This window comes from Furipterus horrens, unplaced genomic scaffold (genome assembly GCF_987537825.1).
Source record: "Furipterus horrens unplaced genomic scaffold, mFurHor1.1.pri manual_scaffold_3, whole genome shotgun sequence".
Lineage (NCBI taxonomy): Eukaryota > Metazoa > Chordata > Mammalia > Chiroptera > Furipteridae > Furipterus > Furipterus horrens.
In genome coordinates, this window is record NW_028327173.1 from 75,263,622 (window position 1) to 75,540,711 (window position 277,090).

The 277,090-nt window shown below is 38.1% G+C and overlaps 1 long non-coding RNA gene across 1 annotated transcript; it reads right to left on the reverse strand.

Annotated features, from left to right (window-relative positions):
• Positions 1–15,692: 15,692 nt before the first annotated feature.
• LOC150015331 (uncharacterized) lies at positions 15,693–145,272 on the reverse strand. Its single transcript, XR_016509987.1, has 5 exons — positions 145,133–145,272; positions 141,535–141,653; positions 124,125–124,218; positions 97,515–97,637; positions 15,693–15,928 (listed from the first exon to the last, which is right to left on the reverse strand). It is a non-coding gene; the product is annotated as an uncharacterized LOC150015331 (long non-coding RNA).
• Positions 145,273–277,090: the final 131,818 nt, after the last annotated feature.

A 277,090-nucleotide genomic window follows, 5' to 3' on the forward strand; every position in this document is an offset into this window, starting at 1 on the left:
ACAGCAACATTGGCACTCAAAGGGTTAAAGTGCATGGAAAGAGTCCAGTTGAGAAGGTATAATTGAGAATACATAGTAGAAAAGGGTACATTGATACTGTAAGCTTATTTAGCTGTCAGAATGAGATTGATATGAATCAAAGAGTATATTCATGTATATTCAGGCAGAGCCGGGGAGTAAAACAATACTCTTCATAATATATGTCATAGAAACTAATAATAAATCCAGGCCCTGCCTACTTCTCCATTTGCTCCCATATTATTCTCACATTGGTTTGCTTCCCTTCCTCTAGCTATCTCTGCCTTCTTTCATAACTCAATACATCTTATTCTTCTCACTTCAGATACTATTCTTCAGACTGACAATGGCCTACACTCTGCCCAGTGCCTTACTTCTTCATCCAGCTTCTAGCCTTGTAAAGATGGTCAGTCAAACTTGTTGGATGACTGAGCTGTGTTCAAAACACTTACCAAAACAAAAAAACCATCTGAAGTAATGATTTTCGATATTTATTTCAACATGATTCTGGCTTTTGGTTACCAATATAATATTTTTACCAATATAAATTCAAATCATATTTAAGGTAGATGTTGGAGTGTACCAGGAATCCTGACTTTATATATGTAGTTATACTTTTAGCTCCAGACTGGTAGTCATCACTCCCACAAATACAGGAACATATACATATGCCATCTTACTATTTTATCATAAAAAGAATATTTCAAGCAAACCCCTGACTGTATTGAGCATGTAATGAATTATCTCCTGCTAATCAAGAAACAAAGAAAGCCAAATTCCAATCGGAGTGTTAATCCATTAATTTACAATTAGATGTGGAACTGTCAATTCAATCAGATGTTCTTGTCAATCTGACCAATGATTATTTTCATCCCAGACATACTACAGCTACAGGTTGGTGAACCTTATATAAAAATGTGGATGGGACTAGAAAACAGGCCAAAGGCTTGAGGTGGGAGTAGGAAATTATTTCAAAGTGGCACAAAGGTTTTTTGGGGGGCGGGGGGGGGCAAGAAATTCCTCTATAATTCGATTCTTGATAGCTACATAATAATAAGCCAATTACTAGGGATAATCTCTGAACTTGTCTAAGCTTTATTTTCCTGATCTGTAAAATATAGACACTTCAAAAATCATGGGCACCTCTAAAGTCATTTTGAAGATTTAGGGGAAAAGTATAGACAAAGCTTTTAGCTCATACCTGGCACATAATAGAGGCTTAATTCATCAGTACTGTAATGTTCACTACTGGTGGTGACCAAGTCCTTCATCCAGGAATTCCTCTCCACCAGACTGTGCTTAAATGGACGTCCACAACATTTGTCTTTGTGATTTTTCTTACCTAGACTCTCTTAGTCACTAACCTGGTTAAATTTATACAGCTTTTCTCACAACAGGTTACAAGACTCTAATTACGTTTCTGATTTGCAAATTATATTTTCCAGTCCTGCCTCTTGCTCTTTTTTTTTTTCCCCAGAGACTACCTTGATTAGAATCTAGGGACCCTGATATCTCTTAAATCATATATTTATGGAATAGTTTTGCTTAACTGTGACTCATATAAAAAATTTAACTCTAAACATACAATTTTGTATCCCAGTTATTAGGGTATACTTTCTCTTCATGCCCATATATTAACAAGTGTAGTTTAAATTTCTTCAAAGAACTAATATGGGACCAGGTGGTAACACATTTGAACGATCTATAAGAATCAATGCCCAAAAGAAAATATTCTTGCATAGATACTGCTTAGAAGCAAGCCTCAATCTACTAAAATTATCATCAATAAATCAGGATTCACCAAGGGCAGAAAAATAGGTAAGTGATGTATGCAGGGCCTGTTCTGGAATGCAGATGGCTGGTTCTATCTGCAGTCTAATCATCCACATCAAAATGGCAGAAAAGATAAGACACTGAATGTTCATGGGGCAGCTGTGAGCAGTAACATAGGAATTACCAAAATCCATAAACAAGAGTCCGAAGGGAACAGAAGGAGTGGTGGTCTGTATCCAGAGGACTTGCTCATTTTTCAGAAAGTAGCAGGGGGTCCTTGATCAATCTATATTGAAACAAAGCTAAGGAGTGTACCCATCAGTTCGTACTCACAACTTCTTAACTGTGCCAATCAACCCTTGCAACAGAGAATTAATGGTCATAAAGCATACTTTAAATTATGGTATGTGATACTAAATAATTTAGGGTATACAGGAGCTTCATGGACATGGTCGGATATCTCAAGAAGTTCCAGTACTCTAATGTACTTAAGGAGGCAATAGTTCAAGCCGTCAAAAATCCTGCCAGGAAAAGAAGAAAAATCCAGCTTCTAGCCTTATAGCATTTATAAAACTAGGCTCAATTTTTTAAAAAGAAAATACATATAGGGTGACCAAAACTAATGTAAGTCACATCAGTTTCATAGAGTGAAAATAGACTCCTGATGAGCTGGAGTTGTCAGTGACAAGTACGAAAGTAGAATTTTGATCTGGATGTTTTATAACAAGACTCTGTAGGATGAAATAAAGTTTGAGCAAAAGTTCCAGAAAAACATAGTGGCTTGGATTTAAATTCCATCTTTCAAGCCAAATATTAAACCATCTGAAAGAAAAAGGAAATCTTGAAGTATTCAGAAAAGGTAACAACAACAATAAAACAAAAGAATGCCCATCACCGCATTAATCTACCTAAGGGAACCAAAGAATTAGTCCCTCTGTTATTTTAAGAGCCTTTAGGATAAAAGAGACAGATATCAGAAAGAAAATTAACTCTTTCAATTCCTATTTTCACTCTGTTTCCTTTTTAGATGTTTTCATAAAATCTGAATCAGAATCTCTATGATTTCTTCACTTAAATATAGGGAGTGAAATGAAACAGTGAAGATGGCTTGCTAGACCAGAAGGTGACAAGATACTATAACTTTGTGCTGGCTTCTTGGTATCTAGAAACTATTTACCAGGTTGATTAAGGATGAAGCATTAATATATATTATTAAGCACCACAATATTTTCTAGAAAAAATTGTTTTGTAACTTTTAAAGATATAACACTTACAGTTCTCTGACAAGAATGCCAAAAAAAGTAATTTAACTTCTCTGTGATCCAGTTTTTCTTATTAGCAAAAACAAAATTATATACATACATATATATATATATATATATATATATATATATATATATTAATAAGAAAGTAATAGGAGAAAAAAAAAACATTTCCCTAGGGTATGTCTTTTTAACAAATTACCTACAAAATCTTAGAAAAGAGGAAAGGGTCCATCATTTTTAGTAACATATGCCAGAGTGAAATTTAAGGCACAGAGATATCAATTGCTTTGGTCTGATAATTGTCTTAACCATTAGCAAAAAGGAGAATAAGATCCCTGGGAAAGGGAAGTGGAAAAGAGCTTTCCTTGTAGAATATGCAAATCTGTTGCTGAAAAATTTCAAAATACCACGTTTTCATTGAAAACTTAAAGGAAGTCATCACACATCAATTCCACCAAAGCTGCTGTCAACATACTCAGAATTTACCTTTCTTTTAAGAGGCATATCAGAGAAAATTTATTTTGTGTCTATATATGCCATTCATTTTGATTTTTAAAACAGACCCAAGCCTCTCTCCTACTGCATAACATATAATATATATTGCAACATATATTTCCTATGATGGGCATCTCTGCAGATTGTATCACTCTGGGAAATACAGAGATTATAACTATTAATCAAAGAAGCTAGAGTCTCTCTCAAACACAGAATCAGAAAGAAGGATTTGTTTATTTGATGGAGAATATTATCCAGTGTCTTTTAAATCCTCATGTCCAGGTCAAGTTGAGAATGTGGTTCTCAGAAAGCATGCCTTGAAGAACTGGGATGGGCACTGAGCATGCTCAGATAAGACAATTGACCTCCAATTCCCAATTCCAGGACCTCTTATGTTGTTGGGAAGAGGAATAAAGAAAGTTAAAATACAGAGTTAATTTAACAATAGAGTTAAGGACAAAGGGGAAGCCATACCTAACTCCACCTGGGGCCAGGGAGAACTTCATTGACAGGCTAATTGCCAAGATGATCTTGAAAGACAAATAAAAATCACCCATGTAGAACAGAGAGGGATTCACTACAGGGAGAGAAAATATCACCATAACACATCTGGGGAATTGCAAAGGCTTCAAAAGGCTCTTATAAGTAAGGGAAATTCCATTGAAGGCTTTTATAATTCAAGTGACTTGAAATTTAACCTGTATAGGAGGAGGGAAATAATCTACTAAAGAATACTCAGTGGTGGAGAGTGTGGTCTGAGCAGGTTGTTTGTTGTTGATTGTTTGTTTGTTTTTTATATATGTCAAAAGATATTTTTTGGGACTACTTTGCAAGTTGGACCAGGGTGGTAAAAAATAGGTGACAGAGAATCTTATTAGGATAAAATTGTGATAGATCAATTATATTTGTGAATCATAACTGAGAGAATTTGGTACATAATTGAATGTAAAAGGAGAAGATATAGGAGAATCTTCTAAGAATCTAGGTCAATGTTGGGCATCTTTTCATATATCTGTTGGACATCTCTATGCCATCCATGGAAAACTGACTATTCAGATCCTCTGCCCATTTTTAAAGTGGTGGTTGCATTTTCGTTGTTGAGTTGTATGAGTTCTTTATATGTTTTGGATTTTAATCCGTTAGTGAGGTATCATTTGCAGCATTATTCATAATAGCGTAGACATGGAAATAACTTAAGTATCCTTTGACAAATGAGTGAATAAAGATGATACTACCCAGTCATAAAAAAGGTGAAATATTGCCATATGTGACAACATGGATGGATCTTGAGAGTGAAAGTGGTCAGATGGAAAAGGACAAGAACTGTATGATTTCACTTATATGTAAGATATAACAAAAAGAGCAAATGAACAAACAAATAATCAATAAACAAAAAACTCATAGATACCAAAAACAAAATGGTGGTCACTAGAGGGGAATGGGGAGGACAGAAGGACAAAGAAGGTCAAGGGGGTCAAATGTATGGTGACGGAAGGACACTAGACTTTGGGTGGTGAGCACACAATAAAGTGTACAGGTATCATATTACAAAGTGGTATACCTGAAATTTATGTAATGTTAACCAGTGCTACCCCAATAAATTTAATTAAAAATTTAGGAAAAGAACTGAAGTGAAGAGTGTGCTGTTGACAAGAGAAAATACAGCCTAGAAACAGCAGTGGTTTGGAGTTAGACGCCACAGAAGATGATGCTCTCATTTAAGAGGTTAGGTTTGAACCATATTTTAGTCTCTGGCACCCTTGAGAATCACATAAACGCTATGAATCTTTTTCTCAGAAAGATGCACATATAAAAACCTATACCATAAATGTAGGGTACAATTTTAGGGCACTGGCAGTTCACTTTTGAAGGCTTCTTTTAAGAATTTCCTAACACTAAGTAAGTAAAGAAGAAAACTAAAGTGGAAACCCTGAGGGACACTGTCACTAAAAAGATCGGCAAAGGACAGTTAGGCAAATCAGATGGTTAGATGGGAAGCTAGGAGAGAATGACATCATGGATTCAAGACAGTTGCAGGTTTCCAGAAGTAGGAGCTAGGCGGCTGTACCAAATAGCATTAAGAGGTTACATGGAATGAGACTTAAACCTAGGCCGCTGGTGTTCATTGGTCTGTAGATTTGTTGGTCCAGAGCCAGACTTCTATAATAAGATGAGAAGATAAGAAAAACCAGAATCTATTCAGACACACTTTCAAGGAAACTGGTAAGTAGGAAGATTAAGTGAGTAACGGATATAAGACAACAGAGGAAGAGAAAGATTGAGATAAAGAAGAGGAAAATTAATTCAGTAATGTCTTAAAATTAATCAGGTTAATTTCATGTAGGAATGTGATGTTTTCTATGTGCTAGAACAGAAAGGAAAACCTTTCAGCTATAGATAATAGATATGGTAGAGAGAGAATATGGAGGAGATCATGCTAGATCACATTTATCTTCTTTGAGTGTTACAAGGAAAGAACAAGTGTGTTAAGAGAGTAGGCTATGTGGTTAATGGGGGAGGTAGATAAGGCAGGCTCACATTAGAGATACCAGTACACTTTCTATCTTCCACCATCCTATGTCAAATACCTAGCACAATGCATGGCACGTAACAGAAGCTCAATAAATACACATCGGAACTTCCGGCCAAGATGGAGGCATAGACCAACATGCTCTGTCTCCCTCCACACCTCAGAGGGACTATAACTACCGCAAAACCAAAAATAATCAGAAGTTCCAGAAAATAAAGCTACATGGAAGTCCAATGTATGAAGTCATAAACAAGTGGTGCTCATCCGGATGGGTAGGAAGTGTGAACCCACGGCTGAAAGATCAAATTGTGCTGGAGGCAGCAGCCGAAGCAGCGAACAGTGGGACCTGGTCAGCAGACACCCGTATTTGGGAGGAGGAGAGAAGTGCCTGGGAGCCGGCCCTGGCTGCAGACCAGATCTGTCGGCTCGCGATTCCAACGACCGGGAAGACAGATTCTATTGTCTTGGACTGTGAGGCCCAGAGGGTGTGGGGACGGAATAGGAGGCTCCCTGTTCCTCAGTGGAGAGTAACAGCGGGAATCCATCTTGGACCCCCCGCCCCCACGCAAAATGCCACAGGGTGGTGAGAAAGGTCGCCAGGTTGTGAGGAGCACACAAGGCTCCTCCCAATATAGCGTAGGAGGTGTGACAGTGCCCCGCCCAAGAGGGAAAGATAAACAAAACGGTCAGAATAGCAAAATTAATGATTGAAATACCAATCACACAGCTAACGAGAAAACAAATAAGAGACTTGACCAATGAACAAATAGTAAGTCTTTCTGAGGCTCAGTTCAGAGCCATAGTCATAAGGCAGCTGCAGGGCTGAATCAAGACAGGGAAGGAATGAAGGCTAGTCCTGCTGAAATGAACAAAAATACATACAAGACAAGTGGTGAGGAAGGGAAAGCCATGGATCAAATCAACAAATCAGAACATAGGGAGGAAACAAACAGTCAGCCAGTGCAGAAAGAGGAAACAAAAAGTGAGGAATATGAGGAGAGGCTCAGAAACCTCTGGGACAGCTATAAACGAATGAACATTCGAATTATAGGATTGCCAGAAGGTGAAGAAGAAGAACTAGAAATTGAAAAATTATGTGAAAAAATAATGAAGCAGAACTTCCCTCACTTGGGTAAGGAAATGAACTTACAGGTCCACGAAGCACAGAGAGTTCTGAATAGGCTGGACCCAGGGAGAACCACACCAAGACACATTATCATCAAAATGTCAAAAGTTAAAGATAAAGAGAGAATCTTAAAAGCAGCAAGAGAGAAGAGAAGAATTATGTACAAAGGGGTCCCAATTAGACTATCAGCGGATTTCTCAAAGGAGACCTTACATGCAAGAAGGGACTGGCAAGAAATATTCAAAGTAATGAAAAGCAAAAACCTACAACCACGATTACTCTATTCAGCAAAGCTGTCATTCAGGATAGAAGGGCAGAGAAAGTGTTTCCAGGACGAAGTAAAACTGAAGGAGTTTGTTAGATCCAAACCACTGTTATGTGAGATGTTAAAGGGACTTGTTTAAAAGAAGGAGGATCAAAACTATGAACATTAAAATGAAAACTGTATCACAACAACCAACAGCAGAAGCTAGGGAATCAAAACAAAGGCAAACTAAATAGGCAATGAGAGGGGAAAAAGAATTATAGGTATGGGGAACATATTGGGGGGAAGTCTGCGGGGAGGGGGAAGGGGGAAAAGGGAAGGAGATGATGCAGGAATTAAGAAGCATAGGAGGAGGGAGTGGAGTAGAGAGGAAGATGTTGAGAAGAACTATATGCACAACCAATGGGCATGGCCTAAGGGAGGGGTACAACTGGAGGGAGCATGGCTCACAGGGTGGAGGGGAGCAGGGGGAAAAGAAACTGGGATAATTGTAACAGCATAATCAATAAATGTTTTTTTTAATTTAAAAAATAAAATAAAATAAAATAATAAATAAAAAATATAAATAAAAAAATAAATACACATTGAATGAATGACTGCAATTTGAAGAATTTAGACACATAGTAAATTTGGACTAACTGACATGTCAAAATGAGAATTAAAGCTAGCCAGGGAGAAGTAAAAGGTATTCCAAATATTTTTAAGGTGTCCAAGAAAAGAAAGCCCAGAAGTGCTGTAATTTATTTATATGCCCTAATGCAAAGCTTGGGATGACTTGCAGTGATCTTAGGAGGAAAAGATATATAAGCTTCCCAGGAGCTATTCAACTCTGCTGTCCTCATACAGCCTTAGAAAACAGGTATCCTTTTAATGAATAAGTAATTACTGACAGTTGGCAGGTAAGACATGCGACTTTCTAATCCAACATCCAATACTCTTCAGGAGAGATGGACAACACAGAAAAATTAGTTAATTACACTGTCAGCTGGCCACCTAGCTCTGCAGACCACACAAAAGAAAAAAGCAGGTCCAGCAGGCTTCTCTGCACACATTGGTCTAGACAAATGAGAGGGCTAGGTCATCTGTGCTTGGAATCCTACAGATGACATTCTCATGGGTAAAGCCATTCAAATCTAAAACCAAAAATCCCTCTCAAATCCAAATCAACAGCCACCGAACAATGGGGAATAGAAGGCATATTATTAAATCTCTCCTGATGAAAGGCTGTTGAACTGGATTCCCAGTGACTTGGGCACGTAATGAGTTACAGATGCTGTATTCAGGTGTCATTTGAATTCACATTGTATCTTATAAATCACAGTATGTTCACTTGTCCTATTAAAACTGTATTCTACCTTACGAGGTCTAAATAGTTCGTATGAAATTGATTGCTACAGTTCTCACTAGAAGCTCTAATTGCATTCCTGGTATAACTTAAAGTGATAACCTTATCTTAATTAGTGGCATGATGCAGAAATGCTTTTGAAAGCCTATGAGAATTAACGTGCATTTTTAAACAGAAGCCCTGGGGCTTTAAAAAAAAACAACTTAAAAATATTCCTGTTGAATACGTGAGCCAATGTTAATTTATCAAAACTACCGAAGAAAATAATCACATAGCGAGAGATTAACGCAGCTAACACCTCTGATCAAGCAGTTTGCATTTCTCTTTGCAGAATCACAGATGATGTAATTGTAAGGTCTACATCTTCAGGATGTCCACTGATCCTTGGCACCCACCAAAGTCTCTCTCTGGTTATTCTAATGAGACTCACCCTTCTTAATAAGTGGAGCACTACAATTGTGAAAATGAGTAGACACAGGGAATTAATCACCATAAAGAAAACCTCCAGTCCTCCCTTAGGTTCTACACCAGGCTCCACCCCCAATCAATCCTAGTTCAATAACTCTGGCTTTCTTCATGCATTCTGAGCTTTCTAACATCCTTTTCTGGCCCACCCATATTTGCAATGTCTCAGTGAAACTTGAAAAGGAAAAGGTTCCCTGTGGAGAGGCTATACTCTCTGTGTGTATATTCTCCATACTATCACTCCGGTCAAGAGATGTACACTGACTCACTGATGATAAACACTGTCTAACAGAGCATTCCAGCACATATGAAAATTAACATTTCATCTACCTGAACTATTTGCTGGCATGACAGAAAGACTTTGCAGTAAGTCATCATTGAAAAACTCCAAAGTAGATGTTAAAGATTCTCCAAAATAGTACTTACAAATTGAGAGGCCTTCTAACACTATGCAGTATTTAGTGTTAGACATTTGAAGATATACACGGTGTGGCAAAAGAAGGCTTACAGTTGTTCTTATGAAAAATAATACAATAATTAATCAATAATAATAAAAGAATGAACTCTGTGTTTTGTATATTCACATTGGTAAACCTACTTCTACCATATCCTGTATATCTTCAAATGTCCAGCCAAGGAAATATATTAGATACATCTTCTTAACATCCCTTTAACTATAGCCACCTCCAGAAATGTCAAACGCATGCTGTTATAAGAGGACTACCCTTTCCAGTTGGAGGTCTGTGATTTCTTTCTCTAAACTGGTACCGCTTGGAGAATAATAGTCTTCCTATAATACAATTTATCATTTCCTTATTTGTAAATGAGAATGGGTCAAAGTTTTTTAAAAATTATTTTCTCCTTACTAAAAGGTAAGGAACAGTTTTGTCTAGATATATGAGGATAGAGCTAGTAGAAAATATTATAGTAGGATATTATCATTAAACTTGGATATAAAATTAGTGGCAAGCAAAGAGGTAGAACCACTTCTAACATTTAGGGTTGTAGTACATTAAATTTCCATTTAACTTAATTTGTAAGCACAGAAAAAATAAAATTAAGCACAGGAGAAAACAGGTGCAAACTAAGATTAGTTCAAAAACAACCTTAAAATACTGTCAGTACCTTCTTTAATAGCATAAAACACTTTAAAAATGTCTCCTATATTCAAGGATCTGTGTTGTCATTGCTGTTATAAAATAGTAAAATTTTTCTTTTTATGTTGAGCTTCTCTTCAATAAGATACATCATTTCAGAGAAGTATTATTATGTGGTAAATATGGTTATATACTATATTATAAGTCCCGTAAATGTATATATCACTGGGCACATTAACTCTTACATAAAACTCTACCTCTGGGCTTGAGGAAGGAGATTAAAGACTAAACATATATTAGCACTGTGAAAATTCAGCCTGGAAAAACCTCATGGAAAAGACATTTTAATCAACAGATATTTCAAATTGAGTAACCCCCAATCTGTTTAAAAAGACTGTGCTCTCAAGAAGGAAAGCCTTCAGATAATTTAACTTGCTTTTAGTCTCACTGGTGTGACAACCACGTACTGATAGCATCTTCAGGTTGCAAACCCTAAGTCTTTTTACCATTGCAGTTATAGTCTCATTTACCACGTAAATGTGCTAAACAGTGACTGCATAAAAATCTTCAATTATTTCCAGCCAGCCTATGTACCATCGCTGCTAATTCTAATGCCCAGCAAGCATAATCATCATAACCTCTGCTGTGATCCCAACAAGGATTCTTCAAGCTCCTTATAAATGCATTAATCACCCCTATGAAAGTCACTGCTTGCTTTTAACGAGTGAAGATAATGTATGTTACTGGGATTATACCACTGCAAGCAGAAACATTAAAGAAAGGTAGACCAGAACTTATGACAAAGCCTGTGGACAGCAGGGCACCACTTTAACCATAAAGGTTACAGTCTGCAAGGACAGTGGCCAACGCACAGGCGCCATTAAAGACTTACAGTTAGCAGCAATCAAGGTGACGCTACTGTTGACGTCTTTATTACTTTAAATACACTAATCAAATACTTCTGCTTTGAGATGGAAAGATTGATAGACAGTAAGACATCTCGACATAGAACTATTTTAAATGATCTGTTCAAAAGGTAACAAAAAAGTACTGGCATTAGTTAAAAGGGATCCAAATACAGCTCCGAAATGGAAAAACTCAAAATGGACCTACTGGGTTGGCCAGGTTCTCATATGAACACTCTATCACCAAGCATTCCTCCAAATAAACACATACCTGTATGTCACTTCTGTGCAACCCACTGTACTTATTTACATTTGGATGGAAAAAAAATAACTCAGAATAATATAAGCTTCAGCCCTGGCTAAGTTGGTTGCAGTGTTGCTCCATATACCAATAGGTTGTGGGTTCAATTCCAGATCAGGTTGCAGGTTCGATTCCAGGGAGTGTGTATATAGGAGGCAACCAGTCTTTCTTTCTCTCTCTTCCTCCCCATCTCTCTCTCTCTTCCTCCCTCTCTCTCTCTCTCTCTTTCTCTCTCCCACACACACACTCATACACACAAACACCTTCTCCCTAAGCATATCCTTAATGAGGATTAAAATAATAATAACAATGTTAAATAATAGAAGCTTGGGTTGCTCTGTCAGGTAAATAAACAGCCAAGCACTCAGCCCAGCGTTTACTCACTTTCTAGCTCTCTCCTTCCATGTGCACATGGAAATGAAAGATAAAGGGAAAGTTAAACTTGGTGTTATTTACATAATGACAATAGTGCCTGTCAATATTATCTAATTGCATTAGTGCTCAATTGCATATCACACAGACACTAAAATATGCTGTTTTATTATTACTGCTCATATAAATATTTCAGTGTCAATGAACAAGAAGCTGCTCAGCATCTTTGCCACCCCTTGAGTCCATATGGCATTAGACCTTAATGACTGTAATTTTTTAAAAGGTGCTCTTCTCCAAACAACTTCTGACTGTTCGATGTTCACAAACCAAATCCTTGAGGTTAAGAGCAGAGACTACAAAGAAAGGATGTGAAGTATTTCGCAGATAACAGTCTGGCTTGGCATCAATTCAGAATTATGGATGAAGATGTGGCAAGGCAGCTCCCAAGGGGACAACTTCATCTTTGCCAAATGAGATTATAATGGCAAAGACTTTCATTATGAAGATGACAACCCCAACAATCATTTGGCTCCAAAATTCAACTTTATTTATAGGTTCCCTAATTGGTGTAACTACCACTAGGCTTTAAAATGTATTTTATTTATCTCTGAATTAGATGCTTGTTTCTTTAAAAAAATGTTGTGTGTATCCATCAAAAACTGCCGAGATGAGTCAATGAAAATTCCCCATTGTTTCTTTCCAAGCAATGAAGAAAGGACTGAGGAAAGCGGGTTGATGTCAGAGCTGAAACAATTGGAAAGAGCCAGTTACTCAAGACACATTGCCCACAAGTCACTGCAAGAGTAGCAGCTAACTCAAACCAAGTTCCATTTTTTAATTTCATGGTTAAGGAGAGAAGATTTTTCCAATATAACATAATAGCCTTACAGAGACAAAGTAATAAGAAAAAAATGCTGCAATTGGGCTATTGAAAATCTCACTTGTTTAAGCCAATATCTATCAAATCACTCTTTCTAAAATATTATTCTGAAATTTCTAAAAGATGCCATACTCTGACCTTTTCTCCAACGATGATAGCAAACTCTTCTGGAATTTACAAGAATAGTAGCTTATTTCATCTGAATGGGTTTTTACAGTTTACCAAGTTATTTTACACACATTTATTTATGCATCAATTCCATGAGATAGATATGATTATTTCCAATGCACAGATAAAAAGACAGACTAAGAGAAGTTCGGGGTTCTTCCAGTGGATCCTTGGATGGATGGTCTGCTTCACTGCACTGCACTGGCCCTGAGTTGCCTTAAAATATTCCAGAACTTTATTAATTAAGAAGAGAAACCAAAAATTATAAATGATGATTTCCTATATTGAAGTCACATTTCAAAGAGCACTTTTAGCAAGAGAAAGCTGCTTACAGAGAACCAGAAAAATGTATAATGAACCTAAGAGAATCCTTCTAGTCAGAATATCGGTTTGCTTTGTTTAGAGATTGGTCATCTTTCTATCCCAATCCAAGATTTTGTTTTTCACTATTAAGAGTCATTTGGTTCTCACTGACGCACAAGGACTTGGGAGGGTTGTGTAATATTGTATGAGGCTGACCTTCCCACTCGTGGAAAAACTGCCAACTAGACACAAAGTGTCAGCTAAGAATGACTCAGTGATGGGCTCAACAGTATCAAAGACCTTTATGTTGAGTCCTGAACAAAGGAGCTTGGTGTAAATAGGACTTCTGGGCTGAGAAATGACACAAGAAGAGGACAGTCACTTCCTCGTCAGAGGGCACGGCTTTTGCCAAAATTTGCTGAAATGTGTACACAATACTTCCAAATAGACATGAATTAGAGAACTCATATCAATATGTGCTGTGTTGTAGATCCAGTTGTGGAAATATTTGAGGCCTGAAAAACTCTCTTTCTTACCCTTCTTAAATAGCACATTGCTATTTACACTTTTCAGTTGATATCATTTTTATATCAAAAAAGAAAAAAGATGACAACATTGGAAGAGCTAAGTGGAAATGGAGAACCAAAGAGAAAAAATAATTGCATATAAACTACATAATAATAAAAATACTTAAAAACCCTCTCACCTAATAATAATGGCAGGAGTAGGCTCATTGTAAGCACACCCTCACTACCTTCTCTCCTGCAATACTTAATGCCTCTTTTGTCATTGCCCCAGCTATAACTCAAGTCCTTGGTTGACTGCATAATGGAACCCAAGTGAATTAAATAAAAATTACTTTTAATTTTTAAATATATGTAGGAATATTTTAATTATATTTATATGTTCATAATGGAGCCATTATTAGTAGGAAAAAGTGAGCAGTGGATATTAAGGACATTGAGTTAATAAACAATATGAAAAACTCTGGTAAATCAAATAGGCTTATCTATATAAACGTTCTTCCAATATAGCCAAAAATATCCCAGCAAGTCATTTTGAACTATATTCATGCTGTGTTGTTATTTCTCTAAAGTAATGGATGAGAAGATTTAATTTATTTAACCTGAGCTATTTAAACTTTGGCCTCTGTACCAGGTAATGGATGATATATGTAGCAAAGAGGCTTTCCATTGCGGGCACACAACAAGATGGGTTTGCTCATCAGTGGAGGTCAGTAAAGATGTGCTGGAAAAAGGCTGCTTGGCAGGAAGACTACAAATATGAATATAAAAAGAATGCCAAAGAAATTTAAGATCTGAATTTAAAACACTATACTGCAATGGCTAATTTGGTTGGACTTTGAAAGTAGAAGTTATATAAAAAAGACAGAATGCTCTCTTTAAGTCCTAGAAAAAAATATTTAAATAGTAAGTTATATGACTGGTGGTAGTACTGCATGGTCCACTGAACTCTGATGGAAAATAGAAAAAATTCCTAGGCCAAAAGAAGAAACCTACTTTGATGTGTACCTCTCAGAGAAACACACAAATTAGGTTATCTATAAGCCTGACTAGTTACAAAATATATTACCAGTTAAATACCTATGGATTGATTTCTATAGTCATGACCAATAGCTCAGCAAATTAAATTAGATAGAATATTGAGAATAAAAAGCTAACAATGAACTGTGACATACAATACACGAACATATTCAAAATGGGAAAATTCCTGAACATCAAATTATAGCCTCATTCCAATTGTAATAGCACCCATTTATTTAAGATCCAGGTTATAGATAAGTAACACATAACACAGTCACCTCCCTGAAACGTACCTGCTGAAGCAGGGCAAAGACACAAAGCACTTTAGGGATCTAGGTCAAAGTGGAAAACACAAGCCATAAATGCACTAATACTGAAGGTGAATGAATAGGAAGGAGATGAGATGGTCTCTATTCCTTTGTATCAAAGCCCATAAGAGGTTTGCAATTGTCTTATAAAATGTCTGCTCTCTATCCTTTGTATTCTCTTTGTTTCTGAACATTACATGGCTAAATCCACTATACATCAAATAAGAGTGACTCATTTCTAATTTAATAGTGACACAAATCCATTGGAACTCATACATTATTGACAATGACATAGCATATTGACTTTGAATTTATAAAATATTGACTCACTTTTGTTGTTTTCTGCATTCTTCCTAGATAGGAAATAATTAGAGTGAGTTTTCCATAGGTTCTCATTTTGTTTTGCCCAGATGTGCTCAATCCATCACCTAGACAGACTGTTTTGAGGTCTTGACTAAAACATTACTAAATCAAAAGAATCAGTTGCATGCTAAATAACAAGAGAATATTTCATTTAAATAATCCTGTTAAAGCTTTGTGACAATATGCCTTTAAATTAATAAGAAAATTGTGTAAGAGGTCCCGACAGATAATCATACCATTGCAAAAGAGTACAGAGTTCTAGACAGAAAGAAAATGAGGCCCAATAGAGACATGTGTGTGGTGGTTCCTGAGCAGGAGGAGAACCCGGGCTGGAAGTGCTTCTCTTTGTTCTCTCTCTCTCTTTCACCAGCTCTCTGGTCCTGAACACATCTTCAGTTTCCTCACCTGAAACATAATGATATTGACTTTACCTCACTGTGTTATGGTAAGAAACAGGTTTGTGTAAAAGCATCCTGTACACCATAAAATATTACAAACTCAGAAACTATAAATGAGAACACTATATACAAGGTCTATCCAGAAAGTGTCCAGCTGCATACTATGAAAAACAGAGGCATTTATTGAAGAAAATACAAGATACAAGAAACACTATAATAAGACAATGATACTCCCATCCCCTTTGAAGTAGGCACCTTCAGACCAACTGTAGCACAATGTTCCTTCTGCTCTGGTAGCAGAAGCCTTGGAACAAATTTTGCCATGACATGTTTCATGCAAAGATCCCGCATCAAAATCTCAGACAAGGTAGATTTTGGAATTCCAGATCAGCTTCTAGTACTCACACTGTCAGTCGATGATCTTTGTAAATTGCAACCCATACATGTTCAACATTCTCAGGTGTTCTGCTTGTTGCAGGGCTTCTAGAATGTGGGTCACCTTCAACAGATTCTTGACCATCTTTGTAGTGTTTGTGCCACACTTTTATTTGCACTGCCTTCATTGAATCATCCCCAAAAGTCTTCTGAATCATCCAAATCGTTTTCACAGAGAAATGTTCAAACTTAATACAAAATTTGATGCAGATTCATTGTTCGACTCACTCAGTCATTTTTAATGCAACAGCCACACAGTACACATGCTCACTCAATGGTCTACCTCCCCCACTGACTAGTACAGTGAAGTCGTCATTAGTCACATGTGCGCATTCCAGTCCACACTCCTTGGCTGCCAGGTTATATTGATATCGCGCGAACCATTCTCGTTCCATTAACAATGGCTGGGCTTTTTTGGACAGACCTTGTATATGTAAGTTACAAACAAAGAGAAAGGCAAACTAGTGGGGTTGATTTGAAATTTACTCATTCTAACATGGATGTGCAAAACTAATTTTTTTAAAAATTGTGATTCCCGTTACATAACTGCTCAAAAGTCTTCATTCTTATTTGGTGGTAAACAAAGCAAAACAAAATAAAAATTTAAAGCTTATTTATTTGCTATAATTCAGGTTCTTCATTAAATAGTCAGTTTGGAGTAAATTTTTACCCTTTCTGGTTTTTCTCTCCCTCCTCTTCATAGACTGGCCTCTCCTCAAGCAGCTGTTTATACAATACTTTGGGGGCGGGGGTAGGGGTGGAGTATCTGCCTTTCCTGGTGGCTGCTACATCCTGAGTAAGTCAAAGCTCCTCTGGCTTGCTCCTTGAGTTTTGGTCTCTACTGTCACTATACCTGTTCGTGAAGTGTTTGGGGTGGTCCTCGCAGCATAGGCATGGGACAATGATTGCTTCTGTCTACTTCCCTGATCGACCAGACTCTTCATCTCAGCTCTCATTCCTCTCAGAGATTTGGCTGTGTGCAGCGTTGGAGCCCCAGGTGGAGAGGAGCAATGCCTGCAGATCTTCCTTGCTCTGCAATACTGGGACCCCTGTAAGGTGTGCTGATTCCTAGTTTAAGCTCATTTCAGTATCTCTACCCACCTAGAGTGGCCCTTTTCTCAACCAGCCACGTTTCAACTCTACTGGCCATGCTAAGGTGGTTTAGAGTCTCCCAAGTGGTATTTCCTCTGACTTCCAGGGGGCAGGGTGGAGAAGGCGGGGAGGTTGACATGGCCTTTTTTCTCTCATCTCCCTCCTCAACCTTCTTATTTTCCTTTTAGATGACCTTCCCCTCTGTTCCTATTCCCAATCGCTCATCAAGCGTCATTTTGCACCACTGGGGATGGGGGTGTGGGGGTGGGAGTGGGGCTTTCCTTCCTATGTGGTTGGGTCCCACATCTTACATGCTCAGGCTTTCTTCTCAATATGTAAATGGAAGCTTTAGCATTTTCAACAAATTCTGGCTTGTGTAAAAACTTTTCTAACAAATGCACAATGATATATTTGTTCTAGAATCCAGACTGTATCTACTTTACACATAAAGCAATAAAGGCCATTGATTTTATGACTGTGGCAGCTGCAGAGCAACAAGATTCACATGGAAATTTTTTAAAACATCACTAAATATTTGAAAAAAAATGTCCTTACTACATAAACTAGGTAATTTAAGATCAGAGGAGATTTCAAGAGCTTCTTGAATAAAGGAAGAAAAATGACTTTGTGAAATAGCAATCATAAGGAGAAGTTGTTACCAACCCATTGTAGAGATGAAGAAATGAAGTCTCTGGGAAGATAAATTTCAGATTGTGAACAGTGAAACCAAAATTTAAATTCAAGTGTTTGTATTATAACTTGAGTGTTCTTTTTACTATAAATGTAGAAGCTCCTTCACAATGCCAGTTAATCCAAAAGGAAAAATATGAATATGAATTCCTGATACTTCCTACACAAACAAAATATATGACTTCAGTGAAGATTACAAAAGAGAGAAATCCTGATGAGTCATTAAACTTCTTCATTCATTATTTTCATGATTCAACTAGTACTTATTGAATATGTCTGATATATCAAATATTAAGCCAGGGATTGGAAGTCTTAAATTGGCAATTATTCCTGCTCTTAATTAAATCCCAATATAGTGGGGAAAGACAAACAAATATAATTATAATATACCTAAGCAAAGTCAGTGCTATACAATTATTTCTTAATCCTCACTCAAGGATATGATCATTGATCTTAGAGAGAGAGAGAGGAAGGGTTGGGATGAGAGAGAAAAAGAGAGAGACACACATACATTCATCAGCTGCCCTCCATATGCACCCCGACCAGGTATCGAACTTGCAACTCCGATATGCATCCTGACTGGAATTAAAGCTGCAGCCTTTGGGTGTACAGAACAATGCTCCAACCAACTATGCCATGAGGTTCTCAAGGTATACAAATCAATTTTTTTCATACCTCAAATGTTTACTAGAATTTCACAGTAATTCTACAGGTGGAATTTCATTATGTCCCAACACATTTTGGGATGTAAGAGATAAGGCAGTCAAAAATACTTCGCTCAGTAAGTCTGCAAATCACAAAGGAAAAGACAAAAATGAACACAAAGCAACCTGAAAGTCCTGAAAGCCACCTATCTCCACTCCTTGTCTATTTCTCATGGGCCAATGTACTTTCGACAGCCTCAATGCACTGCCAGCAGCTCCTTTCTGGAGCACCTGTAGTTGCCTATACACACCACACATGCTGCATTAAAAAATAAATTTAGTAAACTTCATTAAAGCATCTTGCTCAAATATGTCATTTTCTAGTGATCTGAGAAAACCGACAGGGAGAATCCCCCTGAAGTATGTCAGCATTTCGGTGTCTGGTTAATGCAAAGGTTTTAGGAGAATAGAGCAAGATTTCTTTTGATAGCTAAAGAGTGAGGATAGTCTTCAAATGCCAAATGTGGTGAGGGAAAAAAGAACAAATGTGTCAGAATTATGTTCTTCCAAATCCTGAAATTCAAACACCTGCCCTGAAATATTAAGATCCTTGACTTAAAAATGGAACTTAATAGGCTATTGCTTCATTTAAAATTAGTAACTCCAATTAAAAAGAAAAAAGTACAGTTATCCTTTAAATACTAAATAGTCTAGAGATGTTTAGTAAAATAAAATAAAAACCCATACCCATTTTTTTCTCTCCTCTGAACAGAGCTCATTTACATATCCCACTATGGAATTATATATGTGCCAATTACCTACTGACATAAATATTAAAAAAAAATATTCTATGAAAACAGCAAGTCGAAGAACTACCAAAAACATGCACAGGCAAAAAAATGGATCTGCTTGAAAACAAATTCTGTCATCTTGCTTATTCATGTGTGAACATCCAATATGCTCAATGCTTTGACATCTCTATTCATTTTGGGGTTTGAATCAGTTATAACGATATGACCTTTAACTGTGTGATTGATTCATCAAAAATTCTGAAATATGTTACATAAGGGACTAAATTCACATGCATACAAATATTTTTATGGTGTTCCATTTTAAGTGATAACTTCCACACAAAAATTGAGGAGACCTAAAGATAATTTTTTAATTCACATATGTTCAATCATTCATATGTAAAACTGTATCTTTCATTACAAAGTTTACATTTAAAAGATTTTTTTGCAGCTGTGTTCCTAAAAATGTTTGACAAGAACATTCTGTAAAACTCCGTAGCTAATGAAAGGCAAAGAGAAGTGTCATTTTTCTATTTATATTCTACTGGTACAATCAGACTTCTCTAGACAAAATCTAGGCAAAAGGAAAGACACCCAGTGGATTAAATGGCATAAGTTCCAAGCTTTTCCTCCAGGTTTCTGTGCCCTCAAGTAATAAACTGGCTTTTGCATCTTGCAAACATATGCAGAAAACTAGGCCAAATATGGCTGATAAACTTGGCCAAGTTCTTCCATGTGACCTACTGTGACAGCCAACCTCCAATTCCCAATGTCAATTCCATTTCCAAATAAAAACTTTACTTTTTCATTAAAATACATTAATATTAAATATATAGATACAAATAAACCCATATCACATATTTGGTTGGAGTAAAAAGCAATGTTTACTTTAAAATAACAAGTGTACTATATTTGTCTTATTGGTAGGAGTGACTACTGATAGTAAGATGAATATTATGGAAATAAACCAGAACATACAATCTTATCTACATGGTCAAGGATTTAGAAGCTTAAAGAAGAAAGTGTCCTGTGTTTCTGCAAGGTGGAATGTCTTCTAGGTCGACCAGAGCAATGGGCTATCTTGACTAGATCACTAAAGTCAGCTGAGACTTCATGGCTTTACTTGAAATTTCAGAATTTCTTGAGGTTCTTCTAGTTGTCAAATTTAAGAGTAAAGATGTTTAAATAAATCTATGCTTTCAATGTTGATAATCAACTTATATAAATGTACACTATCAATACATTTGACATTTTGAAGCATCTACTACTAAACTATGAATGACAATAAGCTGTGAATGTGTACACAGTCCTTGTCCTCAAAGACATCACTGTAATAGTACACACCCTAAAATTCGTCCCACCTGGAGTTGCAACCTGGTGCTTTGGGCTCTCTTTTTTCAAGCCATTTTCCATTTTGTCAAGTTAGATGGAATGATTGAGTTATTGTGTCTGTTACATATTTCTATATTGGAGTGACAGTTGTTTATTGCACCATTACCAAAAGCTGTATTCTGACAGAGTGCATGTCACACATCAGTGAAGATGAAACAACTTTTTCGTGGCTAGCTCATTCAAACAAAATTACAAGGAAGATGCATGTGAGATTAATATATGTGTCTCCAACTACAGATAAGTTTTTATCTGACATAAGGAATGTATTGAAACTGTACAAATTATATATCTTTTAATATTTACATAATGGTATTTATACTCCTAGAAAATTCTCTCAATACATATCCCAGACACATCAACAAACCTCCTTACACCACCGTATTTATTTTTCTTTCTTATTATGACAAACTTGCCCTTTCTGCTGTCTGCTTCCTATTGTCTTCCAAACAGGCTCAAACCACATTTCTCCTGGATCACCAGTCCTCTTTCCATGTTGGTCACTACCTCTGCATCGACCTCCTTCTTATCCAAACTTCTGAGAAAAGTAGGATATTTTTAGTGAACCATCTTCTTCACTCCATATTCATTTCTGAAGCCAGCAGATTGTGGTTTCAATATTTACCATTCTATCGAAACTACTTAGAGCTAAAGTTACATAATTTTCTAAGTTGCAAAGTCCAATGGAAACTTTCCACCCTTCACCTGGCTTATCAGTTCTGCTAAATTTGGTTTTGTTGAACACACCCCTTTCTTAGAACCATATGTACCCTTGAGCACTCCCTTTATTCTGAAATGGCCCATCTTCCATTTGCCTCATTCCCCTCAACACTCCTCTGCAGTATTGCACAGCCCTTGTGAAGACTATGGAGCCAGTTTATCTTGGCTGAAATCTCAGTTTTTCCATTCATTGGCAGTGAGATTTGTGGGCAACTCATGTAATTTTTCTTTCCTTAGTTTTTCCCATTTACAAATTGGGAATTATACTAGTATTAGCCATTCAACACCAATTGGCTATGTGGTGAGGTCTGGGGTGTGTTCTTTGTTCTGATTATTCAGGCAGGCACTCAGTTTCTGAGTCTTGGAAATGGGACCTTCTCATGAGTCCTGTTCCACTCTAACCTGTACGTCTGGGCCTGAGATGTATTCCTGCCCCTTACCCAAGAAGAGAGGGTTTTTTTTTCTGTACCCTCTTTCAGCTTCAATGAGCTTTACAAGTGCCTGAAGAACAAGAGTTTATTGCTCTTCCCTATGTGGTTGTAAGACTTTTATTCCATAGGAAAGAGAGAAGAATACAGATGGGGCTTCCTGCCTTTCCCTCAACCATAGCTGACCCACTCACCCACGCCTACAAGAATGATTACTAAGGGCACCTGACCTGTCTTTTCTTGTAGAAGAGCCTGGATTGCTGTAAATTCCCCTTATGTCCGCAGTCCCCAGAAGTTTTACCTCCTGTTGCTATCCTATGCTTGGTAAAAAAGTGCTTGCCCCTCATTTCTCCTTGGAGGCACTTGCCTTTCCTTAGAGTCTTAAGTTGGTTTCCTGGGGCTCTCAGCTCTCTCATGGTTTCAAGAAAAGTTATGCATTTGCAAATTTTCTACCATTTTGTTGCTATAGTAAAAGTGAGATCATTACTCCGTTGTCTTTCTACATCTTAAATAGAAGCCCATAATACTGATTTTTCAAGGCCCCAAAGTATTTCTATAGACAAAGGGAAATCTTCTCAACCAGCGATGTTAGAGCAATTGGATATTTATCTGGGGGAGAAGGGAAGTTTTACCCACACTTCACATTATACACAGAAATGTATTCTAGATTATCATAGATCTAAAAAACAAAATTAAATTACAAAATTTTGAAGAAAAGCATAAGATATATTTTCATTCTGGGAAAGGCAAAATTTTCTTAAGAGTAGAAAAAATATTAACAATTAAAGAAAGAAGTTATAAAGCGAACTTCATCAAAATTAAACATTTGTTATTTGAAAGACATCATTTAAAAAGTAAGCAGGAAAGTTACAGAGAGGGAGAAAATATGCAAAAGACATATATCTGACAAAGAACTTCCATCTAATTCTAACATTCAGTAATAAAATCAAATGAGACACCATTATACACCCACTCAAAGGGCTAAGATTAAAAGACTGACACCACCATGTGTCAATGAGGATGAGAAAAAAACAAACTCTCTTACATTGCTGGTGGAGGGTAAAATAGCACAGCCTCTTTAGAAACTCATGTGGAACTTCCTTATAAAGTTAAACACACTTTGATCTTTACCTAAGAGCAATGTGAACACATACCCATAAAAATCTGACACAGAAATGTCCCTAATAGCCTTATGTAAAATGGCCCCAAACAGGAAACAATCCAATTGTCCATCAGCAGAACAGCTAAACAAATTCAGGTATGCCCAGACAACAGAACACAAAAATTTTAAGAAGAGGGAGGAATTGAGTCACAAAAGACTGCATATTGTATGATTCCACAGAATCCCAGAACCAGCAACACTATGTACAAGTCAGAACAGTGGTTGCCTCAGGGGGCGAGGATGATAGGACCAACAGGGGAAGGGCCGGAGCAACTTTTCTCATGACAAAAATGTTCTATATATTGATAGGGGTACAGATTACATTTCTCAAAACTCGTCAAACTGTATGCTTAAGATGTGCAATTCTTCATCTGTAAATCTATAAATCATCTCAATAAAAAGGTTGAATGTGAAAAAATATGAATTTACATGTACACACATGAGGCTTTCTCTGACTACATAAAAATACCGCCTCCTTCTCCTCTCTCTTACACTTTTGCCTGTTTAGTATTTGTGATACACTTATTTACTAAAATTTGACATTCTAGTATATGCTTATCTATCATTTTCATTGCCTATTTGAATGTAAGTTTCCTTTGGGTAAGGACCGTTTTTTAATTTGCCATTATATATCCAATAGTAATGGCTATGACTAAAAGGCAAGAATTAATTAAATTGAATGCTGAACTTTGATCTGTTTTCTTGGTTATTTTGGTTTCTTCTCTGCTTGCCTAGTTGGTTTTTTTTGTGTGTGCGTGCGTGCGTGTGTTTTTTTTTTTTTTTAATAAAAAGAGATAAAGCATGGGTATAACACTTTGAAATTAATAAGCACTATCCCACTTAAAGAATGATTAAATACAAGAAATCAGCTGTTTAAGAAAGATATTCAATGTAAGATAGCTTAAAGTTTTCTGTAGAACAGCTTGTTGTGGTTGTAACTTTTTTCTCTGAGCTGCTTTCCAAAGCAGGAACAAGACCGGGGAAGCAGATAGCACATTGGAAGGCAGAGCTTCTATCCAACTGGCTAAGTCATGGGGATTGCTCAGCTTCCCCACAGTCATGACTTTGCCTTAACTCTGTGGCTAATGGGAATTCATTATAAGACAGCTTTCTAGGATTAGAGTGTTGCAGTTATACCAGTAATATGGAGAATTTCAAGCTGAGACTCTGTTCAAGCGTTTACAGATTTATAGGTAATTAGATCCTGTCCACAGCTCGCCTGAAATCATGTTAGCAAGATCCACATTAAAGTGCATTTATAGCTAGCAGGGGTGTGACACAGTCCTTTTGGCCATTATAGGCAGCACTGTAACAAGATTTTTTCTATTTCAAGAATATTTTCTTAAATAGAATAAATGAGTTGGTTTCAAGGAAGCCCTAGATACCGTGCCAGGTTTCCAAACCAAAGGGGCCTCAGTCACCTGTCAAATATATAACCTCATGGAATATCACACACACACAAACTCACTAGAGAAAATAAGCACGGAGTTTCTTAAAATTTAAGTATATTTATTAATTGAGAAAAGAAGAAAATTGAAAAGAAAGATAAAACAGTATCCGATGGAACTTGGAATACAACATATATTCATTTTATAATGTACAGATTACTCAAGTTTCAGGTAAATGATTGTCCAGCAATCTATCTAAATTTTAAATTGTCCTATGGTAGTAAATGCTAGAGATACCTAAATTGGATTGAAGGAATGTCCTGAACTAAAGCAAGCATCATTAATTTTCCTGAATGAAAAACCTAGTGTTACTTATATAATTTGGAACAGCATCGTAATTTATTACACATATGTATAAGTGTCCCCTGACTCCCAGAATATAATTATTCATATGTGAACAATTTGTGTTAATAAATTGTATAATAATGCCATAATTTACCTATTATGTTAACAAAATATTAACCAGCAGGGTACAATATTTCAATTTAGTTCAGGGAAGGAATGGAATACTGTAAAGGTCTCCTTTAATGAGGGGTGATAGGTCAGTAATGGCCCCATAGAAAGGGTGTGGCAGTTTTCTATATTTATGGTGGACAATTATTTAAAGACCTATTCCTTACATAAAATCTTATGTTACCAATCACCTGTGAGACTCCACTAAGATGAGGAAAGGGCACAATGGGATTTCTGTAAAGCAGTAAGTTTAAAGAAACTAAATAAGTCTGGAAAAAAACTCAGCTCAGCAAACAATTTGACTCATAATTGCCTTTTATTCATGGTCACTGGCAAGGCTTACCCTCCATTAGGAGGATTTGCCCAGCCTCATCTGTTTACTCCAGTCTGGTTTCTATCTAAAATAAAGAGAGTCACTTGTAAAGCAACAAATTCATGCACACGCGCATGCATGCACGCACACACACACACACACACACACACACACACTAAGAGTATATACTTAGCTCAAAATGAAAAAAGAAAAGATTTCTTCTTTCTCCCTATTAAGACTAACAATCTCATGAACTATCATGTAATGCTTTGGTAGAAGCTGTTATAGCTTTTGCATTCAAAAATGTTACCAGTAGTGGAAGTTTTAGTCATAAAGGACCCTCTTAGGAATTCCAGACAATGACAAGTTGTCCAACAATTTAGACAAAAATATTTGGTTTAAGAGTGAAGCCACTTTGTCTATCTCTGTTTCTCACTGGCTTTCTCTGTTTCTCACTGGCTTCCTCGCTTGATTTTGGAGAGAAACAATGACTTTTGGGAAACTGAGCTATATTTTAAAAATAGATAAATACCTGCATGGCAATAGTATTTTTCCTAATTTTGCAACTTCGATCTTGAGAAGGAGCTGACTCTGAGGTCCTGAGGATCCAACACACAGTCATAGAAAGGACACTTCCTCTCAAGTGCTTTTTCAGACCCACTGAGTTTCCCCACCCTTATTGCTAGTCTTTAACCAATAACTACCTAGTCATAATTACCAATACCTGGTCCTGCTCAGCATCAATTCACATTCTTGGCAAGAATGCCAGACACAGTTCTGGAGCCCACAAGCTGTGAGTACAAACTGACAGGCCCTGACAGTTTCTGTCTGGGCCAGGATCTGAACCAAGAGGCAGGGCAAAACTCCCATCTGCTGTCCATCTGCCACCCTGTCCCATCAAAAAAGGTTATATCATGAACCACAGACAGATGGGCACTGAAGAGATCTATTAGGGAGAAAAGGGGGTCTCAGACGATTAGAATTATGACCTTTGATTCAACATAAAAATCCCAATAGTAATAAAAAATCATGAACAAGTTGAAAGTCTTTAATTGTGTAAAACAGATATTGCGTCTTTTGCCAATATCGAAAACAGATAAATACATAGATGTTTGTATACTATTCACTAAGTATATAGTGCACTAGGTATATAAACCTAGAAGCAAAGATAAGTTAAGACTATCCATTCTCGGCGGTGCAGATAGACTCTTAAGAAGCTACACCATCGTCTCTCAAGACGGACGGCTGCCATACATACACTTATGAATGTGTATATATATGTATATTTGCATGTATATAAATATAATATCTTCACTTGAAGTTGTTTTTCTCAATGACACATCAGTTAAGTATAACAATGTTATTAAACTAATAAAACGGAAATCTTTTATAGTTCTTTGGTAGTGTGCATTTTAAAAGCCTACCCTATAGACAGGAAACTGGGATAAGTCAGCTCATGTATTAAACAAAAGACTTAAGACATAAAAGGAATAGTAAACTCCTGAGCTAAACCTAGGGCTGTTATGTTTCCATAGCAAAAACAACATCTGTAAGGCAAATAAGCATCCTGCACAAAAGGCAGTTTATTCAGTTCACTCAGCATACAGTGTGTACATACCATGTGCCAGGCAAAGTGCTAGATGCTACAGACAAAAACGCAAGTAAGACACAGGTCACTTCATCACTACCAAAAAAGAAAGTAGAACTACATATTACATGATTTACATCAGCTTATGATTATTATTCTGAAAACAAAAAAGCATACTGTACTATTTTCAAAATGTACATCATTCAAACACAGTAATAGATCCTTTAATTTTTGTATTTTATCATTATATAAACACACCTTCATAAGGAAGTTGCCACTGACCTACTATATGTAATTCACAACAGGAAATATTGCCACCCATGTTAATTCTTGAACTTTTTACTTTTAACTAAAATATATTTATTTAAGGCCCTGGCCAGGTAGCTAGTTGGTTAGAGCATGGTCCAGATAATCTAATGTTGTGTGTTCAATTACTGATCAGGGAACATACAAAAATTAACTAATAAATGTGTAAGTGGAATAACAAATCAATGTTTCTCAAAAAAGAAAATATATATAAATATATTTATTTAAATAAACACAAAGAATCAGTCCTAAGAGGCTTAAACACTATATTAGCTGTACATTACAGAATTAATACCACTTTAAATTATATACAGCTCGATTCTCATGGCTCCAAGCACTTCATATATACAATCAATTTTATCTTTAATAACCCAGTGGAGGAAGAAAATATAGTATTGTCTTCCATGCCCTTGAAATAATATAAATGCAAAGAATGTGGAATCTAAAGTATCATAGTAGCTATTTTCTTAAACTGTGTGTGTAAAATGGACGCAGTTTGATAACTCTTGCTCTTCTCTGCACGATTTGCACATGAAGAGAGAACTTTCTTTGTTGTCACAATGGTTTGTCTAAGTTCACAAGAAAAAGATTCTATACCCTGTCATACAGTCAATTTTTGTCTCAGGAAAAGAAAAATCCATATGGGTTTTGGTTCAATAATAGTAGGGATAAACCCACTGTTACATGCTGATTACCACTAAAAACTTTAAACTATATAATTATATAAATATATTATATAAATACATGGACATACATATAAACACTATCAATCACCTCAGAACTCTCAAAATCAGGCAGATTATGTAAGAGAGTTGAAACCTGAAAAAGTAACCAGTATTGTGATGCTTCTAATTTTATTTATTTGTTGTTTTCTCATATCCAGTATGACCCCAAGAGTAGACCCTAGAGCAAAGTGGTGAAGCAATGGTAAACTCAGAAGCCAATAAAGTCCATTTTCCTGACAAAGAGGAATCAGAAATAAAAAATCCTGCAGGTCAGAGAGTTTGGGGAGAATCCCAGAGATTAGAGAATGAGGGAAAACTATCCATTGATTCTGTGAATAAACAATTATCACTTTAATTCCTGAACTAAGCATACATGGAACAGTCTGAAATGAAAATACCAAAAGTTCTTGGAACTGAACAGAGATTTTTGGCTTCTGCACAAATTTCATTCTAAACCTGGATTTCACATGTGCCAGAGACACATAAACCAAGATAGTTTAGACTTCAGAAAACTAAGCTGATCTGAACCAGCCTCCTAAGAAGTTAAGACATAACTTACAGTGTGAGTCTAAATGGCTTGACTGCTTGCTAAAATAAAAACCATCATCTCTAGATGATTATTACAGGATACAATAATAGACTAACAGAATATTCACAATATCCAGAATGCAATCTAAAATTACTCATTTCTATTTTTACTTTTTTGAGGTATCTTCATACTGTTTTCTACAGTGGCTGCACCAGTCTGCATTCCCACCAACAGTGTACTAGGGTTCCTTTTTCTCCACATCTTTGCCAGCACTTGTTGTTTGTTGATTTATTGATGACAGTCTTTCTGACTGGTGTGAGGTGATATCTCGCTGTGGTTTTAATCTGAATTAGTAAGCATCCCTATGTTCATTGCAGCATTACTAACAATCGCCAATATATGGAAGCAGCCCAAGTATCCATCAGTAGGTGAGTGGATCAAACAACTATGGGACATTTACACCATGGAATTCTAGTTGGCTGTACAAAAAAGAAAACTGTACCCTTTGCAACAGCATGGGTGAACCTGAAGAACATTATACTAAGTGAAATAAGCCAATCAGAGAAAGACAAATATCACATGATTTCACTCACATGTGGAATCTAATGAACAAACTGAACTAACAAGCAAAACAGAGACAGACTGAGACATAGAGAGCAAGCTGATAGCTATGGGGGTGGGGGGTTAAGGGGTGGAGGGATTGAGCATAAATGAAAAAGTACTTGTGGACATAAACAACATTGTGGTAACTGCAGGGAGAGGGGGATATAAGAGGAAAAAATGGTAATGGAAAAAATGTAATAAAAATAATAATTTAAAAATAAATAATAATTAGTAATTTAAAAATAAAATAAAATATCTAAAAATTAAAATAAAATTACTCAACATTCAAATAACCAGTAAAATATGATCAATTAATTCTTTAGAAAAAAGACAAAGAAAAAGACTTAAGTGATGGCACTATCAAAGATATTTAATCAGCTGTTATAATTATGCTCCATGAGTAAAGTAAAATACTCTTGAAATGAATGAAAATATAAGCATTCTCAAAAGAGAAAAATAAACCTTAAAAAAGAAATAAAACTATTGAAAAAGAAAAATACAGTATTTAAAACAGAAAAACTTGCTGGGTGGATTCAAAACAGTATGGAAATAATGAAAGAAAGGATCTGGAACTTAGATATACGTTAATAGAAATTGTCCAATCTGAAAAAAAAGGAAAAAAAAGAATAAAATAGATAAAAATATCTTCATAGACCTATGAAACAATAACCAAGGGTCTAACATATGTAATTGGACTACCAAAAGGAGAAGAGCTATATATGAGAAAGAAAATTTTATTTTTTAATAAAAATTATATATATTTAATGTGCACTACATAATGCTTTTATATACATACATATACACTGACAAAGATAGACCATATTCTGGTCTGTTAAAAAGTCTGAATATTAAGATCAATCAAACTCATAGAGTATATTATCTGAGCATGATGTAGTTAAATTAGAAAACAACAATAGCACTTAGAAAACTCCAAGTATCTGTAAATTAAATAACACACTTCAAAATAATTAATAGGTAAAGGACAAATGCACAAGATAATTCAAAATTATTTTGAACTATATAGCAACAAAAATACAACATGTTCAAAGTTGTGGAGTGAAGCTAAAGAAGGACTTAGAGAGAAAGGTATACTTTAAATGCTTACACTGAGAAGAAGAAAGATATAAAATTAATGACCTAAGATTTCACCCTAAAAAGCTCAAAAGGGGAATAAATTAAATTTAAAAATATTTTAAATAGAAAGAAAAAAGTAGTTAAGTGTAGAAATCAATGAAGGATAACACTGATGGACAACATCTAATAGCTAGTTACCTGAAAAGATCAACAAAGGTGACAAAACCCTCACTGAAATGTCCAAGAAAATGAGAGCAAGGACACCAATCAATATCAAGAATGTAAATGAGTTAATCACACCAGACTTTAAAAGGATAATGAGGTAAAGTAACAATGTTACACTAAAATACATGACAACCAAATAAAATTGACACACTTCTTGAAAAATACAAGTTACTAAATTTGATACAAGAAAAACAGTAAGATGGAATAGACACATAAAATTAAATTATCTAATACTTTTCCTAAAAGAAAACTCCAGGGCCAAATATTTTTACTAGTGAATCCTGGCAAAAACTTTCAGGAAGAATTAACACTTACTTTACACAAATATTTTCAAAAAATTAAAAAGTTAGGATGACTTCCTAACTTTGTTTTGTAAGGCCAGCATAACACTGATACCAAAATCTAAAAATCATGGATTTTTTTTTACAATATCTTTATAACCTTCATATAGATGTAAAGATCTTTTAAAATATTATCAAATGTTATTTAATTGTGTGTGTATGGGGTGTGTGTGTGTGTATAAAATTATAATTAAGGAAGGGGTTTCCTAGGAATGCAAGGTTGGTTTAACCTGCAGAAGTCAATGTCATTCAGCATATTAACAGAATAAAGGAGAAAAAAAATAATCATTTCAAAAACTGTTTTTAAAAAAAAGCATTTAACAAAATTCAGCACCCCTGGCCCTTGACAATGGTGGCTCAGTTGTTTGGAGCACTGTCCCATAACTGAAGAGTTGTAAGCTGGATTCCTGGTCAGGGTGTATTCCTGGGTTGTGGGTTCAGTCCTGGTCCGGTGCCTATGGGTATATGCAGGAGGCAACCAATTGATGCTCGATGCTTCTCTCTCACATTAATGTTCCTCCCTCTCCCTTCCTTTCTCTCTAAAAGCAATGAAAGGAAAAATGTCCTCAAGTTGAGGATAAAAAAAAATTCAACACCTCTACATAATTTTTTTAAAAATAGTAGGAAACTTCTTTAAACTGATAAAGGGCATCTAGGAAAAACTAACAACCAACATTACACTTAAAAGTAAAATGTCTAACTAATTATTCCCAACAGATAAAGAACAAGGCAAGAATGCCTGCTTCCGATACTCTTATTCAATGTTTTACTGCAAGGTTTAGTCATTGTGTTAAAGCAAGAAGTGAATAACAGTCAAAAAAGAATTAAAACTGACAGGATTTGCATGTTATGTAATTGTTTATCTAAAAATATCAAGAAACCCATAAAATTCTACACAGACTATAAAAGATATATTAATGACAAAAAATTGAAAATAATTTTCTTCTTTTCTTTTGCATTAGTGGGAAAAAGAATACCTTGAAATAAATCTAAGCAAAGATATACAATACCTCTATATTTAAAACTGCATAATATTGCTGCATTACAGAATACATAAATAAATGAAGAGATGTACCATGTTCATGGATGGCAATGCTCCCCAAACTGATCTACAGATTCGATGTAATTCTAAACAAAACCTACCAGGCTTTTTACGGGGGTGGGACGTGGGCAAGTATTAATTGATAGCATGATTCTAAAATGAATTTGGAAATATAAAAGACCTAGACTGTTAAAAGTTGAAGAATTCCCCTCACCTGATTTCAAGATTTACTACAGGGTGGGATAAAAGTAAGTTTACAGTTGTGAGTATTTGAAACAGAGTTTATGCTTGTATTATTATTTATTAATTATTGTATCATTTTCCATATAAACAACTGTAAACCTACTTTGCAACAACCTGTATTTAGCTACAATAATCAAGACTGTGGATTATAGGCAAAAATATGGAGATATTGTTCTATGGAACAAAAAAAAGTATCCAGAAATAGACCCATATATATATGGTCGATTGATTTTTACAACTATGAAGGAAATTCAGTAGGGAAAATGAAAGTCATTTATACAAATTATACAGGGAAAATGATGATCCTAACCTCACACTCAATGCAAAATATTGACTCAAAATGGATCATATGCACAACATAAAACTTATGAACGAAAACACAGGGGAAAATATTTATAATCTTATGGTGGGCAAAGCTTTTGTAAAAACACACAAAAACCACAAAACATTAAAGCTAATAAATCATATTTTATCAAAATTTTACATTTTGTTCTGGGAAAGGCACCATGAGAAAATGAAAAGTCAAGCCATTCATACACACGAAGAAAATATTCTCAACATAAATACCAGATGAATGACTTGTATTTAAAATATAAGAAGCACTCTTGTAATTCAATAATAAGAAACAACCTGTTTTTAAAAAACAGACAAAAGATTTGGACATAAACATTACAAAAGACATGTAAATGGCCAAAAGTGCATGAAAAGATGCAAGCATAATTCAGTACTCAGAGGAAAGTAAATTCAAAACTACTAGACATCTGTTAGATTAGCTAAAATGAAAAAGACTGACCATACCAAGTATTGAAAGGATTTTGAACAACCAGAATTCTCATTCACTGATTATGGGAATCTAAAATGGTGTAACCGTTTTGGAAAACAATTTGGCAGCTTCATAAAACATTAAACATACACATACTATATAGCCCAGTGATTTCAGTTCTAGGGATTAACCCATGAGAAAAGAAAACATATCAACACAGATTTGGCAGCTTTGATTTTATAGCCATTAACTGGATATTAACTCAATTGTTCAATAAACAGATGAATGGATAAGCAAATTATGGCATATTCACCTACATAATGGAATACTACAGGGCAAAGAAGGAAAAAAAGAAAAACAAAATTCTTATAAACAATAACATAGACAATATTGGAGCAGGTGGAGGATGGGGAAAATAGGCGAAGGTGATTTAGAGGTCTAAACTTCCACTTATAAAAGAAGTCACTGGGGTGTAATGCCCAGCAAAGGAAATATAGTTAATAATATCACAGTAACTTTGTGTGGTAACAGGTAACTACTAGAATTATCATGATGATAATTTTTTATGTAATAAGAGTAAGTATGCTTTACCTCATATAAATAACATATACAATATAATGTAAGCTAATATTGTCAACTATACTTCAATTTTTTTTTAAATGTTAAGCGAAGAAGCCAGGCCAGAAAAAGTATACACTTAAATTCTATCTATATAAAATTCTAGAAGATACACTAATTACAGTGGAAAAAAAAATCAAGTCAATGGTTCCCTGGAAATGAAGTTGGAAGGAGGGAGGAATTGCAAAGAATTTCTGAGGACAGTTTTGGAGATGATGGAAATATTCTTTATCTTGATTGTGGTGATGGTTTCCTCAGTATAAAAACTTGTCAAAATCGATCAAGTTATACAGTAGTCCCTCTCTATATCGTGGTTCACTTATCGCAGGATTTTTTAAAATATTACATTAAATTATTTATCATGGATGTTTCACTATATCACGGGATTTTGTGGTACTGTACAGTAAATACTAAAATGTGGGGGTGGGGGTCTAGAACGTAATACCCGTGATAAGTGAGAGATCAATGTATTTAATGTGTGAAGTTTGTTGTACTTCAATTATACCTCAGCAAAGATGCAAAAAATATGTAATACTCTTGAATAAGTCTATAAAACACAAACACAACACAAAATTTAAAAGCTGCCAATACCCATTGGGTTGAAGAAAATTTTATTTAGTCTGTTCTACCTCAAAAAAATTTTTTTGTTTTTGCTTTTTAAAGGTAAAAATAAAATAATATGTTTGAAAATATAATATTACATTTAGTTACAGTGTTGCAAAAGTCCTATTATTTCAAAAGGTAATACTATACAATGTTGCTTTACATACTTTTATTTAACGATGTCCTAGTGGAACATCTACAGTTGAAAAGTTTGTCTTGTAATTTATTACATATATTGAATATTACACTTAAAAATAATCTTTGAGACCGTCCAGAATAGCAATCAGAGTGTTAAAAAAAATGATTAATTTTACCAAAGGGACCACTTCCATATAAACAGATCATTATCTATACATGGCTTTATAGTTCTAAATTTAACATAAAACCATAGTATATATATTATAACCCATAAGACATAGTCTATGTATAAAAATATGCATATAATATTTACATGCCTTAATAAAGAAATATTGTCAGTAACACTTTGTGCTCCTACAGAACATTTATCCCTGAAGTGGCATTCATAGGTATTGCATGGAGGAAACTGTGATGGGGCAATTATGCTAACTTCCAAGTCAGGAGAAGATTATTCTAAGGCATGGCTTGGCTTCTATTTTCTCTAGGCTTCAATTTTCTTACCAATAAAATGAGGAGGTTGGGCTTGATTATCTTTTAACTCTATTTCAAATCTGAAATTTGCTGTATTTTTATCCTCACACTAATAAGGAAAGCAGGATCAAAGGCTGACGCTGAGAATGGTGAAGGGAGTTGTACAAAGTTGCAGGACCAGTTGAGGCCAGATGTGGGATTAGAGTCCCCATCACCCCACACCTAGCTCTGCCCCCTCTCCACTGCCACACACTGCTCTGTGAAAACGCGGTAGCTGTCTTCTTAACAGGACCCATGCTCATTGTCTCCAGACTGCTGAATTTCTGCTTGAATGAATAAAGAAAAAACACACAAGGGTATGGGCTTATGACTCAAATACCTGGGATTTTATCTTTGCACCTAAAATTCCAGGACATGCATGAGCTTAGAAGGAAAAAGAAATCCTTGAGAAAAGAGATTTATCTTATGACTGATTTCATATTATCAATAGTATTTATTTATGGATATTTAATAAAAGTATGCTCAATAACCTGACGACTAGCATCCCTTCCCTCAAGAATAATTGTTTTAAAAAAGGTCAGTTTTTTAAGAAACTGGAGAGTAGCCATGGGGGTACAAAGCACAGCTGAGGCTTCAGGCCCCCACTCAACTTTACTGGAAGTGCTCCAGATGTTAGGACCTAGAAGGTGGTGCAGCAACACAGAAGGAATGTGGCTGGTAGGTTTAGAGCCATCTGAAAGTTAATACCAGCTCATTGTTTCACAACTTTAGATTTTGAAGAATTAGATTTCAGTGTCTTCACTTGCTAAACAAGGTCATCATCTCTACCCACAAAGACTAGAACAGAAAAACAGCCTTCTCCCCCAATATTTTATGATGAAGAGCTTTACATATACAGTAAAGCTGAGAGAAATACACAATGAAAGTCCATTTCCCTCCACCTAGATTCTGTAATTAATGTTTGGTCATATGCTTTTTATCAGTTACCTATGCATCTTTCTATCCCTCTATTCTTTAATCATTCTATTTTATTTTAATTGACTTTTTTTTAACTTATTGATTTGAGAGGGAGAGAGAGAGAACCATTGATTTGTTGTTCCACCTATGTATGTATTCACTAGTTGACTCTTAAACATGCCCTGACCAAGGATCAAACTCACAATCATGGCATACTGGGATGATGCTCTAACCAACTGAGCTACTGGACCAGGGCGATTTTATTTTTTATCCATTTCAAAGGTAGTTGCAAGGGTCAATACACTTTACCACTAAACACTTCTGCATTCATGAGACAGACTTCAAAATCTTTATAGTGTTTCATTAGCAAAATTAACATATAATGAAATACATAAATTTTAAGTGTACCACTCAGTAAGCTTTGACAAACCCATATGACTGTACGACACAAATCTCCATTAAGATAAAAAGCATTTTCATGACCCCTCACGCCCCTTTCTGGTTAATCACTGCCCCTATCCCTCCTGTTCTGATATATTTTTATCATAAATTAGTTTTGCCTGTTCAAGAACTTGTTATAAATGAAATCGTAATGTTTTTATGTAGCATAAAGGTTTTCTGGATTCATCTATGTTGTATGAATCAGTAGTTTTTTCTATTTTAAGGCTGAAAAATATTCCATTTACGAACCTCACAATTTATCTACTCCCCTTTGCATGCTTCAGCTATATCCACTAATGGCTATTCTAGATAAAGCTGCTATAAGCATTCTTGTGCAAGTCTTTTTTGTGGACATGCTTTTATTTTTCTTGTAACAATACATAGGAGTGAAACTGTAGGCCCTGGGGCTCATAGATGTTTAGTTTTATTTAAAAATTAACAGTTTTGTCCAAAGTGATTGTATAATTGTACATGCCCACCAAAAATCTGAAAATTAGTTCCTCCACATCCTCACCAACATTTGTTATTAGTCGCAATAAATTTAGCCACTCCGATGAGTGTATTTCAGGTGGTTTAATTTGTATTTTTCTAAAGCTTAATGATGCTGAGTATTTTTTTCCACGAATTTATAATCTATTTGTACATCTCCCATGGTGAAGTATCTGAGCAAGTGTTTGACCTGTCTTTGTATTGAATTATCTGTCTTTTTATTATCAAGTTGTATAAGTGTTTTTATATGTTCTGGAAAACAATCCTTTGTCAGATATACGTTGCATAAATTTCTTAACACTGTCCTTTGATTAACTCAAATTTCCAATTTTATTAAGTCTAATGTATCTGTTTTTGTGATTTTTGCTTTCTGTGGCTCAAGAAACCTTTGCTGACCCCCAAATCACAAGATATTCTGCTGTTTTCTTCTGGAAACTTTATAATGTTATTTTTTATTATTAGGTCTATGACTCATTTTAAATTAATTTTTCTGAAAGGTGTAAGGTAGTTTTTTGCAGCATCATTTCTAAAAATAAATTCGTCTCTCCACTGGACTGCTCTGGCAGCTATTTTGGAAAGCAGTTGACTATATGAGTATGGGTCTATTTGGGGGCTTAATTCTGTTCCACTGATCTATTTGTTTCTTCTTATGAATCTATCACAAAGTCTTGATTACTGTAGTTTTATATTAAGTCATGAAGTCAGACTTTGTTCCTCAAACAAATAAAAAAGCCTGCTGGGACTTTGGTTGGGATTACATTGAATCTATATATCAATCTGGAAATAGCTGGTATCTCAATATTATTGTGATTTCTAAGCAATAAACATGGCCTCTCCTCCTATATACTTAAGTCTTCTTTAATTACTTTAAGCAATGTTTTATAGTTTTAAATGTAGATATTTTGCATATGTTTTACTATAGTTATCCCTAAGTATTTTACGTTTAATCATGCTTGAGAGTGGAATTTTTGAAATTATTTTTTCCAATTCTTTGTACTAACATGTAAAAAGATAATTTAAGTTTGTATATTGACACACTACCCCGCAACCTTGTTAAATTAATTTATTAGTCCTGATAGTTGTTTTATCGATTCTTCAGGCTATTCTGTGAAATCAACTGTCATCAGTAAACAGGAAGAGTTTTACTGCTTCCTTTTCAATTTATATTTCTTTTATATATTTTTCTTGTCTTATTTTACTAGCTAGGACCTCTAAACCAATAACTATGAAGAGATTACAGTAAACACCTTTGCGTGGTTATCAGTCTTCAGGTGAAAACATCCAGCATTTCACCATTAAGTATGACATTAGCTGTAGATTTTTCATAGAGTCAATTTATCAGTTTAAAGGTCCCTAGCATTCCTACTTTGCTTCAAGTTTTTACTATAAAAGGATTTCCCATTTTGTCAAATACCATAAGTTTTCTACATTTATTTAAATCATCATATAATTTCTCCTCTATTCTGTGGTTCTAGTGAATTACATGGATTAATTTTCAAATACTTAACTTTGTATTCCAGTGATAAGCCCAACTTGTTTGTGATATATTGGCAATTTTATGCATTGCTGCATTCAATTCATAGTATTTTGTTAAGGTCTCTACTTTTAAAAAGTTTTTTGTGTGCTTTTGTTTGGTATCAGTATTATGCCATTTATCTAATACTTAAGAGAAGGCACATTAGACAATGAAGTGAGTTACAATTAGTATAACCCATAGATTATAAAATATTCACTCCATCCTGTTTTTGTTTCACATATTTGATTATATAATTGTATTTACCTTATTTAACAAGTATGCTAAATAAATGACTGGCTCTACTACTCCTTCACTAGTAGTTTTCCATCATATAAAGTGTATGAGATCATTTATAATGTATTAGACAGGCCTGGCTGGTGGCTCAGTTGGTTGCAGCATCATCCAGTGCACCAAAAGATTGCAGGTTTAACTCCCAGTCAGGGCACATACCTGGTTGCAAGTTCGATCCCCAGTCAGGGCTTGTACAAGAGGCAACAGGCAACAGATCGATATTCCTCTCTCACATCGATATTGATGCCTCTCTCTCTCTCTCTCTCTCTCTCTCTCTCTCTCTCTCTCTCTCTCTCTCTCTCTCTCTCTCTCTCCCCTCCACCGCTCCCCCATCCTTTCTCTCTAAAATCAATAAACATGTCTTTGGGTGAGGATTTTAAAAACAAATATATAGTGTAATTAGTGCACTATATTAATGAGGAAATATTTGAACCTTATCAAAAAAATCACACTTGTGCAGCATAAACTAGGCTCCCCCAAAATTTAACATTTTTATTTGATCTGATACTGAAAACAAATAAATATCAGAGATCTTTAGGTTTTTTGTAGTTTCCTAGTAACCCAAAAGGTGTAAATCATACTTGTTTTCCAAGATGTGATATCTCATTTCCTAATGGGTTTAGAGCATGAGTCAAAACAAACAAACAAGTAAACACCTACAGTACCAGACATACAAACTGATTGTGCACTGATTTTGTTATGTAGACAAACAACATGAGAAAGAAGTTAGAGGAATATTATCCCAACATATATTTTTTAATATTATTTCCTTCATTTTAACTTACCAAAGAAGAAAACAAAAAACAAAAAACTCCAACTAGCTAGCTACATGGTCTTTCTTTTAGCCACTAAACTTTACTCATTCATTTTCTCTTTCATCTCATAAATGTGAAATTAAAAATGCTGCAAATTTCTCAGCACACAGAGAAAGAGAAAAATTAGGTTGACAGGGTTCAGTTTTGACAGTGTATCCAGCTGTTTATAGCTTTTCATTTTTTCCATAAACCTAACTGGTATCAGTATATGTAAAGTTTCAACACTTCCAACTAGGAAATGCTTCACAGAAGAAAAATGCTTTCTTTGGAGTTTACAAATGCCATTTGGTCTAATTTTTCAGCAAGGGTTTGTCTAGTTAGATTATGAGATTTTTCCTGGAGAGCAACAGCAAGAGAACATCTCCCATGCTGTCAGAAAGGGAGAGTCATATTTTTGTTCCTTGGAAGAATCATATAATGTAATGGGCAAGATGTCAAGTGGGTGGGGAGCCATTAGCCCACATAAACCTCCAGAGAGATCTCTAAGAAAATGGAATTCTGAATAAGACATTACACTAGTATATTTGGTTTCAAAATGTAGTCCAAGAAGGCAGAGTGGGGCTGGATTTCATGGGCACAGGACTCACACTAAATGCTTCTCCCCAGACGGCAAGTGACTGTGAGGGTCTGAGGGCTAACCAAAGTTAGGAGTTATTTAGGGAAAACTGAATTTCAAAAACTGTAAAGATAAACTGCAAAAAAAAAAAAAAGGAAGAAAAAAGAGAAAGAAAAAGAAAGAAAGAAAGAAAGAAAGAAAGAAAGAAAGAAAGAAAGAAAGAAAGAAAGAAAGAAAGAAAGAAAAAGAAAAAGAAAATGAAAGAAAGAAAGAAAGGAAGAAAGAAAGAAAAAGAGCTCAGTGAGTAAAGGCAGGATCCACATTGAAGCTGCAGGGATCTAAGTTAGCAGCTAGTGCAGGATGAACACCTTGGATGATTTCTGCAAGTTTTCCTCTGGCTTAATTTATCATCTATCAGATGGGTGTGTCCATGAGAAATGTCAAAAGGCTTGAAAAGCTAAAAGCAAGACTTAAGTCAAGATTCAATTCTTAACTATGAACTCCACATTAGAGCAACTCCCTGTCATGTTATTTTATATATATTTTTTAATTTATGTAGTACATGCTTTTTGAGCAGATCAAAGTGTTTGGTTTTTTTTTTTCTATAGATGACCTCTATTTAGGTAAGCCTGATATTTTAAAAATCTGTTTGAAAACTACTAAGTTTTAAACTAATAATGACTCAATGATGTCATTTTTACCAGGACTTACTGGAGGACAGTGACCTAGATCTCATCTTCTATGTTTTGCTGTCTTAGAGACTTGGACATGTGGGCCAAAGCTTATGTTCATGGCTGATATACGAGGTCTGTCCAGAAGATATCCAGCCATGTAACATGAAAAACATTTATTAAAGAAGATCCAAAACACACTGTACATAGGACAATGATATCTCAGTCCCCTTCAAAGCAGGCATCTTGGGACCTCACACAGTTCTCCCAATTGCCATCAGCTGCCCTGTCGTATTTTCCTGAATCTCATCAATGATCTGAAATATCTTCCCTTTCAAAGATGATTTTAATTTTGGGAAAGGCCAGAAGTTGCAGGGTTCCAAATCTGGGCTATAGGGGGCCTGAGTTACCTGGGTGATTTGATGTTTTGCCAAAAAACTCTGTAGAGATGAGCTACATAAGCTAGTATGTTCTCCTGATGAAGCTGCCAATCACCAGTTGTCCATAGCTATGGCCTTCTGTCATACAAATAGTTTTTGTGTGGGAATGTTCAAGCCTAATACAAAATTTCATGCAGATTGTGGTTCTACTCCCTCAGTCATTTTGAATGGGATGGCCACGCAGTACACATGCTCACTCAACAGCATCTACCACCCCCACTGACTAATACAGTGAAGTCGTCATTGTTCATGCATGTGCATTCCAGTCCACTCTCCTTGGCGGCCAGATTACATCAATGTCATGCAAACCATTCTTGTTATATTAACAATAGTTGGACTTTTTCGAGACAGATCTTGTATTCCAAACTCAAATCATTAGAATGAGTTGATTTGTAAAATATTTTTCAGGTATCCACTCATCATGCATTCAGGTATCCATTTACTTGGTGTGCTGATTAAGAGCAAGAATTGGAGAGTCAGGCTGTGAGGGCTCAAATCCCAGCTTCACTAGTTGCTACTCTGTGACCTTGGACATGTGATGAAACCCCTTTGGAATCAGTTTCCTCTACTCTACAGTGAAGAAAAGAGTGATACCTACCTCACCCGGTTGTTGTGAGAATGAGTTCTATATAAACCATTTTAGAATAGGGCCTGGCCAGAGGTGGTCATATCTAAGAATCAATTGTGGTTGCAGGTGTACTAGGAGAATACAAGTAATACTGCTATTTTTTTTTTTCTTATTACTGGATTTAAAAACATTCTATTTCAAGAAATTCCAAAAAGCAGGTAGCCCTGTCCATCTCAATTTCTGATAAAATCCCTCCTTAAAGAAACTGAAATAGCTTAGCCTAAGGTCAAATTTAATGACTAAGACTGTATCTACAAATCCATAAAGACTTTGAAAAAGAATGTTGACTTTATAATTCAAAGTTACTACAGTTGTCCTCCCTTCTCCAGTTTCGCTTTCTACAATTTTACTTACCCAAAGTCAACCAAGATCTGAAAATATTAGAATGAAAATAGCAAAATTGAACAATTTATAAGTTTTAAATTTCCTATCATTTAAATACCTCGCTTCATCTCATCACACAGGCACCGTATCATCTCACATTGTTCATCACAAGAAGAAAGGTGAGCACAATATAGTAAGATTTTTTGAAAAAGACCAGGTTCACATACTTTTATTACAGTATATTGTTATAATTGTTCTATTACTAGTTATTGTTGTTGCTATCCTTCTGTGCCTAATTTATAAATTATACTTTAGCACAGATATGTATGTATAGGAAAAAACATAGTATGCATAGGTTCAGTACTCTCTGTAGATTCAGACATCTACTCTGGGTCTTGGAGCATACCCCCTGTGGATAAGGGGGACTACTATGTCTCAGTTGCCTGGTTTTGCCTGAAAATAGCTAACTGAGGAAGATAGAAATGTTCATATGCATACCTCAAAGATACCCAGGACTTACCCCCTTGAACAATGCAGATGTGGTTGCAGAAACTCAATTCCTTGCTATTATCATCACCTCCTTCCTCAGACATTATGGCCAATGACATCTGTGAGAATCCCTGTGAACACCACTGTGGGCATTTCTACAATGGCATCGGAACCCTCATGGTGATAAAGCCAAAATGGCACTCTCTGGCAAGTGAAGGAGGACGCCGCATTCCTGGTGGCACAGGCCATGGGAGGAGCCTGTTGTGGAGCTGAAAGTTTCTCACTGTCCAACAATATTCAGACAAGCAGCTTTGTAGGTTTTAATTTATAGTCTTTCAGCTGTTTCCCTAAACTCCCAAATTCTATGATCTCACATATCCATTAAAAATAATTGCAAAATTTAGATGTTTTTGCGGTTTACATAAAACTATTTGTTTCTAAGCAAATTCCAGATAATTTTGTCAAGAGCGGGATCACAAAGAGGAAATGTGCACATATTTAAATTGTGCAGAATGAATATTACTAAGCTGTATTTAGGTTGAGCCTTTACTGGTCTCCACCTGAGTTCTGTTTCACATTGAAATAACTGACAGAGCACATAGAGGATTCTCCTCAAATAGGGAAGGTACAATCCACACAGTTCTAAAGTCTTACCAAATGACCTTGGAATCAATTGCTTAGCTGTAGGGGGCAGGGATGGGAGATGCCCAAGGATGTTGACTTTTGCTATTTTTATGTTTATAATAAGCTATCTATAAGCATATGAGAAACTTAAATTGGGAAAATAAGACTTAGGAAAAGAGAAATACACTGAACATTAGAAGTCTTCCTTATATCATACTTTGCTGTTAATCATTGTTGATGAACCTAAGGGCAGAAAATAAGGACTTGGATCACAACATTTCTAACATGGTCTGTATCTATAATCTTTCAAGCAAAAAATAAACTTCAAAGATTGGCTTCAAAATTATTGTTATGTTATCAGCATTGTCAATGCTGGGAAAGCCGAGTTTTGAACCTTCTCCAGTACCTACATACATGTCAGCACTGTCCAGTATGGCAGCCACTAGCCACATGGGGCTATGGAGTGTTCAACACGTGACTAGTCCAAACTGTGATATTTTGGTTATATTGGTTTTAAAAAACATTATGAAGGTTCATTTAACTTGTTTCTCTTTATATTTTAATGTGGCTACTAGAAAATTTCAACTTCTTGAGGTGGTTTGCATTAAAGGTACATGCTACATTTTTCTGGGATAAATCAATCATAAGAAAGAGTGGTAAAGAAAGGTCACAGAGCAAGCAGGCATGGAACAATTACTACAAGGAATTACTACAGAACAGTCCTTGTCCCAGATATCCCAGTCCTCAGTGATTGAGAAACCTTGATGCAGAGAACCTATGTACTGCTAACTGTGCTTTTAGTTGACAAGTCTTTCGAAATCAACAAATACTTATTAAATTATACCCATAGCTTTGAGGTGATAGCAAATAAGTTGTACAGAGATGGGGAATGCATAAAAATTATCAATTAATGGTAGCTGGTATTTGGTGTGATACAGGGAATAAGTGATATAGTCATAGTCATCACCCCCTCTTAGCTCAAAACCACTTGGCAAATGGTCTATTTCAGTGATTGGCAAATTATGGCATACAAATTAAATCTAGTCACCACCTGTTTTTTTAAAATAAAGTTTTACTGAAACACAGCCACGGCCATTTGTTTACATATTGTCCACGGCTGCATTTGTACTATATATTTTTAAAAGTCTATGGTGAACCCTAAAATGAGAGTACTCCTTTTAAATTAGATGTCTTTCCTCTGCTTAAAATTCTTCAATGCCTTTCCATCTTATTGAGAATAAAGGAGAATAAAGCCAGAGTCCGTTCCACTTCCATGACCTCATCGCAATGAGCAAGTCATTCTTCTTGCTGCTCCTAGAAGGTACCAAACAAACTCCGGCATCAAGCCTTTGCCGTTATTGCCCCCTCAACCCACCTAAAAGGTTCTTAACCTAAGGATCTGTCAAGCCCCCTCCCTTACCTCAGGTTTTGTGCATATGTCAGTGACCACTGGATATAGAATAGTCGCCTCCTTCCCTTTCCTGTTTTATAGCATTAATTGACCTACCATATATCTCACTTCAATATTATTCTTTTTCTCCAACTAAAAAGAAGCTCCAAAAAAGTCATAATTTTTGTGTTTTCTCATTGCTGTATTCTTAGCATGTAGAAAGGCCCATATATAAGTAAAAACATGACTGGGGTGTCCATTATTATTTTAACTGCATATAAATTAATAAAAAGTAAGCAAGATGTTATTCCTGCCCTAAGTGGTAAGAAATATAATGAAATAGTTTAAAATACATGCCTTGAGGAACAGAATAGAGAACCCAGAAATAAACCCAGGTCTCTATGGTCAAGTAATATTTGACAAAGGGGGAAGGAACATAAAATGAAGTAAGAAGAACCTCTTCAACAAATGGTGCTGGGAGAACTGGACAGGGACGTGCAAAAAAAATAAAACTAGACCACCAACTTACACCACACACCAGAATAAACTCAAGATGGATGAAAGACTTAAATGTAAGCCGTGACACCATAAAAGTCCTAGAGGAAAACATAGGCAGGAAAATTTCAGATATCCCACGTAGCAGTATTTTCACCAATATATCCCCTAGGGCAAGGGGAATAAAGGAAAGAATAAACAAATGGGATTATATCAAACTAAAATGTTTCTGTTCAGTGAAGGAAAACATCAGCAAGATGAAAAGGAAACCAACCATATGGGAAAACATATTTGCCAATAATACCTCAGACAAGGGGTTGATCTCCAAAATATATAAAGAATTCTATGACTGAACATCAAGAAGACAAACAATACAATTAAAAATGGGCCAAAGACCTGAACAGACACTTCTCCAAGGAGGACATACAGAGGGTCCATAGATATATGAAAGAATGCTCAACATCACTAGCCATCAGAGAGATGCAAATAAAAACCACAATGAGATGCCACTTCACACCAGTCAGAATGGCCATCATCAACAAGTCAACAAACAACGAGTGCTGGCGAGGATGTGGAGAAATGGGAACCCTACTGCACCGTTGGTGGGAATGCAGACTGGTGCAGCCACTATGGAAAACAGTATGGAATTTCCTCAAAAACCTAAATATGGAACTGCCTTTTTATCCAGTGATCCCACTGCTGGGATTATACCCAAAGGATCCTGAAACACCAATTCAAAAGAACCTGTGCACCCCTATGTTCATAGCAGTGATATTTATTTACAATAGCCAAGTGCTGGAAACAGCCTAAGTGCCCATCTGTAGATGAGTAAATCAAAAAACTGTGGTACATTTACACAATGGAATCCTATGCAGCAGAAAGAAAGAAGGAACACCTCCCTTTTGTGACAATAGGGATGGAACTGGAGAGTATTATGCTTAGTATTGTGCTTAGTGAAATAAGCCAGGTGACGAAAGACAATTACCATATGATCTCACTTAACATAGGCAACTAGTGAACAAAACAAATGGGCAAAATAGAACCAGGGGCATGTAAACAAGGAGAAGACTGATATTGACCAGAGGGGAAGGGAGAGGGGGAAACAGGGGAAAGAAGGGGGAGGGTCTAGTCAAGGAACTAGTATAAATGACCCATGGACACAGACAACAGGGTGGGGATTGACTGTGGGAGAGGGGGAGTTGGGTGGGGCAGGGGAGATCAATGGGGGAAAAATGGGACAACTGTAATAGAGAAACAATAAAAAATACATACATTATATATATATGTATATATATATATATATATATGCATTTACATAGACAATGGAAATGACTATATATTCTTCTTTTTTTCCTTCCCTCCTTCCTTCCTATCCTTATGCATCTTAACCATACACCTACCCAGTAGCAAAAGCACTTATAACAGGGAAAGCATGATGGTTTTAGAAAAATAGCCAGCTCCGGCTATGATGAATGTTGAAATGCTTTTCAGAAATTTGTTGTACAAATAGGAGCAAAACAATTGTCCATGCTGAGAAATGGAGGAAGAAAAAGATGATACAGAATTTATGATGACCCAGCTCAATGGTTTTCAAACTTGCTTCAGCAAATATATTTTTCTAAAATGAATTTTACCGAACTCCAACACACAATTTATTTTTTTAGCATTGCATTTTTTATTTTTTTTATTTTAAACGTATTTCTCCATTACTTTTTAACCCCCTTCTACCCTCCTCTCCCCTGTAATACATAATTTTAAAGAGCTGATTGAAGCCTTCTCTTTCTGAGAAGTTCAGACACTTTACCTTCCTCTTCTTTGCTTTGTACTTACGACTTTTTGAAAGTAACCAACTTCTAAATGGAATCTCAGGGTTTTCATCATTTTTATAATTTTTTAAAAATTGCAAAAAGAAGAATCAGAAAACTAAGAATTGGGGAACCTGGCTTAGTAAAATTAAAAGACTTTGTCCCATAGCAAACATTATAGGTGATGTAATAGACTCATACACAAATAAAGAGACATCCATTCCCAGCTCAGCTGCATTCCTAGCCTCACCTTAGCCATTTGTCTTTTTTTTTTTTTTAACTAAATGGAAGCCAAGATAAATGAAAATGTAGACATCAGCAGCAGTAACCTGATAAAGATCTAGATACCACTGCTGCTGACAGAGCAGAGAGAGAGCCAGGCATGAAAATGAGCTCTTCATTCAGTTCTGACTGTAAGGAAAGCTCCCAGAACAATCCTCACACAATCTTCCTTCCTGCTCTTCACTTCCTATTGCTAGTATTTAGACATATGCTTCTGACAGACAGAAAGGTCCACTTTTCTGTTGAATAGTTTATTTGCTTATCATCATTTGAACCCACTTGAAAAGAGAAGTGATAAATCATTCTTATTACCATCAATCAGAGGAAAAAAGCAATCGTGCAATATATCAATATCATCCAACAGATACTGTGATATAAAGTGATATGTAGTACAGGAGCGTGTTTACCTAGTTTTGAGGTCTTGTATTGATTGCTTTAATCAAAGAAATCCAAAGATATAGATATAGATTTTTCCACATTTTTACTGTACCTGAACAAATAATTCTATTTTTTCTTTACTTAATGTTTCTCCATGATTCTTATTGTCTGTACCACATGTCTTCTGCCAGAGGTTGCTCTAAGAACCAGCAGCATTTAGAGCCAAGACTACTCCTTCACGCTGTACTTTGACCTTCAACAAAGTGTTTAAATGTTAATTAATTACCAACAAGATTAAAATAATTCTATTGGGTTAAACAGAGAGAGAGAGCTGTTTTTTAACCTCTTAAATGTGAAACTAGATATGATAAATATAAGTATTACAGCAGAATATGAAACTACCAATACTCAACAACAACAGTGTAGTTATCCTACTGCTTAAACTAGCTGCAGCCTAGTTTCTCATCCTGAAAACCCAATCAAATAGCTCTACTCTAAATTATCAAGCAAGTAACATGCATTTATATTTTCAGAATCATTTTGCCAAGAAATAAAACTTTTCATTGGTGGGAAACTGACCAACATAATGCCTAATTCTAAATGATACAATGTTTCTTCTTGAGTTTTCTTGAGCCAAAATACACTGACAGCCAAATTTCAAAACTAAAAAAAATTCTAAGGATGGAAACTTAGATATAGAAAGAAAGGCCAATTATTGTTCTCTTTGAATGAGATTGTCAGACTTCGTATATTTTTGTAGAGAGCTTTCAAAACAGAAGTAACTCCGTGATGAGCTGATTCAGTTAAGCGCCACTCGGATGCCAGGTTAAGAATCCAAGTCCTCAAACATGATTCTCCTATTTCACATTAAGATAGGCTTTAAGCAAGTCATGGAATTAGCATTCAGGAAAAAGTTCAAGAATACAAATAACTGCCCTCTGTTCTCCAATAGAAGTCTTAACTGAACAAAAGACACATACAGGTACACTTTCCACCATCTAAGAACAGGTGGCCTTACGGTTATCAATAAACTATTGTCTCTGCCCATTAGTATACAAAATACATATCAAACTACTTCTTCAGGAAATTATCCCCTTTCATCAGAATACTAAGTAGAAGAGGTGTGGAAAATAATCAGAGGCAGGTTGGACTGGGCATATTCTTATATCAGTACTATAGGAAAGTAGACTGAAGATGTGGAAGAGAAAGACCAGGTGAGAAAAAGGGGAGGAGAAGGAAAAAAATTTTTTGCATATAGGTATACTATGATTTACACATAAATGTCAATGAATGTAAAGGCAGCATAATAGTAATGAAATAACTCAAGATAAAATAATAAAACACCACTTGTAACACATAATATGTTACTCAGCATTTTTGAAAATTACAACACCGAATGCTAGGTAGTTTTTGAACACATGTATCAAAAACAATAGTCTTCATTCGACAATTTGCCTTTCAGTAGCTCTCAATAAATAAAAAATCTAGAATATAGAAAAAATTATGTGTACAAAGGGGTTCATCTTAGTTTAACAAAACAAAAACAACTACAACTGGTTTAAAACTCCATAATCGTCCCTTCTTTGTTCTTAGAAAGCTTCTGCTCTGTCTTTTCTTTTAACTGGGCTTTACACGCCTTGAGGGTAGCAACTGCATGTTTCTTCTCTTGCTGCTTTTCAGTGCTCTTTACTGGTAAGGTAAAAAGTCAAATCAGGAAGCCAATGAGCAACTGATAGTACTTTCCTAAGTGGTTAGATTGTGAAACTGGATGGCAATTCTGGATGTCTCTTCAAATACCCACAGGGTATTTTGATTTTATAGTGTAAAACTTTATAATAAATAAATTCCTGGCAGAACACTAGTGCTTTATACCACTGTTAAATGTATTTCAAAATACATGTCCCCAAAATAAAAGAATGAGCTCTGAAAAATTAAAATTTTGATTGCTAAGAAACACTAAGGAAAGTGCTAGAAGGTAGAATCAAAATCTCCCACAATGTAAGAACATGGACAAAAAGATGAAAAATGGAGAGGAGAGATAAGAGATGTAGAGGATAAAGTCAGGGGGCCCAATATCTGACTGGCAGGAGTCCCATTAAGAAAGAAGAGAAGAAAAAAACCTAAGAAAAACATCAAAATAATAAAAGACAATCCCCCGGGGCCATGGGAGATGTAGATTCCAGATTATTCCAACAACCACTCAGAATTAATAAGACCCAAACATCATTATGAAATTTGAGAATACCAAGATTTAAAGAGATCCCAAAAGTTTAATGAAAGAAAACACTGAACCTAGAAAGAAAATGCTATTTTTTAAGGCTTATATTTCTTCTCCCAACAAGAAAAAACAAATATCAAACACTTTAGAGTTAACAAATTGTAAAAGAAGGTTATAAGCCACTTTTGAAGCAAACTAAATGCTATATGAGTTGATAAAATTAAGTTGACCCCTTCATTAGAGAGGCACAGGGGTTATGAAATTACAAGAGAATATAATCAGAGCATCTTAATTGGCCCTATAATGAACATTATTTGCATAGATATAGCACAAACACTGGTTACGGGTTTTCAATTTTTAGTATCAACCTGAATAATTTACATGGGAGATTTTATAACAGTTACAGAATAGAATTGTTAAAAACTTTAGTGATATGAAAATAAATGTACATTTTATATATGTTGGAGAGTAGAAGATATACAGAGCTAAGGAAAAAGATAATGTACCTGTAACTCCATCTCTTAAATATACTATTGTAAAGTTTTCCAAATAAGTCAGAAGTACTGTTCTTTTGAGTGACACATACATTAAAAATTAATATTGAAGAAAATTATAGAACACAGACATTTATGTGACTTTGGATTGGTATTGAGATTGTGTTTGATTTTCTTTCTGTTTTACATCTGATTCAAAGTCACCGTATTAGTAATTGACAATTAAAAATCAAGCAAAAAGAAAAAAATCTCACATGAAATACACAAGTCTCATTGATAGAAGGCATTACCAGAAACATATAAAATAGCATTTGGGAACATGTTGTGCAGAAGACAAACTGTAGCATTTAATTTACAGTCCAGATAAGATCATTTTCATCCTAATAGTGTGTCCCACAGCAATTTCTGAGGAACACGAAGGCTGTTTTTGGCATGTGTGCATCTTTAGAGTGCCTTTTTACCCAACATGCACTTATTTCAAGTTAAGAGGAAACTGATGCAATGATCCTGCCAGAGGGACCTCCTCAAAATGTTGGTGTTGGTGGAAAGGGAACAAACAGTACTGTCTCGTCAATGGAAAGAGCTTATAACCCCCTTTTATTTTGTCAAACTCTTTTGTTTGTCAATATAAAATGGTCTTTCTCTGCTTCCATCTACTTATACTTTTGAAGGACTTTGTTCTTCCAAAGATTCAGGCCACTTTATACATATTATCTTGATTGTCCTTGTGTGAAGAACTCATTTTGCAACTCCATGAACAGCGGAGAAGTAAGCATCACTAATCTCATTTTTTAAATGGACAAACAGGTAAAGAAGTTAAATAGTGACATTATCACAGTGAATTAGCATCACAATTCCTATCTTCTGACTTCCTATGTGGCTTTATTTTAAGCAACAACAAAGTTATCTCATGACATTTTAATGATTACTGCAGGAGTTTTCAAATTCAGACCAGAACACTTGCACACAACCCAGAATACATCGTCACAATGATTTCCAGCATCGTACTGTGAAAACTGTTTCTCAAAATGTTTTTCATAAACTTCCTGAGTATACCAGGGCTCATATGAACACAGGAGGAAAGTACTTACACAGGATAAGAAAAAGAGAAAAAAATTAACAATGAAAGAAAGTACATATATGTAATTGAAATAACTCTGTATTCAAATTTCAGGATTTACTGAGTATATTTGCCCTTTGAAAGATTCTGAGGATTAAGAACTTCAAGGGAAAAGAACAAAAACTAAATGAATAATTTTTTTTTAACTTTGGGAGAAGTTTATTGTAAACAGAATTGTAAGGGAGGGAAGAACAAAAGGGGGTTGAGAAAACTGCCTGTCAGAAGGCTCTTCACCAATTAAACATGAAGCCGCCTTAGGTGAGGTGGCATACTGGTCCTGTCTACCCAAGAGTCAAGAGTGCTCTAGAAGAGCAGGTCCTCCCTACAAATGAGCCAACTGGCCCAAGTAGAAAGTACAGCCTGGGAACTATTCCCAAGAGAATAGAACTTAGCTTACATTCCTACCAGCAAGCAGACGGGAAGCATTCTCAGCCTGACAAAGAGGCAGGCAGAAGCCAAAGCTAAAAGTAGATTGCATTTCTAAGGTTCTAACATTGAAAGAACGGAAACCATATGGGAATTACTTTATTATGCAACTGAAGCCTTCAGGTGGCTTTAAATTAAAAGGAATATTGTCCACCACATCCCTGGGCCTCCCCCACCCCATTTTCCACACCCTCCTCTTCTTTTCAAATTTTACAAGCTCTGTGATTTAGTAGTGGAAATTCCCTAAATATAAATTAAGCATTTTGTCCACCCAAGAAATTCTTTCTGGCACTCAACCAGCAGTTTGGCATTAAAATCTCTCATATGACTCTTGGGAAGTAAGTTAACAGTTAACATGTGTGTGTGTGCGTGTGTGTGTGTGTTTTGATTTTTCCTTCTTTAGAATTATTCTTCATTATGTAAAGATATTTGTTGAAGAGTATACATGCAGTGTATACTGAATAAATGTAGCAACTATAAGTGAAATGCTGGTCACACCTCCAAAAAATTACACCCAGTTTTGTGCAACAGTAATGACTAGATTTCCTGCTGCCATTACAACTGTGAATACCACCCCCTCCCCCCACTGCCCATCTAGGCTTTAATTCCTCCAACCCTAAAAAGATACTACTGCTGAAGGCATTAGTCAGGACAGGCTACTGTGCAGCAGACAGCTCACCAGCACCACTTCCCCACCCCAACCCCTAATAACTAGTAAGCACCAAAGCCTACTTCTTGGTCACACTATGTATTCCACCTGGGTCAGAAGCTCTTTCCATCAGGGTCTCTACGAGACAAGATTGTGAAGGCTCCATCTCAGTGTGTGTTTCCACTAAGGCAGGAGGAAGGGAATGAAGCAAATTCCACCGCGACTCTTAACACTTCATCTGGGAAGCAACATAAGTGACCGCTGCTCACATTTCAGGGGCCAAAGGCAGTCACATGGTCATGCCTGACCTCCAACGTGGAAAGGAAATGTGACTGTCCTATCTGGTCCCATGGAGAGCAGTTGATACATTCGTGATCATCCGTGATGACCAAAGGAATCTTACAAAGGCTTTAAAGAACAAAAACCTTCTAGAGCACATAAAGACTATTAGAGTCATGCCTCGGTATTTGTCGGCTTCAGAACCCATCAAACCCTATACTTACTGCAGCTTGATGAGAAAAAAAAAATGTCTTGGCACTGGGTGCTTGGTTGGGACATGAAGCCACCCTGCAAGAGAAAATGCTTCATCATTTGGTACTTGGTTTCAGCACTCGTCATGAGTTTGTTGAGTTCCGAAACAAATTAACAAGTATCGAGGTACCACTGAATATTTGATTCTTAAGGTTCATAGATTCCACCTTACTCTTACTTTATATTCCTTGCCCCCAGGACAGGAAACTTTATTTCAGCTTGACAGAACAATAGAGACTGGATAGTGTATCTATGATAGTTCATACTACTTTAGAACCTGGGGTTAATTTAACAGGTTAAGTAAAAACTTTCTGCTGTTAATAACAAATATAACAATAAATGAACAAATGACACCATCTTTGTTTTTCAAGTGCTTCTGGGGTTCTCTGCAGGATAGGAAAGGAGTGCTCAGTCTTGAATGAGCTTGTTAAGACAGAAATTCACAGGGTATATGGAAACAATTTCATTGCTAGTTCTTTAAAGAGAAACAAAAGAATATGTCATCACTTACCTACCATTAGTGAAGGTACAAATTTTCTTACCATTAAGTACTCAGGGTCAAAGTATTCCATTTTAATATGAATAAGTCTCTTTACTTAATACATACAGAACAGTAAAAGAATGTCTGCAGAAATCTTGCTTTCCCAAGAATCAGTCCAAAAAAATGTGTTATCAAGAAAGAAGTTGAAGGTCAAATAAGAATACATAGAAGTAGAACCTTATTTTCTCTAGCTCAGAAATACTTCCTAACATTCCTTGTGATACATTAACCCTGCCCCCCACCGTGAACTTTTAAATGGGAGGAGAAAAGGAAATTTATTGGAAGGAGACTTGGGAGGCTTTTAGTAATGTTAGAATACAGCTTACTGTTTACTCGATACATGGAGAGACTTAAATAAAAAATTCATGCCAAACAATATCTGTACAAGAAACCAGCTGTTCTTATTTATTCCAACAGACATGGTTACACAGAACTCCAAACTCTATTATCTAGGCTCAGCGAACTACTCTAGCAACAACGGCATGGGCTTTGAAGCATTTCAGGTCGCAGAACAAGGCCCTCATTTTACAGAGAACTGGTGAGACAGTTTAATCTAAGAACTCTAAATTCTACTTAAAACCTATCAAACCTGAACAAGGGGAAAATAGATCTCACCCAAAGGTAGGCCAGCTCCTAAATGATTCTCCTTCTCTCTTTCATGCCCAAGCCTAGGCAGCCCTCCTCACCCCCCACCCCAATACCTCCATGCTCATCCTTGGTGACTGACACCATCCCTTGAGCTAAGACCAGATGCTGACGATCCTGACCCCAGTTTAGCACAGTCTCTCAGTGGGAAAAGCTTGAATGAATTAATATGCCTCCATCCTGAAGTGCCTTTTAAGTACAGTCATCTCACCTGAAAGGTTTGTGAGCACTCACTTTTTACAATTTTTTGATCAACGATAATGACTGCAAATTGTATAACCACAAGGAAGAAGCTCTAAATACTACTGACTTTTAAGTATTGAAGAGGACTAGTGCAAAAGCAACAACTACAGGAGCAGTTAATTGACATTTAATGAGTGTTTTCAAACCACCAGGTTCTGTGGGAAGAGCTTTATAATTTCATTTAAGCCTTAAAACAACCCTAGAAGTTGTGCTTAGTCACTTTTGACCCAAGAATATCAGCCCAATTTGTATTCTTTGTTGTTTTGTATTTCTTATTTTTATATGGCTAAAGCACCCCTTTTCTCCCTACAAAATATTAATACTTTGATTTACTTAAAAGATAGATAAATCGTGCTTATTACTAGGTATGATTCATGAGTTTTATGCATGATGAAAATGTAACCTGTGAGAGATAATTAATAAGAACTGGAATTAGACAAATGATATCATTTGGTTAATATTTTGCCAGCATTACTAATCACAATAAAAAAGCCACAAAATAAGTTAGTAGTTATTGACCTCCTAAAAATGTCTAACAAAAAGATGTCCACCAAGCTCAAAAACAATTCCTTCTGCTCCACAGTACTGAGGACAGTATGGAAAAAAGGGGAGTCAGGAGAGTAACTTCACAGTGTGGAAACCTGGCAAACATGACCTCAGCCAGACGATCGGGATTAACAGCAACAGTCATAAGCCATGTGGATAGTCTATATCCTTGATATTATGTATTGAGAATGGTAATTCAACTTTGTGGTCTTCCTCTCAAAAACCTCTAACCCAGCCTCATCATGAGAAAAGCATCAGATCAATCCCAAATGAGGGACAGCCTCGAAATACTGCCCAGTAATCCTCAAAACTGCCAAAGTCATCAAAAACAAGTCTGAGAAACCGATGAGAGGAGTCTAAGTAGACATGACGACTAAATATAATATGGTATCCAGGATGAGAATCCTGGAACAGAGAAAGAACATGAGGGGGAAACTAGCGAAATCCAAATAAACACTCGAGTTTAGTTAATAATAAAGAACCAATGTCAACTCCTTAGTTTAGACGAACATTCCATAGTAAGTTAATGTGGTAACAATGAGGGAAGCCAGGTGACAGGTATATAAATACCCTCTTTCCGTCAGTGCAGCTTTCCTGCTAATCTAAAACTATTCTACAATAAAGTTTATTTTAAAAACCCTCTGAGTATGGTGCTCTTATCTCCCTTCTACAGATAAAAATCATAGATTAAATAGCTTCCCAAATTTACAAGCTAAAAGAGAGCAAAAGAACTTGGTCAGATACGTCTATTTCACATTTAAGCAACCAGTGGACTGGGCTGTAAAATAAGCCCTTAAACAACATCTATGAAAACAATTTTATTTCAGATATATGCTGAGAATTATTTTCTAAAGAAATTAATTTCCTCATGACAACACACTACTTTAGTGCACATTTTAACATAAAGGGGCAATAACATTATTTTCTAAATATTTCATCTTTATTTTCATCACAAATATCAATTCCTCAGGCACTACCATGAGATGATCACATTTAAACAAAATTAGTTTAAGATTTTGCCAAAACATCAATGTTTCAACATTCCATACAAAAAAATAAAAATAAAAAGCATTATCCAGTGGACACTTTCCTCCGTAATCCCCTCTCTTTCAGCAATGCACACCTGTTACCACCCACATCTTTCTTCAAATGCTGGATATTTTGGTGCTAATGAGCTCGGCCTGTTGCTTTAACAGGATGGGGGCTGCGAGCTAGGGTACCCTTCAAAAGGAAATGACATCAACATATGGAAAGACTAGCACACACTTTGGGTTTCTTCAGATCCTGAGAGATACAAGATCAGCATGGCAGCTCCAAACACCTAAAGAAAACTAAATGCTCTCTGAAATATAAATTCTAACAGTTACTGCACCACCGTTTCCCACAATGTGAAGCCAGCCTCCCTGGGAAAACTCCAGTGTCCTCCCAGAGAGGCTCAAGCAGTCCAAGAGAGATTCTTTTCCTCCTTGCAATTTGCCAAAATCAGAGAGTAGTAGTCAACAAATATTTCTAAATACTGTACTTAATATATTGTTCCCTGTGAGAATATAAAGTGGAAATGATCCAGCAAGAAAACAGGCTTCCTTCTGTGTGTGATTAGATTAGCTTGCCTAAAGACATGTTTTTCTCAATCTTATTCTATTTACAAATCTTTTTTTTCTCTTTTTTTCTTTTTTAGGGCAAATGATTCCTTGAATTATTGATTTATTTTATCACTCTGGGCTTGTCACAGGAATAGCTACCCCCACCCTTTATACTTCAAACTATCCCAAGGCAATTGGTTAATGGCACCATATCTGTTTTAATAGACAACAAGGATAAAAAGAAAAAAGAGGAAGTGAGTATGACACATTTTCCCACAGTATCACAGAAAAGCTGCAGTAAACAGATGGAGATAACTCTTCTGACTCATTGGTCAATGGAAAAAGAACTCAACCCCAAGTTTAACAGATTCTTCTCTTCACCAACGGGAAAGAAATGAACCAAGTTCAAGAAGTCTTAATTATTCCCCCAGACACACAATACACACACAACTTGGCAAATTGGTACTCATCCAAAACAAACCCTTCTTCTCAAGAATCTTTGTTATTTTAATAGCTGAAAGCATGAAAAATCTTTTCATTTTTGAGCCCTGGGAGGTTTAGGCTGGAATTTTTAATTTCTAATCACCTACCAGTATGAGAGGTCACACAGAAGCTACACTTCTAGGATAATTATGATGAGATAGAGACTGGACATCAGAAGACTGCCCTTAGGGTAGATTCTTGGGAGCTCAGAGAAGCATTTAAGCTTCTAGATGAATATCTCCAAGTCTGCCTGAATCCTGATCCTCCTCCGGTCAGACACCCCTAATCTAAACCTCCTATTTATATCCACCCCAGTCTCAACATTCCAGATGGACGAACACTGAATTCATTACACTAATCTCCCACCCTTCAAATCCTGTCCTAACTCCCCAAAGGACACCTGCTGAACATTAAACCCAGATTGAGTTTCAAAGCCAAAAACGTACAAAATAAGGAGAGGTCAGATTTTTCAAAGCTCTTGCCGATAAGCTTTTTAGTGTTCTTTAAAGTTTTCATGAATGGTGTCAAGTTCTCCCAATGATTTTCCTATCTGCTTTTGGCTCTCCAGACTTCTGAAGTTGCCAACAATCCACATGGTAGGAAAAGTTTAACCATGCGAGACAGCATAGAGCAGATAAAACACACAGGCAAAAATATGAAGGAAAAGGTTACTGTTTATTCTTAATGTTCACATGTCCATATTAAGAGTTTTCATATCAGTGTTAACTCTGTTAGTAAAGCCACCTATATCAGCATATCAAATAGAACTGATTTAGCCATTTGTCATGTGAAAAACACATAGCAACACGACAGAGCCTTGTACAGTGCCTGGCACACAGAGACATACATATATTGTTGAATTGATCAATCAGTAGTCTTTGACATCTGCTAAATAGTCATCTGGAGAAAAATGAAAAGCTCCTTTCCTTTGTGCTCTTCACAAGTATTTCTAGATAATTTTTACACTTAAAATGCTATTTCCATGACTGCCCTGTTATAATTAATATGTAGGTAATACATACAAATATTAAAAAATTGTTAAGAATAGATAGGCAAAATAAATACATTTAATTACTCTCAAATCACTTAAAGATAATAATTTTTTTTGTTTATATATAATCTTCTGAATATTTGCAATGCCTACACATTTATGTTTACATGCAATGCAGGTATTTTTTTTTAATAGGATCATACAAAAATCTATAGTGTTGTTTTATGCCTCATTTGGTATTTTATTGTATATTTCTACTACAATTTATTTGATCACCCTAATATCGTTTAGACATTTATAACAAAGTGCATTAAAATAAGTTTGTGATGAAGCATTCTTTCAGTAAAATGTTTTTACACACGTTCAATCATAGGCTTAGGATAAATATTCCTAGGAGCTATGTTGCCAGAACTATGAATATGCACATTTTATGGCTTCTTGATCTTGTATGCAGTTGACCCTGGAACATCATGGGTTCAAACTGCTTGGTTCCACTTATATGTGGATTTTGTTCAATAAATACTGTAAATGTATTTTCTCTTCTTTATGATTTTCTTCAAAACGTTTTACTAGCTTAATTTATTGTAAGAATACAATATATGATACATATATCACACAAAATATGTGTTAATTGACTGTTTTTGTTATTGGTATGACTTCCAATCAACAATAAGCTATCAGCAATTAATTTTGAGGGGAGCAAAAGTTCTATGTGGATTTTTGTCCATGTGGGGGCTGAGGTTCAGTATCACAAATCCCCACATTGATCAAGGGCCAGCTGTGTTACAAAATAATCTCCAGATAGTAAATAAAACCCTCCCCAAGTAGAATGTTTTTTCCCATACCTATACTACCACTAGGTATTATATTTATTCTCAAACTTAGCCAGTTTTGATGGTTAAAGGTGAGTCGTTTTATTTTGCATTGCTTAGAGAAAGATTGTCCACATATTAAAATATATAATAATATGCACAACATTTTGAAGCATCAGCTCAAAGTGGATACTCCTAACCAATTATAAGTATAACCAGCTTTGGGGAACTAATAACTGTTTAAAATATATCAGGATGGTTCAAATTAGGATGAGATATATGCTGTTGTTTTTTTAAAATGAGAACATTCACCTTATTGTCAGACATGTAAAAATATCTTAAATGTTCATATTCTCTCTTACCTCATGGCCCACTTGAATTTTGCTCTAAAGGTGTGTGTGCATGTGCATGCATGCACACATATGTATGTATACGTGTAGGCGTGTATACATATGCATATACACATATACATTTTTTGATATATTATCAATGTATATGTATATACGCACACACACAATTAGTAGACCTTGCATTTTCCCCTGTTCTCAGTAAGTCAGCTGAGATGCCATGAGCTACACTTGCTGTGTCCCATAAGTATGACAGGCTTGTCCTGGCTCTGTGAGAAGGGCACAGCCCCAAACAGTCATCATAACTGACATCTGTGGGCAAGTAGCCAAGGTACATCTCAATCACGTGTGCCTGTCGGAGAATGCTCACTCATGCACCTGCTTCAACGGTGTGAGTGTAGCCTGTGGGTTCTTCTTAATTGATGTCGGTATAACTGCTTCACGTTCTCTGTGGGTGAAGGGAAGTGGGCTCTGCCCGAAGCAGTTGTGGTGCTTTGCACTTCCACTTGATGTTATACCAGGAAGAGCAAGTTACAGAGGCAGGGGTATGGCTCTGCAGGCTCTCCACGCCCTCACTGACCAATTGAAAAGGCACACGAGCTTAAAATAAAACAACAACATAAAAAGGCTTTGAAAACCAGGAAACAAGCAAACGAAGGAAGCATCTGTCTCTTTCATTCTGAACAAATCTCCCCCTTGAAACGAACACACAAACATACACTCACACACATACCACCACCACCAGCAAAGGACCACTCATCACACTACTTCCAGGCCTTTTTCGAGACTTTTGATTTTTCTTAACTAAGTGAATTTGTTTCTTGCCCAAAATATTACAGTATTCATGGAATTATTCTGACCCACAAGAAATAGGAGGGGAAATGCCTAGTTGAGCAAATGTCAAACTTTCAACAAAGTTCAAACTACCATAAGAAAAAAAAATTGTAATAAATCATGTCCATGTGGATAGCTTATCATCTTTCCACATCCATTTCTTATTTTCAAAACAAACATAAAGTCTGCTTAGGTGAAAATGCAATTTTGGATCTTTGGTACCCCACAGCCAAACCCAGTCAGCCATGCATATCCCCAGATGAATGATCTGACAAGATTCCCCTGGCTTCAATCATCCTCACACTGATCTTGCCTTTCAGTCGCCTTTACTATGAGACTTGATACAATAACCATAATTTTAGAAAAAACTGATAACAACGAAATCCAAGCAGAAAGCACCTGTGTATTTTAACAAAGTATGTGCAAAAACAATTTACCAATTGGATTTCAAAACATCTCTGTCTCTTTAAATTATTCAATATGCCCAGTCAGGAGAGCTGTAGAAATTCTAGCAAAAATGTAATCACTGAATTCAGTTGAACGACATAAAATTGCCATTTTTGTACAGCTGAAATACTGCCAATTTCACATGGCTCAACCTAAGTATTTCCTTAGATTTAAACACACCACAATTATTTTGATGATTTGGACAAAATGTTGATAAAGTACAGAGGAACTTCATTTTCTTCATGCTTCATTTCAACTTCCTCTCTTCACCTCTTTCCCTCTTTCTAGTTACAAATTTTAAAAAAGTAGAAAAAAATAGGGCTCTAAAAATGTTTTCTTCTCTCATGTTTTCTGTTCAGGAACTGTTTATCCTGAAAATGACATTCACTCATCAGGGTAGCGGGGCATTAAGACAACATTTGAAAACATAATTTTTGAACTCTATAATGATCTAATCACAAGTCATTTATTACATTTTACATCAATTTTCTCCCTCTAGTTCCAGAATGGCCTTCACATTTTCTAGCCATCCTCCCTTCTTCTTTCTAAGAAGCTTTTCACTGGGACTCATGAGAGTTTTCCAGACACCTTTACAAAGTATGAGAAGAAACTACTGAATTGCTGCCCTTTACTATTTTGAGACAAGAGTATGCATTTAAGTGAAATATCCACCCATCTTTGCAGGAAATAGAAAAATAGGCGGAAAAACCTGCATTTCCCAACCATATATATATAATAACCAGGAAGTCCCTGCCCCCCACCTGGTGTGTCAGCCAAATGTGTGCTGCAACCTTCTGATCGACGTCAAAGGCCAAACATGAGAGAGAAAAGATGCCAACTGAATATAATAATATAGAAAAAAGTCCTTTGAAATGTTAAAGATTCTGTGAGCATGGAGTGCTGATTAACTGCTGCTGCCTTCGACAACAATGCAAGCCTAACAAAAACTAAGTGTAACCCCACTTTAAGAAAATATATTAACTGATGTAGTGTTCTTATTTCTCTATCTTTTCTTCCATGAAAATTCTAAATACCTTCAGTCCACAGGGTTATCATCAACCTGATTTTGAATGTAATTGGGATGGGAATGGGACAACAGAAGCTTTAGGAGTTTAGATCCAAAATTACAAAACCATGACCCAGTCAAAAGAAAACCAAGTGTTTACTTAATATGAACTAAATTATAAGATTTTTCTTTCTTTAGATAATGTCCCCCTTAAGAGTTCAGTTTCTATTGTATTATTCCCTTAGAGACACTAAATTTTACACTGCGAGACAAAAACAGAAATGTAGGAAGCCCAGACACAAGTCCCCTAACCGTCCTGAGACACAGAAGTATTTATCTAATTTTACAACATGGTCAATGTGACTCTAAAGAACTGATATCAATTCACCTATGATCCGTGGCAACTGAAAAGTATAATAACGGCTAACGTGTGTAGCAATTCTCCTAGGTAAGTACACATCTCTGTTTTAGGGGTGTCGAACATGCTATGTCACTTAATAATCTTACCAGAGACCATACAAGGTGAAGAACCACATTCTCATTTTACACACGAGGAAACTAAGACTCAGAAAAGTAACTTGCCCAAATTCACAAAGTTGATGGTGAAGCTAAGATTCAAACCAGTTCTTCCTCATCCCAGCGCCTCTATCTGTTCTCTCCTGTACTTCTGCAGAGGCCAATCCAGAAGTTACTGTAAGGATGGGAGGGAGGTAAGGACTCTAGTGAGAGGTGTAATCCTTACCTTGCCCCTCGGGACAGATACAGGATAGCTGTTACTCAGCCTTCGCTGGTATTCATTTACCATGGGAGAATTCCCAGTTCTAGGGAAGCCAGATCTTCTAGCTTCTATGAAAAAAACTAACCAGATTTTTATATAAAGTTTTTAAATATTGGCGGTTGGTTGCTTCTTTTCCCAGGAAACCCCAAATGGCAGATAATGCCATCTCCCTGCCCATCAAGGAATCTGAGAAAATTGACTTTTCTCTTGGGGGCATCCCTCAAGGACACTGTTTTGAAGATTATGCCTGACCACGCAAAAGCAAACAGACACATGCAGGCCAGAGGACCCAGTTCTAGGTGCTTGTTGCCATTGGAGACCACAGTGGACATGCTGGTCTGGGTATTAAGTGGTCAAAGGCAGTAGCCACTGCCATCTGTGAGGTCATCATCCTGGCCAAGCTCTCTATCGTCCCTGTGTGGCGAGGCTACTGGGGACACAGGACCAGCAAGCCCCACACCGTCCCTTCCAAGGTGACCGGGCACAGTGGCTCTGTGCTGGCATCGTCTCGGCCCCTGTGCTTAAGGAGCTGCTGCTGATGGCTGGTATCGATGACTGCTACACCTCAGCCAGGGGCTGCACTGCCACCCTGGGCAACTTCACCAAGGCTACCGTCGACGCCATCTCTAAGACCTACAGCTTGTCCCACCCTCGACCTCTGGAAAGAGACCGAGTTTGCCAAGTCTTTCTGCAGGAATTCACTGACCATCTAGTAAAGACCCACTCTCAGGTTTCTGTGCAGAGGACCCAGGCTCCAGATGTGGCCACCACAGAATTTTATACAAGACAAATAAAGTGAATTAAGCCTGTTAATTACATGTGTGTGTGTGTGTGTGTGTGACTGTTACTTTAAACACACACTACCTTATATGGGCAAAAACAACATGTGTCAGCTAGATCAGGCTCTGTGGGCCATAAGTTTATAATATCTTCCCTACCCCACATTGATTCCCATTTATTATATCTACCACGAAGCCACACTATTGTCCAAGTCCAAAAGTTCCAACAGAGCCTTTATTCATTTATATTAGGGTTCCATACACTTGGCAAATCAAAACTCTCCTTAACACTACAGAAAGTCTCAATGGACTGAAGAGAGGCATAAGGCTTAACAACAGAAGCATCTATCCTATCACTTGTTCAGTACCTACAGATGAACAATAAAATATCATCACAGCCGTTATGCAGGCAAGTCCAATAGCAGTGGCAGCAGCCCCTGAGTTCAACTAGTCCATGCTTTCCCAGACCTACTAACCAGTAAACATTTCAAAAAGGCAGACCAGACCACTAAGGCAAAAAACACCTGCAGGAATTGCTATTCCATAACCTTTCTTGTCCCCCTTTCCCCTTCAAGTTTGATGATTTGGCAGTTCTGGAACTCGTCCGAGAGGAGTCAAGACTCACTCTGCCAGCCCCAGCTGTTCAAAGCTCAGCCCAATCTGTTCCATACAGTTGGCTGTATTATAACAGTAATGTGACTGCAATTCACCTTCATTTGCTGCGAAGATCATTAACTATCCCTCAGAGAGATATAGCATTAAAGGAAGAGAGTGCCTGAGGCATGATAAATGGAAGTCTCTGGGTAGCATAGTTCAAAAAGGGTAAGACGATGCCAGTGAGGACACCTGACGGTTTCCATAAGCACAGCAAAGGGAAGAAAACAAGGGCAGGAGGGATGGAACATCAGAAAGAGAAAAGCAAGCAAACATGCCTGGCAAACATGCATGTTCAGGTGATGGAAAAGTAGAGAGGACCAAAAGAAAAAAACTGAAATAAAGACAACAGGAGTTTTATGTTAAATCACAGTAGAGACATGATTCTACTTGTCTGATAGCTTAAACATTCTACTATAAAGAAAGATGTAAATTTAGATGGAGAGGGAGAACACAAAAAATGAATTACAATCCTTACAGAAGAAGAACGCAGTATTCTAGACAATTTTTAGCAATATAAAATACGGCGAATTCAAACCTGTCTTGTATCTCACACTAGATCATGTATCTGACCTCCCATTCATAAAACTGCTGAATTATAGTGCAGAGAGGGTGTGTTTCTTCATCCAATTCATGCATTCATTTATTAAGGTTTTAGATGAGTCTCATTTGAAACCTGTTTTCCAACCACTCACTCTATCTTTCCACGCAATAAATCAGCTCTATGAAAGCACCCAGAGATCAGGGGAAATGTCCCCTTCACAGAAAGTTCTGCATGTTACATAAATACCTGTAAGTTCTTCAGTTGATAACAAGAGCATCAAAATCAATACTTGCTCTGAGTTGTAATTGTTTGTATTACTCTAAACCAAATTCCAGTCAATAATGGGTAGATAATTGGTGGCTAAGTGAGAATTGTACCGGCAGACCTGGTCACCTACAAACTTTCTTCTTCTGATTTACTACACAAAATTTTTAACAACAAAACCAATAGGTCCAGAATCTACATCTTATTGTTTTAACCTTCTCTTTCCTTAAACGTGTCTATCAGAACATTGGTTCCCAACTGGAGGCAATTTTGTCCTCCATGGTACTTTTTTTGGTTGTACACTAGGGATGTGGGTGCTACTGGCGATCAGTGGGGAGAGGCCAAGGTACATAGGGCAGCCCCCTATAATACAGAATTAACCAGCTCAAAATGTCAATAGTGCAGAAGGTCTGCCTGAAAGCTGTTTCCGGGATTAAACTCCCTCTGTTGATATTCTGTATGGTTTTAAAGAGTAGTAGAGCAGGAGTTTCTATATGACACGTTGTTATCGGCGAAATACCTTTTATCCACAGAGTAGTAACATTTAACATAAATGAAAAGGAAGGCAAGGGGCAAAAATTTCAAACTGAGTTAGAATTACAATAGACCCCTGGTCAATCTTATTATAGCACCAAACTTTGCATAAGGCTCCAACCAGTGATTTCATTATTAAAATGTCAAAAACAACTGCAGTAATCTCATTAAATTCACCCAGAAGGTAGCTTTAGAACATATAAGCCCAAAGACAGCAAAAAATGGGTCTTATATGTATAAAGAGGAAAACAGCCCCAACCTCCTCTTGTGGACATGCACACCCATACGTGCCCAAACCGGAAGACTACAGGAAGGCTATATCAAAGCTCTTATATTGGCTTTGAACAAAGGATCCTCGTCTGGGTGAAGAAAGAGTTGGGATTTAACCCTTCACTGAAAGAAGAGAGACAATCCCCACAATCACACCCGGAGACTAATTAACATTCTTTGATGTATTCATCTGTCCTCAGTCCAAGAGCTCTGCGGAGTCATCCTAACATTTATAGAGCTTGGTAGAAAGTAATTTGCTGTGAGGTAATTTAGTGTAAGCTCAGGTCACATCCCAATCTTGCCAAATAAACACAACTGCCAAGGATCCTTTCCTGTTCCTTCAGCCCTCAGACTGATGTGGTTGCTCACCTGGTTGGCTCTCTCCTTCCCACTGATCCTCATACATCTGGGGTTTCAAGTGTGTGCGGCAGGCACAGGAAGGCCTGGCATGCTTGGGCTCTGGCTTTCCTGGATTCTTCTTGGCAGTCACCCTTGGACTCAACAGCTCCCAGGAAGAAAAAAAGCAAAAGGGAGGCGCAGACTTTAACAAGGATAGAGCTGTGCCTTCCCAGCCCAAGGAGAACATGCCCTGCCCTGTCAGGGTGGGGAAATCACTTTTGAAGTTGAGCCCAGGCCTCCCCAGTGCAGATCTCCCACCAGCTATTGTTCCGGTGCAGACATCTACTTGACACACAGACAAACAATGACAAAGGAATTCATTCACTGACTATTGAATGCTCATCATACATAAGGTACTGAGAGCAGAGAAGATGGCTGGGGAAAGGCATGTATCACTCAAGTAGGAGAAAACAGTCCAAAGGCAATTTTATTTTAGCGGACTTTGGGGGGGGGGGGGGCGGTGCTAAATGTTTCCTCTTATAAAAGAAATATAGAATATGAATTTGGTTACAATTTATTAAATTGCCCATGTGTAATTGAAAGGAAAAACAGGGGCTTGGATTTTGTCAAATCCTAGCCATTGCATAGATCTAACCCCAAAGCTGCTTTTTCAAACCACTGTTGATAGAATCTCTCATCAGTGTGATGATGATAACAGCAGGTTATTAATTTCTGGTTTTAAAAAGGAGAAAATTAGGATAAGGGGGGGTCTAGATCATTTCCACTGTAACCAGGTGGATTCAAGAAATCTTTACTAGACAATATATCTATATCACTGGAATGTATTTGAAAAAAAAAAAAATCCTGTACAGTTCAATCCCAGGAGGACAACAGTAGTATTCAGCACTAGAAGTATTTTGAAGTCTCAGCAGAATTCTAGAAATTACTAAATCAGCCAATGATGTTACATAGAACAAAATTCTCATCCTAAATGTAATTATATTAAAACTCCTGAAGATTTCTTTCCTCAAAGTGCTTTCTTCTAATCAAGGGAGGTTAGAGTGAGAAGAACGGATGCATGTATGGATGGGGCTAGAAGACAACAGAAAAGGAAAGGGAAAGGTCCACAAAAATTATATCCATACCCACAATTCAGCAGTACATTTTGTAAAATGGTAGATCATTCATGCACTCTTTTTTACTTATGAAACTCATTATTCAACACTACCTTGTTTATTAAATTTATTTAATAAATTATAAATATTTAAATGAAAATATCAATTATATAACAAAATGTGGGTTTTTATTGCACACCAAGAATGTCCTTTCTCCCCAGTAACATTTTCTGAAATAAATTTAAAGTTGATCATTACTCCTCTAAATCATCTTCCAGTTTCCCTGAATCAGAACATCATGAACAATGTATTCATTGTGCATGTGAGTATGTACACACATGTATTTATTTTTAGCACCATGTTATAAAGTTTTGGTACCATGTTCTTTCATCTTACACAGTCATGTTTGGGACACACAGCTAGTTTAACAAGAAAATTTAACAGTTAGAATTAAGTTACTTAGCTACAGCACCCAGTGTCAGAAAAATTATTATTAAAGATATATTTTCTGAATAAATATGATAGACATCACATTCTTGTGAGTACTCCTGGAGAATATAAATAAATTATCAGTACATACCTGTCAATTACAACCCTTTTGTAGTTTGTGATATTTGTGATTTATGACAAGAAAATCATTCATTTTCCTAGTGATCATGAAGAAGTCTGTTGAATTTTATATGATGTAATTGAGGAGACAGCAAGTCAAAACATATAAAACACCCTTCATAGTTATCATATTCATCTGCAAAGTTTCTTATAGGAACAAACTATTTAACATCATGTCAGGCAGATTTACCGGTTACCCAGGAATTTTAAGTTATTTAAACTAGAGCATTTGGCTGGCTCCATATAAAACACAAACTAGCAAATTTAAGGCACTAAACAGAGGAAGCCTTCCCACTGACATGCTACGCTTGTTCAGAATGGCTTCCAAAAAAAGCTGAGGAAGCCGAGAAATGGAACAGAGGTGGTGATAAAGAGTCACATCCTAATGGCCTAGCAGAAAAACAAATATGAAAATGATACAGACACAAATGGCAGAAAACCTTACATTCCATTGCATCACAGCAGACAGCTTGGTTTGTTTTTTCCCTACTTCCTGGGCATATTAAAGCCTGATGTGGAAAACACCTACATCTAATTCAAATCCATCTAGCTAACCAGAAAAAAAGATGAAAAATAAATAAGTAAGTAAATAAGTAAGTAAGTAAAAAGCAGCCCAGTTTTAGCCAGTAACAAATGAAGACTGGCCAGGGAGATCCCTGAGACCTGAGTGTTGGTAGCATTTCAGTCACAGGTAAACTATGCTGGCGACAATGTTCAGTTTTCTAGCTGTGAGATGATGATAATTATTCCCGTCCGCCAAGCTTCTGAACACTCTAGTCTCCTTGCCCTCGCTTCCCACCTCTGCCTGACCAGCTCTTGCTATCATAGACTTAGCTCAAATGTCTGCTGACAACCACAGGAGGAACTACTTCCTCCCTTCTTTGTGCTAATGTAGCACTTCTTCAGCTGCATTGGGACTAGCTGAGTAAAAGACAGTTTCTCCCACCAGAATCCAAATGCCTTGAAGACAGATTCAGTATCTCATCCATTAACCCCATGGTCTGGCAAAGAGTCTGGCAAATAGTAGGTGTTCAATAAACATCCCCTGAATTAAATGTGTCAGAAACAAAGAAGCACTTAAACTATCCCAAAGACTAAAACAAACAAACAAACAAGGACTAGAATGAAAAGAACCTAGTGTGCATATTTCTGCCCTTCAGTCATTACACTTCAAAGGATTCTAAAAATGATATTTTTAAATAGAAAGGAAAGTATATTCCCCAACAGTAAAAGATAAACAATCCCATGTAAATTATCGCAAGGACAGTGGAAGTTATAAATTACAGCTATGAAATTGTAGTCCTTTGAAACCTATGTGGTGTTTCCTTTAGTTCTCCTATTTCATCTTTCCGTGACTTATTTTTCCATAATGCACTGAGTGGTTCAGGCTGCAGACCAAGATGACACAGGGACACCTATGTGCAAAATATCCCCCTTTCTCCAGACACTGAATCCATATGCCCAGCTGAAACTGTGATTTCCAGGGAGGGTGCCCAGAACGCTTTTCCTAGCCCTTCCAAATGACTTAATCCTTGCCCACCCTTGAAGTGTGCCTGGAGCTACATCTTACAACTACTTTCCAAAAAAAGTGGGCACTCCATATAATTAATGCAAAAATAGGATAGGCTTGGAAACACATACCCACTAAACTATTTCCTAAGTCAACTGAGGCAAGTCAAGTTTCTTCGGGAGCCACGGTTACTAATGCATCAGGCTAAGAAGCAGCACTGTAGAGAGAGGCTGTGGAATCAGAGGACTTGGATTTGAAACCACACTAGCTTTGGGACCTCGGCAAGTTGTGAATTCTTTTATGTCTCAACTTCTTCAAGTAAATGGAAAAATAATGGTGCTGACCCCACAGGAGCATTGTATGGAGAAAAAGGTTAACACAAATAAAGCAAACAGACATCTGTGGCTCACATTAAGTATTTAATAATAGAGTTATTGCTATATGGTCATCTTCATATGTTCCAGCCTTTTAAATGATTACATAGTACAACATTCCAGATGATGAGGAAATGCCCCTCCTGAGCAAATCTCGGCCATAAAAACACTGCCATTCTCAGCACACAGCATAGACAACAGTATAAAAATCAGACCCTAAAATATTATGTTTCTATAAGGTATGAAATTATGTTTTAAATGGAAGTACAATGTAATATTGGTTTTACGACAACCCATATCACTACACAGAAAACATCTTTTTTCTCTACATACAACAGAGTTACTAGCGATATGTTTTGGACCAGGTTACTTGCCTCTCACAGCCTACTTCCTTATCTGTCCAATGAGTTAAGTCATTGTCACAGTCGTCTTCACCATAACTAATGCTTTCGATAAAACTTAAATCATGTATATGAAAGCATCTAATATACAGAAGATCCATGCAATCTCGCAATTTTTATTCCTCGCCATTTCTATCTAAATCTGTGAACTCGCATCAGTTATCAGTTTTTCAAGATTCTCCTGTTACTTTCTCTCCCTTTCACACTGAATCAGGTCCAAAGGGGGTGGGGGGCTAAAGAAAGCAAAAAAAAAAAGTTTTGTTTCTGTAAAACCCAATTACACATTCCTGATGAAAGTGTTTCCTATTTCCTTCAGCCAAGAATATCTTCTGCAAAAAGTATGTGAGGGAGGGAAGAAAGTATGCAAGGGGCCAAGAAAGGGTGAATGGTTATCACAAAACTGCAGAGAAGGCAGATGATGGAATACGCAATGTTGGTATCAACTCAGTTGTAAAAAGAGTAGTGACCTCTATCTCCTGACTTTGAACTTAGCAGACAAAGGGCAATAAAAGTATAATATAATGCTCATTTTTCATTTTGAAAGCAGATGGTAAGCAGTATCTGAGAACACTGAATTGTATATCCTAGATATTTCTGCAGGATTAGATAAGACCAAAAAATATAATTCTGAGCATATAAGTAATCCAATAAAATCAGATTTTATGTTCTCTCTCCTCTTCATAACTGAGCAACATATAAAATCAAAGATTGAATATAAATGTCAAAAAGATTTGTGCATAGTTTTTTTAATGTATTACTTGTAAATAGTTTATTTGTGCCCCAAATCTATTATTAAACTTACCTTTATTTCTGGACAAAGTGTTTTGACATTTGATATTAGGGAAAAAAAATAATTCATCACCAAATAGAAAACAAGAAAAAGGAGTATTTCTTAAATTCCAAATATTCTATGTTCATATACTAAAAAATCAAATTTAGCTACAATAAGTAGTTCAGGGAATGGATGTAAATTTCTGACCCTACATGACATTTACTTACATGGTATCACAGATGAAAACAAAATTCAATATCTTTATTGCTTATTTCAGCTCTTCAAAGACTAAGACTCAGAGGAGCGATGTGATCTGACAAAGTTAATACAGCTAATAAATACAGCAGAGGGATCTGAGCCCAGAGTTCTCTAAATCTGGCATGTCCCATATGCCATCAAACTATGGCCCGTCTGAGAATACATGTTCCCAAAGGACAGTTGTGGAGGGCATGACTAGAGAGGCAGATTGAAGTCAACTAGTGACGGTCATTGAGTGTTTGCTTTTTATTCAGTAGGTGTAAGGAGACACTCAAGTTTTTACTAGGAAAATGACACGTTGAAGAGGAACATAAATATTATTGTTACAGTCAGATAAAAATTTAAGCAAAGAACTGAAACCTTTCCTTCTCTAATAATGCCCTCAGGTCAGCTGCTGGTCTCTGATTAACAAGTTTGGATACACTGTTCAATGCAAGACTGCTCAACAAGTCACTCAGTTTCCCTGATTATCTCCTATATCTAGACCATGCATCCAAAAGCACTTTCCTATATTGTGAAAATCTAAGGCCAGCTTTTATGAAAACTGCCAAATGCATTAAAAACATATGAAATAATCCAGAATAGCTAATAATTTTAAGAGGAACAGAAAAATTGGAGGACTAACACTACCCAACTTCAGGACTTATTATAAAACTACTGTAATCAAGATAGTGTGATTATTGGCAAAGAAAAAGAATAACAGCTCAATGAGAAAAGAAAAAGACCACATAAATACAGTCACCTGGTCTTTGACAAAGAGGCAGAGCAATGTAATGAAGCACGAACAGCCTTTTCAACAAATGGTGCTGAAACACCAGAACATCCACATGCAAAAGATTGATCTAGACACACACCTTACACCCTTCACAAAAATTATCTCAAAATGGATCACAGACATAAATGGAAAACACAAAACTAAAAAACTCCTGGAAGACAACATAGAATAAAACCTGAATGAACTTATTCAACACAAAATATATTCACGGACAACAAAGTTCCATGAGATCCTCTATAGAAACAAACTATTTCAGGTGGAGGACAATGACAGGTAAAGGTAAGAGATAAATGTTCAATACAAGCATTCATTGAAAGGGTATACTTGTGTACATAGGTATAAAATTGAAACAGTTAAAAAAAAAAAAAAAAAAAAAAAAAAAAAACAACTGTGAGCCCTAGTTACAATAGAGCAATAAGTGCTATCCCCTGACAAGTGTAAAATAAATAACTCTGGTTTACGCCAATTTGGAATGTGACAAGATAACCCAGAATACCACTGTCGGGGGATGTGTATGCCTAGCTTGCAATTCAGATCAGACAAACAGTAAAAGTTCCCACACGATGTTACATGTAAGAGATATTATTTATGTTGGAATAACAAGGTTATACAGAGCTTTATTCAGCCAATTCAATACCAATGCAAAGCTCTTGCTTTAAATGGCTCCATGCATGGTTCATCAGGAGCCAAGTACAAGTCTGCAAATATGTTTATTTTAAAACAAGATCAAGAATAGGCTGGTTCATTGTTCATATAGCTTTCTTGAGGAATAGATATAAAACTTCCTAAGGGAACATTTATATCTTCCAACTGTAGTTTTGTTGACTTTAATAAGCACCTAGATAATTTTTCGAACTTTCTTCTGAAAAGAATCCATAAACTATCAACAGAGGTTTATGTTAAAGAAAAGCATCTGAACACTGGCTAAAGTTGAGACTCATATTTTAGAAAGGCCATTAAAATCCTTTTGTCTTCTAATAAATTCTGATCTGATGAGTCCATTTTAAAGATTTCAAAAGAAGTAATTCCCAAAGGAATATCTAGTCTTGAACTCAGCGTTTTAGATTTTTCAATTATATAAGGTTTCCTTTACAAAGACCCAATAAAAGATATGACACCATGTCTTTTTTTGCTCCTCAGTTTCTTCTGTTGCTTTTATGAGAAGTGTCCCTGACCAGTCTCTCCCACTGGGTAGGAAAGACAAGTGAGAGTCATGAAACACTTTTTTTATCTCCAGTGTGCTTTGAGTGTTGCGCATGTTAATGGTAAAGACCAATCTTGAATAATATGTGATATTTCTAAGGTAGTATAAAATATAATCACTGTAATCCTTACTAAGATAAACTATAATCAGAAGAACTTAAAAACAGAATCATAATACTGAGAGGTCTTAATGATAACTCAGTCTAATACCTTACTTCATAAATTAAAATATAATTTTATATTTGAATATGAAATCCATAAAAATGAACTTAATTCTATCACCTTTACAATTCCAGTTAGTGGCAAAGTCAAGATTAGATCCTGAATCTTGACTCCTATTTCTTTTTATTACATTACTGGAAGAGATGTTTATACTATGTCTACCGTTTTAAATTAGACTACCAATTCTCTTTTTTCTCGTGGTTGGATGTAAATAACTTGTTTCAGAATTCATGAAGATTCCTGGTATCAGAGATTGTGTCCTTGGGGTGAGTCTGGACACGCCCTAGGAGAGCTGAGGGGCACTAGCTGTTACGGTGGAGTGTGGAGCCTGCAGGGAGCCACCATGTGCACCGCACCTCCCGCACATACTCTGAAAGGGTGACTCTCCAATACTTCGAACCAAAACCAGTTGAGAGAGCAAGATGATGTTCATCCCTCTCAATGAAATGATGGGGGGGAAAGTTAGGCAACGCTATTAGAAAAGAGATATTTCTGCAAGCTTAGAATAAGACAAGGGTGATGGAAGATAGAGACAGATTTTCTCCACCTAAGTTCCAGGTAGAACAGAAACTTGGAACGAAGATGTTGCAAAAGCTCTGAGCTCACTGGCTAAAGGAAACAGCCACTGTTCCATTTCTACTTCCAGACTTCCAACGTTTGTTTCCTAGGCTAGAATAAAAAAGAGGCCAGTATTGAGGAGAAAGAAATTCCCAGTTCCTACAATTTATGAAGATTGAAGCTGGTGATACAGGATTGCCAAAAAAACAAATAGAAAAATTCATTTATTCTTCCAGGTCAGAACTAGGTTAATATCTCAATTGACCATCATGGATGGAAAAAGGGGAGCAAAAAAGATATGGATGTGAATATGAATCTTTCTTTTATTGCTACTTTCCTTATCAACAGCAACTTTTGGGCGTGGGGCAATGATCGCTAATGAAGGTCAGACCATGAAGATGGTTGGTTTACAGTCCAGTCTTGATAACTTAGGGTGAATGGTATAAAATAGTTGCTCAGGCTACTGATTGTGTATACCGCCTTCTCCCCTCTATCAGGTGAGACAAAGAGAGATACAGAGAGTGTCCAATAGATTATAAACTGTCACATATATCATATCTCATCTAATAGAACAACCACAAAAAATATTATAAATATCTCCATTTGACAAATGATGAGAAGAACACAGAGAAGTTACAAAAATATCCCAGTGCTCACTAGGAAAGCGGAAGAGGCTGGATTCTAATCCAGAGTTCCTGACTCCAAGTACCACAAACTACGGGCACTGACTCTTACCTTATCCCTCTCACTCTTGAGGAGTAGAAGAGGTTTTTAAATGCCAGACTTTAGTTTATAGATTTCAATTCTCCATGTTCTTTCTACCCCCAAATTATTGCTAAATTTAGAGTTGGCTTTGTATAGCTCTTGGGTCTTTGGAGGAGAAAATAACCTAACTTTTAGAAATAAAACAAAACAGGCTTAATTTAACATACAAGGGGAGGGAGGGGCGCAGGTGGAAGCTAATAGTTTTTTCCAACCATGTTCTAGAATCAAGAGGGTCAAATCCCCAATGGCAAAGCTAATTCTATCTTCGAGTTAAATAAATAGTGCCTTCTATGTTAATCTTTATACACAAAAGATAAAGAGAATGTATTCAAGATCATTTTATGGGTGTTGGGGAAAGATACCACCTGTTCATTGAAAGTTAATGTGTTGGGTTCCACATAGGCTTTGGGAAAATTAATATAAATTCTTTTGAAAGCAGAATTAGTAATCCAAAGTAATAATATTCTTTCTCCTCTCAAGAAAAATAGTCTTCAGATCATTGGGATTTGAGAAGAATGGTGTAGCTTTCTGAGTCTTTTGCCATTGTGTACATGTGGTGATTACCGTTCACTGTTCAAATTATGAAGCAATCCTTTTGCTATGTTATTCAAAAGTCTTGACTCCATATTTTCAGATTAAAATGAAGACTAAGAGACTGAACTTGAACCATGTCTGAAGGTCTGTGGGCTGTTTTCCCCACAACCAACAACCTTACTTAAACTCCAAACTTTTAAACTGCTAAAACCATGGAAACATTAATAATGACCCTTCTTCATCAAACCTCAACTTCCCCTCCCACTTGTACATTTGACCAGTTTACTCGCTTCAAAGCAAGCAACAGCATCCTGTTCAGTTACTCAGTTGGACCTCTGTATCTTCACCCAACACCTTCAACCAAAAGAAAACCAAAAGCCACAAAAAAAAAATTCATGATCTCCACATTCTTCCTAGTCCAGTGGCAGCAATTATGTAACCCCCAATTTTTATTTTATTTTATTTTATTTTTTTATTTTTCAGTTGCCATGGGAAAGACTGTTTGTTCAGCTCCATCTGCAAGGGGTAATTACTGGCCTTTTCCCATACAGCACACCACACACCTGCAAGGCTGCAAAGGAAAAGAATACATAATTTAAAATTTTTTGAAACAGGCCAAGCAAGTGTTAGCCAAACAATGTATTGCTTTGCTACTGATAGAAATAAACAAGGGCAGCTGTATACTGCCAGTTAAACTCAGCATTTTCAGTTTAAGTATTAATAGCAATTGATATTTTCTCATAATTTAATATTTGTCAGGCACTACGGGCTAAGCACTTGAAATAAATCATTTTTATATGCGTAAGCTCCATAAATTTAAATTTATAATTCCAACGTTACAGAAAATTAATGAGGTTAAGAGAGGCTGAATAACTCACACAGGGCTAATTAGCAGTGGGGCCAGAATTCAAACCCATATCCCACAATATTGGTGTGCTGGCTTGTCACTCACAGTGTCTGACCACAGCCTGTGTTCCAATCTGGTCCACTGGCCTGCTGAAGGGATTCGAACTGTCACTCATAAAGCTAAGCAAAATGTAAAATATTTTTGGTACCAAAATGTATATGACCATAGGTCACAGCAGTCACACTGATTCTCTTTCATGATTCCAATACAAAATAAGTATGCATGTGTGACATTCAAATCGTGTGACCTTTTCCATTGTCTTAATCTTTTCATTTCCTGGAGTTAACTTCTTAATATAAGAATTCTTGTTAATAAAAATACTATCTGCTGAAGTACATGACAAAGTTAACTTTGAGTTTTAGCAGATTTGTGAGTATGAAATAATGATGAGAAGAGGAGTTTTTCTGCTTTCATTTATTTATTTTTCTGGGAGAAGAAATATTTTACTTCGGCCTCTTTGATAGTTTAGGTAATTACTGAGATTCTTGTAATCTTTACACTGTGAATCTGATTCCTAAGGGTGGAAGGTATAAGCAAGTCCCAAAGAAATCTATGTTAACAGTGTGAAATTTAAAATACGATTAAAAGATTGGGTGGTATTAGAAGCAGAGCCTTACAGTAGGCTGGCAACATTAATCGTTCCATCTTTTAACATGTCAACATACACTAGCAGGGTCTTCAGAAGGGTAGACTCATCCTGCCCCTCGCCTTGTCTCCCCATCTACCTTCACTGCACCCATCATAGAATAAGTAGACCGTGTGGGGCCCCAAGGCCTCCCCTTCTTCCTCGGCACCAGCAGAGTCTGTCCAGCAGTCCCAGGACTGCCTCAGGAGTTCGGTAAGACTCTGGCTCCTGTCCCTTGGCCTCATCTGACCTTGTCTTTCTGTCGTATCACTCATCTCCTGCAAAGCAACATATTTCCAAGCCTCTTCCACATCAGCAGCAGGAAAGGAATTTTGAGTCTCTGAGTGTTAAGTAAATTGGGTGGAAAAAAGGTCCAGCCTGGCTTCCTTAGGAGGGAGATGAGGTGGAGGGCTAGGGAAATACAATGATATACTTTCACTTTGCCAAATTCCCATCTTTTTTTTTTTCTTTTTTTGGCCTTAGGCAATGCCAGAAGAGAAAGCCAAAAGGAGGTGGGAGGATAAGTGGAAACAGCTCCTCCTCTTCCCTTGTGCTTCCTGGCTGGCTTTCTGTAAACACGTCCCAGGCACCCCTCCCCGCATGCGGAGCCGGAGAGACGCACAGGCTTGCCTGCCTGCAGGAGACCGCCCCCAGCCACAGCATCCACAGGAGGGACCTGGGCACAGACGGTGGTCATCGCAGGGACAGGGTGGATTCAGGGAAGCCCGTCCAAGGACAGTGACCTTTCCATTAACAACTAGAGCTCTTGGCATTGCTTCCCAGAGGTCAGGGGAAGGGTGTTGAGACAAAGCAAAAGAGCAAAAGGCTTTCTTCCTTCCCCTCTCTCAGCACTACACATCTACCCTCCCCGAGGGCCCACAGTGCAGAGGACTGAGGCATCAGGCCTGGCCCACATATCCCACCTGTGGGAATGAAAGGCCCACGGGAGGGCAGTGATGTGGTGGTGCCAGAATCCCTGCTCACAGACCCAGGGCCAGAGCAAAGCCTATAATTAAATATAAACTTGCCAGCAGCTCTCAACACAGGAGGCAAAAAGTTAACGTCTGATGAACTGGGACCCATGCCAAACACCAGCTCAGTGCCCTTCCCCCAGGGGACCAGTTCAAAGGAATGAGGTCTAGTGGTAGCAGAACAACCCAAGTCGACGGCAGGGAGCCCCCCTTCTGAGCTTCTGTAATGCTGTGCACATCTCTCCCACAAGTCCTCAACACCATCATTAGTGCCTTCCCGACATAGCTTGCCCACTAGGCAGAGCTGAGGGCTGACCTTCTCTGGACTTCACATGTCCTTGGCTAAACATGCTAGGTCTGCACTAATAAGCTGGCCGCTAGAAACATGTGGTTCTTGAGCACTTGAAATATGGCCAATGCAAATTGAGAAGCGCTATAAGTTTAAAATGAGCACCAGATTACAAAGACTTAGTATTAAAAATAAAGTAGACTACCTCAATTTTTTTTATATTCATTACACATTGAAATGACAATATTTTAGGTACATCAGGTTCAACGAAATATGCTGTTAAAATTAATTTCACCTAGAAAATATGTATCTTCAATTATATGGCTCGCATTATATTTCTATTGAACAGAACTGTTCTGGCTATTTCATTAATGCTGTTGAATGAACCAACATGACGTAAGATCAGCATTAGTAGTTTTAAATCCACACGGAAGTAGTCAATAGAAGTGGTTAAAAAAAAGCAAGGCATTGTTTTTTGAAGTAACTTTGTATGGAGCTACATTTCATTCTGAGTCATTTGCTGTGAGAAAATGCTTACAAATCAACCAGGACTCCAAAAGGATGAGAGGGCGACAGACTGTCGGCCAGGCCACACCACTGAGGCCAAAGTCGACCTTCAGTCCCATGGTGGACATGGCAGAGCAACAGAGCAAGCACAGACCCTTCCAAGCACACAAGGAATTATCATAGGAGATAAAACAGCCACTCTGGGAACCTCACAGTTTTCCAAGTGTCCTCCATTCTAAACATAACTATTGTCTCAGTCAATCTGTTTGCTTTTAATATGTTCTTTAAAATTGTAACTTCATTGCAAATCAAAATCAATATGATTTATATCACCTCACATACATCAAAATGGCCACCATAACAAATAATAAAATAGAAAAAATAACAAGGGTTGGTGAGGTTGTGGAGAAATTGGAAACCTTATGCACTGTTGGAAGGAATATAAAATGATGCAGCAGCTATGGCAAACAGTATGGAGGCTTCTTAAAATATTAAACACGGAATACCATATGATCCAGTAATTCCACTTCTCGAAGTGATATTCTTCGCATACCCACATTCACTGCAGTATTATTCACAATAGCCAAGAGGTGGAAGCAGCCCAAATGTCCACTGGCAAATGACTGGATAAACAAAGTGGGGCATATACCAGTGAAAGTTGTCCAGCCTAAAAAAAGGAAAACCTGCCATATGCTACAAAATAAATGAATCTAGAGGACATTATGCCAAGTGAAATAAGCCAGTCACGAAAGGACAAACACCGTATAATCCCACTGATATGGGGTCCCTAGAGTAATCAAACCCACAGAAACGGAAAGCAGAATGGTGATTGCCAGGGGCTGAGGGAGGGAGAATGTGGAGTTACTGTTCAGTGGGTGCACAGTTACAGTGCTGCCAGATGGCAATGTATAGAGATCTGTTGCACAACAATGTGAATATACTCAACATTACCAAATTGTTCACTTAAATATGGTTAGAATGGTAAATTTTATGTTTATTTTTTACCACATTAAAAAAAAAGGAGGGGGGTTTATATAACATGACTCATTTTGCTGCTACTGAAGAATCCACAATGAAGACCCTGATCCAGTCTAACATCTTATCATCTTTACCATAATAAACAGAAAATGTGCTCAAACAGATATTTGCACACCAGTGTTTATAGCAGTATTATTCATAATAGCTAAAGGTGGAAACAATCCAAATGTCCCTGGCAGATGAGCAGATAAATGAAGTGTGATCTATACATACAATGGAATATTATTCAGCCTTAAAAAGGAAGGAAATTCTCTGACATGAATGAACCCTGAAGATATTATGCTAAATGAAACAAGCCAGTCACAAAAGGGCAAGTACTGCACAATCCCAGTCATGTGAAGTATCTAGAGCAGTGGTTCTCAACCTTCCTAATGCCAAGACCCTTTAATACAGTTCCTCATGTTGTAGTGACCCCCAACCATAAAATTATTTTCGTTGCTATTTCATAATTGTAATTTTGCTACTGTTATGAATCGTAATGTAAATATCTGATATGCAGGATGTATTTTCACTGTTACAAACTGAACATAATTAAAGCATAGTGATTAATCACAAAAACAATATGCAATTATATATGTGTTTTCCAATGGTCTTAGGTGACCCCTGTGAAAGGGTCATTTGACCCCCAAAGGGGTTGCGACCCACAGGTTGAGAACCGCTGATCTAGAGCAAATTCAGAGCGGCTGATAGACTGGTGGTCAGGGTGGTGGGAAGCGGGACTGGGAGTTATTGTTTAATAGGTAGACAGTTTCATGTTGGGAAGATGAAAAAGTTCTGGAAATAAATGGTGGTAATGGTTGCACAACAATGTGACTAAAAATGGTTAAAATGATATATTTTATATTATGTATATTTCACTACAATTTTTAAAATGGGACAAGAGAGGAAGGGTGAGGTGAGGAGTCAGTGGGGCCAGGAAGATAAGAATGGTCCCTGGACAATCAAATAGGAATTCATGTACATCCCCCCATGACTACTTTGAAACACTGGCAGGACATCACTGCTCTCTAAACCAGACAGGCTCTGTGACAGCATTCTGTCTTCCAACACATGGACAACCTTTTCATTGTGCTGCTTGAACTTGCAGTGAGATTCAAAGAATGGACAAGCACGAACACACACAGATGATAGAAAGAGGAAGAATGTGTGTGTTCACATGACTTTTGGTAAGAATTATCTATTTCATTTAATCCACCATTCATATGCTGAGCCTGTGTCTACTGTCACCCATGTCAAAATCAGTAACAACAACAGAAATTAGCAATATTGGTGACAAGAGTATTCTTTCAGATACTGTAAATATTATTTATAAAATGATCTAGTGAGGCAATAAGAACAATAGCTATTATGTAGCAAGCACTGTGCAAAGCACTTTAAAAATTACAGCATTTTGGACAACAACTTCATATCATTAAGACCATTTCACCAATGAGGAACTGCGGTTGATTAAATCCAAGAACACCAGGGAGATGATGAAATGTTTCCCTCAAGTTGTACTGACTCCAAACTGGAGCCCCTGGCTGCTGGTGGTGAGGGCACACTTTGTAAATGACGGCCATCTAAGTAGGATTATTAACAAATTAGAGGACACAGAAAACTAAATGGGGGTAAGGTTGGGCAGACACCGGCTAGCTAATTCCATTGCCGCGACATGCATGGTACCTAAACTCTTCCACAAGGCTTGAAATGTAATATTTTAGGAGCACTGATTATCATTACAATTTTTTTTTTAATTTCTGAAACTCTGTCTCATAAACAGGAATCAAGAGAAAAATGACAACCTATGAAAGAGAAATTCTGGATGGAGAAGAATGTTAATAATAGCCTTCTTTCTGACAGCGTCCCTCTAAGTTATAAGTTAAAGGAGTTATACTAGAGGAAAAGAAAATATCAGAGGAAAAACAGAAATGTACTCCAGACAGTGTACCAACCCTTCATGAATAATAATTTCCACAAAATTATTTGTGTTTTCTAAAATATTATACTTTATATGAAAGGCAAACCAAGGTTTAAGTGTCATCAGAGGACTGGATTCTTACTTGACAGCTTTAATTGATGTTTTGCCCAAGCCCAGGTTATGGACCTAATGTGTTCACTGCGGAGCTCGGATTATTGGACAATTCAGTGGAAATGGGACAGAAAATTCACTGAGGAGCAACAGCTTCCTGAATCTGTTCGCTCATTTCCTATCTCACCCAGAAATCCAGAAAATTACCTTCAGACACATCATAGGAGTCAAGCCTTTGCTTCCAGGAGAAGCTTAAAACTACTCACAGACTTTTCCATTTGCTCTGTTCTTCCCCCAACAGGCATTATGTTCTGAAATCCCCAAGCCTCTAACCCCCAACACACGACTTTCTTACATGTGACACTGCCTTTCCTCCTCTCATCTACCTGTGTTCTTTTTAAGTGCCTGGCAAACACAAGAAGGGGAAACAGAGGGCAAATGCCAGTCTGTGACCTCTGTCTGGACTTAGCCAAGCATGATGTGTGAATCAGGTGTGTGGAATGGAAGTTTCCATGGCAACGAGACTTCAAGGCAGGCAGGGGAGTCACATATTCTTTCTACCAAGGTAATAGAAACACTGAGGCCACTCGAGGGGTGCTGAGGCGGGACACAGCAATTTCGGAGTTCCTCTGCCAACTGTAAGGACCTAGGTCCTCATTGTCTCCTCCCCCACCTTCTGCTGCTCCTTGAAATGAAGGGAAAGAGAGGGACAAATTAAAGAAGTAGTTTCTCTAAGGTGTTGCTTATGAGAAAAATGTGGAAATGGCTACAAGAGAAAAGTGCTTTCTTTACATAGAGAAAAGCAGCTCTTAATTAGTCAAAAGGTTCAGCTGCCCTAACCCCCGCCACTTGGATTTTCACGAAGCTTCTTTACTTTATTTGGCAACATGGTCTTATTGGTGAACCCAGTCCATAATGAAAAGCTGCTGAGCTACGTTTTGTGTTTTACAGATCTTTTAAAAATTATATTTGCTGTCAATAGATACTTTAACACTATTCTAAACTTTTAGAAAAAATATATATACTTTAAAAAAACCAGCTTGCTCTTTTAGACCCAGGACTTGTAGACAGAGAAAAAAGTATACAATTTCAATATCATCAAAGTTGGCCTTGGTTATCTAGCTGGAAGAAGGTAGTCTGAATGTCAGGTCTATGGTGACATTATGGCTTTTAAAGCTATTTTTCTAACTTGAGACCCAAACCCTGTGAGACAGCAAACTCCAATCTGTACTTTCCATCTTGTTTAGCTCTGCTCTAGCAAAGCCCTTCTGAGTCCTTCAGATTACTCCAGAGACTGAACAAGAGAGAATTACTGTATGTTACCTCTGCTAATGGGTCTACGTGAACAGATCATCCATCCCATTGCATCAGAGAAATCTTTACACTGCACACTTGATCATGCCGCTCAGTCTCCAAACCTTTCAAATGGTCCCTCATTGTGCTCTGAGAATTGCAAATCTCTAATCACGGTTTCCAAAACACACATGGAGTGGCCTCTGCCTGCCTCTTTAGTTTCATCCTCTGCTATTCTCCAATTTACACTCCCTATTCCAGGCAAATTCAACTCATCTTTATTCCCCAAATTTACCATTATCCTCTCTCACCTTTGGCCCTTGATGTTACTGATTCCTGCAAAAAAAAAAATAATAATAATAATAATAATAAATACAAAAAAAAACAAAAAAACCCACCCACTTACCCCTTTCCCAGTATCTCAATGCAGATATCACTTAGTCTAGGAAGTGTTAGTCCTTGCAACGAATTGAGCTTTAAAGTCCTTCTAGATACAAACACCGCACCCAGGCTTCCCCAACACAGCGTCATCACCCAGGACTCTCACTGCCAGCTTTGTGTCTATGCTCCCATCTGACTTGAAGCAGGTGCAAGAAGTGTGTCTTTTTCAACTTTACCTTACCTCAGGACCCAGCATCTAGGAGACGGTCATGCAAGGTTTACCAAAAACTACCAAATGACTGAATGAACACATGGACAAAGAGAGGTGCCTCCGTGGCAGCCATGGCATGATTGATCACCAAGAGCACTGACCACATCTGGACTCAAGCCTCACAGTCCAGTTCTGCTGCTTGTTTCTGTGGCTTCAGGAGTGTTACTTAACCTCAATGAACCTCAGATTCCTGCTTTTCAATTGATGTAGCAATGCCTGCCCATGATTATTATAAGCATCAAATAACTATCACATGAGATAGTATTTGTGAAATTCTTTATGAAACTTTTAATAGGTCTCTATAGAATATCATGTCCAGGAGGAGGCTAAATATGAAAGAGAAGAAAGGAGAAGTGCTCTGAGAAGCAAAATGACCGGAGAGGCTGCAGCAGTCAAGAATCTGAAAAAGAAAACTGAGGGGCTATGGATATTCACGGGATGCTTCCGCATAGAGCACAGACTGACTTCTTTTCTTTCTTTAAACTGTGAGAGTAAGTTCATTTAGAAAGTCACAGAGGTAGAAGAAGTGAACTGTAGAAGAAATGGGCTCTGGAAACAAGTTACAGAGGGGAAAAAAACCCTTGGAGCTTAGGAGAAAGGAAGGGGGAAGAAGAGGCGGGGGGAGGAAGCTGTGGGTGCGTTCCTGGGAGGGACAGTGCCTACTTCTTTCTAAGAGATACTTATGTTCCCTTCGTGCCCATTTCAGGTGTCGTCGTCGTCGGCAGCCGTCCGTCTCGAGAGACGATGGTGTAGCTTCTTGAGAGTCTATCTGCACCGCCGAGAATGGCTGTGCAGTCCGACTCGGGAGTGACACGGTATCTGTCTCCTCCCGTGTTGAATCGACATCTTATGATGACGCTGGAGTGTCCTCTCCATTTCAGGTGTAGACATTCTTATTCTCCTCAATTTCCCATTTATATACAGTACCACGGTCATTTCCACCAAATACTACTACTATTAACAATTCTTGGGCCTTTGTTTATTATCATTCCAACTGTTAAATACCCTCTTTCCCTATGCCCCATGTGAATCTTATCAATACCGATATTTCACTATTCAGTTGTTTATCTCTAAATTCTTCACACATAAACCATGTCTTTTCTAAAATGGGGAGGACCTCACATATCAGAAAAGCCAAGTCTGGGTTAAAAACATGGGGAGTTGGCAGGGAAGGTGAGAGGTAAGACGTGTATTAAGAATTAGAAAACAACATTAACTAGTCTGCCAAGAAAACAAAGTATATAATGAGAGATGAGAAAATTAGCTAGCTAGCCAGTTTCTGAACTTCAGGATTCTGTGGTAGTTGAATATGACACATTATGAATAGGGCATCAGATAATGTTTCAGAGAGAGGGGTGCAAGTAGGGAATGTGGTTTTCTAAGTAAATGTACCAAGTGATTCTTTATCCTGAGGAAGAAAACAAATAAGAAGAAGAAATGAAAAAGAAAAAGAAATGGAAACCAGATAGAAAAAGAATTACCAGTGATCAATCAACAACATTTTGCTGAGTACTCGGGTGTCCCATGCATGGGACACTGTTCTAGGTGTGTGTTTGGGGTATACAAGGTAGGAAGGTTGTCTGCGGAGAATAAAACAGCATCTGTGCTTGCAAGGCCTGGCAGTCCACATAGGGTGACAAATTTTAGTTACACAGCAGTATAACTAAAATTTAAATGAGTGTACAAAAAGTACAAAAAGAGCACTGTAGATGAATAATGACACATCACCGCATGCTGAAGTGCAGGGGAGATTTTTCTGAAAGATGTGACAAAACTGCTCTGTTCTTTTTTTTTCTTTTCTGTTTTATCGGATTTATTGGGGGTGACATTGGTTAATAAAATTATACAGATTTCAGATGTACAATTCTATATACATCATCTGTGTATTATATTGTGTGTTCACCACCCCAAGTCTAGTTTCCTTCCATCACCATTTAACCCCCCTTTACCCTCTTCTACCTCCCCACCCGCCCTTTCCCTCTGGTAATCACTATACTGTTGTCTGTGTCTATGAGTGTTTTGGGTTTTTTTTTGTTGTTGTTGTTGTTGTTTTTTTGCTTAATCCCTTCACCTTTTTCACCCAGCCCACCAACCCCTCTCCCCTCTGACAGCTGTCAATCTGTTCTCTATCTATGAATCAATCAGTGTTTTGTTTATTAGTTTATTTTGTCCATTAGTGTTTATGAGTGAAATGATATGGTACTTGTGTTTCTCTGACTTGCTTCTTTCACTTAGCATAATACTCTCCAGTTCCATCCGTGCTGTTGCAAAGGGTAAGATTTTCTTCTCTTTTAGAGCCCCATAGTATTCCATTGTATAAATGTACTACAGCTTTTTTATCTACTTATCTACTGATGGGCACTTAGGCTGCTTGCAAACCTTCACTTTTGTAAATAACGCTGCAACAAACATAGGTGTGCATATACTCTTTTGAATTAATATTGTGGGTTTCTTCAGATATATTCCCAGAAGTTGAATGTCTGGATCATAAGGCAGTTCCATTTTTTATTATTTGAGGAAACCCCATACTGCTTTCCACAGTGGCTGCACCAGTCTGCATTCCCACCAACAGCACACAAGAATTCCCTTTCCTTGACATTTTTGCCCACACTTTTTTTGTTCATTTATCGATGCTAGCCATTCTGGAAGGTATGAGGTGGTACCTCATAGTGGTTTTTATTTGCATTTCTCTGATGATTAGTGACATTGAGCATCTTTTCATATATCTATTGGCCAGCTGTATGTCTTCTTTGGAAAAGTGTCTATTCAGGTCCTTTGCCCATTTTTTAACTGGATTGTTTTTTGGGATTTTTTTTTTTAGTGTTGAGTTTTATAAGTTCTTTATAAATTTTGAATAGTAACCCCTTATTAGATATACCACTGGCAGATATGTTCTCCCATTCAGTGAGTTCTATTTTCATTTTTTTGATGGTTTCCTTTGCTGTGCAAAAACCGTTTAGCTTGACATAGTCCCATTTGTTTATTTTTTCTTTTGTTTCTAGAAAAAAATATATTGCAATTAGAAATATCTGAGATTTTACTTCCCAAGTTTTCTTCAAGAATTTTTATTGTTTGAGTCTTACATTTAAGTCTTTAATCCATTTTGAGTTTACTCTTGTGTACAGTGTAAGAAGGCGGTCTAGTGCATTTTCTTGCACATATCTGTCCAATTTATGCAATGTTATTTATTAAAAAGACTATCTCTATTGCACGTTCTTGCTTCCTTTGTCAAATATTAATTGACTATAACTAACTGCTCTGTCTTAAAAGATAAGACAAAGAAGAGCCTGAGATAGGACATCAAGTGATGGAAATATGTGCACAGAGATGGAAGTGGAATTTGAAAGGTACGTGGCAACAGTAAAGAAATCTGGGTGAAGCAGGACATGAATTTGAAAAGCAGGCTGGAGAAATGTAAAGATAGACTACACAGAAAAGGAAAGAAAAATCTAAAGGGAATTTCAGTAGAGCAAGAGAGGAAAGAAAGAGAAGATCAAAACTAGAGGAAAAGAAAGAAAAGAGATGTTCCAAAGCATTTATCATCAGATAAAAATTTAAATTTAAATGTCTGTGTACCAAAGGAAATAAGTCAAACCACAAACAGGGTTAATATCATGAATAAGTATGAAGTCAGATGTCAATAAAGTAATCATTAAAATCACAGAAGAAAAAGCAGAAAAGTGTCTATAGAGAACTTACAAAACCCAATAAGCAAATTGCCAATAAAATAGCAGAAAAAATTTCAACAATACAAATAATTCACAGAGATGTATGAATTAAACTAACAAATAAGATAGCATTTTTCCTTACAGATTAGGGAAGTCTCAAAACAAAAAGAGGGAGGTCAGTATTGGCTTACAGGCATCTAGATGGGCATTGTGAAATGTCAGTGCTGGCAGGGTATAAACTTCTTGGGAAGCAATTTACCAATATGGACAGGGGTCCTTAAAAATACATAGTAGTCCCCATATAGAACACTAATTTGATACAATTACCAGGATAATGGAAAATCAGTTCATACCCAAAAAGGCTCTTAATAGCATTGCTTAAACCTAACACAGTAAACCACCACTATCAAGAACACAATTAGTACAGCAAAAAATGCATAGGAAATTATAAAATAAATTGTGATAGGCACTGTGACCAAAACAGTCTGGTACTGGCATAAGAACAGACATATAGATCAATGGAACAGAATAGAGAGCCCAGAAATAAACCCAGGTCTATATGGTCAAGTAATATTTGACAAAGGGGTAAGGAACAGAAAATGGAGTGAGAAGAGCCATTTCAACAAATGGTGCTGGGAGAACTGGACAGGGACATGCAAAAAAAATGAAACTAGACCACCAACTTACACCACACACCAGAATAAACTCAAGATGGATAAAAGATTTAAATGTAAGCCGTGACACCATAGAAGTCCTAGAGGAAAACATAGGCAGGAAAATTTCAGATATTCCACGCAGCAATATTTTCACCAATACAATTCCTAAGGCAAGGGAAATAAAGGAAAGAATAAACAAATGGGACTACATCAAACTAAAGAGTTTCTGCTCAGCAAAAGAAAACATCAGCAAGATGAAAAGGGAACCAGCCGTATGGGAAAACATTTTTGCCAATGATACCTCAGACAAGGGATTGATCTCCAAAATATATAAACAACTTACACATCTCAACAACAAGAAGACATACAGCCGTATTAAAAGATGAGCAAAGGACCTGAACATACACTTCTGCAAGAAGGATACACAGATGGTCCATAGACATATGAAAGAATGCTCAACATCACTAGCAATCAGAGAGATGCAAATAAAAACCACAATGAAATACCACTTTACACCAGTTAGAATGGCCATCATTAACAAATCAACAAACAACCTGTGCTGGCCGAGGATGTGGAGAAAAGGGAACCCTAGTGCCCTGCTGGTGGGAATGCAGACTGGTGCAGCCACTATGGAAAACAGTTTGGAATTTCCTCAAAAAACTAAAAATGGAACTGCCTTTTGAACCAGCAATTCCACTGCTAGGACTATACCCAAAGAATCCTGAAACTCCAATTCAAAATAACCTATGCACCCCTATGTTCATAGCAGCACTATTTACAATAGCTAAGTGCTGGAAACAGCCTAAGTGCCCATCTGTAGATGAGTGGATCAAAAAGCTGTGGTACATTTACACAATGGAATACACTATGCAGCAGAAAGGAAGAAGGAAATCCTACCATTTGCAACAATATGGATGGAACTAGAGAGAATTGTGCTTAGTGAAATAAGCCAGGCAAAGAAAGAAAAATACCTTATGCTGCCACCTATTACAGGAGACTAATGAACAACACAAACAAATGAACAAAATTGAACAAGGAACAGAAAAACAGTTATTGTGGGGGGGGGGGGAGTAGGGGGGCAAATAGGGGAAGGGCCCAGTAAAGGAACGAGTATAAATAACCTATGAACATGTACAACATAGTGGGGATTGACTGTGGGAGAAGGGATGCGCTGGGTGGGGGGAAGCAATGGGGGGAAATGGGACAACTGTAATAGAAACACAATAAAATTAAATTAAATTTAAAAAATAAAAGAATCACAATACAACCATCAAATATCATTTTTATTTTATTGTTACAGGAAGAATTCAAAACTGAATACAGTGTGATTCTACTTATATAAAGTGCATGTAGATACAAGCACACAGAAATAAACACTAAATGAAAACATATTAAAATTTTCTTCAGCTTATGTAATTATAGGTTATTTTTATTTTCTTTTGAAGGTCTGTCTGTATTTTCTACAATAAAGATGAATTACTATATAATTCAAAAATTGGGTCTTGAAAAGTAATATAAATATTTTAATTGCAAATAATATTCAGAGAGAGCTGTCCATGGAAAGTGAAACCAGTCCCCACTCTCAGCTGCCTAGTGATAAAGCCTTAATTCCTGGACAAAAGCGAGTGTTCTTTCTAAACCTTGTAACTCTGTATGAGTATAAAGATGATATACAAGATTGTTCCTTCCACATTTTATTGTCCACAAGAAGTGACTTTTAGAAATCCTTTCATATTGTTTCCTTCTACGGTATTTATAAGCTGAGTAAATGTCAACTTTATTTTGGGTCTTAATTTTCCCAGTAGGCCTAAACTCCAGGGAATGTATCAATACAACCTAACTCTCCTCTTTCCTCTCTTCCCTATTCTCCTTCCCTACCTCTCTATCTCTCTCTACCTCTCTCTCACTCTCTCTGTCCCCCACCACCATCTCTCCCCACCCCCTCAGCTCTCTTTCCCTCCTTGCCTCTATCTCTTAAAATATCTGGGCGTGTCTGTTATAGTGCCCTCAGACCAAGATGGTAGCTCTTTCTTTGATTTCTCCAGTACATTACATAATGCTCAGAGTAGCACCATTTATGCTAAGCCACCTTGAAAGTTTCATATATACAACTCAATTTCAGTTGCAGTTAAGATATTTTCCAGCACCATAGGAAAGAGCTGCATGTGTGGTATATCACACACACACACACACACACACACACACACACACACACAAGAAAAAAAACAGTATGTAAAAATTCAACATGATATCGATTCAAAAGGACATGTGATGGACTCCTTTTTCAGAGCAAATACTCAGTCCATGCTGGGGCTAGGGCAGGAAGTAGAAGCTGGCAACAGCCCACCACTGGAGAGGGGGCAAGAAAGTGGTGGTAACTCTAAGTGAAAGAGAGAAGCTTAAAATTTTTCTATTACCAAACCAAGCAATTAAAACATTAAATGTGAAATCTGAGGCACTGTAAATTTCCTAATATGGTATAAGTGCTGAGTTTCCCAAATGATGTTTTCTCATCTTTCAACATATCAAAGAGCATGCCAAAACCCCAAAGAGACATTTCCATTTTGAAAACAAAAATAAACCACACACATCCACATTCTATTAATAGTGTTGTCTTGCCTTTAAGGCTCTGCATCCTTACTGAAAAACTCCATTGCAGTTTATATAAATTTTAACATTATTGAAAACTCCTGTCCAAAATAAACTGGATGTGTGTGGGTGAGTTAGGTGGGACTGAGGCAAGAGTAATCAAACCCCTTTCCATATTTTCCTTACTGGAGACCAAATGTTATGTTCCTCATCATCACACCTAAGGGCTGTGTAAATACATTCTCCATATTTAGCAGCATTTCTTAAAAGAGAGTGTAAAGAAGGACGCTGGCAGAAGATACACAGGTTCAAGCCAACACCACAACATTTAGAGACCTAAGATAGAGGGACATAAGCTTAGAACCAAAAATCCCAGTGGAAACTGCTGGACAAAGCAAAGGACATGTCAAAAATCCCCAAATCCAGACCATAAACTTGATCCTGCCACCATGATGAGGGGGAAAACATCTGCCTTGTGTCACTTTATGTTTAGAGATAGAGTAAAGCCATTAAAAACAATCCTCTCCTTCCTCAATCCAAACACCCATGAGCTGTTTATTACCTATGTGCTCAGCAGAGAGTCAATTGCCTGGAATGAGTACAATGAAAGGTGAATGAAACAGAATCTGCTTGAAAGATGCTTCCATTTTTTTTAATCCTCACCCAAAGATATGTTCACTGAACTTAGAGAGAAAATGGGGGGGGGGGGGGATGGAGACAAGAGAGAGAAACACCAGCGTGAGAGAGAAACATGGACTGGCCACCTCCCATATGTGCCCCTACTGGGGATCGCACCCACAACCCAGGTATGTTCACTGACTGGGAATGGAACCTGCAACCTTTCTGGTGTATGGGATGATGCTCCAACTAACTAAGCCATCCAGCCAGGGCAAAGATGACTCCGTTTTTGAGACAAGAAAGAACCAATGCACAAAATAACAGTAAGAAACATCAAAGGGATGGGTACTAGACTTATCATGATGTACTTCATAAGGTATGTAACTATCTAATCACTATGTCGTACACCTGAAATTAATGTAATATTGTATGTCACCTTATAATTGAAAAATAAGTTCTTAAAAAAGAAATAACAAAGGCTCATTGAGTCCATCCTTAAAAACTGAGCATGGAACTAAAATGGTCAGTTCAACTCCAAAGTCATTTGGAGAGTCTTTATCACCTGCCTCCTTGCAGAGCCTTAATTGTTTAAGCTCTGAGTCACAGGCCCTAGAATGGCCCTTCCAAGACAAGGAAAAGGGAAAACCAGAATTATATGAGGACCACTAACCCACCCTGATCAGGTAAGGTGAAAAGGAACAAAGAAAACTGACTCAAGATTTGGTGACTCAAAGGTAACTAGGAAGAAAAAAAGGGAGTATAATGCGTGGTAAGGTGAAACGATCACCTGTTTCAAGCCAACAGATGTGGGTCCAATCCTAACCCAACTTCTCTTCCCTTCATTTAACAAACATTGGTCTAATAGTGTATGGCAGGCACTCTTCTAAGCACTTTACAATTCTTAGTTTATTTATCCCAATAACAGACAACAGAAGTTGGTTCTGTTGCTATCCCCACTTCACAAATGGGGAACTGAGGCACTGTGGGGCCTCATACTTTGAAGGTAGCAAAGTGATGATTCAAACCCGGGCTGTCTGGCCCAAATGTCTGAGCTCTGAAGTTCTACATTGCATCATTTATAAAATACTTCCTTGTCAAGTTTGTGGTATAGATTCAGGGGAATGTATGTACAGCACTCAGCACAGTGCCTGACATTTAGCAGAGGCTGAATAATTTATCCCCTCCTCCCACCGCTCCCTACTCTCTCTCCCCACACTGTGGGAGGCTGCAGACAAGATCCCACACACAAAGGCAGTTACCTCAAACTGCAGAGGCTCAGGGGCTCTGGGGCCAGCTAGAAAACAACCCTCTGTCCTTATCCCCTGAGGCCTAGAGCAAATTCTCTAACTCAAGCAGAGATGTCCAGCATTTCCAGCCAGAGCCTGCCTCTATTATAATCTGCATTCAAGGAACAAGAACTGGAGATAAGCCTTAGGGAAATTGAAAGGTTTATGATTTTTGTACTAGGAGCTATATAGATTTATGTCAAACACAAATAACACAAGACAAATACACACACACACACAACATCTAAAATTTATCATAGCTACCATTAATGTAAAATGACCTACTTTCCAGAAACTTTCATTGCCTAGAAACTGGCAGACTATATGTATCAGTCTGGGGCTTGTTTTAAGACAGTCCAGAAAAACTGATGGTGAGCTCAAGTATTAAGAATAATTAGGCCTAGGGCCCTGGGAACTGTGTTATAAAACATGAGAAAATTTTGTTTTCCAACCCTTTTGGCAGTATTTTCATGAAATGATGACAATAAAATAGACAATAAAACAGAGACTATTTTTGCATCTTGATATTAGTCTAAAATATCATTGAGAAAGATACACATGTTATCAGTTAAGTGACTTATTTAGCTGGACAAGTAGTGACCCACACAAAATGGGGGATTTAATATATTTGGAATTTCCCAAGTCCACAATGCTTACTCATCAGAGTTCATAATGCTACCTGGTAGAAATGCTGTCTATACACTCTTTCAATTTTTTCCTCAATTAATAATAAGTCCTATTTTATGTTAAAACAACATGAGAACTTTATTTTATTGCAAGAAAAAATATCCCTACAATGAAGTACTGAAACTGTTGTTCTGCCCCTGAGAATGTGCTAACATGGTTTAAAAGTAATTAAGGAAGAAAGCTGACTTTCTACATTTTTAGTTTTGGTCACTGTGGCTACTGGGTTCATTGGTGGCCTGCCAAATCTTGCAAAATTACAGTACTCCTATCCATGTGGTTTTCTAAAACTATAAGCTTCTATTGTGAATAAGCTTGATTTTCTGCTTTAGAAATCCATCAACTGCTAAGAGAGACTCTACAAAGAGCCCAGGTGCACACACTGGGAATCAAGTTCTTCATTCATTTTAATTACAGTTCAGCAGCACAAGTGAAAGGGGTAGGTGAAGAAGCATCTTCACAAAATGTTCATTCGAAATGAGAAATTTCTATCGGGGACACAAAAATGGCATCCTTCAACTTGCTCATCTTCAAAGTTCCCCAATGGGAATTTCGCCTCTGTAATCATATGCAAGCCACATTTAGGCTATGGCTCAGCCAGAATGTTTGAGGAGGGGAGACAGGAACAGAAAAGGAAATAAGAGTTAGCAGTGACAGTGGAAGGCTGGATGAAGTTTTTCAGACTTTGCGACCTGTGTGAACAGTTCCTTCCACTTACTGTTTAAGCTGTTACCCCCTAGCAGGGAGATTTGTTATCTTCTTAGTCATTTCAAAAGCCATTAAATGGGGATGAGGGAGGGAGGAGGTGGGGGAGGGAGGGAGTTTTTATGTGTGTGTCTGTGAGTCAGCAAAGCCGGAAGCCTAACAAAACTACTTCAAACAACAAGCTGGAAAGGAAGACAATAGCTTCCACCCCCAGACAATGACAAATTGCATTATCCTAAGGGATCACGGCCACCCGTGTTCAGTGCAGATAAGTGAGAACCTTCTCTGCTCTGGCCAATGGGAGACCTACAGCCACAGCTGCTCCCAGAAGCTCTGGGTGGCCTTTATTCCAGCAGCTCCAAATGGTTTCAAGGCAAAAACACTGCAGCTGGGTGGTGCTCAGAAGCACAGGGAGGGGAGGCCGACAGAGCTGGAGGGTGGCGCCTTGCATCCCCCCACCAGGTGCTCTAAGTCCTGTCTAGGGCCTTAGGACAATCAGACGGAGGTCTCAAGGCTGAGTCCTAGGGCAGCTGTGTCAGAGCCTGCCTCAACGCCATTCCACAGCAACAAACTAAGGCTGTGCCTCTGAGACTCCAGAAACTGGGGAGGTTTCCCTGCCCGCCAGCTTAGTGCTCTTGGAGGACTAGTATAATTAATGCCACCTGACAAAAGAATGGGGCATTCCAAATTCCATCTTGAACAGAAAGAAGCTTTGCCACACACCCTACAACGCAGACACGAAGTCCCTTACAGGGCTCTGGCAAATATGATCAAAACCATACATTTGCAGTAAAATTTTAAATTCAAAAACATGTATTAACTGTCTTCTGAGAGGGAAAAAATATCTTAACATTTGAAGAAAAGTATATGAAAGTTATGGGATAAGCTCACTTTGGGGTTACTGTCATTTGCATAGAAGAATTAAGTTTAAAAATTTTATTTCACTTACTAGTGATTACTTGTTGCTCACTTTATAGTATTTCTTTCTTGATCTCTAGCTAATGCCTATAAAGTGTGTTTAACTGACAAAAAAAAAGTTATAACATAAAATAAACTGATAAGGCTTAAATCTCATAGCTATACACATAGAGTCCCTTGACCAGGTAACTCTTTTACAGAAACCAGTTTTGTATATAAAGTATTTTGAAAGAAAGTGTATTTTTATTATACACAAAAAGCATATTTTATATACTCATTATGTAACAAAGTATATTTTCAATGTGTGTGTGTAACAAATGAGAAAGCATTATAGGATGCAGAAGATAAAAAATACTACAACTGGAGCACCGGCTACCATATAAGTAGCAACAATAATATTTCATGCAAAATCAAAATGGCATAGGTGTTAAAATTAAAATTAAGTCACCGAAATGGATGTTGAAAGACTGAGGAGATGGTTTCCATTTGGCCCCTGATTTGCTGTGGGGCCTACATCAAGTTGTGCAATACCTCTGTTATAAAATCTGCAAAATGGAGATAACACTTCACGCTACCCACCTCAGAAAGCTCTTAGAAGATTAGACACCAAAAAAGAAAATCTTCAAAGCCCCTTGAGTTTCTCATAAATATAAGACATGCAATGTAATACCATACCAGCACCCTCTACAAAACTCCTAGAAGTAGGAAACAGACGCCAGCAATAAATGCAGCAGGGCCAATAACTCACCAGGCATTAATTACATTTAAGATCAGGGAGGTGGTGGGCAATTCTTCCCACAGCTTCCAGTGAAAAGGTGGAGAAATAATGCTGAAATTCAGATCTACTCAAGCCAAACAAAGCAGCCAGGGAGAGGAAAAAAAGACAGTACTGTTTCAACAGATAGCCAATGAATCAAAAGAAACAATTCTGAAAAACAAGATTGCAGATTCTTGCTTAAAAGTCTAGATCTACAAGACAATCAAGTGACTTACTCTGGTAGTTTTTCATGTGTTGTAAAGTCTCATATTAAAATAAATTGGTTCCCCAGAGGGTTAAGTATAATGACCCCCCTCACAGCAAATAAAATTTAAATGTAGAATAGAGTATTTTTAATCAGTCTGTACTGGAAACAAAAGCCAAAATGAACTGTAGGTAGCCACCTAGAAAAAGAATTATTTAGGGGTTTATAGGAAATTAAGAGATTATTAAATATGCCTATACCCTAAAATATTCTGAGTTATGGAAAACTTGAAATTGATCAAATAAACACATATTTAATATATTATATATTATTATATCAAGTCCTTATTTTGGATCATGTGTCAGATTAAAATTAAAAAGATGAGAAATATCCTACTCCTGGTTCTCATGAAACTCGTCTAGGAAGGGGAGGCCTAGACACAATAAATAGACTACAATGGGTTAGAATCAAGAGTAAAGAGAGTGCTGATGAGGAAGATATCAAATAAGTAATTAATTCTAAATGGAAAGGAGAGATGGGTGCAGTTCAAGAAATTTTCAGAGAATCTGACATTTGGCGAGACCTTGCACAATAAACACTACTTTACCACATATGGAAGAAGGAAAAAATGGCATTCTAGATAAGGAAACAGTGGCCCATGTCTCAGTATGTCCTAATCAAGTGAAGCACTATGGAGATAATCGGGGAGGGCGTGAATTACAAGGTCTTTGTGGGAGACAGGAGAGAGAGAGAGACCATGAGTGCGAGCATCACAGGGTGATATTTTCGAAGAGACTTGATTATTTTCTTTAATTCAAGATATGAGACTGAGGCAAAATGAACAGAGCAGGGGAGGTCATACCTGCCCCTGGCAGGAGACAGACTCTAGGGAAAGACATCATTGCTGAGGCCAATTCTCTATGTGCAAGTGAGGTAGATAGATAGCAATTCTGCTAAAGGGCGTGACAAGCTTAACCATGACTCACGCATGGTCAGGACTTGGGTTTCCAGGAGATATAGCAGATGAGTAAAACACAGTACAGTAGACTGAATAAGGGCCTCCAAAGATAACAGGTCCTAATGTCTGGAACCTGTCAATGTCACCTTCTATGGCAAAAACTTTGCAGACATGATTAAATTAAGGTTTTGAGGTGGAGAGATTATTCTGGATTAACCAGTTGAGCCCTACAGTAACAAATATGCTTATTAGAAGGAGGCAGGAGGGGATTTGACTACAGAAAGAAGAGGAAAAGGAAATGTGACCACGGAGGCAGATATCAGAGTGATGGAGCCACAAGCCAAAGAATGTCAGCAGCCACCAGAAGCTGGAAGAGGTAAGGAACAAATTCTCCCCTAGGCCTGTAACAAGACAGCATTCCGTTTGGCACCTAAATTTTCATTGCTGTAAGCCACCAAATTGTGGCAATTTGTTACAGGAGTCATAAAAACTATTACACACAGTGAGCAAAGAATCATGTCTCTAGAGCTCTTGGGTGTCACAATCACCAGTCCTGATAAAAATAATTCAGATGAGAAGCACCTCAACTATCAAGAAGTTGAAGTCTAAGCTGAAGCCTTAAAGGAAGGCTAGATCATTGAACTGAGTAACTGGCCAAAATTTAGGCAATGGCACCCCAATAAAAGCTCAGAATAAGTTAATATAAGATAGATAGAAGAAATGTAAATCATAGCCACCAAACAATGACACATGGGGAAAGGGAACTGGCTCTGAATACTAGTGGGAAAAATAGGAGAGATATAGCAACTCAGAGGACATCACTGGGCCATCAAATTTCTGGTACAGGATAGTTGCTTAATTTTAAGTGCCCATTCGACTTGGGAAGGGGTAACAGAGGAATGGAAAACACTTACATGCATCCTGGCTCAATCAGGACAGACTAAGGAACTGGATCAAGACTAGACCATGAAATTGAAGACCCCAATGGATCCAGGTGTGGAAAGATTATGGAAATAAGATAGATGAAACATAGAGTGCTAAAGAGCTTCAATTATGCTTTTTAATCCATATGGGAAATAACTCAATGAGCTATATTTTGGGAGAGTGGGAGCAGGGTAGGATTATCCTCAGTATACCAAATGGCCCAGTAAAAAGGTAATTGAACCAGCCAAGGCCAGATAATAAGAATAGGGAAATGGAGATGGATTAGGAAATATCTAGAAGACACAGATTACTTGAATGGGGAATGAGTGGCTGGTAAGGCATGAGAGCGGCAGGTAAATGACAACACCAAGGTTTGAAGTACAAAACTTCAAAGAAGAGGCTACGGTAGAACAGAAAGAATTAAGTTTGTCTTTGGCTATGTTGAGTTTAAGGTATTGATGGGTCATGCCAGGGATGACAGCCAGAAGCTAAAACTCAGAATGTCAAAAATGTTTGAGATGTTTTAAAAAGTTATCTGTAATGTACTCTTATGTTCTTCCTCCTGACCCATCACTATGAAAGAAATCCAAAAAAATGTTCCTAAACTTTTAATATCCTAAAAACACCATTTTGGAACCATACTCATACCACCCACTCCTACAAAAAAAACTTGCATTGGCAGTGCTTAAAAGTAAACATATTAGAAATTTTCTAAGAAGAGGGAAAAAATTCTTACCATTAGCCACTTCCCTTTGGGTCTGTTAATTCTGAGGACATCTGGTGGACTGGACAACGGAGAACAGCCATGCATGGATCAGGGGCAGTTGAGACGGCTGTTCAGGGCGGGCACCAGGATGGCCTGCGGATGGAAAAGAAGGCATACTTTTGAAATGTGCAGAGGACATCAAGTTAGCCTCTGTTGGAGCAATAAACACACATTTACGATGAGAGAACAAAGCCCAGTATGTTCAGTAATATAGACACCTGGGAAAATAGACGAGGAAAACATTAATAAGGACACAGATTTACCTGGGGAAGAAAATGTATGCTATAAATCGGGTATAGATTCTGTATACCTCTCCACCAAAACCCTCAGGTATACAGTGCTTTCTTACGGAATCCATGCAGCTCCCCCTCGAGCCTGTAATTTATCGTGGCTACTACCAGCTGAAATGTGGAAATGGCTCAAAGGGGGAGCATCTGAAATTCCAGATTAGACAATCTGGAAAGGACGATATGTGGGAAGGCAGCAAGGTTTAATGTGAAGATGCAAACGACTATGATAAAATCTCTGTCCTCAGTCAAAGTATGTAAAGATAAGTAAGGTTCTTGAGCCCCATAATGGAGACCACAGCATTGCAGAGGTGACAATAAAGTATCACCTATATCTTAATAAGCTTTCAGACTAACAAATACCTATAGTGAATAAATAAAAGACCTAGTAAAATAGATGTAAATAAACAAACATATGAGCAAATTAGGTCTTATTAAGACCTATTATGAAAATACATCTATCTCAGTGCCTGTTTAAATTTTGAAGGTCATGAGAAATCCTGGCAGTGCTGATATTCCAGAATGGGGGACTATATAAACAGATGCTGAAAACATACCCCAAATTAATCACACCGTCTTACATTTGCATAGTACTTTTATGAATGCTGCCTCATAACATCTCATCTGATCGCAAGCCAAGCTGTGCTCCCCCAAATTTTAACCATGGATTCACTCCATGTGTTTTTATTTAGTGCCTACTATATAAATCATTCTGAGGGGAAATACACATGTAATAATACCTGCCCTTAGGGAGTTAAAAACTGATTAAGTGAAAAATATAAAACATGGAAATATAAAAGTGCAAAACATACTTTTTTTTTAAATTAGAGAGGTAAGAGTTAAGTATTCTTAAAGGTAAGAAATGAGAGACAGATAAAAGAAGGATCATGGGTTTTTAAGTGGAAAAGCATATATGAAGAAAAATGGAAAGTCATGAACTGGAGTTCATGAGAAGTGGACGAAAGATACATGAGTGGACATGTGGCAAGAGGAGCTTCCAAGGGATTGAAACAAAGGAAGTTAAGAAAGAGCCTGGTGTGGTGGATGTCATGACACTAAGCATAAAAAAGAAATTCTTGCTGCAGAACAGAAGATGTTAAGGGCAAATGATGGAAGAGCCAAATGAAGACAAGCTATCCTTAGTATTAGATCAGGAGTGAAACATATATAATAGGCTTTAATCAGAAAGCTACACAGGGAAGAGAGGACTGAGCACCTTTGTCTTAGATGCTAGTTAGAAGGCTGTTACAATAATCTAGGCATGAAGCCACGAGTTCCTGCTCAAGTAGGAAGAAAAAAAAGATGACAAAGAGATGGTTGGGAAAAAAGAATACTAATGAAGAATGAAAAGATTTGAGTGACTGTAAAGGATTTGGAAAGTTAAAAACTGTCTGGGGTCAGTAACCAGAAGAATAAGGATGTCATTTCTAAGGCATTGGAAAGGAAGAAGGTGCACATAGTTTGAGAAATGATTCTGTTTTAAAGACACTGAATTTGAGGTGGGGATAGTATAACTTGGATGAAACATCTTCTGGAGAGGAAAGAGCAAATGTGAGCTCTATAGACTGAAGATACAAGGTCAGAAACCATCACTCTGGGGGGAAACTGAAATAATAATATAGGTGTAAAGAAACCATTTAGAGAAAGAATTCAGGGGCTATGAGCTGAAAAGATTTTGGAATTTCTCAAACACATATCATAGTTTCTGAGTTAGTGACAAACTATCAGGAAAAATTCTAAACCAAAGAACTTGGGAATACTTCAGAGATAAGATTGGACTTATACAGGGAACATATTTCTCAAAATATTTCAAAGACAAATATCTAACAAGCAAAAGTCATCCTAAAATATCAAAATGTCAACTTTATGGTCAATAATGGCATTAAATAAAGTTCTGTGGAATTTAGCTATAAATAAATTATGGTTAACTTATAACATGATTTTTAATCACTGAACATCATAACAACAACAACCACAAAAAAAAAAAACAAAAAAAAAAAACAAAAAACCAAAGTCTCCAACAGGAATGTAGGGTCTGGTATTTTTAGTGCCCCCTTTCCCCTCACCATTGACAACCACAACAACAGTCATTGACATACATCTTTATGGTTTCTTGGGACCATAAACATTGTGACCTTTAGTGTCCAAGATGAACAGAAGGTTTCTCAAACTAGAAAGGTAAACTAAACGTTTACTCAGGTTGTTTTCAAACTTCTGGTAGAGAACACAAAGCTAGAAGTCATTTCCACAGCTGCACAGAGTTCTGAAGTTTGCTATTAATTAGAGGAAAACAATATGGCTTCTGCATATAAATAAAAACATAAAATTATGTCCTATCTTCCGGTTAAAGATGTCCCAGTGATATTATAAACAACAACAACAAACAAATTACACTGCCCTCCTGACTCATCTCTTCCTCCTTCTGCAGCAACCCATCAAAAATGAAAAAGAAGCCATTTTTTCAATTAAGAAAATATAAAAGTAATGCCTAACATGTGTTGCTAATTTGTTTAGTAATAATAACTAACATCAATTTAATACTTATTATATATCTGGTACTGCTATAAACTCTTATCTACAAAAAATCCTTTGTGGTGGGTACTATTATCAGCAACCCCATTTTACAAAAGGGGGAACCAAGGCCTGGAGAGGCTGAGTGGGTTGTCCAAAGTTACATCCTCAGTATGAAGTGGAGCCAGGATTTGAATCTAAGCAGAAGGATTTCAGTGCCTCACACCCTACCTCCATGCTGTCTGCCCTATTTCTCAAATACATGCTTCAACACCACATGTCCTATTAACCAAATAAAGTAAACTATTGTTAAAAGACAGTAAACACTGTCTATGACATAAGTGATTCTTGATTGTTTCAAAAATCTCCAAGAGTACCAGATACAAACAAACCAAAAGAAAACAGCAATATACAGACACAAACACTTTCAAAGGATAGTTTAAATTAAAAAAGATTCCAGTTGGATTCAGAGAAACTTTTGACTATTTAGGGTGACCAAAGAAAAATAGAATGAGTGATAACTAACAGACAACTTAGAAACAGTCACTTCTGCACATCTTCTTTTTATTTAAAAAAAAAAAAAAAAACACTTCTGATTCACATTTATTTACTTTTTAAAGTTGAGTTTTGACTACGTATAGTATTTCCTTTAAGAAAATTTCAGGATTTCAGGATGTATTCTGCACTTCGCTCTCCTAATTTTTCTCCCATTTTCACTGATTGTGGTCTAAACCTGTGTTTGAAAGAATTATACAGCATCTGGCACATGATCCTTGCATTAAAAACTGATGTTTCAGCCTGTATTTGTAAATAATACATTTTAATTGAAGGCCTCCACAACTAACTAGTTAACTGTATTTACGATACTGCTAACATTTCTCTGGATCAAATGTTCTCTTTTGGCTAATTTTACCTAAGACACTTACTCGCTACCTGATTTCAAAACATAGAAGAGAACGTGATCCTAAAAAGTTATTAAAAGGCAGAGAAGAAAGCAACCAAAGATTTATTGAAGAAATGCAAGTGTCCATGTGATTTTATTTCAAATATGCCTAGAAGATGGAACAATTTTTGGATTCAATCTCCCATGATCCTGTGATAATCCAGAGTTGACAATGTGGAACACAAACATTGGGTATGTCACATGGTTCTACTGGACCAAATTGTCAGAATGGAGTTTTAAGAGCAAGGTGCCAGAAATAGCATTAAAAACTTTTTCAACGGGTACCAGAGACCCTGGGAATGGCCTCAGCCCCACCATGGCCTTATCTATCACATGAGGTCCTAGTGAATCCTTTCTTCATCGCAAAGGCAGCATGGACAGTGCCACAGGAAACATGAACATTCATGCTTCTCTCTCCCTGGCCACAAACCTCTTATATCCCTAATGCCCAGTATAATGCTAATGATGGATAAATAAGAACAACAAGGAAAGAGACTTTTTCAAACCCAATGTTAATAAGGGCAGCAACAGAAGCCAGAAGCTCAGGATTTAAAATTTTTTAAATACAAAAATCAAACAAACAAACACCCTCAAAATTAGTTTCAATAAGTGACTTTGGGATTACATGAAATTTTAGGACTTCTTGTATTTTTTTTTTTTAATCAGCTGCTTTGACCTATGCCTGAGAGAATTAAAAACTGCAGGCTGACTTTAACACTTTCCCATTATTGCTCTCTTCAGAAATGTTTCTTACTGCCTCCCCCTGCACAGGACAGTCTGAGCCAGTGTCCCCAAACAGAGAACTAGCATACGGAATAGCTGTTCATGGTAATCGGGGAGACAAAGATGATGTGATCAGTCTTCCTTCTGGGGAACACACATATGAATTGGTGACTTCAAGACTGAGAACTCTGCAGAAACTTTGTAATGTGTTGCCGCCACTTATTTTACCACAGAATGCATTTTCACAAGGTATCTCGTGGGATACCAAGACTACATCGAATACAGCTTGGGAAACGTTGCTCTAAACTTCTGAGCTCAGCACTCAAGACTTAAGAATCTGACCCCAAGTCACCCTTAATCACCATCAATATACATTCACAAGATTTGATATTCTAGTCCCCACAGACACACACACAGAAAGTCACCCCTCCACTCAAATTCATCTCCTCCCTACGTCCTGAACAGACATTTGCTCCACTGCATTGTTCGGACCATTCTCGGTGCTAGAATCTTCAACCTTTGATTCAATTTAATCCCTCAACACTTGAAATAAAACCTCATCTCCTCTGAGATTCTTCCATATAATGACATTTTTCCTTTGCCCTGAACAGGTCACCTCCCACCTGTATTACTAGTATCCAAGCCTGTCCTTGAGCAGTAGCAAAGAGGATTGATTAAAAGCCCTCCAGCAAGTGATCTAAATTCAAATGCTAGCTCTAGGATACTAGGTTCCTGGGGGCAAATTTCCTCTCTGAGCTTCACTGGTTTCTTCATCTGACCATTGGGGATAAAATAACATCTATTCCATTGCAGCAGTTGTGAAGTTTCAATGGAGGTGAGGCCCATGACGCTCTTTCAACATCACTTACCACAGAAAGCATACAATACATGTTAACTCTATCACATCCCTGTGATCTAAGTAAAAGGCTTATTCCAAATGCTGTGACTGCTGGTAACTAGCACACCTACAAACCTCCATGTTCCCTTCGATGCTATTCTATGCCGTCACATCAATTACTTCCTGCAAGAGGAACAGAAAAGGCTTACTCTGGGAGTTTATTAGTAAGAAATGGCAGTCCCGAAGTCAATTCATCAGTGGGTAATCCATTAAGCAATCTAAATTATAATTCTGATATTGGCATTGTCTGCAAAAGTTATATGTGTGTTACACTGTTATTCGTTTGCACAAATTTACGTTTTTTAATCTAAGCATGGTTTTAACATCATGTACAATATGAACAGGTCAGTCCGTGTAGAATCACTTTAAACATTTAAGAAGGCAATGTTTGTCTCTGATCAAAGGAAAACATTGTTCAAGCAAATCTAGATATTAATGTTCTTTCATTTCATTTAAAACATTAATGAATGGTTTGGGGGGGAAAGGGGAAACCACACAGTTTTTTCTTATTATAGCTGAAAACTTATTAAAATAACACATTCAAAAGTTCATTCATTATCAAATATATGTAAATTAGTTTAACAAAGTCTTCATGAGTGTCATTTAAGGAAAGATTTGAAACCCAAACCTACTTGGGAACATTTCCATTTGTCTGTGCTTTCTTTCCCACATCTGTTTCCCAATCTCCTCCTACACTTCAAACTCAACATCACTTTCTTTTTTATCTTTGCATCTCATACTGTTTTCATGCCTCCTAAAATACTTTTTAATTTTACCTTTTCATTAGGTTAGTTAATTTTGTTGGGGTTAATTTCACGTATTTTCAGTGTTGTTTCTTTCTAAAAGTCAAGTCTCATTTCCTTCCCCTTCCCCCTCTTCTCAACCTACTCCTTTTCTTTGAGAAGGATTGCTTTTTGGTGTTTAATGCTGTTATAAACTGGAAGTGACAGAGTGTAATCTGCAAACTAAATCCATCTTCAAATCGCCTTGCTGAAGACAATGCCTCTCCATGAGAACATGGTCTCTGTCTCAGAAGATGGAAAGACTGGATACTCACCCACTGTAGCTCTCCCCGCCACAAAGAATAGTAACAAAATGGATTACCGTATTTTTCGCTCCATAAGATGCACTTCTTTTCCCCCAAAAGTGGGGGGGGGGGGGGGGAATGTCTGTGTGTCTTACGGAGCAAATATTGCATCACAGACCGTGATGTGTATTACCTGACCTGTCAGCGGCGGCAACAGCTGTTAGAAGAGGAAGCGGTGGGCTCACGCAAAACCCCTGGGAATGCTTAAATTTCCCACATTACTGCTGAATTTCAGGGCATCTGATTAGTTGCCGTCTGCCTCTGCCCATCACCCGGGACCTAGGAGAGTGCAGAGGGCTGCCTCACACACACTCCCAGCAACAACTGCTGACCTATTGAATCAGCTGAGGCTAGTAACCGGTATGCGGCACAGTGCCAATTGCCAATTGTCTTTGACACTGGGTGGGGTCGGGGTCAGTAGAACCGCCTCCAATCACCAATCACTGTCTCTTAAGCTCCACCAATCATGAGAGGCAGATGGGTGGAGCTGAAGTAACATGTTCTCGGCTGGCTACTGGCTCCATTAGATGCTACAGCTGCCTCGTCTACCTCCATACTGTTTCCATTGCACGCCAGATTTCTGTGGGAGGAGGCCAGCAGTAACTGGGTGAGCAGCCATAAATGCTGAAGTGTGTAGTATATAAAGGGGGTTATGGTGGGGTCACCATTCTAGTAGTAACACAAGCACTGGGAATATAGTATGCCAGAACCTGTAACTAGGGTAGTGATACTCTCAGTGACTGTTACAACTAGTGGTACCTCTTAACTCCCTCAGTGCCTGTTATGAAAGGCCCCCATAAATTCTGACACTAGTGATGATGAGTTCTTGGGGTTCCCAGAAAACTAGAAGAGTACTTGAACCTTAAAGTCTCTCCTCATTTGTTGATGACAGTGATGATGGTTCTTAATACTGCCTTTGACTACTGTTCCATTTACATGGTTGAAATATTATTCTGTTATATTTTATTAAATATTTTAGTACATAATTTGGTTCAGAATATTTTTTTTCTTGTTTTCCTCCTCTAAACCTACGTCCGTCTTGAGGTCAGTTGCATCTTATCGTGAGAAAAATACGGTAAATGGTAAACACACAAAATAAAACCAGTTTTGTATTACAACATATACTGAAAAGTTTCTCCCTGTACATGTGACATTATATATAAATGTATAAGTTCCTCATTATGTATGTGATACATGTGATAAAATATACTTATACACATATACAGAACCTTAAGCGAGTTTACATCTTCTCTAATGAAATCTAGTGGCAATTATCTATTCAAACAAGTGAGATTTTTTTTTGGGGGGGGGGTCTGATTAGAGCATTCTTAATATTATAAAAATGCCCGAGTTTTGCAGGATACATGTTTGTCTAGCACACTCAAGTGCCAAAAGGCCCAGAAAGCCTAACATTGCATGCTTTACTTGCTGCTGTCAGTGTTATTTCAATGTAGTAATATTTCATAGAGATAATCAGCACCATGTTAACTTTCCAAGCTATGTTTATTTTTTAAAGACTTGGCATTTTTATTTAGACTTAGGGTTATGTCTCTATTAAATTAAAAGAGTATAAGGTCATTTAGTTCAAGTTCCTTTCCTGCAAATATGTGTGAACCACAGGGGAACCTGGGGACACAATTCCTTTCTGAGAAATTGACATAAAGCTGGTTCACCTCTGAATCCAACTAAAAGTGAGATTAGTTAATAAAGAACTCAAGGATATAAAAAAAGTTTTATCTCAATAGAAGGAGTATAAACACAGGAATTCAGCATTAGCATGAGGTTTCACCAAACATATGGGGAGTAGGAGTCACACTGTCTGCTTGCCCCTCTGCCCTCCTGTCTAACTGTGGCTGATCCCATTTGCTCACCACACAAGAGTAAGACCCCACATCTGACCCGTGGACCTGCCAGTAGCTAAATGGAAAGAGTCTGACACCACTTCACCTTCCTTTATGGAAATCATTGACCTCAATTTTCATAATGAATCACTTTAGAAATACATTTGTTTTGAAATAATCCAGGAGAGAGATGTCAAATTACTTTGAGATAGTTCTTCCATTATCCAACAATTCATCCAGAGTGCCAGGTATAGGCCAAATTGTGAAGTTGATCAAGTTTTGGGAAGAATCTCTTGAAATCCTTTTCTGGGTTCCTTTTATTCATACAGGACACATGCAAAAGATCTTACCAAAGCCTCTTCATCCCCAACCATCAAATCTATCATCCTAACTGTCCCCTCCCTTCCATGCTTCCCTCATCCTTTATTCCAGCCCTCACCCTGTCCTTACATTCTCTGCCACACACCAGACAGGCATTTCTTAAACTTAAGTCATCTACAAAAGCTTACTCATACTCCCAGAAGTGACCTAAATTATTTTATTAGATCTTCAAAATATGCACCAAAAACACAATTAGGAATAAACTCCTTAAGTTTCTAAGTTCTATACAACTATAAAGCCAAAATAAATGGATAAGAAAAAACTACAAAACAGCACAATTTAACAATATTAATTGAATGTGATAGATGAGGTTTTGCTGCAAATTTGTCACTTGCAGCCTGACTATGGCACTCAGGCCAGCCAACATTCTTTGGACCTAAGGGTGCTTACATTACTGGGATAGCAGGATGGCTCCATTCTCTCACCACTTTTCTCTAACCTATATCAGAAAAGGGTGTCATCCAGCCCAAATTTGGTAGAAACTCATCATTTATAAATCAATCATTAGCCAGAAACAAAGACTAGTACTCAGGGGCCAACGCAAAGGTAAACAGGTACTCAAGTTTCCTGGGAAGACCCTGTTGTAACATTATCATTGAGATGATTTAGAATGTGTTTACATCAGTTTATTATTGATACAACAATGAAAACACAGAGTTAAAATGCTCTGGAGAGAAGTGAAGTCCCTGGGAGACCATGCTCTGGACAGAGGACTCCTGAGCCCAACTGAGGGCCACCTCTCCACATCCACTCCTCCCTCCTTACTCTCAGTCCAGCTACCAGATGGGAAAGCAATATGAGGAATCGATTCCTCATGTGGAGCAAGGTCTTACTTTCCAAGATGCTCAGCATATAAAAATAAATTCTTGGAAGAGACCACAGTGTCTTTAATCCAAATAGTACATTTTTAACTCTAGAATCCCAGGCATGATGGATGGGGAGAGAGAGAAAGGGAGAGAGGAAAAGAGAGGGAGGAGGAGGAAGAGAGATTTATTTATGAGAAGAGTTTTTAGGGGGAAATTGCTGAATTCCCATTGTTCTCTAATAACAGCACATTCCACATACACTTACTTCTTATTCCTCAATCAACAGCACTTTGACTATCAATATCATTCCCAAAACAAATGCCAATTTATATACTCCTGATGTTAAGTATGCACATACATTGGTGCACACATACACATACATATACATACATACACACACAGAGCATCCTATGTGCCACTCAGGTCCACAAACTTAATGACTCAGTAGCACCAGCCCCTCCCTTCTTCTCCTGTCCTAACTTCCTCTGGAAAAAGTACAAATCTGGTCCAAAGGCATAAGTAGCACTGGCAGGAGAAATCTGTCTCTCATTATCTGGCTAACGGCAGAGAACCATGTTGGAAGTGGAGGCAGAACAGTCCATCCCCAAGAGGACGCTCACAATCTCTCTCCCTCCAAAATGTTTGAACCTCAGGCCAACAGGAAACAGCTATATTCTCCACAAATGTAACTCACCACCCTTTTCACAAGTCTACTGTGAGAGATACATTTTGAAGCCTATACTCTTCAAGAAAACTAAACTGCAATAAAATCATTGCAACAAATAGATATAAATAAATAGCAGCACCAGTAATAAAACAGCTAATGCATGTTGTGTTGGCATGGTTATAAGGGCTTTACCTAGATTTTCTCATTTAGCTCACAACTTTGAGGTATGTAAAGTTACCACAAGTGACAAAGTTGCCACATTTTAAATACTTACACACAGCTACTCCCATACATTTAAACAGTAAAACTAGGGTCCTGAAAATGTCATTAGCATGATCTGACACAGAAAGACAACTTTTGAGCTCAGTTATCCATTTATTCATTTATAATTGACTTTTAAATATTTTTGTATCTATAATAGTTAATAACTTATGACACATGTAACAAAGAACTTTTTAAAAAATATGAACACTGTCTTAGTCGGCCAGGGCTGCCATAGCAAAGTATCCTAGACTGGGTGTTGTAAACAACAGAAATACAACTTCTTACACTTCTAGAGGCTGGAAGTCCAAGATCAAGGTGCCCACAGGGTTCAGTTCTTCTGAGGCATCTCTCCACGACTTGTAGAGGGTCACACTCTTGCCACTTCTTCCATGTGTTCCTCCCTCTGTGCTTGTGTGTCACTCAGGCTCATTGTGTCCAAATTTCTGTTCTTGTAAAGACACCAGATCGAACCAGGGCCTGCGCTCAATGCCTCATTTTAACTTAATCATCTCTTTACCAAATACCATTACATTATGAAGGAGTAAGGGTTGGGACTTCAACATGAATTTGGGAGGACTACAATTCAACCCATAAGCGACACACATATTCCATGTCAGTTAATGAAATTGAACATACACAGCCCCTCTGTGGGTCCCTCCCAGACCACAATCCTTGTCCCTTAAGGGTAACCAGTCTTTTGATTTTTGTTTTAGATTTCTTAATAGCTTTATCAACTATATTGGCATATTTTAAAAACTTTACTATTCTTAAACAGAACCACTGAAAACAATGAATCTCCCTCTAAGTAGGGTTTTAGCTGCATCTCCCAGAAATTTTATGTATTGGATATGCTTTATTATCATTTCAAAATATTTTTTCCTGGGACCTGTGGGTTATTTAGGAGTGCATTGTTCAATTTTCAGATGTGCAGGAATTTTCTAGATGGCTTTTTATTATTAACTACTAATTTTCCTTTTGCCAGAGAACATATTTTATATTATTTCAATCCCTTTTAAATTGTAGAGACTCATTTGATGGTTCAGTATATGGTCTTGCATTTGGAATTAAAATAATGTTAATAATAGGGTAATTTAATATAGCTGCATTCACTGTGGCCATTTTGATTCAAAATATCAGTCACTCACAGAATTGCTTAAGTAAGTAGAAGCTAAAAACAAATTTTACTTAAATGGAAGTTTGATTACTCCTTGTGAAAAATGGATAAAGTACTTATTTTTAGGGGCACAAATATCCTTTTTTAATTAAAGCACTGACTAAAAGAGGCTGAAGATAGTATACTGATATATTAGAATTGCACCATTTTTAACAAATCATACAATTTCTAAACCAAATACTAATCCCTTACTCTACCTCTAGGAGCATGCACTGGGTGATATGAAGAGATCAACAAATTATCTTAACGTTTATCCTACAGCAAATCAATTTGGACCAGTATTTGAGATTTAGGAAATATGCAGAAAAAGAGTGTCCCATGTCAAGGTTTGTATGCGGGGTGGTAGTAAAGGGTAAAGGGAGCCAAATGTGCGGTGATGAAAGATAATTTCACTTTGGATGGCAGGAACATGATGCAATACACAAATCATTATCACAGAAATGTACACTTGACATCTATATGATCTTATTAAACAGTTTCACTCCAATAAATTAAATTTAAAAAGTTTTAGATATAAAGGTTATATACTATAAAAATGTAAACCTCTTCAGGTCCTTTGCCTATTTTTTATCAGATTGTTCTGAAGTTTTTTTGTTTTGTTTTCTTTGTGTGGTTTTATAAATTACTTATAAATTTTGGATACTAACCCTTTATTAGATATATAGGCTAAACTGTTATCCCATTCAGTGGGTTGTCTTTTTATTTTGCTGATGGCTTCCTTTGCTGTGAAAAACCTTTTAGTTTGATTTAGTTCCACTCATTTTGTTTGTCTGTTTCTTTCTCTTGCCGGAGGAGATGTATTAGAAAAACTATTGCTTTCTATGAACAATGTCCGAGATTTTAATGCCTGTGTTTTCTTCTACAATTTTATATGGTTTTAGGTCTAACATTCAAGTTTAATCCATTTTGAAATTATTCTTGTGTGTGGTGTAAGAAGGTGAACTAGTTTCATTTTTCTGCATGTTATCTGTCCAATTTTCCCAACACCATTTATTGAATAAACTCTCTTTGCCTGTTCTGTCAAATATTAATTGACTATAAAGGCATAGGTTTGTTTCTTGAGTCTCTGTTCTGTTCCACTGATCTATGTCTGTTTTTATACCAGAACCATGCTGTTTTTATTACTATGGCCTTATAGTACAGTTTGATATTAGGTAGCATGATTCCTCCAATTTTGTTCTCCTTTCTCAAGATTGCTATTGCTATTCTGGGTACTTCATGGATCCATATAAATTTTTGGAATATTTGTTCTAGTTATGTGAAGTCTGTCATTGGTATCTTGATAGGAATACATTGAAATTGTACGTTGTTTTGGGTAGTATGGACATTTTAATGTTGTTAATTGTTCCTATCCATGAACATACAGATGGCCAATAGACATATGAAAAGATGCTCAATTTCACTGATCATCAGAGAAATGCAAATTAAAACCACAAGGAGACATCACCTTACACTTGTCAGAATGGCCATCATCAATAAATCAACAAACAAGTGCGGGCAAGGATGTGGAGAAAGGAAAACCTTTCTGCACTGTTGGTGGGAATGCAGGCTGGAGCAGCCATTATGGAAAGCAGTATCGCATTACATCAAAAAATTAGAAATGGACCTGCTTTATGACCCAGTGATTTGACTTCTGGGAATGTATCCAAAGAAACCTGAAACACTAATTCGAAAGAATATATGCACCCCTATGCTTATTGCAGCGTTACTTACAACAACCAAGATTTGGAAGCAGCCCAAGTGTCCATCAGTAGATGAGTGGATAAAACAGCTGTGGTACATTTACACAATGGAGTACTACTACTTGGCTATAAAAAAGAAGAAAATTTTCCCCTTTGTGACTGTATGGCTGGACCTGGAGAACATTATGCTAAGTGAAATAAGCCAGTCAGAGAAAGACAAATACCATATGATTTTACTCATATGTGGAATCTAATGAACAAAATAAACTAATAAACAAACTAGAGACAAACTCATAGCTAGAAGGCTGACAGCTCTAAGGGGGAGTTTGGGGGGCTGGAGGAATTGAGCAAAAAAGAACTCACGGACACGGACAACAGTGTGGAGATTATGGGGGGCGGGGGGAGGATATAAGGAAGATAAATGGCCAAGGAAAAGATGCAATAAAAATAAACTATTAAAAATGTAAACCTTCTTTAGAAAGGTTTCCAAATACATTCCAAAAGAAACAAGCATACAAAACTATGTTTATACTTTTAAAAATGATAGTACTTTAAAATATTTTTTTTTTAAATTTAGCTGGAAAAAGAAAATACTCAATGCTTACTGTCTTACTCTAGGAAAAATCATTTACTTAAGTACAGTTTTCCCAAAGCTATTTAAACACCAGGATTCAGAAGTAAACCTTATTTGGATGAGTTTTTACTCAAGAACTTGACCTATATAACTTAAGTTTTAAAAAATCAAAAAACTAGGCAATATCCTCGAAGGGGCTAAAAATGGTTTAAAATTTTTCAGCCTAGGGATAAGCATGAACTAGAAGAAGCACAAATGTTTCCTGAATATGTTATATCATGTAGCTAAGTAGAGAGGATTTTTAATGTCTAATCTTTAACTTCTTTAAAAATGAATTTCCATGAGTAGTATGGAAATAGCATACTCTAATTTTGGAAGTAAACATGGTCACTACTCAAATGCTTGCAATGACTCTTTAAAATAAGATTTCACAGATGCAGCTTCTGGGGTTGTTGCATTCGAACATGCTACTGGTAATATTGTATGCACAGAGTTAGACAGTACTCATACAGGTTCAAAAATTCCTCTGGTGAGCCTGTGTTAATGAAAATTCTCCTTTCCAAATATTCTTCTGGACCACTGTGACAGAAACGTTGTATCAGAGCCAGAAAGCAGCCTCATGCATATCTGCAACTGTACATTTTTCAGGCATTACATTAGATTTTCTTATATAGTTCCCTATTAAAATTGTTTAAATTCCAACCAAGCCTTGGGAAACAGAGCATACAGTATTTTGAGCCTTTCCACAGCATCTGGCAATGGGACTGGAGTGGTCAAATATAAAAACCAAAGTAGTTCCAACTCTTACATTGGAGAGACAAACTAAGCCTTGCTATGGGATCATGGGGCAAAGCCCCATGTTATCATTGAGTGTGAAATGTTGTTATGACAATTTTGATTTTACAAAATTAGGTTTTGGCCATAGCCTGCAGGTATTCCCTTATTGCATTCTGGATTAATTCACCTTTATGGCTAATGCCTGTCAAAATGACAAAGGACAATTGATTTCTTTTGGTGAGGTATCCTTATCAATGGAAATGTGTAGGGACTGATTGATGGGGTATTAGAGGAAAGAACCATTAATTGATTTGTAATAAATAAAGCAAAAGTTCCACTTATGACCAGCAATTGAAAAAGGCAGCTCCTTTTTCATTGGTAATTGTTTTTAATCTAAAATGTATAAAGCAGTCCAACTCAACAATCACTCAACTTATTAATATAACAGCTTTGTTAAAGCAATTCCCACTAATGTGGCTCAAGTTAAGGGCCACTCAGCACAGTCATCATAACATTAAATATGTAAAAATTTAAAAGTCACATGGAAAATGTCATTCAAAGTTACATTGTGGTGTAATGGAAAACCTTGCAACTCTGGAATCAGATGATTCAAATTCCGACTTGGCACTAACTAAGCATTTCACTAAAGTTGTCTGGTCTTCAGTTTTCTCATTTCCAAAATTGGTAAACCCCTACTTTGCAGAGTAATTGCACTAAATGAGGTAAAAATGTAAAGTGTCTGATACATACCACAAAATATAATAACTGCAAAATAGCTAGTTCTACTGCTTTGAACAAAACCTTAAGAGCAAAATCATTTTATCATTTGTCCATGTCCTTATTAAACTAACAGGGCCAAGTACAAAATTTCATTTAATGGGTTTCTATCAGGCTCTTCTTAACTTAAAAACGCCCAGCATTTTTTAACAATAAAATTGTATTACAATATCCTTAATAATATATTGGGTTTTTATATTATTGGTTCTGCTTTCATAGGGGAACTGAAAACAACATTAGATTTTAAAATGTATTTATAATATTTAGGCATATATTTCTAATTACATGGATTTTATGTTCCAATTACATGGATTTTAACTATTCTGAACTTAAAATGATCAACACAGCTCCTGGCTGCTTGGGGTTTCCCACCACCTCGGCAAAAACCAGATGAGTCAATGTGGCTGCAGCCTGGACCCAAACAAAAAGCTGACTGCTCTCAAATTTCCCTCTTGTGAATACTGATGGAGAGAGAACTGGTGCCAGAAGACTAGAGGTGAGGAAAATAAAGTTCCCTCTTTCAGAAGACAGGAAAGGAAAACAGGAGAGAATCCCAGCCACCAGTGACTTATTTGTGATCCCGGACAAGATTTTTGGCAAATTATTAAAAGAATGGTTTGTGACAACTCAGAAAAGAAAATGACAATACTGGCACACGATGTGGGCTCAATAGGGACAAGGCAAACCTCAGTTCCCTCTCTGACAAGGTTAGTAGGCTAGCAGATCACAGAAATATGCTGCACAAAATATACTTGAACTTGAGTAAGAAACCTAACACAGGTTCTCACGACAAAGTACAAGATGTAAAACTCAAGCTGAATGCTAGGGTGCTCTGTTACACTAATACACATTTGAACCAAATGGCCCGACATCTAATCATTGCCATTCTATGGAAGGTCCCTAGAAATAGGGTCTGTCCTTGGTTCTGTTGCTTTGCCATTTTTTTAACCAGTGACCTGGGTGAAGCCTAAGGAGGAATATTTATCATATTTTAAGATTGCTAAATAAAAATGAATATTTGTGTGATGCATTATTTTTGTATCCTAATACCTACATACACTATTACTCTTTACTTCACAACTATTCAATCAGGGAGTTTAAACATCTTGTTTTCCATTTCAAAAAGGAGAAAACTGAAATATTATGGATAAATTACTCATTTCAAATAGTAAAGCTAGAAAATAGTAGAGCTCGGTTATAACCTCAAGGTTTCTGACTTCACATTTTGACCAAAGCCTGGGACAGGAAACAACTACAGATGCAGGATCCAAACAGATCTTACAAACAGAAGTGAGGGGAAATGTGTGAGAAATGGCATGAATGGAGTCCCAGTGTAACCAGATGGGTAGCATTTTGTCATACGGATGTTCTGAAAATTCAGCACAATGAGATCTGTGAAATGGTAAATTTGCTAATCCAACCAAGCTGCATTCTGTATGTAGAATACATAAAAAGGTTCATAATCACCCCTTCACTCTTCTGGCCACACCTACCTGGGCTATAGCATTCACCATTTTAGGTAGATTATAAGAGGAATAGAGGAAGACTAGAAAGCACTTATCACATTGATGAGGGAAGAAGCAATCATGTAACATGAAGAATGCTAGAAGCAATTAGAGGTGTTAAGTTAGAGAAAACAGCAACAATGGTTAGGAAGTAAAAGAGACCAACAGCTATCTTCAAATATTTGTCACATGTTAGACTATGTATGCCCCAAGAGGGGAGAAACCGAATAATGTATTAGTTTGTTCGGGAAGTTACATGTATCATTGGGGGTCATATGTTAGAGAATTATTAAAGGAAATAAGTTGTATGCAATTGTGGGAGCTGTGTCTATATTTTGCTCAGGAATTGCTATAGTTGCAAGTATGAAGGGCACTGAGAGGAAGAACTGGATATGAAGTGGGGGTGAGAAAGCAAAACATGTCTCTAACCAACTCCAGTATGGATAATGAGGTGGAAGAGTTACCGTGACTGCAGATCTGCACGCTTTGTCCAGGACCTGGAGAAGCCAACGGAGATGATTCAGAAGATGGAGAAGGAGAGATCCAAGTGCAGCTCCCACAGGTGAATGACAATGCATGTGAGCCACATAGTGCCTGGCTCCCTACACCCATCTTCAGAGCATGAAAACTGGCTGCTCCTCCCCTTCTACCTCTAACACCTTGAACGCATTTATCTTGTGCCCAAGAATTGTGTGAGAAAGGGATCCTGCAAATTACAGTTTTCATTTAACTAAGTTGGTACAGTATGAAGTCACCGTAAGTGGGAACTTGGTAGATTTTTGACCAATACAAACAGGTAGTGGAATCTCTTTCATCAGCTATACTCAAGTCAGATGAGATTTGGAAGAAATGTTATCGGTATAAAAGTGATTCACCCATCAGAGGTGCTACTGAAGATCCTTTCCCATCTGGGAGAGAGGGAGATAACATTATTCCAGTACAAGGCATACGATGTTTAAATGAACTACATGCTCATAGTTTGGTCATGTAGCCATTATTCAAGGGAGGACCCCTAAAAAACCTGAAATTATTTTTTGGAGGGCAGCCCCTGGTACTACACGTTTCCCCTGCTTGGTAAGTGTTCTAGGAAACCATCTGTATCAGTGTACCAGCTGGCGTTGTTGTGAGAGGCTGCATTTCACTTCAGTGAATTTTTTTTAAGATTCTTTCAATGCATTTGCCCATTTCATGATGGGTGATTTATGAGCGCACCTGCCCACACCGTGCTGACTGTTCAGCAGTTTTTGATAAAAAATGACATGATCTCCATTCTTTGCCCTGCCTATTGTTCACCTGATCTCACCCCAAGCAACCCTTTTTTTGTTTCCCCAGATAAAAAAAAAAAAAAAAATCCTCAAAAAAAAAAAAAATTGCCAACATGGAAGAGGTGAAACAAAAAATGGTAGAAGTACCAAAAGGCATCAAAATTGACAAGTTCAAAAACTGTTCTGAGCAGTGTAAAAAAAAGTTTCAATAGGTATATTGCATCAAATGGAGAGTACTTTGAATGTGACTGAAGTTTAAACATGTAAGAATAAATACACAATTTTTTATAAATAAATTCCAGGTTTTTGCCCCCCCCCATAAGAAAACAATCCACAGAACCTGAAATCCAGAATTATAAGTTCCAGAATTCATCTGCTAGTGATTTATAAAATTCCAAAATTTTCTCAATAGCCATAAAGGAATATAATTTCTTTTTCATTCTAATGTTATGTAGTCCAGACTGCCCAACCACATGGGTAGCACCTGTGAAAGGTGTATTGTTGCTTAGGATATAATATGGAAAACCCAACAGTGACATCTCTGATACAAAAAGGCAGAAATGTTAGCCCCTTCCTAGGGATTTCAATTCATGGGGACTGAAGCTAAAACCCTCTTCTTCCTCTTTGCTCCCTCCAATGAAACTCTTAACAGGCAACATTTTTTTTTTCTCCTACTAGTACCCCCTGCACTAGACATAAGAGTCTGATACAATAACAAGAGGAATAATCATGAAAGTAGCTTGCATCGAGAACGTGTATATTCTGCCAAGGGGTCTGCTCCTAGCTCTCATCCTGATCAAATGCCAATCAAACCTGGATTTCCAAGATCCAAGGCAGAAGATACCAGATCCAAGTCAACCAAATGGATGGGTATGGCAGCCTACCAAAACAACAACAAAAAAGCATGAAAAATTCTCCAAATCACAGAGGAAAAATCCATATTTGAGCATATGTTCAACTGTCTAAGCCAATAACTTCTACTAAACTTGTGAAGCTGTACATGCCCTTTGGCATCTAAATATCAAATTCTTGGTTCAACTTTTATATCACAGGTTCTCCTTATCCAACTAATGCATAGCTACTGAAGTTTCTGCCTCACAATATCTTAACTTCAGAACTTTTTCAAACTGTTTCACATGTTAGATGCCATCTTGCTTTTCATTTTAAAATTGTTAACCACTTCTTCTTTTTCTGACTCTTCCTGGTAGTTTTCTTTGTCCTGGCTTCCTGTGACCAACAACCAAATGCAAAACTCATTAGGTCAACAGTATGGTGGGTAGGATGAGGGGTCCAACTTAAATCAACACTACCAAAGTCTAGTTTGTGGTATTTTCCCACAAGATGTAGTTTAACAGCTTACACTGAAGCAGTTCAAATACCCGCTCCTGGTGGCATTGCACCAGCTCGTGCCATATGTATAGAAGTCACCAGCTAATGCATTCCATGGCAGCGAGAATCTGCAGATTAATGAAATTCCCTACCAGTGCTGCAGACATGCCCACAGCTTTATTTCTTTTAACATGGTATAAATGCATTTCAGGCTCTGAGTTTATGGCCTGTGTTGATTTTTTTGATGCCTGAGTTACGCCCACCAAGACAATATAACACCCAGGCAGCAACCCCAAGGGCAATGTGAGGAGGATTTTCTGATTATGTCATCAAACAGGAAACCTCATGGAGGCTCTGGGATTAATGTATTTTCCACTGGAGCTGAAAGCAAGCAGGATGTAGGCACTGGAAGGGAGAGAGGGAGGAGGAAATGCTGGTAGGGGTGGAGGCAATATGACATTTAAAGAAATCACTCGTATTTATTTGCATCTTAAGCCTCCAAGCAAATAAAGATTTTTAAAACTTTAGTAGAATGTGGTAATAAGCAAATTATATAAGCACTGGCTATGAATGCACCCAACAAAGAGTTTCTCTAAACCATGGCACCATTCTTGCTCCAGATGGCATGGAAAATAATTTATAAATGACAAAAGTTCAATGGGTGTACGGCAGCTGTTCAGTTCCAGCTCTTTGGCCACCCACTTCAGTAGAACTGAAAGCTTTCAATCAACTCTTGTCTCTCAAAGGGCCTTCAAACAGCATCAGAACATGTGTACAATATGTTCTCAGAAAGAGGCTGGCCAAATATGAAAGATTAGAAAATCAAGTTAATAGAAATGGAAACTACAAATACATACTGTTTTCTCCAATTCCATAATACCAAGCAGAGACTAAGAACAAAAGATTTCAAGTTTTCAAATGTTGCATGATCTCCATTTTTCCTTTCAAATGTACTCACAGCTTCCTTTCACACAGAATGAGAAGCATCTAGAATTTCTACAGTATTATTTTAATAATAATCAATATTTTGCTTGCTTTTCTCCCTTCTTTTACTCCTAAACTCCTTATGTTAAGAAAGTATTCCAGCTTAACATGGGTCAGCTGCTACTTTGAAACCTAGTGTCAACCAGGTTATATTTCCATTCTGAGCCTCCAGACAAGGCAAACAAATTAGGACCACCATCTTGCAAAATAAACATTTTCCACCCCTTTATTCGGGAAGGGTTGTTCAGTTGCTATTCAAGTCTAGGTAAACCATCCACAAAAAAGAGAAAAGTGAATAGAAATGACTATATTAATCATTTCTGTTACTTAAAACTAAACTTGATTATAAAACAAATATAACCTAAACACTTTATCAATCTCAAAAGAACCAATTTCAAGCATGGGAAGCACAGAACATTAAGATTTAAGCAGAGAAAACTTTTAGCATAGTAAATATTGTGAAGCCATATGCTGAATCAATTCTTTGGCTTGCACTCTTGATTGACTACAGAAGCTTGTTTGCTAAGTGTTAACCTGACCAGGTTTGAATTGGATAGAATGTGGAAGGCTAATAAATAGCTGACACCCTTGCAAGCTCCCAAACACAGGAAGCTAAGATTATATCACTGAAGGAACTGATACACCCACCCACTCCTGTTTCAAGTCCGCTCCATAAATAGAGTTCTGAAAGGAGGTGCATTGCTGGGGCACAAGAGGTAAGTGACATTTCTTTCACCTTTACAATATGCATGGGGACTGGTTAAAAAAGAAAAGACAAAACAAAAAGATAACAACACCTAACTAAAGCAAAAAGTGTCACATTAAGCTAACTTACAGCAAATAATTTTAGATGAAGATGTTTATAATCATAGATTTTAAAGAGCAACCAGCAATGGTTGAGATCAAATTGTTCTCCAAGTTCATGTTCATTTTCACATAAGCTCTTGGAGGTATGTTTGTCCAGTTTTTTTTAATTACCATTGAGCTAATTCTTCAGTTTATAAATTATCTTTATACATTGTCCTACTTGTTAATCAATAAATGAGAAATATAAGACATAGAGAAAGTTGATCAAGTATTATATGCTTGCATGGAGCAAGATCAAGAAAAAGTTTAAAACCAATCATCTTCTGTATTTTTTAAGAACACATATTTTCTACACTTCCTAGCTATTACTAGGGATGAAAAATCAGAAATTTAGAGTAGAGTTTTATTCTCAAATAGTAAAGATATTTGGACACCTACCCAGAGCTGGACATAAAGATCTGGCAAGTGTTAAAATTATTCTGAAGATACTTTAAGGATTAAATTTCATACAAAAGAAATTTTATTCACAGTGCAAAATATCTCTAGTTAAACAAATTATTCAAAACTCGGGACTAAATACATTCAATCAAGCTGTCAAAGAACAAGGATCTGTTGTCTCTTTTCTTTGCCTCAAGGAACTTGGACAGACAGCCACCAGACAGTCTGCTGAACTCCCTGCGGCCTTCAGGAGTGAATTTTGGTAGGGCAATCTCCTGACTACAAAATGAACTTAAACAAGTAACTTAAGACTCTGTGTTAGGATGTTACACCAAATTAGTTTGAGTCTGTGGCTACTCCTTACCAGGTCCACTCACAAAAGAACAACCCATCAAAACCAGCAGTGCAACGATTTAATATAATTATAGTTATTTAGAATACCAATTATGAAACAGGGTGAAATTACCGTGGTCAGTGTTATTACATATATTAAAGCAAACAACATAATACATAGCTGGCTATGTGGAATTAGAACTCTCTATCAGAGTTTACAAAGTACACTGCCCCTACCAGTCTCTACTGGATTTAAGATCTGGCTACCTTTTATGGCAATAACCTAATTCATACATCTTAACCCAAATAAACAGATTATTAAAAGCAGTTCATCACTACCCACTTTAAGACTCACCATTAAGTTACAGTAATCAAGACAGTGTGGTACTAGCGAAAGGATAGAAAAATCAATGCAACAGAACACAAAGCCCAGACCATAAACGGCCATAAATATAGTTAACTGATCTTTGATAAAGGAAAGAAGGCAATACAATAAAGAAAAGATAGTTTCTTCAACAAATGGAGCTGGAACAAATGGTAACCAACATGCAAAAAAAAAAAAAAAAAAAATTTAGACACAGATCTTACATCCCTCACAAAAATTAACTCAAAATGAATCACAGACCTAAATGTAAAATGCAAAACTATAAAACTCCAAGAAGATAGGAGAAAACCTAGGTAACCTTGGGTAATTTTTAGATACAACACCAAGGGCGCAATCCATGAAAACAATTAATAAGCTGGACTTCAAAAACTTAAAAACTTTTGCTCTATGAAAGACAATGTCAAGAGAATGAGAAGACAAACAACAGACTGGGGGAAAATATTTGCTAGAGACATATCCAATAAAGAACTGTTATCCAAAATATACAAAGAACTCTTATAACTCAACAATAAGGAAACCCAGTTAAAAAATTAAAAGCTCACAAAAGAGATAAAGAGATAGTAAATAAACATATGAAAAGATGCTCCACATCTTATGGCATACAGTAAATACAAATGAAAGCAATGAGTTACAATAAACATCTGTTACAGAAACAGGGGAGTCCAAAAACAAACCCCAGAGTTTGCGGCTGGGAGATAGGGAAAAGGAAGCAGCTTTCAGGATGCCCTTGCATGCCTGGAGCTAGTGGCTGGAGCTAGTGGCTGGAAACATTGTTGCACAAAGATCCGCTTTACTTCTAAGGCTCAGGAAGATGGGAGGGGTCTTGGACTGTGGGCTGGTACGGAAGGAGCCTACAGAGCCTATGTAGGGTTCTGTGAATGGTCACAACTGTTTGTAACACCCACTGTGTGAGAGGACGCAGGGGGAGAGAGGAGGCAGGGAGGAAGAGAGAAGGAGCTGCGGACATTTTTGGGCTGACTCTGGCTCTAGGAGGCTCTCTCTCTCAGGCTCTCTCTGGCCCTCATGCCCTCACTCTCTGGCTCTTGTGGGCTCCCTCCATGTGGCTTGGAGGGGTAGGGGTCTCCAGGCTGCTTTAAGAAGAGGCTCTTGCCAGGCTGCTTTGAGAAGGAGAGAAGATCCACGCGGTTTACAGGAAGAAGGCAATTTACAAGGAGGCTGAGAATCCAGGCGGTCCTGCATTGAGAGCTGGAGGGCACCACAGCACAGAAAGGACCTCCCCAATCAGAACTGAGTGATTGGCAGCTACTGGTAAAGCTGAACTGTGCCTAGAAGTAGGGAAACGGTGTTTCTGACTTTCCTAAGACTGGCCAGGTCTGGGAGGGGGAGGCAGGACTATGTGTAAATAAACAATTCTTTTTCTTTTCACCAAACTCTGGTATTGAGAGTTATAATTCTGGCGGCGGGCAATCGGGCCCCTAACTAAACAGCCCGTGGGTTCTGTTTCAATCGGAGCAGCCCAGGGGTTCTGTTACGCATCTATTAAAATGGCCAAAATCCAGAACACTGACACCACCAAATAACAGCAAGGCTGTGGGGCAACGGAAACTTCCAGCCGTTGCTAGGGAAATGCAAAATGGTAGTCCCTTTGGAAAACCATTTGGGGCAGTTTCTTATAAAACTAAAGCTTCTCTGCCATACAGCAATGGTGCTCATTGGTATTTACCCAAAGGGGTTTAAAACTTCAGTCCACACAAAAAAATCTGCACACAGGTGTTTAGAGAAGCTTTACTCATAATTGCCAGAACCTGGAAGCAACCAAGATGTTCTTCAGTAGGAAAATGGATAAAGAAATTGTGCAACGTCTAGACAATGGACTGCTATTCACAACTAAAAAGAAATGAGCTATCAAACCATGAAAAGCCATGGAGGAAACTTAAAAGGATATTACTAAGTGAAAGAAACCAATCTGAAATGGCTATATACTACTTGATTCCAACTCTATGAAATTCTGGAAAAGGCAAACTTAATGGAGACAATAAAAAGACTAGTGGTTGCCAGGGATCAGAAGGGTGGCAAGAGATGGAATGTGGAATGCAGAGGATTTTTAGGGCAGCGAAAATACTCTTTATCCCATAATGATGGATACACACTTACCCAAACTCATAAAACATACAACACCAAGAATGGCCAATGATGTAAACTATGGCCTTTAGGGCATCATGATGTGTCAATGTAGCCTTATCAATTGCAACAAACATACACTCTGGTGAGTAATGTTGATAATGGGGCAGGCTATGGGTATGTGGGGCAGAGAGAATATAGGAAATCTCTGTGCCTTCCCCTGAGTTTTGCTATGAACCTTACCCTGCTCTAAAAAATAGTCTTACTTTTTAAATTATCATAAAAACAAATACGTAAAGTCTTTTTTAAAAAATACTTTAAAAAATCATTAAAAGGACTCTAGGTCATCACTGTCCAACAGAACTTTCTGGGCTATCTACACTTTCCAACATAGTACAATAATATGTGGCTACTAAGTATTTGAAATGCAGCTGAGGAACTGGATTTTTTACTTTATTTTATGCTATATTTTACTTTACATTTAAACGTCTGCATGTGGACCGTGACCGCCACGTTGGACAGCAGAGCTCTGGAAGTCCCACTCAGCAGAAAACACATCATTGCTTGAGCCCTGGTTCAAAATTCTGAAATAGAAAAATGATTTTGCTACTGGAATTAGACTTTAGTTTTCACAGACCAAACATGTAATGGGCTCTGAGGCAGCTACTTTAGGAACCAAGGTAAACCAAGGTAAAAATTGATAGGAGGTATCCATCTAAAGAGAGTCTATATTCTAAAATATTGTGTCTGTAATTTTAAATATTTTAAAATAAGAAGTAAATAAATTATAGTATTTTTTTCACACAATACTACAATTTTCAAAGAAAAAAAAAGGCAATGAATTATTGTAAAAATGATTATTAGGTTGCTTCATGATTATTTTAGGAAAGAAAAGTACAACTGAAAAAATACACATTTTACACTATTGGTATTACTCGCCCCTAATTTTAAGAATAAGATGATAGAAAAGGCCTTTGTCTAGCACTTTGCAATTTGCATTCTTGTGTCTTGATAGACATAACAGTGAGTTGATTTTGTCAGGTGTAAACAGTGTTTTCACACTTCCAAGAGAAGTATGCCTTCGTTATTATTCAACATTTAATTAAGTCATAACACCAGAAAAGATGTGGTAGTAAGTTTCAGCATACACGCTTTCCACAGCTAACTACAGAGAGAGCTACATCTTGAGCCTGGAAATGATGCTTCCAGCAGAATATCTGAAATTGATAGAAATGAGTCCAGTGGAAACAACCGAGGATCAGTGGTCAAACACAATTAGACACAACTGGATAGTGAGTCCACCAGACTGTGGGTGACCATGGTGAAGGCACATCTCTGAAACCTCAGTTTTCTTACCTGAAAAACAGAGATAATAAAAGTGACTTAACACTAATTCAATCCTGGATGTAAGGCCCTGCACATAGAAAGCAAACAATAAATGTGTATTATAGTTATATTAAGATAATAAGATTATTTTTGGCTACTTCAAGTTATAAAAGCTGTGGGACAGTTACCACCCTAGCTCCAACTCCCTCTTAGCCATGTCTGGACAGGCAGAAGCCTATCACTGAGGTTTTGGGTTTTTTTAACTTCTTATCATATAGAATGAGGAGTCTCTTTCACACATCCTGTTCGCTTTCTGATGATCAAAGACACTGCTGTCTTTAACGCAGAGTGAAGAAATTGCTTCATTCTAACAGTCTTTACAATTCTTATAAACATACTGTTTCTTCTGATGTTGCCAGACACTAGGTTTTCTTTTGGAGGAGAGATTAATGAGGCCAGAAGTGGACACAGGGGCATAGATTTTGAAAAATGTTAAGCTGAAGAGACCTTAGAAATCATCTTGTCTCCTCCTCTGATTTTGTTTTTTGGAATTTAGACCCTCAGAGAGTTAACTGCTTGCCCCAAATATCTGAGAAATTCTATTTCTGTGTTCTTCCTATCATACAACAGTGCATCAAAAGCTGGCATTAGCCTTGGTCAAGTGGATCAGTTGCTGGGAGCATCATCCTGTGCACCAAAAGTTTGCAGGTTTGATTCTCAGTCAGGGCACATACCTAAGTTGTGGTTTCAGTCCCTGGTAGGAGTGCAAATGGGCGGCAACTGATAAATGTTTCTCTCTCACATCGATGTTTCTCCTTTCCTCTCTTTCTAGAATCAATAAACATAATCATCAGGTGAGAATGTTTTTAAAAGTTGACGACAATATCTAGTCAGAGCTCAAAGGTTCTATGAACCTGGTGTAAATTCGTTGGGACTTTTAAAGTGATGATAGTAATAATTAAATTATAGCAAGTCATAATGTGTATCCAAAAAATTAATACCAACCATTGTTATTACTAAGGTTATACTTAATCTTTTAAATGCTTTTTAAATATTTTTTTCCTTAGGATATAAGTCAATGTATTAGGTCAATCATTTGGATAAAAACATGGAAGAATGTATACTTTGTAAAAAGCACACACACACACATACACACAAAAGATAATAGAAGAATATATAACCTGATGGATGTTAAAAGACAAATTCAAAGGCTGAGATTGGATTGCTTCATTTTCCCAATAAATTATTTAGAAATTACAGTCAGGTCTCTCTCCTCTTATATTCAATATAAACCTAAAACCATATGGACTTGCTGTAAAGCCATGATCCTTCCACTAAGCAAGCTCACTCCCAAGAAAGTATAGAAGAAAAAAAAGTCAAAAATCAATAATTTTCTTATTTGTACACATCTCTAGTGAAACAAGTTTAAGAGAATGTTGAAAACCACTGACTAAAATACATCTTTGATATTATCAATGATATTACCTTATCTATTTGCCAATGTTTCCCATGACCTGATTTGATTGAACTGACTGCCAATTCATCTTCTGATAGGGAAACGAGAACACAAAATGGTTTTACATGGAGAAGAATTTCATGTGTGTCTGTGTTAGGCTGAATGACAGGCCTTGAGTCTGTCCCTGTCTTTACTATCCCTTCTCCATGGTAACAGGTTCTAAAGTATTCAGATCACATTAGAAAGCTCATTCTCTTTTGCTGGTTTCTATCCCAAAGTTTCAAATACGAACTACATTGGGCCACCATCACTGGAGATTGGAAAGGGCAAAAGCTTTCAAATCAGGCAGACTTTTGAAACTAGACTCCCTCAAATATTATCTGAATTCACTCATTTTCCCTTGTAAAATACATATTTTATATCACAGAGTAATTGGAAAATTAAATGAGATAATAGATGTAAAACATACAGTACAATATGTGAAAGACAGTACCCAGAAAAAAATGGCAAATATTGTCATCTTCAGCAATAACTGAGAACAGCTGCAATATTTACAACATTTTTTAAGGAAGAAAGCTAAATTCCTTTCCTTCAGGGGCTTTCAAGCTGAGTGGGGAGCCCTACATACTCACCATGAGATGAGTTGTGCCATGAGAAGCAGAAGCTACCACCCAATGAGGGGACAGGGAGAAGAAAGAGGAGTTCAAGGGGAGGGAGGGTTAAGTTTAACAGGAAAAGTTGAACATGCTTCCGCAAGCGTCAGGCCTTGAATTGTGCACTGAAATATAGCTCAGTCTTAAAATGCATGAAGGAGTAGGAGGGTCATTCCAAATAGAAACATAGATGTGACAAAGCTAAAATATTTCAGTGCGAACATAGCTGGTGGGCCTGGGTAAAGCAAGGCCAAGTGATCTGCTTAGGAATCATGACTGGAAACTTGGTGGAATCCAAATTGGGCAAGCCCTGAACATTAAGCTAAGAAGTTCAAGTTCATTCTATGGTAGAAGAAGAAGCACTGAATTTTTCTCAGCAACAAAGAAATGTCCACACAGGGGAGGACAAAGAAGATTCAGAGGCAGGCAAATGTGAAAGTGGGGGTGGAAGGAGAGGCATGGAGACAGGAGCCCACAGTTTTCCCCCCCACAGCAGGCTGGGTCAGTGTGCTATTGTCCACACTGATTTAATGCACCAGAGTTGAAATGGGACAGCCTCACACAGTGTACAAGTCACATGCTTATTATTTGTCCACTGAATGGGAAAATATGACAGACTGGTGGTACACATCCTTTTAGGGTTACAGAGATGGAGAGTGAGGCTGGGGAGGAGTGTGGGCCAGGAGGAAGCCAAGCCTTTAGCAAGGTGGAATGTGTGGTCACTGAAAGTAGGGTAAAATAGCATGAAGTGGGATTATAAATAAGGGTTAAGGCCCTGGTAATGCACAAGGCACATTGAGTCCTGGGCAGGGATGAAGGCAAGGCTGAAACAAATTCAAGACCAGGAATGGGATAATCATAAGAAAGTTTATTTGATCCAACAAAGAAAAACTTAATTTTATTTAAAGATTTTATTAATTTTTAAGGGGAGGGAGAAAAAGAGAGAAAGAAACATCAATGTGCAAGAGAAACATCGATCAGTTGCCTCTCGCATGCCCTGAAATCGGGACCTGGCCCACAACCCAGGTATGTGCCCTGACCTGGAATTGAACCAGCGACCATTTGGTTCACAGAATGACACCCAACCCATTGAGCCACACCAGTCAGGACATGAAAAACTTAGTTTTATGGAGTTTCTCAGGTCTTTCTTTACACTCACTACCCTTAAAGTGATTCTTCTAGGTATAATCGAAAGACCCGTCAAGGTAGGTTTGTCTCCTACATGGCTATATCTCTACCTTTAGGACCCTCCTCTCCATCCTCTTCCCACTGCACCTGCTGTGCATTCCAAAGAGATTAAGGACTTGGTGCCTGTGTATATGGAGGTTGAGTTGCAACTCAGGAGCCTTCCGAAGAGATCTAGGGCTGCCTCATTCATTCTGGGCCACAGCAGCAAAGACAACAGACACAGCCTTTGCTTTTACAGAGCTCACATTTTAGTGCATAAGTGAAAAAAAGGACAGACAGCCCAAGTTAGACAAATAAATGCAAGGTAATGTCAAAGAAATAAAGAGATTTAAAAAGCCTAAAATACAAAAGCAATGCGCTGGAGTGACGGAGCAGGGCTGGGCAAGGCTGCTTGAACTGGGATAACCAGGCAAGGTAAAATCTCAGCTGGAAAGGGGGAGCTATGGAGACAAATAGTAAGAAGGAACTCACTGTGTGTCTGGACAAGAAAAAAGTCACTGTTGAAAGAAATCAAGGCAGAGGGTGATACAAGATGAGAACCTATTACATGCCAACACTATGCTATTATAATCTCATTAATCTTCAAAATAATTCTTCAACTTGTTACTGTTATTAGAAAATAGGCTCATAAAGGTTGTTAAAGAAGCTGCCCAAGAAGAACAGATAATAAATGATCATATCCGATGCCAGAGTCTAGGAGAGTTTTGAACCAGGAGCTTGCAGGGCAGTTTGGTAAAAAGACAGTGACGTCAGCCCAAGCCTGCGGGTGTGAATGATTAGAGCTACACTAAGGGACAGTGGCAGGAGTGGAAGAACGGCACAGACATGAGAGACTCTGCACAGCAGTACTGATCAGGACTTGGTGGCTAGAGTTGGGGAGGGGTAAGCCTACCAGCCTGGGAGAGCGCTTCTAACAGTTCCAGAAATAGAGGACTCCAAAGCAAGCCTGGGTTTTAGCCAAAGACAATGAACTGGGTTTTAGATGTGTCAAGCTGATGGGGAGTCAGTAGGCAGGGAACAGCTGGGTAAAGAAATCTTGACAGGTGAGTGGGAATAAGAAACTGAAGTCCAGAAGAGGCTGAGCCCTAAGATGTGGCTTTGGAATCACTGGGCCATATGGCAGTTCAGCAGCATTTCTACGGTTTCCTACGTGGGAGAGCAGTGTCTATATTGGCTACAAGAGCAGACTGACATCTTGCCAACGTTCAGAACACATGCATGAATTCTCTCTGCCACCCACCAACACAACCAGCCCCAGAAACACACACACACACACAATTTCGGTTTTTAAGTTAATGGCCCTACTACACAGACAAACTCAAAGCAAAATGGCATGTTATTTAGATTCAAATGTGCCAAGCTAAAATGCTATGCAATCATGTGGGCTTTGACTTTTTAATGTTATTCAATTGATGTCATTAAAACAGAGGAATTAGTCTTGTAATTATTCCCTTATAAGTCCTGCTGTCTGTCTGAATAAAGGAAGAGCACTCATTTATGTCCCCAAACCAACTTATGGGTTAAAGACAGCAAAAACCAATTTCAACATGAACATGGGGGGAGGGAGATAGTGAATGTCAAGAATGAATAATGCCCTGCCAGTCACCCTGGGCCCTGCCTCCATTTGACTGTGTAGTCTGGCTGACACAGCAGTGAAGACAGATCCTTTCTCTCCTTCTTCAGTGTGCCAGCCATGCTTAACACTCTAACACTTCATTAACATGCTAATGTGTGACAATTATTTTGTGCAAGTACCACTGTATATGTTTTTTAAAGGGTCTATCGGCCACAGCTAGAATGCAGGCACCCAAATGCTAACTCACCATTATGAATAAGAATACAGTATGCTGCTTAACAGGCTTTTTTTTCTTTCTGTCATATGGCTTTCACAGGTCAACCATTCTTTCTGTGAGCATCACTGAGAAGAGAAGTTGATTTCTCTGGATACTGAAACAAACTATAACATGAATTCTACCAGGAGAAAAAAATACATTAGATGCCAAGATACCAGAGGCAAATGGCTATTATGGGCACAGTTTGTTGGCAAAAGTAATGAACTAGGAATTAGAAAAACTGATTTTGATTTGAGTTTTTCTCACTGTCTCACTCAGTCATCGTGGGTGAGTCATACACTCACTGAGGACTAGTTTTCTTATTTGTAGTATGTTGGAGTAGCTAGGATTATCTTTAAAATTTCTTCTTGCACAAATAAAATCATGATCAAAGGATATTATTAATGTAGCATATGCTAACCCCTCGATTTCTATAGCTATTTTTAGAATCACTTTATGAGTTATTTGTATTATTTATCTTCATATTCTATTGACTACAAGTGTCAACAAGAATACCTATATCTCTATGGAGAACAGTCTGAACTGTAATAAGGTTCATAGAAGATGATAGAATAAATGGAGCAACAGTGAAAGTTCCTGCATGGAACAACTTTTTAAAAGACGTTAGTTCTTCTGTTTTAATTTAAAAATTCAAAACAATCCAAGTGAAACGTTCAGTTGTATTTTGAGGAACATAATAGATTTTCCAAAATACATGTGGAGAGATAAAATTCACATGTACCTTTGAAAATGAAAACCAGTGGGGACTTACTTTGCTTAGATATTGATACAGACAACAAAGCTTTATTAACAAAGAAGTATGAACTGTGGTAAGAGAATAAAGAGACCAATGGGACTCAAAAGTGGTACAAACTTGCTAAGGAATCAAAACACCATGTGGAAACACAGAACTGGATTGCTACCTACCACCATATACACATATGGACTCCAGCTGGATTAAAGACCTAAATATGAAAGATAAAACTATCATGTTAATATAATAGAAAACATAAAATAAATTTTATAACAGAGGGACAGAAAATAATTTATTTCACCAAGCTTCCAAAGTAAAACATTGATAAACTAAATTACATTAAAATTAAGATTTCTGTTCACAAAAAGAATATAATGAACAAAGTTAATAGAAAAATGAGAGACTAACATAACACTTGCCTAAAACCAGCTGTGGACTATCTGGAACATATAAAGAACTTCTGTAAATCAATAGAAAATTAAAAAAGAAAAAACTTTCAGTGAACAAATATGCAAAGAATTTGAAGGGGAATTTACAGAAGAGAAAAATCCAAAGGACAGCAAGCATATAAAAAGCTGATCAAATTCACCATATAAAAGCCAAACAAAACAAAAATATTATTTTATACCCACTAGATAGAAATAAGGAAAATTAGGAAACTTAATAATGTTAAGTATCAGCAAGAGTGTGAGTATATAAGCATTCATACTGCTGGGAGGAGTGTGGACTCATGAATCTTTCTGGTAGTAATCTGAGAGAACTTGTGAAATTAATACTGTTTATAGTATCTGAGTTGTATACATATGCCATATGGCCCAGCAATTCTACTGTTAGTCTAGATACCAAATAAAAGTCTAATAGGGGACATATCTGAGGCTGTTCACAGCCTCCCTAATCCTGTTAGACAACATGAAAATCCATCCATGGCAGAGACTACAAGTAAACTGTGTTCCAAGCACACTGTATCATACCATGTGCAGTGGGATGCAATGGAGTACATGTGTATATATCAATATTCATAGGCCTTGAAATATAATTCTGAGAAAAAGAAATAAAAAACAAAATAAGATATATAACACACATAAATTAAAATGGAGGTACAAAATCTAAAATAAGAAACCATATATTTTATAGGAACATATTTACTGACAAGTACATACACTGGGAAAATTAGATTCCTGAATGAGTAGAATTGTGGATAAAAGGGAGTGTGTGAATGCCAACACACATGCATGCAGCACAAGCACATGAAAAAGTAGGTTATATGTTCATGTATATCTATAACATCAAGCAAAAGTTTTACAGAACAGAGGACTTCCATCAAGATGGAGGCCCACATAGACACACGCATCTCCCTCCACAATTAAGAAGGAACACAACTACCTCAAAACTGAAAATAACCAGAAGTTACAGAAAATCAAGCTGCATGAAAGTCCAACGAACAAAGATATAAAGAAGAAATACTCATCCAGACAGGTAAAAGAAGTGGAGCTGGGCTGGAGAGGCTTCAGTGTGGTGGCAGCAGCAGGCCAGTGGAAAGCACAGTCACACATTTTTAAAAGTGGGGAGGGACACCTGGGGAGTGCTCCCAGCACCAAACCAGACCATGCTGCTCACAGTTCCAGCACCAGGAAATATAAAGCTTCATTGCTTCTAACTGTGAAAACCAGTGGGGGTTGGAGTGGAGGAAGAAACTGACAGTCTCTCAGCAGAGTCTGCTTGTTTAGAGGCCCCCACAGACCTAGAATATCTGCAGATCCACCCACTCTGGGAACCATGGCCAGGGCAACAGCTAGAGGGGCACCAGTCACATACAGGAAGTGGGAGAAGTGCCTGGAAAAGGTACAAGTGCTGAGCAAGCAGCATTGTTCCCTCTCAGACCTCTCTCCCACATATAGTGTCACAATGTGGTGTAATGGGTCGCCCCACACTGATGAATACCTAAGGCTCCACTCCTTACAACATAAGAGGTGTGACAGCTCTACCTAAGACATAGAGGCAAACATAGGAGCCTGTTACATTGAGGACAGAGAGGTATGGGACAAAAGAGGGAATAGAACAAGGTTTCAGTGGGAGAACTAAGCAACAATAAGAAAGCCAACCTAATAGATGAGGATATAGTCAACCTAACAGACACAGAGTTCAAAATACTGGTGATAAAGATGTTCACAGGCTTGACAGATATGTTTAAGTAAGGCAAATGCAAAAGGGATGAAGTGAAGGCTATGCTAAGTGAAATGAAGGAAAATCAACACAAAATCAATGGTGAAGGAAAGGAAACCAAACCGGGTTCAAATCAATGATTTGGAACATAAGGAAGAAATAAACAGTCAACCAGTAGAGAATAAGGAAAAAATCATTCAAAAAAAATGAGCAGAGGCTTAGAAACCTCTGGAACAACATTAAACATGCCAACATCCAAACCATAGGGGTCCCAGAAAGAGAAGAGGAAGAGCAAGAAATTGAAAACTTAAGTGAGAAAATAATGAAGGAAAACTCCCCAAATTTGGCAAAGAAAATATACATACAAGTCCAAGAAGCACAGAGAATCCCAAAGAAGCTAGACCCAAAAAAAGACCACACCAAGGCACGTCATCATTAAAATGCCAAAGGTTCAAGGTAAAGAGAGAATCTTAAAAGCAGCAAGAGAAAAGCAGAGAGTTACCTGCAAAGGGGTACCTATAAGACTGTCAGCTGATTTCTCAAAAGAAACTCTGCAAGCAAGAAGGGACTGGCAAGAAGTATTCAAAGTGGCAAGAGGTATTCAAAGTGATGAAAAGCAAGGACCTACAACCAAGATTACTCTATCCAGCAAAGCTATCATTTAGAATGGAAGGGCGGATAATGTGCTTCCCAGACAAGACAAAGCTAAAGAAGTTCATCATCACCAAGCCATTTTCATATGAAATGTTAAAGGGACTTATTTAATAAAAAGAAGATAAAAACTATGAACATTAAAATGACAACAAACTCACAAGTATCAACAACAGAATCTAAAAAATAAAAACAAAAACAAACTAAGGGAACAACCAGAACAGGAACAGAATCATAGGTATGGGGATCATTTGGAGGGTTATAAGCTAGAAGGAGGAAGGAGAAATGGGGAAATGGCATAGGGATTAAGAAGCATAATTGTTAGGTACAAAATAAGACAAGGAAAGTTAAGAATAATATAGGAAAGGGTGAAGCCAAAGAACTTATATGTGCAACCCATGGATATAAACTAAGGGGGTTGGGATTGCTGGAGGAAAGTGGGTACTGGGCGGAGGGGAGCAAAAGGAAAAGAAATTAGAAAAACTGGAACAATATAATCAATAAAATATACTTTAAAAAATGTTTTACAGAACATGTTCTTATTACATGCAATGCACTGTTTACATTTTCTATTTTCTTTTTTTAATGGTGATCTCTATTTATAAAACTGATTGTATAACCTACTCATGGGTTACAACTTTCTATTTTAAAACACTGATCTAGGCAATAATAAGGGCATTAGAGGGAGTTTCTAGAATTATAATAGTGCCACGCACTCATTAAAAATTCAAACACAGAAAGAAAAACTGAGAAAAAGCCCCTCTGCGCTGCCTTCTCCCAGAGATTCATCCGCAGGGAATTACCGCTAGTCAGAGGCTGCTGCTCCTCGTGGGACTCCGTCCTAAGCAGCACTTCCGGAGAGTGCACTTTTCACCCCTACTTCAGCCCTGGTTAGTTGGCCAAAGGCCAAAACTGAAGCAGGAAACGGTGTGCCATTTGCTAAAGTATAATGAGATAGTTTAAAACATAAAGGAACATTTTTAAACATTCCTTAAACACATTTGAATAAGGTGTAGATGTAAGAAAATACAGTCCGTCTCTTGAAAATGGGAAGTTGGGAAATATGGAAACAGTAGAAGCTCTAAGGAACAAAATCATAAAACAAAAAACTTGGAAACAGAAATTCCAGAGAACAGGAAGCTAAGTTACAGTAGGAAGAGATGCTACAAAAGAGACTAGCAAAATCCCCTGGTTCTTCCCAATCTGCAGCTCAATAAATAAAAATTAAAAAACAATTTCTATTCCAAATCAACTGAAAACTGTCTTTTGAGGGTAAGACCAGAAGGCCCTCCCAGAAAACACGTTTATTGGGCCAATACAGAAAAGAATCATTTTGAAGTATTTAAATAGGGTTAGGCACTTCTGGGCTAAATGCAGTGAAAAAGTACAGTAAGGAGCAGGGCCTGAACTTTTTGCCTTGACAGCCAAGCGCAACTAGAGAAATGAGAATGTGTGGATGGGCTTAGAAACAGAATTCTGTTCCCCCTCTCTACAGACATCCAAGCGGCTGCATTCTCAAGCCCGCATCACACCACTGGAAGCAATGCTCCCTGGAGACGGGCACCTTTTGTGGAGGGCTAACCAGGAGTGGGTTGTATGAGCTTGGGTTTAAAGCAGACGTCTCCACCTAGGCCTTTAATCAACTACTTACAAAACAGAATGAAGTTAAGTGTTATTTAAAATAAAGCAAACATACATCTAAAAATTACTAGGTTACATAGAATCCATATAACAAAAGATACCTGGAGAAGAAATATAATTTGTATAATGAGAGGAATGACTTTCGAACTACCAGGTAGAAAAAGGTAGAGAGAGATGAGCTGACTGTACAGGTAAGGTGTAGGCAAAGGAGAGGAAAGCCAAGATGCTATACAGCAGGTACATTAAAAAGAGATGACCACGAGGAACCTTGAAGTTTTTTTAGTATATAAACATTTACTGGTCCTTTAACTCAAAAATATTCAAAAGTACACATACCTTGTTAAAGATAATGACCAGCTACTTTCAATTGTGGTGAAAACACAGAAAAAGAACAATAACAATGAAAACTAGGGTTCATTGAAAAAACTCTTTAGTACACACAACTGCCAATCCTTACAACAATTCTGCAAGGAAAATGATAGCGCCTTTTACCAGGGAAGATACAGATGCCATAGATGCTAAGAAAAGTCCTCAGGGTTACACAGGAATTAGTAAGTAGCAGAGGCAAGATTTAACCGTAGGTGCTCTTACTTCAAAATGTCTTTACAGTAAGTGTACTGATTCTCAGAAAGTATACTTAATTACATATAATTAAGTGAGAACTAAAGAAATTCTTCTACTTAAAAAGAGTAGAATGTGTTAAATTCTGGAAATTTCCTGGTTTTGATTATTTTACTACGGTTATTCAAGATACTAGCATAAGGGAAGCTAGGTGAAGGCTACATGGGAACGCTATTATTTTTGCACTTTCTTGTGACCTAAACTTATTTTTAAATAAATTTTTTAGAAATAACGGGAATGAACTTTTTTAGAAGGTTACATAGATCTTTTTCCTTTGGAAAGATATATATGTATATAATATTAGATATATAAGAGATATAATTTAGACATATATATTCGTCGTCGTCCTCGTCGTCGTCGGCCGTCCATCTCGAGAGACGATGGTGTAGCTTCTTAAGAGTCTATCTGCACCGCCGAGAATGGCTGTGCAGTACGACTCGGGAGTGACATGGTATCTGTCTCCTCCTGTGTTGAATCGACATCTTGTGATGACGCTGAAGCTACAGAGCCTGGGCAGGGTAATATGGAGGGTCTGCTGTTGCCCATGCAGCAGACCCCCCCTCTCTTCGCAGCTGAAGGGTCCAAGGGAAAGACGGAGTCGATACAGCTTGGCTTCAGGTGCGCCGCAGGAGTTGCCGGTGTTGACTACAACGTCAAACCGCCTTAGGGACTCCGGCTCCGGATTTTCTGTCGGGGTTTACTCCCTTAGCCTTTCCCCTGAAGAGGTATGCCGCAAGGCAGCGGAGGTTTTTTGGAGTCAGAGTTTTCCTTCTCTGATGTACCCTGACTGGAAGATCGAACCAGCGACACTTAGCTCGCAGGCCGACGCTCAATCCACTGAGCTAAACCAGCCAGGGCAAGACATATATATTAGTACATATATAATTATATATTTGAGGTATACAGGAGATATATATTTCTTCTGAAAATATATATACAAGTATGTATTTTTAAAAAGGCTAATTCTCTATTGTCTTCAGTGATATAAATACCACAAGAAATAAAATAATCAATCCTTTCTACTCCCATTTAATTTTAATAAACTTTCATTAAATACCTATTACTACATGGTACTGTACTATTTTGCCTATATAAGTTTATTTTCTCCAACACTCAATGTTTTTCCCCCCCCCTTTTTTTTTGTTCACCATGTTTACATATGGGAACCAGGAAAATAGAGCTACCACTTATATCTAAATTGAATATCATGAGAATAAAATGTCCAGCTGATACTAAAAAATTGTTTGATAAGAAAATTTACTTCTTTTCTAAGAATTATTGAGCCACTTTTTTTCCAGTAAATAAGATAATTTTGAAACAGCTACCATTTATTGAGCGACTTCTGTGTTATTAAATTCATGTAGGATCCCAACACTATGAAGTTAAAAATTAGAGACTTCTGGCCAAGATGGAGGCGTAGACAGACACACTATGTCTCTCTCCACAACTAAGGAATACAACTACCTCAAAACTAGAAACAACCAAAAGTTCCAGAAAATCGGGCTGCATGGAAGTCCAACAAACAAAGGTATAAAGAAGAAATACTCATCCATACAGGTAGGAGGGGTGGAGCCCGGGCAGAGAGGATGTGATGTGGCGGCGGCAGCGGAGACAGTGGCAGTCCAGTGGAAAGTGCAGTCACACATTTTAAAAAGTCGGGAGGGACACCTGGGGAGCACTCCCAGCACCAGACCAGACCACACAGCTCATGGTCCCAGCACCAGGGAAAATAAAGTCTCGTTGCTTTTGACTGTGCAGAACAGAAGGGGCTGGGGTAGAGAAAGAAACTGCTGGTCTCTCAGCAAAGTCTGCTTCTTTAATGGGCCCCCACGGTCCTAGAACGTCTGCAGACCCACCCACTCTGGGAACAACAACCAGGGCAATAACTAGAGAGGCACCAGTCCCATACAGAAGTGGGAGAAGTGCCTGGAAAAGGGGGCGAGTGCTGAGTAGGCGGCATTGTTCCTTCTCAGACCCCTTGTCCACACATAGTGTCAAAACATGGTGAAACAGGTTGCCCTCTACTGATGAATACCTATGGCTCCACCCCTTACAACATAACAGGAGCAACAGCTCTACCTAAGACATAGAGGCAAACAAACACAGGAGCCTGTCAAGATGAGGAGACAGAGAAGTATGGCCCAAAAGGAAGAACGGATCAAGGTTCCAGTGGGAGAACTAAGCAACAAGGAGATAGCCAACCTAACAGATGCAGTGTTCAAAACACTGGTGATAAAGATGCTCACAGGCTTGACAGATATGCTGAAGTATGGTAAACACGTAAGGGAAGAAGTGAAGGCTATGCTAAATGAAATGAAGGAAAATCAACACAAAACCAGTGGTGAAGGGAAGAAAACTGGGGTTCGAGTCAATGATTTGGAACATAAGGAAGAAATAAACAGTCAACCAGTACAGAATAAGGAAAAAATCATTCAAAAAAATGAGCAGAGGCTTAGAAACCTCTGGAACAACATTAAACATGCCAACATCCAAACCATAGGGGTCCCAGAAAGAGAAGAGGAAGAGCAAGAAATTGAAAACTTAAGTGAGAAAATAATGAAGGAAAATTCCCCAAATTTTGCAAAGGAAATATACATACAAGTCCAAGAAGCACAGAGAATCCCAAAGAAGCTAGACCCAAAAAAGACCACACCAAGGCACATCATCATTAACATGCCAAAGTTTCAAGGTAAAGAGAGAATCTTAAAAGCAGCAAGAGAAAAGCAGAGAATTACCTACAAAGGGGTGCCTATAAGACTGTCAGCTGATTTCTCAAAAGAAACTCTGCAGGCAAGAAGGGACTGGCAAGAAGTATTCAAGGAGATGAAAAGCAAGGACTTACAACCAACATTACTCTGTCCAGCAAAGCTATTATTTAGAATGGAATGGCAGATAAAATGCTTCCCAGACAAGACAAAGCTAAAGGAACTCATCATCACCAAGCTATTATTATATGAAATGTCAAAGGGACTTACTTAAGAAAAAGAAGATCAAAATGATGAACATTAAAATGACAATGAACTCACAAATATCAACAACTGAATCCAAAAACTAAAAATAAAATCCAACTAAGCAAACCAGAATAGGAACAGAATCATAGGTACGGGGATCATTTGGAGGGTTATCAGCGGGGAGGTTGGAGGGGGAGAAATGGGGAAATGGTGCAGGGATTAAAAAGCATAATTGATTGGTACAAAATAGACAGGGAAAGGAAAGAATAACATAGGAAAAGGTGAAGCCAAAGAACTTATACGCACAACCCATGGACATGAACTAACGGGCGTGGGATTGCTGGAGGTAAGGGGCGTACTGGGCAGAGGGGAGGAAAGTGGAAAAATAATTGAGACTACTGTAACAACATAATCAATTAAATACGCTTAAAATTAATATGCACATTTTCCATATAAGGAAATCTAGACAGATTAATCTGTAGAAGTCATGCAACTATACAGTGTAAAATGTGGATTCAAACTCAGATTTACACTAAAGATAATACCCATTTCACTATCTTTGCCCCTTCACACCTTCATTTCTATGCTTACAATGAATCTACTGTATTATTTACTAACCACCCCTTATCCACAAAATGTCCATTCTAAGCACATTTAGACATTAAAAAAAAAACCTCAACCTTCATCCCTGGCTCCTATTTGAAGTTAAAGATTATTATTGAAGCTGAAGAAAAGTCTTTTAAGTATGAAAGAAATGCAAGTGGCATTCCAAGTAACAATATGTGTGTGCTCAAGCGGGAAACATGAGAAGAGCATCTGCCAAATTCATTTTGGCCTCATTTGATACTATCTCACTGATCTAGGGCCAACTTACATTTGTTTCTCTCTCTCTTTCCCTCCTCCATTTCCTTTTCATTCCAGAAGCATACAAAAATCATAGCATAGAAGCTGGATTGAGTTTCCAAGAATACACTGAAAACACTATCAAATAAAGAAACGGCTATCTAGTCCAAGGATAACCCCACTTCAACTAAGAATATCCTAAAACACTAGAATAGAACAAATCTTTATGTGATCAAATAATGACTAGAAGCAAAACTACTTAAATATTGATTTTTTAAAAAGAGATTTTTGGAAATTCTCAAAAGAACTAATTTCATGTCTTTTAATTTGTACTTATGTACATGGCTTTATAATTTACTATGAGTCAAACTTCAAACTGTACTTTTTAATTCAAACTTCTTAAAAGTCTTTAATTATGTTTAATTCCACTTCCAGCTTTTAACCCCAGCACTGATCCTTATCTCTTCAACTCCGATGCTAATGAACCTCAGATTTCTGATACTTGTATCTAAACACCATCAGAATTGAGCATTAGTGTTGAAGGTCTACAAATTTCATGACACTCTCTTTCACGCCTATGTACGTTTGCAATTGTTTTAGTCTGGTACATGTAACTGGCAGTATTTTATGTAAAGGACACTCAGTTCTCAATTAGCTATGTTTTTCAAAATGGTCAAAGTCAAAAAAGCTAGATTTATATTTTTAAAGCCACATAGGTGTTTAAAGCCATATGCTATCCTCAGTTCCTTCCTTCCAACTTCTTGGTAAATTAAGAAACTATACTGTATTAGCACAATAGTAAAGAAAAAGTACTTTTTAAAATAACTAACCATACACGCTAAAGAATCCCATCTTCTCTCCCAGACCACTAAATATCAGCTAACAAATACAGGAATACCAATGAATATATCCATTCACCCTATTGCCCTCCCCCCATAAAACACTAAAGAACTGTGTCAGACACTGTGTAAATCCCAGGATATGCCACAGGAAATAACATGTTGAAATGTAATGGAGGAAATAAAATTAACACATTCTCCCTTATACGGTCGCATGTATTGAAGGAGATAAAATTAGCAGACAATTATAATTCAGTGTGATGAAGACATGAGGATGAGCACAGGGTGCTATGGAAATATATCAAAAGGATTTTCAACACCCCCTGAAGTGGGGAGAAGTTAGGAGAGTTCCCCAAAGAAGTGAGGTCCAGAAGAGACTAAGAGGTAAGTACCCACTTTGCATTTGCTAAGACTGCTTTAATAAAAAAAGACTGACAATTACAAGTGTTGGGAGGATGTGGAAAATTGGAACCCCCATACTTCACTAGTGGGAATGTAGAATGGTTCAGTCACTTTGGAAATCTATTTGACAGTTCCTTCAAAAGACTAAGCATAGAATTGCCCTATGTTCCCGTTACTTCATTCCAAGACATATACCCAGAAGTGAAAACATACACCCACATAAAACCTTGCACAGGAATGTTCATAGTAGTATTATTCAAAACTCAAAAAGTGGAAACAAGTCAAATGTCCATCAATAAATGAATGAATAAATAAAATCTACTATATCCCCAAATGGAGTATTATTCAGTCATAAAAAAGAATGAAGCATTGATACATACTAAAAGAAAGTATGAACATGGCTGAAGCTTGAAAACATTATACTAAATGAAGTCAGCCATAAAAATCCACAAGTTGCATGATTCCATTTATAGGAAATGTCCCAAATAAACAAATCCGTAGAGACAGAGAGTGGATTGGTGGTTTCCAGAGGCTGAGGAGGAAAGGGGAATCGTCGTCGTCGGCAGCCGTCCGTCTCGAGAGACGATGGTGTAGCTTCTTAAGAGTCTATCTGCACCGCCGAGAATGACTGTGCAGTCCGACTCGGGAGTGACACGGTATCTGTCTCCTCCCGTGTTGAATCGACATCTTGCGATGACGCTGGAGTGTCCTCTCCAGTGAAGCTGAAGCTACAGAGCCTGGGCAGGGTGATATGGAGGGTTTGCTGTTGCCCATGCAGCAGACCCCCCCTCTCTCTTCGCAGCTGAAGGGTCCAAGGGAAAGACGGAGTCAATACAGCTTGGCTTCAGGTGCGCCGCAGGAGTTGCCGGTGTTGACTACAACGTCAAACCGCCTTAGGGACTCCGGCTCCGGATTTTCTGTCGGGGTTTACTCCCTTAGCCTTTCCCCTGAAGAGGTATGCCGCAAGGCAGCGGAGGTTTTTTGGAGTCAGAGTTTTCCTTCTCTGATGTGCCCTGACTGGAAGATCGAACCAGCGACACTTAGCTCGCAGGTCGACGCTCAATCCACTGAGCCAAACCAGCCAGGGTCAAAGGGGAATGCAAAGTGACTATATATGGGTATGGGGTCTCTTTCTTGGGGTGATGAAAACATTCTGGAATTACATCATTGGTGATAGTGTCGCAATTTTGTGACTATACTACTAACAGAACTGTCATTTTAAAATGGAGAGTTTGAGGCATATACATTATATTTCAGTTAAAAAGAAACAAAGAAATAAGGATGAGCAAAAGAAAGGAGGAAGAAAAGGAGGAAAACATGGCGTGAATAGTAGATGATAAAGGGAAGGGGGAAGTCGATGTGCGTTCCAGAGCATGGGAAGAAGGGGACCGAGTGGGACTGAGAGGGCGGCCCGCAGTCCATTAGGGCAAAGGCACAGAGCACAATGCAGCCTGCTTGTGTGGCCGTGGAGACAGAGGCTAAGGAAGTTGATAACTAAAGCCTCTCTCTGACCCTGAGATAAATAAGCAGAAAGCTGGCAGGGCAGAAAGTCTGAGGTGTATGGCAGAGGCGAAGAACAACCTCTATAAAGAAAAAAGGGATGACTGCAAAGTAAGCCAGTTATTAGAAGTTTCCCAGATTTGCTTTAAAAAACAACAACAACAACAACAACAAACCCTTCCATGTTTAACATTATAAAACAATCGACTTAGGCACCAAATGAGCAGGGGATCTCCGAAGAGATTTTCTCTTAGTTTAAGCCTCCTGGATCCTTGGCCTAGAGTGTGAGAGGCTCTCCTCTCACTTCCTGTTGCCTTCCACGGCTTTCCCATCAGCTTACTCATTGTTTCAGTCTTGCAGTAGTCTGTGTCTTGGTTTATTTGTGATTTCCTCATATTTTATGATATTATTTCAACAACTAGGTACTGTAGACTTCAAAAAATGATATGAAAATGCCTTTTATGAAGCTTTTCATAACCTCAAGGGAAAACAAGTTTTCTCCTTATTCACTGTATCTTATTTTTCCCTTTTTAAAATTTGTATTTATAATTTTTTCAACATTAAAAAAATCAGACGCTAACTTGATATGTTCTGGATCAAAACATGTGCATTTTTATTTTCCATGCTTTGAAATTAATAAAATAGCTTACCTTCATTGGTAATGTTGATATTAAGTCAGGCACTGAACATTTTGTAAAAAACACTTCCAAATCATGATCTCAGTATCCACGGAATGTGAAAATGAAATAATGCCACCAGACAACTGTACCTATGGACAAAAACAAATGGTTAGAGCATTGTATGGGAAAAAAAAAAAAAAAGAAAGGTATTATATGGATACTACCAGGTCATGTAAATGCCCCAAGTCTTCAAAAAGTACTTAAGTGTTTGACTTCTACTTATTAGACAAATATATACTAGTTAACTTTTATTTTTTTAAAGCTTCCTATGTAACAGGTACCCTTGCACATATAACCTCATTTGTTTCTTATTCCAACACTATTTTACAAATAAAAAAATGTAGTGGCTCAGGATTTGAACCCAGAGATTCTAGTTGTAGGTTCTGAATTCTTAATCATTACACAGACCGTCTTAACATATGTCCAGACACAATACTCCAAAGACTCTTAAAGCTTAGATGGACCGTGGCTGGTATTGCTCAGTGGATTGAGCACCAGCCTGCAAACCAAAGCGTCGCTGGTTCGATTCCCAGTCAGGACACACGCCTGGGTTGTGGGCCAGGTCCCCAGCTGGGAGCGCGCAAGAGGCATCCACACACTGACGTTTCTCTCCCTCTCTTTCTTTCTCCCTTCCCCTCTCCCTAAAAAATAAATAAATAATTTTTTTTTTTTTAAACTTAGATGGTATGAGAAATTCTAGGTGTTTTATTTCCCTTTGGTTGCTAGTGTTTCTCAAAATATATACATGTGATACAAAATTCAAAATATTCCAAGTCCGGATGATATAAAGAAAACAGACTGAATTCAGGATAGGGAACCTGTCTGATTTTTAAGCAGAGCTACAACTTAATGGACTATGTGTTGAGATGTCTCTCAAGATCAGCTATGCCTGAGTTTGCTCAACTGGTTGACCACTAATGTGTTTATAGTTCTAAAAGTCCATATCAATGAAAAAGAAAGGACATATTCTGTGAAGCCCTCACTTCTTCCACTGCCAATATGTTTTCTTCTCTGATTAGTCATTCATTACCCATTCGTCTAGGCACTGCTCAGAGTCTCTCTTGTCTCACTCTGCCAATTGGCCTCTCCCTTCATTTCATACTTTGTTTATGCTGGTCTATCCAGGATAATTTAGCACTTATTAGGTTAATAGATAACTCGGTTTTTTCAAATTCTTTTAGGAAAGAAGCAGAGTATAAATAAATAAAAATGCATAATGCTTAAAGCTCTTAAGTATTAGATATGATACATCACGAACTTGATCAGAAATCCTCTAGAGACATGGAGTCCTTAAGAGCCTGGAGCAGCTGCCTAGCAGTACAATTCCCTCTCTTCAGGGATATTCTGTGTAAGCTGGTTCCTTTTGGTGAATAAACTCACTTGCATTTGCAAATATGTAAACATGTTGGATTCAATATGTGAATTGAAATAAGACCTGCTATCATTATATTTCCTGCGTATTTCTGCCAAAGTAAACATTTTTCTTTGGATCTTGATTCTCTGATTCTCCAACCTTGTTTTCTTTGTGTTTTGCCTTGATCCTGTCTTTATTTCCACTTTTCTTCCTGAACATTTAAAATGTATGGGCTTCCCCTCATAAAACACTAAAGAAATCCTAAGGTGTGCTTAAGGGTAGGGGCTGGCTTTGGGGATCAGAGGAGCATCGCAGAAATTCAGTACAAGATGTTAGTATCCACCTGTGAGAGGAGCGCACAAATTTTCAACTACCAAATGGCTTTTCTTTGAACTAGCATGCCTAGTCCTTCCATAAACAGGTATTGTGTTGCTAGTAGCAATAGTAGCGATTCATAATAATAAACACTTGCATAGTATTTACTCTACACCAAATATCCTTTGAGCACTTTACTGATAATAGTTATAGAGTCCTCACAATAACTCCATGACATAGGTCCTATTATTAGCTAGTTTACCAACAAGATGAGAAACAGAGGGGTTAGTTCACTTGCTTAATGTCACACATCTAGTAACTGGCAGAGCAAAACTTGAGGCCAGGTTGTCAGAATTCAGTGTACCTACTCATAATCTCATTACTCTAAAATGCCTCACCATCATTATGATTTTCATAGTATCATCCCTAAGACACTTTAATGTTCTGATTTTTCTCTCAGTCAAATTTGAGTGAATAAGTGTAGGTATACAAACCAAACCACATGACCAGAAAAGCCCTGCTTTCATGAAATTATATTCTTCTCTATACAACAATTTCACAAAAATCTAAAACTAAAAGTCTGAGTTGATGGTTAAAACTTTTAGGCTCTTTTACAAATGAAATAAAAAATAAATAGAGTTCAGAAACTATTTCTTCTAACTTTGTACAATAGAGTAAAAACTAAAAGCCAAGCATTCCTGTAGTAACATTTAACTTTTTATTTCAAAAGAATTTCAAACTTGCAGAAAAGTTGTAGGAACTGCTCAAAAAAATTCCATATTCTCTTTACCCAGAGATTCCGCTCAAGTTGAGCCAACCACCCAAATAATGTTCTTTCTAGCCAAAGCACCTGGTCCAGAATCACACTTTGTACTTAGTTGTCCTCTCTCCAGTCTCATTGAATCTGGAGCAATACCCAGCTCTGCCTTGACATTCACTGTGCTTACACTGTTGAAGACTGCTGGTTAATTATTTTGTAGAATGCTCCCACACTGGTACGAGTAAAGTTTTCTCATGAGAAAATTTAATGATTACATTTTTGGGAAATGATGCTGTGTTCTGCTGATTATATCCCAAGTGACACATGATGTCAGTTTGTCACATCACTGGGGATGGTAACTTTGATCAGGTGACTAAGGTAGAATCTTCCAAGTCTCTCCAGTAGAGTTCGTGTGTGGCCCTTGATAAGAATTTGTGGATGATACCTTGTGGTTACACAAATATCCTCGTCCAACTTTCACTCACTAGTTTTAGCATCCTATGTTGTTTCTTACCTAAATAGTTATGATTATTGTCAAATCACCATCTTTTTACTTTCAACATTCTATTTATCACACAGCATCCTATTTTAAGGAAAAACTTTCTTTTTACCCCACTTACTCATGCATTTATTTATATCAGTATGGCCCCATGGACACCTGGTTTGTTTAGTGGATATAACCTATAATATCATTGTTTTGATGCTCAGACACTCCGAGGTTTGCCTAATGAAAATTCCTTTAAACTGTTGGCTGTCTTCTCCTGGCATCTTCCCATCATGCTTTGAAAACATCTATATTTCCTTGCACAACAAGATATTCAAAACTTATTTTGCACCTTCCCTGCCCCAGCCTTAGAACCAGACATTTTTCAAAGATCTGTGGACCCTTTTAGCAAAGACTGTTAGTTAGAGACTACAATCTGGACAATAAATGTACTCGTATTCACTGGGATGTCACTACATCCTGGCCCTTTCAGTGAGCAGAGTTAGAAAATAGCTGTTTCATTTGTGTATGTATGTATATGTACATATTCACACATGTATATATCCACACATGTACATATACTGTAACACTTCTATATTGAAATTTCTATTTATATAATTTTTACATATAGAAACTCTTGAGTTCACACCAATACCTCAAATTCCAGTTTGTAGCACAGGGTTCACTCTAGCTTTCTCCTTTTTTTATATTTGTAACTCTTTTCTGGCTGAATGAAGTCTGGCTCCCATTACCTTCCATATATTTATTTGCTCATTGATCTCACTGGGCCTCCTTGCTCAGGCTTCTTCACTAAATTAGTTAAAAAGAAAGAAAGAAATTAAGGAAGCAAGCAAGGAAGGGTGGCTGGCAATACCAAATTTTTGAGATTTGGTAATCTGATAAAAACACAACCTAGGCCCTAAGGCTAAATATAGCACACAGCACCTCATATCCAGCCATAGGGGAAATACAGTTTAAAGTTGTTTCCAATGGCTTCTCATCTCTCTTTCCATGTGTGTAAGACACAAAATTGTTAGTATATTTTACAACAAGAATTGACATATGTAAATCTTACATTATTGAGTAATAAAAATTTCAAGAACAAGGTGTCACTAACTTTTCCAAAAGAGATAAAAGGAAATTCCGCGGGAAGTGAGGCCCAGCAAGGTCACAGGTTGCACTCAAAGTCACAGAGCTAATCAGTAGCCACACACAATCCCCCGTGGGTTCCTGATTTTCCAAATTGGAACACCTCTTCCAAATAAGTTACATCCATTTTAAGATATATCCACTGAGAAACAAGGGATACTGCCAGCCCTTATGAGAAAAATGTATACCCGTGAATGTAGCAAGCCTCTTCTAAGTAATTAGAAGAGAACAATCTCTTCCATGGGAACATTAAAAAAACACTCAAACACTGAACTGAAAACAGAGGAACTGTTCCTTATATTAATATTCCAGAATTCCTCCAAGTCATCATATGTAACATCAATCACCACAGGTAACAATACATACAAAGAAATGCAAAAGAGGGATAAGAGCATCCATCTTATCAGCATACTGAAAACATTGAGACATAGCTTATAAAAATATTACGAAAATGGAGCTGGACTACACTATTATAAGTGGCTCTTTTTCCCTCGATGTAAATAGTTTCTGTCAATAAGCTGATTAAACCAACTTTGTGTGACAAGGTTATCAGCTCTGGCACCAAGCTTACTTGAAGCACAACACTAAGCAGGTCATTCCAAGTTTGGGTGTCCTAGTTTCCTGCTCCTCCTCTGTAACATGGAGATGACAGCACTGAGTTCCCAGAACTGGTATGCAAATTGGGGAGAAAAAAGTGTGTAAAGTGCTGAACACAAGCCCGGCACCAGGCTCAGTTAATGAACGACAGCCCCGCAATTGTCACCACCCTTGTCACAGCACTGCCATCACCATTATCAGAGCCACCGCCATTCCTTTCAGACTTGAACATTGCTTGCAACGCATACCACCTGTGGGAAATGAAAGCTGTTTGAAATTTGCTATGGTCATAAATAAAACAGAGCTCATTTTATATTTGCAAGAGGACATTTAGGCAACTCCTAAATCACTTCATCTTTTCTCTGTATTTGGCTTCACACAATCCGTAAGGATTGATTCCAGTTTCTAGCTTTGCTCCTCCACACCCCGCCCCACAAGACATTGGACGTGGTCAGTTTACCCAAATTGTCTTGAGTCTGAAGATGTCATTTATCTTCTGTGATGTGATATGCTGATAATTCACCACATAGGGCTAATAAAGAATGAAATTTCAGACTAGGATAAAAAAATTTAAAGAACTGAGATGATTTTATGGAAAGGCAGCAAAAACGATAAAACCCTTAAAAGACTGAAAGCGGATTAGGGACAGAAACAGTTTTCAGGCAGGCCAGCAATGGTGGCTCTTTTTCCTTCATACGTGACTCCTGGCAAACTAAGCTTTTTTATTACTTAACACTTAGCTTTTTCTAACTGTTTTTTCTCCTCCAGAAAAAATATATGTATGTGCATATTTATATTTATTTATGTCTAGTGTGCAATGAAATACCAGGCGCACTGCATGCAGCCTTCACTCTTGTTTAAAAGAAAAAAGAAAAAAGAAGAAAGAGAAAAAAACACCTATTGTCACTCATAGGCTTCAGCCCAGCCTGTCAAGCAGGAATTAAAATCTCTTTAAAAAGAAGCTTTGCATGGTTCATGTGTCAGGCCGACATGAGCTGGATCAGCTTACAGAAGGGGCCTGAGATAAGGCAACCAAAAACATTAGAAGGAAGCAGCCCCCAGAAAAATGTATGATTTCTTTACCCATCTCCCCCACCTTCATTCCCTCCCACTGTCTCCCCTTTGTAAAAGAACTGCTGCAATGTGCAACACAGATCAAAGAGTAATTTCTTTCCCTTTATTAGTGCCCACACTAGATTCTGAAATTAGCCCGTCAGAAACTAATGTCTAACTCCAATTTCTAAAGATCTATTTTTCTTTAAAAATCATGAAACAAAAAACATCAGTGTAAAGCCCACTGTCGGGCCTATGATTTTATTCAATCCAAAGGTACAAAGCCTGAAAAGGAAGTTGGGTTTATTTTAAAAGAATGCATCAAATATTAGCTGAAAATTGGTTGTAAATGGGGCCACTTAAGCCTCCATGGAAAGGAATTGCATAGGGTTGGGATTAAAATTGCAGGAAGCCAAAAAGAAAATTGAGGACGAGGAAATGATGACTGATGGGCTTGGTGCTATTATCTCTGAGAATACTAAGGACACTGAAGCTTGGAAAAAAATTACATGGGTGACCTTGAGAACAGTCCAGGCTGAGAGGCAGCTGGGTGTAGCTTCCTGCGGGGATGGAAGTGGAGCAGGCACAATTCCTCATTTCTAAATGGATGATGAAGATCTTTCAGATAAGCAGTTTTGATTTCCTTTTAGCATGCAGGGCTGCAAGCTGCATCTCCAAGAGTAAATGTCATGCCGGCCTTGTAAAAGGCTCCATCTTCAGTATCTGTAGTTTCAAACTCTTAAATGGTCCTAGAGGATTTCATGACTTTGGGACACAGGAGACTGGAGAGTCAAGATGGACTCTGCTGACCAAGTTGCTGTACTGGCTTTTTGTCTTCTTGCTCTGTCACTGCACTGAGACTGGGAAGCCCTAAACCATTGAGGAGAGGCAATCTAAACTTCCTGAGCTGCTTCAAAATGAAAACTTGGGGCAGATTACGGATCGCAGCAACGTAAACACTGCAAATTCTCACTTCTACGCTTAACTTTCTGAAGCTGCATTTCCTAACACATTCCTTTAGATCAGTGGTTCTTAAACTGGATAACATCAAGATCTCCTTATTAATCTTAACAATTACTGTGGAGTCCAAAGAGCTTTTTCTTCTTAGACGTAGCTTACATCTATCAATATTTAACATGTTACACCTTAAAAATAATAATTATTAATTTGTTAAAACATACTCTAAAAACCCATTAGTATTAACATAAATGATAAATTTTTATAAACAATGCTTAGATTTTCCCAAACATGTACTGAGAATAGTGGCATTGTTTTACATTGTTGCAAATTCATTCATGCCTGGCTTAACAGAAGACAGATGTAGTATCCTATCTGTTGCATTCAATCTGTTGTGATATTTTGTTTAAAGTACATAAAAAAAAACAAAAACATTTTTATACAGATATGTAGTTGGTAAACAGGAATATCATAGCCTTTTCAGATAATTTTGGATATTTTTCCTTGATACTATACCAAAATTTGACAACCATAGTTTTTATTATAGGACTCTAAACCCACTTCAGTGAACTTTTCACACTCTGATATATTAAAATCCATTGACCTATTCAGCACTTGATCTTTACTCGTGTGCAGTTTTGGTCATTTAGAAAATACTGATTCACTGAGTTATGCAGAGGTTCCAAATGTACAATGGAAAACTTCACAGTACACTTGTGAGAGAAATAATACCTTAGTAGTATTATAAAAATAGATTTGACCTTGTAGATCCACTAAAAAGATCACACGGATCTCAGGGGGCTGTAAACCAAACTTTTGAGAATTGCTGCTTTAGGCTATCATGGCATCTGAAAACAGTGACTTGACTTGAGAACCAGGAAAAATTGGCCAGGTAAATAAAGGATCCTTTTAGGGGAAAGTTAACATGAAGGAGAAAAGAAAACACATATGTATGTGTGTGTGTGTGTGTGTGTGTGTGTGTGTGTGTGTATACACACAAACATACGTATATATGTATGTATGTATACATTCCCAAATTGACTCTCCACCTGGAATTGGTCAAAAAAGTCTAAATATGAGAGTTCTAAATGGTGTCTAACCTGTTTGTTTGCTAGAAACTGGAAAGGACACAACCCAGTGGATCTGACATTGCGCTCCACTAAAGAAGTACCTGAGCTTAAGTAATAACAGCTAAATCTCAAGTTGAAATCCAAATATGAAAAAAGTATTTTATGACTGTTGATATTTTTTTTTCTTGGTGCAATTCTGAGATTTAGTGATTCTTTCAAATTCATTGTTTGTTAGTGACTCAATTGCTAGCTACTAAGAAAATTTTAGATTTGAAGTCATTAGACCCTGATAATCTATGTTCTCAATTGTCACCTCTTGGAGCAGGAACCTTAACTGTCTTGTTCAATACTGCATCCCAGTCCCAGCAACTAAAACCATAGGTGCCTAATAGGTGCCTGTCACAACCTATTCAAAGCTCAATAAATACTTGTGAGATAAATGAATGACTTCATTTGTATTTGAATAATATTCAATATTTTAATGGTCAGTATGACTCTGTGTGTACCATTGAAGAAATGAATAAGAAACACAGCATCACTAATTCTACAGTATAACGAAATTTTAATGAGAAAAATAGATGAACTTCTTATTTGTAAGTTAAGTCAACTTTAATGAAAAACTTTCTTTCACAAGCATAATTTTTTAGAGAACACCTCATGAAATTCAGATTTCAAATTCAAACTGTAACAATTTTTAATTCGATGAAATGCAGAAAGTAGCTGAAGAAAAATTATTTCCTGCTGTATATCTACAGCTGTTGTTGTTTCAGTGCAATTGCTACTTCTTCTAAGGAGAAAAATTAATTTTCTTCTAATGCTTTTAAGACCAAAATTCTGGGCAAAAGCTGAACACAAAATAATGTCTTGACTAAAATATTCACAAGTGGGTATTTACACGTATGCAAATGAACAGGTCATTGAAGCTCTCACTGATCTCTATTATAACTGCCTAAATGGTTCCACTGGTCTTTAACACATAATGGAAGACAGGGACAAAGTGTAGAGAGGAGATGCAGATTGCTTACGTTATAGTGGCCCAACATTTCAGAAGTTTTGATCATTTGGATTATGTAAGTTTTCTTTTTTATTTTTTATAGTCCTGCTTCAGAGAGAAAGTGGGCCTCCTCAGTAAACAGAAGTGACTGTTAGTGCAATAGAATTGATTATCTGTTCAAGATGGCTTATGTTGCAGGACTATAAAAAATTGCAGGTGGATTTGGTTGCAAGAGGAGCTATCAGTCATCCTGAACTATTGACACATTTTTATGTACTGTAGTCTCAAATCACTCACTAAGGTTACCTATTCATCCATGAAATCTAAAATATGGAGTCCTCCCTGAGGGAAAAGGAGAGATTTAAACTCAAAGGTCTCCTCTCCCCAGTCTTAGAGCAACATCGTGTTTTAAAGCTAGATGGAAGGCCAAGGCTAAGTTCCCTGGAGCTCACCACCCCAGCACAGCACTGGTGTCCAGCTTCTACCTTTGGTCAAATGCTTAGAGGAAGCTATGATTCCCTGGGATTGGGAAGAGCTGCTTAACTCTTCTCACAGCTCTGATTTACGACTGGTCATGAATTAATAAAAATTATAGTCAATATTTGTTTTTCTTCAACAGTAGGCTTGTCACTGGACAAATTGCAGATAAAATCAATTCCAGCCTAGTCCCAGGAGCTTGAAAATTATTAAGTGCATGCTAACGTTCCTGCAGTATTAGAGACAGTCAAATAACTAAAAACAGAGCCGAGAGAGACTCTCCTTCAAGAGACGGATAGAATTGTTGCAATTATGGGTGTGTAAATTCCCTACCACAAGACAAACCTGCTGGGAAGGTTTGACTGCTGGCTAATGACCACGGGGCCATAATTTTTAAACACATAATGCTGGATTTGAGACGAGGTGGCAAGTTGTTTTTATTGGCATTTCTTTTCTAATATAAAAATTCTCAACCTAGGTGTAAATTAATGAATTGTGTTACACCTTCGTTCCACAGCTCCTCTCTTAAATTCCAAGCTCTGTGCAATACCATTTTTGTCTATTTCCCAAAACTAGCAGTCATTTCCCAGGACTCTATGCTATTCAACCCCATGGAGCAAATGAGTCATTCTATAAAGTGTTTCTTCTCTTTCTCTCCCTTCTACTATGCAATATTTGGACATTATTATAGTTCATCAGAACCTTTAAAAGCAGAACCTTATCAAGCATATACTTGGACAAAAAGTAGTCAAAGGAAATTGTCAAAGGAAATGGAAGTTAACAGAGTATAAGAACCCACAGATAATAGTATGATATAGCATGTTTTGTTGATTTTTCTCTTTCTTGGTTATTGTCTCGAAATATGCAGTTTGTGAAGTTGACTATTATTGTATGGTGTAGTGACAGGTGAAAATTCTAAAACTCATGTAGACTCTTTGTTTGTGGAAAAATACAAAAAGGAAGATCATCACTTGACAATCCTATCAATTGCAGTTCGATTTCCATTCTATATTGCTGTGAACTTTGTTCATTCATACTCTCTTCTGCAAGTAGCATCATGATTTTCCATTTGTTTATTCACTTATTCAGTATGTAGTATATATCAGATATAGTATTAGATAATAGCAATAACATCTTAAAGAAATCAACGCCCTTGCACCCAAAAAGCGCAATGTAGTGCCCATAAATATAGGGGTAGGCAAAAGTAGGTTTACAGTTGTGACTACGTGAAACAGTTTATTCTTAGATTATTTACTAATTATTAATTATTGTATTATTTATTATTATTAACCTACTTTTGCCTACCACTATTTATTCAGAAAACTGGGGGTTTTTTGGGGGGGTGCTTGTTTTACAGAACAAAGATGAAAGGGAAGACGGGAGGGAAGAAGAGAATCACACTACTACACTGGAAATACAGCTTTCATGAAAAGCAGCGACAAGAGGGAAGAGCTACATCCTAGGGCACTTGGAGGAGATGTGAGGGGTTCCAGGAAAGGTTTGGCTGAGCAGAAGCATTTAAATGGAGTCTTAAAGGACAGGAGGCACTCACCAAATGAGTTAGGAGTATAAAAATGCACAAAGGACAGAAGCAGGAAAGAGCAGTAAGAGGGAACTTCTGTCACCAGGCTTAAAACCTTCTTTGTGGCGTTCCTCTCCTTCGCCTTTCACTTCCTCACAGTCACCAAGCCCTGAACCTTCTAACTTGAAGTCTAACACCAGCCCCTGCTGGTTCCACTCCAGTAGAGGACTTGATTGCGTACCACGTTCCTCGGGCTCTACTCTCTCCATCTTCCAACCAACCAGCCTCTCATCCATCCTTTATTGCCTTCACAAGCTTCCAAAAAAAAACGCACTTTGCTTGGCCAATTGTGTTCAGGTTGAAATGCTGAAGCACTCACTCAGGTTCAGTTCTAGGCAACAATCTCATGCTTCACCACTTAACTTCATCGCCTGACAAATGGATAAGGGTATAAAATAAGACCACAGTGTAACTATCTTAAAGGGTTAAAGACTAAATGAGAATGTATATACAAACAAAGCACAGTGCCAGGCACTTTGTAAGCCCTCAATAATAGGAGGAGCTGCGGGGGGGGGGGGGCAGTGAGGAGGGGTAAAGGAAAGAGAGCTACATCCACTACAGGCTCTCCCCAACACTGCTTTACCTCCTTTTCTTCTCTCTTCATCCTTAACAGGTCCAATAACAATTTCCCTCTGACACAATAACTCCCCTCTGCTGGGAACATGATTCAGTACTAATTTTGTTCATTCATTATTGGCCGTACCAAACCTTAACTCTCCTTCTAATAAAGCAGAACCACCTTCTTCTCAGTTTGTCCAGGAAAAACTGATCACTCCCTTCTCATTCCACAATCAGTTGGTCACCAACCCCTGTAAAATTCTAATCTTCTAAATTCCTCTCAAATACTCCCTTTTCTCCATCCCCGTTTTCCAGAATATTCATTCCACTAACTAATTAATATGAAGCCAGCTTATTCCCTAATTACAACTGCAGGTGAGTCTCCATAGAGAACTTAATTATAATATTTGATGCCATGTGGCTGTTGTGAAGATTAAATAATACAAATAAAATGTATAAACTCTACCTTTAAATGCAAACATATAACACTGTGATATTTTTATTATGGCCATGGAAAAAATTTCCAATAATTTGATCAAAAACTTCTAAGAGACAAGAGCAGCCACCAGATTAATGGCAAATCGGTATTTGAAATTACTGGAACATAGTATCAAGGTGTCAAAACACCTAGGACTAGACCCCCTTAAAGAATTACTTCAAAGTCTACTTCAATATAATAGATTAGATTAGATCCGACCAACCTTTCCAACACAGAACTAAATAGCCAGGGGGAAGCATTATTAACATTGCCTCTGTTTGAAGGATTTAGAGAACTATGAAGGCACAAAGAGTTGAAGGGCCATGACTGTGGAGAGAAGGGAGCCTGACATTGGCCTCCTCTTCAACACGTTTGTGGATTCAATTGCAAACAACCAGAAGACCAAGAAGTTGCACAGTCTCACAGAGCTGAGCATGCAAAAATTGAAGGTCATGGCCTGCTAAGGGAAAGGGCTCTTGATAACAACCGAGACCTCCTGTTGGGATTCCAAAGGGTTGAACCAAAGGAGTAAGCATAATAAACCAGACACTGAGCAACCTCGTGAAGACCAAAGGCCACCTTTGGAATAGCTGAATCCCTGCCTGTACCAGGGATGGTACATCAAAGATCACTCACTGAATGCTACATCAGGAGGAGATATGCAAATTAAACCACCTAGAGAAAAAGGAAAAGCAACATATGAAACCCAGGTTAATAAATATAGAATTAGAATCCCAGAAGAAATGAGGAGAGAATGGAGTAGAAGCAGTATTTTAAGAGAAAATGGCTGAGAACTTTCCAAAATTGATCAAAGAAATCAAGCCACAGATGCAAGATGTGTTACAAATCTTGAGGTAGGTAAATCACAGGAAATTCACACCTAGGTCATTAGAGTAAAACTGCTGAAAACCAAAGACAAAAGTGAAACCTTAAAGCTGTTGGAACACAAAGACAATGTGACATTATTAAAGCTACAGGGGATGGGGGTCTAGTGAGGAGGGGTTTGGATTTTCAAATAACAAAAATAAGACTGACAGACTCCCAACACAACCATGGTATATCAGAAGACATGATAACAGAAATGATATCTTTAATGCACTGAAAGAAAAGAAGTTCCAAGAATTCTGTAACCAGTGAAAATATTCTTCAAAAATACAGACTTATAAATAAAATCTGAGAGCTCTTATCACCAGAACACCTGAACTAATGACATTCTAAAGAGAAATCTTAGGCAGAAAGAAAATAATACCAGATGAAAACTTGGTGTACAGTTCTTCCCAATGAGTATTTAAGTAGATATGAAAAATATCAGATTAAAATCTGAAGACTGAACAGTATCTTTAGTCTCTGCTTGATCTGTCCTGTTCAATAATTATTTCCATTACTTGAATTGCATTAAAAGTAAATAAACACAGAAAAATATGAAACTTTGAATATTATTTAAAATTCAAAACCATGCCCCTACATACCACAAAAACTAACCCATTCACTTTTACTGAAATGCTCTATGATTTGGAGCTCTATATTTACCTGTACTTGCCCTTAGCATATCTTACATTCCCATCCCATCATTTCCAAACCAACAAAATCTTTGTCCTTCCCTCAAGACCTATTTTAAGTTCCTCTAACAAACTTGATGACCTGGTATGTGCCTATTTTTGTCAATTTTGTATGAGACACTGTGTTAGTTTCTAGAGCACAGAGACAGGACGTACCCATTGTCTTCCAGTGTAGAGGTTAGCTGGTATTGTGCCTGATTGCATACAACTGAATATATTGTAGACCTCTTCTAACAGGAAAAAGGCTGAGATCGCCCATGATGGCCATTCGGTTTTTCTTGTTTTGGTTTTTTAACTTATCACTATACCACATTCTCCCTGAGACTCTTGCACTGGAGATCTCTCTACATTATTTAGCACAGTGTTCTGTACACCAGAACCTTTCTATAAATATCCAAGAGATATTTATGACAAGAGAACAATGGGCCCTAACTTAATAACGGAGTTTAGTAAAACAAATGGAAAATCCTTCATTTAAGATTTTATTTTTGTTGTTGTTTTTTAATTTTGTTTTTATTTATTGATCTCAGAGAGCGAGAGGGGACTGAGGCAGTGGGGGAGGGAGAGAGAGAGATCGATTTGTTGCTCCATTTATTCATGCTTTCATTGGTTGCTTCTTGTATGCGCCCTGCCTGTCTGGGGAATCGAGCTCGCAATTTTGGTGTATCGGGTTGATACTTTAACCAACTGAGCTACCCAGCCAGGGTCTTTATTTAAGATTTTAAAAATAAATTGCATGAGCATTGCGTGGGGAAGCCCTGACTTGTGATATAAACAAAATACCTCCACATTCCAGCTAATGAAAAGCTTTGAATATGTTTCAAATATCTTCTTTAGGTTGAATCTTAATCTTAAAGGCTAGGGCAGACTTTGCATATATGAAGCCATCTTCCCATCCAAACACCCACAGACACTAAGTTTTCAAACTCATCCTGCACATGATCTCAAAAGACTTCACAACAAAACACTACAAGGAACAGCTACACACAATTAGAACTGGCATTCAACGACATCTCGTAGCCGCTCAGCATCTGAGGTATAGCTGAAACTGGACTCTTTTGTCCCATGTTCTGAGCTTTGAAATAATGTTACTTTTACCCAGCTTTCTGCAATCCAAAACAATTTCGTATTTTTCTTTATTTGCTAAATTAAACTTTGCACTCTAGATTCTTTGGTTATTTAACATTCTAGGGATAATACTGTTTGAAAGGCAAGTCTAGATTTTACCACATGCTGTTCTAGCAAAAAAAGAGATTCATTGCCAAGGTCTGGACATATTAAGTCTCACCTCCCTCGTGTCATTTTACTATGTTAATTTTGTAACTCAAGCTTTAAAAAACATCACACAAAACTCCTCCATCTGACCTGGCACTCTTTGGTATATGACCACAGTATTATCACTTCTTTCTCTTGCCTTTTGATCCTTTTCCAAATGCTGTTCTCAGTGCTTCTATCTGTAATTTTTACTTGGGGTGGTAAATACACAATACAATACACAGATGATGTACTGCAGAATTGTATACCTGAAACTTAAATAATTTTATTAACCAATGTCACCCCAATAAATTCAATAAAAAAGGTTACTTCTGGTGGCCAGGGTCCTGGAGTGGGACTGACTATAACGTGGAGGAAGGCCTTTAACTATCCTGAAAGGAGAGCAGCATAAACAAGAAATAAACCTTTTATTAGTCTCAAAAAAAATAAAATGAAGGTTGTTTTTAAATACAGGTGAATATCTATCACCTTAATAAATAAAAGAGAATTGATACACTAGAACAGAAAGAGTCTTGGGTTGAAATTTGGCCTTAGGTCTAATCTCCAGTGGGTATTTAACATGTCGTCGAGATAGTTAACTTTCTCAGCCTCAGTTTCCTTATCTGTGAAATGGGGTCAATGATATTGAGTTTCAAGACTATTTTCAGAAAAGAACTAAATAATTAGTGGAAATCTCTGAGCACAGTACCTGATATTGTAGAAAGATATCTTTGTTCATACATATATTCATGTGCGTATTCTTCCTTCCCATTACTATATCCAAAAATAAGTACCTCTCTACTTTAGTCCTACCTAAACAATTCAGTTTACCTTTCTAGGTTAATTTCAAATGCCCTTATTCTCTAAGTCATACACTGCATTCAGTTTAGAAACCCAAGTCATAAATACTCATCTCCTTTCCCTGACATATCTTTTAGGAATTGAGGTTGTTCTTCCTAGATCATTCTTGCTTCCTTCCCCAATCTTACATTATCCTTATGGTATCCCCTTTCCCAATTACCAATACAAATGTTAGCTTATAACCCTGAAGACCAAATTGATATTTCCTTTCAACATGCATTCTTCCTGTTTCATCCTGAGATGCATTCTACCCATATCCATGACTCCATCATTTTTATATACAAAGTCCTACTCTAGAAAGCAGTGTCTTATTTTTAGTATCATTTACAAAGGCAGTTCCTTTGTACGTCCCTTTTCCTTTACTAATGTTATACTATTGTGTCTCCTTTGATCTTGTCTCTCAAAAGTCCTCATAGTACTTTGGTAGCCCATTAGGGATGCCTACATCACTATAAGACAGAAACAAGAAGGTCTTTTTAACTAGAGAGCCTTTCTTTTTATTGAGTGCTTACTATATGCTAGCTTGTGTTGTAAGCACTTTACTTATATGAATTCAGCAGTCCCACAATAACTATTAGGCAAATTGCATTATTATCCTCATCTAATAAATAAGAAAAGTGAAACACAAATATTAACTAAAAATGACTAGAGAACACCCAGCTACTGAGTGATAGACCAAGTACTCAGACCCTGGTATTCCAGCACTACTACGTTACTGGCAACTCCAAGTGTGCTGGAAGCTTACAAGTCAACAGTGCTTCCTGCAGAATGCTGTGGTAACGTGATTTAAACTCAGCCCCTAGGTTCCGTACCAAAGAAGGTGCTAAGAAAACAGTGCTCCTGGTGAGGAGAGAGATAGAAGTCAATGGCTCTGGTGGGGGTGGGGGGCGAGGTAGCAACACTCCTGCCCTCCTGCCTGTCAGCTCAGCCCTGGCCCGGCACTCGCCAGCCCTGCCAGCGGATGCATAAGGAGACGGAGTTTGCAGTGCTCTCACATCGCTTTCTCGAGTTCATGAGTGAGCCTGGAAGCATTAGGAGAATCCCTCTCCTCTCTTCTCCAGCAAGCTTGCACTTTAGTCTGGCAGAGAATCTCCTATTCCATCCTTCCACATCTGACTCCGTACACATACTGATTATTATAATTCAGGCTCCAGGGAGTCCACCTACGTCTTGATTTCTGTGGGAATTGCAAGTGTGTTCACTTTGTCATCATTTATCCAGTTGTGTGATTATGTGTTGTGTATTTTTCTGTATGTATGTTATGCCTTAATCACAATTTTTAAAAAGTATATCTATTTGAGCCCCAAAATCACATGCAAAAAAAAAACTGTTTTTATATTTTTCACACTTCATCTTTCAACTTAACCCATCTGACATTGATAATATAATAATTAAGACACAGATTTTAAAATGTCTTTTTATACTGAAAAATATTGAATGAGCTAGCAAATAAACATGTTAGATATCCAAAGTGCCTTAAATGGCTGAATCTTCTGCCTCCTGCAAGTCATATACCCCAACATACAGCATTCCTTGCTACTTGCTGTTATCTGAACGCACATGTTTTTTCACACCTGGAATGCATTTTCATCTAATTCATCCAACAAGTACTTCTTTAGTCAAGAAACAAAGTTCAGCAAAAAGACAGTCCCTGTCTAGTGGGAAAAACAGATATTCACATAACCATACAAATAATGTAAAAATGCAGCTGTGATAAGTGCTTGGAAGGAGAGGTACTTGATGAGTGACTTTGAGAAGTCAGGCTTTCCAAGGAAGTAACATGGGATCTGGGATCCAAAAGACTGGACCAAGGAAGAAAGATGGGAGAAGCTTTCTAAACAAAGGGAAATGAACGTGCAAAGGCCCTGGGGTAAAAAAATGAGGCTGGTGAAAAAGAGGAGCTGAAAGAAGGCACATCCTCGTCTGCTTTCAAAGTCCTCCCTCTGCTATCAAATACTACTCAAATGTCACTTCCTCTGCGAAGTTGTCCCCTCCTTTCCATTTGCACTGTAAATGGATATATCCCTCACACCATTATAGCATTCCTTTTATCCTTCCGTTAGCACTTAGTTCACTGTATTGCAATTATCTGTTTATACATCTGTCTCCCTCACTAGGTTGAGAATTCACGGAGGACAGGAGCAGTAAAGTATTATCTCTCTCTCTCTCTCTCTCTCTCTCTCTCTCTGCCTACATGTATACACATAGTTTAAACGCTCACTAAGTGTTTTACGAGTGAAATAGGACAACTTAACCATGCCATGCACACCCAGATATAAACGTTTTAACTTAAAACTGTATTACCTACTTTGTGAGTTGTCTAAAATTTTTGCAAAGACTCAGCTGGAAAGTAGCAACTTTTTCCAAAGCCTCTTTGCTCCCAAACTTAATGAATCACAAGGTGTTATTTGCTTCAGCATCAGAAACAGCTGTCCTGACTTTGTTAGCACAACGTAATTCATTTTATAAATATCACACAATTATCTAATTTCTAAGTCTCCCCAAGCTTTGAAAGGTGTTATTGTGGAAACAAGTCCTGACCCGTCCTAGGGAAATTCCCAACCAGCATTGTCCTGGCTAAGTGTATCTCCAGAAGCCCTGAGAGGCGGGGAGGAAGCAGAAATCCCTTGCTGTGGACACTCCAGAGTCCCAAGTGCCGACAGCCAGCCAGGGAAGGGGTCTCCACACCCCTCGGCCACGGCAGCAGTCACCTGGCCTGCTTGCGCTCACAGGTAATAATTTCAGAGCACAGCCAAGGCCACACTCAGCTTCCCTTCCCCAGAGCCGCACGGCCCCTCCACGCAGCTGCCTGCCTGCCTGCCTGCCTTTGTGCGATTCGCCAGCAGCGGCGGGAAGGATTAGAAAACAGAGGCAGGCTTGTTTGCTGGCCTTTTTGCTGAGCCCTCCATATGGGAATAGCAGCCTTGGAGGTTTTCCTTACATGGTGTCAGCAACTCCACTGCAGATTCTCCAGCCACCTCCAAACCCAATCCCACCCTTTTAGGGAGAGGAAAAACAATGAAATCAAGATCAGGGTATTCCTGTTGCAACCCAATCCTCAGGCTCAATGGCTGGCTATTCGATAGGGGGTTGTCAGAAAGGGCTCTCCCCACCCCTGCCCCCCACCCAAGGCCTATCAGCACCTGACATCTTTACAGGATTAAGGGGGAGGTTAGCAGTGGTGGGAGTGGTAATTTAAAACCGCGCCTCCTGGAACCCGTTTATGAATACAAGCAGATGTGTGCTCGCCATTCCCATACTCGCAGGCACACTCCCGGAGGCCTGGAACCAACCGAGGCCATATCCCTGAGAGCTGCCCTCGCCCAGACTGCACGCTGCACACCACTTCCTCCTCTGCTCTCTGAAGGGGCAGGATGTGGACCTCCTGGGAAAGAGCCCTCCACCAGCCCAGTCCTGCGGCTGCCCTTTGATCTCTTCCCACCAGACTGTGTTTGTGGGCTGGGGTTTTTGCAGGCATTTTTTTTTAATCTGGCATACATGGAAGTTAGTACTTATTACAGATTTCCTGCCTTTATCTCATTTAATTATAAAATCTCCTGGGAAGAAGGAAAAGAGTCTATGAAATGCCACGGAAAGCAGCAAAAGCCATCAAGAAAAGCCAGGTTGGGGGGCGGGGTGTGGGGGGGACAGCACCTTGCTGCTTGGTGGTCTGCCTGGTGCGCTGCTGATGTTGCTGCTTCTGGGTTTGTTCCTCAATACTGTTGTATGACTTCACCTGCTTCCTTCAGGATGGGAACTGTCTGTCTTACACAGCCAGGTCCTTGCCCATTTCTCGCAGGCAGGACCAGGCGGGGGGGAAACTGTGAAGTTGGATTGTGGTGGGTGGGGGATGGCCCAGGACCCTTGTCTGAGCTTCTGCCCTAGGGCCACCCTTAGGAGCCTGTACACATGCTTTACACACGCACTATTGCCCCTCTATCCACAGTGAATGCCTGAATACAAGGAAAATACAGAATTCTATATATGCTATGCTTTTTCCTACACATACAAACCTATGATAAGTTTAATGTATAAATTAGGCACAGAAAGAGATTAATAACTAATAAAATAGAACAATTATAACTGTAATAAATACACTGTAACAAGTTATGTGAATGTGGGCTCTCAAAATATATTGAACTGTGCTCATCTTTTCACTTAAAGGAGGTGCTTTATGGCTTCTCTGGGCCATATCCAAATTGCCGGCATCGCTACTCTTATGCTTTGGGGCGTTATTAAGGACAATAAGGGTTACTTGGACACAAATACTATGACACAGAGACAATCGATCTGATAACCGAGATGGCTCCTAATGAACAGGCAGGGAGCATATACAGCGTGGAGACGCTGGACAAAGGGATGATGTACATCCCGGATGGGATGGAGTGGGATGGCAGGAAATTTAACCCCACTACTCAGAAGAGTGTGAAATTTAAAACGCAGGAGTTATTTATTTCTGGATTTTTTCACTTAATATGTTCAGATCTCAGTTGACCACAGGAAACTGAAAGCACAGAAAGCAAAACTGTGGATAAGGGGGAACCACTGTTCTCCCCTTCCAAAGAAAAGAATGTCCCTAGGGATGCGTCAGAATAAAGCGTTCTCCTTCTATGGGAGCCCTCTCAGAGCGTCCCCATCCCTATTTCACTCCTCACCATGTTCTTATGGTCCATGCACATGTCTTCCTGAGGCATTTATTACATTTTTAGAAGAGAATTTAACCTATCAGTCACTAGCAATAGAAGGTAAGCCCATAGAGGTCAGGAAATGTTTAGTAAATAACAGGCACTCATTAAATGTAGATGAAGTAAACTAAGAATGTTCAGTAATATGGCTGTAATCAAATTTACACTGGTTCACTTCAGATACCAAAGAGCCTATATTTTAAATAAACCAGTATTTATTTAGAAATTATGTGCTAGGACTAGTCATAGAAGGCAAGTTTGAACCCATAAAGGCAGCACTACTGGATCCTAAAACTTCTTTATTTTCCCCTTAATGTGATATATTCTGTTGTGGTAGACATTTAAACCCTTTTAAGATGAAATTGACAGGTCTACACAAACCCATTCTGCATCCCTGAGAAATGATGGAGAGCAAACTCCAGTGTTTCCTCCTCACTTCCACCTACCACTCTGATACTCACAGGTGCTCAGCATTCTGAGTTTTATAATATTGTGTTTAAGCTCACTACCTCGGGCCTGGCTCCCAGGGTGAATGGCCTGAATTTAGACTGATTCCAGTTTTCTCTAATTTTGAATTCAGCACTCCTGTAGGCCAGATGCATCAGCCCTAAAGCTCCATAAACTACACAGGAAAACTATAGGGAAAAATTATAATAGTGTCTCCAAGTGCTTACGCACCTCTGAAATTTTGTCTAATGTCTCCTCACAGCTGAAACATCAAAAAAGCTAGGATCTCAGGCTCCATAGGTCCAATTATTTAACAGATTAAAACTGCTTTAGCAGATTTTAAAGTAGACAAGACCACTATAGATCCAACTCATGGAAACTAAAAATCTCCCCAAAAGAGTAAAAATTATAGGATATAGAGTTATCAGATTCTTCTCTATCTCAAAAAAGTTACACATTAACAAGGCTCATTTCTCACAGGCATATTGCAAAAAAGGTATATAAACTAGGTTTCCTGAAAAAAGTACATTATGGTCCCAAACAACCTTAGAATCCAGAGCTTGAGACTTTGAAGTATATCCTATAATTCAAGCATCAGCAAACTTTCTATCAAAAATACTAAATACTTTTTATTTTATGAGTCGCATGGACTTTGTCCCATTTACACAATTGTGCTTTATAGCCCCAAAGCAGCCACAGATAAAGGAGTGTCCCAACAAAACTTAATTTACAAAATTGGGTGATAAAATCAGTGGTTAAGTTCATCTACATTACCAATAATATTAAATTGTGGAAGATCCACCCATCAGTAACCCTACCCCAAGCACAGTTCTGGTGGCTAGCACTGACTGAGCTACACACGAGTCAACTGCCCCGGGCTAATGTCCGGCAGAGTATTAATATGACAATGATCCTTTGTGTTTGAAGTTCAAGCTTCAAAGCTGTTGAAATATTTCCAGCATCAATGGAAATCTATGCTTTCTCTTTAAAATAATGGTGAGTTTTAAGAAATTGCATGCATACGTGAGCCAGACAGCTGGCACAAAGAAAAGTGATATAAACTCAGAAAAGATAAGTCCATGTGGAACTTCCATCAAGGATTCTGATCTGAATATAACCATCTATACCCATTTATTCAGTACCACCATAGCAATCATTTGCTAGAGCTCCAAGCTAAGTCATAGGGATAAAAATTTAACAACAAAAGTATATATCCAGAAAATATTAACACTGAACAGGATATTATGGGTCATCTAGGGGAAAAAAAAAACATTTAATTTATACAAGGAAACTTAGTTAAAGAAAAACTGTCACTTGTCCAAGATCACAAAGCTAGATTATAGAGGAGGTGTGACTGTGCAACAGTCAACTGTGTGTTCTAAGAAGGGACAACATCAGCTAGGTTTCCGCATTGTATTCCCAGCCTTGACAACAGATCCTGGCATATAGAGGCAATTAAGAAATATTGGTTGAATAAACAACTAAAGAATTAGTGAATAAACAACAAATAAGCCAGACCAATATACTTTCCCATCAAAAGTTTTATGGACTTATAAAAACCTTATTCAAAGAGAATGTTCTATGTGGAACTTTCTTTGCAGTGTTGAATTATGCACTTAGTTCTTCAGACACCACCATAAACTGCGGAACTAATGTGAGCAGCCTAAAGGAATAGAAGCTCCACTCAAGGCAGCTAATTCCATCCTAAGGAATGATTTATGCATGATGAGAATCTGTCTGGAACATCAATGATGACTTTACCTTCAACTACTACTCACAGAGGACTCAGCCTAAGTGTACTCATACTGTCTGCCCAAGGTTTCCCAGGACTTGTAATATGCAAGTCTGATTGCTTAGAGGGGTTATGGCTTATTTCACATTCTCTACACCCACTCATCCATCACTGTGGGTCTTTGCGGTATACAAAGCAAGCTCTTCAAAGCAGGGGTTAGGAGACACTCTCTGACTATTCCTGACTGTTGCCGTATTTCCCCTTCCTGACGACAGACAGGACAGGTGCTTCCCGGGGAGACCTTGCTGTCTAGAGTGTGCTCCTCCCGGACCACCATCAGAACTAAGCACCTCACCCAGCTCCACAGTTGAAGGTCAAGTGCAAACAACCTGCATTCCTTCCACAGGTGTTGGCCTTTTAAAAGGAATGCAGACTTTGAGCTCCATTTATGTTTTCAAAATATTGCTTTTTCTTTGAACTTGGAATGTGTAACTTTATCCACAGACTGTAATTTTACATTCACCCAGACTATTTCTATGACATGACTCTTCAATATCTCAACTATTAATAATTTTTAAAATTCTTAAAAGAATCCCACTACAGAGAGCTACAAAATAAATTATCTTCTACTTTTCTCCGGAAAGCCATATATAGGCTTAAATCAATAAATACACACATGTGTGTATGTATTTTTAAGGGAAGATAGGGAGAATGTCAACCTTTACTAAAGGTCCAAAATATTCAACAGCTGCTTTTGGTCTTTCTTTTTTAAGTCTTTAACAATGACCACTCAGCAGCAGGCCATTAGAGAACTAGAAGTAATTAAGGGTAGAAAAGGATCCTGCTCCTTAATCACTTAATGTTTTCAAGAAAAACACTACCAAATATGTTTGATCAATTTATAAAATTTCTGCAGACTTTCCAAATAGCTGCAAAGCAACAACACATAATATTAATTAATGATGAAATAATTAAAACATTAAAAATATCTGTCCTCTGTCAGTAAATATTATAGACAACACTTTTTAATTCTTGGTGCTTTATTGATAACAACACTTCTAGAAATACTCTCAATACAGAACTGAACTGATAAGAAATTTTAAAATACTGAAAAGGAGCATACACAGGTACTTTCATGTCATTTCACACACTCCTAATTTTCCAGGGTGACACACATACACATACACATACACACCTTTATAGAACTGAAATGCCAAATACAAAATTAATCCAAAACATTTACAGCATAAATTCAGATATCTAAGGGGGATTTCCCACAATTAAATTTGCTCTGCTATCAACAAAATCGGTTTATTTTAAGATTGCCTGTCCAATATATAAATTTCCCTTTGTGTTTGAAATACTTTTATCAGATAAGATAGCTTTTGTTTGAACTGCTATTTTCAGAATTTGCTTTGGGGTTTTGAATACACACAGTGAAGTAACTTGAGATTTCCTACCCTGCTTTAAAATGTGTTTCTTCTGTCTGTTTGTATTTAGTAATTTCCTGTCAAATAACCTCACATAATTAACTTTCCTTGCTCCAACCTACTTTTTTCCCCATTCCTACTTCCTGAGGACGGTAATAAAATGCTGATTACATTCGGCTGTTATCTGCCTTTTCTTCCCCATCCCCCTCCTGCACTCCCTTTGTCAGAGCCCACACTCGGGTTTCAGCAGTTGGTGGACTGGGTGAGACCTGGAACAGAAAGAAAGCAAATCAGACTTCAGGAGTTCCTGTTCATCAGCAGTTATTGGGTAGCCCTATTGTGAACTGGAGCTAATCGAGTAGTTGAAGGTATGTCTGAATCTTTTCCCCAAATTCAGTGAAATACATGGACCAAATTTCCACCCTACCCCACCCCCAGCTATTTCTGCTGTGTATGAGAATGGCTCCCTCCCAATCATTCCTGATTAAGAGTTGAGATGGCTGGAAAAAGTGTAGTCCTAAGAGGCTCCAGACCGGAAAATACCCATCAACGCCTATAGACTTTCATTTACAGGTATAAACAGAAATTAAACCTGGCTTTTTTTATACAACTGAGTGGATCAGCACGCATTATTTCTTGATAATTAATCTTTCACTTCACACTAATTGAATACTTCATAGAAATTATACAAGTCATTCATTAGCTTTATTATCCAGACATTCCAAAGGCACACTTCCTAAGATATGGGTGGGAAAAAAAAGCACAAAAAATGTTGACTACATCAAATATTAATGTTGGTACTTGCAGAACATAATGACACATCACCATTATGTCTATCAGGGTTTCTTACCCTTGCACTATTGACATGTTGGACCAATTAATTCTCTGTTGGGGGGAGGGGTCCTGCTCATTGTCCTGTAGGATGTTAAGCAGCATCCATGGCCTCCAGACATTAGATGCAAGTAGTATTTTCAACCCCTCCTACATGTGACCATCAAAAATGTTTCCATACATTGGCCAATGCCCTGGGAACAAAATCACCCTGAGGTGAACAACAATGATATATAGTAAACTCAGAATAGTGAAGCTGCTTCTCTTTATTCTTTACAGACAACAACACAGTTTGTGAAAACTCCAGCTACTTCACCACATGAAGGACACAACCTTATAATTTCAGAAAGTGTCTCCATAGTTACCACTAAACACGTAAGAAGAAAACGATTGTGACTTCAAATTATGACAGTGCCTTAAGTTCACAAATGACACATCCCATTGTTCCAAACCCATTGAAAAAAACAGACCTAAGTCCCTGGGGACAAAAGTCATAAACCTTTTCATGGACCAGAAACAGACCAGAAATGCCAGCTAGCAAGAGGGGCTAAGCCAGAGGAGGCTGGAATTTGAGCTATGGCAATGGCGCTGGTGAGCTCAGTGCCTAAAGGCATAGTCCACATAACCTAGCAGTTTCACTCCGAGGTGTATGCCCTAGAGAAACTCCTGAATGTGAGCTTCAGTTGACATGCACTAGAGTGTTCATAACTGCACCACTGTTGATAGCAAAAGGAAAGAGAGAAGACACAAAAGTTCACTAATAAAAGAATGGATAAATATATTGTAGTGTATGCCAATAACATAATATTATTCACAGCTACCAAAGAAAAATAGCTACTCCAGGTAATACTAATGAATCTTAGAAACATGATTTTGAATAAAGAGCAAGTCACAAAAGACTACTCACAATGTGATAATATTTTTATGAAGTAAAAATACAAGCAAATCTAGATCTATTAAACTTATTTTTAAAAACCCAATGTGTGTGTTTTAAAGGCAAAGAATGAGAAACACTAAACACTAGTTTCCTCTGGGGAGGAAGTAAAGGGTTATATACAGGTAAACTGCACTGGAATTGCCTGTGGTGAATTAATTGGTATTCATTTACTATAATGCTTCATTATATGTGTGTATATATATATACATATATTATATATATATATACACACACACACAGAGTACATGTATGTGTGTATACTAATTGTGCATATCGAATAGTGTATAACAACTTTTTTAATTTCTTTTTCAGTAAAAGGGAAAGAGGGCCTAGAAAAATTATGGCAAACAAAAAGCAAAATATTAAAGGATGTACTTCAGTAAAATAAAAAGTAAAGTCAAGGGATATTTTTTTAAAGCATGAGGATATGAGAAACAACAGAGAAATTGAAAAAGTATCAGTAAATTTGAATGAGTAACTGAGAAAGTAACCAATTTTTTATGTTTAAAAGGGTAAAGTTAAAATTTTAGGCAACAAAAACTAGATGGGGGTTTGGGGCAGGTAGCTAAGGCACGCTACAGTCCTTTTCAGAAGGGAGGGCAGTAAACAAACTGAACAACTATAGGTTTTATTAGAAAAATTTATGGTTATATAACACATATGATCTTAAATACTTACAAGTAATCATTGAAAAACAAGAAATTTCGGGAAACAAGATGGTGGAGGAGTAAGTGGAAGCTACACTAACTTCCTCCCAGAACTAGTCTGGATTTACAACGTAATTTTGGAGAAATCATCTGGAATAACCAACCGAACACCAGCTGGAGAGAAGTCTTATAACCACGGAGAGACAGAAAAGGCCGCTACATCACAACGTGACCGGTAGGGAGTGCGGAGACCCGGAAGGGCTGGCTGGCGTCACACGGGTGGCAGCTGAAGGGGCTGAGAAACAGCTCAGCAGCCGGGGATTCCCCCTGAGAAGGGCAGGGTCCAAACCCCCAGCTGGGCTCCCCAGCCTACAGCAACAGAGTGGAAAGTAAAATAGTATCCAGCTGAGAAAAGCGAAAAGCCACAGGGTTTCTTGCTAGCCGGAGAGAAACAGCTGGAGAAAAAGAGCTCTTAAGCGGATCACATACAAAAATATTTTGGCCCCCACTTACCCTGGGCACAAGCAAAGGGAAGACAGAGAGGACTGAAGACACTTGGGGAGAGTTTGGTGTGGTGGCTTTGAGGGGAGAGCTGGGGAAGCGGCCGGCTGGGTGCCAGTGCTGACTCATCCCCACGCTGCAGGCAGACCATTTCCCTCCAAGTGGTGTCAGCCTGAGGGGAAGCAAAAGCCTGCCTACAGGAATTAAGCTGCCACACCCACGGTCCTTAAGCCTGACGGCAAATCACAGATTGAATAGATTAACAACTAAAGGAGACAGACAAAGGCAGTAGATCCCTGGAAGTCTCCAACAGGCTGCCTAGGCCCAGACTGGTACAGGATCTGACGCCACCAGGGGCAGACCCAGGAAGTGCAGGTCATTCTAAGAAGCACCAACAAACAATAGGAGTCACAAAAATGGGGAGACAGAGAAACAACCCCCCATCGAAAGGAAAGGTAGAGTCCTCAGAAAGAGTGCTAAATGAAATAGAGGGGAGCAAACTATCAGATATGGAACTGAAAGCATGCATTATGGAGAAGCTCAATGAGCTCAGCGGAAACTACAAGGAACTCCAGAAAAACTACAAGGAACTTACTGAGAATTACACCAGCATCAAAAAAGGACATGGAAGCTATCAATAAGAGCCAGGAGGAAATGAAGAATACGATCTCTGAATTGAAGAACACAGTAGAAGGAATTAAAAACAGGCTAGAGGAAGCAGAAGATCGGATCAGCGAGCTGGAGGACAATGTAGACAAAAACTGACAGACAGTGCAACAAAATGAAAAAAGGCTGAACAAGACTGAAGAGGCTCTAAGACAGCTGCAGGACAACATGAAACATAATAATATCCGTATCATAGGAATTCCAGAAGGAGAAGAAGAAGAGCAAGGAATAGAAAACCTCTTTGAAAAACTAATGACAGAAAACTTCCCTAACATGAAGAGAGAAAGAATCATGCAAGTCCAGGAAGCACAGAGGGTCCCAATGAAGATGAACCCCAACAGGCCCACTTCAAGACACATCATAATTAAAATGGCAACATTCAAAGACATAGAGAGAATCCTAAAAGCAGCAAGAGAGAAACAACTAATAACATACAAGGGAGCTCTAATAAGGCTATCATCAGATTTCTCAGCAGAAACACTACAAGCCAGAAGGGAATGGCAAAATATATTCCAAGTAATGAAAAACAAAGGCCTACAACCAAGAATACTCTACCCAGCAAGGCTCTCATTCAAAATGGAAGGTGAAATAAGGAGTTTCCAAGACAAAAGAAGGTTAAAAGAATACATCTCCACCAAACCAGCATTGCAAGAGATGCTAAAGGGTCTGCTTTAAGAAGATGAAGAAACAGAGAGAGACAGAGAGGAACATGAGTACAAAGGGGGGAAATGACAATGAATAAGTACTGAAAGAAAGAAGGAACTTCTACCATTTGCAACAACATGATTGGAACTGGAGAGAATTATGCTTAGAAAAATAAGCCACGCAACAAAAGAAAATTACCTTATGCTATCACCTGTTAAAGGAAACTAATGAACAACACAAACAAATGAGCAAAATTGAACCAGAGGTATGTAAACGAGGAATAAACTAACAGTAACAAAGGGGGAGATGGGAGGGAGAGAAGTGGTAAAAAGGGGAAGGGTCTAGTCAAAGAACATGTATAAATGACCCATGGACATAAACAACTGGGTGGGGACTGAATGCGGGAGAAGGAAGGGACAGGGTGCAGAGAAGCAAGAGGGGGAAAAAAGTGAGACAACTGTAATGGAAAAACAAACAGAAAAATTTTTAGTGGGGGGAAAAAATAAAAATATAAAGAATAGAAATGCAAGTTCAGTGAATATTAGAAGGACAAGAATTTTCCTTCACACTGTATATATTTTCTCCCTATCTGATCCCTCCAGAATTTGGCATTCTAAAGAAGTAAGTAATGACCTAAGTTTCTTTGCATAAAACTAATAAGACCAGTTGTTAATAATGATTTTTTGACTAAGACTTCGACTGGAATGTCATGCCTAAAGGAGACATGATTGGGCTTTGGTTGTTACCAAAAAGCCCTGAGCAACTGGGACTGACTTTCAAAGGTAATACAAGTCCACGAGATAAAAGGCCTGGTACCTTGGATGGATGAGCGGTCCATAGCAATCTTTCCAGGGAAGGAACGAAGGTTGTTTTCCTGAAAGATGGCTAGAAGGGACCTTAAGGCACAATGGAAAACCAGGAGGACCTGGAAAAGACAGGTGTTTACAGGCAAGGCTGAATGACCTTCTGTGCCCTGAAGTGCAGACTGAAGGTCACCCTAAATGTTCCTTGCGTAAGTTCCAGCAAAGCAGAACTAAAGATCATAAGTGATCATTTGCTGCTCTTGTTGTGTGTATGCAAATGAATGGGATAAATTAAAAATGAACTTAATGCAGTCCCTTTAATGACAAGGAGGGTAATCTTAGGGAGAAAAATCAAGATTCAAGGAAGATCACAATGCCCAGTGGTAGACTATAAAGTAGTACAGCTAACCGTCTTTAAAGTTTCTTTTCATTTAAAATTTGTTTTCATTTGAAAGTTAAACTATGTCTGTGGCATTATCAAAGATGTTTAATTTACAGGCGAGAAGAATGTCAAATGCCTTGCAACTGGATGTCTTTCCGATAAGACAGTCCTACAGATTTAGAGACTTGTATGTGGGTTATGTTACATAAATTAACATGTGTTTTCTGTTTTCAAAGGACATAAGCCTACAATCTCATTACCTGAGTGATTGTCTGTACGTATAGGCCTCACTTAATCCTGTCTGCATTGCTGCCTCCTCAGACTCAATGGTTTGGCTGAACTAAGTGGCTGGGTTGGTGAAGAACGGGGTCGTCTGTGGGCTTCACTTTAAAACTGGTTTCTCTTTTCTATCCTAATGGCTTGGACAGAAAGAGCCCAGAGGCCTGAGAGGGGGGAAACCTAAAATATTTCCCTCAGTCCAAACTAAGTATAATGGGCAAAAGGGTTTTGGACAGGTGAGATGTACCTGGCATACCTTCCTCCAAAGAAACCCTTCCTTTCCCTAATGTGGAACATTGAAAAATTAATACCTGTCTTTTGTCATCTAGTGGTTATGGATTGAATGATGTCCTTTAAAAACCCTGTTGCCCCCAGAATACAACAAGGATGCCAGCCTGTTAAACCAAGCATGCCGTTGTCCAGAGACAGCCAACCAACCTGGAGTCTGCACGATCCTTCCCCTTGTGAGAAGGCCACCCTCCCCTCCACACCCCCACTCTTATTAGGGATTTCTTGACCCAAGGGTAGGTAGGACGATGACCATGTCCAGCTTGAAGCAGCTAGAGGAGCTCAAGACCTTCATCCATTGTCCTTTATAAGATTGTAAAGGGTCTTAAGTCTGAGAGGGAGGGATTGTTATTTTTTATTGTTAAAATATTTAACTAATTAATTAATTATTTTTAAAAAAAGAAAAATATATGAAAGGGTGAGCCATGGGCATGGACTTGGGGGGGGGATTGTCGGGGAAGGGGGGTGCTGGGTGGAGGGGAGCAAAGGGGAAAAAATTGGAACTATTGTAACAATATAATCAATAAAGTATACTTAAAAAAAAAAAGAAAGAAAAACAAGAAATTTCAACTGTGCCTTTCAATACAGCAAAGAGGAAAAAATTAGAGAAAGTTTTATGGAACCATGTATCAGGAAATGAGAAAGAAAGAATAGAGGAGGAAAATATGGTAAATAGGATTCACTAAATAAGCTGTAACAGGGTGGAAATAAATCAAAATTCATATGCAATTACAATAAACAAACTTATAAAACGCACGTATAAAAGAGAATCTGAGAGAGGCTTAAAAAAGATAAATCGAAAACAACACTCCAAGAAAGACTAAATACAAAGCATTAGAAAAGATATAAGAGGGAAATAATAACTGAGAGTAAGACTGTTGTACTATCAATATCAGAAAAATTAGAATTTACGGGAAAAACACCTAAAGAGTTAAAAAGTGACTCATCATGATTATAAAAGGAATCATCTATGATTAGGTAACCATCTAATACTTGTGTTTACCAAGTAATATATATAGCCTTTGAGGAAGGGAAGAAACAACATACTCAATGTTATTTACCATTAGAGGTCTAAAATTTATGAGAAACAGGTAGATTTGTAGTTGATGTGCATTTTTTTGTCTTTAGTATATTTCAAGTTCATAATTTTAATACAAAATAATAGGAAAAATAATTATTGATAAAACATTAAAATTAAGAAAAAGACAAAATGTCTTCTTAATCACTTTCATTAATTATTAAATTAATAATCCTTACCAATGAAATAAAATAGTGATGTACTAGGTAAAGAATTGGGTATAAAATTTTTAAGCTGTCCTTATTTGTAGATTATGCTATCTACACAGAGAAGATAATAGAATCTAAAAATTAATAGAATTAAGAATAACTTCACAAGGTACCTGGATACAAATTAAACATGAAAAAAATAGAAGCACTGCTATAAATAATTAAGTCATTCAGAAAATATAACAGAAAAATAAACCACTTTACAATAGCAATAAATAGTACAAAATTCCTAGAAAGGTAATTTTTTAAAAAATATGTATAAGATTACTTATAGAACATACAAAATAGAGGAAAATCACAATAAGTAGAGATGGATAGTGCTCATGAATGGATGAATTCAAAATGGAAAAACAATCTTAATTCTCTCCCAAATAATCTACAAATGAAATGCAATTCCAACAAAAATAACAACATGCTGTTTTGTGGAATATGGTAAACCAAGCCTAAAACTTATATGGAGAACCAAAGACAGAGAGGAGTTAAAATTCTGAAGAACAAAAAATTGGGGGAATATACCCTACCAGAGAACAACAATATATATGAAGTCAAAGTCATTGAGGCAAGCTAATATAACACAGGATCTGACAATCAGACCATGGTACAGAATCATGATGCCCAGTACAAGCCCAAGAACATGTGAAAACAAAGAACATAAAGTAGTCACATGGCAGCCTGAAATCTAGGCTTTGGAAACACACCACAGCATGCACACATGTAAGCATTACAGAATATGAGGAAGCCTGAGAAGTCTATATGGAGATATTTCATGGGGACGATGAATTCCATGGGCAGTCAGAAAAGCAACGAGTACCTCAATGACTCACATGCGGCATAAGGTTAGCCATTCTGGGTGAATGGATTGCAACAAGGAGAGCAGTGATGAAGGATACGTGAGTGACGAGAGAGGGTGAGACTATCTCTAAAAAGCAGCAAGGAGATTACAGTGGTTAATAGTGAAAGTAAAAATGAGATGGGAGAAAAAAGAATCAGATTTAACTTCAAATTAATTCAACAGATATTTCAATCCCTACCAACATGCTAGGAATGGAACAGAAACAGTGATTCAGAGGCAGGACCTAAGATTCAATTCAGGATTTAAGAGTAGGGTATCTTGCCCTTATTGGTGTGGTAGGTTGGTTGAGTGCTGGCCTGTGAACTAAAAGGTCACCAGTTTGATTCCCAGTCAAGGCCCATGCCTGGGTTGTGAGCTGGGTCCCCAGTTGGGGGCATGTGAGAGGCAACCAATAGATTTATCTCTCACACACTGATGTTTCTCTTCCTCTCTTCCCCTTCTTGCTAATATTAAATAAATCAATTCTTTAAAAAAAAAAAAAGAGTAGGGTATCTCAATCCACCTAATACATAGAAACAAACACAGGATGGCTATCAAAGTGAGGAGACAAAGAAACATGTCCTGAATGAAAGGATGAAATAAAACTCCAGAAAAAGAAATAAACAAAATGGAGACAAGCAATTGACTAGATGCAGAGTTCAAAACACAGGTTGTAAGGATGCTCAGTGAATTTAGTGAGAACTTCAACAGCATAAAAAAGGACCAGTCAGAAGTGAAAGCTACACTACCTGAAATGAAGAATAATTTACAGGGAATCAACAGTAGAGTAGATGAAGCCAATAATTAATCAATGATTTAGAATACAAGGAAGCAAAAAACACCTAATCAAACAAGCAAAAAGAAAAAAGAATCTAAAAATATGAGGATAGTATAAGGAGCCTCTGGGATAACTTCAAGCGTACCACCTTTCACATCATGGGAGTGCCAGAACAAGAAAAGAAAAAGAAACTGAAAACATATTTAAAACAATAATGATAGAAAACTTCTATCACTTGGTAAAGGAAATAGATATCCAAGTCCAGGAAGCGCATAGTGTCCCAAACAAGTTGTACCCAAAGAGGTCCACACCATGACACATAATTAAAATACAAAAGGTTAAAGACAAAGAGAGTATCTTAAAAGTAGCAGGAGAAAAGCAATTAGTCAACTACAAGGGAGCCACCATAAGACTGTCAGCTGATTTCTCAACAGAAACTCCGCAGGCCAGAAGAGACTGGCATGAAATATTCAAAGTGATCAAAAGCAAAGACCTATAACCAAGATTACTCTACAAGAAAAGTTATCATTTAGAATCCAAGGACAGATAAAGAGCTTCCCAGACAAGAAAAAGTTAAAGGAGTTCATCACCACCAAACCAATATTATATGAAATCTTAAGGGGTCTTCTTTAAGAAGGAAAAAAGATAAAAAATGTGAACAATAATGACAATAAATACATATTTATCAACAATTGAATCTAAAGTACAAAATAGACAAACATGCAAAACAGAAACAAGACTCATAGATACAGAGAACATTTTGATGGTTGACAGATGTGAGGGGAATGGGGGTTGGAGGGGTTCAGTGAAAACAGTGAAGGGATTAAGAGATAAAAATTGGTTGTTACAGAAAAGTAATAGGGATATAAAGTACAGCATTGGGGATATAGTCAATAATATTGTAATAACTATACATGGTGTCAGATGGGTATGAGATCATGTGGTAAGTTATATAATGTCTGATTACTGGAGTGTACACCTGAAACTCCTATAATAATGTATGTCAACTGTAATTGAAAATAATTTTTAATGAAAAATAAAGAATAAAAAATAACCTATAATGCCATGGGTAGAACTAATGTAATTGATAATTATTCCCCTACTGTTGAGCATCTAAGACATTTCCAGGGTGAGCTGTGGGCCCTTGAGGACACCAGCATTGCTCAGCATGATGGCAGCACCCAAGGATGACTGCGAGTTTCAGGGAAATTCCTCGAGGAACATGATGCCCAGTGAAGACACTCCCCATATCTCTCCCACCATGAGACTAAATGAGCAAACAGAAATGGGGAGAATGAATTAAATGCATTGCCTAGAAATCCAGCACCTCAAAAACTAAATCCAAGGACAAGAGCAGGACCTAGGGTTCTACCCTATTGCAGGAATTCAGTTTCTTTCCCTCCTTGGGTCAGAAGTGGACTGTGAGGTGCAAACAAAATGACCCTGTCTGGTGAGCCCTCTCCAGCTACCCTAGAAGCAGCACTGTGCATCTGTCCCCAGGCTGACTCTGGGCTGCAGCTCCTGGGGCACTGACCATACCAGCCTTTCTCCTTCCCTGGAGAATTTGGGAGTTGGTCAGAAACACACACACACAAAAGGCATTTCCACTTTTTTTGCTGCGTCAAATGTTATAAAATATATTTAAACAATTAATAAAAAGACATATGCACCCCTAGGTTCGCTGCAGCATTATTTACAATAGCCAAGATGTAAAGACAACCTGCTTCCATCAATGGATAAATGGATCAAGAAGATGTGATAGGTGTGTGAGTCACAGTGATAAAAAGAATGAAATCTTGCCATTTGCAACAACATGGATGAACCTAGAGAGATTATTCTAAGTGAAATAAGTCAGAGAGAGAAAGACAAATACCACATGATTTCACTTATAAATGGAATCTAAAAAAGCAAAACAAACAAATAAAATGAAATCAGACTCATAGATACAGAGAGAGAACAGATTGCTGGGGGCATTCACAAAATGGGTAAAAGAAATCAGGAGGTAAAAACTTCTGATACAAAGTAAGTCACAGAGCTATAATGTAGAGCATGGTGAGTACAGTCAGTTTCAGTGTTTTAACTTTATATGGTGACAGATGATCACTAGACATTGTGGTGATCATTTCACAAGGTAGTCAAATGTTGAATCCCTATGCTGTACACCTAAAACTAAAAATACTGTAAGTCAATTATATTTCAATTTTTAAAAAAGAGAAAAAGCCCTGACTGGTGTGACTGACTAGGTTGATTGGGCAATGTCACGTGGGGCAAGGGGTCACTAGTTGATTTCCAGTTGGCGCACATGCCTGGTTACGAGTTCGGTCCCCAGTTGGGGACATATGCAGGAGGTAGCCAATCAGTGTTTCTCACATCGATGTTTCTCCCCCTCTTTTTCTCCCAACCTTCCCTCTCGCTAATAACAGATAACTAAAATCTTTAAATAATTTTTAAAAACCCACATGGGTTGATGCCAGTTGGAATAGTGCTATAAGTCCAGGTTGGGTTTTATGGCCTTTGCAGTTACCAAGGATCTTAAGGCCATGTTACTTATCTACTTCACGACTCAACATCCCCAAGGGTAAAACAGGGATAATAATAATACCTCCCTAATAGAACTGATGTGAATGTTTTAAAAGTTAATATGCATAAAACACTTAGAATACTTCTTAGAAAACAGTAAGCATTCAATAATCATTAGCTGTTGTTACTAGGAGCTTTCCAGTTGAATGTCTGGGGGCCCAGGTCCTTGAAATCCCTAAGCTTCTGCTTCCTTCCTTTTAAAAACGTAATTTCCCTGTCCTCGAAGCACTACTATGTAGTTGTAGAAGTAAATAAAATGAAAAACACTTTCATAAATTGCCAGGGTTATACCAAGAGTGGTGAAAAACTAAGTTCCTCTTCATTTCAAAGAATCAAGAGCTCTTTTTCTTCTCTTATAGATTATTTGTTAACTCCCTGGGTTGCCAAGAATTTCATAAAGCAATTTTTTTTTCATAAAATTAGCCCCTCTCAGTTCATAATAAGCAATTAAAGAAATTTTCTCCAGAAATATAGCACATTAATCAGCTGGGTACACACCAGCAGATGAATGTCCAACCATTAAAGATGTCTAAACAATTTAGTTAACCTTTAGCAAAGATATGCGTGCACAGTGGCCAACTAGTTCATAGTAAAAGACGTTAATGGTTCTTTTTAAAGCACTATTTGCAATGTTTATCCTTGTTTCTTTTATTAAATATTCCTAATTATATTTTAAATGTAGCAAGCTCAGGACAATTTTTTGATGAAGCTTTCCTTTCTGCAAGTTTATATCAGGATATGAGAAGAAATGAAACACTAATCCTTGCTTGTGAGAGAGGCTACCTGAAGGTTTCCAAAAGCAAAATTAGAGAATACAAATATATGCATGAAAAATGGATTAATTTTAAGGTCAGTTTCATAAAATAAAGCCTCCATAGCACTCCTAACCCATTCTCAAGGCTGGTCACAGATTATGTAAGAATAACTTATTACTTTGTGGCTTAGTCCAGTTCTCTGTGCCTTTTCCACCCCAGCTCTTCACAAAGATCCCTACCTCTTTCACTATTGATAATGTTACTGATTGTAAACTGCCTTTAACAAACAATGACAAGAGGTAATGGGAAGGCACAATCATATTAAATTAGTCTACTTTCTTCTTTCAGACAGCTCTGATGGAAAGTTGGTAGGGGGTGGGGCAGGGAATAACTAATAACTAAAAATGATGGCCGGAAATTATTTGAGTCAATGTGTGTATAATGAATAATGAGAAATGATTTTAAAAATCACAGCATACAAGTTTTATAGAACTGTTAAAGAAGCCTACAGTGTTAGTCATTTTCAGATAAGTGATATAACCTGAATGCAAAATTCATAAAGGAACCAGGGAGAAGTGGTAACACTGCATATTTTTGGTCTGAGAGGTATATGTACTGATCTTCCAACTAAACTCCTACAGTAAAACATCACAAAGATAATCAAGTATGGAGCCCAGCTGGAGGGGAGGAGAGCAATAAAGATAACCAGCCTGAAGAAAAATGAGTCATAAATAGCATTTCATGTTCTACCATGAGATGAGAAGGAGCCCACAAATATAGAAAGTTGATTTATGATGAAGATAGCCCTGCAGGGCATTTGGGGGGAAAATGGCATTTTCAACAAATGTCTGGTTCAATTTTTAGATCCATCAGGGAAAAGTCCTTTATTTCAGAGCATATATAAAAGTCAATTCTGGGTGGATTATATATCTACATATGAAAAAATAAAACAATAAAAAGTTTCCAGAAAACACAGGAGAATAGCTCTATGATTTGGGAGTAGAAAGAAGTTGCTTAAATAGCACAGCAATGACATTAATCACAAAGGAAAAGGCTGATGAATTTGAGTACATTAATATTAATATCATCTGTTCATTAAAAGGCACCATTATGAGAGCAAAAAGGCAAATCAGAGTGGGCAAAGTTATTTGTAACCTAACTATCAAAGGGTTCGCTTCCAAAGTATACAAAGAACTCATAGAAGTCAAAAAAATAAAATTCAATAAAAATGGACAAGAAATTTGAGTAAGTTCTTCAAAAAGAGGGTCATAATATGCCCACTAAATATAAGAAAAGCCTTTCAACTTCATTATCCAGTAGAGGGAAATGCAAATTAAGTCAATGATGAGATGTTAGGACACACCCACCAGAATGGGTAAGATGAATGAGTCTGATAACGCCAAGTGCTGATAAGGATGTAGGGCAATAAGAAACTTCACACACTTTTAGTGCTAATAAAAAGGCACAACTAGCTTCTAAATCTGTTTGGTAATGCCTATTAAAAATTAAAGAGATGAAAACATAATAACCCAGCAATTTTGCTCATAGGGCATATATGTCTGTGTGGATGCATATATATATATATCTACCAAAAGTGTACACACGTATCTATCAAAATGTTTGTATAAAAAATGTTGATAACATCATTATGCATAATATCAAAAGCTAGAAACAACCTATGTCTGTTAGCAGTATTCACATAACTTAATTTTATATGGCAACTAAAATAAATGTGGAAACATCTTTAAACCTCTCAAACATGGATGGTGTTGTGTGTATGTGGTGGGACATGGGGGTGGGGAGCCATACTCAAAAGAATACAATAATATTCCACTTATATATACTTCAACATTTGGCAAAAACTAATCTAAGGGGCTCTGGCCACATGGCACAGTTATTTGGATCACTGGCCCATACACCAAAAGAGGTTGCTAGTTAGATTCCCAGGCAGGGCACATACCCAGGTTGTGGGTTTGATCCCCCGTGGGGACGTATAGAGGAGGCAAGGGGGTCAATGTTTCTCCCTCACATCTATGTCTCTCTCTCTCTCTCTCTCTCTCTCTCTCTCTCTCTCTCTCTCTCTCTCACACACACACACACACACACACACACAAATCAATAAAAACTCACCCTTGGGTAAGGATTAAAAATAATAATAGTAAACTAATCTAAGAGTAGGTGTGAAGGTGGATTCCAAAGTCCTGGCAATGATTCAGGTGCTGCCTATGAGAGAATCTATAAATCATTGAGCTGCAAACTTATGATTTGTGTACTTTTCAGCATATACACTATACTTTAAAGAAAAATTATTTAAAATATCAAAGAAATGTGCTTCCTTTACTTGTCCCCAGTTGCTCTGCTTCTGTAACTTTTTCTTAAGGAAATAATGACCAATATGAGAAATTTTAGGCACAGTGTGTATTATCCAGTAATGGCAAAAAGAAAAATGTTCAAAAATAAGGAAACATAAATCATGGCATATCTAATTAGTGAAATATTACACAATGATAAAAATCTCATGAAGATTCAATAATCTATGCAAACAACCCATAAAAGAAAAAGACTGAAAACAGGCCGGCTAGAAATATGCAAAATCTCCATGGTATTTAAGTAGTTAGGTTTTACGTGACTTTTTTTTAATTATTTTTTTAATACTTAGACTACAAAAGATAAGGGTTTTTTTGTTTTTTTAACAGAAGAATTCTTTGATCTTTTTTTACTACTTCTGGAGGGTAAGAAATTTCCCGTTTGACTAAATAGGAAATGCACGAAACAGTCCCCCCTAAACAATAGATGTGAGACCACTTTGGTAACTATTAATTGCCCTAGTTGTACACATACTTTTGCCTCCAAAGTCTTCATCTTGAAAGAAAGATCATATTGTTCTGTAAAAGGTAGATAAATGTGATATATACTGATGACCTAGCCCAGGAGTCCAATGGAACCTAATCTTAAATTTCTCTGGCTTTTGCACCAGGGACTAAAGAGGATGCTCCCAGACTTTTTAGCTGATGGCGCCAGAACAAACCAGAGGTAAATAACAGCACTCTCACTTGAAAGTACATTTGGTGTGTGGGTCAAAATCATATGTAAAAAATACCAAGCAAGGACAAGGTTCTGTGCTATGCTTTGTAGAGTTATAAAGAATATGAAACCAATTCCCACCCTCAAGAAGTGTAAATTTTGTTTACCAGACAATGCATTATATAATAAAAACAAATGTTAAAATGTCAAGCAACTGAACATTTAGGTTAATTAGTACCGCCCCTATTTTCCTAAGTTCTAACCCTATCATAAGGGCTTGAAGCCTGCAAACTACATTTCTCAGACTCCTTTGCCAGCAAGATTCTAGGTTTAGATTCTTTCAATAAGAGGTACTCAGATAAAATTGGAGGGGGTAGAATCCATTTGTTTTCGACCGCAATGATATTAGTAGCAGATTCATGCAGAGTACTATAGCCTTGGCTCTGGCAGTGAAAGCTGCATAGGGCCTAACTCTCCTGTGGTGACTGAAGGAACAGTCTTTGGGCAGATGGGCACACATTCAGGCTGCGGCAGTCATAGTCCTGTAGTCCCTGATCTGCATTTGCTCCCCCAGGACTTTTAATAATTGTATCAAATCCTTCTCTGCTTGAAATATATAAATAAATTAAGTTTCCTTGGTTGACTCATGATTAAAAGTCACAAAGCAGCAGAATCTCATCTTCTGATCAATTTTGAAAACAGGCTAAATTTTACTATTAAAAACATAGTTTTCTAAGCCTACCACTAACTCCTTTTTAGCTATTTTTTAAACCATTATTTGAGTTTCCTCACTGTTAATTGTCAAGAAGATGGAACATGGTGTAGTAGAAAAATTAAAGTGTTCATCTCAAGCATCTGACAGAGATTCGTCCTTGGATTACTAATGTTTAATCCTTTAGACTAGAAATGATATATTAAGTACAGCATGGTGCTCCTTGAGTTGAAGACAATTATATAAGCACTGAAGGGTTAGCTTGGTTTTAAAATAAGCTCATCAAAATCATCATTATGTGTGTATATGTAAGCATATATATGTATACACTCATGTGTGTTATATACCTTTAAAATTTTACCCACTTACCTAGATAATTATATTCCTATATACATAAAAACCTAACTATAGTTCATGATAATTCAGATTACAAAGCCATATAAGACTAATACACAATACAGAAATTAACACAGTCCTCACATACATGCATGTCTACTTTAGTGTGGGAGGAAATAATGTCATCCCCTATCTTGTTCAAAAAACATAATGGATTAGAGGTCAGACTTCTGGTTCCGTGTAAAATGCAGTAAGCATACTTCATCTACCTCTTCCACTGAATAAAACTAAAAAACCTAGAAAAATGACAGAAAGCAGCTACATATTTGAAAACTCTGAAAAGTAAATAGCAGCAGGCAAATCACAGAAGATCACTCACACCATTTATTTTCCAGAAGTACCCTCTGGTCTGAGCGTAATAGCTGGAAGCCTAGAAATGAGCACTAACATGAAGGAGAAATCTTCTGGCTCATGGAACAAAAGCTAATACATCTAATATTCATGAGAATGTGGAAATTCCCCAATTTAGTCTTTTCTTTCTTCCTTTTTTTGCCATTTTTCTCATGCCCTTGCATGCAATTCTATGACAGTGATGGGAGTGACCAGTACTGGAGGTCAGCAAGGGTGAAAACTCGAAGGGAGGGAGCTCTTTCCATTCATTTGGTGGACCCGTGATTACAAGAGGCTGAGGCCAACCCCTGTGGCTTCCTTTACTCTGTTTGTCCTCCTGCTGCTTGGGCCCAGAGAGGTACACAGCAAAGCCCAAAGAACCAACAAGGTAAACTCTAAGGAACTTAAGTGAGCCAGGGAGAATGCAGAGAGGGAGATGCTCAGAAAATGACCCTGGAACATTGCTCATGAATACCAGGGATCATCAACAAGCTAACAATGTGTGGGTCAGATTCTAATTAGCATACCAAAGACTTTGAGAACTGAACTAATAGATGACTGCACAAATCTCAGGTTGATCGAGTGTGATGCACACCCAGAACAAAACTAGACTACTACAATGACTTTGAAAAGTAAATTGATATTGAAAGAATAGCCCCCTGAAAGTAGGCTGGAACTTGCAGCCTGAAACTTAACCAGTTCAATTGCCAGCTTAAAAAAAATTTTTTTTCCACAACTGAAGTCTCATAATCTAATCCTAAAAATATCCAGAATAGATTCCAAAATTACTCAATATACCAAGAACCATGAGAATTTCATTTCACACAGGAAAAGATAGTCAACAGACACCAATACAGACATGATACAGATGTTGAAATTATGTGACAAAGACTTTAAGGCAGCTAGTATATAAATGTTTAAATGGCCAATCACAAACGTTCTCAAAACAAATGTTAAAATAAAAGTTCCATCAAAGAAATAGAAAATAAAGTAGAAGCAAATGGAAATCCTAGAACTGAAAATGACAATAATCAAAATTAAAAATTAACTAGATGAATTCAAGAGCAAAGTGGAGATGGCAGATGAATAAAATCAGTGGACTTGAAGATAAATCATAGAAATTATCTAATCTGGACAACAGGGAGAAAAAAGTTTTGAAAAAATAAATGAATGGAACTTCAGGGATGTGATTTAGTAACAGAAGGTCAAACATTCATATCATCAAGGTCCCTGAAGGAGATTGGGAGGGAAACTGTGTGCTGAAAATATATTGAAGAAACAAGAGTGGAAAATTTGCCAACTCTGGTAAAAGACATAAACCTGCAGTTTCAAGAATGTGAGCAAATCTCAAACAGAGTAAACCCCAAAAATTCATGCTCAGACAAATTTAAAGACTGAAGACATTAAATTGGGGATATTGAAAAGGTTCTGGAATAAGAAAGTGCTGAAGGCTGCACATCATCATAGCTGTAACTAATGCTTCTGAACTGTACACTTTAAAATGGTAAATTTATGTTATGTGTATTTTAGCACTATTTTTTAAAAAGAAAAAAAGACCTTTGAAGTTGCCTGAATAAAATACTAGGTTACAATAGGGAAACAACAATTAGAATTATTGTATATATCTCGCACAACTCATCAAGGCTATAAAGAAGGAAGTAAGACATAAGTTTTTAAGTAAAAACAACTGTAATCTCAGATTTGATATTCAGTAAAAACATCTATCAGTAATAAAAGTGAAATCAATATATTCTTATGTGAAGGGGAACTTTAAAAATTTATAGCAGATCTGCTCTAAAAGAATTACTAAAGGTAATTTCCTTCTGAAGGAAAGAAAGTGATACTAGAAGGAAACAAGTAACATAAACAAAGGAAAAATAACAGAAATGGTAAATATCTGAATAAATATAGACTACTCTCCTCTTGAGCAGTATAAAATATACTTGATGGTTGAAAGCAAAATGTACCTGATGGGATTTTCAGTGCATGTAGATGTTATACATAAGACAGCAATGGCATCAAGGAGGAAGTGTAAAGGAACTTACAGGATAAGGGTTCTACATTCCAAAGAATTGATAACTGTATGTTAAAAAACAAATATATAGTTTTGTAATCCATGGAGCAATCACTAAAAAAGCTGCACCAAAAAAAAAAAATGATCAAAATTACAATTAATTCATTGACATGGGAACACTAAAAATATTCAAATAACATAATAGGAAAAGTAAATAAAAAATGAACAAAAATATGGAACAAATAATGGAATAGTAAACCTAAATGCAAATATATCAATAACTATGTCAAATGTACAGGGACTAAACACAATTAAAAATCAGAGATCATCAGATTAGGTTTTAAAAATGGCTCAACTATATGCTACCTGTGAGAAATTCACTTCAAATATATTTAAATAGGTAGGTTAAAAATAAAAGGATAAAAATATATAATGCAAACCAAAAACCTGGAAAAGCAAGCAAAACCAATTATATAATAGGCAAAACACATAAAGAGACATTTCACTAAAGAGGATATGCAAATAGCAAATCAGTATATGCAAAGATCTTCACTATCATTAGCCATCAGGGATATCCAAATTAAAACCACAATGAAATGTCAATGTACACTTATCACAATGGTTAAGGTTAAACATAGTGACAACATCAGTTGTGACTGGTGTGGCTCAGTGGGTTGGACAACATGCCACAAACCAAAATATCACTGTTTTTTGCCCCCAGTCAGGGCACATGCCTGGGTTTCTGGCCAGGTCCCCAGCTGGGGGCGTATGAGAGGCAACCAATAGATGTTTCTCTAGTGCATTGATGTTTCTCGTCCTCTCTTTCTGTTACCTTGCCCTCTCTCTAAAAATAAATTTAAAAAAATCTTTTTTTTTAAACATAGTGACAACATCAAAGTTTGGAAAGAATATAGGAAAAAATGGATCATTCATATTCACTGGTAGGAATATAAAATGATACACCCACTATGGAAAATGCTAAACATAAAATTAAAACATTGGAATACTATTCAGCAATAAAACTGAACAAACTGTTGATATAAACAACAAACTAAATGAATCTCCAGGGAATTATGTTGAGGGAGAAAAAAGCCAATTCCAAAAAGCTATATGCTATATGATTCCATTTATATAATATTCTCGAAGTAAGGATTTAGAAAAGGAACATAGATTAGAGTATTCCTCGGGGTTGGGACTCAGGGAAGGGGAAGAAGTGTGGTATCAAAGGGCAGTATGAAGTGTACTGGTTTGTATCCTAATTGTGGTGGTAAATACATGAACCTATACATGACATAAAATTGCATTTAACTAAAAATACACACTCGGGTAATATATAAAACCAAAGAAATCTGAGTAAGACAGTGATTTGTATCAATTATCAATTTCCTGGTTGTGATATTGTATTCTAGTCTGTAAAATGCTACCATCAAGAGAAATTAGGTAAAGAATTTACTCCTACAAGTGCATGTGAATTACCTTAAAATAAAAGGCTTTTTTAAAAAAAGAAAAAATGGAGTGAATAACTATATCAGTATTAGACAAAGTAGACTTCAGAACAAAAAAATTTACCCAAGATAAAGAAGAAATAGCAAATAGTAATAAAAGAACTGATTCATCAAGAAGACAACAATCCTACATATATATGCACCTAACAACAGAACTGAAAATACACAGAGTGAAGCTGACAAATATAAAAGTAGTAGATAAATTTGTAATGGTGGTTGGAGAGATCAATACTTCCCCCTCTCAGTTATAGGTCGAGGTGGAAAATCAAGAAAGATAGCAAAGAAGTGAAAAACAGGTCAAGCATCTGGACCTAGTTAATATAGAGAGAACACTCCATCCGACACTAGCAAAATACACATTCTTATGTGAGTAAATTAAATATCCAACAAGAGAGACCATAACTTAGGACATAAAAAAGCTCAATTATTTTAAAAGACTACAATCATACAATGTATATTCTTAGACTACAATGCAATCAAAATAGAAATTGACACCAAGAATTATCTCCAAATATTTGGAAATTAAAATTCAATATGTATACTCTTAAACTAGTACACTTATACGTATTTTTGTAATATTTAAACTTTTAAAATTATCTCTAATCAAGTCTATTGTACATTAAAAATCAGGAGAGAGTGAAGTCTCTAGAATTACCCAGTCATTAGAAAATCACAAATTGGACCTAGTCTGTGCCTACTGTGCTACTGCCAATATTGGTAAGGAGAGTTAAGAAACCACTTGAGCCCTGGCTGGGGTGGCTCAGTGGATTGAGCACTGACCTGTGATCCAAGGGGTCACCAGTTCGGTTCCCAGTCGGGGCGCATGCCTGGGTTGCAGGCTGGGTCCCCACTTGGGGGGGTGTGAGAGGCAACCACACATTGATGTTTCTCTCCCCCGCTTTCTCCCTTCCTTCCCCTCTCTCTGAAAATAAATAAATAAAATCTCTAAAAAAATTATACCTACTTAAAAAAAAAAAAGAAAGAAACCACTTGAGCCATATGCTGAAACTGCAAGCCCATCCCAAATAAATGGCTATTCTTTAATTAGTTGTTCATAAGTCACTAAAAATTAATAATATTGTCAATAGGATCCCTTTCATCCCGGTTTTCCCGTCATCATCTTGCAACTTGTTATTAACAGCAAGTCATTTAAGGATTCTTTGCTATAAAATGTAATTAAATCAATGTTGAGATTCTATATGTCTTGATCTGATCCAGTTTGCCTAGTGTCCTCTTACCCTCAGATAAGTTCAGGCATTCTGTCATTGAAAGGCTCTCAGTTCCTGAAATGTGAATGACTTGTAGGCACTTGAGACATGCAGGAGAATTTGAATCTAGAGGAAATAAAGTTTGATTTGATAAGGACAGAGGGTAGGGTTGACATATTCTGTTAAATGAAGGAGCTGGTTACGGCATATTTTAAGTGTAGCATACCAGTGTTTATGAATTTTCTGATTTCAAATTATATTCTTATCTCCAATAGATATCAATGTAGTTATTTAAAAGGCAAAAGGAAAATATGCCAAAAAGTAAATAGTGTATTATTAATAGTCATAAAATACACATTTTTACAATGATCCACGTGAAAAAAATATAAGCTTAATACCCAGAGCCTCCATTCTCAGCTTACATTCATTCAACAGATATTGATTGACTATCTATGGGTGCCAAACATTACATAGTCATTGCTCTTGAGAAATACCCAGTTTAGTGGGGAGACAGACATATAAACAAACAATTACAATGTATATAAAGAACTCATATGACTCAACACCAGGAAGGCAAACAACTCAATTAAAAGATGGGCAAAAGGCCTAACAGACACTTCTCTGAGGACATACAGAGGACCCATAGGCATATAAAAGGATGTTCAATATCACTAGCCATCACAGAAATGCAAATCAAAACCACAAAGAGATATCACCTCACACAGGTCAGAATGGCCTGATGATCATTCACAAATCAACAAACAAGTGCTGGCAAGGATGCAGAGAAAAGGGAACCCTAATACATTGTTGGTAGGAATGCAGACTAGTGTAGCCACTGTGAAAAACAGTATGGAATTTTCTCCAGAAAACTAAAAATGGAGCTGCCTTTTGATCCAATGATCCTACTGCTGGGATTAGACCCTAAGAATCCTAAAACACCAATTCAAAAGAACCTATGCACCCTTATGTTTATAGCAGCATGATTTACAATAGCCAAGTGCTAGAAATAGCCTAAGGGCCCATCAGTAGATGAGAGGATTAAAAAACTGTGGTATATTTACACAATGGAATACTATGCAGCAGAAAGACAGAAGGAACGCCTGCCCTTCATGATAGCATGGACGGAAATGGAAACTATTATACTAAGTGAAATAAGGCAGCAAAAGACAAATACCATATGATCTCACCTATTCGTGGAACCTAATGGACAGAACAAACAAATGATCAAAGTAGAACCAGAGGCATGGAAATAAGGAACAGACTGACAGAGACCAGAGGGGAGGCGGGAGGAGGATAATGGGGGAAAGAAGAGGAAGGGTCTAGTCAGGGAACCAGTATAAAGGACCCATGGACATGGACAACAGGGTGGGGATTGACTGTGGAAGCAGGGGCTGGACGGGGCAGGAAAGAACAATCAACGGGGCGGGGGGCAGGGAATTGGGACAACTGTAATTGAACAACAATAAAACAATATAATGCATATTTAATAAACAACTACAATTTAATATGACATTCACTATAACAAAGGGGCCAAAAACAAAAGGATATTGACAGAGGTTTCTCAGAGAAGACATTTGGGCTACGTTTTTGAGTAAGAAGGGCAGTTTCCAGGAGGAAGTGAGGAGGGGAGAAACCAAGAGAAGGATGGGTCCAAGTACTGTACAGACAGAATATAAAAGAACATTATTTCTTAATAACACTAGGACTTAGGGCACTTGAAACCAAATGAAGAAGGATAAGATGGGAGAATGACTTAGAAAGACCAGTTTGGGAGGGTCTTGCATGCCCTGGAGGATTTGAGGCAGGGAAGAGAAATGATCAGAAATTTCTTATAGAAATTTAACTATGGAGACAGGTAGCTTCTATTGTCATTGTCTAGCAAGAAATGATGAGACTGAACTATCAAGTAACCATGGAAATAGAGAGGGAAGGACAGAGCCCAGGGATATTTAGCAGATAAAAGAGAAAAAACTTAGTGACCCAGTTGAGTGCAAAGAAGGAGTTCAGGGTAAATCTTAGTTTCTAATGTGGACACATTATAGAGATAGAAAATGTAAGGGGAAATTTTTTGGAAAAGAAGATAACAGATTAGTTTTAAACATTCTGTGTTTGATGTGATGTACCACTCAGACAGCTAGATAGGAACTGTGAAAACAGGAGGGTGGGTTTCAGAAGAGCCGAGAGGTCAGAGGCAGAGGGTTAGAAGTCAGTGATTCATGAGTTGTTGAAATCTCTGGGGACAGATGAGATCAAACACGGCAAGTATATTCTCATCATTGTTATCATATTATATAAATGCTTCCTTGGCAAAAGAGTACTGATTAAAAACGGATTTAAAGTTTTAGTATACATAAAGTTTGTAAACCACTGTTCCTAAATGACCATCAAAAAAGCCAATAATTATGCAATGTTCTTCCATCAACAATGAGCTCCACTTCTGGAAGGGGAATTAGAAACAGGCCTGCCTCCTGCCCACTCCAGCCCGGGTACGATGCCAACAGCTGATGCAATAGAAGCCAAAGCATACACTCTTCTACTAAAGTTCCTTTTTCTAAATTGAATATTTTGGGGTGACGGTCGTCAATAAAAGTATATAGGTTTTAGGGGTACAATTCTATAATACATCATCTGTATATTGTATTGTGTGTTCTGATAGTTCTAATCGAAACTCCAAAACTGAGCATTCCTCTCCTCTATTCCCTAACCACAGACCCCCTTTCTCTGTTTTCCTTTCTTCCTTTCTTTCCTTCCTTCCTTTCTCTCTCTCTCTCTCTCTCTCTCTCTCTCTCTCTCTCTCTCTCTCTCTCTCTCCCTCCCTCCCTCCCTCTCTCTCTCTCTCTCTCTCTCTCTCTCTCTCTCTCTCTCTTTCCTTCCTTCCTTCCTTCCTTCCTTCCTTCCTTCCTTCCTTCCTTCCTTCCTTCCTTCCTTCCTTCCTTTCTTTCTCTCTTTCTTTCTTTCTTCCTTCCTTTCTTTTTCTTTTTGTAAATACATCTCTTTGCCATAAATAGGTATTAACTCCTCTTGGAACAAGTGGTATAAGGATACAATATAGTACTGTATATAATTTCAGAAATAAATACAGCATCAAGAAATTATATTGCTTTCTGTATCTGTGAGAAGGCAGTTGAACAGTCAGAACTACATAGAAAGGGAGGCCAGGATTACAAAATCCAAGAGGAATGAAAGGTTCCTTCCTTATGATTATTTTGGGGCACCTAAGTTTACCTAGCTTAGCTCTAACTGTACAAAACTCCTGGCAGGGGTGAAGAAGGAGAATATGGGAAGAGTGTGCTAAATTTTAGCTACTCAAGAGCTAATATAAAGTATGAGAAACACCTGACCAAGGCTCTAGAAAAGTATTCAATTCCACTGCCAGAATTGAGAAGGGGGGGAAAAAATGCCCTTAAAGCAACTGAAATTCAAACTATTAATAGTCTTCTTAGCAGAAATTTTTGATAGCAAAATATTGTAAAAGATTCTGAGGGGCCAGGAGATGAAAAAGAACAAAGTGTCTGGGATCCCCAAACATCCCAGGCTAACCTGAGCTTCACAACTTCGTTTATCATTAACCAAAGTGATCCTGCACTAGACTGCTGTCCTGGTAAGACTAATGTACTCAGAGAAGGAAAACAATACCTGTAGAATTTTGCTCACTTCTAACATACAGTTCTAAATAAAATGTTTTAATATTCTGTGAGGTCTTCCGTTATCACTAAAGAATTCTCTAAAAATACAGAAACATGAACTGCTGGTATCTGGTTAGGCCTGTCTTTCAGGGGCTGAGAAGTTGCTCTGGGGGGCTTTCCTGACTTGCCCTAAAGGTTTTTTCAGGCTGCTCTATGATAAAGTTGATTGAAATGTATATTGTTTCAACAGAGGCTGCCTTGGAAGGAAATAAACAAGAGAACAATACTTCACTCATCAGAAATACCAGACATACCTATAGACTATGCAAAGTAAGTCAAAATTCTCTTTCTTCTGTGTTTTGAAAAGGGAAAATAATTTAGTGCAGATCTACTGAAAAAATAAAAATGTGCCAGCAACACTCAAGATGATGTCATATCAGCTGCTAGCTGCAGGTCAACTACAGTGCAACAGGAACCTTGAGACTGGAGACAAGCAGGACCCAGCCCATCGTATCCTCCCCTGGACTGATCTACAGATTTCTAATGACCTACAGAAATAACACTTTCCACTCTGGATGATGAGATAGTCATTTGTGTTTCCAATTCTAGCATTTCAAAAGCTAAGCCCAGAATATACATGGAAATACCCACTGTATGAAGCATTACTATAGTTCAGAGGGTGCCATAAAACATCACTTAAACACTGTCAAAATAAACAAGTTAAATTATTTTTAACCATTTTTCATCAACACCAAATCCAATCCTATCAGGCTATAAAGACCAAGGCCAGCAATGGCTGCACCACTGCCTGAATCATGAAAATATAATCCAGAGGAAAAAGCAGAAATCTGATAAGAAAACATTGAAAAGCTGGGTTTGGGACTTCTTGTTATTGTTTTAATGCTTACTCTTAACCAATCCAGTTCACATCTACTCCTGGACACAAAGCTCTTGAGTAAGATGTTGTATGTTGGGGGGTGTGGGGGATACCATCACCACCGTCACCAGCACCACAACAACAGAAGTATACTTATCTGCCCACCAAAAGGCCACAACGTTTTTTTCTTGGAAATTTCGCTGCTCTATGTATGTACTGTTTTTCTCTGCCTTGTCAAAACTATCACCGCATAGTAAGCATCATTTTAATGTAAGAAGAACAGGAAGAGGTCAAGGATATTCGCAGACTTGGAAAACAGAGGTAGTTTGTGGCCCTGGACAACTGTTTTTATCTTTCCATGGGAGAAAGATATTTGTGAATGCAACAGTGAGATACTAGAAAGAATGCAGCCTCTCTAACTCGTTATCATTTGTAAATCCCCTGCCTGATTCGATAACAAATATCACTTTTCCTTCAATGCCACTGGCAAAAAAAAAAAAAATTACTGTGATAACAAAGGTACCATTATTTCTGGTAGCATTTTCCTGGGTCCTGTTAATAATCACACTTGCAGTCAACTAATGCCCTAGGTTCCCACATCACTAAGTAAATATTGCCTGGTGGCAAATATTAGTATCCCCAACTTTGCATTCCAAAGAAGTCATGGAACCTATCAGAAAGGTCAGATCTCAGTAAATAAGGTCAAAGCAAAAAAAAAAAAAAATTAATTCCCCTATTTCCACTATTTCCTAGTTTCAACACAAATTCCTGTGTCTCTGGCTCTCAGTAGAATTTCCCACCAGACACATCAGTGGTCATTGTGATGCGATAATATCTGGCATTATATAATTGGTTAGGAGAAGTTCATAAAAAAGATAATCCTAGAAGCAACTTCTGGATCTGGACTCTTAACTCAAGATTTGTTAAATATAGGGAGTGCACAAACACCCTTAAATTATAAATTCTTCTCAGGAAAAATTCCATCTCTTTCCTAAATTGTCAAGGACACGAGGATTCAACACTATCCTCCCCATTTTAGAATCACTGAGAGAAAATTGGTCATTCTCAATTCTTATGTGCATGAGAATATTCTGTGAGGAACTCTCATTAAAAAAATACATATCTCAAGTGTATAGGGGGGGATAAATGGTAATGGAAAAATATATAATAAAAAAATAAAAACATTTTCTCAAGGAAAATAATACATATCTCAAGACCCCACTTTAGAAGTCAGTATATCAATATATTAGTAGACAGGGCCAATGCCATGTAAATTAGAATTTTTTTAAAAGGCTCCTGAATGATTAGAATACATAGCCAGGGTTATGAAACACTATGTAGTTTTTATTTTATTTAATCACTGAACATTAAATCTAAAAGAAATCCTAGATATTAAAAACCAGCACATTCCTGTTACAGAAGGCCCTAGATCTGCTGAGACACTTGCCCGGGATCACACAACTATTTAGAAACAAAACTGCAAGCAGCACAACAATTAAAAAAAAAAAAAAAAAACTATGTGTAAATGACTCTCCTAAAGGATAAAATGTGTACCTCCTCCCCAAGGTACTGCTTTAGATTTTTTAAAATCTCATTCGTATTTTTGTAAGAAAAATCATAAAATTAAATTTAGCAATCTTCTTTCTATTCAGTCTCCTAAAACCACCTTCTGAAATTCTTCTTGAACAGAGACTGTTCACCACTTCTTGTAGATCATATGCAGAAATTAACTCACATCTACATAAAAATTATGGTAACTATAATAGGAGAATCATATTTATAGGGATATATCACAGTGGGTAGGTAATTATGATAAATACATGATGAAGGTTACCTGACCCTTTCTTTGACCAACTGTGTGAAAAGTTTCTGATTGTCAATATTATGGCTAGCCACACTTTTCAGCCTGTTTTATTTTATTTTTAATTATAAAAACCCTGACCTAGAGTATGACTGTCACCACAAAGGGGTGTAAACAGCCCAGACATCCCCTTTGCTCTGGAAGGTGTTTCCATATCCCAACCCAAGAAGGACAGGCCCTTCACCAGTAGGTCAAATAACATGTATTTATCCTAACAGGAAGACTTTTAAAATGCAATTCAAGCTGAAGGAAAGAAAGGGAAAGAAGGAGGTGACTTCGGCTTTGTTAAATTTCACAATAAATTTACACCCAGATTCAGCAAGTGCTTTTCGGTGGCTTCACAACAGCTGAGATAATTACACTACTGCCCTCTTGATGGATGAGTCCCCATGGAGACAAGTCGACTGAATCCCAAGGACAGCATTCCAGGGCGATGAAAAGAATTCTTTCAGTACACACCCACTGTGTGACTTGGTTCAGGCAGGATTTCTCCCAACCCCACTGAAGGAGACAGAGTAGAAAGCAAAGAGGATGGGGACCTAGGCAGGTAGGTAAAAATTGTTAATATTCAAGTGCTTATTGTACACCGAGAACTGCTCTAACATTTTTGTATATTACCTCCCATAGATTATAAATACCTAAAGGCTAAAGTCTCATCATGTTTAACCTCTCATAGAGCCTAGGAAAATCCCTTAAATACAATGTAGAATAAATATAAATTGAAATGAAAAAGAAAGAATTCCAGAGCATCAGTTTCAAAGGGCATGAGTATTTCACACAAATTAACACCATACTCTTGATTTATTGCCACCCTTCTTTTCCTATCTATATCTCTGGTGGAGGCAGAGAGCCTAGTCCTTGGCATGGGCACATATATATCAATACATAAATATATATGAATGAACGCAGAGCAAGCCATCTTCCAGGAAACTACATATTTTACACGTTTATCCTTTTTATTGTCTGTTTCCTCCTATTAAAGCATCGGTTCTATGAAAATAGGAAGTTTGCTGACTACTTTTACCAACATACCTAGGATAATGCTTAGGGGAAAAGAGATAGCCTATATTTATTTAATTGGTGTTATCAAATGAGTGAATTAAATGCTAAGTGCAAACAGAGTACTGTGCCAGGTCCTGGAGATAAAAGGAATATAATGCACCATCCTATCTGGTAGAGAACAGGTCTCACTCGCATCATTGCTAAACATGGATATGCTTAGGGCTGAACTAAAGACTGATACTTTTCTGTTAGAAAAAATGAGATTTGAACAATTTATAAATGCCCAAGCACATGTATTTTGCAATGGATGCTGATTCTAGTCCTATATGCAGGACCATCCTTAGTCCCAGGCAAATGGCATGCACCGGAATGCCCAACAGTCCATGGCCACAAAAACATGTCCACCAGGAGACCAAAACTCGCTTGTGGATCTTGTTCCAGATTCTAACACCATGAAATTCCCTATTCAGGCAGCCCAAGCTCACTAACAAGGCTTGCGCAGATTTTCCCCAGATACTCTCACAACGGTGGCCCCATCTTTATAAACTTATTTTAAAATTTATTTATTGATTTGAGAGAGAGAGAGAGAGAGAGACATCCATTTGTTCTTCCACTTATTTATGCACTCGATGATTTTTGTATGTGCCTCGACCAGAGATTAAACCTGCAACCTTGGCGTATTGGGGCAAGGTGGCCCCATCTTTAATAAGTAACCCCAAGGACCACAGGATGAGGTGTGGTTCAATCACAGACATGTAGACTCATGTCATAAGCATGCATACTAGGTCCATGCTTCTGCTCATGCTACCTGGTCAGGCATGGAATCCTATGAACCATTTGGAAACTCCAAATTCAAACCTGGCCTTCAAGGTTGTTATGAAGGTGTGGTTTTTGTCAGAGTAGAAGAATTTCTGAACACATTTAACCACTTTTTAGTTTAATTTATACTTGTAAATATTTATATGCACAGTATGTGGACCTGCATTCCCATTCTAGTCCTGGGTGCTACAATAACTAAAGGCCAATATAAGGGACACTTAGGATCAGTTTCCAACTTGCATTACGACATAAAGTGAGCAACTAAGAGCCAGAACTCAAATCCAGTTCTTCACAATCTCAGCATCAGTTCCCAGAGCAAACCCCCTCCTCCAACTCTACTATTTCAAAGCACTTTTGTGTGTGTTCTCTCCTGTCATGCTTATCTCAATACCACAGGAGCCAAATGCAGGCAACTGTAAGTCCAAATGGTCGCTCCACATAGGCAGGCATGTAGCTACCTGCAGTGTAGAGAGAATCTATGCTAGAGGTAAGCAAGCAGTGACACATGCCTCAGTAACCTCACAAGATGCAGCCTGAGGCTTCTAAACGTACATCTTTTACAACTCTAAACACAGAAGTGCATTAGTGATCTTGCAAAACAGGCTATGCGACCATTTACAAAGCCCACATATAATACCTTCGTAAGACTTGTGCTTACAGAGATCCTTTCATCCAAGAAATTCAAAGTACTTTACAAGTCCACAGCCATTCATCCAAACACTCCAGGGGGGGTTGCAGGTGGCCAGGCTTATAGTCATTGATGAAGAAACTGAGGCACGCTGACAGCCTAAGCACCCTTCTTTAAAACTTTTAAAAATGAATTGCCTTAAACATCCACAAAATCATGCTACTGATATGGGGGGGGGGGGCATGTTTTGCATTATTTTTATAGGAATTAAATTGAATGTAATGAAGTTAAATACTATGTTGCAGAAATCTATGACTTGTTGCAATTCTTTCAACCACAAGGGCCATGAAAAATATATGCTCAGTCCACTGCAAATAGTTTATCATTACTGCCTTTCAAAATGCAAATTCAACGATCACAAATTGTAAGACAGAAATTTCAGTTTTTTTCTCCAAATAGAATCAGGCTTTTACACCTTTGGCCAAAAAGCACTTAGCAAAGGTAATTAGCATACCCTCTCTAGTCTAGATGGAATTGATTCCAAGCCAAGGAGATTAGCTTCATTTGCTTTTTAGTGGGAGGTAAATGGCCCCAGGGAACTAAGTTTGAGAGTAGTGGAGGAAGAGTCCTTTCATAAATAAGGAAGATTAAGACATATTAATCAGAAAGAATAAAATTATAATCAAAACACAAAGTCTGTGTTGAAAACATATCTGACAATTACGTTCATAACAATAGCCAACACTTAGTGACTATTGTATGCTAACCACTGTTTTTGGCGCTTATAAGTAACCCGTTTTATTGATGAGGAAACTAAGGCTCAGAAAAATTAGTAGGTACATACAGTCTCAAAGAGCTTACATTGGATCAGAAAAATTATCATTCAATCATTCAATGAGTCGAACTATATAGAATCTGAAATATGAACATTTATATAAATTTTTCCTAGGGAGTTTACTATCTAATGGAGGAATGCATAGGTAAAACCACTTTCAAATAGGCACAAGAGCAATGCAATGATAGCTGATGAGGGGCTGGGGCGGAAAATAAAGACTTTGCAGAGAGAATGTCCATTTCAATAGGCGGATAAAAGAAGGAAGGACTTTTAGGCTGATAGGAATGGCTTATGCAGCAGATACGCTATGACATTAGAGAGCCTAACCTGGATCACGTGGGTTGTCTGGTATGGCTAGAGAGAGTGAGGAACCATGAAAACAGCTAGGAAAAGGAAATCTAAGGCTGGCTAGGTATAGATAGGTAAAAGTTTGATACGAAGAGTTAATTACCTTTACAATTGTGTATATATCATCTCCTTCATCAAGATATAAGTCTCCTTGTGGAAAAAACCTCCTCTAGATGATGTTGAATCTCAAGGATTAATTGCTGTTATTTCTTTATCACTTAGATAATGGCTTTTAGGAATCACCATTTGCACTTTGCTTATATTAACCTATTTAAACATCATACTAATCCAAAAAGGTAAATTATATTACTATCACTATTTTCAAAACAGACAACTGAGTCATAGTGATACACCCAGAATAAATCCCTGCTACATGGCACTTTACGGAATTCATGTCCCCAAAACACACCTGAAATTGAAGTGATGATTTGTTGTTACTAGGGATTTCCTTCCTCTGTGATTCCTAGTACTCTTCTGTCCTATCCATGCATCCTCACCACCATAAGTGCATGTCATTGACACCCCAGGAGATGCCTGACTGGCAAGCTCATGAACAGTGTCTTCACTATCACAGAGTATCTGCTGCTCTCCTCCTCTCCTGCTCAGTCCCATCCAGTGACGCCTGCCAGTGAGAACCAAGGTCACAGGTACTACTGCCCAAGGTACTAATTCAGCTGCTGAGGCACCAACGATATCACCTATCGCAGTTACTTAATGTTATTGCTGCCAACACAGCTCCTAATGGAGTTCCTGGTGTCAGTTCACATACACAATGTGGAGCACAGATTTTGGTGAATGACTTTTCCTGAGTTTCTGTTTTCACTTTTAACACAAACTGCCCTAGAATGATTCCAGAAGGCGTTCAACTGGAAGATAATCCAAGTGATCGTGAGCATGCTCTCCTTGGAATCCTCCTCCCCTCTATTAACATATTCTGAAGTTTGCTTTACATAAACATTCCTCCATTCGATTGCAAGTACACTTGGACAAGCATAGGAGGTACATACATTTTTATAACTCAGCTTATATGTAGTAGGCATTCAACTTGTCGAATGAATGAGTGAAATGTTAATTTTCCAACTCCACCATAAGCTCCTTGAAAATGTATATGTCTCCTGTCTGTTCACTTCTGTTCCTTAATTCCTTGTCTGTGAAATAAGATAATAATAGCACAAACTCCAAAGGGATACATAAAGCACTTAAAATAATGCATGCTACACAGTAAGCATTCAATACCATTAGTTGTTATCATGAACATCATTCTCAGATATACATACTTAACATAGACTTATTGTTTCGATCGTATGAGGCACCAGCAATGGCTGCTTGTCCTTTGGCTATCTCTTGTCCAATACTACTAAGTCTTCCCATAGAACAAGGTCTTTCCCAGAGGTTTCTCAAACAATGATGAAAAGTGACTCCAGGAAACCAGGACACCAGACTTCCAGACTTGCCCAGACAAGTTTGAATGTAAGACTATGAGTGAGTGCAGATAAGGCCAGAGCCATAATACCAGTTACAACTAAAAATAACATTTTCCACATGAATGTAAAACTATCCATTGCAACAGAAAAGACATACGCATGTTTCTGAATGACTATGATTATACAAAGTAAACAACTGACCAAAGAACCACTCCTGATAAATGACCGGCAAGGAATCATGGCAACACACCTTGCATTCTGGTTGACACGCTGACATAAACCCAACTAATATCAGACAGCGTGACCTCACCCTGGGATGGAGCCAGAGGTTTCACTAGAGTTCTCTGCAGTTATCAGATCTGGAAAGAGTTTTCACTTGCTTTCTCTTTTAGCAAAACAAAAGGTAACAGGGACCAAAGGAGGCAAGAAGGTAGAACCAGAAATTCTCCAGACTTCATTACCCTAAATTACCTGATGATGAATCAACAGTAATTGTTCCATGGTTTCAATAGAAGGTAAACTACTGCTAAAAAATATCTGAGCTTCATCGTGCCTTTAATCTCTTCCTTTTCCCTTGCACTGGAGAAAGAATATTCATACTTACTGGCCAAAGGGTACCCCTTTACCTCAATCTCAAACAAACCCTATTTCTTGTTCTATCTCCAACCCTGTTTCTTTCACTCCTTAGTCCTTTTCAATCCAACCCAGTACCATGCCATTAACCTCCCCATCCCACCCCCACCAGAATGCCTTAGTGAGAAAGCCAGAAGTACACCGACTTTATGCATCGTGCTGACATTTGCTGGCTAAGGCTCTTGAAATTTGTTCACCTATCTGGGTCTCAGTCTCTGCAACTATAAGACGAAGCTCATCTTTGCAGCCCTGCCACCACCATAACTCTCACTAAGTCATTAGACCACAGGTGTTCAAGTGTGCAGAGACACAAAGAATTATGGGGAGCCAGACCCCACTCTTCCCGTATGGGTGAAAGAACTCTGTAGAAACACATGTTCTTAGAGGTGAGGGCCGCCTGGGGAAAACATTAAGATAACCAAATATGGGAGGGGGAGGGGGGATGCCATCTTATCCCCCAAGTGGAATTAAAGAGGGTGAGCACTCACAAACACAAAGGAGAAACACCGCCCAGGGGCCCAGTGGTGCGACGTACACCTGAAATCTTCCCTCTACCAGTGCAGAGTATCTTTTGGATCTGGTGTATTTGGAAAAGGAGAATTAGGCGGATGGCATGTTTTTAAGGGACAGGGCAGTGTATTGGGTGCTAGAACACACTGGCAATCAAAAAATTATATTTAAATCAAAATATTCAACATCTTTCTAGTGGTTCTCTTTAGGAAAAATTCACTCTGCTCTCTAGTCTCATTTACTGAATTCAGAAGGTCAGAACAATGGAGGCCACAATTATAATCGCTTAGCATTGAAGAATTTAATCAGTTAATGTTTCAGGAGCTACCCAAATATTAACAGCTCACAATCAATGGAAGAAGTTACTTTGTAAATTGGATTTTTCCCCCTTGAATTTGAGAACTAGAAGCTTGCACTGCTTGACATCCCTGGAAAATTTCCAGATTTGCACTACAGTTTCAACTTTGTGGATTGGGCTTGCCTTCATAAAGACAATAGTGAACGGTGTTGCAACTGGCTATTAAATCTGCTTTTAAGAACAGTCTAAATTATTTCCATCATGTTCTTTTATTTGCAATATTTTCTCTTTCTTCTACATTTTAAACCCCCTTTCCCAGTGGCGCCTAAGTGCTCAGGTAACATACATACAAATGCTCCGACAGACAGATGGGTAACAGCATCTCACGGTGCCCTTGCTTCTTAGTGGGAAAAAACAAACCTCAAAACAGAATGCGGTAATTCCATCCTCTCAAGTGCTATAATAATCACTGCAGGGGGTAGTTCTACAACTAAAACTGCAGCACAATAGATGTATAAATTAAGGTTACTAATAATGCTTGACAATACAATGAAGCAAGTATTCTAATATTCCCATGTCCATAAAACCAGAAAAATTTCTTTAAAACCCATAGCAAAATAAAACTTGTTTAACCATTTTTGCAAAGTCAGTGCTATAGTCTTGTTTTTCCCAATATATGATTTTCATGGAACTGAATATATACTCCAGGATTGAGGACTTCCAAATAGATAAAAGGTTTTCTTAAGCTGTAAATCCTATCAATTTTGTAGGTTAGTCTCTGTAGTTTATTAATGACTACAATTAAGAAATTTTTACTAAAGTGCTCACCACAATTGGATAGCTCTTATTTAATTCTAATAAATTATTATCTTCCATTTTATAGACGAGAAAACAAAGCCTGAGATAGGTTAAATAAATTGTTTAATGTAACATTACTACTAAGTTGTATGACCAGGATTTGAGCCTAGAATCTCTGACTCCAGAGTCCAAACAATTAGCTACCCATACAATCACCCTGGTAGTAGTACTGAAGTCCTCCATTTTAAAGGGGGAAAAAAAAAAAACAAATCACTTACATATTATTTCTCCTATAAAAGATCTTAGTAGGCCAGATTAACCTGGGTCAGATACAGAGAGATTCAGCTATGAATGCCTATAGGAGGACAAGAATTAATAGATGATTTTGCCTTTGACATTCTCCCAGACCAAAGTCTAGAAATAAAGATTATGGGATGGGCTCCTCTGAATTATGGTCATTTGTGAGGGACCATAGCTCTCTACTCACTTGCCCACCTGCTTTGAGTTATCTGGAGATATTGTGTCTCCTGAACTATGCCCATACCAAGAAATGTCAAGGCCATCAATATTTACATCACATGAACCTGAAGGTCAGTTCAAAAGGGTACCAGTTATTTATGGGAATGTTTTAGTCACCTAGGGCAGATGGGAGAAAAGGAAGAGCTTGGAACTGTTCCCATTTTATCTTAATGATCTCTGATATAAGAAGTCTACTGCTAACCGCTAAGACATTCCACAGTAAAAGATAAAAATCAGTATTTTCAAATTTTCCCTTGTAGTATATTCACTTTTCATAAACCTAATGTCACCAACAATAAGAAGTCAGAAGATCCCCTCACATTAATTAGTGCCTGAAACCTCTGAGCAGTAAACAATTCTGAAGGGATGATACATCTGAATTTTAGAATGATTTTTGTTTTAAATGCTATATCTGGCATTTTTTAAATACATGAAAATAAAAAAGCACAGAGGCCTCTATCTAGACTTACTGGTGATGAAACAAACCATTTGAACATTGCCCAATCCCCTGTTCAGCTCCTCCTATCCATATATATATGGATAAAGCCAGTTAAACCCTCTTGCCCTAAACACACACACACCCTACAGAGTTGGGGAGAAAACTCTTTATCCACCCAACCACCCATTTTGTCACCTCAAGACTGGAATGAAGTTTCTATAAAGTCATAAACAAGCAGTTTTTGTTAAGCCCCCCACCCCCCAAAAAAGTTCCTGAATTCGTCATTACACTTCTCACACTCAGTAATACTTTACCCTTCCCCAAAGATCCTGAGCTCTATCATTAGACCATTAAAGTTCCTTGATGTCCCAACAGCATAAGAATGTCAAGAAACAAAAAGCATAGAGGAAAGATGCATAAAATTTAACAAGTACCTACATAATTTAACCAGTATTGATACACTAACCTTTTTCATGAAAACCTCCTTGAAAAAGTAAAACAAAAATTCTGAAGACCACTGCTTGCAAAGAAGGAGTGTTCAGAGAGTATCAAAAGTTGTATTCTCCCAGTTGAAATCTGAGTTTTATCTTCCTGTTTTAACTAGAGGTCTCTTGACGAAGGGTCTGCGGTATTATAAATTATCCCATTACTCACTCTCCTTGGCTATCCCCGCTGGAACAGGAAGGAAGTAAATCTTGGTTGGAGTCCTGCACTTACATCCCTTAATCATACACACATATGCCCCCCAAAGCAGTAAATCACCATCTTCAACTGTGCCATCATGATTCACACCTGAAACAGAGCAGAAAGACAGGTACTCAGGAATGCCATTACCCGCCCCCCCCAAAAGGTAACTTAATACATTAAAAATAATAATACATGGGCACCGCAGTGTTGTTCTTTCTCAAATAGACACCACACCAGCAAGTCTATAATTCTAATTAAGAGTCATCAGCCATGTTAATTTTTAATTTTCTTAATCCTCACCTGAGAACATTTTTTCATTGCTTTTAGAGAGAGGGAAAGGAGGGAGGGAGGGAGGGAAGGATTAGACAGATAAGACATCTATGTGAGAAACGCTGCCTTTTCATATGTGCCTGACCAGGGATGGAACCCACAACCCAGGTATGTGCCCTGACTGGGAATCAAACCCTTGACTTTTTGGTCCACAAGATGACACTCTAACCAACTGAGCCACACCAGACAGGGCTCATCAGCTGTGTTAAAGGCAACTTTTATAGAGCATAGCTTTCCAAATAGAACGTTTCAGGACTCATTACCCTTTCTAAGCCCTATTAAAAATTAAAACCAACATCTATATCATGTTAACCCATTTGGGCATGACTTTAATTAGTGGAATTGGTCCCATTGTTAGGATGACTTTCTTTTCAACTTGGCAGGGCAGAAACATGACCAATCATGTGTTTTAAGATGTTGCCTAATTATATAAAAGATCTCTTTTAACTTGACAGAGAACTGGTTAAGAATCAAAATATACCATCAATCCTAAAGAAAATATTTGAGTTTACCCCATATATTCAGATTATGTGCCCATTGATTTACTGGATCTTAAAGAAAAAAAGAGGAAAAGAGGTTTTTCAATAGTCAAAGAGCTTTTTTCCTTTTGATTACAAAAATGCAAACTGTTTTCAGGTTTATGTGAATTGTATAAGTTTGGGTGAGTTTTCCTAGCAATACACAACTACATTGCTTCCAGGTATCTGTTTTGTCAGGGAGAGTCAGTAACAGCAGTGCATACTCAATACTTTTAAGCACATTAAAGCTCTAGCTGGGGAGATAAGTACCATGCCTCCCTTGCCAAGCAAAAGCCAACAGCTAATAGAACAAGGCCAAATGAGAGAAAATACAGATTTTACCAAACTTTTTGTTGAGTTTGCACCATTATTATCAGCTGCCCTTCACAAGTGCCAGAGTTTCATCAAATTTGTTATCAGCTCAACATCAGTATAACAGTACAATGGTTTCCCAGCTCCTAGATTTGAAATTGATGAGTGGATGCTAATGAGTTCTCTGTCTGCAAGATTTATTTTTTATATTTAACTCTCTGACCTTAATTTAATTTCATTTAAAAATTTGGAACTAAAGCCCACGTTGGGCAAAGAAATGCATTATGACACTTTCAGCAAGAACCAGACCAGGCTGACAGACAGGCTGCTGCTGCTCGAACTGCTTTTCAGCAAAATGGCTGCTTCAAGGATTAGGCTCTGAAATGACTGAGAATACAGATTTTTTTAGCACACAAAAAATAACATATTTTGAACAGAGGTGAAAGTATACATAGATTAAAGCATTTTAAAAATAAATACCATTGCGGTGCTTTTTTAAAAAATAATGTAAGCGAAAATAATTTTTTAAAAAAATGAACTCAATGCTATCACACTTTTAAGGTTGTTTAGTTTTTAATGATTTCAAAGGGATTTTTAATAAGATTATATACCAAATATTGAGGGGCAAAAGCTCTTTGACTGCATATAAATGAATTGTGGCCTGTTCAACTTTCAAACAACTCTCTTATCCAGACTCCATTAAAATTACATTAAAACAGAGGTATCTCCTTTGACATTTTGGTTGTGCTGTGGAAAACACTAATACTAATGCCTTAGCCTGAATGTATATGCATATAAAAATAGTCTTTCCTCAATAAGGCTATTTGAACTAATACCTGACATCCATATTAAAGTACATGAATACACTGTTACTAAACAAAAGGAACACATCATGATGAAGACTCCAGCACAAACTTCAACCTTACTAGTGTCATGAATTACTTTGTAAATGACAGATTATTTTTTAACCACACTTGTGTTATGTTTTACCTCCAACTTTAAAACTGTGCAAATGGCAGTAATGTTTTTCATCATTTCCAATTAGAATGAAATTTTGGTGAATTTACCTAGAAATAGGAAAAGCTGGCTGTTAATAGTTTTTAAACATCTAGAAACTCAAAAACCCTGAGAGAGGAGGGATAACACACTGAATTTCTGGGATGAAAAGAAGGAAGGCTTTTCTCTACCCTATGTCTGTGGCCATCACATGTTATGTTTCTTCTTTGAATAGATTCTTTAAAAATTTAAAAAAAACAAAAAACTGTGCAAATGGGAAAGAAAACCAATCTTCATAAACATTCCCCTAACTATCATCAGATTTAGGAGACTGTTATTTGTAGACACGAAGGACAATGCAATACAAACCACAGATGCCAGTGCCTGTCAGCTATGAAGTGTCCAAAGATTAACCCAGAGCAAACTATCCCTGCACCACATTCCAGGGTCACTTAAATCTGAATGCAAGGAAGATGCCTTTTAGCTAAAAATGTAGATGTTAGGCAGCTGCAAGTCAGACTTTAAAAATGATCTCTGGAAAATCTCATGGGCTTATGCTATCCTAAAATGGTAAATACTGACTCTTTTTTTTTTTTAATGTAATGCCAGTAAACCACATTCAAGGTCAGAAAAAGTCTACTTGGCCACCTGAATAAATCTGCCATATTTGGTATCCAAAATTAAAAGGCTGAGATTTAAAAGTAGTACTTAAATGCTAGATTTCAATATGAAAACTTAGTAGTTCGGGCAGGGCATAAGCCAAAGTAAGGACAACTCATTCAATGACATTTAACTCACTTGTTAAATATACACCGATTCATACACATGGTCAAAAATAGTACTAAAGTTAAACCAAAATGGTTAATAATATAACTAGACACATATATTGAGCTATTATGTATGTTTGAAATAATGACTAAATTATTAGATCTGTCTCAAATAGGCTAAGAGATAACTAAATATTGTTAAAATAGTAAAATATATGAAGAGACATGTATAGCAAGGAGTGCACTCAGCAAAACATCACTAAATTATAGCCTTAAATCTATTTGCCTTTAAAATACACCCCATTGGACACATTCATCTGCCACACACAACACAATCAGAAAGGAGTTCAGAGTCTGTGACCAAAAGGAAAGCCCAAGAGTTTGTGGGTTTTATAAGTGGTGGTGTGAGATTTAGGATTTGTTTCTCCATATAAATAAAATATCCAAATAAATATTCTCCTGACACTATGGAACCAAAAAAAAAAAAGAAGATTCCTGAATCAAGTGGTTTACCCATTTCTTTTGATCAAAAGGAGTTAGAGGACCAACTAGATCGATAGTTGCTTTTACCTTCCACTTGATTATTTGTAGCAACATATAAAGCTCTTTTCTAATGAAATAACATTGATTTATAAGATTATATAAGTTTCAGGTGTGCAACATTATAATCTGACATGCATACACTACAGTATGTTCACCACCAAGGGTCTAGTGTGCATCCATCACCTACATTTCGCCCCATTTACCCATTTTGCACACTCCCTGATCTTCTCCCCTTTGGTAACCACCTAGCTGTGGTCAGCATCTTTGAGTTTGTTTGGTTTGTTCATTTGCTTTCCCCCAAATATGAGTGAAACCATACAGTATTTTTCATTCTCTAACCTAGTTGTAGTGTAATAACCTCAAGGTGCATCCACGTTGTTGCAAATGGTAAAATTTCTATTTTTTATGGCTGAGTAGTATTTCAGCACGTGTGCGTGTGTACACATATATACATACCATTATGTTTTTAATCCATTCATCTGTCAATGGACAACTTAGGTTGTTTTCGTATCTTGGCTATGGTAAATAATGCCTAAAGCTGCTTTTATTGATTTACCAGCAAATGTTTCCCATACCAACTTCAGTACTGAATAATGAACCACAGATATTCAATTTCAGTTACATACTAACAAACCTCCAAAACATTAAAACCATCTTTTCAACATTAACATTTTAAAAAGGAAGTTTGGGGGAGAGGGATTAGAGAAAAACTGTACAGATACAAAAATAATAATAATTCTTGTTATGGAGGAGCAGAGGAAAGACTATTTCCCATTACTCGAAAGGTATTGCTTAGGTTCAGTTAAATAAACTCAGACTGCAAAACAAGTGCAAGTCTAAGAGCTTTATACTCTAGTTACCAATATATCAATATAAAGAGTTTACTAGCTAAAGGCAATCCCTTCTGAAAATTTTCATGGTTTATTGATGAGTATTTTGTACCAATGTCAAAAAAAAAAAAAAAAAGAAAGAAAGAAAGAAAAGAAAAAGCTTTTTTAAGCCCAGCACTGATGTTGTGAATGACTCAAGATTTATACAGGGAAGTACCCTGCTGGGTGTGCTTTGGTTGGTTGGAACATTGTCCCATAACTGAAGGGTTGTGGGTCCGATCCCCAATCCAGGTATAAATGGGAAGCAACTAATCTATATTTCTCCCACATCAATGTTTCTCTCTTTCCCTTCCTCTCTCTCTAAAAGTAATGGAAAAAAAAAATGTCCTTGGTGAGTATAAAAACAAAAAAAATATTTTTTTAAAGAATTATACAGGGAAGTATAACTCTTTCTATGTTTTTGGTTGGATAACAAGAAGCTCTTGGAGCTGAAAGTTCAAAGAGGCAACTTGTTGCCCCAGAACCCTAAATCTATAAATCTCAGAGCTGACATTTCCCAACCTGGAGCAATAACAGATTAGACGATCAGGAGAGGCATTTCTATTCTTAAGGGTCTAACCAGCAGCTGCTGTCCTCGTTTGGAATACTTGTCTCATATAAACTTGTTTATGCATTTGGTGCATTTGTATAATTTGCCAATTTGCTAAGCTTGACACCAGTAAGATGGCTGAACATTTGCTGTTGTCCATTTGCTGACTTACACAAACTCAATGCCTAAATGCCTCCTAAAAGGAACTTCACCAACTGAGAGGAGACATAAAGTACTTGATGAAGAAAACAAACTAAGCCTTGTCTTGATTTTTCTGTGGAAAAAGTTAAAAAAAAAAAAAAATCATGTTCTAATAATTTTAATGACCCTTTAATTTACTCTTTCTTTTTCTAAAAGCTAGATTTATTTTCAGCATGTTTCAATGAATGACCACAAATGCTACTCAAAAACCAGGCACTTTAGGTAAAATTGCTTTAGGTATGTAGCTCTAAATGAGTGTCAGCTAAATAAACAACCTGAGAACCCAAACACACAGTTAATCTCATTCATCAATGGAGTGGGGCAGGTTTTTTTGTGCGTGAAAAGCTCATCTTCAAGGGTTTTTTTTTCCCCTTTTCTTTCTATTTTTTTATCATCCCAAGAAATGGCAACAAGTTATACATACATTAATACATGAAAAAGTTCTTTAAAATGAGACCAATGTTGGACTTTTTGAGCTTCTAATATATAATGAAAACTTCTACAGCAGAATAATAGTAGGCTGTATTTTTTTTAATATTCTTACTACATTGAATGTATTTAAGTATGGCCAGAGCCACAAATTCAGATAAGCACACACTTAAAAGATTTCAGGAGCACCAAGAGACCCTACTACTCAACACAATCTCTTCCTAGGCTGCTTGTCAGAATCCTCAAATCCCTACCAGTGCTAAGTTTCTCAGGCATCAAATCCCCTCGAGAAAATACCCATCTATTAATTAACTCCTTAGCATAAATTTGCTTAATAATTCAACCTAGTAAACCCAGACCCAAAGACTGCAGTCAGTTGAACAGATAAACCACAGCAGAAGTGGGTAGTGAAGAAAAAGTTTTACTTGGGGAAAAAAGCTTGCAACATAGTATGGAATGGGCAACCAAAAGCAGTAGAAGGATTGAGGAAACAGATAAATCCAAGGAAAGCCTACAGAACAAACAGAATTTTGGTCCATTTAGAAGTAAAAAAAAAAAAAAAAAAGTTGAAACTTGGCTTCCTGTAGCAGAGGTATTTCAAAATTTATTTTTCATAATATAAACCGCCAGTCAGGTAAATCATATCGCTGGAGAAGGAGAGAGCAAAGTCTTGCTTTCTCATCTGCCTTGAAATTCTGCCCCTCTTCCCATGATCTGGGTACCTGCCAACATTTTCCCTGTTAACACTGATACCTCCTCCTTCCCATTTGCTCTGTACTCTCGCTTTCTTTTATATCATTGTTACATAAAATCCCAAGACTAAGAATTAATAAAATTGTCTACCTAAGTAAGGGCAGGCACAGTCTTTTTAAAACTCTATCCACCAAAAATGTTTCCATTGCAGGAAAGTGTTGCTCTGTTTACTCAGAGAGCACAAGACATATGAGCAAGGAAAAATTCCTGGTCTATTGATTCTGTGTCTAGGCTTGATCCCCTAGGATCTGGTGTTTCTCACAGTTATTATTCTGAAAAAGTCACTTCTATGTAGGTTGCAGACCAACATTTCAGCCTACCACAAAATTAAAATATGAGCATTTGGGGGCAAATCAGAACTAGAAGATTAGATTGAGCATACATTTACCAGAGCAGGCCTAGATCCTAGGACATGTCCAAATAGTATTTAAACTTTTGATATTAAAATTATAAGACTCTGAAATGTATGCTTCTGTGTTCAGGAGTAAATAAAGAAAGCTCCCCTCAAAGGGCCCCCTGTTCTCATGAGAAGCAATTCCCTCCAGCACAGGGAGCCCCCGTTTCCCGGAGAACAAGACAAGGGCTCTGATGAGGTGGAACTCCACTGAGGCTGGAGCAAAAATGCCCAACAGCCTTGATGTAATTCAGCAGACTGCCACTTCCTGACGCATCTAAAGGAAGCACCAAATAAAATCAAAATTCAAAGGAGTTGGGACATGGCATAGGGCAGAAGACCACTGGAGAAGGGGATCTGCAGGTGAGGCAGGAGAGCATGCGGAGTGGTGTTAACAAATATAAATAGGGGAGGGGAGTGGGGAGCCAGGAGATCATTAGCTAACATCTGGTTAGGGAATAATGCATCCATTTTGGCCATTAAATAGGCCATTACAGAAGGATAATGTTTAAATTTTTTCTCCTTTTCCCATTTCTTCTTGCTTTTTACCCCAAAATGACAGCCACAATCCTTTCACATTAACTTTTTCAACATCGAGTCACTTAAGGGAAATCTAAGATAATCTGTTCATTACACTTGGACAAAGTTGAAGAGTAAATTTTGATATGACTAGTCTCTGGGATTACTATACTGCTTGGTAGATGAGCTATGTTCTCGTCTGAAGCACTTTCTGAAATAACAACTCTTGCTAACAGGGCTCTACCTTTGATCAGGTAAAGGACTCCCTTCTCTGGAGACTGTCAGAATACATAGTTCCTTTCCCCACATGTTTAAAACAGCCACACTTTGTGAAGTTCAGTAGAGACATGTATAATACACAGTATCAGTTGTCCTTGTTGTGTGCCATTACTTAGCAGGGAAAGGAGGAAGACCAACAGCCCAGAGGCGGCAGAACACCTGGAAGTGACCATGCACAGTGGGAGCTGTGTTTTCCAGTCCCAGCTGGTAGAAAACACAAACTGTACAATTAATTCACAGCAAGAATTCTGTAACATCCTCTTCACCAGCTTAAGGTTCACCTATTTAAAGGTTCACCTTTGTAGAACATACTTTATTATCATTGTTGCTCATAACACAAGATAAAATAAATTGTGCAGTAAACAAATGTTTTTACTGGGAACACTGGGACACACATGTGAGGTTCTCTAGCAACTGAACGTTAAAAGAGGACTTGAAGATGGGTCCTTCCCTTCTCTACTGGAAAATAACATAAGCACAGCACTCAGGAATTGGACTTTTTGAGATCTAAAGGAAAAAATGCCTTTCTGTTTCTGAGCTCTGCTTCCTTCCATCAGCTGTCTTCTGAATCTCTCATGACAGCCATTCCATCTCCCCTGCATGGTCCATTCTTGAACACAGCCTTGGAAAGCAATGAGTCACACACACAGAGCAGAAAAGAAAAGTGAACATCGCTTGTTTGTTTGTTTGTTTGTTTGTTTGTTTGTTTTTGGGTTTTTTTTTTTAAGAGGTATCTATATAACCATGTTCGAAGCAACATCATTCATGATAGCCAAGAGGTGAAAGCAACACAAATATTCGTCAACAGATAGCCTGATAAATAAAAGGTGGTATATTTATACAACGGAATATTATTCAGCCTTCCAAAGGATTTTGAAATAAGTGAAGTAAGCCAGTCACAAAAAAGACAAATACTGTATCATTCCACTCATGTGAAACATCTGGAACAATCAAACTCTTAGAAACACAAAATAAAATGGTGGTTGCCAGAAGCTAGGGGTGGGGGATGAAGAGTATTATTTAATGGGTACAGAGTTTTAGTTTTTCAAGATGAAAAAGTTATGGATATTTGTTACACAATAATGTGAACACACTTAATACTACTGGCCTGTACACTTAGAAATAATTAAGATGGTAAATTTTATCTTCCTACCACAGCTGAGAATAGAGAGGAAGAAATACAGTGGTACGCAAAAGTAGGTTTACAGTTGTGAGTATGTGAAACAGTTTACTCTTATATTTTTATTTATTAATTACTGTTATTTTTCACATGAACAACTGTAAACCTACTTTTGCTCACCCCTATATGACTAGACCATGGTCTGTAGTAACTGCTCTCTCTTCTAAATTACCACTGCATTTTCACTGTATCTCTCTTAAGGCATTGATCTAATGGGAATATAATTAGTATACTGGTGTTAACTCAGTTGATTCTCTCGAGGAGTAAGTTGTATCAGCCTTCGTTTTACAGACAAGGAAATTGAGGCCCAAGTGATGAGATAACTGGTCTGAAATCACTATCACAAATTGATGGTATCAATGGTGTCTGATTCTTATATCACATCCTTTACCTCTCAGACCTCTTTCAAAAGACTCTTCTTATAAGAAGCCGCCTCTCCTTCTTAACTTCCCTCATCAGCCCTCTGCAAGCAGGCTTTCTCTCCACTCAGCAGCTCTCTCGAAAGTTGCCAATTACCTCCACATCACTGTTCCTCAGTTTTGTGAGCTTATCTTACTTGGATTCTCAGTGGCAAGTGATATGCTTGACCTACTGTTTCCTTTGGGAAATTATCTCTGCCCTCAGTTTTCTGGACACCGATTTCTCCTAGTAATCCTCCTACGTGTCTGACCCCTCCTTCCTTATCATGTTCTCTTCCCCAGTTCTCTCAAAACAATGGCTAATGGATGACTAAGTGAATAGTTAAGTAAGATTTACCTTAAGCTAATTTAACACATCCACAGGGGTCTTCTGATTCTTGTAATAGGTTCTAGAGCTTCAGGATGCAGGTGGTCCAGACTGTAGCTCAAAGACAAAGATTCTGTTTTGCTTATCTTATACCTCTCAATGCCTGGCACAATATTTGGGACATAATAAACCTAAATATAACAAAATCTTCATATTCAAAATTGCTTTTACTTATATGCTCTGCCAGTTTTTATTCAGAAAAAGTTCCCAAACTATTCAACTGTCCCTTCATTCCAAGGCCAGTCAAGGGTCCAACATGGGCTACAGACAATAGCTAAAGCAGCAGAAAAATGTCTGTATTGACTTACTGTGCAGTTCTCGTGGTCTCACAGCAAACCCAAACTATCTTGTAGGAATTTGCACCACGATGCTGCCACTGGCCCCCAATTGTCGTGTCTCATCTGCCATTTCTGCCCTCAAGGGGGCCTCACCCCAATATAAAAATATCAAATGAGATTACAAGATTCACAGAAGTTTCCTGCATTTTCTAATTCAATTAACTGAGTTAAACAGTTGAAATCCTAATAAGAGAAAATTAGAGGAAGCTCAAAAGATGTGTGAATATAAATTTTTGGTGAAGAGTAAATTAGGTTAGCCATAGGTTAAATTTGCCATTAATATCGTACCGCCTAGAAAGTGGCAGTTTTCTTTCTTAACTTCCTTTAAAGTCTTTGCTTCACCCACTGGCCTCTGTAAATGTTTTCCATTTCATGCTTTTAGAATAGTACTTTCTGAAGTCTATGTCTGACCTCTGACCTCACACCCATTCTCCTATTAGTTCTACGCTCACCATAATGGAATGTTAATAGGCTGTTATGATTTATTCTACAAAAATCAATGGTGGAGATCCTGCCATGTAAAGAAGCTGCTTTGATGGGTATGACTATCCACACAGCATTAGGTACCATTTGAAAAGTGATTGCCTCAAGGAACATAAGTCTTTCCTAGGGAATTCAGAGCTTTCTTAAACTGATTTTCTGTTTGCTTGAGTTAGACATTGAGACTAATTTCCTAACTCATTCCATATACCCCAAAAGCAGAGTGAGGTAACAGATCCTTATCAGCCTATAAAAATAAACATCATCCAAACTATGGCAAACTATTGATAAAAATTCAACAGAGAATGATGATCATGGAGTTCTGAATTTTGGGAAGCAGATAGCTTATACAGAGAGAGGTTAATTTTTTAAGTCTAAAAAATAAATAATAATAAACCCAGCATGTAACCAACTGGTAGGTTAAAATAGAACACTGAAAACGAAATGGTGGAATTCAAAGATCAATTTTTGATAAAAAATTATTTTTCAACAAATGAAAGGTCATTCTTTGATAATGCAAATGTGATGATACATGAGATTGACCCAAGAAAGTATCAATTCTTAAGATCAAGCATATATTTTTAAAGATCATGTTGCTTTGAATGAAAGAGGGGGAAAAAAAGGCCTTCCTAGACTCCTGAGAGTTACAGAAAATATATTTTCTTTTTTACCAGGTTGTCTTAAATTATATGTGTATTCAGAGTTAAGGATTTTTTAATTTTTAATTTTTTTATAGAACACATGTGTAAAATTATCATCACCATGCCAGAAGGCTCTACTCTCAGGGAGACAATTGCCTCTGAAGCTCAAGCATCTCAAAGGGACAAATTTTGCCCAGAGAAAGCTGAGGCACACTCAGGGGCGTGTGGGGATGTGTGGGAGCAAGCCTGAAGCCGCCCTGGGAGAAGGAGTGCTTTATCACAGTCTTACTTTAGAATTGCCCCCTACATAGTCATAAAACAAAGACCAACTTTCAGTCAGTTTTACTGTTTCAAAACTCTACAGACAATGAACCCTTTTACTGCATGTATAGATTGCTTGGCACTCCCCTGGCCCCCCACCAGTGAAGAAGAACACATATGAAATGTAATTATCACCACTACCTCCATGAAGTCTTCCTGAACACTATCCTCACCCAACTCCTTGGAACACTTGTCACAAATTATCATTTTCTGTTTATTTTTCTTTATCAATGCTAGATGATAAGCTCCCTAAGGTCACTGACTCTGCGTTTGCTTTCTCAATACTTCCAAATGTCTTACAGAGTGCCTGACGAAAACACAGCCACCCTCAATAGAGGCTTAATTTAAGGAAACCCTATTGAACACCTATTATCACTAGGCCTTGCTCTTGGAGTTCCAGTAATGAACAAAATACAGGAAAAAGCCAATCTTATTGAACTTACATTCAAGTGATGCTTGAATAAATAAACAGATAAACAGTAGAGAGCCAACAACAGTTCTTCCTGATAGCTTGGAAATGTACTCAGTGAAACAAAACAGAAAACATGCATCTAGTCTGCTTTTATGTAATCCTTTCAAATTGTGAAAGTCAAAGCCTGGTTTGCAAATAAAATTTAGAGACCTGGAATCATCAGTTGATTCATTAATTTCCCTTCATCAATGATCAATCTCAAAGGCATGAGACAGGGCCCTTACCTTCATCACACTACTATTATGCCCACAAAGCCCTGGTTGCCTTGAAACACTGAAAACCATGCTGGGAAGGGGTGTTCAATACGGATCAATCTTCTACAACCACACAATACTATTAACAACAAATGCATGTAGAATATAATTTTTAAACTCCTTTAGTCTCTTTTGAACCCTCAAATAGCAAGTGAAATGGACAGTTCTGAGCTTCTTACTGTTTTTTTCTCTGTAGGTATGTAAGAGGAGAAACAAAGAGTTTATGTTACTTGCCTACTTTTACACAGCTGGTAAGTTGCAAAGTCAAACTTCAAACCAAAACTATGGACTCAAACATCAATAGTTATGCTCTAAATACATTACATCATCTACAAGAAGAGATTCAGACTGAAAATAGAATTGGAAATATACAGCACTCCCAAACCCAGTATGATTCTCTCTTTCTAAAAATGCCTGCCTTATTTATGTGCATACACAAATATTTCTACAATCTAGAGACCCATTGGCAAATCAACAAGTTACTAGGAATAAAGAGTAGTCTCCTACAATAATTGGATATTAACCCTTACACACAATTTACTCATAAGTAGTCTGTATAATTACTTCACTCATCTCTAAATCACTAAAGATGATCTTTTCATCTTATGGTCAAAGACAGTCACCCCCATCTGTAAGCTCCTAGTGGATCAGAATTGTGTCACATTCCCCGTTTGTCCCTAGCCTTCAGCACACCTCTTGATGAGTAGCAGAGCACTCATCCAATATTCAATGAATGAATGAATGATGATTCTACTACACTAGCAACCGTGAAAATTGGTTTAAGGGCTATGGTTATATTCTTTCTGCTTTTTCTTCCCATTCTTCTATTAATTAGATTTTGAAGTATTTAAAGGCAGAGATGCTCTCTGTCTTCCTGTATAAATCATGTACAGAACCCCAGATGGTGTCATGTTCATGTGCATGTGTGTTGCATCAATATTTGCTCTTTGATTTGATGTTCAAATACCACCACTGAGTCATGTTTGTCTGGCAAATCATGTGATTTTAATAATTAGTGTCTGAGGTGGGAAAGTGCCTTTTTATTAAAAAATAATTTAGGGGTACATATGAAGTATTGAGTGATTCTACTCTACTATGAAGTATGCTGCATACAAATACATTTCCCTAGCAAATAAATAAATGAATAAAATTAAAAATACACATAGATAAAAATCTCTCAGAATAACACCATATTTATTGTTTTTTACATACACACACACACACAACAAAATGAAGGAAGTATGCCAAGTAATACAAATACATTCAACACCTCTGGGAGCCTGAGGAAATCATTCTATTTAGTTGCAATGTGGAAGCATCAACAACTGCTCCAGGAAATAAAAAAGACTCATTCTCATGTCTACAATCACTAAATAAGAAGTCCTCTGACCAAAAGTGCATGCACTAAATGTATTAGTTAGACTCCTAGGTTGAATGAGGCATTTTAATAAACTGACTTTCTGACTCACCATTTATGAGCAAGTCTTCTGATGGGGGGGGTGGGAGGTGGGAGGTGGGGAGTGGGGGAGGCATCAGAGTTAGCAGGGACAGTACAGATCATCTAATTAATCTCCCACCCAATAAAAGGCAGCCTTTTGGTAATTATCACCAAGATCTTTAGGAAATGCAGTAATTGGCCCATATTTCCATGTAATGAACATAATTTCATCTCTCTTTGATAATAAATGATTTTTAAGATGTACAAGATCATATTTTTTAATCTGAATTTTTAATGTAGTAAACTATGATGATGTTGTCACAGAACACTGGACCCAGGATATGCCTGAGGAAGGACACTTTAAAAATTGAAATCCTTGATATAGTTTATTATCATACATCTCTTTTTCGTAAGAGAGATGGTCAAAGAGAACATATGTTGATTAAAGCATTGAAATTGTTGCATTCTGGTTATCTGGAGTTTAATTTTATCTTCTTTGAGAAAAATAATTTGATAGTATTATGAGCTGAAGCACTCAGATCACAGCCAGCAGCAATGTTGCTGTTAATGCTTAATTGAAAACTCTTCTGAATTATTAATAATACTATAATTTCTACCTTCAGATGAATACATATTTATTTTGATTGAAGCTTGTCCAAAGTAAGATTATATTGCAATGGCAAACTAGTATACCCTTAAAAGGTACAATAGGTTTCCATTATTTTATACAATAGATCCAGTCCTGAAAACTAGGGTCTGTGAAAAGTCTTTTCCTACATTTCATTACATGTAAAGTGCCCTGGGTAAATTCACCTATCTAAAAATGTCTCACAGCAAGTAGACCAAATTATCAACTGCCACCTAAATCATATTTCATTTGCACTTCTAAATCTTTGAATGTTTACTTTTCCAAAGAAAAGCACGACTTTATGGGATATCTTCTCTAAGAACAACATTCAAACCACTTTAAGACACACAATCAGAAAACACAAATGCTAAGTAGTTCCCACCCTCACAGGGTTTACATTCCCATGAGAAACAAAGGTAAATCCAACTAAATGTGTATAACACACAGGATATATTGACAAGATGTCTACAGCAGAGTGAGCAAAAAAGAAAATGGTAATAATTGAGGCTACAGAGGTGGTAGGCATAATCAAACCACACAAAGCTTCACAGGCCATGTGGCACAGGTAATGTGGCCTCCCATCCAGATACTCTTTTAGGACAGAGACACTTATTCCTCCAGCTGCTGGAGATGTTGCTGGCTGCCATCTCCAGCTGAGTCCTTCCCCAGGCCCTGAATGACAAAGGGCATTGCCTCACCCAAATTTATACCCCTCTTCAGTTACATCCAGTGACTGATCGGTGACGAGTAGCAGGTATGTCTGAAGGATCATCAAGCTTAGCAATCACTGTAAGGTCAGTGAGGCTTCTCTGGAAATTGCATCACAGCTGAGCTTCTCCCCCTACCCAGCCTGTGTCCCTCAGCCCTCACAGGTGTGTTCCCAAGAGCACTCCTCAGTGAATCTCCTGCAAGCAAATCTCAGACTCAAAAGTCCATATCCTGAGGAACCCAACCTACACCTGTGGGCTTTTTTTGTACCTTCCGTGAAATGAGAAATCATTGGAAGTTGAAGCAGAGAGTAGTACAATGTGATTTATATTCTAGAAGGGCCATCCTACTTGCTTTGGAGAGCAGACTATCAAGAGAGTGAGAGGGCTACACAGCAGAAACACTAAGAGGGAATCAGAAACTAAATATACTGCAAAGATAGAGCTGACTGGCTTTATAGTGGAGAGTCCTCAAAATCATGAGAACAAGGCAACTCCAATTCTTCTAAATTCATGTCTCTAGACATAAAGGTCCAATACATACAGTAATTCTTACAGTTCTGAGTTTTTAAAACCACTCCTCCCAGGCTTGAATGTACACAGGAAGGAGAAGTAAAATATGACCCTACCTCAATGCAGTTTGAAAGTTGAAGAGATATTTAGGGAACATGTTAATGATACAAACTCACAATCAGTATTCCCACCTAACTGCGCTTCCTCTTTTGTCCCCAGTCCCAGCTGGTAATATCCACCCAACCCCTCCAGCTGCAGAGATGAGAGCCTCGCCCTCCACCTGCCATCACGCCCACAGCACCTCGCCACAGCCACCAATCACAAGCATTACAAAGCCCTACAGCTTCACTTTCGAGTATTTCTCACGTACATCCATCTCATCCTGACTGTCCTCAGTGTCCCTTCCTTAACTAAGGTCATCCTGTTTTGCATGAACCTCGCCCAGCTGGATTCCCTGCTGCAAGTCTCTTCCCATTTCACAATTCCATCCATTCTCTACAGCACTGGACTCTCATACACACATTGTCAGCTGTGACTGTGACCCCTACTTCAAGACCTGACTTTGGCTTTGCTCTCGAGCCTTGCCTCCCCGCAGGCTACCTTCCCCCTCTTAGAACTTAGATTCTAGTTATCTGACTATACCATGATGTTTAAAACACAGATCACCACTCTGACTAGAAAACATGCCATTCTTCCTAGATTAGATTAACTCCACCTCATTCTTTAAGATCCAGTGAGAGTACTTTCCCAAAAGTGCCCCCTGATTCTGGCCCCCAAGCATGGGTTAGTTCTACCGCCACAGAACTTCCCATGCTGTACTGAAAGCATCTCTTTCTGTCAGCACTCACCACCACTAGACTCTAAGCTCCTTGAGGACAGAGACCATTTCTGCCTCAACTCTGGGTTCCAGGAAGTAGTGTAATACCCAGTACCTGATAGGCATGGGGGGTGGAGGTGGGGGGCTGAACTTAACTTCTACCGTTACCTAATATATATTTATATAAAGGGGGCTGTGGATGAATATTTTTTAAATAGGGTCTGGGGCAAAAAGAGAAAAATTTATGAACGACAGAATGGAGTTTTAAAACAACGAAAACTGAAACAAATGCCAGAAGTATTTCCAACTGCAAAGATTTAGGATATCCTAGTGTCAATGCACCGTTTCCCCTTCTTAGGGATCAAGCAAATAACAGAGGGCCAAAATGCATTATTACCCAGTGCCTATGACTATCTTCTCCCAGAAAACAACATTAGCAAAAAACCAGCTGTGGGTAAAAACAAAAAGTCTCTTGAATATTTATTCTGGTACGATGTAGAGGTATACAGAGTAAAAAGTATATTAGTCTTTTCATGACTCATTTTTAAGTATATTTTCTTTATGTGTTGTTCTCAGAATTGAAATACTGAATTGGCATCAGTGTGGGTGTAAAAAAGGGAATTCTATTCAAAATAAAAGTATTAACCTAAGGGAAGTTTCAGGGTTAATGAATCCTCACCACTAGCTATAAGCCTTGTCATGAAATTCCCATTGATTTTAATCTGTTACAAATTATTTATACCAAACGTACTAAAAAAAAAAAAAAAAAAAAAAAAAAAGGAGGGGAAGAGAGAAATAAATAGAAAAGACAAGGCTTTGGTCAAGTCCACGTGTGCCAGCCTAGCCATTGCAGCCGTGTGGTTTCTGCTGGGCTCTTCCAGAAGGGCATGTCCTCGCAGCCCTTCCATGAGCTCAGGAAGGAAGAGGAGACGGGCAGGAGCCGTGCGAGAGAGCAAGGCGGACAGTGTTATCCCGGAGTCAGCAGACCCGGCAGAGAGCACAGACACAGCAAAGATTCCACAGGAGAAAACCACCAAGGGCAAACGGGCCCAACTTCTCAGAGACCTGGTAGTTAGAGGAAAGCCTTTTTTAAACTCAGTGGAAAAGGCTCACATACAGCAGGCACCAGTATAATTACCAAAGCCAGTAGGCCTGACTGCCAAGCTGGGTTGATGTGGCCGCTTGACCAGGTTTTATTCTTGGCATGTGCTGCCCTCTTGTCCCTCTGCTCTTCCTGCTCCTGCGACTAAATAAACTAGCAGATGCTTGCTTCGTGTACTACAAACTCTCGACTATCTGTCTCCTAGTTTGTTTTGGCATCTACTTCAAATGGTAGAGCATCTGTGAAGTAGACCAAAGCACTCCAAAATTCTACTTCAGGGTTATTTTCAAGAATTTATTTCTGCCATTTCCAGAGACTGTTATGAATTTTCCTAAACAACAAGCATGATTCTATACAATCAATCCCTGGGTAATTTTTGTTAGTCATCTTCTCTAGACAAATCCACATCACTGCTCAAATGCCAGAGTGGGAAAGAATCCTAGTGTGCTTTCATTCTCTGCTGAATTTCAGTCACTGCTCTTTCTATTAGCTCACTACACGATCTCATTCACTTTTGTGGTTTCATCACCAGCTATGTGTCCACAACTCTCCAATTTCCCTCTCTATCCCAGATCTCTCTACTCAAATCCTGACCCAGATATCCAGTGACCTAATGGACATTTCTAGTACAAACTGCTTAAAGTTGAAATCCTCATCTTCCTCTTGCCAATGCATTTCATCATCTACCATTTCTCCCACCTCACAATGGGGAGACATCCTTGATATTTGTCTTCTTCCGACTCACCCCTAGTCAATAAAGCTATCCTGCTGAAGCTATGCTCTATTAACCAAGAAGAGGTGCACTCCTGTAAGAGTTAAGTATGCTTTCTGAGTCTCTCTCACTTCCGGAATCCGGCACACAATGCGCGAGTTTAGCCAATGCCCTTTCTTTCCATCCGCAAATTCTCTAGGATCTGCCCCCATCTCCCAAAAGCACTAGCATGTACTGAGTAGATCTGTTCACATATGTCTTTAGGGAAAAACAACCAGTTTCTTTTATGAAGCAACTGTAAACTTTTCAGAAGGGACAGCTTTAAAAAGGCAGCTTCATTTCACAACAGCAACATCTCCAAGGAAAACTCTTCAAAAATGAAACATGATTTTTCATAAAACAACCCAAAAGGAATCCAGAAAGTCAGTTAAATGGCAATAAGTTGCAAGGCCAGAACAAACCTGGACAGAGACTTAACTAACAAAAGTTGTGGGAGGAAGAAAACAAAATAAAATTGCAAATGGGGACAGGCCACTGGCTGAGGGAGGGACCCTCCACAGTTACAGATACCCACACATCTTCCGTTCAACATCAGTATCCTTTCAGCCTGCCTTCAACCTGCTGCAATATAGATCAGACGGAGGTATTTTAGAAGGGTATATTTCCTTAACATTGAACTTTCAATGCAATTCCAAGTAGAATTTTCGAAGAATAAAACATCTAATTCGAAAGAGCAGACTTACAGTTTCAGCTCAGTTCAACACTGAGAGACTATTTCAGATGATGGCTAAATGTTAATGAGGGTTTTTTCTTTCCTTTCTTAGGGGAGCGGAGTCACTATTTCTTGAGCTGACCCCACACAAGGAGTGTTGATGATAAACTCTCAGGGTACCACTTGACAACCCAGAAACTGGTAGCGACTGGAAGGACACAGGTCACATATGCTATTTCTATAATAAAATTGTTTTTATCCCTGGGCTTAAGTTGATTTCTCAAACTCTAAAGACACCTCCTCCTCTCCCCATTCCTGGCTACTCCCATTTTCCTTAGGCTGACTGGCTCTAGGAAAACAAGTATAGCATTATGCTTGACTCCTTGGAATGAGATCAGTTCTAGTTTCAAATTCCCTTTCAGAGCAACCCCAAGGCCACAGATCCTGTAAAAATCCCAGCTGCTCAATGGTGCAGGGAGGCCTAACCCATGACAAGAAAGCACTGCTTAGGTCACAATCAGCAAAGGCATCCTGAACCGGACTGCATCCCCACAGGTCTGTTCCAGCGCGCTGGGCAGGAACAAGTCTGTAAACAGCCCAGTCTCGGCTCCTCCTCCCGAGGCTACACGGCCAAGGCGAGGCTGTGGTGCAGTGTTCAGCAGTGATTTTCTCCAACTGGCACCATCTGTGCATGCCCTGCCAGACGTGCTGACAGAGCAGGCTGCGTAGACCATTACTAATCTACCAGGGTCAGCAGGGTCAGGCCTGCAACGTGATGCCTATAGATTTCAAAGGCCGGTCTTCCCTCCATGCCAGCTAATCAATCTATGTTGAAAAGCAAGCACATTTTTATTCCACTTTCTTTTAAATTTCAAAGAAAAATCTCATTTTTAAAGCTCTTAGTGTGGGGATTGCTTGCATGTAATCAGTGCCCTGATACCAGTGAAGTTGTATGAGATCTTCGGGCCATGAGGCTTTTCCGTTGATCCTTTGCCAAAATCAGGTAGGAAGGCCAGGAGGACAAGTTTCCTCAGACAACGAAAGCCTTCAAAGCGGTGACATTGGGGGAGGACAATAAGGATCAAGATTCAAACTCTACTGCAAAGTCCCACTAAGTTGAGTCTGCAAAAGAACAGTGAATTCTAGCAGCTATCCTGCCAGAACCATATTGTGTGAGCCTGCGCAGTGTAACTTGGGATGGCAAATAGAAACTGAGCATCGCTCACCATCTCCTTCAGAACTCATCCATGAGTGCTGCCACCTATCCAGTGTTTACTAAGTGCCTACTGTGTGCCAGGAGCTTTATGTCCTCTTGCACATCCACAGTGTTTTTCGCTGAGGAAGGGGGAAACTATTAGTCAGGTACTCAGCCATATACTGGTGGGAGGAAACCAACAGCCCCCCGCAAAGCAGGAGGATGTCAATCTTGTCTTCAGAGTGCCACTAGGTAACACAGACTTATTTCAGGCTTGCTGAAGTAAGTAAATAAAAAACCTCTCACATAATTTTGTAAATATAATTATTTGTGGGTCAAGACCAACAACTGTAATCATATCCTTGTAGATGGTACTTATTCTAGATCTTCCAATCAAAGGATGACACAGGCTGATAGAGCTAAAAACTAACAGCCACATAACTAATACTGCACTACAAGCTCCAGAGAAACTAACTCTTCTTTTTACAGTAATGATTTACAGAAATTTCAAGACAAGTGACTTCATCTTTTTACTCTTGCTTAGATATTAGTTTCTCCACTAGCAATTTAAATGGAGCTAAACAGGTGGTAGTAAAAAGGAATTTGTAGACTAAAATATAATGAATAATTCCTCTAACCCAGATCAGTTTCCTTGTAAAACTATAAGCTTGTTAAGAAGTGAGCTGGGAGGTTTGCAAATCTAACACAGCCACTTCAGCATAATTTGAGGAACAGGTTTGCATAAATTTATATTGAACAAGGGCTTCTTCCAGTGTTTCCAAGCTTTAGGCAACTATAGATAACTCCAGGCTAATCTGGCTCCAAGTTCCCTTCCCAACTCCTCCCTTCACAAGGGTGGCTTTGTATTGTCTAAAAATAAGTCACGAGATCACTTAGATCCCCTTCAACCATTCCATATCAAAGAAACACTGCTGTCTTAACAACAGACCTTTTCTCAGCCTTTAGGCTTCACATCTGGATATTATAAAACAAAATGAACACATAAAACAAATGGAAACATTTTAAAATGAGATTATGTTTCACATCTATTATGTCTTTACGAACCCATCGTGGGACCTCAGGTGCACTGAGGATTTAATTCTATTTTATTTATAAAACCCATATCTTCACATTACAGGATGGCTAGTTTTGGTATTTCAGAAAAAGTAAGATTTTACTAGGCCTATAGTCACATGACAGGCTTTTAATGTAAACCTTTATGATGTCTTTCCCCACCTCCAGGCTTGATTCTGTCTCAGTGGCTTGAGAATTGCTCTAGACACCAGCATCTCCCTTTTTTAAACAAAGGCTGCTCAACATTCAACTTCTTTTCTCTCTGTCTGATGCTGCTGGAACGAGAGATAAGAATCTAGACAGAGGCTTTCATAGTGTTTTACCTGTAACTTGTCTAAACCACCAACTGACAAACACGGCTCTGCCTCTAAGCACCAAAGGTACCCAAGGCATAGAAATAACTGCACGGACCTGTGTCTCTAACATCAGTTCCAGGTAAAAGCAGCTAATGGAATGATCAGAAGGCAGATGCCTAAATGGTAGAATGATAAATCCTTGGGAAACCTAAAATTATCAAGTCAAGCAAGAAGGTAGCAAAGTAATGTCAAAAATACAGCCATAGAACTTGCAGAAAAAGACCAAAGCAACCAAGTGCTAAATAGAGATAATAAAACCTATTTTTTTAAACTGCTCAATCATCTCCAAAAAGACAGTCAGAATAGGTGTGGTCAAACTCTCCCCCACTTTAAGCAACTCTTGATCCTGACAAGGCACCTACAGCATCTTGAATTCTGACTTTCTTTGATTTCTAAAGATTTAATCATATTTCAGTAGCCTATTACTGAAAGGTAGGATTTAATGGGTTTTTTTAAATCTCTCATCAACTATTACTATGTGAACAGTCATCATAAACTTTAACACTCTGAATTTACAGAGTGAAAAAAATACATAATAAACACTGTTGTAAGGGGGGGGCTCATTTCTGAAGCTACAACAGAAGGCTAAAAGGGGCAAATTTCATTTTATTCTCTGCCTTCCCTAACCCAATAGATTTTATAAAAATTCCAAATGACGATTCCTGCAGTCCTCAGAAACACAATCCATCAGAAAGCCCAACAACAGGAAGTCCCCACTAGACTCCAAGCAATATGTAGGGTCCTGAATACTAAAAATACAATGTCTGCCCTCCCTCACCACCCTAGCACAAATTTTCTTAACAAAGAGTTGTTTATATGAGATATTGACAAAACAACCAATCTTCCATTCTAGATATTGGGGGGGGGGGGGCGGGGGGCACAACTGCCAGAGTTAGATGTTGAGAAATATTTTGGTTTCTGATGAAATGTTGTTGTAATATTAAAAACCAGTTAAGAGTGATCAAAGGAGCCTAAACGAAACGCTGTAGTCACTCTCCTTTCATGTGCTATTAGCATTTGCTGAGGAGCTGCCTCTGTGACAAATCAGAAAAGCTTGCCCCAGGCTCTGCTTGCAGGAACCAGATTTAAGTAACAGCCCATGTCTGGTTTTGAAAACAGGTAAATTAAAGTACCAATCTTCTTTTTTAAACATTTAATATATTTTGTTCTCTATGTAACCACCTTCTGTGTGATGGTTATACGAGATCACTGTCTAATTCCTAATCTTACTCAAGGAAATCAGTGAAGTATCCTTAATGGAAATAACTCAGGACAACTAATTACCTCCAAAGAAACTCTCACTGTACTGTGGGTAAATGGATCACTAGAAAGGCAGAACAAAGACAATCATGAAAATATGTGAAAGAGAAAGAAAATCGAAAAGGGAAAGGGTTTCTCTCTGTACTGGGTACTTATATGCATGATGTCAACCTGTAGAAGTGAAAGATTCTCTCTAGAAGCTCCAGAAACCACCAAAACACCACTGGGCCAGATCCAAAACCAAAATGACCCTAACGGGGCTAATTCACGCAGTTAGCATTGCATTTAACAGCAGTATCACCACTCATTGTAATACAGCATATTTAAGGCGCTGAGGCATCATCTTGGCCCATAAATTTTTTAAAATATTTTTCCAGATACTCCATCTATTTTCCCAACCATATGCACAGTTCAATAAATAGGGCAATAAATAAAAACTGGCTTTTGAAAGGAGGCTCAGGATTGTATACTATTTTTAGTACTTTATTGATCATTCCAGAACTTGCCACCTCCCCAGTTCTGTTGCAGATTAATAGTATACTTTCTGCTTCATGTGATTCTTTCAAATATCAACTTTTAAATTCACAGAATTGCAGAATCCTAGCATTTCAGAATTAGGAGTCTGGTAACCAGCTAGTATATCTTCCCCAGAGTCAAGTGACTTGACCAAAGACCCACAGTTGAAAACCAGCCAAGCAGGTTTTACGGGACAAACTGAAAAATGTACTTTTTCACTTGTTTTGTATAGCAGTAACATTATAAACGATCCAAGGTTAATATATATATATATATGAATTAATACATTTTAAATTTTAAAAATAAAAAAACCTATTGCAATTACTTCATGGATGGTTAAATGCAATGTTTTTAGAACCACCTTTCAACGCTAAGCACATGTTGAAACTAACTGGACCACCCAAATCAAGAATTTAGTTATGCTGTTTAATGTTTATTTGGTTTGTGTCTAAATGTGTATTTAAGTGGAAAAGTCATAAAGGGAAGAATTAATGATAATCGATACCAGATCTGCAACCATAGAGCTTTGCTTGAGTTTATAGTATTTAATGAAGTCAGCCAAAAAAAAAAAAGGATTCTAAAATGAGAAAATTCTGCATAGTGCTTTAAAAGCAAGTCCCCCATTATACACTGTATCCTGAAAGTATAATTAGCCAAAGGCCAAGACATGATTATGAAAGATACTCACCAAAAGGAAAATGTAAAGATTGTAGAAGAACAAGATATAATGCAAAAAATAATAATAAATACTTATTGCTCTTCTAATATCTTCAAAACTATCTTTCCCAACTCTACATTCTAAAAGGTAGTACAAACTTTAAAAGATCTAGAAACAAAGGGTATATTTACTTACCTAAATGTGCAGATGTTTTATATTCCTGTGGAATGTTCATAATTTATCTGGAACTCAGAATACAGCTTCTCATAGAAACAATATCATAAATAGTGATTAGGTTTCCAGACCAGCCTACAGAAACATTTTTAATTCAATATATACCTGAGATAAAAAGTGCTAGTAATTTATAGAATGTAGGTAGGAAAGAGGAACTAAGGGCCAAAGAAGGGGCTTTGTAGGGACAGAGAGGAAGCCTGCTTTCATTTCCCTTCTCCTAGTGCTTTTTTACATCCGGCTAAATTAATGGGCGATCATCACCCTTGCTCACTTTGCCTCCTCTCCCTCCTGTCACACACACAGCTCTCCACCTTCCCCTCCACCTCTTCAATGCTGGCCATCAAGGGGGAGAAGAAAGAACCAGAGGCAGATGTGTTGTAACTCCCACCTGCCCGTACATCTCCTAGGCAGTAAATCCAAATGAGCAACCAGTACCTGAGCCGGCAGGAGCACAGAAGGAAATGAGTAACCCCAGCGGCTATGCAGGAAGGGCCAGTACAGGCAAATCAACAGCGCCAACACCTGAAGCTAAACCGCCTCAGGCAGCCAGACTGAGCGTGTTCTCCATGCAGACCTTTGAGAAATCAGGAGCACATGTAGAGAACCAACTTTGGTTGGCCCCTTGAATAATTAGGAAAAGCTTCTAAGGAAACGGAGGGTTTCTTCTCTGGGCCCAAACTTGGGATGAGCTGTGGAGGCTGGCATACCTCAAGTGAGAGAAGCTCATGCACTTCCCACAGAAGGAAATTATTTCCCCAAGCTGCTATTTGGATCCCTAAATCCAGTTAATTATCTTGACATGTTTGCATTTAAATTAGAACAAGAACATGTGGAGGGTGACCCATCAGGACTGAAAAACTCCCCATCCGGCAGAGCCTGGGAATTATTTGATGTAGTCCTGGCCTAAAATGGTCTAAGTCCCCTTAAGCAACTCCATTCTATCCACTGCAAGATTTAAATTCAGTTGCTTATTGATAAAACCCATATACAAAACCTGCCAGCCAGTAGGTAAGGGGTATCATGAATTTGAAGGGCAAAGCCAATTCTGATGGGAATTCCAGCCAGGAGAAAACACCAGGAAATCCTCATCTCATCACTGGAGGCCTGGGCAATACCCCTCCTTCTCAGTGTCAGAGCATGTCAAACTACAGTTCTCAAAATGGAACTAAGTCTACCCTGGATCCTCAAAAATCTGTGGAGTCAAAACGAATAGACCTCAATGGGCTCAGAGTCGCCGGCCCAGCTTGGGCTGCATGCCTTCACATGCTCACCTCTGGGCTCCACCCCTCAGCCAAGGCCTCTAGACAGGTCGGGACAGAGACTTGCACGCGGGCTACAGAGGCGGAGCTTGGGTCCAGGTGATTATACCCTCCAGGCACCCAATTCAGAGGCCACAGGAGTGATGATTTACCACGTGTGGCAGAAACAGACGCAGGGTTAAGACTGACATGATGAGTGAACTCAGCTGTAGCCCTGAAATCCACACATGCACAACCATTATGCAGGCCTGTGGCTCCAGCAAATCTCAAGATAATGAGGGAAACAGCGCGACATACAGGGAAAGGCACTGGGCCGCAACAGAAGACCTAGATTTCTGCATCGACTCCGCTAAGGAATCTCAGGGGAAGGGGCCAATTGCTCCCTCTCTGGGACGAAATTTCCTCATCTGTAAAATACAGAGCAGATGCACTCTTTTAGCACGGAATTCTAGCTCACATGGAAACCGAAACTCAGAGCCATTTATATGTCCCCCTCTGTCTGGCATGGGGAGCAGACAGCACTTTTCAGTCAGCACATTCACGGGCTTCTAAGACTTCATACAGTGGTATTAGCAATGCACCTATTCAAGCACACTTATAACCCCGTCCAAATATCTAAAAAAGAAAGAAAAAAAGAAAAATGACACTAAGGTACATGGAGAGTGAGAACCATTAGCACTCTCGTTTATGTTGAGAATCAATGTAGTACCGAGTACTGCCCCAAACATTGCTATCGATGCACTCACGACAGCCACATGGAAATTCAAATTTCTCCTCACCTGACTTTACCTCTTTGGCAAGGGACTCCCAGCAAGATAGCATAATTCCATGTGCAAAGCCACTGAATTGAGTGACAGCAACATCATCATTCTTCTGTGCTATAAATACCTGTGTGTGTGTGCGTGTTCTTCCTAAGTAGAGCTCCCAGTAGCTTGGAGGCAAGGAATAAGTCCTTCTCCATATTAGGGAGGACATTTAACAAGGTGACTCAATGCCTGTTAAGCAATACAAGCATTTGTCTGCACAGAGCCTGGGGTGGGGCCTGCTGAGGTGTGTCAGTTCTCCCACGGAGTCCTTTTGTCCCCTGGGTGGGTGAAAACTGCCCTGATATGCTCTTTCTAAAATAACCCTTTGTCCAGACTTCCCCTCTTTCTGCTCTCTCTTACCTAGATCTTATTCCATCTGTGCCTAGATTTGAACGTCCCACTCAGCAAAGCACAGATGGGACAGCTCTTCTTTTTTCCTCCCTTTCTGCCCTCACTCCTGCTGTCTTTGCTTCCAGGGGTGACTTGTATTCTAATTTATCCACTAGTTACAGGACCTCTAATAGTGTGGTAAAAAGAGAGCCACTTTTTTTTTTTTTTTTTTTTTTTTGCTAATACATTTTTTCCAAGTCCCAAATCTGTAAAATGTGATGTAAATTAAACTATTCCTCTCAGACCCAAAGGAAATGGGCAGTTGGCCAAGATGACAGCACAGCCCTAGCAATCAGGGCACAGAGACAGACACTCCACAAGACGGTCCACAGGCTTTGTCAAAAACTCAAGAAAACGCCTCCGATGGAAAATTAAGCTTGATCTGGAGAACCACTTGGTCCTGCTAAAGAGCTGTTATATAGTAAGAGTCTGCACAGCACTATCACCTCCTCACCGCCTTTATTCCCTCAACCTGAAGCAACTTTCCCTCCAGGTTCACCAACCTATTATCCTCTCCCAGCCTCAGAAGTGAACTGCCCCAAAGCTACATTTCCTCCGTGAAGCCATTCCTAATAGCGTTCCCTAGAAGTGCTCTGCTTCCAAAGCTTAAAAGGAGCCAAGAAATCTCAAGCCTCTGAGATTTAACAACTTTGTGTGGTATGCCTGAACTGCCTGCTCTCTCTAACTCAAACCATAATCCCCCTTTAAAATCTTGACAGTAACAGAAAAAAAGGATTATAGACTTGATAAAACCTATGGTGCTGATACATGAAATCCTGGATCTGCTTCTCAATTCATTCCCTGACTCTCTGGAAAACATTAGGAAAGACATGTTGTATCCGTTTCTCCCTTTACGAGGTAGCTTTTTACTAAGCTATGTTGACATCATATCATATAATGCCTACAGTCTTCCTTAAGCAAATAAGGAGTATGAAGCTCCGTCAACTCAACAGTTATGTGCATCACTGTGTTATTTTGTCTAGTGTCTGCCTTTTATGTGTCTCGGGGATCTGCCCTACACCCTATTGACAGAAATCCAATTCTTAAAATGAAGACATTTCCATTGGGTACAAAAAGGCCATCAGGTCCTCACAAATAATTTACTTAAGCAGACATCTAGTGTCCCATGTCATCTTTTTATCTTCATATACACTTCACACTGTGTTCAACATGAAGAAGGGCTACAAGCTTCATAACAACAAAACTCCTGCAAACTAATTATATCATATTGGCACTTCTGGAATATATTTGGGTATTGAAATGAATATCTAATATCATAATGACATAAAGGGGGAGAAATTGTTAAACTGGATTTATTCTGTGTTGCCATCTCAGTGGGCAATTAACAGGAAGTGACTTTACTCCTATCAGATCTTCCAACTCCTTTTTTTTTTTTTAAGAGAGAGAGGGAAGGGAGGGAGAAAGAGTGGGAGAGAAACATGGATGTAAGAGAGAAACATTGATACATCGATTGGTTGCCTCTTGTATGCACCCAAACAGGGGACCGAACTCATAACCTAGGTATATGCCCTGCCGGGGAATTGAACTGGGGATCTTTGGCTTTGCATCACAATGACCAACCAACCCACATCACCCAAGGCTCCAACTGCTCTTTTAAAAATACCTTTCTCATTTTTAATGGCCTCTTGGGCAGATCTCACAATTTGGGGGGAATTTCTGGTTATTAAAACTATAGTCCAATTTAATTGTAAACCCCCCACTGTGACACAGGCTGGAATCTAGTCTTTTTTTTTTTTTTATTCCTTCCCCTCCTCCCTCCTCTGGGCTCCAGTTCATCCTTTACCTGCAGGTAACTGGTAGGGAGGGAAAGGCAAACATCTCACTACACGATCAGCCATAGTCATTTCCCTAGCTAACGCTGGCTGGTGTGTGAGTTCTCCAGGGGGCTCTAGGGGACTGCTCGCTGCACAGCTTCTCCAATGCTGGTCTGAGCCTAGCTCTGGCTCAACCTCTTCCACTCACCCCTGGCTCCCATTACCAACAGCCAGCCTCTTAGGGACAGTCTAGCAAGTTCACCCTTGGAGAACACCCATATTCTTGCTGACCTGAACAGGGGATATTGTGAGCTGCTCCCCTGGCAGTCCCTCTACCCATTAGGCCTCTCCGGGTCTCTCCTCCCCAACCCAGATCATCACAGGGGCAGGTGGGGCAAACCAGGACATTCAATGCCAGTCTTCCTCCTTGCAGGCACCCCCAATCTCTTTTGGTGAGTGTCTTGGAATTTCCCCTCTCACTTCTGATATAAAGATGATGATCCTTCCTCCTCTTCCTCCTTTCCCAATGTTCTGTGCAGACTGGGAAAGATGAAGGTAAGGTAGAGGGGCAGCAACTGGTGGCAGAATGAGTCAGTTTTGCTTTCTCCTGGCTAAGTTCTTTGGGGAGGAGCCTGGCGCCAAACGGTCATGGCTTTCATCAGACTGTGAGGTTTCCAAAACTTCAGCTAGAGTCAAAAACACCTACCCTAAGCAAAAACAACCAACTCAACTATTACAAACAACTTCATGCTATACCATCAAATTATCCAAACACTTAAAAGCAGTAGAAGCAATGGTATGATGAACTCTTGAAAATACGTCTTGTGGATGTGAAAAGATCCATTCTCAGTAGGGTACAAAATACAATAAATACAGTTCTTAATTTTTATTAATTACATTGAGCAAATACTTAGTATCCTTATTTGGTATCTGTCCATTTGACTAGTCAGACGCTAATATGTGTTTGACTGCTCCTTAGAATTGCATTTTTGTGGATTTATGTTTCCAGTGGAATAGTATAAATTTTTCTATGTTATTGTACATTTACAGTTTCAGTATCAAAATCTGTTTCTGTTAGAGAGATTATTTCAACTGCATTTCATATTATTGTAAACTATGAGATTCGAAGTCACTGTGATGAAACTAATCTTTAACTTGAAATAATTTTTAAATAACTCCAACTAATTTTAGTTTTCTTTTTTAGTGTTTTAAACGTGTCCAAATCAAATTACTTTGGTTCAAAATATACTGAAATGATAATAATACATGTGTTAGCTTTCAACTTTCCAAAATCTACCCTAAAATTATCCTACTTTACCTTTAAAACAGTCCCACCTAGTAAGACAAGTATTTTTATCTCCCTTTTAAAGATTCAAACATTAAGATACCAAAGGGTTTAAATGTTGTATCACAGGTATCTAATTAGGTTTGCTGAATATGAGGAGGGATGAAATAGGAAACTTTCTTTTTATCTCAAGATCCTGAAAATAAAAGAATGTGCTTAATTAATTGAGAGAACTATTATCACATTAGAAGCTAAAGAAACTTGGCTGGTGTCCTTCTGTTAACTTCTAGATTCTAAAACAGGCTCCTTAGTTTATGTTAATTGCAACCTGGATCACAAGAATTACTCCCTAGTTTCCCAGGATTCCACCATATGGTATTTTTAGATATATCTGAAAAAAGTATTTCTTTGAATCACTACACTAAATACTTTTGGAAGACAATAATGAAATGGCTAACATTTGCACCACACATGATAATTTTTGATATGTAACAATACACCATCACATTATGCCTCACATTACTATATTTTGTAAATGATTCAAGTAAGCCTCTGAGGGGTTAAGTAATTTATGGAAGGTCACACAGCTATGAAGTACCACATCTGGGACTCAAACCATGTCCTCTCACTTAAATCCTGCACTTTTCCCCACTATTCCAGGTGGACTAGTTCTTCACAGCGCTTAGCATATTGCCTTGGAGAGACTGGTTAACTCATTTTGCATCTTGCGAAGTTCTTATGTATATTTTATCCCATTTGATTTTCCCAGCAGCCCCATGGGGAAGACAGATACTGTCTATTTTATATTTGATGAAATTGAAGCTGAAAAAAGTTTAACTTGTGAAAAGTCTTTCAACTAGACAACAGCAGGAAGAACACTTAAACCAAATCTCTGACTTCTACTCTATTGAACATTCACCTCTACCGTCCAAAAGATTTCTCACGTTCTACAGTTTCAGCTCTTACCCTGTGGCACAAGAACACAAGGAATTCACGGAGGAAGTAGAGACTTATACTAGGCTTTGACTCCTAAAAGTCCAGGTAGGTACCTAACAATCCACGTCACAGCACCAGCCTTTCCTGTGCCACCCTGCCCACGGACCATGAGAGATGGGGCGTGAGAAAAGAAGAGGAAGAATATAAGGTGTTTAAACACAAAACCAGGCACCATGGGAAAAGGGAGATCATTAGAACTCTGGCCCCAGTAAAATAATGCATCTCTGAAGAAAAAAAAAAAAAATAGAAAAAGAAAAGAAGAAAAATGAAGCAACTTGACCAGTAGCCAAAAGAACCTGAAGCAAAATGACAGGGAATGGTAGGCTGCAGGTGAGTTCTCAGACTCCTGTGAAGGGAGCCCTTCAGCATGGCCACAGGGAGGCCGCTGGCTGTGCAGACATCCTGACACTGCCACCAGGCAGAGGATGAAGCCAAAGCAAGGCCACAAGCAATGCCGGGCTGAAGGACAGGCTTGTCTGGAGCAAAGGACTGGAAATGAAATCAGCACTGACTCTGCATTGCCACAGCAGAGTCAGATTGACCTCAGGGACACTAGCAAAGCATCCACCTTTCAGAGGTACCTTTCCTTTTTCAAAGGAAAATAAATAAATAAAAGAAAGACGTTGATCCGCTCATTAGCTGCATTATCTCTGGTTTCACGCCTTAAGCAGTGGTCAAAGAAGACAAACTTTGGCTTGCAAAGGAGAAACCTCTCACCCTCCTACTGAAATGAAGAAGGTACCCAACAAGAAATTCCTGAAGCATGGTTCTCCAACCCAGATCTAGAGGCTTCTCAGTCCCTTGGCTGAGCCCATCCTTGGGTTCCTTCTTTGTGTTTTGCCCCAAGTAATTCTTAGAAACACTATCAGGAAGTTAAGGGAAGGAAATACTATATGTAAATGTATGTCCTAGGACAGTCAAAGCTGTATATTTTGCACCTAAAAGCATTATATAAAATATAATTTCATATTGTTTTTATTGTTGTCCATAAGACAGTTGGTGATGTTTTATATTTAAAAGGGAACCCTAAAGAAACAGCTAACGCATATCATATGCTGCCCATTAGATACCTAGCTTTGTGTCAATTGGTAGTCAATTTTACAATTCAATAATCACAAGACACAGTGAGGCAGCTATTCGCATACCCATTCCCCACAGAAGAAAACCAAAGCCCCCAAAGTGAGATAATTTGCTCAGAGTTAGGCAAATCAGTATTCAAATCTAAAACCTCAGGTGAAATCCCAGTTCCATTAAGCAAACAATAAATGGCCTCAGGTGGAAAGCATTCCATCCTGTCTGGGAAATAGTAGGTATCCTCCCAAAGGCAACATTTTGAAGGGCCAGAACCTTTGAAAACGGTACTCTGGTTCATTGTTGGAGCCTGGAAGATTCTAGCTATAGTCTGTTTTTTTTTTTTTTTTTTTTTTTCTGATTTAATGTGTTTTATTGATTAAAATATTACATTTGTGCCACTTTCCCTTCCCTCTGCTCCCCTCCACCCGGTGGCCCCCTCCCTCCAGTTGTCCCCCCCTTTTAGATTATGTCCATTAGTTGTGCTTACAGTTCCTCCCAACCTCTCTCCGTCTATTCCATTCCCTCCTACCATGATCCCCAATTCCTATATCATCTCCCTCCCTCTCCCCACTCCCCCTCCCTGTTGACCTCCCCCCACTATGTTTCCCTTACCCACAGTTCCTTTTCCAATCTCGTTGCCTGTTTCGTTTGCCTTTGTTTCATCTCCCTAGCTTCTGTTTTTTAAACCAGTCCCTTTAACTTCTCATATAACAGTGGTTTGGATCTAATGAACTCTTTCAGTTTTATTTTGTCCTGGAAACACTTTCTCTGTCCTTCTATTCTGAATGACAATTTCGCTGGATAGAGTATTCGTGGTTGTAGGTTTTGGATTTTCATTACTTTGAATATTTCTTGCCAGTTCCTTCTTGCATGTAGGGTTTCCCTTGAGAAGTCAGCTGATAGTCTAATTGGGACCCCTTTGTACATAATTCTTTTCTTCTCTCTTGCTGCTTTTAAGATTCTCTCTTTATCTTTAATTTTTGACATTTTGATTATAATGTGTCTTGGAGTGGTTCTCCCTGGGTCCAGTCTCTTGGGAACTCTCCTTGCTTCTTGGACCTGCAAGTCTATTCCCTTCCCCAAGTCTGGGAAGTTCTCCTTTATTATATTTTCACTCAATTTTTCAAGTTCTAGTTCATCTTCCTCATTCTCTGGCAAACCAATGATTCTTATGTTGGGTCTTTTATAGCTGTCCCAGAGGTTTCTGATCCTCTCATTGTTGCTTGCCATTTCCTCTCGCTGCATTGGTTGACTGCTTGTTCCTTCTCCATATTCCAGTTTGTTGAAATGAACTCTGGATTCCTCACCATCTGTCTCGTACGTGGTTTTGTTCCTTTCGTTATGAAAGTTTTTCGCTTCTTTCATATCTTTTTCCTGCTCTTTTGTGAATTCTGTAAGCCACCTGATAACAATGGCCCAGAACTGAGCCTCTGACAGGTTTCTTATCTGTTCATCTGTCAGGTTCTCTATCTGCTGTCTGGTGAGTTGTGTTACCGGTATTTCTAAAGTTGCCTGCCTCATTTTGACAGATGCGTTTTGTTTTCCTGGGCTGGCTGTCGGGGGCAGGGGGCAGTGCCTTCGTACGCGTCACAAATCAGCGACCGGCCGGCGCGCGACCTATTTCGCAGCCCTGTGGTGCTTTCTGTGGGGGCGGGGGTCCAAGATGGATTCACACAGTTATTCAGCTAGGAGACCGGGATCCGTCCTCCCGCCCCCCTGGGCCTCACTGTTCAAGGCGATGCTGCGGCTGCTCCCCAGCGCCGGAGTCGGGCACGCCAGGGGCTTGATTGGAGTCGCGCACGCCAGGGGCTTGATTCGCCGCCCCGCCCCGCCGCTCCGCAAACAGCTTTGCCTTCTTTAACTCTTACCTGCCCAAATGGCACCGCTGGTTTATAACTTCATATGTTGGGCTTCCGTGTAGCTTTATTTTCTGGAATTTCTAGTTATCCTTTGTTTTGAAGTAGTTGTATTCCTTTCTGGTTGTAGAGGGAGACCTAGCGTGTCCGTCTAAGCCTCCATCTTGGCCGGAAGTCTATAGTCTGTTTTAATTTATCTATCTGTCTGTCTAGCTATCTATTTATCTATCTATTTCCTCACCCAAGGAATTTTTTTTTTCATTGCTTTTAGAGAGAGAGGACAAGAGAGAAATATTCGTTGGCTGCCTCCTGTACATGCCTAGACCAGGATCGAAACCACAGCCTTTTGGTTATGAGATGACACTTCAGTAAACCGAGCCACACTGGCCAGGGCGCTAGAGTTTTAGAACTCTGGGATTTGGTGACATGGGAGGTGAGGCAAACTGTAAAATAAGATTGGCTGCATTTATTTACAATGAGTCAACAGAAATTTTGCACAGAGTTCAACACATAAGCATTCTAAGACCAAACCACTTTTATTGATCTCTGGTCCCCTCAATTTTATAAAACAGATATGAAGGATGAGGACATTAAAGATGAGCTATAAATGTTCGATAAAATTGCTGAATGGTTGAAGCTTTATTTGCATGGAGCTTAATTGTTTGCCAAGTGCTTATCAAAGGACAAATCCAAAGGACTCTGCTGTAATCTTAGGAGCACAGAGCTCCGGGGTGGTTTCCACTAGGAAGGATGACAGCCATGGTTAACGAGTGTCATGGCGCACATTCGCAAGACAGCTCCCTCCGCAGGCCGTGAGAAGCCTCAGGTCTGGTCCCTGCACCACTGTCCGAAAATATGTCACTTCTACCAAGGTGAAGAAAGGACAAGGGAGAAAAACAAGACTACTGTTCCCAGAGTACCGCTGATTTTACAAACTACCTAACAGGCCCCTGCGCCTGCGGGTGCTGTGCCCCCTGTCCCTTCCCCACCATCCTCTGCTATTATTTTTAAAAGATACAAGAGACAGTATCTCCACAACAGTTATTTTCACAAGCCAAATGACAAATGAGAACCGGCACGTCTGGAGCAAAATTAAAAGTGATGGGGAGACACGTCTCACACGACAGATCTGCTCTGAGGGAGGTCAGTGCAGATGCAGGGGGTGCCCCTTCCATAGAATTAATGTCTGTGATGGAGTCCTGAACCATACAACTGAGGCACTTCCACCTCTGGCCTGTATAGCATAGGTTTTAAAATCAGGGGGAGTGCAACTCAGAAGTTAATGTTTTTAAGTACAGCCATGTAGGCAACTTTGTTTTCCACACTGGAGGACATGCCTAGAGGCTCCAGCATGCTGGGAGGTGGCATGGCTGAAAAAGTGGTTCTTTTCTCCCTTTCAAAGGACTGGCACACTTTCCATCATCTTCTCGGTGGTGAGCTGTTGTTGTGTTTTTTCCCCACGATAGTCCTATTTATGAAAATCACAGCTAGTTGATAGCAGGGAAAGGAGCTGCAGGTGTTGGGGAAAAGAAAACTCTCCAAATTAGCATTTTCCCTTTGAAATATCATCAAATTTCTGAAATATTATAACTCAAGCATCCTTAATTTTCTGCAGATTTGTATTTATCAATATGAACAAGATCTTTTAAGCTTAGGGAAGAATCATCTCCTAGGAGAAAGATGAGCAACTCGAAGAGCTCCAGCCAGCCACTTGCTTTACGGCCCCAGCATTCAGACACAGAGACAGATACACACATGACTCTGAGTTTAAGGGACCAGCTCATGCACAGTGATGCACAAAAAAGGACTACAGGCCCACCCCAAAAGGCTGCGGAAACACACTAAGAATGAATTATGATGAGCAGGTGTTCCAGACAGAGAAATACTTCTAATCAGAATCACCCTAGGTTTCAAAAATAGATTTTAAAGATCAATTTCTAGTTGCACATTTTAAACATACAAAAAGATATTAAGAATATGAAAACTGTTCAGGGACATTAGTTTTTTAACTAGAACAAACCTTAATCATTACTTTTTTCCCTGATGTTGCTTTTGTACGAACATGTGATTATTGTTATTATAACATGAGAACATTTTTTGACTGAACCTAAAAAACAAACCCAAAAAATCTTTAGCTGCTTTTTAAAAAACTACCAAAAAAAAAAGACATGCAAGAGACCCCACCTCATTCTATACCTAGTGTGTCAGGGCTAGGCTGGATGAAGGGAAGTTGGCTGGTAAATAAAACTAGTGGTTGCATTGTGATGACATGCCATCTGGTCAACCTCTTCCTTTATAGATGCGGCCCAGAGAAATGAGCAACACGCCTCAGCTAGAAGTAAAAGAGCCTAAGCTTGCTCAGGTTTCCTCTCTCTCTAAATACATATTCTTTCCACTGTGAGATACTTCCTACATACATATCAGTGACATTTTTCATTTCTATTGTTGGTAAGGTAGTTGGCTGAGGAGTATTATTGTAGCTTGTTTTCGCTGCTGAAGTTTGTATCTCTTCTTTGAATGCATTTGCACCAATACAATGTATATTAGTTTTCTATTCCTGCATAACAAACTACCACAAATGTAGTGCCTTAAACAGCATGCATTCGTTCCCAACTCTTCCAGTCAAAAGCCAAAGATGACATGGCAAGGTTCTCTGTTCAGCATATCACAAGGCTGAAATCTAGGTGTCAGTTGGACTGAATTCTCATCTAGAGGCTCAGGAGGGAAAAAATCCCACTTCCAGGCTGATTCTTATCGTTGGTAAAATTCAGTTCCTTGCACTTGGATGGAGGTTTTATTTCCTTGATGGCAGGCATCTTCCCAAACACATGCATTCCTTGCTACATGGCCCCTCCATCTGCAATCAACAAGACAAATCTCTGCTTTTAAATAAGGATCAGGTCAGGCTCACCTGAATAATATCCCTGTCTTAAGATCAACCAACCCGTGTAACAATTTCAAATCCATTACATGCACAGTCCCAGAGCTTATTCAGGGCACATATGCAGCAGCACTCAGGAATAGAGGGGATCTTGAGGACCATGTTTGAATTCTGCCTACCACATAATACTTTAAGACCATGTTTATTTTCCCCTCAGCACTGGCTAATTACAAAAATAATAATCTGAAATTTCAGTGATGAAGTCGTCGTCGGCAGCCGTCCGTCTCGAGAGACGATGGTGTAGCTTCTTAAGAGTCTATCTGCACCGCCGAGAATGGCTGTGCAGTCCGACTCGGGAGTGACACGGTATCTGTCTCCTCCCGTGTTGAATCGACATCTTGCGATGACGCTGGAGTGTCCTCTCCAGTGAAGCTGAAGCTACAGAGCCTGGGCAGGGTGATATGGAGGGTCTGCTGTTGCCCATGCAGCAGACCCCCCCTCTCTTCGCAGCTGAAGGGTCCAAGGGAAAGACGGAGTCGATACAGCTTGGCTTCAGGTGCGCCGCAGGAGTTGCCGGTGTTGACTACAACGTCAAACCGCCTTAGGGACTCCGGCTCCGGATTTTCTGTCGGGGTTTACTCCCTTAGCCTTTCCCCTGAAGAGGTATGCCGCAAGGCAGCAGAGGTTTTTTGGAGTCAGAGTTTTCCTTCTCTGATGTACCCTGACTGGAAGATCGAACCAGCGACACTTAGCTCGCAGGCCGACGCTCAATCCACTGAGCTAAACCAGCCAGGGCCAAGTGCTGAAGTATCATGGACATAACTTAGAAAGACCTTTCAGAGGAACAAACATACTCTTTCTACTTTAATCACTGAATCAGTAGGAATGGTAGACATGAAAATAAATAAAGGAGGGTGATCTGGGGATGGGACTAAAGCAGAGGCACAGTGAGAAAGTTGACTCTAAAGAAGAAACTATCCATCACGTATGATATAAGACAGACTATATGAACATGCCTGCTTCAAGATTGTCACCTGAGCTCCCTTTCCTCCACCTTTGGATTAATACATATCCAACTAGTTTCCTTAAGGCAGAGCCATATCTCTCAACTCTGAGGATAAGCACAATACCCAGCACATATTTGGTGCTCAATAAATACTTACTCAAACTAACTTTAGATAAGAGGGGAATGCTGATATATATTGCTGATCCTGCTGAATTAATCAGCTGTCTCCCAACACCAAGCACATGGCCACAAACAATGGAAAAAGGATTGGGAACTTCCCGTTTAAAATAAAACAAAAACAAAAACCAACTTCCTTTAACTTAAGGATCCACTAAAATAAAAGTAAAGGAGATTTTAGAATGCAAAAATTTGCAAGGGTTAAAACACTCGGATGACAGCAGCAAGGATGTTGTATAAATTAGAAAGCACATTGAGGTGTGATAAGTGAATAACCAGCACACCTCAGGAGGCAGAATCCTAAATTAATCATGGGGACAGGTGACCATCCAAAGGCTTCCAAGTACCTCTGAAGGTGGAGTTTTTTTAGAAATGCAGAATCTCAGGTCCCAGCCCAGACCCACTAACACAGAATATGCATGTTAACAAAACCACAGGTGCTCCAGATGCATATTAATTTTCAGTAGCATGCATTTAGTTCAATCCTTTTATTCTGAATATGTATGTAATTTCAAGTGTTCCAGGAATTCCAAATGCAAAAAACAGAAGAGAACAATAATAGCGAATTTATTTATCGTATGTCAGGAATCCAAATGAGAAAAATGTCTGTGCAGAAGACACAAATACCGCAAATTAGAAAATCTAATTGGACTTGGGTTTGTTTTGTCTTTACATTAAATGCAATAATTTTATTTAGCAAAGATTTTGCACATCTTTGTATTTTTGAAAGAGCTGTAACATTAAACATATTTATAATTTATATTACATGTCTAAGTATTGAAAATTAGCAAAAATGACATTTTTCTTATATTATTATAACTTGAAAACTTTCAAACAGTAGTTTTCACTCTTGCTCTCATGTTAAAAATTTTAATTGTGGTAAAATATATGCCATAAAGCTTACTACTTCAGCCATTTTTAAGTGTATACTTCAGTGGCATTATGTTCATTTACACTCATGCTATCATCACCACCACCCAATCACAGAATTCGTTCATTTTACAAAATTCAAACTGTACCATTTAAGATTAACTTTCCCACTCCCCGACCCCAGCCTCTGGCAACCGCCACTTTACTATCTTTATGAGCTTGACTACTCCAGGTACTACGTGTAAGTGGAATCATACAATATGTACTCTTTTGTGACTGACTTATTTCACTTAGCATAATGTCCTCAGGGTTCATCCATGTTGTAGCATGTGTAAGAATTTCCTTACTTTAAAGCTGAATAATATTTCACGATATGTATATGATGGCATCTGCCCAGAAGGAGTCTGGCCATTATAATAAGAACAGTTTGCACCACATCGATGTAACCTGGCAGCCAAGGAGAGTGGACTGGAATGCACATGCATGAACAATCATGACTAGAAAGTCAGTGGGAGAGGTAAACGCCATTGAGTGAGCATGTGTACTGTGTGGCCGTCACATTCAAAATGGCTGGGCAAGTAGAGCAACAGATCTGCGTCAAATTTTGCATTCAGCTTGAACATTCACCCTGGAAACTATTCAGATGATTCAGAAGACCATGGCTATGGGCAACTGGTGATTGGCAGCTTCACTAGACAATGCGCCCACTCACGCATCATGTCTCTTGTGCAGAGTTTTTTGGTGAAACATCAAACCACCCAGTTGACTCAGCCCTCCTTCAGCCCAGATTTGGTGCCCTGCAACTTCTAGCTTTTCCCAAAACTAAAATCACCTTTAAAAAATAAGAGATTTCAGACTGTCGATGGGATTCAGGAAAATATGACGGGGCAGCTGACGGCGATTGGGAGAACTGTGTGAGCTCCCAAGGTGCCTACTTTGAAGGGAACTGAGGCATCATTGTCCTATGTATCTTCTTCAATAAATGTCTCTATTTTTCATAGTACGTGGCTGGATACCTTCTGGACAGACTTGTCATATACCACATTTTGTCAATGGACACTTGGGTTGCTTCCACTTTTTGGCTATGTGTGAACATATTTTTTAATTCTTTTTCCCATCCATTAAAAAATGTCTGCCTTTTCAAGATGATGGGAACTTTAAATTTTAGGAAAAAACATATATCCTTTTTGGAAACATGGGGATAGAGGTTGACTGCAGGAACTAAGAGGGAAAGGATTACCATGCCTTTGAAAGTGGAGGTTTTTGAAGACCAAGGCAATAAAAACAATCTCATTTACCTTCTAAGATAACCCACATTTTCTTCTCCCTAACGTGGCTGGACCACCCTCATTTTCTCAGAGGTATATTAAAAAATAATCTTCTCATTACCTACTTGGGAGAAGAATGAAGAGAAAGCTCATCTGAATAGTGAAATTGCTGAATTAATTTTTTAAAGCAAAGCAGTTTTATTACTTTCAACCTATGGGAAGCTAACAAATTGTCGGTGGAGCCTTAGGCTCATATTTTAATGAACACAGGAGAATCATATATAATTACCATATCAAGTGCTACTGTGGAAATGGAGACTTCTGAAGAACTTGAGGACACTTGTAAAGTTCATACTACAGAATTTTTAAACATGCCACCACATTGATGAAGGTTTAGCAGGCGAAAATAAACCTCAGCCCAACATTTTAGATTAACAGGTTTTATTGTATTTGAATTTAAAATTAAAATTCTTTACTATGAATAAATTTTAAAAGAAAACTGAAAACATTTGAAGGAAAAAAAATCAAAAGCAGATTTACAACTGACTCGTATATTTAAACTGTGTAGGTATGGATACTTTACTTGAAACCGATGCAATTAATAAGGGAAGAGGGAAAAAGGACAGAAATAATTCCCATCCTAGAATATAAGCTTAGGGGAAAGAGGAAAGCAATAACATGATCAAATGTTTGTTAGAGGTATGAGTGATCAAAGACAAGGCAAACTAGAAAAACAATAAAATATCAAAAGAAAACAATAAAATTTCCTCAAGCTTGATAATGTTTTATGTTGAAGGTTGTCTATTATTTAGTTCCAATCCCTACCTTCAAAAGTGGAGTAAGAATAAAATGTCTGCAGCTCCAAATCACTGAATAATAGCATATAAACATATCTACCCTCCCTTTCATTTGTTTTCCCTGAGCATTTTCAAATTGACAAGTGCTAGAACTCATCAAGATCATTACTCCCCACCTGGATTTGGCATCCTTAAAGGAGGAAAAAAAAAAAAAAAACCACATTCCTCTTCTATCTCATGAATATTCTGCAGAGATGCAAACAAACCAGCAGTAAAAGTAATCACAAAGAAAGCTCTTAGAAACAGCACCTCTAGCCTGTGGATATGGGCCATTTAGCGTCTCATGTAGTTTGCAAAGGCCTCTCAGTGATAAAGATGGAACGGGCAAGGATCACAAATGTTTAAAATCCTTCCATTCCCATATCCATGCAGCTCCATCTTGGAAGCTGTGTGAAGAAAAACAGGCTAGTTTTAAGTTTTCTTGGTTCTATGGGATATGTTCCCTTTGATGCTATCAGAGGAGGCTGGGGTCCAGGGAGAGAGCCATCCAATGGTGAGATATGAAAAGAATGAAAGAGAATTATCAAGGGACAAAAAGAGAGAGCTAGCTGACTGCCCTTATTTTTTGTTTTTATTAAAAGAAGAAAAATAAGGCACACAAATACCAAAGAAACTAATTATTCTGCTTAATGAGGCAAATATTAAACATCTTTTAATTAACCAAAGAGTAGTTATTAGTGCCTACTATATGCGCAAAGAGTGAGAATAACGTTTGGATGATAAATTTCCCCTCCCTCAGAGGGCTTCCATTCTGTTGGAAACAAAACCCATAGACCTCTCCCTCTCCTTATGGAAAGAAAAGTGTTGTTTACAGTGTAAAACCCCAAACTCTTTAGTCTAGGAAATGCACAGTAGCCTCCCCTCACCCCCCAGCTGTGGTTTCACTTGCCATGGTTTCACTTAACTGCGGTCTGAAATATTAAAGAAAAATTCCAGAAAAAGTTCATATATTTTAAATTGTGCTCCTTTCTCAGAATCATGATGAAGTCTCATGCTTCTTAATCCCTCTAGCTGGTACGTGAATCATCCCTTTGTCCAGCATCTCCACGCTGTAGACATTCCCTGCCAGTTTATTCACTGAGTAGCTGTCTTGGTTATCACTCTGACTGGCGCAGTATTACAGTGCTTGCGTTCAGCTAAGCCTTGGTTTACTTAATGGCCCCAAAGCTCAAAAGCGGTGATGCTGGTGATTTGGATATGCAAAGAGAAGCCATCGAGTGCTTCCTTTCAGGGAAAAGGTGAGTAGGTGAGCACAGCGCAACATTTTGAGAGAGATAAAGACCACATTCATATAACTTTTATTACAGTATATTGTTAGAATTGTTCTCTTTTATTGTTCTTGTTAATCTCTTACTGCGCCTAATTTATAAATTAAACTTTACCGTACATATGTCTGTGTAGGGAAAAAACTTATGTACTCTATACAGGATTTGGTACTATCCGCTGTTTCAGGCATTTACGGGGGGAGGGGAGGGAGCAGTCTTGGAAAGTATCTTCATGGATAAGGGGGCCTCCTGTATGGACAAGAGGCAGAGCTCTCGCCTCCAGTCACCCTTTGCCTTCTCCACCTCATTCTTACTCCCTGGCCTTTGCACTTGCTCTTTCATCTGTCATCTTCTGAATCTCTTCTTTGGCTTTCCTGCTCCTGGCAAAACCCTATCCTCTTTCAGAATGCCAGTTTAAATATCACCTCCACCGAAGTCTTCCCTAAATCCAGCTGTTATTTATAGCTTCTCTAGGTTCCTACAGTAATGGTGCCCAGAGGGCCATGACACATGAGACAAGTGACATGGTGATTCTGTTCAAGGTAAGTGTGAATCCATCAGCAGAAATGGGTTTTGTTTTGCGTATTTCTAAGACAATATGTGATACAATGTGTTATGCTCAATACATGTTTGCTGAATCATAAAAACAAGCCAAGAAAATGTTATTCCTTTGCTCTGTGCTGACAGAGCCTTGCCGTCTCTGGTTTGTGCTCTCCCTGAGTCACCTCCATTGGCGGGTCCATTTCTCATCTGTGGCATGTCTGATCTATGGGCAAAGGCAGCGGTTCCCTCACTGTGCATGAGAAATTCCAGAGGTCAGGTCCAAAAATTGGTAGGTTTGTTTTTGTAAGAGCTCGTGAGATGAGTCTGATAAACAGCCAGGTGTGGAAACCCCTGGAACTCCCCATACTTCTCATTTTTACCAGTTCTAGTAACCTTGCCCATCAGTTACTGCTTCTAGACATTCTATGCCCGCTTCGTGAGAAGTGTTTGCTTCTCGGATGAGCTTAGAGCTTTTGGACTCATTATTTCTGATTAGGCAATGAGAGGGGTAAATTCTTCCAAGAACGTCATTCCTTCGTTTATTTGTTCAACAAGTTCAGTCATGCGCCGCAAAGCAACTTTTCAGTAAATGACTGACAGCGTTACGATGGTTGTCCCATAAGATTATAATGGAGGTGAAAAATTCCTCTCACCTAGTGCTGTCAGAGCTGTGGTAATAAACCATTTCTCATGTGTTTCTGGTGGTGCTGGTATAAAAACCTACCATGCTTCCAGCGGCATGAAAACACAGCACATACAATTATGTACAGTACATACTACTTGATAATGATAATAAATGACTATGTTACTGGCTTATGTGTTTACTAAGCCATACTTCTTATCATTATTTTAGGGCGTCCTCTTTTACTTAAAAAGTTTTCTGTAGAGCAGTGTGCTGTGTTAGCTATGGCAGCAGCAGCCTCCTACATCTTGAACCCTGTGATTGCATCATTTCTCTTGTGCTTGATTTAGTCTCGTGTTTTGTTTATCACAGCCTCTAAGCATTCACACAAGGACGAACTTGCCTAACGACACTTTTCTCAGAACATATCCCTGTCGTTAATTGACTCATGACTGTATTTACTTAGCTTCTTCCAAGGGCTAAGTGACACTTGCTTCATTTCAAGGACTGTTCGCTAACAACTTGATCTTGAACTCTTTCCTTAAAGGAAGATTTTTAAAGCGAAGAGCAGTGTGTATGATTCCAATTCAGGACAAAGTGGGAGGCAACTTACGTTTTTAGCTCTTAAGTGGGTACTCGTGGCCATATGTAGCGCCTGAGGGAAGATTATATACTAAATATAGAACAAGGCTCATCTATACAGTATAATTGTGGATTTCTAAATTTCAGTCGCCAAGCCACAAGAAATCAGGGAGCTAGTCAGAGAAGTGGATTAGTTTAGCAAATATTTTATACTATCCCCCAAATCACAGTTTTCATTAAAATAGGTAGCAACTGAGAAAATGTTACTCTTACCCCTACAAATTTATATACTTGATACTTTTTGCAGTCCTTGTTAAACTACTGTTTGGGCTTTTGGATTTTCCCTCACCCCCTCAAAGGATAACTGCGGATGACCTTTTACTGAACTGCTGTTATGGCTTTCCAAGTACCCAAGTTCTTGGGTGTGACAGGCTTATGCACCTGAAATCTCAATTTGTTTCAAGCAATATAAATAGAAAAAATGGCCTAGTCATGGATGTGAAATAAAATGGTAGAGGGACAGTTTTTATAGGGTGAAAATAACAATGTTGATGATGAAAATAAGGGATCCTAACACCGGACACAATCTCTCTCATTTGGTCGGTGCAAAGGAAAGCGTGGTCTGTAAACTCCAGACGTATCTAACGCTGAGCACTTGTTCAGAAGCTCTAGTGAAACATCCGGCTTTTGTTCATGTCCACAAGCGTATTTTAGAAAAAAAGAACCCAAGGCACATACAGAGGAAGCTGCTAAAACACTGACTTCTAATTAGACTTCTAACATCACTGGAGGAAAAGGAAAATGGATCTGTCTACTGTTTCCTTAAAATCTGCTACTGTTTTATCTGAAACCTATAAACAAACATCCTAATACTGCACTGTACTTGAGTTCAAAAGTTCAGCAGTATCTGGAGAAATGGTAGCACAACCGGGAAGAGAGGACAGTCTGGAGAGCTGCAAAGGCTGCAGATGGGAGAAGGGTTACTGGATCTTGCTCCTCCCACTCAGACCATCTGCAAAAGCTTAGGTCTTAGCAACGGAGCTGACCTTCAGGCCCAGAGTCGTTACTCAAACTGCACCTGCCCAGGATTAAGTTTCCTGCTAGTGAATGATTGTTTCTTTCCTTTAGTCTGCAAACAACTGTCACGTGATCAAGTGGCAACAGAGCAGGGGGAGTCGAGGGAACAGGCCTCTTGCAAAAGGGCTTAACAGGACACCAACTTGGGTGATTCATCTCCTTTAAAACCCTATTCCTGAAAGACTTTTGCATGTTTATATCACTTCTTGTTTCAGCTCACAGATAATTAAAGCCTGTCAGAGACAGAGCTCTCACCTGCAAAATAGACTATCTCTATGACTCATTAGAGCTCTTAAAGAATGAATGGGACTCATTGTCTTTCTCTTTTCTCTCTGACCCCTAAGGCTGCTAAATCTATGGTTTCTAACCTTGTTGAAAACAAGGGAAACTTTGAAAAGTAATGTGGTCTCTCCCTGTGACAAGAGAGACAGTTGCATGGCAGAAATCAGTTACACCTGCTTGTTAGGCATTTTGATAATCCAAATAATATGTCCATGGAATGCATAAAATAACCTTGGACAGCCATTTCATCAGTGACAGAGTCAACTCGCAGAGGCACGTTCACTCTAAGAAACAGCTTCTACCAAAGGAGGGGGGTGAATTTACATAACACGCCCACATGATTTTAGGACATTCTACTCTAGAGTGCATTGACAAACAAAGGAGTACATTATTGGTTATTCACAAGGAATGTTAAATATTATAAGAAAGGGTAAGGTCATTCTAGCCAATATTTCTCATGATTAAGAATCATGGCTTTCCCTGAAATGACAGTTCTAGAAAATACATAGAGCTATATTTACATAAAATGCTTCCCAAAAGTTATCTGAAACTCAGTACTCCACCTTCAATCAGAGTGAGCCATTAGGGAGGGAGAACTGTCAAGCCTCATAGACCTCCAGGGGTCACAAATCAATGGAGGGGGCAGAGTTGCTGGGCAGTGGCTTTGTCCTAAGAATTTCAAATTCTCTGTAGCAAGCATTTCTCTCTCTCTCTCTCCCTCCCTCTCTCTCTCTCTCTCTCTCTCTCTCTCACACACACACACACACACACACACACACACACCATACACCACACACATAAATAACTGGACATGCCACAAGTGTGATTTTCCCACTGAAACACACAATGAGATTAGATGAACATGGATTAAGTGGAAAGCAGGACAGTTAGATTTGACTACAGGGTTATCAGAGGTAAAGAAATAAAATCAATATTTAAGGAAAGTAAGAAAGCATTTTTCATTACCATTCACTTCCCTCCCATAACCAGAAGTGCCAACCTGGACTCCAAGCATACAAGGACCGTTAAAGGCTGACAGGAAGCAATTCCCATCGACTGCATTAGTACTTAATGTGGGTAAATGTCAACTGTTGGAGACCCGAGTGTTGAAAAGTGTCTTCCTTACTTTTAAGCAATAAGACAGGACAGGCTGAATACTTGTGGTTGATTACTGAAGCACCCAAGCGAAGGCCCAAATGACTCTGAACACCTGAGAAATATAATAATTCTTTCAAAATGCTCTGACTGAACTACCTTATTTTAGATTACAAAATGGATTTTATACATTTCAGCTTTATTTAAAGAAAAAAAATGCAGGCAGATCAGTTTATTTTCTGAGCCCAGTATTAATGATAAGATGACATCACCAACAGCCAATCAGAAAGCTCCCTGGTGTCTGGTGTTCTAACACCATTTCATATTTATGGATAAGCACCAGAAGGGTGTCAACCCTAAGCTGCATTTCCCTCCCTACTCACTTCTAAATAAAGTGCCTGCTTTCATTGAGCAGCCAAACTGGAAAAAAAAGAGAGGAGAAAGGAAGAAAAAAAAAAAAAAAAAAAAACCCTCATGGTCTCTCTTCCTCCTCATCCCAGCCTGTTTTCTGACAACCCCTAAACAATAAGTGGAAGGCAGGGGAGAGTGGCTGGAACCTTGTGTCACTGCTTCCTGCAAAGCTGCTGAATGAACTCTGCAGCTTTAAAAAGTCCTTCACTGACAAACCAAAGCCAAGGCTTCATCTACAAAACCACTGAGAGCAGGAAGGCGAGACTATTGCAAAAGATTGGGTCAAGGCTTTCTACTCAAGAAATAAATGAAATTATTCTTCCTGTCCTATTTTTTAAAACTATTATCTACTCCCACCACTACCTTCCCATCTAAAAAATTTTTAAGAAAGGAGTGAGAAGAGTTAACCCAGAAATGGTTAATCCTAAACCAGTGCAGACAGAACAGTTCAGGGGTACAGCTTCCCATTCCCCAAGACCGATGGAGGCCAAGCATCACCAACAGACCCCAGGAACAAGGCAATGGGACGAAACTTGCCCATCTATGATGGTGACACTCTTCTCAAGGCTGATGCTAATCACTGAGCTCCTGGAAGATGTGGTGGCCAGAGCACTTGTCTTAAGTCTAAAAGCAATAATCTGTATGGACAAAAATTGATACAATCCAAATCTGAAGCAGCACAGAGATGTTTATGGCATCCATGAAAAATCCCTGCCCTAGACAACTGCGGCATGCACCCCGCTCTCACACTTCTCCCCAAATCTTGTCTAACGATAGATACCGCCCTTTCCTTCTTCCACACCCCTAACCATCTGATGTTACATCAGAATTGCTGGATCAAGCCCAAACCCAGAATTAAAACATGTAATAAAGATGCCTGGCCATGCAGCAAAGATGACAGAATTTGGCATGCTGGCCTGGAGCCAGAGTGACAGATCTTGAGCTGATGTTCCTTTTCTACAGATTTAACAATGTACAAGGAGGAAAAAAAAATTAATAATCTGCTCAGAGCAAATTTAATGTCTACAAGCTTCTTTAGGTTTGGTTCTGACAAGCGTCCCTTTCAACACACACGTCCACTGTTTTCCTGGATGCCAAAAACATGACAAATAAAGTGACTGTAGTCTGTCCCTTTTCATATTTCACTTGGCTCAAAGGTAAACTACTAGGTAGGTAGATTCCAAGAGAGAAGAAGAGGAATTGGGGTCCTCACTATTTGGGGGCTATGTAATCAGAATCATTAACTTCTCTTACATGCACCTATATAAACCAAAGCATAAAAATTCACCCTGCCACATCAAAAAGCTTATATATTTATACACAACTCACACTGCTACTTGCAGAGTCCCCATACAAATCAGAAGGAAAATGGTATAAGGAATAGAGTTACATGTGAAGCAAAGAAGAAAGAATCTGACCTAGAACCTCTAATCATTAGGTACCGGGGACTTAGGAAAAGGGGGGAAAATGAAAAAAAAAAAAAACAAACGTGTTTTAGATGCCTCATTTACACACACACACACACACACACACACACACACACACACACAGGAAAAAGAGTTCCTTTAGTCCCATATGCTAAGCAATGGGTATTGTCATTTTCCAAGTTAAAAAATTTCACAAAGAAAAATCAAAAGACACAAAAATCTGAGCACTCAACAAAAAATGAATTAAAAGGCAGCACACTGGTACCATAAATCCAAAAATAACTATTTCTGAAAGGCATTCTTCCCAATGCCCTTTCCTAAGGCAAATGGAATCCTTTCCAAAACCCACCTATTAGAAAGCCCTGCTATTACTCTCTAATCTTGGTGCTCTGTGCATGTTGGCAGAAGGGAAAACTAATTTGGATCATCCAAAAATCATTTACATTTGGTTTTAGCAGTATTATATGGGGGTAGTAAGTTGGCAACTAATGTCCCTCCTTAATTAAGTTTAGTTTAGAATAATTTTAAATTTTATATTCCCTCAGCACAAGGCAACTAACAACTGCAGGCAGTGGTTGCTTGGCAAAAGGAAAAAGCCAACTGTGGATTTTTTCATTGTCATAGATAAGTAAAGCACATGTAGCAAATCATGATGACAGAATTCACCTTGGCTTAGGGTGTGAGTGCTGGAAAGGCATCCAGAGATGATATCCAATGATATCCTGTGTGTACAAGCAACGGTGTGCATAAGAGCCATCAAAAATATGCATTTTATTCATTAAAATCACTCCCTTTTTCTCAATATTCCCATAACCCTGATTCTTCCCTCAGTGCTTCAAAGGTAAGGCTGTTTCTTATATTTCTTAGGATCTCTAATTCCAATCCGACATACATATTCATAACACATAGACTTATTAAAGTCAGAAACAACAGGTTGAATTGGACCTGGATCCAACTCCAGAAGCTACACATTTTGACTACTGGTATGTCATAAGGGAATTTGGATAATAACTGCCCAATGATCTGATTCAGTAAAGATAGGAGAACCTGAGCCAGGACTCCTTTTCCTTTTCTTTTTCTTTTCTTTTAATAAAGTAGATCACTAACCATCAGAGAGATGCAAATTAAAACCTCAAAGAGATACCACCTCACACCACCCAGAATGGCCATCATTAACAAATCAACAAACAACAAGTGCTGGCGAGGATGTGGAGAGAAGGGAACCTTAGTACCGTAGTCCCTTCTCTATATCATGGTTCACTTACAGCAGCCTCACTGTATCACAGTATTTTTAAAAATATTATATTTAATTATTTATCATGGATTTTTTTGCTATATTGTGGGACTTTGCGATACTGTATATGTATGCTGTTAAAGTTATGTAGGTTTAAAAGTGTAGAATATGTTTAAGAATATAAGTAGTGTTTATAAAAGTGTAGAAAAAGTTAATAAGGGAGTGGGAAAGGTTAATAAGGGACTGGAAACGGTTTATAAGTGTGTGGGAAGGGTTTATAAAGCCTTAAAAAATATATATATATAAATACTAAAATAAATGTAAGGTTCCTACTCTGCAGATTTTCACCTATTGCAGGGGGCTCTAGAACATAATACCCGCGATAAGTGAGGGAATACTGTACACTGTTGGTGGGAATGCAGGCTGGTGCAGCCACTGTGGAAAACAGCCTGGAATTTCCTCAAAAAACTAAAAATGGAACTGCCTTTTGAACCAGCGATTCCACTGCTAGGATTATACCCGAAAAATCCTGAAACACCAATTCAAAAGAAGCTATGCACCCCTATGTTCATAGCAGCCCTGTTTACAATAGCCAAGTGCTGGAAACAGCCTAAGTGCCCATCTGTAAATGAGTGGATCAAAAAGCTGTGGTACATTTACACAATGGAGTACTATGTAGCAGAAAGAAAGAAGGAACTCCTGCCTTTTGCAACAACATGGATGGAACTAGAGAGAATTATGCTTAGTGAAATAAGCCAGGTGGTGAAAGACAAATACCAAATGATCTCACCTATAAGAGGAACCTAACAAACAAAACAAACAAATGAGCAAAATAGAACCATAAGCATGGAAAAAAGGGACAGACCAACAGTGACCAGAGGGGAGGAGGGAAGGGGAAGAAAGGGGAAAAAAGGAGAAGGGGCTAGTCAGGGAACCAGTATATATAACACACGGACACGGACAACAGGGCAGGGACTGACTGGGGGAGGGGGAGACAGGGGAGAGCAATGGGGAGAAAATGGGACAACTGTAATAAAACAACAATAAAAACATATAAAAAATAAAATACAGAAAGCCTCATGTCTGTTTATGTATCACAGTACCTGCTTCCTCTGCCATCTTTATTATGAATTCTTCATTATTACCAAGCAGTTGGTATATTAGCTACCTCATGAGGTATCTCCAACTCACTCTAGCTTTTGCCTTTCATTCAAATCAATCCAATTGTGTTTTCTTTTTGTGTAATCCCTCTGTAGAATGAAGAAGGATTCTGTCTGGTTTTGAAATTCATGAGAGAAAGTTTAGAAAAGGAATGTAGGCATGTGGAAGGAGTATTCCCAAAATATGAGAACAATATCATAAAAATAACCACCTTTCTTTTCCTGCCCCTCCTCCACCCCAAGGAAAATTTCCTACAGTCCCCAGCAATGGGAAAAGAATACTGCTTAGGATAAATCAATGATTAAATCCAATATGGGTGTTATTTTCATTATACACTTAAAATATACAATAAAAATAAATATAGGTTTGAAGGGTCAGTAAAGAAAATTTTAAATCTCATTTAAAAGACTCATTTTGAGATGCCTTAGGAATTTGGGGGGGTGAGGGTAAGAGAGACATTTAAGTTGCTATGAATCACTCCTCTTACACACATCAGTGGTTAATCAACAAGACAAACTGAAAGGCAATGTTATAATTAGTAAAAAGCCACGGTCACAAAATAGAAAGATTATATGAATAAAACCACCACCAAAGCATCGCCTTCTGTTTCTAAGAAGATTCTTCCAATTTCACAAGAGGCAACTCTACTCCCTTGAGTAAACAATTTCCATTTGCAAAGCTAGCAGAGTGACTTATGTGGGCCTTACCATTGATCCAACATCCTGTCCCCCAAAACAGGAAATAAATCATAGAGCTGAGGAACTCTTCTATCATAATCAAAGGAAAAAGAACTCCAGAGTTAACTTCATATTCTGAAACAATACACTCCAAGATAATCAAATTGTTCATTCTGTTTAAATGACCTAAGTCGGTTCTTATAAACATTTCATTTGAACGGTTTGCACCTCTCTGCATATGATTTAGTTTCTGTGTAAAACTAAGGTCTTGTATGGGTAGCAGCAGATTCATAGTCACATTCCCACTTACATTCCCAGGTAGCAGGTTGTGTGAGCACACAGTGCTTACAACACCAATACAGTTGAGAGTACAGGAAGACATGGTTGTATCAGCATTATGGGTCATGTTTTCACACACAGGAGAAAGGTAGAAAATGAGTATGAAAAGGACCAGGCATGGTGAAGGTGGGGTTAATAAGCTCAGTTTTTAATACACACAACAGTAGTCCATAAGTTCAATGTCCTAAAGCAGTCCTTCTGTTTTCCCTGTTTACTGGCTTCTTTAGTTCTTACCTTTTATCTAATTATAGTTAAGCCACCAGATCTGCAGACAAGGCTAGAACATGAAATTCATAAAAACAAAACAATTCCAAGATACTTATTTATTCAAGCATATAATTCCAGTCACGCTTTAGCAATCCAAGAGGCCTACCCTAGCCCTCATAGTACTTAACTGTTGAGTAATAAAAACAAGATGTTGGCCCTGGCTAGGTACCTCAGTTGATCCTGATGCTGTAGGTTCGATCCCCAATCATGGCACATACAAGAACCAACCAATGAATGCATAAATAAGTGGAACAACAAACTAATGTTTCTCTTTCCCTTTCTCTCACTCCCTTCTTTATCTAAAATTAAAACAATGGACTTCTGGCCAAGATGGAGGCCTAGACTAACACATTCCGTCTCCCTCCACAACTAAAGGACTACAACTACCACAAAACCAGAAATAACCAGTTCCATAAAATAGAGCTACATGGCAGTCCAACGTATGAAGTTATAAAGAAGTGGTGCTCGTCCGAACAGGTAGGAGGGGCGAAGCCAAGGCGGAGAGATCAAGTGGTGCTGCCGGTGACGGCAGCTTCAACAATGGAGCAGTGGGACTGCGGTAAGCACAGACACCCGTATTTAAGGGGAGGCGAGAAGCGCCAGGGGAAGCATCCCTGGCTACAGTCCAGACCCATTAGCTCGCAATTGCAACACTGGGGAAGGCAGACCCTCAGTGCCTTGGACTGTGAGGCCCAGAGGGCATGGGGACAGAGGAGGAGGCTCCTGGTCTCTCAGCAGAGAGTTAACGGCAGGAATCCATCTTGGACCCCCAGCCCCACACAAAGCGCCACAGCCTGGTGAGAAGGGTCGCTCAGTAGTTACGAGTGCATGGGGCTCCGCCCCCTATAGCATAGGAGGTGTGATAGCCCTGCCCAGGAAGGAAAGGTAAACAAACCTGTCAGGATGGCAGGGTTAATGATAGAGATACCAATCACGCAGCTGACCAGAAAGCAAATACATGAATTAACGGACAAACAGATAGATAACCTTTCTGAGGCTCAGTTCAGAGCTATAGTTATAAGACAGCTTACAGAAATAACAGCGGGACTTAATCAAGACAGGGAAGGAATGAAGGCTAGTCCTGCTGAAATAAACAAAAACACATACTAAACAAGTGGTGAGGGAAGGAAAACCAGGGATCAAATCAACAAATCGGAACATAGGGAAGGAACAAACAATCAACCAATGCAGAAAAAGGAAACAAAAAGTGACGAAAATGGGAAGAAGCTCAGAAACCTCTGGGGCAACTATAAGAGAGCGAATACCCGAATAATAGGGTTGCCAGAAGGTGAAGAAGAACTAGAAATTGAAAAATTATGTGAAAAAATAATGAAGCAGAACTTCCCTAACTTGGGAAAGGAAACAGACTTACAGGTCCAGGAAGCACACCAAAACACATTTTAATCAAAATGTCAAAAATTAAAGATAAAGAGAAAATCTTCTTTTTTAAGGTGTTTTGTTTTTTTTAATGATTTATTTGGTTGTTTGTTTTATTTTTAGAGAGAAAGGAAAGGAGAAAGAGAGGGAGAGAAACATCATTGCGTGGTTGCCTTTCACTCGTGCCCCCAACTGGGGACCTGACATGCAACCTAGTCATGTGCCCTGACTGGGAATCGAACCAGAGACACTTGGCTCACAGGCCGATGCTCAATCCACTGAGCCACAGCAGCCAGGGCCTTAAAGAGAGAATCTTAAAAGCAGCAAGAGAGAAGAGAATTATGTACAAAGGGGTCCCAGTTAGACTATCAGCTGATTTCTCAAAGGAGACTGCAGGCAAGAAGGGACTGGCAAGAAATATTCAAAGTAATGAAAAGCAAAAACCTACAGCCACAATTACTCTATCCAGCAAAGCTGTCATTTGGGATAGAAGGGCAGAGAAAGTGCTTCCAGGACAAAGTAAAACTGAAGGAGTTCATCAGATCTAAACCAGTGTTATATGAGATGTTAAAGGGACTTGTTTAGAAGAAGGAGGATAAAAACTATGAACATTAAAATGAAAACTGTAACACAACAACCAACAACAGAAGCTAGGGAACCAAAACAAAGGCAAACTAAGTAGGCAACGAGAGTGGGAAAAGAACTATAGGTATGGGGAACATTATGGGGGGAAGTCAGCAGGGGGGGAAGAGGGGGAGGGAGGGAGATAGTACAGGAATTAAGAAGCATGGTAGGAGGGAATGGAGTAGACAGGAAGATGTTGAGAAGAACTATATGCACAACCAATAGGCATGGACTTAGGTGGGGACAATTGGAGGGAGTGGGATCCCTGGGTGGAGAGGAGAAGATGGAAAAGAAATTGGGACAAGTGTAACAGCATAATTAATAAAACATATTAAAAAACAACAACAACAACAACAACATGTCTGTGCTTGAAAAATATCTTCCAAATTAATGAGTGCAGGGAATAATAACCACAGGTTATACTCAGCAATCTGACTAATCCTTGCCTGCAAGTCATCACTACATATAGTATGAACAGCCAGATCTACACAAATAATTCATCAAACCATTTTCCTATTCTAATAATTTAAAAAATCAGATATATTCTCCTATATTTAATGGAAGATTTTTGTATTACATTAACAATACTTTGTTGTCCCTTGAGTACTCTGACATTTTTCTTAAACTTGTGGTCATATTTTGAGTAATAGAAATAACTCACACATTGGAAAGAGGATAAACACCAATTAACAATATTCTCAGGACCACCCCATAGGGTTGTGCAATCTCTGCCCTACATGATCATACAAGAGGGTGAACAAACACACGACCAAGCCCTCACCTGCTAGCAATCCACATGCCCTAAGATCAGTCAGAAGGCATGTCTTTTTCTAATTCATTAAAGTTTTTTTGCAACTCTGTAATCTAAAGAGCATATCTGGGTATGTTACCCAGTTGCAGAGATATCTGGAGTCAGATTGCGAATATTTATACTGCTAAAAAAAAAGAAAAGAAAAAAGACAACAGGTCCAAATGGAGTCACTTATGCTAAGCTCCATGTCACCAAAATGAGGTTTAATTTACAGCTTCAGCTCTCCCACAATAGGAATCTAAATCAGTCCATCAGGAGTCACCTGATCAGCATTAGTTAGGTAATCAGCCTGAGAGGCCTCTCCCATCCCCTAAGGGAAAGTAACCTTTCAATAGCCAACCCACTTTTTTGCCCAGTACAACTTCCGTGTTACTGCTCCCTTCTGCCTACGAAAGTCTTTGTACAGCTTCTCAGAGCTCCTTTCTATCTGCTAGATGGGATGCTGCCTGATTCAAATCAATTTTTGCTCAAATAAACTTGTTAAAATTTTAATGTCTCAGTTTACCTTTTAACAATACATACATACATACATAATACATGTATATATGGATACATACAAATATACATGTATATAATTTCAATATCAATAAACTTGAGTCCATCCAGTCAAATTTTGTAATAAATATATGTGAAAATATTGAGCTCATCACCTAGAACAGTACTCAGTAGAAACTGCAAACATTCCCCAAAATCTGTATTATTTGCAGTAAGGAAGAGAGAAGAAAAGATCCACCAAGAGGAGGTGAAGAAAATAGGATATGAGTCAGAACAAAGTAAAAAGAAGAAAAAATAGAATAAATGTCTATCAACAACATGGCAGAGAGAGGACAAGACCAGCAGGACTTGACCCACACAAGGTAATCTTTAGCTTTCATTCCATTAACCCATGGGCTAAGTAATTTAAGTGATTTAAGCATGAAATGTTAGAGAGGCCAGAGTCATGGGTTCACCCATATGTGAATCACACTGTTTCTGTTCCAGGGCCATAGATTTTGTGCTTAACTCAAATTAGCATCTTGCATATGCTTCCAACTAGTCACAAGGGAGGTCAGAGCATGGGGGTATATTCATACAAATCCATCATCCTTACTGAAAAAATAAAAAAGACCTCAAGGCATCTGCTCTCCTTGCAAGGTCCTTCAGAATCAAGCTTACCTGGAAATGAATGCATATTATTGAATCAAGATAGCCCTAACTCAGCCCTGGCTGGGTAGTTTAGCTGGTTAGCGATGTCCCTATATGCCAAAGCTGTGGATTCAATCTCCAGTCAGGGCACATATAAGAAGCAACCAATGAACACATGAATAAGTGAAACAACAAATCAATATTTTCCCCCCTTTCCTCTCTTTCTTTATAATCAATAAATAAAAATTAAAAAGATGTATATTAAACAATGATAGCCCCAACTCTATGGCAGACCTGCGCTGTACCAGGCCTTCATCAATTTGTCATTGCTTTGCTCCCAGGTTGGGGAAAGGGGACTTGCCTGAGGCCCCAAGCATTTGTTTACTACTGTTGAGTTTATCATCATGAGCCCCAAGCAATTTTACTTCCCCAAAAGACAGATAAACAAGTCTTGAAAATTATGCTAAAATTGAGAGAAAAATTGATTTGAATTGCTCAGACACCCTCTGAAGTTAAATATCACTCACATTCATAGTCTTTTTCCCAGACTCCTGTAGTGATTGGTTTATACTACAGACTCCTGCCACTGCAATATTAAATAAGCCAAGCAGTTTGAGGACTGTAACACCAATAATCACTAGCTTTGCTTCCTTATAAGTGGCTTTATAGAGAAGCGGCATTATTTTAAGTGAAAAAGTTTGCTTCAGGCTCAACTCTTGCATACCAAGACTCAGTTTGTGGTGATAGGCAACAGTCTCATTATAAACCCTCGGATGTTGGGAATTACGATGATGGAAACGCTGACACGACGTTAGCCACAGCTGGCACTGCCAAAGGTTCTGAAGTCTGCGGACTCTCCTCTCCCCTATGAAGTCAGTCTCCAGAGCCTCGGCTTTGTAACTCGAAATTGTATAGTGGAACTCACCAGCAGTGAAAGCTGCTGTAAGGGCTGGAGATCTTGGACTTTAACTACAGGAATTCAGTGTTGACTAAGAAATATTTTTAAAAGTACTTGACCAATTTGTTTACTAAACTATCAGGAGAGAAATACGCAGATTTTACTTAAGGAATGGCTTTACACCAGCATATCTCAAAATGATACAGAGAAAGAAGAGCCAAACAGAAAGAAGCTGTGATTTTTGACATGCAGAGGTCAATGGTTAATAAAGACATCAGTCTATTTGTTTAGTTTTACATCTTATCTTAAGTTCAAATATGAATAAGTGAAAAGGAAGGAATTCCCTGGAAAGTGACTAATAACAAAGCTAGAATTTCCTTACTGAAGGTACCTCAACCCAAATTATGATCATTTGAAAGGCTGGAGTATGTATATTTTCAAGGGGAAAAATGCAAAAGCAAGTAAAAATAAAATCACCTAGCTTGGGGGTCTAAATGATTAATAGATCTCATGGATGCATTTTCTACAAACTGCACCAATTTTGTAGACCAGCAGCTGTTTTCACAGTGCAACCTTTCTTACCATGCCATAAACCATGGAATTAGTTTCTTTCAGGAAAATCCTTGTTTCCAAGGCTAGACTGCACAGCCAAACAAGAGACATACTGAAGGTTTATGGGTTTCCCATGCTATCCCCCAATTAAGCTTATTCAGTGACGATGTAACTACCTCCCCTTAATTTGATTTTCAAGTCATTCTGTCTTCAATAATCAAGACCACCGTGCCTAAAAGGAGTCCTGAATACTCCAGGAGTAAGATGTATTTACAAATGGAGAAATACAAGCCCACATATATATACTTTAATGGAAGTTCCATACTCTCCCCAGGGGATAATCTCTCCCAAGGATTGGCTTCAGCTACCACCTGTGTATGAATGATTCCCTCACTCTAATCTCTGACTGCTCTCCTAAACTGAATCACATCTGTATAGTCTCAAATCTCCACTTGAAGGTAAGACAGGAAACTAAGTGTCAGCATGCCTAAACCAGAACTCACAGCCTAGCAACCCACCTTCCTGAATTCCTCAGCTTGATCAATGATCCCGCCATCTACCAAGACAGAAAACATTTCTAATCATTGTTTACCCTCCTTTTTATTCTTGTATTCACCATATGCAGTATCATTTTACTTTTTAATAACTCCTCTCTTCCATATCTACCACTTCGTTGCATCGACATTTTTCACCTATTCATTACAATACAAACCTCATTTGTTCGTGGCCCACGGTCCCAAGCTCCTTCAACCAACTACTTAAGTCCCATTGGAGTACTATTTTTAACCTAAAAATCTGCTTCTGTCCCTCTGTTTCTTTAAATCCTTAAATGATCACCTCTGTCTACAGGAGTGGGTTCTCAAAAGACAACGGAATAAGAATCAAGTCTATGTGCGGAGGGGAGACTTATTATAATACAGATTCCAGTCTTCCACAGGAATTCAGTAGTTCTGGAGTGGGACCCAGGAACTTGTATTGTGTATGCCTCCCAGGGGATTCTCATCAGATGGATTGAGGATCATGCTTTAAGGAACAATAGACTACAAGATACACAGCTCCTTTCAATGGTGTACAAGGTGCTTTAAGATCTAGCCAGGGTTTGAGAGGCTAGATCACACTTTTTTATTCTGTGTTAAAAACCTAAGTAGTATAACCTACATAATAATTTTCAAAAGAAAATCACTATAATTTCTTAAGTATAAATTGGTAGAAGGAAAAAACAAGATAGGTACTTTGAATTAATTTTATTTATTTAATTTAAAGATTTGTGCAAAGCTACTAGAACATATAATGAAGCAGACAAAAATGCTTGCATCTCTACACGGCATTACCATGAACACAACAGTTCCAAATACTGACTGGCAGTGTTTTTACTGACAGCTCAGATTCCACAAGTAGGTATGAGCGCTGAAGACATGATTTTCCTAAACTGTGAGTGAACAAAACTTAGTAAAGATCCCCAGAAAGCAATGTATAATCTTCTCCCTACTTACAAATTAGTTCTACTCCTGGAAAATCCAGCGTGCCTATTAAAACCTAACCACAAATACTTTGTGCCTATATGTAAAGCAAAGTTAGGTTCCAGCTCAAATGCTTGAAAGAGGTTTTGCTTTGAACCTGACATAAAGGTCTATTGAGACCTCTGAGGATCATGTTACACACAGAACATCTCTGCATGTGCAGGACTAGCCTGTGTGCCCTGCAAGATACCAGCATCCTGGGCTCCCTCACTAAATGCCAGCCAACGGTGTTCTCCAACCACGTATGACCCCAAACAACTATTACACGAATTTTCAAAACAACCCCAGAGCAAAAGCCTCATCTCTCAATCTAGCTTCCACCCCAATCACTCCACAGAAATGACTCTAATTAAAGCAACAGTGACCTTCATGTCTCTCAATCCAGTAGACATGTGGCTTTCCTCATCTTCTAGCTGCAGTTGGTGTCTCCTCCTTTAATACTATCTGCCCTTGACTTTTGTAATAACACACTCTCCTGATTTTCTTACCACATTTTCCATTCCTTATTTTCCGTAGCCTTTATGAGCTCATACCCTCTACCTGGGAATGAAATGGTGTGGTTCAGTGACCCTGGCCCAGAGGACTTCTTCCTTTCATATTCTCTGCTCTTTCACTAGTCAGTCTCACGAAGAGTATCAATTGCCATCTATATACTTTTATCTCCTCAAGTTTCATTTCTCTCTCAGACCCCTGCTCTGAACTCCAAAACTGTGAACCCAGCCGCCCACTTAGCCTCTCCTTTAGATATGTCAAAGAAGTTTAGCCAAATTGCTTCATCATCTCCCACCCATACCATGCCCGTCCTTGCCCCTCCTCAAAGCTGGGTCCTCCTCCTCACTCAGTAAATGGACCACTATCAATCTAGTTGTACATGTCAGGCACCTTAAGACCTCCTCCCACACCCAATCCATCACAAAACTGTATTAAATGTCTAGCTTGTTCACCAGTTTTACTCCTGGTGCCTAGCACAGCACTTGGTAACAAAGATGATGCACAATAAACAAGTATTAAATGAACAAGTGAATGCCTTACAGAGTAGTGAGCTACTTGTGGACATATCCTTTCATTCTTCCATTCCATTTTCCATGATATTCCTTCTATATGAAGATCTCACTTTCACTCCCAAACCTTGCAAACTTGTATTAACTCTAATTCTCAGCCAAAATGCCACTTCCTCACTGGTTTCCCTGGGCCTCCCCAGGACACTCACTGGGCTCTCAGTGCGTTTTTCCTCTGTTGTGATGGCACTGTACACATAGCACCATGACAACAACATCACTGCCTTGCAATGACTTGGCATGATGACATCCTTCCTTCCTTTGGATCTTAACACATGACAAATAGTAGGTAGGCTCAGCAAATATTTTGAATGGTTTCATTAACATTTAAAAATTCTGTCTCTATTGGCTTACCCTACCCTCTTCTACCCTGGCAGGGGAGTGCAGGGCAAAACACAGTCAAGGCAAAGAGGAATGGCCAATCCTGACATGTTCTCATGGCTACATGGACCCAGCCACCACTGTCTTTTCCCGTTCTTCTATTAGTAATGACAGCTTTGTTCCTTCCATCCCCCAAATGAGGTGAAGGCCATCTCAGGGACCTGAGGGAGAGGCATGTATGTACACAAGTCTGCCATTCCCTCGGAGATGGCCAAAGCCTTGCAGGTAAGGATCAACACTGCAGAGGTGCATAGTCCTGACTGTGGGAAAAGTTGTTAGCAAAAGACTGTATACACAAAGCTCTTCAACCACAAGGCTGGAAGAGAATCAAAACAAACCAAAGCTCAATTAGAGTCAAACATTTCCCAGCTGGGATCCACGTTAGGGATTGAGTTCCAAAAGCCATCGCGGTGGAGGCAATTCCATCTCAAGCAGGAGAGGCCTCTGGGACCACTGAAGGCAGAGCTGGGAATTCTTTTATTTTTGCATGTAATCCAGCATTCACCGTGTGTGTGTGTGTGTGTATGTGTGTGTGTGTGTGTGTGTGTGTTTTCCCTAACCTAAAGTTTAGGCACTCTTGAAACCCCAGGATTCCAGCTCTTTGCTCCTTAACTCTTCTCCCCTTCCATAAATTAAATTAATGAGGAGTTTTCTAAAAGAGTACATTCTCTTAAAGGCTCTGTTATTCTGCAGTTAATGGCTCTGACATGCAGCCAGGCCAAACAGTTGCAGGCAGCAATAACTCTTGCAACAGCTCCAAAACTTAGCCTCAAATGTCACCGAGTCCTACACTGATCTTTCTTCCCCTTTGATTATCACTGGTTGCCTTCCTTCCTCCCCTAACATTTTATAGCAAACTCAAATGCATCAAAGAAACCAGTTAAGGATGTGAAGATTGAGAAACACATTCAATCTTAATGTTATGATCTTGTCTTTTCCTTCCCACAACTTGTCTCTAAGAGAAAAGGACAAGTGTAAATTTGATGCCACACAGAACAAAACAACAAAATACATCTAAGGCAACAGGGCGGGGGGGTAGGGGGGCCAGAGGGCAGGGTTAGCATTTCTAAATGTCAGCAAGCTAATCTAATAGTTAGCATACACTTACTGCAAGGACTGTGTCATATTTGTGATGGATTAATAATTTTTACCTGAAAAATGAGTGAACATGTTTACAATGGGGCGATCAAGCAAACCTGACAGAAGCAATTGCCTCAAGTCACCTTCTTAAACTAAAACCCAATAAGGTGATGATCAACAAAATCCCAAAATGCAAACAAAATTGCAGGAGGACTTGATATCAACATACCTAATGGGTACAAGGTCAAAATAAACAGGAATAGCTATTCAAGTTCTTAAGCCTCAAATGCAAAAAATCATTAGACACATGTTTACAATTCAGTTTATATATCTTAAAAATAAAATGTAAAATATCGTATTCTCGATAAGATGGGTCCAATTTCCTGTAATCACAATTTGATTTAAAAATCTGGGCAGATAGGTCAAAATTTTAGTACATATGTTCGAAAAAGCTGGGAGGGAGAGGAAAGGAGGGAAAAAGAAAAGGTGAAAACATAAAAGAAAAAGAAGGTTGTATTTCGTTTCTCTAACTGACCATGGCTTCTGTAAATCAGTAATAATTTTCAAACAATTTGTCAGTGTACTCCATAAAACAGTGAACCTTTCACATAATGGTACAAGTTCCAAAATAATATATATAGTGACAAGACAGGTAAATGGAGCTCCTAACCCAAGAGTCAGAGACCTCAAGGAGGGAACTTTTCTTATATATTTATGAGATAAATTATTAGACCTTAAAAAAGTTGCATGCATGCTAACCTGTTTAGTCTGGACTGCCTTTCTCTATGCATATTATAAAATACTATTTATAAAGAATTTTGAAGTCTCCAGAGTATTTCCACATACATTTATCTCATTTGATCCCACAAGAATCCATTAAGTAAGCATGCCTGTTTTACAGATGAGAAAGGTGAGGCTCAGGAAAGTTAAAGAGACTTTCCCAAAGTGACTCAAACAATGTGGGACCATAGATCCACAATACATAGCTTCTGATTCCTTAGTAATAGGCCACATTTTTATATTATTAACTTCAAATTTACAACAATAAGGGGAATAAAAGCAAGTTGCAGGAAAATGAACACCTAATGGATTTCCAACTATTGTCTAAGTCAGGACTATCACAGGTAAAAAATACATCCAGGTAAGTAGGTAGTAAGCTTGCTTCAAGTTTGATGTAAATATATTTTCATTTAGTTATCTTTTGAGTCTATCTCCATATCCTACTCCATTTCCTAACATCACAAAGAATTTGTCTAGGCTATGGTAGTGAGTTTATTCTGACACTGAGTTTGTCATGCTACTGGCTGTTTTTTGAACTGAGAACATGCTTACCAGAGAACAGAGTGTTCCTGACCAAGCCATCTTACCATGAGTCGAAAATGCCCGGCACTCAAAGAAAAGAATGGTCTGATAATATTTAATATGAACACAGACATTTCTCTTCTAGTGTAATTCATTATGCACACATCATTAAGGATCAAAGCACAGGCAAACCAAAGAATGGAAGAAAGAATTTGAAAACATCAAAGTTAATTATATTTGGTTGTCCCAATAGCTGTTACTAGTTCAATTAAGATGCTGCTTTGGCTAATCTTAAGTCAGGCTGTGCCTCCAAACAGTCCAGGCAATAAAAGCAAAAGTCAAAACATCTAAAGTTGAAGTGCTGTTTTTTTTCCCCAGTGAGTGCTTTGCATTTCGTAGGGCTTCACGGCCCCTATCAAAGTGCAGCTGTCTGTTAATCTTCATCACCAGATCAAGTTCTCCAGCACCTTGCATCCACGCAGATCCTCATTCTACAGGTATTCCATGAAACCTGCATAACTGCTTCTTCATCCATTCTATACTTTTTTTTTATTGATTGATTTTTAGAGAGAGAGAGGGAGGAAGGGAAGGGGAGAAAAGAAAAAAAAAAAAAAACCACATTGATTTATTGTTCCATTTATGAATGCACCCATTGGTTGATTCCTGTATATGCCCTGACCGGGGATCGAACCCACAATTTTGGCATACTGGGATGACACTCTAACCAACTGACCTACCCAGCCAGTGCTTTAAAAAAAATTTTAAGCCTACACAGAGTAAGTAAGGAGATAAAAAAAACAAACCAAACCATGAGCCTGCTTTATTGAACTGTCTGAGGTTATAGGTGACTTTTGGTTTACTGGGAATAAACAGACTCTCATCACACCCTGATTCTGCTCATTCGTACACCGTCCTGGGCACAATAGGCATAAGTTCTGTCGCTTAGTGACTATGGTCTCTGCCTCATTATTCCCACTTTCAAACTCTGAGGGCAAGAATATACATGGATTAATGTGCTCAATGGTACCATCTATCGTTTAAAGAACTCCTAGAGAGCAACGGAGGAAAATATGGCTTTCCCAGACAATTCCAGTTACTGTTAAAAGGGAAAAGTTCACTTTGGGGTTGTCTCCAGTAAAAACTGGTAGAAAGAAAAAATGTTAGAAGTCCACTGGCAGCAGCAATGCTTTATCATCTCTGGAATAATTCCTTTTCCTCCATTAATACGCTTTTTTTTTTTCTTTCATGAGAGGCCTGGGGGAACCTCATTTTGCCAAGTATTTATTGTGCACCAGGAACTGGATGGAAGCTTTATAAATACTGTCCAATTGAACCCTTCCCACAATCTTGCAGAATAGGGGATCTAAATTGAGCTGGAGCTCAGTGAGGTGCATTCCAAATGCAGCTGCAGGAATTTAAGTCAGCATTGGTTCTCATAAAAGTCTGTGAATCTCTCCGAAAACTGACTTTCCCGAATCCCCACATCTTGGATGAGTTCTGAGATGAGAAATGAATGCAACCACCAGCTTCCATCTGCCCAATGCGCAAGCCCGGTTTGAAGCCACTTCACAACTCTTCAAACAGCTTATCCATGTCCTTCGTTTGCCCTACAGTTTTAAGTTTATATGTCTTGTCACACCATGAAAAAAGCATGTACCTTGTCTCTTCCTGGGTTTCTTAAAGCCCTTTCATTTTTTTTTAAACACTTAATCTAATGTAGCTCATTAAAGCATTTCAACATATTTTCATGACCTAACCATCTGCCTGTATGAAAATAAGTTAACTCTCCAGACTGCTTTGACTTCTCAGTCTCCTGCAAACGGGCGATGTTAGAAAGAGCACAGAGAATGTTCAGTATCTTAATCATTCTCTCCATCACATCATGCGGGAAACCTGACTTGCTGAGTTCTCACACAAACGCTCGATATGAATGATGTAATGAAGGTTGGACACATCAACATTTTTTACTTCAATAAACCCAGAAAACTTCTTTTTTCCTTCTCAGCAAGGGTGCCCAATGTAAGACAAGGAAACTCAGTTTTTCCATGTTGGTCAAAACCTCTAGAATTCTTTCCTGATACATTTGAAAAGTCTGTTCCCCTGCTAAAAGTCTCAGGAAGACTGTATTCTTACACTGGATGGGCTGTATTTCACACATGAGGAAACCAAGACCCTTATAGAGATTCTTCATAAAACCGACATCACAAAGGGTGTGACCACAACTATTCCATTTTCAAACCTCTAGCACTATTTCTGCCCTGAACCCTCTCTCAAGACTTACATTGTGCTCCTATCCCAGTCCCATGTAAAAATCCCTCAGTGTCACCCAGGACTGAAATTTCAGCCCCAATTCACCGTGAATACTGAACACTCCTGGCCTGGTCACCCTGATGAGATCCTCCTCCAAGTGGTCATATGTAGCAATAGGTATGATCTTGCCAAGCTCATAGAATCTCTCATTCATATCTGTGGCTGTTTTCCTTGTAAATTCACATCAAAATGTTAAAATCTAGTAGATAAAGGATACCCCACTAAAAAGCAGGCCCCTTGAAGAAAAGAGCATATGGGTTCTTGGTTCCTCCTACAAATTAAAACATGCATTCAGAAGAAAAAAAAAAAAAGGTCTTCCTTCGCATCACAGTATTCTCCACTCCATTCACAGCATAATGTGGTACAGAAGGAGACATAAAAACCAACCACTTCCTTAAGACAATGGGCAGTACTAAACTAGGAATAGATCAGTGGTCCTGAAACTATGATGTGCCTTAGTCACCTGAAAGGTCTTTGTTAAACATGACTTCAAAATTAATTCCTCCCCAGTGGCTTCTGATTCAGCAGGTCTACAGATGAAACCAGGAATTAGCATTTTTATCAAGTGCCAGAGGATAGCCCGCCAGTGGCAGGACCCCCTCAAGAACCCCCAGCAAGAGGGGTGAGTGCAGAGAAGGAAAGAGTCCGTGAGAGAGGGGGTTGAGTCAGGCCTTTGGAATTCTGCAGTGGTTTTCGACCTTGTTTATAGTCTATTCCACTGCTCCCATTGTAAAGCCTGTTCAGTTAAAAATTCACCAATACACCAGACAGAAAGAAGTCTGACATAAAGGCCCTGATAACACTAATGGTGTTAAATGAGGTTGCTTTAAATAAGGGCACCTTGATTTGTGCCTAGTTATTTGGCCGCCTTCAAGGTTTATCAAGCTCCAGCCTCTTTGCTTTCTTTGCTTTGGAGAAGGAGGCTCTCATCTTTGGTTACTTTCATTTGCTACATCATTCACCAACCCCATCAAAATCTTACCAGGTTGTTTTTCTTACTTTGTAAATTACATTTGCTTCATTAGGCACAGTTATATGATTTTATATTTATAACTATTTTTTGAGTACCGTGTTTGTTTGTTTGTTTGTTTTAGGTGAACTTTAAACACAGGTAAAAAATATATACTAATGAGGTACTGATAAAACGGAATCAGACTCCCAACAGTTACACACATGCACTAAAGCAGGAAGGCCACGTGCACTAAAGCAGGAAGGCGGGAGGAGCCTTCACGGGGTTTAGGATGAGAAAAACCTGTTGAGAACAGACTAACAAAACATCGATAAAGCAGAGCAACTGGAGAACAAAAACGTCTAAGTAACATAAAAGTAGTATTCTTACAGGGATTAATACTGTCCTATTGAACATTTTTTCAACAGAGACATTCTGTGAAGTGCTGTCAAAACCAGGAATGGAAATAGAACCCAGGACTCCAAATTTCTAGTTCTCGTCAATAAATCAGGCAATTTCCCTCTACAATCCAAAATAGCTGCAATGCTCTGGTTATTTTCTAACATATGGCTTAAATATTTATATTTTAACTGCTTTCAGCTTACAGTCCACATTATAAACATTCATTAACATTTATGCAACTTCATAAGTAACTCTAACTCCAAGGTCAGACCAAATACACATTTGAACAAAATAAACATTCCCCATCAGAGGCTAAAATTGTTCTAATATTTACTTGATAACCTGACACCCATACCCATTTGGTTTCCTTTCTCCCAAAATAATGTTTATTAAGTTATCCAGCACAAACACACTCATAAACAGTGTTAGAAGCCAAAGAGAGAAACAGTTCTAAAGATACCAAGTTTTGAAACTGAAATAATTAACTTAAACATCAGAAGAATATATCTCATGAGTTGGTTGTGTTTCATGGAACTATTATATTAATTGATTCAACAAATACTTGTGGGTATGCCCAGCACAGTTCTGGTCTGAATGGATACAGTCGAAGTGCTTGCCATACAGTGCTTAGTTCTAGTAGAAAGACAGACAGTCAACCAGTAAGCAAATGAACATTTACTATAACAACAGCTAGTAGGATAGGAGGACAAAAAGTGACAAACTTTCTTTGAGGGCGGCAGGGGGGACAATACTCGTATTTTAAATAAGGTGGACAAAGAAATTTTCTCTGAAGCCCTTAAGTCAAATACTGACCATATCCAACACCAAGAATGATATTAACTTCTCTCCCCAGAGTCACCAAAAATCACTGGTCAGTATGAAAAGCTGAAGGATGCTTACAGGCATATGAATTAACAAACACCTAGTAATTTCAGAAAAGTAAAGGACAAAACATGTGATGCTAAACTGCTCCAGCAGCACAAGCAGACAGAGGCACGCCCTTCATCTGGCCCAACTCACCCGAGCTGACCGAGATCATTCACAAGTCTGACCTACCTGTAAAGGCTGCATGAAATCAGTCACAAATGGAAAAGTGAGAAATTCATGTAATGCCATTGTTTAATAAATTCCTTTAAAGTTCTCTTTTGGGGAGCAAGAACTGAATATAATATTGCTCATACCATAAGATGCAAGTAAAATAAACATCAATAATAAGATTTTACGAAGGTTAGATCATTGTATTATGACCAGATACAATATTTTATTCTTAATAAAGGAGCAACAAGTGCAAACACATTCCTAACACAATACTCGCTTAAAACATGCACATTTTTAAAGATACTAATATCCTATATTAAAAGACAGGAAACTCCTGCCTTAGAAATTTGCAAAGACAGTGAAATATACCCTTATTTTGAAAGAAAATAAATATTTGAAAAGCCTGATACTACAGAAAAACCATAATCTATTTCAGATTAAAGGTCATTAAAAAGCCATGGCTTTCTAGTAGCTGGGATTAGAGTCTGGTTACAGCTTCAATCAGTCATGCTTTTAAGCTGAAATTGGTCCTTAAATGCTGCAATGAATTAAAGAATATACAAACCTCAGAATCAACTGTAAAAATATACTGTAACTAAAAGCATGATGACTCAATTTACTTCCTTCCTGAGTTTTCCATAATCCATTTGACCCCCTTCCTGTCACCTAATCTAATCATTGGCTGGGTTTCCATTGAATTAAAATTCTCCCTGTTGTGCCCTCTGAAGCCATTGTCCCAGTTCTCCAGATTTAAGGGAAAATTTTTTTAAACGTCATCACCTACAAGTGAATTGTTAAAATGTAAAGTAGACAGTGATTCAATTCATGGCTGCATATTCCAAGAGTAGGGGAATGATACACATGGAAGCTAAAATGAAGTTCATTTTTTCCCCAATACTATCCAATAACTTGAAATATTCTTAGACATGTGTTCAAGCTTGATGAACCCTTTCACACCCCTCTTAATTACTACTACCTCCCCCACTGTGGCCTCTACAACTGACAACAAAGCTTGCATAGCACATGACAATTTCCAAAGCACATTCACACACATCAATGTGATCCTTAAGACCTTATAATTATCCTAAATCACAAAAGTCAATTGCTTAAATTAAGATCTGGAGTAAAGAATTGCATGTGTGCAAAGCAGCTTTTGGTTTCACCCTTTCCTAAACTGGTGACTACCCATCACCTATTTTATAAAATCACTTTGCAACCCTCAGTGATGTTTTCTCTGAACCTCTCAATTTATAAATAGGGTTGGCATCTACTTTGTGTTTATTGTACTTAAGATTATTCAACATTATTATTTAAAGGCAGATGTCCAGATAATTTGCCACCTACACTGTCAGTAAACAATTTCATCTGAAACTATATTATGGATAAAGAGAGGAATCTAATCTTTCATCCAAGGTCACACACAGTTAATAACACTCCTTGTACAAACAAACATAGGTCTGTCTGGCTTCTTTACCACAATGCTAATCTAGGTGATGATTAAGGACAAGAGTTGAGGGTGGGGGGATCTGACCCCATGTAACGCTTTGACTGGCAAGTTGATTAATAACCCATTTGTAAAACTGGAACTTAAATGGTAAGATCAGAATGCTCCTTAAGTAACTCCATTTTCATTCTCTTACCAGCTTTGCTCAGTGGCCTAACACAAGTGCAATTACTGCTGATTGATTCTTTCAGCATTTTCTTGCCTACCAAACAAAATTAAAATCACATCTAAGAAAACAATAATGCTTAGAGTTTTCCCCCCATAGGAAACTTACAGTGATCATTTGACCTCATTCTGTGAAAATGACTGTTTTCCTTCCAGGTTGTGTTTCTGTTTGCTTTAGTTGTGGGGAGGAGTATAATTATTATAAACATAATAGCAGCTTACATTTGTATAGCACTTTATCACTTACAAATGCATTACATTATCCTATTTGATACTTATAACTCATTGTGGAACTAATATGGGAATTATTGCCCATTTACACAAATAATTAAGTGGAGGCTCAGAGTGGTTAAGTAATCTGACCAATGTCACTAAATTAGAGGAGAACAAGGTCACAAATCCAGGTCCTTTCATTTGTAAGCCTTCAGCTCTTTTCTACCTTATTCCTTGGTCAGACATGCATCAGCTAAGAGTCGTCGGCAGCCGTCCGTCTCGAGAGACGATGGTGTAGCTTCTTAAGAGTCTATCTGCACCGCCGAGAATGGCTGTGCAGTCCGACTTGGGAGTGACACGGTATCTGTCTCCTCCCTCCTCCCGTGTTGAATCGACATCTTGTGATGACGCTGGAGTGTCCTTCCCAGTGAAGCTGAAGCTACAGAGCCTGGGCAGGGTGATATGGAGGGTCTGCTGTTGCCCATGCAGCAGACCCCCCCTCTCTCTTCGCAGCTGAAGGGTCCAAGGGAAAGACGGAGTCAATACAGCTTGGCTTCAGGTGCGCCGCAGGAGTTGCCGGTGTTGACTACAACGTCAAACCGCCTTAGGGACTCCGGCTCCGGATTTTCTGTCGGGGTTTACTCCCTTAGCCTTTCCCCTGAAGAGGTATGCCGCAAGGCAGCGGAGGTTTTTTGGAGTCAGAGTTTTCCTTCTCTGATGTGCCCTGACTGGAAGATCGAACCAGCGACACTTAGCTCGCAGGCCGACGCTCAATCCACTGAGCCAAACCAGCCAGGGGGTCAGCTAAGAGTATGTTCTGATGATCCCATCACAGTAAACTCACTACCAAGTATACTGGAAAGCTTTCCTATTCTGTTTCTAGACTGCTTCTGTCTTATCCTTCCATCAAGATAACTCTATGTCTTACTCAATTTGATAGGAACAAACACTACAGAATGTGCAAACAGAGGTGATCTCAAACGGCCAAGTCCTATCGAAAAACCAGAATAATTTGGTCCACAAGCCATGTTTAAGGAATCCGTCGATATGCTTCAGAGTCATAGTCAAGGGGGTGAATCTGTCACCCAAGCTTATCACAGAGAAAAGGAAAAGAGTCTATAAGGTCTGGGACAGAGCAGGGGGGGGAGCCCAAAACCTAAAAAAAAGGGGCAGGAGGTGATTGAAAGCCCAAGCCACTGACAACAATTGTGGGAGCTACCGAAAGCTGACAATTCTTTTCACACATTTGTTGATTGGTTGCAAAATATCTATTTATATCTATCAGGTGATTCAATTTATCTACTTATCTAGCTATAAATAGCATCTCTCAAGCCAAATGAGATACCATAGTCCCTCTCTATATCACGGTTCACTTATCGCAGCCTCACTGTATCGCGAGATTTTTAAAAATATTATATTTAATTATTTATTGCAGATTTTTTGCTATATTGTGGGATTTTGCGGTACTGTATACATATGTTGTTAAAGTTACATAGGTTTAAGAGTGTAGAATATATTTAAGAACATAAGTAGTGTTTATAAAACTGTGGAAAAGGTTAATAAGGGAGTGGGAAAGGTTAATAAGGGACTTGTAATGGTTTATAAGTGTGTGGGAAGGCTTTATAAAGCCTCAAAATATATATAAATACTAAAATAAATATAAGGTTCCTACTTCATGGATTTTCACCTATCGCGGGGGCATCTAGAATGTAATACCTACAACAAGTGATGGAATACTGTATTTCTTGAGATATTTTTCTTAAATGTTCTTGAAAGCTAGTTGGGTTGTCTTTTGTTTCATGTATTTAAGCATAGATTTTTTTTTTAATCAATAAGAAAATAGGAAAAGGCATTAACAGACATTTTACCAAAGGGAATATGTAACTGGCAAATAAGCACATAAAAAAATATGTTCAGGAACATCAGCTATCAGAGAAATGCAAACTAAATCTATAATGAGATACCTCTTCACACCTATCAGAATAGCAAAAACAAAAAAATAATGACAACACCAAATGCTGGCAAGGACACAGAGAAACTAGGTCACACATACACTGCTAGTTGTATGAAATGGTACAGCTACTCTGGAAAATGATTTGGCAGTTCCTTTTCAAACTAAACATGCCATTACCACATGACCCAGCAATTTTACTATTAGGCATTTATCCCAGAGAACTGAAAACTTATGTTCATACAAAAACCTATACACAAGTGTTCAAAGCTGCTTCATTCACAATAGCCCAAAACTGGAAACAGCCTAGATGTCCTTTAAAAGGTGAATGGTTAAATAAACTATAACACATACATACCATGGAATTCTATTTCACCATAAAAAGAAAAACTATTGATGCACACATGAATGAACTTCCTGGGAACTATGGTGAGTTACAAAAGCCAATCTAAAAGGTTACAAACCATATGACTCCATTCATGTGAAGGTTTTTTTAGAAATGGAAAACCAATTAGTGGTTTCCAGGGTCTAGAGATAGGAGGGTAGTGGTAGGAGGAAGTGGGTGTAGCAGTGTGTTGTTGGAAATGCTCCGCATCTTTACCACGGTGGTGCATATACAAACCTACACAGATGATAAAAATATATGGAATAAATACATACAAACACACATTCACACAAGTAAAACTGTGGAAATCTAAGATTGGTAGATTACATCAATGTTCAGCATCCTGGTTAAGATATCGTACTGTATTTTTGCAAAATGTACCATTGGGGGAAATTGGGTAAAGGCTGCATTATTTTTTACAACTGCATGTGAATCTGTAATTCTATAAATTAAAATTTCAATTAAAAAAATTCAATCCTCAAAAATATATAAGCAATCTGGATCCAACAATACATTAAAAAGATCATACATCATGAGCACCTGGGATTTATCCTAGGGATGCAAGGATGGTACAAAATTTGCAAATAAATAAACATAATGCACCACATAAAATGAAGGACAAAAAACACACGATCATATCAACAGATGCTAAAAAAGCATTTGATAAAGTACAGCACCCATTTAAAATAAAAGAACACTCAGCAAAGTGAGAAATAGAGGGAGCATACTTCAATATAATAAAGGCCATATGAGAAACCTACAGCCAACATCATACTCAATAGGCAAAAACTAAAAGCTTTCCCCCTAAGATCAGGAGCAAGACAAGGGTGTCCACTTTTACCACTTTTATTCAACATAGTACTGGAAGTTCTAGCCATAGCAATCAGACAAGAAAAATAAATGAAAGGCATCCAAATTAGGAAGAAGTAAAACTGTCATTATTTGCAAATCACATAATAGTGTACATAGAAAACCCTATAGGTTCCACCAAAAAACTACTAGAACTAATAAGTAAATTGGGAAAGTAATGGATACAAAGTCAATATTCAGAAATCAATGGCATTTTTGTACATCAACAATAAATTACCAGAAAGATAAACTAGCAGTCAACCAGTACAGAATGAGGAAACAAGGAATGAAAAAAATGAGGAGAGGCTTGCGAACCTCTAGGACAACTTTAAACGTGCCAACATCCGAATCATAGGGGTGTCAGAAGGAGAAGAGGAAGAGCAAGAAATTGAAAACTTATGTGAGAAAATAAAAGAGGAAAATTTGCCAAATTTTGCAAAGGAAATAGACATACAAGTCCAGGAAGCATGGAGAGTCCTGGGCAAGCTGGACCCAGAGGGGACCACGCCAAGACACATCATGATTAAAATGCCAAAGGTGAAAGATAAAGAGAGAATCTTAAAAGCAGCAAGAGAAAAGCAGAGAGTTACCTACAAAGGGGTGTCTATAAGACCATCAGCTGATTTCTCAAAAGAAACTTTGCAGGCAAGAAGGGACTGGCAAGAAGTATTCAAGGTGATGGAAGGGCAGATAAAGTGCTTTCCAGACAAGGTAAAGCTAAAAGAGTTCATCATCACCAAGCCATTATTATATGAAATGTCAGAGGGACTTACTTGTGAAAAAGAAGATCAAAACTTTGAACACTAAAATGACAACACACTCACAACTATCAACAACTGAATCTAAAAAATAAAAAAAAAATCCAACTAAGCAAACCAGAATACGAACAGAATTATAGATATGGGGATCATTTGTAGGGTTATCAGCTGGGAGGGGGAAGGAAGGAGGAGAAATGGGGAAATGGTACAGGGATTAAGAAGCATAATTGGTTGGTATAAAATAGACAGGGAAAGTTAAGAATAATATAGGAAAAGGTGAAGCCAAAGAACTTACATGCACGACCCATAGACATGAACTAAGGGGGGTGGGATTGCTGGAGGGAAGGGGGTTACTGGGCAGAGAGGAACAAAGGGGAAAAATTGGAACTACTTTAACAACATAGTCAATAAAACATACTTTAAAAAAATAAAAAAGAAAAATAAACTAGGGGGAAAATCCCATTTACTACAGCAACAAGCAAAATAAAGTACCTAGGAATAAATTTAACCAATGAGGTAAAGGACCTATACTCAGAAAACTATAGAACACCAAAGAAAGAAATTGAGGAAGATACAAATTAATGGACACACACAAAATGTCCATACTACCCAAAGCAATCTGTAGATTCAACACAATCCCTATTAAAATATCAATGGCATATTTCACTGATCTAAACAAATACTCCAAAAATGTATAGAGAACAACAACAACAACAAAAAAGATCCCAAATAGCCTCTGCAATCTTAAGAATAATAAAGTTGGAGGGATCACAATACCTCATATGAAACTACATTACAAGGCCACTGTAATCAAAACAGTCTGGTACTGGCATAAGAACAGACACAAATCAATGGAAAAGAATAGAGAGCCCAGAAATAAACCCAATTCTCTATGGTCAATTAATACTTGACAAAGAAGGCACGAGTATACAATGGAGTAAAAATAGTCTTTCAATAAATGGTTTTGGGAGAACTAGACACACACACACAGAAAAAAAAAAAGAAACTAGACCACCAACATACACTATATACCAGAATAATCTGAAAATGGATAAAAGACAAATACAAATCGTGATACCATCAAAATCCTAGCAGAAAACACAGGCAGTAAAATTTCAGATCCCCCACATAGCAATATTTTTGCCAATATATCTCCTAGGGCAAGGAAAATAAAGAAAAAAATTAACAAATGGAACTACATCAAATTAAAAAGCTTCTGAATGGCTAAAGAAACCATCATCAAAATGAAAAGGGAACCAACTATATGGGAGAACATATTTGCCAATGATACTTCTGACAAGGGTTTAAGCTCCAAAATATACAAAGAACTCATAGGTCTCAACTCTAGGAAGAAAAAAACTGCAATTAAAAAATGGGCAAAGAAACTGAATAGACTCTTCTCCAAGGAGGACATACAGATGGCCCACAGACATATGAAAAGATGCTTACTATCACTAGCCATCATAGAGTTGCAAATTAAAACCACAATGAGATACCATGTCACACCAGTCAGAATGGTCATCATTAATAAATTAACAAACAACAAGTACTGGCGAGGATGTGGAGAGAAGGGAACCCTAGTGCACTGTTGGTGGGAATGCAGACTGGTGCAGCCACTGTAGAAAACAGTATGGAATTTCCTTAAAAATTAAAAAAGGATCTGCTTTTTGGCTCACTGATTCCACCATTAGGAATATACATTAAGAATCTTGAAACATCAATTAAAAAGAACTTATGCACCCCTATGTTAATAGCAACACTATTTACAATAGCCAAGTGCTAGAAACACCCTAAGTGCCCAACTGTAGATGAGTGGATCAAAAAACTGGGCTACATTTACACAATGGAATACTATACGGCAGAAAGAAAGAAGGAACTCCTACCTTTCACAACAGCATGGATGAAACTGGAGAATATTATCCTAAGTGAAATACGCTAGTCGGTGAAATACAAATATCATATGATCTCACTTATAAGAGGAATCTAATGAACAAAATAAACTAACAAGCAAAATAGAACCAGAGACATGGAAACATGGAACAGACTGGCAGAAACCAGAGGGGTGGAAAGAAGAGGAAGGAACTAGTCAAAGAATATGTATAAATGACCCATGGACATGAACAGCGGTGTGGAGCTTGACTGCGGGAGTAGGGAATGAGCTAGGCAGGGGAGGGCAAAGGAGGAAATATTGGGATGACTATAACAGAATAAGAATAAAAAATAAATATATAAATAAAAATTAAAATTTTTTAAATGAATCAGTATTTGTTAGCTTAGCCATCTCAAAATTATATTAACTTTGCCTTCTTTCTTTTTTCAAACAAGACCACTTTCTTTGTTTGCTTTATTTCTGACACATTTGCTTATCGTAACTAATTTCAATTATATATACTGTAAAAACTCTATTAAAATTAAGCTTATGAGTGAAAGAAAGCTTA